This window comes from Podarcis bocagei (assembly GCF_964188305.1).
Source record: "Podarcis bocagei genome assembly, chromosome: 10".
Classification (NCBI taxonomy): domain Eukaryota; kingdom Metazoa; phylum Chordata; class Lepidosauria; order Squamata; family Lacertidae; genus Podarcis; species Podarcis bocagei.
Genome location: NC_138135.1, coordinates 43,083,683 through 43,360,654, shown reverse-complemented (window position 1 = coordinate 43,360,654; position 276,972 = coordinate 43,083,683). Strand labels below are relative to the sequence as shown.

The 276,972-nt window shown below is 40.8% G+C and overlaps 1 protein-coding gene across 1 annotated transcript; it reads left to right on the top strand.

The window, feature by feature from the left end:
- The first annotated feature begins 56,128 nt into the window (after positions 1-56,128).
- On the top strand, positions 56,129-245,711 carry TMTC2 (transmembrane O-mannosyltransferase targeting cadherins 2). Its single transcript, XM_081211238.1, has 12 exons — positions 56,129-56,455; positions 137,883-138,453; positions 164,282-165,110; positions 181,886-182,000; positions 194,747-194,832; positions 195,487-195,671; positions 196,981-197,059; positions 209,251-209,372; positions 216,946-217,027; positions 223,808-223,922; positions 226,410-226,473; positions 244,674-245,711. Exons 1-12 carry the CDS (start codon positions 56,373-56,375, stop codon positions 244,851-244,853), a joined length of 2,511 nt encoding a protein of 836 aa, XP_081067364.1. The 5' UTR covers positions 56,129-56,372; the 3' UTR covers positions 244,854-245,711.
- The last annotated feature ends 31,261 nt before the right edge of the window (positions 245,712-276,972 follow it).

Sequence of the window (276,972 nt, the reverse complement as noted above, 5' to 3'; positions counted from 1 at the left end):
GAGCAGGGCCGGGGCGGGAGAGTGCTAGAGTTCTGTCTAGTCAAGTTGAGTGGGATCAATTTCAACCTGTTACCTCCGAGGATGTGGACAGGCTGCTTGGACGAGTGAAACCAACCACCTGTCTCCTGGATCCTTGCCCATCCTGGCTTATAAAAGCTAGCCGGGAAGGACTGGGCGATGGGCTTCGTGGGGTGGTGAATGCTTCCCTCCGTGAGGGAGCCTTCCCAGACCCGCTGAAAGAGGCGGTTATTAAACCGCTTCTTAAAAAACCATCTTTAGATGCGGCCACGATGGCCAACTATCGCCCAGTCTCAAATCTTCCATTCCTGGGCAAGGTGATTGAGCGAGTGGTTGCTGAACAACTCCAGGCACGCCTGGAAGAAGCGGACCATTTGGATCCCTTCCAGTCGGGATTCAGGCCTCATCATGGGACTGAAACTGCCTTGGTCGCACTGGTTGATGATCTCCGGCGGGCTAGGGACAAAGGTGAGAGCTGTTTCCTAGTTCTGCTGGATCTCTCAGCGGCGTTTGATACCATCGACCATAGCATCCTTCTGGACCGTCTTGAGGGGCTGGGAGCTGGGGGCACTGTTATACAGTGGTTCCGCTCCTTCCTCCTGGGCCGTGTTCAGAAAGTGGTGGTGGGGGATGAGTGTTCAGACCCTTGGGCCCTCACTTGTGGGGTGCCTCAGGGTTCTGTCCTCTCCCCCATGCTTTTTAACATCTATATGAAGCCGCTGGGAGAGATCATCAGGAGGTTTGGGCTGGGTGTTCATCAGTATGCGGATGACACCCAGCTCTACCTCTCTTTTAAATCAGAACCAGTGAAGGCGGTGAAGGTCCTGTGTGAGTGTCTGGAGGCGGTTGGAGGATGGATGGCGGCTAACAGATTGAGGTTGAATCCTGACAAGACAGAAGTACTGTTTTTGGGGGACAGGAGGCGGGCAGGTGTGGAGGATTCCCTGGTCCTGAATGGGGTAACTGTGCCCCTGAAGGACCAGGTGCGCAGCCTGGGAGTCATTTTGGACTCACAGCTGTCCATGGAGGCACAGGTCAAATCTGTGTCCAGGGCAGCTGTTTACCAACTCCATCTGGTACGTAGGCTGAGACCCTATCTGCCTGCGGACTGTCTCGCCAGAGTGGTGCATGCTCTGGTTATCTCCCGCTTGGACTACTGCAATGCGCTCTACGTGGGGCTACCTTTGAAGGTGACGCGGAAACTACAACTAATCCAGAATGCGGCAGCTAGACTGGTGACTGGGAGCGGCCGCCGAGACCATATAACACCGGTCTTGAAAGACCTGCATTGGCTCCCAGTACGTTTCCGAGCACAATTCAAAGTGTCGGTGCTGACCTTTAAAGCCCTAAACGGCCTCGGTCCAGTATACCTGAAGGAGCGTCTCCACCCCCATCAGTCTGCCCGGACGCTGAGGTCCAGCGCCGAGGGCCTTCTGGCGGTTCCCTCACTGCGAGAAGCAAAGCTACAGGGAACCAGGCAGAGGGCCTTCTCGGTAGTGGCGCCCGCCCTGTGGAACGCCCTTCCAGCAGATGTCAAAGCGATAAACAACTACCTGACATTCAGGAGACATCTTAAGGCAGCCCTGTTCAGGGAAGTTTTTAACGTGTGACATTTTACTGTATTTCTGGTTTTTATGGAAGCCGCCCAGAGTGGCTGGGGAGGCCCAGCCAGATGGGCGGGGTATAAATAATAAATTATTATTATTATATTATATAGAGTGGCTGGGGAAGCCCAGCCAGATGGGCGGGGTATAAATGATGATGATGATGATGATGATGATGATGATGATGATGGCTGGTCAGATGGAAACGTTTGCATGATAACTTACACCAGCTGTAACTTCTACACAAATCAGCAATGCAGGAGCCCTGGTCACACCTCCCAGCAATACAGTGATGATACCAAAATTGCAAGGTAAGGATTTCTGAGATCATGTGTATCATTCTGAATACTATAAAGTGTTTTATGCATGTGGAGTATCTTTAGATAGCCATTTAATTGGATGGCAAAACCAGGTTAGCTTATTATATTCATTCATTTTTATTTAAATGATTTCTATATCATTTTACATTTCCAAAGGTACATGTAAGCAGTTTGTAGGCTCTCTTAATTGATCAAAGTGAACATTTCAGAATATCACAATTAAACTTAAGCAGACAGCTTAAAGAGAGAAACAGCTACAAGTACAGTAATGATCCACATTTAAAGCAGGGCAATTAAGAGTAAAACCAAAATACTCTGAAACATGAAAAAAGGAAAACATCGCAAATAAAATTGAAATGCAAAAATACAGCAAAACATAACATTCTGGGAGCTGTAGTTTATGGGTGCTGGGCAATAGAGAACTCTGAGAACTGTAGCTCTGTGCGGGGAATAGTGGCTTCCTAGCAACTCTCAGCACACTAACAAATTACAGCTCTCAGAATCCTTGAGGGGAAAGCAGTGACTGTTTAAAATGGTATCGTAGTGCTTTAAATGTGTGGTGTTAATGTGGCCTAAATCAGCACAGGAGGATTAGCGGGCTATGACAAAGTACATTGTACAAAGCCCAGAAATATATCTGTCTGTTTAGGGGAAACTGTGGGGAAAGTTTGTGTCTTCACTGCATCAGTATTCTGGTATGATACTTCACAATGCTTAGTAATGTACTTCAGAAGATCTTATGAGCAATAAATCATAATGATTTCCTCATGATAGCTTCCCAGCTACATCGAAAAGGTTAGCTATTATTCTTCATGTTTGATTTGCATAGCCCTTTCCTGTCTTTAGTAAACAATGCTCTGGAGGTCTCTTGATAATAGATCCATGCGGATGTGTGGTGCAGCTTATGATTCCAGGTTACAGTTGGATAGGTTGATCCGCCGTTGTATAAAGAAAGGAACCTATATGCTAGTGACTTAGCACCATTGTGAATGCTTTGTATCATCTCTGCTTTGCGCTGATTATACCAAACAAAACAGTACTCCAAATGTGAGCTTCGGTGGTTAGCCACAAAGTCCCAGAGTTTAAAAGAAATGACTTAGGCAGAGCATTGTCTGGTGTTTTGTGTTTTGTTTTTTTTAAAGAACAAACCCACACAAAACTGTGTCCTGATGCTCAGAATTATCCAGTACTGAATATAGTTCCTCATCTCTCTATATCCCCAAGTGACCTTGCCAGCTTGTTTCACATGTGGGGGCTGCATGGCTACGAGAGCCCTAGGACATCTCTTCCAAGCTCAGCCCATCGTCATTCTCCAGACTTCTGCTGCCTCTCCATCATTCCGTTTCAACTCCCCAGACCAATCTAATTTGGCAGATACTGAGCATCATTTATTTTAATTGGTGAGAAGCATTAGGAAAGCATTCCAAAACCGAATGTCTTTTTCATAATAATAATAATAATATTAATAATAATAATAATAATAATAATTTTATTTTAGAGCTGCGTGTCTTGATGCACATGGTTCTCATGACTGATCAGAGTCTGCAGTCATTTCCATACAGTGGCTTTGTCTGCTTACGCAACGGAATACACCAATCAATCAACTCTCTCCACAAACTTCTTTCCCATTGCAGCAGAGCTCTTGAATCTGATCAAATTGAGCTAGGGGTGGCTCATTGTTAAAAGCCACACCATTACAAGTATCCCACAAGCCCAGGAGACATTTGAATCATGTGCTTATTTGGTTTTGTTTTCCCAAAAGCATATATTGAAGCTGCCAACATATACCCCAAATCAGGTGTACAGTGTACATATACCTGCATACTACTGCTTTCAGAACTAAGGCTGCAGTCCCATACACACTTAACCAGGGAGTAGGTCCGATCGAAGTTAATGGGACTTACTCCTAAGAAAACATGCACTGGGTGATGTTAAGAGCACAAGAAGAGCCTGCTGGATCAGGCCAATGGCACATCTGGTCCAGCATCCTGTTCTCACAGTGGCCAACCAGGTGCCTGTAGAACACAAGCAAGTAGGACCTGAACACCACAGCACTCTTCCCCCGTGGCTTCTAGCAACTGGTATTCAGAAGCAGGTGGTGCTGTGGTCTAAACCACTGAGTCTCTTGGGCTTGCCAATCAGAAGGTCAGTGGTTCAAATCCACACGACGGAGTGAGCTCCCATTGCTCTGTCCCAGCTTCTACCAACCAAGTCATTCGAAAACACACCAGTGCAAGTAGATAAATAGGTACTGCTGTGGCCACCAGAAGCGGTTTAGTCATGCTGGCCACATGACCTGGAAAGCTGTCTGTGGACAAATGCCGGCTCCCTTGGCCAGAAGCGAGATGAATGCCACACCCCATAGTCACCTTTGACTGGACTTAACTGTCCAGGGGTCCTTTCTCTTATTCAGAAGTGTTGCTGCCTCAAACCATGGAGGCAGGGCAGAGCCATCACGGCTCATAGTCCCTGATAGTATTTTCCTCATGAATGTGTCCATTCCTCTTTTAAAGCCGTCAGAGTTGGTGCTGTAAGGCATAGGCTTATATGTTATGAAGAGAGTGTGACGTAAATGCAGAAAATAGTTGCCAATGATGCATAAATATTCCCACATACATGAAGAATAGCCAAAACCATAATGGATTTGATGTACTGAAGGATGTTTTGGAAACACAACAACAGCACTCGGTTTAACAAGCACAGAAAACAATAGTATGGCTGATATAATTAATTAATGAAAACCAGGTGACAGTGACTGGGAGGGAAATGCCAGCACTGACCACACCAACAGATTGTTGGAGGGAGAATAGAAATGATAATCACTACCAGTTATTTAATGAATCTGCTTGTTAGAAATCTTACATATGCATAGTGTTTTGTACGCTGTTCTTCTCTAATGGAAAAAACCTCATTCCCTCTCCAGAGGTACTAGAGGTTTACATTACTTGTTCGCTACAACTCTTCCTTATATAGAGTTTTCTTCTGACATTCTATACACTGTGCGTTTAATTGCTGGTTATTTTTAGCAGCATAGATATTATATTCTATTTCTACTAGAGCAAAAGTGTTTTCAGATGAGAGGAATACTGCACTGAGGTATACACTGATCAAAGTTGCGGGCTTTTCTTCTGAGATTGTTTCATTGGTAGTCAGAACACGGAATTGTCAAACACAGCCATAGTAGACTCCCATAGCTCCCCACAATAGTGGCCCTGGTGGTCACTAAAAACCATCTGTTTGGACTCTGGACTCTTGTTCAACTGCACAAACACAGCCAGGGTGAAGAAAGGACATCTGGCCTAAGAAGAGACCTACTGGATCACATCGAAGTCCTATCCTGTTTTCTACAGTGGCCAACCAGCTGTCTTGGGGGAAGCCCACATGCAGGGTGTGAGAGGAAAGCCCTTTCACAATGGTTCCTCAAAACTGGCATGGTGCCTCTGATCCTATAACCATCACAATTAGTAGCTATTGCCCTCTGTAATGCAAACGTATTTGGGCTCCTTGGGTTCATAACTTTGCACATTAGAATAAAATTGGCAACATCCAATTAACCTGTTTGACATACTGGCTCGTATCTCCAGCTCACACCTCAAACTTGCATAAACAGTTAAATCTGCATTGCCCTTAAGGCAACTGGTTCGCATCACAAAAGTCTCCAATGCCTTTGAGCCAACTGGTACAATAACCCTAATGATGAAGGGGGAGTTTGCTTTCACCCCTACAATCTGATTTCCTCACATCCAGACACCAAGTCACAGTCTGTAAGATTACCTAAGACTTAATTGTCTGTCTGTTGGAGCTGGGCTGGAGGATGGAGACTTTAAAATCTTACTGGAAGAGGATTGGATGTTAAAATCCCATTGGAAAAGGGTTCTGTGAATTATGAACTTTTTAACTGGACTTATTTTTGCCTTTGTGGTTTATTTCAACTAGATTTCTGTGATCCATGACATCCTTTTGACTTGCCTCCAGTTTAAATAACTTCCCTAATGCTGTGGCCTTTAAATAATCTGCCATTTGCTCTTGGTGCAGCTTATTGGTTCACAATGGTTCTGTGATTGGTTCATAAATCCTATGTCCCGTGTAGAGTTTTGTCACTGCAAAGTGATTACAACACTATTAGGCTCCAGAAAGCTTCAATTATTCTGTGTAATGCCTTGTGTGTAGCGGGTCCTATATCTGATTGCATGAGTAATACTGAACTAAACATTTTGCAAAGTAAGCTCAGGATTGTTCTGCCAGTTTATATCCTCTATATTGGAATGTAATCACCTGTGAGCACTACGGTATGGGAGAAGTCATTGTCTTGCTGCTACTGCTGTCCCACTTAAAAAATTTAAAAGCTTCTCAGCATGTGGAGGTGTTCCATTATCACAGGACAGGGAACCTTTAGCTGTGGCCCAGGTTGAATTAAAAGCTAAATCACTGCTCTACCCACTGTGAGGAGCAGAGTGAAATCTACTTTCCCCGCTGCTGTGCAAAAATTACTAGCAACTAGTCAGAAGGAGAGAGGCTAGTAAAAGACAGCTATATACTGCTAGGCTAATGAAACTAAATATAGATATTGTTGCAATAGTAGTAATAATAATTTTGCACTCCCTCAGCTCAGCACCCTGTGGGGGGGGGGGAACCACCCACACCACCCGAAATCCAGTGCTGATAAGGATCCAGTAGGTTCTGCATGATACCGAACCTGCAGTAGGGCACTGGACTAGATCAGTGGTTTTGACTATGCCCCACCTAAGTATCTCTAAAATCCTGGTGCCTCCTCCTTGACATACAATTCTTATTATTCAAAAAGTGAGCTCCTATTCATGTGGAGAAAGCCTAAAAGGCAATTCACCGTTAATAACTCATTCTCAAATTGCCCCCCTTAAAAATCAAATTGCCCCCCTGTTGGGCATGTGCCCCATGTTGGGAACCATGGGACTAGATGATCATCAAGTTCTCTTCCAACTCTGTCATTCACTGTGGATGGCATTGGTTGTCATCTGGGTAATACAAAATTGCAGCTTCTGTTACACCAAAGTTTTGGTTATATAGACTCCATGTGTCTCTTCCAGTGAACAGACATACATGGGACTCTGCCACCAACAGCCATCCAGATCCATGGTAGTGATGAAGCTGGAATTAACTATAAGATAGAATCCCATACCATATGAATATATGGCCTAAATAATCCATATATTAAGGGTGCGGCTCTTAATGGCTCTAATTTCCCAGCATTTTGTAGCTTGAGTGAATGTGGAAGACCCTTAACAGAAGATGTTAAACCAAAATGTTTTGGGGGTTTTTTTGTTAATTGAATAAATAAAATATCTATGCTTCCCAAAGTTGTCTTGAGATACTGCTACATAGTAAATTATGCATTAGCACTCAGAATTACTGCAGTTCTGGTGGTTTAAATGGCACAGTGTTCTGTGCTCAGATAAATCTTTTCATATTTCTTAATTATTGTATTTGTGTCAGAAATCAGGCTAGGCTTAACGAGAAATTAGTGGCTAATAAAAGCTCCCCTTGGAAACAGAGTAAGTTTGGGGTTTTCTGTTTGCTGATGAGCTGTTATGTTGTACACACCAGTACCTGATTTGTGAGCACAAAATACATGGTTCATTAGTCCTTTTCACAAGCTAAGTACCCACTGCTCCTAATGCAAATGCAAATCACTTTTTAATGGTCAAGCTGACGAGATAGGGAGTGCTTTTGTTAGAGCTATGACTTGTAGTTAATTAAGCCAATTAGCATTTGATGTAGGCACCTTTTCCAGGCTCTCAAGAGATGGTGAGACACTAGGCAGAAATGTGACAGCAAGAAACAGAAAGTAGGTCAGAAATGGATTCAAATCTATTCCGCACCCCGCCCCTAAAGTTCTTGCTAGAATATTATAATGGGCTTCTTTTTCCAGGAAAAGGACACCGGAATCTTTGGCCCCAGCTGCGCTTTACCTTTCAAGCAATATCATACCACTTTAAAAAAAATCATGGCTTTTCCCAAAGATTCCTGGGATTTGTAGTTTGCTATGAGTGCTGAGCATTGTTAGGAATCCCTAATTCTCCTCACAGAATTACAGTCAATCCCTCTTCCCAAGGAACTCTGAGAATTGTAGTTCTGTGAGGGGACTAGTGTCACCTAATGGCTCCATCTCCACCATCACAACAACACTGGCAGGTATATTAGGTTGAGTGACAGATTGTGACTGGCCCAAGGCCACTCTGTGCACTTCATAGCGGACTAGGGAGCTGAATCTAGGTTTCACTTCCTGCTCCTAGTACAGTCATTACACCAAACTGGCTCTCACATTGTAGAATTATACATACCTTTTCAACAATACTTTAGATTGCTTTCCAAAAAGGATTTTTGGCTACGAATTAGGAAGTTAGGAAATCAGCTTGGCCCTTCTAAACTGCTGCTTACACATGGTTTGGAGGGAGTTTAGAACTGCGTTCTCACAGAAGAGCAAAACAATGAGCAAAATGGAAATGCAAGAAATCTAGTCATAAGATGTAGCCTTTGAGGTAAAATTCATGACACATACCCCCATGTAAAACCCCAAGTATAATGTCTATGATGTGCCAAACCATAACTTGTTCCAGTTTTCCCCACATTCAACTGAATTTAATTATTTCAGTATCAGACCTACATAATGAAACATGATGTATCTGTTAGAATACTTAGGTTTTCTTTAGTGCACAGGATATATGGTAGGGAGTTTTTCACAATGTTTTATACAGGTGAAACAATAAATCCCCCTTTCAGTCAGTCTTAATGCATTTGAACTTTAGCACTCGTTTGCTATATATATATATTATTCTGACTTGGGTTTTTTAAAAAAATAAAATAAATCATGATGTGGAAAATGATCCTATCTGACCCAAATAAAGCAGGATTAAATTAGTATTTCCAAGACTGTCTCTCTTTGTAATGAATCATTTTCTTTCTTTCTTTCTTTTAAAATGGGAAAATATAATGAGGCAAAAGTAAAGGGAAGAGGACATTTTTTCCATAGTTATTCATTTCATATAATTGTATTCATAGTGGAAGTTAATGATCTGCGGATGAGGAGAAATGCAATCCTGGAACTAACAGCATTTCCAAAGGTCTTTTTTCCTCCCATCTCCATAATTTTCTTACACTTCTTTATTGAAAATAATAATGCTTAAAGTGACGTTGAACGTCACAGTACCAGGGTTCTACTCATACAATGGGAAACCCTCTTCTCTGCTCTCCATGCCATCCCCAAACCTGCTCTGGATCACACATCATCATCATCATCATCATCATCATATGGATGGTTTCCCCAGCCACTCTGGGCAGCTTACAGAATATATAAAACATAATAAAACATCAAACATTAAAAACTTCCCAATACGGGGCTGCCTTCAGATGTCTTCTAAAAGTTGTATAGTTCTTTATCTCATTGACGTTGTTGTTATTGTTGTTGTTGTTTTCTACACATCTTTCATCCTAAGGTCTCAGGGTTGGTTGCACACAATAAAAAGTCAATGTTAAAAATAGTTTAAAGCAACTTACAATCCTAGAAGTAAAGTGGGTACGAACAGTAGTACATCTCAGGAGTTAAATGCCAAGGTAAAGTGGTGCATCTTCGGCGGTTCACTCCAGTTTAGTGATTTCCCTGCATCAAAGCTGGCACATAAAATTCAGGCAATTGTGTGGTTACTTGGCCCTTACCTTTGAAGCAGCAATCCATCTCAGTCTGTCTCCCCATAACCTTATTCCCATCTCTTGATAATGACCTTCTCAGTGAGGGCACACTGGTTGTGGATTAGTCTCCTCCCCAGGAAGGCTCACCTGATACTATCTTTATGGCTTTCTCAAAACCTGATGAAGACCTTTTCATTCATCCAGACATTAAAAAGCTAGCATTTTAAACACATGTATGAGCCCCTATTTGGATGTTCCACTTTATGTGTAGGTATCTGGGGCAGGGACCACTGGGGTGCAGCATGGACTTGTTCATATGTTTAGCTGTATGTTTGGAAGAGATCTTTCCAGAAGCTGCAGTTTACCTATGAGGGCTGCTCATTGGCCACTGAACCAACTGGACTGTGCTTTTGACATCATTGTGAGGAGCGTCACAAGTCATTTCCATGTCTACTCACACCATTCAAAATAACCCACCTATATTAAAAAGCTCTCCCTTCCTCCTCCTCCCTTTTCTCTTTTTGGAAAACGAAGGGTGCATGGGCACCCAAATTATTTTTTCCAGAGGGTTAAGGGCAAAGTGAAATATAGAACTATAGGAGCACGTTGTTCTGCACGCAGAACTGAAGCAAACAGTTCCTGTAAATGTGGCATCTTTGCTCAGGTTCTATAGTTGCTAGAAACTTAATAGAAAAAGAAAACTGTGAATTGTGTGTGTTTTATGGTGAATCTGAGGAACAACTGCCCCGCTTTGTGTCCCTCCCTCCCCACCCGCCAATGACCATGCTCCCTAGTGCTTGATAGCGTGTCTTCTACCATTTACATTTAAAAACTACTGGACTGCTTCAATCTGTGGAACTTGTGCTCTTGCATTTTTCATACAACGTTTGTTCCACATCTGCAAAGAGTTGAGTTTTCATGGTGGCACCAGTTGCTGCCTATTAACCTTAGGCAGGCACCCTTGTTTTGCTGTTTTAGACACCCACTATTTTTATTTATTTATTTCAACAAGCCTATCCTGTGAAAAAGTTAACGTTAATCTGTTTTTAAATCTTTCCCATATTTATTTGTGCATTGATAATTATTTTACATCATTTACATCCTGCTTAGGGATTCTTAAGTTATGTGGTTTTATAAATTCTTAAAAATGCAGATAAACAAACAGTGGCCTTACCCTCCACGTCCCCATAGCCCTCATCCATTGTATGGGAACTTGGTTATGACTTGATTTGGCTTTTGTTGGAAGTGTTAAGTGAAAGGACATTACTCTCATGAGAGAGGACCTTTGTCTGAAAGTTTCTTACTCTAAAAATGAACAGAACATCATTATAGAAGTTCTGTGCTAATTGTGGGTTACTAATAAGCATCCAGAATAGCTTGTTCTTCCAATTCTTATTAGAGAAACAAAATGCTGCACCTCCAAGGTATTGTCTAAAAAAATGACCCTATTTGGTGAAACCTCTCATTTAACAAACATGCATACATGCTGAAGTTGTTATGGCTCAGTCAGTAGAGCATGAGACTCTTTATGTGGATTTGAGCCCAAATTGGGTGAAATATTCCAGTTAGAACTGGATATGGAACAACTGATTGGTTCAAAATTGGGAAAGGAGTACGACAAGGCTGTATATTGTCTCCCTGCTTATTTAACTTATATGCAGAATTCATCATGAAAAAGGCTGGGCTGGATGAATCCCTAGCCGGAATTAAGATTGCCAGAAGAAATATCAACAACCTCAGAAAGAAGAGAGCGCAAAATATGGTCTGAAGCTTAACATCAAAAAACCAAAGATCATGGCCACTGGTCCCATCACCTCCTGGCAAATAGAAGGGGAAGAAATGGAGGCAGTGAGAGATTTTACTTTCTTGGGCTCCATGATCACTGCAGATGGTGACAGCAGCCACAAAAATAAAAGACGCTTGCTTCTTGGGAGAAAAGCAATGACCAACCTAGACAGCATCTTAAAAAGCAGAGACATCACCTTGCCAACAAAGGTCCGTATAGTTAAATGGTTTTCCCAGTAGTGATGTATGGAAGTGAGAGCTGGACCATAAAGAAGACTGATCGCCGAAGAATTGATGCTTTTGAATTATGGTGCTGGAGGAGACTCTTGAGAGTCCCATGGACTGCAAGAAGATCAAACCTATCCATTCTTAAGGAAATCAGCCCTGAGTGCTCACTGGAAGGACAGATCGTGAAGCTGAGGCTCCAATACTTTGGCCACCTCATGAGAAGAGAAGACTCCCTGGAAAAGACCCTGATGTTGGGAAGGATGGAGGGCACAAGGAGAAGGGGACGGCAGAGGATGAGATGGTTGGATAGTGTTCTCGAAGCTACCAGCATGAGTCTGACCAAACTGCAGGAGGCAGTGGAAGACAGGAGTGCCTGGCATGCTCTGGTCCATGGGGTCATGAAGAGTCGGACACGACTAAACGACTAAACAACAACAACAATTCCTGCATTGCATGGGGTTGGACCAGATGACCCTCATCATATGATTCTATGATATAAACCGATACACACACACACACACACACACACACACTACCAGTTTATGAATTGGAGGTGCATGAATAAATTAGCAGAAGTCTCTTAAATCCCCAAATAATTAACACTATTAAATTTGACAAATATCCCTGTATAAGTGTAATCCTTAACTATAATTATATCTGCATTTATTTCATCTATATCTGCATAGCCACACACATACGAATACTGCATTAAATAGGACTCATGACCATCTCTTTAAAAACAACATTATGAATTAATTGGAATCTGACAGAGTTTCATTTCATAAAGTGTGTTTTACAAACATGCAAAGGTTAAATGTTGGACCAGCTATTTGCTGCTGCTGTTGTTACTGTTAAAGTATTCTGGGCCATGCTATAAAATCATGTTCCAATATAATTTTTTAAAAAATATGATTGAAAGTTTGTATGTTGCTGCATTTTTTCCTGTTTACCTTGGTATTAATTATAAATGGTGTACTGATTTTCATTTCTGCGGCAGTTGTTAAATGAGCAAAGCAGCTAACAGTACAGTGATACCTCAGGTTACATATGCTTCAGGTTACATACGCTTCAGGTTACAGACTCCACTAACCCAGAAATAGTACCTCGGGTTAAGAACTTTGCTTCAGGATGAGAACAGAAATCGTGCTCCTGTGGCGTGGCAGCAGCGGGAGGCCCCATTAGCTAAAGTGGTGCTTCAGGTTAAGAACAGTTTCAGGTTAAGAACAGATCTCTGGAATGAATTAAGTATTTAACCCGAGGTACCACTGTACATGTTTTATAAAGCTTTACAACAAACCTGCAAAATAGACTACTGTCAGGAATCGGCAAACTCATCTTACTGAATGAATTCACAAACTTTATTGCAAATGCTTCTTTTGGGGTGAGGAGAATGGTCTTTTTAAAAAAGTGGTCTCTCCTGGCTCATTTGGAAAAGTCAGCTTTGCAAATGCTGCCTACTCATTTTCACATTGCTCCCCTAGGAATGATAGTTCTTTCCCATCACCCAAATCCCATGGCAACTGTCTTGACCGAGAAAGAAAAAATCAGCTGCCCCCTTTCCATAAATAAACACACTTGCAATAAGAGACTCCTTTAGATCTGGATAGTGGACTGCACCCACATAAAAGATTTGCAAGGAACAATCAAGAGCACTGATTGAGCCACTTAGAAACGATACTTACCAAACAAATGGTTGGGTGGTCTGGTCAGAAGAGGTTACTGTAGCAATCCATGAGAGTTGCATGAACAGAAAGCAATCAGCAACAATGAGGTCTGTTCCCACAACTACAAAAGCAGCAACAAAAGCTACCTTGTTCTCCCCATATTGAATCAGAAGGGCTCAAGGGGGATCTTCCACATGTTCAGCTAAACACACTTGGAACTGATATTTTAAGATAGCCATCTTTAAATATATGAAAGGTTTTTATGTGGAAGATGGAAGAAGCTTGCTCCGGAGGGTAGCAATGGATTCAAATTGCAAGGATATTCTGACTAAAGATCAGGATAAACTTTCTGATGGTATGAGGCTGCTTGACACTGGAATGGACTACCTTAAAAGGGAATGGACTCTCCTTCATTGGAGATTTAAAAATGGTGGTTGGTTGGCCATCTGTTAGCTGTCATTCCTGCATCCAGTAGACTGCCAGTAGAGGGGGTTGGACCGGATGAATTCTCTCAATGATCAATTATCCCGATTGCACATGATTCTCTGTTGCAGTGAGTTCTGTGAGCCAGTTCAACTGAATGTGCAAAGAATCTCCTTTCAGATCTTCCCAAGCATCATGAAGTTGGAGTTGAGCTGGCACTGATGGGAATTGAACCAAAATGAGCACACATGACCTCCGTGCTTGATCTCCCAACCCTTTGGGTTATTTCAATCCTGTTTTCAAGGCAATCAATAGGAGTTTTATTGAATAAGACGTTAAGGCCATTCTGTTTATGCACCCATGAAGCCACTGGCTTTGGGCCTCTGGTCTGTTGAATGCCATCTGTGTCTGAACAGGTACTTGTCTAACATTCCAAGCCAGAGAAGACCTTCTCCAGGATATAGTGCTCAATTTGCTATATGGCCAATCCTTTGAACTGAGCAAATTCATGTAATGAATTTGGCAACATCACCATTGTTGTGTTATGTGGCTTTGATATTCCCTGCAGTGACGGATTACACACGTATACATATAAATAGTGTCTTATAATGGTAGTATTTCGGTGATTTTGCGCTCTCTCTCTCTCTCTCTCTCTGTGTGTGTGTGTGTGTGTGTTTAAGAGGATTATTGTACTTGCAGCATCTGGTTAAAACAGATTGCTCCTTGCTGATATTAGCTCCTGTGTTTGCTTGCACTGTTATGATTAAATGCATAAAATGCACTACTTTTTTCAAATGTAAAAAACAATCGGCAAACTCATCTTACTGAATGAATTCACAAACTTTATTGCAAATGCTTCTTTTGGGGTGAGGAGAATGGTCTTTTTAAAAAAGTGGTCTCTCCTGGCTCATTTGGAAAAGTCAGCTTTGCAAATGCTGCCTACTCATTTTCACATTGCTCCCCTAGGAATGATAGTTCTTTCCCATCACCCAAATCCCATGGCAACTGTCTTGACCGAGAAAGAAGAAATCAGCTGCCCCCTTTCCATAAATAAACACACTTGCAATAAGAGACTCCTTTAGATCTGGATAGTGGACTGCACCCACATAAAAGATTTGCAAGGAACAATCAAGAGCACTGATTGAGCCACTTAGAAACGATACTTACCAAACAAATGGTTGGGTGGTCTGGTCAGAAGAGGTTACTGTAGCAATCCATGAGAGTTGCATGAACAGAAAGCAATAAGCAACAATGAGGTCTGTTCCCACAACTACAAAAGCAGCAACAAAAGCTACCTTGTTCTCACCATATTGAATCAGAAGGGCTCAAGGGGGATCTTCCACGTGTTCAGCTAAACACACTTGGAACTGATATTTTAAGATAGCCATCTTTAAATATATGAAAGGTTTTTATGTGGAAGATGGAAGAAGCTTGCTCCGGAGGGTAGCAATGGATTCAAATTGCAAGAAAGGATATTCTGACTAAAGATCAGGATAAATTTCTGATGGTATGAGGCTGCTTGACACTGGAATGGACTACCTTAAAAGGGAATGGACTCTCCTTCATTGGAGATTTAAAAATGGTGGTTGGTTGGCCATCTGTTAGCTGTCATTCCTGCATCCAGTAGACTGCCAGTAGAGGGGGTTGGACCGGATGAATTCTCTCAATGATCAATTATCCCGATTGCACATGATTCTCTGTTGCAGTGAGTTCTGTGAGCCAGTTCAACTGAATGTGCAAAGAATCTCCTTTCAGATCTTCCCAAGCATCATGAAGTTGGAGTTGAGCTGGCACTGATGGGAATTGAACCAAAATGAGCACACATGACCTCCGTGCTTGATCTCCCAACCCTTTGGGTTATTTCAATCCTGTTTTCAAGGCAATCAATAGGAGTTTTATTGAATAAGACGTTAAGGCCATTCTGTTTATGCACCCATGAAGCCACTGGCTTTGGGCCTCTGGTCTGTTGAATGCCATCTGTGTCTGAACAGGTACTTGTCTAACATTCCAAGCCAGAGAAGACCTTCTCCAGGATATAGTGCTCAATTTGCTATATGGCCAATCCTTTGAACTGAGCAAATTCATGTAATGAATTTGGCAACATCACCATTGTTGTGTTATGTGGCTTTGATATTCCCTGCAGTGACGGATTACACACGTATACATATAAATAGTGTCTTATAATGGTAGTATTTCGGTGATTTTGCGCGCTCTCTCTCTCTCTCTCTCTGTGTGTGTGTGTGTGTGTGTTTAAGAGGATTATTGTACTTGCAGCATCTGGTTAAAACAGATTGCTCCTTGCTGATATTAGCTCCTGTGTTTGCTTGCACTGTTATGATTAAATGCATAAAATGCACTACTTTTTTCAAATGTAAAGTTGACTACCAGTAGAGGTCACCATTTACCATGCTCAATAAACTTAAGACTATGAGCTTTGGGAAAACAGAGTCTGGGTGGAGGTGGGAAATACGCTCTACTGTACATGAAGAGCTCTGCAGTTATTTCAGTAGAAGAACAGAAATAAAAAAGTAAGCTTGCTTACATCAGAATGGTTGATTCTGGGAAGTCCTTCTGGGAATTCCTTCCTTTGCAAGCTTCCAGCCCTTCATATTTGCAGACTTGGACATGATATGTGGGCTCAGTCTAATGAGCAAAGAATAGTTCTTCATAGAATCATAAGGTGTCCTATTTTGGTCAACAATAATTCATGTTACACCAGAAAATAGATTTATGGCGAGTTCCTGTGGCCAGATGCATTGCTGCTATTAACACAGGTGCCTCTTCCTGGCCTGGTATCCTTTGGTGACTGTCTGGGTCACCTGTTCGTAAATCTTTTATCCCCACTGCATCCCCTTGCCGATACTCTTTAATGTCTTACAGTCATAAGGACTAGAAACATGATTTTTTAAAAAAGAGACAAGTGAAAAAATAATGATGCTGAAATGGCCCAGTAATTGATTCAAACCATTGTTATGTTGAACTATATGCAGCCTTCTCTTCTATAACTAAACTTGCACAAATTCTACCTTTCTCCCCATGCCTATGAAATGAGATTTACCTTTTAAAAACTGTCATCCATAGCAATCCTGGTCAGCATATGGCTGGGCATTGTTTATCAGGCAGGATATTAGAACAACTAAGGGAGGTTATATTTTGATGGCTTACTTACTGTCTTATGGTGATCACCAGACTGTAAGGAATCTCTGCCATATGGATCAATACGGATATGACAAGAATAATTACAGGCTTTTGCAGTGCATAACTCATTTGTATAAAACCCTTGTTTGCATTTGAAAGAAATAGCATTCTTTTCAGCTGTAAAAAAAATAAAATACATTACTTTTAGAACTAAATAAATGGAATGCAGATTTTCTGTGCAGGACAGCTATTTGATTTTTTTTTCTTGCCCCCAAAATTCAAATTGTTATCCTGCCCAGAAAATTAGAAGGAAAATAGGGCCTAAAACATTATCTTAATGGCAATTTAACCATAATAACAGCAACATTCATTAATCCCAATCCTGTACTATTAAGGCTTGGATCAGATACTTTAACAGATTGAGTAATAAGTGGTAGTTAATATTTTATAATGATTAGTTGGGAAATGTGATTGCGCTTTAATGATGATTTGATTAAATGATGCTTTTAATGACTTTTAATGAACATTTACATAGATATTGTGTGAAGGTAAAATCCATTTTCCTTGTGACCTTTCATCTGTCATGAGTTTTGAAAGAAATGACTCCCGTCTCATAAGGCAAGAAAATACACCAACAACTAACTTTTAACTATAATCAAAGTTTGGGGTTTATCTTTTGGGATAAAAATTAGATTTAAGTATGATTCTTTTATTCCTTTGCAGTGTGATCATTTGAATACATACTCAGAAGTGAATCCTATTGGGTTATAGCCAAAGGCACTCATATTCAGACTAGACCCATTAAATAAATTGATTTCAATGGGTCTGCTCTGAGTATGACAAACATTGACTACCATCCACTAAATTTAGTCAGGTTCACTCTGCAATACGTTTGCATGGGATTTCAAAGTTGTGGAATCCACCCCTCATAAAGATGTGTCTTGTACTATACTGTTTGGCAAATGCTGAAGACACACACCTTTACCTTGGCCTTTGACGCCAGAAGTGTGTGTTTTCAGGACTCAACCTATTCCTGGGATTGAAATTTGCTTTTACTGTATTTAATTCTGAATTTTAAATTGTTGTAATCCACCATGGGATGCACTGGTAAAGGGTGGGCAATCTTAATAACCACCATCCTTAGCCTTATGTATTGCAGCTGCCATGGCCTCAACCACTCTGGGAACAATAAGGGTCTCTATGCACGTGTTGCAGAGACATCACCTTGCCAACAAAGGTCCATATAGTTAAAGCTATGGTTTTCCCAGTAGTGATGTATGGAAGTGAGAGCTGGACCATAAAGAAGGCTGATCGCCGAAGAATTGATGCTTTTGAATTATGGTGCTGGAGGAGACTCTTGAGAGTCCCATGGACTGCAAGAAGATCAAACCTATCCATTCTGAAGGAAATCAGCCCTGAGTGCTCACTGGAAGGACAGATCCTGAAGCTGAGGCTCCAATACTTTGGCCACCTCATGAGAAGAGAAGACTCCCTGGAAAAGACCCTGATGTTGGGAAAGATGGAGGGCACAAGGAGAAGGGGACAACAGAGGACGAGATGGTTGGATAGTGTTCTCGAAGCTACCAGCATGAGTTTGACTAAACTGCGGGAGGCAGTGGAAGACAGAAGTGCCTGGCGTGCTCTGGTCCATGGGGTCACGAAGAGTCGGACACGACTAAATGACTAAACAACAACAACATGCACGTGTTGTTTTTTTAAGCTAGACAAGATATTCAGACAGAAACTAGACTTTGATCTAGACTTCATTTTAAAGAAATGTGGCTCCAGTCTGGTAAGCACAGGTATTGTTGGACTACGACTCCGATCATCCTTGACCACTGGCCATGCTGACTAGACCTGATGGAAGTTAAAGTCCAGGAACATATTCAAGACTGCCCTGGTACATTACTTCTAGAATCAGAGGCACCACTCTCCAATTGCAAGGTGCTGGGAAACAACAACAGAATGCTATTATGCCCAAGTCTTGCTTGTGGGCTTCCCATCTGGTTAGGAAACTAGGTGCTGTTAGATAGACCTTGGGTCTGATCCAACGGGTCATTTATGTTGGAGAGTGTGGTGTTTGCCTCCTAGGTGCGTCAGAAGGAAAGGGTTAAAATGAGTGTGATGTAATTGGCCAGTGGAAACTGAGGGGAGGAGTTAGAGTGAGAGTTGGTGTTGTGTGGAAGTTAGTTGCGAGTTGGGAGTTGGAGAAGGAAGAGGGAGGAATAGTCTGTGGGTTGGTCGAGTTGTGTTGTGAGAGAGTGAGAGGAATTGTTAGGTGGAGTCAGATAGTTAGTTGGGATAATCAGTTTGAAGTTGTTAGGAACATTGGGTCAGTAAAGAAACTAAGATTAAGAAATTGCCAAGAAAAATTAACTGAAACCATAAGCTTGTTCATGCCTATAAAATAAACTTGATTATTTGTTAATGTTAACAACTGACTGGACTCCGTGTGTACCCATGAGAAACGGGTTGGTGGCAGCAAAGAAGGCAATCACAGCGGTGGCACAGGGTCAATAGACCGTCAAATGTCCGGGGACCCTGTGTGATCGCCACAGAGAGTCTTTGACAGGAATGAATGAATAAATAAATAAATAAATTTTTACTTATACCCCGCCCTTCCCGGTTTAAAAACCGGGCTCAGGGCGGCTAACAGCAAATATAAAACATTGATTAAAATGTGACTTTAAAACAGCATAGAATACAACATAAGATGCTGCATCAATATCAATAAAATTCAAAAATTCAAAAATTCAGGGGTGATTTATTTTTTGCGGGTGGTAGGGGGTGGGCAGTCAGTAGACATTGAATGATCACCAGGGTTAACTGGCCAAGTTGGTCCTACTAGGGCCAGCAAGGAGGTGTGAGAATAAGAATTTAAATGTGGGGTCCCAGAAAGGGTTTCTTCATAGAAGAGGAAAGGGAAAAGGGAATAGAGGATCAGGCTAATTCAGATTGAAGGCCAGGTGGAATAGCTCTGTCTTACAGGCCCTGCGGAAGGAGATCAAGGCCCTAGTCTCGTGGGACAGAGCATTCCACCAGTTTGGAGCCGTCACTGAAAAAGCCCTGGCCCTGGTGGAGGATGGTCTGGCCCTGGTGGAGTAATGGTGCTGCTTTTTTATTTGCTGCCCATCCCAGCCATTTTGTGCTGCAGCCTCAACACTTTAATCAAAATATGTGTGCACTTCATTATTATTTTTTATAAACCCAAATCAGTACAGTACTGACTAAAGTCATGGAAAACTTTTCTCAGGAAGGCTTGCCTAGTCCCTAGTCTGGTTCCTTTCTTGGCACCCAGGAAACTCTTTTATATTTCTCCAGTTGAATCTGATTTTGGACTGGATGCTTGCATGTCTTTTATAACTGTCACTGGTATTCTGAACTTAGCTGTTGCCATTGAAGGAAAGCTTACCGCATCCAGGTTTGGAAATGAAATCTCTCCTCTTGGGACACTCTTCAGCCACCCATCTGATTTCTGATGTATAGAAAGATTGGCCTCTAAAATGCAAATTTCCATAAATCCCACTTCATTTTTCACTGCAGCTGAAACAACTGCATTGCATTATAGGTTCATAATATTTTGTTGGAAACTGCTAGAAAAGCTTTGGTGGCCCATCTTTTGATGCCCTTTTCAGAAAAATCTATCATTGGCTCCATTCTGGGGTTGGGGTGGCCATGTGTCTTACTTTATTGAAGTACTACATCAACAGTTAGCACCTGAACAGCAGACAAAGGTCACCTGATCACAGTCTCTCCCATTATCAGGAGATATACGGTATTTCTATTTAATTTATAGTAGAAATAATTTTCATCCGTACATTATGCTAATATGTAGCCTTTTGTGATACATTTATTTTTTGTAATTGCAATACTTTTTGTATTTCCCCACTCTTTAAATTCAGTGGCAAATATGCATTGGCAAGAATGCACAATGGTTTTTCAAAATGGCACCCTTCCCTTTCTTATTCCACACATTCATCTATTGTTACCACACTTGAAATTCCCTTCGTTGTAGAGAGACCAGACCCTGCTCTCCGCAGTGACCAGGCAATCATTTTAGATTTCCTATTTCTTTAATATGGCAACTGCTCTAGAAGATTGAAGTTCCATGGAGCCACTAAACAATAGCTCAAAGACAGTTTTCATAATATGGGAAGACTTTCTTGCTGGTAGTTTTTCAACCTTTTCTCAAAAACCTCCAAGAGAGATTCTACAACTTTCTTACACAGCAAGATCCTAATTTTCTGGAATTTGTGCATATTATGTTTATGTGGAATGTGGAGTTTACTGCACAAATTTACCATAATAATAATTTTACAATCCCATACACATGTTTGCAGTTATATCCATGGCATGTATATATATGCCATGGGGTGGCCAAAGTGCCTTTAGGGAGATATACAGGCAAATTGTCTCAGTCCTGTTTCTCTTCTCACCTACTCTGCCACGTTGATGAAGTTTTTATGTTGGGAGTCATGCAATTGTACTGTCCATTCTTCCTAGGTTTTGTGTAGCTCAGTGTTCTTTATCTAAAGTTGCTTGGAATGTTGGTTGCACCCACCTGCTTAGGAAGGAGCTGAAGACCAGTTTTGCCTGGTCTTGCAGATCATTTGAGAGAAGGGCCTCAGCGGGAACAATCAGGAGTTGGCTGGAGCATGTAAGATATTTTAGTGTGAGAGCTACTTTGGGGATATGTGTGTGTGGGGGGGGGGAGAGAACTGGACTGATGTCACTGTGAATCTAGTTTTGCCTGCTAGCTTTTGTGTCACAATAATAATTTCTCAACCACTGCATCAGCAAACAAAGATGTTATCATGAAGACTTGTTAAATCTCAAGTGCTTTGTCTTTGAAAGGAATCTGATATTTTGAAGTCTCAGCTGCTTTGTCTTTGAAAGGAAGTCTGCTTCTGGCTTCTCACTATTCAGGAAAAGGACAATGCGAATGACTGTATTTGGCAATAGTGACTGTGGCCAGGATCATGCCATGATCTCGATATGTAGCAGTGCCTTCTGGACATCATCCTGGCTGCTTCATTCTTGACACAATGATCTAATGCATCTGGTCTTTTGTGAGAATGGCCTTGATGATAAATTTTCACAGGAATCTGTATCAGTTATTTGTACCAAATTCACCATGCAAGTTCTGTTTGTAGATGTGCACATGTTTTATGTAAGAAACAGAACCATGTATATACACATTCTATAAAAACTGCAGACAAAAAAAAATCAAAGGGTTTTCTTTCTCAAATAACCTAGAGAAAAATGAGATTACAACGAAATCCCCCTACAATAAACTGCAAAACTTTACACCTTACAGCTGCCAGTTGTAATCCACAAGGAGCCAGACTTCTTAATCATTTACAACAGGGAAGTAGGTTAGGACCTTTGGTTGCAAATATTAGTCTCTCTTGAGGCTTTGTGTTTTGTTTTTTGTTTTGTTTTGTTTTGTTAACTAGGGATTGGGAACCTATGAACCTACAGATGTTCTTGGACTCAAGCTCCCATCCACCCCAGCCAGCCTGGCTAATCATCAGGCATTATGGGATTTGTAGTTCAGCCAAATCTGGAGGGCCACAGTTTCCCCACCCTCCCTTTAAAAACTCACATTTAGGGAGGAAAAGTTTCATTATGTTGAGGAATGTAATCCGGTTCTCATGTATCAAAGACCTCTGTACGTAATTACATTAAGTTTGTTGTTATAATTTGAATATAATGTCTAAAATGTAAACCACACTAAGCCTGACTAGATTTATATTCTTTGAAGTTTACATAAGTTTAAAAAAGGGGGGCTTGTGTTAATGGTGGCAGCCAATGTTAGTGATGATTTTATGATTTCAGTTTAAACAGAAGTAATTCAATTAAACTTTCAGTGACCACATTGAACCTGTTATAGCTAAACATTTGTAGATGCAGTATGAAAACATCCATACTACATTGGTACCTCTGGTTACAAACTTAATTCGTGCTGGAGGTCTGTTCTTAAGCCATAACCATTCTTAACCCAAGGTGCGTTTTCGCTAATGGGGCCTCCTGCTGCTGCTGCACCACCGCGCGATTTCCGCTCGCATCCCAGGGCAAAGTTCGTAACCAGAATACCTACTTTCGGGTTAGCAGAGCTCGTAACCCGAAGTGTTCGTAAGGAGGACGGTACATAACACGAGGTTCCACTGTACTGTGTTCTCTCTATTAGGGGCTAAACACCTTTCTGAACATTTCATTAGAAATAAGGAGAGGGGAATGATTTCTTATGGATCCTTCCCAATTCTGAAATGTCCTCTAGGTTTTTTTTGGTGCTTGGCATTGTTAAATCCTGAGCATTTTCCAGACATTTTGTAAGATTACAAATTATATTTAAATTAGGGTTGAGCAAAAATGGCTTCCTCAAATTTCCCACGCTGTTTGTGTGTGCCAAAATGGGGGGGGGGGGATGACGATGACTGAATTATCAAGGCAAGGAAGTGAAAGTCTTCTAACAGTTTTTCCTCAGAAAACTCCACCCAGTGAGTGTGCAGGTTCCAGTCAATCCATCTGGCTTCTACTACAGAGGAAATCAGGGAACAAACTAGTCAAAACAATTTTGATGATCCTGTGCTGAGGCCATAATACTACACATACCACCACCCCCAAACTGACATCTTAAGGGCAAAAGAAAGAAAGAAAGAAAAGAAGGTGTGTGGTGGTGGTGGGGAGGGAATATGAGAGAGGCCAAGGGTGTGGGGTCGGGAGGTTAGATGACCTAATCATGCTTTCTATGATGAGCTGCAATTTCCTTTAGTGGGCTGTATACCTTTCTATGGGGCTGAGAACACCCAGCAGGATCATTGAATTGTAGAGTTGGAAGGAACCATGAGGGCCAATTCCCTGCAATGAAAGAATATTTCACCCAACGTGGGGCTCGAACCCACAACACTGAGATTATGAGTCTCATGTTTTACCAATTGAGCCACTCTGAACGTATAGTTTAGAGTGGATTTGCTGTATCCCACGTGTGCCTGATTTTGCCTTGTTCACGTGACATGGTCCTCACTCCTCTCCCCCGTTTAATTTGAATTTTCCTAGTGCACGGATAATCCACTAAACTAAAGCAAAAAAAGAAGAAATCCAACCAAAAAACCCACATGTTACCAGCTGTGAACATGCTGAAGCACATTATGTGGGCATTTTCTCTCTCTCTCTCTCTCTCTCTCTCTCTCTCTCTCTCTCTCTCACACACACACACACACACACACACACCACCCCATTTGTGGTGATGTTTTTTGGGGTGCCATCTGTCACCACATACCCTACTTCCGTTTGTAAGGTGCTTCTTGGTGGACTGCTGGTGGAGCTGGGCTTGACATTTATTTATTTATTCATCCATCCATCCATCCATCCATCCATCCATCCATCCATCCATCCCCACCCATCCATCCATCCATTCTCACTGTTTTGTGCAAGCCTGATATATCAGAAAACTCAAATAATAAAATTATTTTGGCCATGCACAAGCAAATAATACCTGCTCACATACTCAAAAATAGAACCATAGTGTGCATACAGTAAATCTTTTCAAAGCACTGCTCAACAGGCAACACTTCAGCTGAAAGTGCTCATGTGTGGATGAGCATGCACAAAATTGCGCATGGAAAAATCAAATTGGAGCATCCCATTAACACTCTGGTGTGCACACAGTCTAGAACTGTGAGAGCTGAAAGCTTTCTTGTTTTTTTTAAGATGCGAAGCTGAAACTTTGAGGACAGAACCTTTCTATTTTTTTTTCCAAGGTGAGAAGCTGAAGCAAATTCTATCACAGAGTGTAAGTTGCTACATACGATGGTTACGTATAACAAAAATAGGCGGGTTACACAGCTTTATGTAATCTTCTTTACAGGGCTGAGCCATGTGTGCTGTCTAACTTGAAGGAATAGGATGAAAATGCAGCTGAAGCAAAATACCTATTAAATCTCTGTTAAAAGAAATACTGCCTAAATAAGGAAGACAGATGAAGGGTAGGAGTGAAATGAGAATAACGTACAAATGGTGCAGTGGGTGGCTAACATCAGTTTTGTCCTATATTATAAGAACAGTACAGTCCTTTGGAATAAATCTGGACAGGAAGAGTTGTGCGTGTGTGTTTTGTTTTCTTCCTTTCAACTACAGTGTTCTCATAAATGTGCGACATTTGGCAACAACAAGTTGCAAAATCATTCTGATTCGGAATCTCAGAATTGTGTTAAATAATATATCTTTTGGTTTGATTAGATGATGACTTTGGCCCACTCTGAACAATATCAGTGCTATGTGTTCTTTTCTTTTCTCAGAAGATAGGCACTATGGGTGATATTTGACTAAGTTTTATTCAGAATAGACCCATTGAAATTAATGAACATAAGTTAGGCCTATTTATTTCTGTAGATCTCCTCTGAGTAAAATGTAGATAAATATCAGCCAATGATTTTAAAGTCTCGCCCATGAATACACACACACACACACACACACACACACACACACATCTTGAGGTAACGTGGCCAGCATATGCTAGGAAATGTTCTTTACATAGTTACGGAAATTACTGCTTTATTTATTGATATGGCAATGTTATTTTTCCTATGTGATGTTCATTGTTGTTCTATTTTTATGTGCTGTAAACCACTTTGGAGACAAATTCCTGTGGAAAAGCAACATGCAAGTTAAACAACGATGGTGATGATGGCTAGCAGCCATTAACAGCCTTATGCTCCATGAATTTGTCTAATCCTTTCATTAGTTGTTGGCTGTCACTAGATTTTATGTTAGCAAATTGTATAATTTAACTATGTGCTGTATGGAGAAGTAGGGTTGCCATGTGACCTCTTTTTCCAGGACACATTCTCTTTTCCAGGAGTAAAATTTCTGCCCAGGTGGGTTTTTTAAACTTGCAAAAATGTCTCTGGCTATCATTTCTGCATGAAATATAGACATAAGTAGTGGCTGAAGACCAGCTTTCCTCTTCTCTTCTCCTGTCACCCTCAGCAATATATCACAGCTTCTATAGCCTACATATAGTAGGGGTATTTAAAATGAGAGTAGTCGTAGCATGCTATTTTTTACTCTTCAAAATATGGCAACCCTTCCTTTTCTCTACCCCATGTCACCATTCACCTACATTGGATGGCCCTGGGATCCTGTGAGAAGAGAAGAAAAAATATGCACAGTGTCTCCACACTTTTCATAATTTCAGAAACCTTTGCTATGCTCCCCTTTACTAGCTCTTTTAACCAAACCTTGATAATCTGTGCTAACTGTCCCCTTCAGTTACACATTTCCCTGCCCCCTTTGTAGCCGATATGTGGAAATTAGTGATACATTTGAAAGGATACTGCCTTTAATTTCTAAATTGAGAAGCGCTAGGATTCAAGCAATGACATGTGGGAAGGAAGTCTCTTCCTATCAATGTTGGATCAGCAGGAGCATGATCAGAACCTCCTTTGCCTACAGATGCAGGGTGAAAGCGTCATTAGATAACGACTGGTCTAGGAAATGGATATTCCAGCGTTTGACAATAACAAATTATGGGGTCCAACATTAGCTACTCGTTGCAGAAAGCAAGAAAAATAATGCTTAATTTTCCATTGGCCTAGTTGTGGTGGTGACCAGGTTGCATAAAATCACCTGATGGGCACTTTACGTCCTCCTGGATGGAAACCTATCTGCAAGATCATTTGGGTATGCTTTATATTACTGTACAGCCAATGCAATAGAAGATGCCATTCTTTAGTAAGAGGTATTTAAGCGGGTTGAATGTGGCTGGGTTCCTATTTTGTCCTGTGCCCCTACTGAACTGCCATCTTTCCTTCTAAGGATCAATGGAGAGATCCTATAGGTGGGAAGCGTTGCCTATGTCCTATTTGGAGGTTTGGTGTTGAATAAGCTCTGGGTAAGTTGTACTTCCTCATTCCAGGGTGAGGTCAGTGCATCAGTCAGGTTTTATAGTTGCAGAGTCCCATGGCCTCTCAAAGGAAAGTGATAGCTTGTTGTTCTCTTCCTTACAATGTCAGGTCCTTTGGGACCTGGTGACACCACAAGTTCCAGGGCTGGGCCAAGGCAAATCCTACCTCAGATTAAACCTGGGTAGAATGGAATTCTAAATAGGAATTTTAATATTCAAGTAATTTTGAGTAATCTCTTCTCTTTTGTGCATGTTGACAAAGGAAATGTGTTCCAAAAGGCAGAGCACACAGGAAATCTATGTGCTCAATGACCGTATCTTTATCTTGATCAGCTTCATCTGTTCTCCATCTCTTTAGAAATACAGGCAAACATTCCAATCCTTTGAGCCAGCAAAAGCAAATTGCTGTGTGTGTGTGTGTGTGTGTGTGTGTGTGTGTGTGTGTGAAATAGTGCTGCTAGACAAATAATCTGTCTTCCAAAAGTGATTGCTGCTACCTTAAGGCAGCAGGTTGGCAGGGCGATTTGACCCAGAGGTTAGTGATTCTTTTCCATTCTCTACTCTATTGACAAGTCTTTATTTTATTTTATTTTTAAAAAAGATCTGTCTTTGGTTTCATCTCATCTTAATCCTTTCTATTAGTGCCTGAATACATCAGTATAAAGTGCTCTGGAAGAACTTGGCTAATTAGTACAGTCAATGACCCTTGTGAAAAGATACAATCATGCAGCGGTCCTTTGATTTTGCGGTGACTATTATTTTAGGTGATCAAAATACACAGTATGGAAGCAGCCTCCCACAGATCGTGTTTTTATATTTTTGAGTATGGGTGAATTGAGAAGTCTGAAATAACATTCTTCAGGGTAACTATCTTAGTTGTTGTTTGCTTTGATATCGGCAAGGAATTTCAGAGGCATTAGCTGTGCAAGCAGTCATAGAACTGAAGGCTGAGAAAGAGAGAAATCACCAAACATCACCTAGCTCTCACTCCTTACCATACGGCTGGCACTGCACAGCTCCGTCGATGCCGTACAGGAGCTGGTGTGTTGCCAAAACCTACAAAGCAAATGCACTGGCTGGCTTAATAAGGTGGCATTCAATAGGACCCCGCCCCCAAATGTTACCGGATACAATTCCACACCATGGAACATCCTTTCTAACACTGTAAAGATGGTTGATGCATTCAGGACCGGGAATGAAGACAAGAATCATTATGCAGATTATTGTATCTTTCAAGTGGTCGTGGCACAATGTTATCTGGCAATGTGGGTTGTTTTGTATGCAGGTTAAAGGGAATTTAGGATGAGATCCATACATTATTCTTTGCATATGGCGTTCAGCTTAAACCCCTGTGATTCCATGAGAAGCAATGGATTTGTCCTTCATGTAGAATCACTTTCCAAGAGGAAAGCAAGAGTCTTTGCAATAACTGGTCACATCCACATCTACTTTAAAGCATATTTATACCACCTTAACAGTCATGGCTCCCCCCCCCCCAAAGAAATAATCCTGGGAATTGTAGTACAGAGCTACAAATCCCAGCACCTTTAACAAACTACAGTCTCCAGGGTTATTTGGGGGAAGTCATGTGTTTTCAATATATGGTGTGGGTTTATGCCCTTTGGTGTTCACAGTGAGTCATTTACTAACACTTGGAATTGCATGGAAAAACCCACCTCCAGTTGTGCAGCCAAACTGAATGGCTAATTTACTAGACAAGACATTGTGGGTAATAATTAGGTAAGGTGACTCATGCGGAGAAATACTAACTTTAGCAGAAACTTCCCACACAATTTCCAAGATTTGCTCCGGAAATCTGAGGGCTAGATACATTTAAAGCTCTATTCTCTCCCCCTGCGCCCACTTTTTATTGTATTAAATGAGATTGTTTTGATAGAGAAGATGAGAGCAGCACTTATGCTGCAAAATGATATTACATTATTTGTTTTGTGACTGCTATCGCGCCAGTTTCAAAGCCTTCTACAACATCTTTTGTGACAGTGAGGCTGCATCACTAAGCATATATACCATTGAACTTGGAGGCACTTATTTCTGAGTAGACATGCATAGGATTGCACTGTGAAGTGATAAAGCATGGAGGTAACACTACTTTTGTCTCTGGAGCCTGAATAAAGACCATACAGAAATAAATAAAGGAGGTATAATCACAGAGGGTTAAGCACTGAATTTGGATCCCATCTTGCCCTATGTCAGCTTCTCTTGGGTATTTCTAGAATAAACAAATTTAACCTTTTAAAGCACCCACATAATGCCTTGCAAAGAGTGAATGCAAGACAGGCTCAACATACCAAAAAAACCCCCCAAACCCTTACATTAAAGAGTCATATATGAATTAATATAATGCCTCCATCCTATCATTTTGTTAAGAGAAACAGATGATGCATAAAGGTGGTTAGATCATTTTGCTGTTGACTTACTCCCCTTTTTTATTATGTCACTCAGATGTGTGTGTTGCTCAACAGTGCTATCGCATACTGCTGATCCATTTGTGCTCATAGATTTGAAGGGAAATTATTAGAATGGAGATTCTTGAAACCATTGAACCATTCTTGTGCAGGTAGGGCTATACAAGCAGGGCTGAAATGCACAACTCCCCTTCATACGAATGGCACATCAGTGCATGTGATCAGCATCTCTTTACAGCCTAAACATGACTTTGAGTTTACAAAAAAAAGGTTCAAAATGGATCTATGATTCAGAATAAAATAGACAAGTAGCAGCATATCAGTTCTCGGAGCTACAAACATGAGCCTGACCAAACTGCGGGAGGCAGTGGAAGACAGGAGTGCCTGGCGTGCTCTGGTCCATGGGGTCACGAAGAGTCGGACACGACTAAACGACTAAACAACAACAACAACAACAACAAGCATATCAATCAGTATGTGTCCCCCACATTTTGTAGTTTATTAGTGTGCTAAAAACTGGGCATATCCCAGAAACATCCACAGAATATTCTCAGTTGCACTTTCAATTTCCAGTTTAACTAAAGCCTGATGTGAAATCGTCTTTGTATGTTTTTTAATGGACAGGCACGTGCCAATGATGCTTAAGGTAAAGAATAAAATGGAATGCCTAGACCAGTGTTTCCCAAACGTTTTTGGGCAACGGCACACCTGTTTACCGGAAAAAAATCTCGCGGCACACCACCATTAAAGCCCCGCCCCGTGACGTCAGCGCGCAGCGTCACGCCGGGAGGGACGCACAAAAGCGAAAGTTTTTTCCCTCCCCCTTGCCGGGGTGGGAGGAGGCAGCAGAGTGAGGGACTGAGGGGCGGCGGCAGCTGAGGCGGCGGCGGCTGCGATAGCGGGCGGAGGAGGGGGCGGCGGCGGGGCTTGAGATCATTGTTGTTGTTATGGCTGCTGCTGCTGCTGCTGCTAGGGGATCCGGGGACGTGAGCAGGCCTGGCCCGACCCGGGTTGAAGGAGGACAAGCCGGCAGCGCGCCAAGTGAGTTCGGTTGCGCGCGACGGCCCCCGCTCCCCCCACCCCCGCCGGATCCTCGCCGCCGCCGCCTCTCGCCCGCCTCCCTCCCACGGCACACCAGCCGATGTCTCACGGCACAGTAGTGTGCCGCGGAACACCGGTTGGGAAACACTGGCCTAGACCACAATTCTCTGCAAGTCCTCTTGAACTCAATGGGGCTTGTTTCTAAATAGATACCTATAGGATTTCTCTGTTACAGGGAGCAGAACACTTGCTTTCTATAAAATGATGAAGCAGAAACACTGAGGACTTGAAGTGTGTGGTTTTTTAATTAAGTATTTTTTATTGATTTTCACATATAATGACAAATCTGAAATAAAAGGAAACTATAGGTTGGTACAAAAGTTCCTTGAAAAGGAACAAACGGTTCAAAGAAAAGAAGAAAATTAGTCTGAAATTGTCCTTTTGTCCTTCTGACCCTCTAAGCTCAGTTCCTGTGAGGATATTATAGAAATGACTTGTCCTTCAGTTCAAATGAGTGCTTGGAACAAAATCTTGTTTAAAAGGAGGCGAGGGAGGGGGGAAAATGGGAGACAAGAGAAGGGAAATAGCACTGGAGATTCATAGCCCAGCTCTCTCGTTCCCTCCCTCCCTCCCTCCTTCTCCCCCTCCATATATATTCTATATTGTCCTACACATCACTTAGAGACGATTATATATAAATGGTTAAATAAGTCAATAAATATCTTTGATTTATCAGAAGTAAGTCCCATTCAGTGGGGTTTATTCCCATTTTGTTGTTGTTTAGTCACGTCCGACTCTTCGTGGCAGTGGGTGTAAATCAGGATAGCTTAGCCACAGCTGTCCATGCACTGGTAACCTCAAGGCTGGATAGCTGCAATGCACTCTGTGTGGGGCTGCCCTTGAGGCTGTAGCTGGTGCCGAATGCAACAGTTAATTACTTGTTAGGGGAAGAGATGCTTGGGAGATTTGTACTGGCTGCCAATCTGCTACCAAGGTCAAGGTGTTGGTACTAACATATAAGACATTATAAAGTTATATATATATGGCACTATAAAGCCTTAATGTGTAATAGGATATGGCAGTTGTTTTCAACCAGGGGTGCTGCGGGCCACTGCCCTACTTCCCTTCCCTCCATCCTTTTCTGCCTTCTAGCATCTCTGCCTCCCAAAGGCTTGCACAGCTCTTTGTTGCAGCAGCCCTGGCTTCAAGCTCCCCAGGTGAACGGTGCCTCAGGAGCTGGCCAGGGGGTGCTGGTTGCCAGGAGCTGAAGTGGCCTCAGAGTAAGCAAGCAAGCGGGCAAGGGAGCCCAGCCAGCCAGTCTGCCAGCCCTTGCTGTTGGGAATGGGCAGACATGTCCCAGGCCCCTGTGAGGCAGTATGAGGAGGCACATCTCTTTGGAGTACTGGGGGGCAGCTTAAAGACCAGGGACGCCGGCAGCAGCTGCCCAAAGGACTCCCAAGGAGATGAGGGAACACTGGAGACTAAGGGAACACTGGAGACTAAGGGAACACTCCACAAGGTAGGGTGTTCAAAAAAGGTGAGAGGCTGGCAGCTCTGCAGGCAAGGGGTCCCATAGCTGGGCTCCTGAGCCCCACAGGGGTGCCACAGAAATAATATAATTGGTCAAGGGAGCAGTGGACTCAAAAAAGGTTGAAACCTCTAGGATAAGTGTACTCCTCCTACTTCCCACCCAAAATTCTACCTCATTTTAGCCATTCTTCTGGCATATCTGAGATGTTCCGCTGATCTATCTTGTGTTCAATTGGCAGATGAGGACTTCTTCAAAATCCCCAGCCATCACATGTGTCTAAGATTGTACATGAAATTTGTATAAGTTTGTTTCATTTTTTTAAACGATGCATGCTCCTTATAGGCTATGGAGATGACTAGTTAACTGCTGCATATCAATCATCTACGTCACTTAAATAATAATAAAATTGTACACTTCACTGTGGCCTCGGCAGTTTTCTGATTTCCACTCCAGCCGCTTAGAGATCACGTATCTCTGCTGAAAGACAAAGACATCTGTCAATTAGCTATCTTCACACAGAACAAATTAATAGCAGCCTAGGAGGGTTATAATAATGCTTATTTTAATGCTTGTACATTCTAATTTCTGAACTAGGTATATAATAGCTTTTATCCAGACATTAAGAAACTGACTATGGGAAGGTTTCTGTTGGTACTATTTGTTATAACAACCATATATTTCATAAATAGTATGTTATGATGCCTAGGTAAAGGGTATCAGTGAGGCTCGCAGCGAGGCTCCTTGTCATATTTACAGCAAGAATCAGGGTATAAAAACATGTTCCTAAGGTCCTAGTGAGCTAGTTTTGTAAACTGGTCCAAATGCCTTTAAATACAGCTCCTTATATCATTTCTTTGCAGTTCTTAGGGCTGTGAAGATGTAGTGCCAGGAACAGTGGCAGACCTTAAGGGTCTCAAATTTCAGCCATGCCCTGTGTGATGCCAAAAATGGGCATGCCCCTAAATCATAGTTGCAGCTCAGTGCGACTGAAGCAGTCACTGTCCCCTAAATCCACCTCTGTCAGGAACCACTGGCACCAACTATAGGGGGGCCTGCCTGCCTGAGCACCCACAATTTTTTTCTTGTGGGTGCTTGGCACCAACATCGTTGGGCCTCTGATGTGACTTCTTGTGGTTAGTGCACACTCTTGGTGTATGTGCAGAATACTGTGTCAGTGGAGCAGATTTAAGAATCCAATTTATTCTATTTGCTGTGAATGGAATTACATCATTGTATGGAAACACCCATGCACAAAGAACCTAAGAAAGCATTCCAGATGCGAACTGCAAAATAAATAATATATAGTGGTATTTTGTAATTAATAAAGCTTTGGTTCACAATCTGTTCCAAAGCTAATTGAACCCAACTCTTACACCTGACAACATTTAAGTGATGTGATACCTAAATAAGATGTTCACACCAGGTGCAACTTGACAAACACCTCCCGTCATGATGACAGATTAAAAGCTCTTGCAGATTTCAACAGGAGGGCCAATTGATTAAGGCCAGCACCTCCAGCTGTTATAGTTCAAATGATGTGTCTGAGCTGCATTGCCTCAAATACAAAATAAAATAGTTTCAGTGGGGTTGTTTCTTTGTCTAAGAGTTCTCCAGGATAGGAAGAACCTTGCCAGATCAGAATAATCCATTCCAAAGAGGATGGTCAGGTGGTACAGATCTTGTTTGACTCTAACCACACCAGAATACCATGGAGTGACCAGATGAACAAGAGGGTAAGGCTCCTCAAAGGTTAATAGTTGTGTAGAAGAGAGAATTTCAGCAGGCTGCAGATGTGTCTTCTTCTACACAAGTATTAAAGGCTGTCTATCCTATTCTCTGAAGCATCAAGCCAGATCCTTCTATACACCTGACATAAGACAACTTTATTCATTGTTGACAGCCTCTGGTATTCAGCTGGAGCATGGAGACACCTGGCTATTATTGCTAGCAGCCATTAATAGACCTGTTATTGTCCAACTACATCCTATGGCAGGTAGTTCACACAATGTGTTGTGTGAAATAATATTTCCTTTCCTTTGCTCTGACTATAATTCTAATGACTTATTACTAATATTATGAGAAGAGAGAATCCTCTCTCTTTTCATTCTCTCATTTTATAGACTTGTGCTGTAGTCATTTCTTTGCCCAAATGCTTTAGCCGTTCCTCGTAGGCAAAGTTTTCCAACCCTTTGATTATCCCCTTCTCCACCCACCAGTGCTATGACCCTTTGAGATGGGATAACTAAAACTGTGCACATTACTCCAAATCCAGCTGCACCACAAATTTATATGGACACTATTGCATTTGCAGTTTTGTTTTTGTGCTTTCCTCTAATTATTCCCAGCTTTGAATGAGGATGTGTTGGCTTTTTTCACTTTCATTTCCAATGAGCTATCCCACTCCTCCATCTTTTTCTTCGTTAGGCATGGACCACCAGTCCAGACTCCATCTTTAAATTTAGGCGTTTTCTTGTCTTGTTAGTGTGCTGCCTTGGGGAACATCTTTGGCCCAAAGATGGCATATAAATAAATCATAATATATCCTTTTCACTTTATTTATATTGAATCTCATTTGCCATTATGTTGCCCATTCATAACTTTTTTGGGGGGAGTCTGGAGTCCATCACAGTTTCCTTTGTATTTCACCATCCTGAATCATTTGGTATTATGCTTAACCTTTCCTCTCTTAGTCTCCATCTTCATACAGTAAAACTCTCCCAAGGAGTCAAGCACTCATGTTACCTTCTTAGCACTCTCTGTAATTTGAGCTCTCTGTTTAAAGAAGAGCTTTTGTAAGCATTTTCTAAATATACCTGTGACTACTCTATAGTTACTGTTCTAGCCAATTTTATTCATTTGGGATGGGCACTTGAACAGCAGTATAGGAATACTTTAGATAATCAATCAAGCCTCATTCCAAGAAAAAGGAACACGACACTTTGAAATTCTGGGTCTGTTCATTTAGACCAGATGCCACACCTAGATCAGTAATCTGACCCTTTTAGTCTTAGTTTACAGTGGTGCCCCGCAAGACGAATGCCTCGCAAGACGAAAAACCTGCTAGACGAAAGGGTTTTCCGTTTTTCGATGCGCTTCGCAAGACGAATTTCCCTATGGGCTTGCTTCGCAAAACGAAAAAGTCTTGCGAGTCTTGTGATTTTTTTCACTCCCCCCCTTTTTCTAAGCCGCTAATAGCCTTTTAGCCGCTAAGCCGCTAAGCCTTTAATAGCCGCTAAACCACTAAACCGCTAATAGCGCTAAGCCGCTAAGCCGCTAATAGGGTTGCTTCGCAAGACGAAAAAACCGCTAGACGAAGAGACTCGCGGAACGGATTAATTTCGTCTTGCGAGGCACCACTGTAATTTGTGGCCTACATTTCAAACTTCGTCTGAAGACTAAATGAAAACTCAGTTTAAGTCTACAAATTGTTTTAAAACTTAGCTATTCTAAAGCTTCAGTACTTCGGAACATCCAGTCTTCCAAATGCTTTTACCCAGCTTAACTGGGGTTAGGAATTTAAAGAGCTAAATCCAGACCTGAAAACTGACTCTACACTCAATATCGTTTTGCACTGTGAATTTTGATTACCCAAGCTTAAAGCCTATAAGGGTTTTAGCAATACCTGCTTTGAAAGAACAAAAATCCTACTGCTGTAGACCAAATGTACAGCTAATCTGCGGGATGCAAAGGTACACTTTGGCTGAAATTATCCAAGAATTTAATTGAGTTCAATGGGTTTTACTTCCAAGGAAACCTATGTACATAGCATTGCACTATGATTTTTTAAAACATAGCTTGAACTTTAGCCTTCCTTCCTAGGGGTGTTATCCTTGGTTTAAATTTCAAAGTGAGATGGCTTTAAGTGAGTAAATGAATAGCACTTAGCTTTCCTATAAGGAATCAAAATACTCTTCGAAGGAGTCAGTGTCTCACATTACCTTCCCAATGAGGTTGTAGTTCTCCTCCCTTTTACTGGAACTGTTCAGTTTTAGGGAGAATGCCATGTTTCTAGGGGTGTAGAGGGACACCAGTTAGGGAAACTAGGGATGCCTGCTCACCCTCCTCATCTAGGCCATCTTATTTTTCCTCAGGCGCACCTTATATCTAGCCAATTCCATTTTTGAATGACAATATCAACAATGCATTAGGCTTGCGTACTGAGTATCAAAAGTACAAATCTGTAAAAAGAAAAAAGGAGTGAGTCTCTGACCTCTGTTGATTACATTTCTATAGTTATTTTGAATTTTCAGGCCTGTGTTGATTACATTGTCACAGCTATTATGAAGTATAACTAAGCAACTGCAGAAAATACCCTTGAAACACACTGTTATTTTGCATTTTGATGTTGAATATACCTAAGAACAGACTTTTAAATCCTGCTGCTCCTCCCAGTGAAATCTCTGCGTCCTTGAAATCAGAAATTCCATCCCTAGAAATATTCAAAAGTCTCTACTTGCATTCTGCTTCCTATCTAGTCCCATGCTGAGGCATGCTCTGGATTGCAACCTGCTGCAGACCGTTTTTCTCCTTCTCCAGAAGGCCTCTGGGCAGAGACCATCTGCAAGCTACCAGATGGCCCATGTAGGGCGCCTGACCCATCCTGGTAGTGGCATTGCCAAGTGTGGTGGCAGAGCCAAGAAAGAGTATAGGAGTGTTTTCACAGGATGGAACAAAGGGGATGAGGTTACATCGGGAGAAAATGAAAAACAATAGCTTGTGAGTTTTCATGGTTCAGAACAGAACATCTGCTCTCTTGGCCTTTGAATCCACCCTGCTGCTGAGGATGCTGTTTTGCCTCCCTCTGAAATGCTTTATTGACAGAGCTTGAGGAACAATAAGGGAAAATCTCCCCCTCTTATTTCCTTGTCAGGTTTTATAGCTTCTCTCTCCCCCACCCCAAACTCTAAAGCATTTCTCTACCTCCCCCCTCTTTTCCCCATATGGGATAGCCCATAAGAAAATCCTCTTGATTTGGTAAAATGAATTTGTTTCCGAGCTGTATTCTCCAGCTAAAATTAAGCCAGGTCCACAGAGCCTGAACGTTATTTGGTTTCACCAAGCCATGAATGAAAACAAGACCTGTGTGTGCCTGTTTCCACAGAAGTAGGTCCCATTAAGGATGGTGTGTATCTTGAATCATTCCATCAGTTTCTTGCATCTATTGTTTCTACTTCTTTCTTCCTAGATCCCACCCACTACTCCCGGACTTGCTCAGATGCCATGGGTCTGTCTTTTTCCTAATGTAAAAGAGAAGTGCCCAATTTATATCAGGAGACACCGGTGCTTTTTTCTGGTGGTATGCACCAGCAACTTTTTATTATTTTTCAAAATGCATAAGCAAATGATTATGTGCAAGATTTCTGCTTGAAGGATATTGTTATGAGTTTGGGAGGTGAGGAATAGGCTGTATGCCGAGTCCCTTCTAATCCAGCAAGTGTTAAAACATAAGAAAGGGTTCAAATTCCTGGAATAGCCAGGCTAGCTTCCTGGTGAGGTGACAGCCTAGTTAATATGCCATTAAGGGAACAAAATAAGTGGATTTGTGCACTCAGAGATTGAGGTGGCATGCAACAATATCTACAAACACCATCCAGAGCTCCATGTTATATACTGTGGATTCAAAAAATGAAATTTTGGAATAGGGTGACTTTCTCTTTTTTGTCCAAACATTCCTCTGTTAGGTCAAGATGCTGGTCTTCTGCTCCTCTGGTTTTGAATCGGAATGAAGAGCGATAGAAAAGCTGGCTTCTCCTTGCCATAACATTCCCTTCAAGACTTCTGAAAATATGCATAATATATGTCCTCCTTGTGACGTGTGACAGATTGACATTCCAGGCCTCTGATTGTCTCTGTGTACACAACAGGCATAGTAGCACTAAAACTGTCTTCGCATTGCCCTGAGAATGTGCACCTCGACAATGACTTAGAGGGGTTACTTCTAGCACTGAGTGAGAGCATGGAGGTCATTTAGTCTACGAGAGATTTGTATGGTCCCTTGACTAGCACCATGGAGCATGAGTGATTGAGAGTGCCATCGATCAATATTTTATACTGGAATGTGATGAAGTGTAAAAGTGTGATTAATGGGGCAATCACATTCTTTTGCTTCTCATGGGGATGTGGAGCTGCTGTTTGGCTATATTAACCTTTATGCAGTGAAAAGTTATGTTAACTTTCTGTACTGCTTTTGCTGTGATTTACGTCACGGGCAAAACTGCTAGATTATCATCTTGCGTTAACCTTGTGACTATCTTCCTTCCCCCACTCAAGATCTTGAGGCATATTTGTTCCGCATCTTTGAGGTTCTAGGGAGAGGCCCAGCTTTGAGAGAAGATCAGTGGCTTTCTACTCTTCTTGCAGTGGTGAAGTCATTAACATCAGGCTGGGGGCAAAAGACTGTGACTACAACCTTAAGCCCACCTGAGAGTATAAATCCTATCAAATACAATGAGTAAATATATATCTATAGAAGCTCTGCAAACCTCATTTTTCCAAGATCAAATATATACAAACAATAAAAACAAAACCCCAGCCATTTAGCCTGCAATCCTATACCCTCTTAGCTGGGAGTATACCATTGGGAAGGATGCGGGTGGCACTGTGGTCTAAACCACTGAGCCTCTTGGACTTGCTGATCGGAAGGTCGGCGGTTCAAATCCCCATGATGGGGTGAGCGCCTGTTGCTCTGTCCCAGCTCATGCCAACCTAGCAGTTTGAAAGCATGCGAGCGCAAGTAGATAAATAGGTACCGCTGTGGCAGGAAGGTAAACAATGTTTCCATGCGCTCTGGCTTCTGTCACGGTGTCCCATTGTGCCAGAAGCAGTTTAGTCATGCTGGCCACATGCCTTTGACTGAACTTAACCATCCAGGGGTCCTTTACCTTTATCTTATTACCATTGAGACTGACATACCTAAATATGTAGAGGCTACACTATGGGCTTCTGCACAGAAGATACCTCTTTTACTTAACTAGATCTATACCATCTCATCTTGTCCTTCTAGAAGCTATAGTATAGGGGAGTTTTAAAAGCATTAAGGTAAAGGTCCGGGGTCCTTCACCTTTTTACCTTTTACCTTTAAAGCATCAGGACTGACCTGTAAGGTTTTCTGGATCATAGGTAGCATAGACACAAATATATGAATGAATGAATGTTCTAGTTCCATTATCATTTGTATCAATGTGAATCATTATTATCAATCACATAAATAAGAGGGGCAAGCACTGTGATCTTTGGGGAGAATGGTTCCTGTGTTGATATCTGGTCAGATAATTAGTAAGGCTGGACACATTATCTTTCTTATATGACAGAGTTCTACAGTTTAGGTTTCTGTGTGCACTGATTTATGGAAAGGAAGGGGTACAGTCTAATCCTTTTCAAGATAGATCAAAATGAGACTCATTATTTTGGGATATGTTTGCAGTAATTATCAGGTGCAAAAAGCCTCGTTTGTAGTCCATCATTGTGTGTGTGTAGCGCCAGCATTTCAAATGCTAAATAATTATTAAGTGTTTTACTTAGAATACCAAGTATACTTTAACTTCAACCATGACTGATTAACAAATATAATGGAAAATTGATTTTTTCCTGTTTACAGCAAGAAATCAATGGTGATTAAGAACAAGATAAAAGTGCAAAACTGAATAAATTGGAGGGCCGTGTCCACTTTTAGACAGCCCTAGAAAGAGCAGCATACAAGATACAGTCTACAGTCTGTGCGTAGCTTTCTAAAGCCTCCTAAATCTTTGCATTAGGATAATTTAATCCCATACATAAACTCTAGGACACATTTAAAATACAGACTCTAGAGAAATGATAGACTCTGGAGAAATGTAGAAATAGTAATAATTCTGTACCTGGCAAAGGGTACCATCTCCTCATTCAACAATTTTCATGGTTCAAATGATTTCACTCCAAAATTCATACTTTGTATTCTTTTTATTTATGCATACAGATACTGATAAACCTCCTGCTGATGTAAAATCGAGGCAGTTTTGCAAAATTTACGCAGGTAAAATGAAACATGAGATACCACAAAAACAAGAGCCTTGACAGGATCACTTTCTCTGTCCACCAGGAAATCTTTCACAGTCTCCAGAAATCCATCAGAGTTCATCCGTCTCTGTGGGTAGACCATTCACACTGGTACCCCATTCTGGCAAGTGGAAATAGTCTTCATTCCGTAGAGACAAGACTGGTGCTATTGTGTCAACACACCATCAACATTGCTACCACTACTGTTACTGCTTAACATTGGCATAAACAATGTGCTAGATAGAAAATTAACATGACCCCCAATGTCTTTCAACCTACATTAGAGGATGTATAACTGCATAGCAAAGCATGGAATCTTGATATTTCTTCCCTTAACAAAGGGCTCCAACTTCTCAGGTGACCCTGCTTAAATCAACCATAATGATTGCATGAGAAGCAGAATTCTGAAGCATTTCAACCATGTATTGGTTCAGTTCAGATTGTGTGTAGAGCAAACTAAAGCTACAGTTAACTGTAATGTAATCCATAAGGTAACAAACTGGCAATAACAGTTACTTAACATTGTTGGCATGGTTCTTCCCAATTTCCTCTGTGATTTCCAACTTCTAATTTTCCTTACTAGATGGGCTGTCAGATATGCCTTCTATATTTCTGTGTCTCAATATGGCTATTGATCGGAAAATCGCCGGGTCAAAAGCCACTCCAGATAATTCTTTAAGCTTCTATGACAACTTGCCATTAAACAAAAAACTTCAATGAAAGCAATTGCTGTGAAATGAATGTGAGCCAGACAGGCATGTCTCTTTGATTAGTGGCACCGTTTGTTTTTTGTCTGAGAAGCATTTATTTTTGCATCTACTTTGTTCCAAATGTTTGCATTAAAACTGCACTTCATTAAAAAAATATGAGAATGTTTCCCTAGGTTCTGAGATAATATGCCAGCAAACTGCTTTTTTTAAAAAAAAAGGACATTCCATTCTTGAAATAATAATTACAAAGCAATGTTGCCTACGAAAACTGGGCAAATATTGGAGGACCATGTGGGCAAAACAATATTTGCAGGTGGGATGGGCCATTTCTGTGCACTGCGTTGCTCTATTTGAACCAAAGCAGTGATTGCAGTTTCTGATAGCTCTGACTCCGGCATCATCATCATCTTTGTTGCCATATATCAAATATTTTGTGTGCCAGAGTCCTGTCTGAATGAGTGTTTGAGAAGCTGTTGTCATTCATAGGAAACTGGGTGTTCATGCACAATCGAGCACATTCATGCCACAAGTGTTCACCTGGGTAGCTCATACAAAATGGCTTTTGTACTCTGGGCTGGCACTGCTCAGAGGCACACAAAGAATACCACAACACTGAGGGAGGGGCGGGAGTGGGTGGGGAGGAGACTGAATAAACAGACCTAGCTGTCAGCTTTGTTTAAATAAAAAAAAGCCACAACTGTAACACCAGGCCTTGAGCTGATTAACATTCTGTGGCCTTTTAAATGTGTTGGGGGGGGGGTGCCTTCTTGGTTTGCTTTTGTTTTATCATGCATTATGCATTCTCATTTTGTAGTTTTATGTTGTGACCCATCCCAGGGCCACATTTAGGTTTGATGAGGCCCTAAGCTACTGAAGGTAATGGGGCCCATTATATGTCCAGCTGTCCTTTGTCAACAACAAATTGCCACTGTTTTTTGTGTTGAATATATGCTATTTATGGACCTAATAGGTATCTAAAGCCACTTGCACATGTTGCCACGCAACCACCCCATGCAGAATGTAGGCACCCTATATATAGAAATGAGCAAACCAGTGATATTTTAGGGAGCAGGGCCCATTATTAACATAATAGGAGCCTACACAACACAAAACAGTGTTGCTGTATGTAGGTTTTATTTTATTTGTTTTTTATCTTATATTTTGGAAATGTACATCCAGGTGTTTTTTCCTTTAATTTTTTGGGTGGTCCCAAGAGAGTGGGGCCCTAAGCTATAGCTTGTTTAGCTTATACAGTGGTACCTCGGGTTAAGAACTTAATTCGTTCTGGAGGTCTGTTCTTAACCTGAAACTGTTCTTAACCTGAAGCACCACTTTAGCTAATGGGGCTTCCCGCTGCGCCACTGCTGCACGATTTCTGTTCTCATCCTGAAGCAAAGTTCTTAACCCGAGGTAAGAACTTTTTTCTGGGTTTTCTGTAACCTGAAGCGTATGTAACCTGAGATACCACTGTACATAAATCCGGCACTGACCCACCCTGTGATCTTCAGATGAAGGGTGGTATACAAGTCTAATAAATAATGGGCCTATGCACTGCCAAGAGAAGAGAGCAGGAAAAACACCAGGTTCAGAAACAGTGGGGGAAATCCCATAATTGCAAGATATTGTTGTTTTTGTTTAGTCGTTTAGTCGTGTCCGACTCTTCGTAACCCCATGGACCAGAGCACGCCAGGCACTCCTGTCTTCCACTGCCTCCCACAATTTGGTCAAACTCATGCTGGTAGCTTCGAGAACACTATCCAACCATCTCATCCTCTGTCGTCCCCTTTTTCTTGTGCCCTCCATCTTTCCCAACATCAGGTTCTTTTCCAGGGAGTCTTCTCTTCTCATGAGGTGGCCAAAGTGTTGGAGTCCCAGCTTCAGGATCTGTCCTTCCAGTGAGTACTCAGAGCTGATTTCCTTAAGAATGGATAGGTTTGATCTTGCAGTCCATGGGACTCTCAAGAGTCTCCTCCAGCACCATAATTCAAAAGCATCAATTCTTCGCCGATCAGCCTTCTTTATGGTCCAGCAAGATATAGGGGAATACAACTGTTAATTAGGAGGACCAGAGTATAGAAAATCAGCAGACCACAAATAGATAGTGTTTTACAGTTTTACAATAGATCATTTACAGTCGTACCTTGGTTCTCGAACAGAATGCGTTCCGACTCCCGGAACTGTTCAAAAACCAAGCCGTGGCTTCTGATTGGCTGAAGGAGTGTCCTGCAGCCAAGTGGAAACCGTGCCGGACATTTGGCTTCCGAAAATCGTTTGAAAACCAGAACACTCACTTCTGGTTTTTGATAGTTCGGGAGCCGAAACATACGAGTTCCAAGGCGTTCGGCAACCAAGGTACGACTGTACTGAGAAAGCGAAAATGGGCCCATGTCTTTCTTCTTCCTGGATCTATGTTGCATCCACTCTGGGGTGCTATGTGGCCCTAAGCTCTACCCCTTCTACCTCAGCTCTTCTGTTTACAGCAAGGAAAGAGAACCTGTAGCCCTGCAAATGTTGCTGGACTCCAGCTTCCATCAACTCCAGCCAGCACAGCTATTAATCAGGGATGATGCTCCCATCAAGCTGGATTTGCAGTTCATCTAATTTGCCCAGTCTCATGGCTACTTTGGTCCCTAGAGCCAACCACTGAAATTCCAGAACTGACTACTGCACATCATATTTGCTTTTGGACATGAGTTCCCAGTCCTATAATAGCTCCGTTTTTCAACAATGAACCATGCTGTGAAAAGACGCAGTCGGTTTACAACTCAACCTTGTGTATAAATGATACGATGCTGCACACAACCAAAACCATTGTTTCATGCCCGTTAACTAAAGGAATATGACAATTCCATAGAGAGTGGAAGATATTGGAGACCTCCCATTTACAAACACTTCATTTGGTTTTTAGGTGGGTGGGTGGAGAGTCCAGGGAGCTATTTGAAAACTGCCCTTAGATTATATTTTTAAGAGATAAGTACAGCTATGAAAATCAGCTCATGTCCTGGTTTCCCCATATTCCATCTCCTGGGCTAACGTTCAAGAGATAGAAGAAAGTAGCAAAATGTGCAGATCCGGATACAAATTCACTATGGAACAAAGCCATCTTTTAACATCTGCCTCACCCGGGTAATTTTGCCAGTCCAGTTCCAGTGAAAATATATGACTGATGGACAAAACATGATAACTCACTACTTTCAGTGGGAATTGAGATGACAAGAAACAGATTTCGGTTGTTGCCGAAGCCTTTTCATTTACTGGACAATGTATCTGCCAAGAAATGATGAAAGACAGGATATGATACACACACTGTGAACGCAACCTCCTTCCCTCCCCACCTGCAGAAAATCCAGGCCACAGGCTACAATTTCCTTGTACCTCTGTAGACATTTGACATGCGGAGCTTCATTTCAAATTATCTTATTTGATTCCAATCCCAGGCAAATATATTCTGCTTTGTAGAAGGGCTGAACTAGACATTACTAGTTTTTCAAAAAGTAAAAATAAAAGGCAGGTCTTTTTTCGGGGTGGGGGAGGGATTTTGATTTTAATGTAGATCATTTGTAATAAATATTCTTAAATAAACTGGTGGAATGCTCTGTCACAAGAGACTAGGGCCCTGCGGGACCTGACATCTTTCCGCAGGGCCTGCAAGACAGAGTTGTTCCGCCAGGCTTTTGGTCAGGGCGCAGCCTGACTCCCTCCTCTGGCAACCTGCTCAGAATTTTGCTTAATTGGTTGCCATCAATTTGATTTAATTAATTTTTATAATGAAATATTTTTAGATTGTGTGATTATTTGACTGATTATTTGATTGTTGTTAGCCGCCCTGAGCCCGGCTTCGGCTGGGGAGGGCGGGATATAAATAAAATTTATTATTATTATTATTAAATATAGAATGGTGAGGCTGGAAGGAGTGCTTAACCCTTTCACTGACAGCAAGTTTTGTTTGTTTATTTGTCAAACTGACTACTTTCTCCCCTGAAGGGGAAAAGTTACCAAGCTACCCCTGAAGGGTTGTTTGTTTGTTTGTTTTTAAAGCTAGGGACACGGGTGGTGCTGTGGGTTAAACCACAGAGCCTAGGACTTGCTGATCGAAAGGTCGGTGGTTCGAATCCCCGCGGCGGGGTGAGCTCCCGACTTTCGGTCCCAGCTCCTGCCCACCTAGCAGTTTGAAAGCACCCCTAAGTGCAAGTAGATAAATAGGGACCGCTTTCTAGCGGGAAGGTAAACGGCGTTTCCGTGTGTGGCGCTGGTGTTGGCTCGCCAGATGCAGCTTCGTCACGCTGGCCACGTGACCTGGAAGTGTCTTTGGACAGCACCAGCTCCCGGCCTCTTGAGCGAGATGAGCGCGCAACCCTAAAGTAGGTCACGACTGGCCCTGATGGGCAGGGGTACCTTTAGCTTTACCTTTAAAACTTGGGAAAGAATTAGGCATCTCCTTCACTTGCTCAAACCTTGCAAGGCTGCTTTTCATTAATGCATAGCACTAATATGTATATCATCTAGTTTGGCCTTAAGAGTGTTTTTAAAAATTAAATTGCGATTTATTGCAATAGTATCAGGCTTGTAAGCATAAATTGCATGCACATGTGCATAATACAATGTCAGTAACTGTGTGACTGAACATTCATGCATGTATCTTTAGTTGACTAATGTTTGGTGCCAGTAATCTGTATGGATGTTTAATGCAATAGATGTGCCACCTCACATGTTCAACCACAAATCCAGAGACACTCGGTGGACCCCACTGAATAAAGCTCAGGAACTATTGGTGGTTCACAGTCTGGAAACTCCTGCTTTATAGTTAATGACATGTATTGCCATAAATACATTGCTTGTCTCTAGATGGCACTGTTGGGGAACCTGTGGCCTTCCAGATATTCTCGGACTACAGCTCTCATAACCCCTGTCCATTGGTTGTACCTTCTGTGAACTGGTGGAAGTTGGAGTTCAACACCAATCAGAGCCGTCTTCACCACAGGGCTTAGTGGTGCGTCGCGCCAGGGCGCTGGCCTCTCAGGTGTGCCTCAGCGAATGGGGGAGCTGCACAGCTTTGCTGACAGCCTCCCCTTTCCCTGCATGCCCACCAGCTGCGCCCCGCCAACCATATGGCTGGTCGATGTGCAGCTTCCCTCCCAAGCCTCTGCAGGGATTGCTCTCCCCCAGCAGCATAGGAGAGAGTTGCACTCCCCCTGATGGCTGGCAGTGTGCAGCTTTACCCTCCCCCCACTATCCATGGTAATTTGGGGGCACTGGGCAGATATTTTCACCCGGGTGCCGTATCTGCTAAAGACGGCCCTGACATCAGTTGATGGGGGGGGGGGACAGGACGACACAGTTCTCCATCTCAGCTCTATAGATAATTACTCAGGAATACCTGATTAATGCTTATTTCATTCATGACCTGTGAATTATTTCCATTCTTTTTTTTCCTTTATAGAATTTTTTATTGGGAAAGTATTTTTTCAAACATTTTAAAAGCATTTCTTAACAAGTTGGGTTTTTAAAAGGTTTGTATTCTGTTGCTCCTTCTGGTGAATCCCTGTGGTGATCTTGCAATGACATTTTGAGCTTTTTTTAAAAAAAAACCACACCATTGGTAGCCTGCCAGAGTGTCTTAGGATGGTCCCCAAACCTTTGCAGTAGCATTTCCCAAAGCTGATAAATGTAGGAGAGCCTCTGGTGCCAAAAACAAAAGGAGGAGCAGGAGATTCATCAGCATCCCAGTCTTCTTCCGGAGGGGGGCACTGCCAGGCTGTCACCTCTTTGATTCTGTTATTTGGATCACCTCTGTTTGCAGTGACCTCCAAGACCTCTGGAGAAACTTTGTTCTCACAAGTTGCAATGTGCAATTTTAACTCCCGCTTTGGAACTTGGTGATGGGCATTGCAGGGGCACATTGCTAGTTCTCTGGCAACCTTCTGGTTGTTCTTTCTGCATTTCACCAATTGGTACTTTAGCCTGCAGGCTCTGATCTGGTGGTTCTTATTAGAAGGGCATTGGACAAACCGTTCAGGTTGCATACTGTGCTCCTCCACACACACACACACACACACACACACACACACACACAATTAAGAGCATCTCACTTTCTCAATTATTTGCATTCTTGTTATATGTATTTTACCTTGGGCTTCATAGATGTAGGTATCCTGAAATATCCAGCACAACAAGCCTGCAAAAGATTATTAAGAAAACTGTGGACCAGGTGAGCATGGTTGGTGTGAATAGTGAATGTTCAGGTTGCATACTAGAGGAAGTTATGTTAGAAGCTTGACTGTGAGCATTGGGATCACATACATGCTGCATCACATACATATAATTTGAAAATGGATGTGATTTTTCCACTTCTGGCTTGATCTCCAGAGACCCAATATGAAAGTCACTTCGACAAGGAGAAAAAAAGTCTACCCACCATACTATTTTAATTTTGGCTTCACCACACCCTGGATTCCCTGCCTGCCAATCTATTTAGAAAAATACCAGATACATCTACTGCTTCCTCTCTTCTCTGCCTGCAGTTGTGATCAAAGAGAGCAGTTGTGGCCACTCATACCAAGCCATCATTTCAACCTAAGAAATCTAAAACCTCCCAGGAACTCCTATTTCATGTAAAGGTTATTCCTTGATTCCTAGGCACTACTTAAGCATAATGAGCTGGTCCAGTGAAAACTGATATCTAAACTGAGTCTTAAGTCAAGATCCAGATTTCAGTCCACACTTTCTCAATTGGTTACAGTCAGACTGCTACCTTTCATAATATCCTTGTCTATTAAAATATCAAGAGCGAGTGGGTTGAAGTTATTTACATTAAATGTAATAAACATGACATAAAACAAGGTTTGAGCAGTCTCACTGGAAAAGATAAAAAACAGGCAACAAGTACATTTTCACATAGCAAAAGAAATTCATATTGGTTTTACCGCTGAATCTGCACAGTGTCACAAACAATTATGTTGTGCTCATTTTGTAGGGACGTTACTTTGGGATTATTAACAGACACATCAAATAGTTAGGATTTGGATTCCAGAAGTGTACTTGTCTTTGGAAACATTTGCATGTGCCTTAACTTTCTTTATTACGGAAAACAAATAGCCTAATTGTAATAGCACTTACAGATGTTAAGAAGGAATGCAAAGCCAGTGACCTCTATTTTCAAAGATAAACTCCATTATTTTACTGATAATCCCATGTCTGTTGGCTGTGAGATTATGCATAATAGCACTATAGGGCTTTTCCAGACAGATGCTTCCTCCATTGTTGTCATTATACTACTGTACTTAATTAGAAGGGGTATAACTGCATGTAAAAAAAGGTAATGATAAAGGACCTCTGGACGGTTAAGTCCAGTCCAAGGCAACTATGGGGTTGCGGTGCTCATCTCGCTTCAGGCTGAGGGAGCCAGCGTTTGTCCACAGACAGCTTTCCAGGTCATGTGGCCAGCATCACTAAACCACTTCTGGCACAACAGAACACCGTGCTGGAAACCAGAGCACACGGAAATGCTGTTTCCTTCTGCAGCAGTACAGTACCTATTTATCTACTTGCATTGGCGTGCTTTCGAACTGCTGGGTTGGCAGGAGCTGGGACAGAGCAATGGGAGCTCACCCCGGTCGCGGGGATTCGAACCACAACCTTCTGATTGGCAAGCCCAAGAGACTTGGTGGTTTAGAGCATGTAGCAAATATCATATTGCATTTATCTTGCTAGTTTCCACTCTGTAGTTTGGAATTTCAAAGATGGCCATAGTCCTTTGAAGGTGCCCTATATATCAGGTCCATCTAGCTAAGTATTGTCTATTTCAGGTATGGGCAACCAGATGTTGACCCTACAGCTCCCATCATCCCTTAATATTGCCTATGTTGATGGGAGCTGGAATCCAATAGCATCTGGGTGGGTTCCTCAAATTTGACCTTTTCTCGCAATGGCATTCTAGGATTTCATGCAGAGGTATTTACTAGTCCTGCTCAATGAGTACTAATCTTTTTAACTTTAGAGATGCCAGGGATTGTTTCTGGGACCGTATGTGTGTGCAAAGCATGTGCTGTACCACTGAACTATGGTGTTTCCCACATCAAGGCCTGCAGGCATCAGACAGGAGAATAAACAAATCCCTGCACCTTAACGCATCCTTTCTTTTTCTCCTTAGGTGCTTCTGTCCTGCTGCTATACTCTAGCTCAGTGGCTCTCAAACTTTTTTCTCTGGGCCACACTTTCAGAATGAAAATTGGCTCGTGCCACACTGATTTTTGTTGTTGTTAAGAAATACACCAGAAAACAAAAATAAACAACTCCTAGCAGTGCTTGAGAACACAAGTGCTTTATAATAGGATCATGGGGTATCCAAAAAATATAAAACAGTACACTAAATAAGAAAAAAAAATATTTTGATACTATACTATACTACACTGAAATGTTGAAATTGATTGCCCTTGAATCCTGCACATTGCCATCCTCTCTTGCCACACCCCTTGAGAACTGCTGCTCTAGCTCCACTGACTGATCAAAATTAGGAGCTAGTCCTTCCTAGAAACAAAACTTTACATTAATTGCTCTGCAGAGATTCTTTCTGAACTTCTCTTTCATTGTAAGTATTTTCCTTGTGGAAATAACGGCTTATACAACCCATTTTCTGCTTGGGGCCCTGGGAAACAAGGAAGTCAAATGGCACAGCATAGATTTTATTATTGTGAAATGGATTTGCTTTGAATACAATGGTTTCCTATTTCAGAGTAAATCATGCAGGAATGAAGGAACGCTGCGATGGTGATCTCTCTTGAGACAGAACGAATCTTTACATATATGACACCATGGCAGGAGGCCAGCAGCTAAACCTCTGAAGATGTCCACAAATGATTGCTTTTAAGCAACCCCTGCTCCTGTGAATCCCTTTGTGATTTAAAAAGAGACTCTAGGAATGAAACATGGATTTCCCCCTCCCCTCTCACACCTGATATTTCCCTCTAAATAAATGGGTAGCTTGTAGATCTATAACTCATCATTGGGAGTAGCTACCAAAGCATACTTGAGCACATGCTTTGAATGCATAAAGTCCCAGAGGCAAATCTCTAGCATCTCTTGAATTGTTTGATGAAATTTCAGAAGAGTGAACATGTAAAATTATGGCTTTAAAACCCAAATGCAGCTCATAAATACTTGATTTAATTTGAACCATAAATGAATAGTTCACAAGAGAAACACATTTTCAAATATAAGTTTAGTTAACCTGGACCTAGACATGTTTCTTTAGGATAGGTCAGCTGCACTCAGAAGTAAGTTCCATTCTGTTCAGTGGCGCTTACATCTAGAGAAGTGTGCACAGGATTGCAGCCTTAGTTTGGTGCCATTATTTGTTCCCATGATCCACTGATTTCAGACATGTGTTTCACAGAATTGTAGAATTTAAGAGTTGGAAAGGACCATGAGAGTCATCTAGTCCAACCCCCTGCAATGCAGGAATCTTTTGCCCAAAGTGGGGCTCAAACCTATGATCCTGAGATTAGGTTTCGTGGTCTACTGACTGAGCTATCCCACTATGAACCCAAGCAATGAGCTAAGCATTAGGGTGCTGGTTATAATTCGTTTTAAAAGTCTCTTCCTAATTGTTGTTTAGTCGTTTAGTCGTGTCCGACTCTTCGTGACCCCATGGACCAGAGCACGCCAGGAACTCCTGTCTTCCACTGCCTCCTGCAATTTGGTCAGACTCATGTTTGTAGCTTCGAGAACACTGTCCAACCATCTCATCCTCTGTCGTCCCCTTCTTCTTGTGCCCTCCATCTTTCCCAACATCAGGGTCTTTCCTAATACTTGCACTTAAACACATTACAATGGAGAATATATTGAACTCTGTAACATTATACACAGCTCGTTGCAATAATCATGTATGTTGTGCATTGACAACAGCAATGACATTTTTATGCTCTTCTCCAAGTTCCTTCTGTTATTTAGGTGTTAAATACGAAGTATGTTGCCCCTTTCCAAAGCACGTTCTTCTACGTTGCTGCTTCCAAAGTGTATCCAAAGTGTATTAGCACAATTCCCTCTTATTTCTTAGAAGGTTCCTATATTCAGTTTGCTGGGGATTTATTCTTTGGACAACCTTATGAAGTTGGCACACTTTCTAGAAAGGCATAGGGAAGTATATGATAGGTGATATGAAGCTGTTTTGTCAAGTCTTAGACTTGCAGTAAGGTAAGCAAGTCACCAGTTGGGTGGCAGAGAGGAAGAACCTGGTGGCATCACTGCCAGCAAGCTGTCCAGACTGAAAGAAGGCAGCAGATTTGGGATGTTTATATCAGGCAGTAGCACCACATTGGCCACCTGGTGTCACCTGATTTGCCAGGTCAGATCCGCAGGATACTATGGTCTGGCTTGAATGCTGCAGCTTCAACTGTCTATAATTTCTTCCTCTAACCAGCCACGATGGCTGCACAGGGAAGCAATGCCAATCCACAGGGTTCCTAAAGCAAGCTCAGCTGCACCTGACAGAAGACATTATTCCATGGAGGGGTTCACCATCATTATCAGAAGGACACTGCAGTTTTGCCCATGCTAGTGAACCTGACAGTGTCCTACTACAGTCATACCTTGGGTTACAGACGCTTCAGGTTGCGCGTTTTTGGGTTGTGCACCGCACCGAACCCAGAAGTACCAGAACAGGATACTTCCGGGTTTCGGCACTTTGCACATGCTCAGAAGCAGTGAATTGCAACCTAAGCGTGCACAGACACGGTGCTGTGGGTTGCGAACACTGCAGGTTGAGAATGTGCCTCCTGCACGGATCATGTTCGCAACCCGAGTGTCCACTGTATAACAGTGGTGTCCAAACTTTTTTCAAAGACAGACAGATTTGATGATGTGAAGGGCTGTGGGGGCTGACCAAAGGCCAACCAAAGTTGTCGACCTTTTTTTTTTTGTTGAGCTTTTCTTAGGGTTGGAGTTGTTGAGGGTTTTTTTAGGATTTTACTCCAGGAAATAAACTGCCACAGGGGCCTGATATTAAACTGACTGGCAGGCCGGATTAGGCTGCCGAAACGGACTTTGGACAGGCCTGTACTATAAATTGTTTGCACTGTACAGTAGTAATTTTAGACTCTGTCTTATGGGAGGCACCCTCTTTAGATGGCAGTGTGCAAAGCTTCACTTGAAAAAGTGATAAGACAACATTGCTTCATTTGGGAACCCTTTCTGCTGAGTGGGACTCTGGACTCCCCCCCAAGTTCTCCCTTGACAGCACTGCTGCTACTGTGGTACCACAACTGTTATCCTCTAAATGTGGCGTTGTGTATTTTATTAGGTGAATGGATATTTTGCTCCTATGCTGCATCTGTTTGTCCAATGTGAATAGGGACTTTCACAACACCACATGCAGATGCGCCTTTGAAATAGCAAATTAGACACAATTTCAGCACCTCTTGAATAGCTTTTAGGTTATGCGGCTCATCTCATCTCCACAATTACTGTTATTAGTATGTGTTGTTACAACCCTCCCACTCTTCCCTTCCTCTGAGAGACTGTGACAATGTTCATTTCATAGAATGAAAAGTTATTTTGAAAATGACTACTTGGTGATATATGTGAACTCCTAAATTACCTCGCCTTATACTTGGTAATTATCGCACATGTCAAACACTCAGCCTACTGAGGAACTTGCAATCTTGGGAAGATCTGCTAAAGTATTTCACAATTTAGCGCATAGCATGCCATTCATCTATTTTAACCAGCTAAATGAAAAAAGGGGTACCCTTTCTCAAGCCTTTACTCTCTTGAATATATACTGTTCTCTCTGTCATATGGAATTATTTCCTCTGCTGGTCAGAGAAACTCTGGAACAGCAGGTAAAGCAGACCTATTTCACCTGATGTTCTGCAGATTTAAAACCCGACAGAAATTCAGCTGTGTTGAATCCTGCTTTATACTTTCATACATTGCCATTTCTCAGAAACTATCGACTGCAGTGAAATCCTTGCCTTAATGACAAAGTCAATGTTATGATTAGCACAGAGGAGAAACTTGGTGTGGGGTGGTGGTATGACACAAAATGTTCATACAATAGCCACTGGGTAAAGCCAGCCCAAATGTGAAAGGCTCTTCAAATGTTGCTGAACCAGAGCTCCCATTATCTCTGACTGTTGGCCATGCTGGTTGTAGCCGATGGGAGTTGTAGTCCAAAGCATCGGGGGGGGGGGTACCAGGTTGGCAAAGGCAGCTGGATATTTTCTTTGATAAATTTAAATAGCTGAAATAGCTGGAGACCTGTGGACTGCATGTCTCCTCATCTTGATCATTGGTCATGTTTGTGGGGATTGGTTAGAATTGGAGTCCAACAGCATCTTGAGAGCTGCACCAATGTTACAACAAATGTATGCATGTAAAGCAGATCAGTATGGAGGTTTGCCCTCTAAAACATTTGGAGTGTATGGGTACCAGGTTCCTTGTTGTTTAATGGCAAAATCTAATTTATAGCTGGCATAAACTAGATGATGCTTCCTCCAGTTGTTGTTGCTTAGAAGTTATGACTATGTTTTCAAAATAAGGTTTGGACACCTGACTATGGTAAACGATTCATTAGTGTAGCTGTGTCAATCCATTCCATCCAAAACAACAGAATCTTATGGCACCTTCAAAGCTAACACCTAGATTGTGGCATAAATCTACGTGAGCCAGAGCAGATGTTGTCAGATACATGGATATACACACACATACACTGAACTTATAGGTGCAGAAATTTTAAAGGAACAAATTACAAAGTGAGGGCAAGCAGTGCAAAAGAAAGCTCGCTGTGTCACGCCATTGTGTAAGCACAAACACAACCCAAAGTTCAGTCGATTGAACACCAGAATGAAAGAGAGTGGGAGCGACCTTCTAGTGTCGCTAAAAGTCTTGCGTGTCTTCAGACAGACAACGCAGTGGCGTAGCGTGGGGGTGCAGGGGGGGCCGGCCGCACCGGGCGCAACATCTGGGGGTTAGGGTTAGGGGGCGCAAATCCACGGGTTAGGGGGTGCAAATTACTTGCCTTGCCCCGGGTGCTGACAACCCACGCTACGCCACTGAGACAACGTGTTATCCCAACCATCCTAATACAAGATTTGCACAAAGAATGCTTTCATTTCAACCATTTGCAACTTTGCTGCGTGTAATTGCAATTGATTTCTATGTTTTTTTGCTGCTGTAATTTTATCTCTTGTGAAGCACCTCGAAAACTCTACAGAAAAGGGACGAGCATGTGCTCGAGATCAGTCAATAAACACAAATTATATTCATAGTTGATTTGTGGAGGGGGGAAATCTGGTTTTCTTTTTAGCTGTGCAGAGCAGAGAGGAAAAGGCGTAAAACAGGGATGGCCCTCAGAAGTTTCTACCTGGCCCTCAGAACTCTTCCTATCCCATCTCACTTCCCTGGCAATACCTTTCTCCAGACCACATTCCTCTCCAGCCCTGTTTTGTAACCTCTGAGTTTTTGCCTGGATAAAACATATACTTGAACTCTGGTTATTATTCTTCCTTGTTTGGTTGGAGGACAGAGTGAGGTATGTACATTAACATTGGCTCATAGCCCTGATTACCATTGGCAGGTGGCCCCTGGGAGGTTGCCAAGAAGCAAATGTGGCCCTCAGGCTGAAAAAGTTAGATGACGCTGACCTAAATTAATATCCTCCAAGTGGAAGGCTGTATAGATTCAGCACACAGTGGCTTTCTAGAAATCAGTACACTCCATTGAAGGTTGACTAAGGGCTCTCTCAGTGCTTTAATATTTCACACATAATGCATCACGCCCCCAGTTCCGAAATTACGAGGATTGGTGATGACACATTGAAGCCATTGGAACTAACTGAGATCAGCAGGGGGGGAAATGGTGACATTCAAAGACAGGCTTCACAAGAGCACTTTAAGCGCTGCCAGGGAAAAGGCCCAAATGTGCTTAATGCCTGGCTTGTCTGGAGAGGATTGTGTTAAATAATAATGGGAGGAGGGTTTGATGGTTAAAAGGGTTTCTCATCCTGCAGCTGGGCATGTAGCGCACTTGCGAATTGCTGCACCGCTTGCTGTGCCACTTGAAGAAACACTTTCATTGCAGATGACTGGCATAAAACATGAAGGAAAGCTGGGGGCAGAAATTACTTTATTATTTTTATTTTTTATATTTGTATACCTGCTGGAAGGACACTTCCCACATTGTGGCTTCTTCAGGGAGATCAAGCTCTTTAAAATATTAGCAGCACAATAACCTGACACTGGCTAAAAGACTAATATGTTGTTTTCACACCCTCTGGAAACCCCCAATCATGTATGCCAAATATGTACGGTAGTTTTCATTCTAGACACACAAAAACAGACTCAGGGTCTAGGTTAAGATGTTCCTGTTTACCCAGGGGTTGTATTTGCATTTAGTCTGCATTTTTGTTTTACAGTGCTTTATTTAAAAAAAGTTTTTCTTGTTTTATGTCTCCTCCCTCCGCAATTGACAACACGTATCGCATTGGTGTCATAAATTATCCTATTGACATTACAGCATTATTGTCATGCAGCAATGAATGCGATTGTTTTATTGCTTGTTTTAATTACAGATGTTTATATTGTAATGCTTCTCTGATTGCTTTATATATCTGCAATCCACTTAGAATCCTATTTAGCACTAAGCAGCACATAAATTGATAAAGGGTAATGATGATGGCGATAACTAAGGTAAAGGATTTCAGACGCCTTTCTCAGAAAGACCCAACTCCAAGAAATGGACGGTTTGCAAAGTTTAAAAGAAGGCAATGAAAACAATGCGGTTTAGATTCTTTTCAATAAACAATAATGGATCGTTGCGGCCTTTTAAAGGAAAAATAAAAAACCCCCACCATTATTGTTTGGGAGGTATTTCCCCACTTCTGCATCCAAGCCGCCTCCCCCAACAAACCAGCTTGCACTTCAGGACACTTTTAAGAAACACAGCCCGGCCAGAGAGGTGCGACAAAGCAGCCAGTGCAGAACAATGCGATGCCCTGCCAGGTTGCCACCCCCACAGATGCCTCGGCAGCATCCTTCCTCGCGGTGGCGAGACGAGTTTCCACCTGGCTTGCTCCGGAACGGGCGGGGAGAGGTGGGGAGCCTGTGCCAGTCGCGGACGCAGCCAGCCAGCCAGCTTCGCCCCTCCTCTCCACCCTGGGCTCCCCTCTAGCAGCAACCTATTTTGCCTCCCCCCTCTTCCAGCGTGAAACTAAGGAGGGGGTGGGAGGAGGGGGGAGGGAGTGGGCGGGGCGGGAGCGACAGACCCTCAGCTAACGGAGCGCGCGCGCGCGCCCGCGCGGGGAGGGAGGGGGAAAGGGAGGGAAGCGGTCCGGGGGAGGCCGAGGGGCGGGGGCGGGGGCGGTCCGAGCGCGTGGAGGGCGGGGCGGCACGCAAGCGCGATGGGAGCCTCGCCGAGCCCCACGCGGGCGCTCTCAGAGCCTCGGCAGCGGCGCTTCCAGTTGAGCCGCGAAGGGGCCTCAGGGCGGCGAGGCGCGCGGAGGAGCCGGCGAAGAAGAGCGGAGCCGGGCGGGCGGGCAGCGCTCTCTCTCTTTCGCGCAGGGGCGGAGCGGCCAGCTTTGCTCTCCGGCAGTTGCCCAGCCCCGGCCAGTCATGGGGTAAAAAGGGGGAGCGAGCGAGCGAGCGGCGCGGAACAATAAAAGCGGCGAGGCGGCGGCGCTGACTGACTGGGCGAGCGAGAGAAAGCGGGGATGCCAGGCGCTCGCTGAGCGGACCGAGCGGCGCACTCGGCGGCGGCGGCGAAAGTGGAGCGAGGCGGCGGAGCAGCGGGCGCCAGGGAAAGCGCGCGCGGCGGATGCTTTGCGCGGCCGGCGGGAGGCGGCGGCGGAGAAGGGGGAGAAGACGGAGGGCGGCGGCGGCGGAGAGATGATCGCAGAGTTGGTGAGCAGCGCCCTGGGGCTCGCCCTCTATCTCAACACCCTCGGCGCAGATTTCTGCTACGATGACAGGTAGGTGGTGGCGGAGGAGGAAGAAGAAGAGGCGGACTCGGGGCTGCCTGCTCGGGGGGCGCGTCCGGCTCGGTGGCGCTCGCCGGCAGTTCCAAAGGGAGCGCGCTCTCTGCGCCGTGGGGTTTTGTGCGAGGCTGTGAAAACACAACGCACAACTTGGCGTCCTTACTTTCCTTGCCCGGACTGCCGCCTCCTCCTCCTCTAATCCGCGCTCTCACCTGCGGAAGAAGGGTTAATCCGATTATCTCTCCCCGGCTTAACGCTTTACGGATTTCATCGCACCTTTTCTTCCTTTGCGCGCTCTCTCTCTCTCTCTTTCTCTCGCGCGCCTGCCTTTCCCTTGGGTAATTTCGGCTCAGGAAGGGTGGGAAGAGAGTTCAGGGCTTCCCGGATCGACTTCGCTTTGCGCTCGAATCTACCAATCAGAGGCAGGTGCAACAACAACAACAAAAGGCACGCAGTTAGAATGGAGGCGCTTGGGTGCCTTTGAGGAGATTCTCCGGCTACGGATTTGTTCCCGGTACCTGAGCTGAACTTGCCATCCGTTCCACTCCTGGTTAGCAGCGATGTGCCGGTAGATCCCGATCTACCATCTGCCCACCCTAGTGGAGAGACGCAGTTTGCAGAGCTGGCTGTCAAGTTAGGTTGCTGGAAGGGGTCGGGGAACATAGGTCCCCTGTTACAGCTGAGCATTCTTTCTCTCGTTATGCCTTTGCCAAGATGACTCTTTCTGGTCACTTTTTGGAAGTTCGGGGGGAAGGGAAATCTTTGTTCTTTGGGGAATAATTCCATACACACACGTGTGATTTTCTAAAAGGAAAACATTCTCCATCTATCCTTGCCCTGCCAACTAGTTTGATCATTAAATGGTGTTAAGTTTGGGTTAGAAACAAACCATTTCCCCCTTTCATCCACAAAGCCATTGCTTTTTGAAGGGGGATGGATTCAGCTTGTTTCTCTTGATGCTCTTGTTTCCAGAGCATTTGACACTTAAACTCCCTTGCGCTTGTAAGTGTATTAAAGGGACAGGGATGCTCTGAATTTTTAAAGGGTGTCCAAGCTGCAGCCTGAATGGAAACTGGGCTTTCTAACTAGGAACCCCTTCCCTTTAAAACCCACAGATGTGCCCAAGTTTCTTTGTAGTTAATGAGTGTTGAAGGGGAAGGTACTCTGCACATGCTGTTGTTGCATAGAAGTTGCCCTGTCATTGAAAATGCTTGTTCTGGAGCTAAAGTGCATTGATCCCTGCCTGAAACTGAGCCTTGGAATAGGAACCTCTGCTTTAACTTTGCTCACAGGGGCAGTGCTTACTTGAAAATCATCAGTTTGGCTGTGTTTGCATGTTAGCTGTGTTCGCATGTTTGTGTTCGTGTACGCATTTGCCCTCTGAAGATCTGCTGAGCAGCTTTTCTTCCTGAAAGCTCTTCTGTTCTGCTCCCCAGCCTGTATGTTCAACATTCCTTTATGCTAATTAGCAAAGATGAAGCCCCCCAGGACTTGAGTTTGGCTCTTTTTGAGTTTGGACAGCTAATGAGAAGTGAACCATGTGGTTGAAGAAAACTGCATCGAGTTCTAGAAAATGTCACAGTTGTTCTGGGTGCTTCTCCCTCCCCTTAAAATGGACAAGTGCTTAGGCACTGCTGAGAAGCTGTATTAGCAATTAGAGAAAATTCCAATTTGCGCCTTTTCCGGTGACTTACTCTGATTACAATTAAAACAGATGCATAATTAAAATATATTAGGGAGAGCAGCACGCCTGGCTGAATTTATGAGCCATCTTGGGGTGTTTGCATGCTCCATTGACGTTAAACCATCCAAAAAGTGAGCATAGATTTACTTTGACAGCTTTTCATCAGTCCCTCTCTGTTTGGAAACTGAATAGGTCCCTTGGGTTAGGGTGAACTGCCTTTCAGCAGAGTGCCTTTGTATTGAGGGGATGCCCCTTGAATTCTCATATATGGGAGTAATCAAGCACCACAGTGTCGGAAAAGTCCAAACTAAGTGGATCTTACAAATGGTACATTGACAGTTCTGACTTCATATATTCATTCAGTTACATTGTTGTTATACTGTGGCTACAAAGATATTATTCAGTCATGTGTTTGTGTTCAGAGATGATGCATAAACACAGACATAAGAGCTGGAGCAGCATAACTGTTGCCAGAAAACATGCCTCAAACTTTCAGGCAAATAGTAAGGGAAATGATCTATTCTAGCTTTGAAGGATCATTTGCATTGGGACATAAACTGGTTGTACTTAAGTCAATTAAGTTGCTTAATCCTGAATTTTGGTCTGCTTTGCAGGGCACTGCAGCACCTGTCACAGTCTGGGAGTTACTAGTAGGATAAAGACATGATTTGCTCTTTTTCCTTCTACAAAAATTGAATGCAACTTGTGTGTTTCCTTCTTAGCCATTGCAGATTAGCAGTTCAGCAACTTAACCCTAAAGGATTTCCCAGTTTTACAGATCACGATCTTTTCTATTTCCAAGTTTTTAAGAAAACCATTAACTGTGTTCTAGTGTGTTAGTGGTCTTTTAATGGGTGTATGAAGTTTAATGATTATACACTGCTTTGTGCAGTTTTATAGAAAAGCAGCATAAAAGCTTTTGAAATAAGACCTGATATAACTCTGCTAATGCTGGCAGATACTTACAGGTGTTAATATGCAGTATTACAGTAGTTGGAGGATATCAATATGGCCATAAGTAAACCTACATCGTCGGAGTTGGAAAAATCCTGTGCACCTAGTTGTTGGCTTGCCTAAATATGTGATGATGGTACCTAAGAATGTGGATATTTTTTGCAGCCCTGCCTTCTGCATTATCTAGGGGTTGCATTATCAAGGTTGCTTAAGGACACTGATTGGGAATTTAGTGCTCTTTGCCAGTTTAATTCTCCTAAAATTGTATTGGAGTTGCTGAACATCATGGATGTAGAGGTCAAGCTCTTTGTTGATTTTGACATGATTGCTCTTACAGAATGTTAGTGGAAATTTAATTGCAGGCCATCTCTTTTTCTTTCTTTCTGTTAATCCCGACAGTACCGGTTTAGCATTAATCTTGCGTTGGATAAATGACATTTAAACTGCAGGTTTGTTTAATTTGTCTAAAAGCTGAAGACATAAACACCTCTTGGATTTAGAAATTCATTGGCATGTGTGAACTGAAATTATTGATTATGCTGTAGAGTAGGTCAGTTAATTACAGCATTTTCAATTACATTGGGAAGGAAGGAGAGTTGAAAACTGCAAACTAGCAAATGCTTTTCTAGTTCACCACTGCAAATCTTTTTTAAAAAGTGAAACTCCCAGACCTAAAATATTTTAACTACACTCACAGGGTTGTGTGGACCATCAGGAGCTTTCTTAGAATGTAACTTGATGAAATGTGAACTGAGTAGAAGCTGTGGGATACTGCCTTCCAGGTGGGATATGGATCATACGTCCAAGTTAAATTGAATCAAAATTGTGCATATAAACTTTGAAGCTGATGATCACTTATAAGAGCAGTGCCAAATCCTTCAGGTTTTCTGTTCTATCAGATGTGACATTGACTTAGACTGTTTTTCTTCTTGATACAGTGACCAAGATTGCTATATAAAAGGTGTCTGTAATTGCATTCTGTGTTTTAGTAGGTTGGCAAAGATTAAATGGTGTCATAAAACCTTCTTTACAGCAAGATCAATTTCTTAATGATAAAAAGTAATGGAAAACAACGTGCATTACTCGCCTGGAATGAAGTTACTTACCGTCTCAAAACAATCCTTTATTCTGAGGCCAAATCTCATTTTAAGGAAAACGAAGTCAATTCATTATTGAGTTTAAAGAGGAGTTTGAAAAGATCTGGCATACACAATGTATGTGGGAAGAATGGATGAAGGCATGGCAAGAGGGGAAAATAAATACTTGCTTGTATCCATATGACTGGTCCTGTTGCTGAAACATGAAACTAAGGGCTGCCAATTCAAAGATATGATAGAGAGAAAAGCACCTCTCTCAGTTCCTGAAAAATGCACATGGGGTTTAGTAACCATTGCGTAGCAAGTGCCCCCCTCCCCATGCCGCCTTCTGTAGTTCTAAAATTCCACATATTCTGAGTCATCTGCAAAGATTAAAGGAGTGACCAAAGATAATGGGACATGTTAAATACAGAGAGGGGGGAAATGTGGCAGTATTTTCAAAGGCTTGATATATGGGAGAAAGGGAAAGTGAGGTCTGGCAAGAGGTGAGTTTGTTCCCACTTGGAAGCAAAATAGCAAGGGAAAAATTAGTGTACATTCTCTTAGAATTGTGTGTTCATCATGGTTGTTAAAGATGCCTACTGCATCAGTTGAACTACCATACTTTGAAAACTTTTTAAAATTTGAAATAGTTGGCAGGTCATTATTTAAGTTGAGATATATGGGTGATTTGTATAAAGAGGAAAAGTGATTGTTGGTGTGTAAGATTTGGTGTCTTAGGATACTGGCAATCATAAATAATTGCAGCAATAATCTAAAAACACCCATGCAGATCCAATGAAGTACTGCATTCCAGTATACACTCAAATGCTCAACAAGCTGCACACTCCAAGGAAAGCATTATATTACCCTTTAACCTTGCATGATAAACTTTTCTTACAAAACTAATGTCTTTGAAACTTAGTTTCTACAATCATGGACATTGATTTTTCATTCTGCAACTTCACTTACAACATTTCTGAGTGCTTTCACAAGTTCCCAGAGATGGTGTGTCATTTTTTCACTACTTATGTAATGTTTCAAGGGTATCTCATGCATGCACCTCACTTTTAAAGAAATGCTTGTATTTTCTTTTTAACAAGTTAGGAAAAGAAAGAGAGAGAAAAAAGTATGAGGCATTGTTTTTCTATTTTGCTGCCTTTTGAAATGTGTGAAAGCACTTCACTGCAGGCAAATATGTATCAGATGCTATTTGTAAGTTTCTCAAGTGATTTATTGGCTTTATAAATTGGCCAGTTAAGTTAGTATTCAGTTGGGACCAAATTTTAAGCTGTAGTGGAGTTTGAAGAAAGAAAAATATTTATTTAACAGTGTTTGTTTTACTAGGGTATAAATTATTTCATTTTATCCTGTTTCACCAGAAGACACACTGGTGTTTAGGTGAGATGTAGATACATTTACATTTAGTCAACTAAATCATCGGTTAGAAGAGACCAGTTAAACGTCATTTTTGTAGTGCTAATTAAAGCAACTTCAAGATGACTTGCATGAAAAGGTAAATATTGCTGTTATCACAAAGTTTGGCTACATGTCACACCATAACTTTCTTAAAGGCTTATCAAGTAATTCTGAAGCACATTTTTATTAGATCTGTTTAATGATACAGTTTGCATAGAACCTCATAATTTTTAAAAAGTGTAAAGAAACGTGTTAATCTATCACCTGAGCTTAGTTCTACAGATTTAAAAAACAATTCTTACTAAAATTTTAAAATGGTACATTATATGCCATGATTGTCCTAATTAAGATTCTGTAAGCTTAGTACAAGCTTAGTAACAGGTACGCGGGTGGCGCTGTGGTCTAAACCACTGAGCCTAGGGCTTGCCGATTGGAAGGTCGGCAGTTCAAATCCCCACAATGGGGTGAGCTCCCGTTGCTCGGTCCCAGCTCCTGCCAACCTAGCAGTTCGAAAGCATGTCAAAGTGCAAGTAGATAAATAGGTACCGCTCCAATGGGAAGGTAAATGGCGTTTCCGTGTACTTCTCTGGTTTCACCAGAAGCAGCTTAGTCATGCTGGCCATATGACCAGGAAAAACTGTCTGCGGACAAACGTCGGCTCCCTCGGCCGGTAAAGCGAGATGAGCTCTGCAACCCCAGAGTCATTTGCAATTGGACTTAACTGTCAGGGTTCCTTTACCTTTTCCTTTTTAAGCTTCGTACGCTATTGCTCAGTTCGTCTGTTTGTCGTGCCACAAAAGACATTACAGCAGTATCTTGGTACTCAAATGGCTTGGCTCTCGCACAAATCGACTCCCAAATGCCGCAAACCCGGAAGTAAGTGTTCTGGTTTGCGAATGTTTTTCAGAAGCCAAATGTCTGACGCAGCTTTCGCTTGAGTGCAGGAAGCTCCTGCAGCCAATCAGAAGCCGTGCCTTGGTTTTCGAATGGTTTTGGGAGTTGAACGGACTCCTGGAATGGATTATGTTCGAGACCCAAGGTACCACTGTATCTGAAAACTGATCCAATACATGCAGTGAAAGAAAGAGTGTAAAAACCAGAGAAGAATAGATAGCCATCTATCTCTTAATTCTTTTGGTTTTTAAAAACTTAACGGGTGGCATTTACTTTTAGTCCTACCCTGAGTAGATGCATTGGAATTGATGGACATGAGTAACTTAGAGTCATTAATTCCTGTGGGTCTACTCTGAGTAGAATTTGGTTGACTACAACTCACTCTATCATTTCCGTAGATGTATGTAATGGTGTGTATTCTGTGTCTTCATTACAGGATTTCCCTGGGTTGAATTCAATTTTGCGTTATCATGAACATTCCACCTGTGCAAGCATTGCAGCTTGACAGGTGGAATTAGCCCCCATCTCCTCCCCCCATGTGGTGTTCTGACACCCCCCCCTCAAGCTAATTTCAAGGAGCATGAAGTGGGAGGAGGGGGTTAAAACCCCATTGTGCAAGCAGAAGTTCATGTGCAGGCCTTCCCCTTTTGGGGCTTGCTGGTAAATCCTGCCCCATGTTATTACATTTGACCTTTCATCTTAAAGGACAATTGAGTAGCGGGTTCTTTCTAGGAAGTGTGGCACTTTCACCAGCAGGTAAATAAAGGTAAAGGGACCCCTGACCATTAGGGCCAGTCATGGCCGACTCTTGGGTTGTGGCACACATCTCGCTTTAGTGGCCGAGGAAGCCGGCGAACAGCTTCCGGGTCATGTGGCCAGCATGACTAAGCTGCTTCTGGTGAACCAGAGTAGCACACAGAAATGCCGTTTACCTTCCTGTCGGAGCAGTACCTATTTATCTATTTGCACTTTGACGTGCTTTCGAACGGCTAGGTTGGCAGGAGCAGGGACCGAGCAACGGGAGCTCACCCTGTTGTGGGGATTTGAACCGCTGACCTTCTGATCGACAAGTCCTAGGCTCTGTCCTTAACCCACAGTGCCACCTGCGTCCCTAGCAAGTAAGTATTCCTATGCAAAAACTGTTTTGTACTTTGCCTCTGATCAGAGCTCAGACTTCGCCAAAATTTTGAGCATTACCCCAACGGGATGCATGGAGGCATACATCCAATAAAATTGGAGATGAATTGACAATGAGAAGAAAAGTACAAGAAGCAGTGTAAGAGTTTGCCATGAAATGAAGTATTACAAGAAGCTATAGAAGCCAGGTGGGTATATAGAGTGGGACACCTGCCTTAGGCTATATTTGCAGAAGACCTCATGAAAAGGGAGGTGCCAATTCTCTTGTTCCAATTTATGTATTGGAGGATGATAAAGGAACAAAGAAGCATAATGGTTCCACTCATACCCTACAGCTGTAATTGTTGAGTTCTAAGAGCTAATAATCTGAGGTTTGTGCTTGTCTACTTGTATAAACATGCTGGAAAATGCAGTGGTATGATTAAAATCCTATTTAATCCAAGTGGCTGACATGAAAACCGAGTGCTACCCAGGATTCAGTTTGTGCTTTGCTCAGATATCTGCTGATGAGTTGTATGTGAAATGCACATTCAAGTGAAGTTTGTCTTAAGTCAAACTGTAGTTCAGGTGAGCCAAGTGTGCTAGCTGCACCCTTCTCAAAGTGTGAGCTGCTATTGTACCCAGACCATGCTCAGCTGGTCATAATAAGCAATGCTGATTGCAGAGACGGACAAATATGTGCAGCTGGCTTTGCTAACAATATTGTCACGGTAAGCCCCCAAACAGCTCTTTAACTCTTCACAGTTTAAAAAGCAAAGTGTTGCTCAGCAAGAAGGAGAGGGCTCTGAATTGCGGCAATTGTATTCAGTATCGAGGTGCACATGTGCTACAGCTCTATCTTTACCATATACCGGCATGTATTTTAAATAGCTGCGATGTGAGGCATTATTAGAGACCTGTCTCCAGTGGGGCTTAGGTCTTAGTAAATGTGTTAGAATTGCAGACTTGAATATCTTGTAGACTTTATCGCTTGATAAGCTGGTTGAAGCAATGCACCAAAGGATTTGTATTTATACGATTTATGCTCTCGTATTGATAGAGTTGCTAGTGTATTAACCTTTATTTGAGTGCACAAATTTTCCAAGAAGAATGGTTGCTGGAAATAGCCTCTTCACATATGGATTGGAGTTGTGTGCTTCATTACTTCTTCATTTCCTCGTTACCTAGCTTATCTTCTTCTTTTAAATGTTCCAATGTGCTGTCTAAGAGTTACTGGTGGCTGAAGTAGCAGGTCTCTCTGAGCAAGGGTTTGTAACTGAAACAAGTGGCTTTGTTATGGTTAGTCACGAACTTCTGTATTTTTAACTATAAAAATACTATTTACTTGAAAAACCATGAAATACACAACTTTGAATTTAAATTTTAACTGGATGTGCATAATTCTTAGTCACTAACCTTCTGGATCCACAAGCTAGTTTGTAACACTCCTTGACTTTTTATGGTGGTCTTGTTGACCATTAAGGTTTAGCAACCTTTGAACTCTTTGTGTCTCCTTTTTCACATGACTGACCATGTGGATTCTTCGTATCTCTTTTCAAAAGGGCTGAACAGATTGTGTAGGCAGGTTGTCATGTTGACAGAAAGCCATGCAAGGCTCTTGCCTTTCAGCACATTGCTCCAAGTTTGGTTCAACATGGTAACTTTTGTACCCAAGTGATATTTTACAGATAACGTTGCTTTGATGGTGGTCTAAAGAGTGGAAGGGGAATTTAAATAGAATTGTTATTTTATATACTTTGCTAGATATTGTGCTCACATAGTTTTTAATTATTCTTCCTTGGAAGATGGTACTTGTAGTGCTTTTTTTGTTGCTGAGGAACTCTGAAAAAAATAGAGAAAATGGATTTTGAAGATGGGATTCCGAGTTAATGCAGTATAACGTATCTGATTCCCTTTTCAAGACAAGCAGTCTTTTCTTACCATAAATGTGTTACTTTACATCAGGTAAGCTATTCATTTTGGCAGAGTTCCATATGACAATATTTTTTGTCTTGTCTAATGTTCATCATCATAATGACATGTTTTCATGCAGCAGGATGCCTTGCAAATCAGCATTATGGCTTAGAATGTTTGTTTAAGTACCAGCCGTAATGTTAATGAATCACAGGACATGCTACTTACCGTAAACTCTGAAGGTCAATATTTTTGCCTTTCCTTCTGTCAGACAAGAGTGAATCAGATGTTGAATTCTCGTGGTAGAACTCCCCTAAGACTTTTGTAAAGTAATTGCTGAATTACTTGTAACCCTCCTCCTTCCCAAGAGCCACGAAGGCTGCATCAGAAAGTCTCCCAAACCCAGCTGGTCCTTGAAGCAAGGACTGACAGGTAATTGAACCAGGATTTTCCACATGGGAGTACAAAACGTTTCTAACAGACAACTGGGCTGGCCTGCAAGATTCCGTCTCTATTCATGGAGCTGTTGTTAGACAAAGGAGATGTTGAACTTTAACTCTGGTTAGCTAGAATATATTTCAGGCTTATGAGTGGCCAGTGATGCTTAAAACCTAGCATAGATCTTTGTGGTTGTGGTTAGGACGACCTATGCTTATGACTTCTGTTCTAGTTTAAGTATCTAGATAATACTGAATTATCTATGCCTGGGCCATCTTTTTCAATTTGAGTGGCGATAATTACATGCTTATAGAAGCATATGTAAATTGCCATTGCAAAAATTAACATGGTTGCTTTATTAAAGTATCTGGCGCACTTGATGCTAGCATTTTAGAAATGGATTGCCAATTTTAAATAGCAGTTAGTCCCTTGGAGATTAGCACCTCCTGTCTTCTTCTTTTTAAAAAATGTAATATATTGAAATTGGTTTAGCTGATCAAGGCCTGTTTTCTTCTATTCAGGGCTGAATTTTCAAAGCAAGGACTTGAATGGTACTTTTGAGCAGCACATCACTTGCCTTTGTTTTACCAATGACCTTGATTTCCATATTTTGTGCCTGCTAGAGACGTACTTACCGTATTTTTCGCCCTATAGGATGCACTTTCCCCCCTCCAAAAATGAAGGGAAAATGTGCATGCGACCCCTCTCGCTCTCCAGGCTTCAGGAGAGCCCCGTCACCAGCCCCGCAAACTCGGGGGATAGCGGGAGGGGCACGGTGCGCCTTTCCCGCTGTCCCCGACTTGGTTAGAAGGCTGGCGGCAGGAGAAGCCTGCTCCTCCCCATCGCCAGCCCTGCAAACTCGGGGGATAGCGGGAGAGGCACGCCGCTATCCCCCGACTTGGTTAGAAGGCTGGTGGTGGGAGAAGCCTGCTCCTCCCTGTCGCCAGCCCTGCAAACTCGGAGAGCGGGAGAGGCGCGGCGTGCCTTTCCCGCTGTCCCCCGACTTGGTTAGAAGGCTGGCGGCGGGAGAAGCCTGCTTCTCCCCGCCACTAGCCCCACGCTGTTCCTCTCCCGCTGTCCCTTGGCTTGGTTAGAAGCCTACTTCTTGTGGGATGTAAACACAGGAGCAGTCAATGACAACATTCCTAGAGTGTACATGTTAGAAACATGGGGAGGGATGTCTGTCCAGCAAGCAGGTAAACTTCCTGGGGACGGACTTCCTCCGCATGTGACCAGAGGTGGGTGTGGCCTCACCTGTGCAGGTAATGACAAAAGCACAGGGCAGGCAGCCATCTCTCTCTCTCTGCCATCACCTTTCGAAGAAGCAGGATGCCCTCTTGGCTCTCAGCCAAGAGAGGAGAGGGCTATCTTCCTATAAGATAGATTCTAAGTGTATTTTACCTTTTTAAGCCTGTCTGCCGTCTGGGATCATATTGTGAACAGATCGTGAGTAAACTCTTTTATACTTTTATAAAGACTGTGTTGTGTCTTGTATTTTAAGAGGGAACAAAGGGGAAATTACCAGAGTAATTATTATAGAGGTTCTAGCGAACCTGTGCACACGTTACCGTTGCGTACTTAAAGGGGAATGTGTATAAACTCTGCTGATATTTTGGGAACTTGTTAGCACAAGTTGGATAAGGATATAATTAGTCAATATATCCTCTCCTGCACCCCAGAACATTCCCACAAAGGGTTAGTGGCCCCAGTATTGCATATTTCTGCGTATTTTTGAAGGATTGCATTGGATTGTGATTTTGAGTTGAGTAGTATTTTTCTGAGTTAACTTCCTGGTAAGCACATGGTCCATTGTTCCATTGTGCAGTGGGGATTAAGCAACCCCCCCCTTCCCTCGGAGTTCACAGTGACCCAAGGCAGTGAAGAATTGTTTTGCATTTTGAGATTTTTGAGATTTTGATTTTAAAATTTTGAGAAATTTTGAAATTTTGAAGAATTTTCAAATTTTGGATTTTAAGATGGCTAGAGCAGCTTTTGATAGTGATGCAAAGCTAGGAATGCCTGTGCTGAATGAGTACAATTTCATGCACTGGAAGCAGCGCTTGATAGCATGTTTAGATTATAAGCATATTTTGGAAGCTTTAAAGCCTCAGCCTACAGGATCGTCTGAGGAGGATTTAGCCAAGATAAGTGCTTGGAAACGCATGAACAGCGAAGCTAGACACATAATTTTGAGTGGACTTCGTGATGAGCAGCTATCATTAATAAATAGTACAGATGATGCATCTCAAATCTTAAGAGATATTGAGCGCGTGTATGGAGAATCTAGCATAAATAGCTTCAGAAACTTGGTGTGTAAATTAACCAGATTGAGGATGAATTCAAAAGAGGAATTCACAGAGCACATCAACAAATTTACTGAGATTATTCAAAGAATTGATCTGACTCCCAAAGCTTTTGATGAGGATACAAAGATAGCATTTTTGTTACCATCACTTGGACCACGCTTTAGCGCATTTGTAAGTTTGATGGCTCATAGACAAGGTCTGACTTTTAAAGACTTGATTGGTTATTTAAAAGATGAATGCAGAGATAGAGCTGAATCTCCAGTGAGAAATGCTAGAAGCAAGGACAGCAGTTATGCATCTAGGCAATGTACAAAGTCCAAAGAGATGCCTAAGAAAGTGATTTGCTTCAATTGTAACAAAGAAGGACACATTGCAAAGAACTGCAGAGCTCCTAAAGTGAAGAAACCCCACCTCTTTCAGCCAAAAGGGGAAAAGAAGGGGAAATGTGAATGCACATGGCTACTGCAAGAAAGGAACTTAGCTGTCCAGAATCATGAAAATAAACGTAATAAATGGATTTTAGATTCAGGTGCCAGTTCGCATTTTTCGTATAAAAGGGACTATTTTAATGAGATTAACGAAATAAATGATGAAGAAGGACCTGAAATTGAGATTGCAGATGGCAACATTGTTAAAGCAAAAGGTGCAGGTTCCATGAGTCTGAAATGCAATATAAACAATGAATGCATTGAGAACACAATCTCTAGAGTTTTGTACGTTCCAGAGCTGAGCTGCAATTTAATCAGCGTGTCCACTTTGGACAAGAAAGGTTTCCAGGTCACATTTGGAAATGGAGAATGTAAAGTGACTAGAAATGACAAAGTGTTTGCTCAAGCAAAGCTAATAAATGGTGTATATGAGCTTGATCTTTCAGAGAACCAGTCTGCAAAAGTGGCACATTCCAGCCAGAAGGATGAAGCAGATCTGAACCTATGGCACAGAAGGCTAGGACACAGGGACGCCAGCGTCATTCTGGATCTACAGAAAAGAAATCTTGTAAGAGGTTTGCAGGTAAAGCAGAGCAACAAAGCTCCAGCAAAGTGCATAAGCTGTATTACTGAGAAGGCTATAAAACCTTCATTTCCACATTGTGCAGAGCAAAGAAGCAACAAAGTGCTTGACATAGTGCACACTGATATATGTGGGCCCATGAATGTTCCCTCACTGGGAAAGAATAGATATATTTTAATATTTCTGGATGATTTTTCAAGATTTTGTGTTGTATATTTCCTCAAAGAGAAGAGTGAGACAGTGGAGAAGCTCCAGGAATACATTGCCATGGTCAAGAATAAATTCCAAAGAGCTCCAGCTGTATTAATGAGTGACAATGGAGGTGAGTACTGCTCAAATGAAATGCAGGCTCTCCTGGCCAAGGAAGGAATTGCACACGTAACCACAATTCCTTACACACCACAGCAGAATGCCATAGCTGAGAGAAAGTTTAGGTCCATTATGGACATGACAAGGTGCATGCTAAAGGATGCACGTTTGCCACACAAGCTGTGGGCCGAAGGAGTGTACACGTCGGTCTATTTGCAAAATAGACTGCCAACTAAAGGTGCAGAGCGCACACCATTTGAACTTTGGCATGGGAAAGCTCCCAATCTGTCACACATACGTGTGTTTGGAAGTCCGTGTTACTTCCACGTGCCCAAGGAACACAGACACAAGCTTGACTCCAGGGCAAAAGCAGGTATCCTTGTGGGATATGCTTCTGGAGGCAAAGGATACAGAATTATGGACTTACAAACTGGTAAGACAAATGCATACCATGCGGTTTATTTTGATGAATATGGAAAAGTAGACACTAAGAACACTGTTGTGGATTCTTCAGATGAGTCAGAAAGGACTCAAGAGTTTGTATATTTCCCTTTTGAGACCCCACAAAGTAATTATCTGCCTTTGAGTGTTACAGCGTCCCCTACAGGCGACGCACTAGAAGACGCAGAGGACCAGAACCCTGGCGGCACCAGAGATGAAGATGAGGACTCAGATGGGGACATGCCTGCGTTGGAGGAGGAAGAGGAAGCTGATGCGGTCGCAGAACCAGAAGTCAGACGCTCATCCAGAACCAACAAAGGTGTCCCACCAGTACGGTTGTCCTACCTTGCAGGGTCGGCGTTTCCACAGGAACCTTCCACTTGGGAAGAGATACAGGAGATGCCAGCTGCAGAAGCCAGTCTCTGGAGGAAGGCCGCGCAGGAGGAGATGGATGCACTGCATCAGAACAAGACCTGGACACTCACTGAGCTGCCTCCCGGTAAGAAGGCCATTGGCAGTAAATGGGTTTTCAAGGTTAAGAAGGGGTCAGAAGGAGAAGTGCAGCGCTACAAAGCTAGACTTGTGGCACAGGGATTTTCACAGCGTTTTGGTGAAGACTATGATGAAGTTTTTGCACCAACTGTGAGGTACAGCAGCGTAAGAATGCTTTTAAGCATTGCAGCCTCCAAGAAAATGAGGGTGAAACACATAGACATTGCTACCGCTTTTCTACATGGGCAGATTTCAGAGGAAATTTATATGAAACAGCCTAAAGGTTTTGTAAAACCACATGAGGCACATCTAGTGTGCAAACTGCAGAAAGGACTTTATGGACTTAAACAGGCTGCCAGAGCCTGGAACCAGAAGTTGCATAAAATGTTGACGCAACTTGGGTACAAGCAAGGCGACGCTGACAAGTGCTTGTACAGTAAGTCAAATAATGGACAATTCTCATATATCCTAGCATTTGTTGATGACCTGATTATTGCCACAGCAAGTGAGAAAGACTATACACAGATAGTAAAACACCTTAGCAAGGAGGTGGAGGTCAAGGAGCTAGGAGATGTCCAGTACTACCTCGGGATCCAGGTGGAAAGAGAAGAGGACGGCTCATTTCTTCTCAGCCAAAGACAGAAGATCCATGAGCTAATTGAGCACATGCAGATGCAAGACGCACATCCAGTTGCTACACCGATGGCTACTGACTTCCTGAAGAATCAGCAGGATTCGAAGCAGTTGCCAGACAACAATGACTACAGGTCGGCGATTGGTAAACTTTTGTATTTAGTTACCACATGTAGACCTGACTTAGCTAACGCTGTGGGGATTCTTAGCAGAAAAGTGAATTCTCCCACTGAGCATGATTGGGCAGGTGTAAAGAGGGTGGTGCGATATTTGAAGGGAACCATGAATTGTAAATTAAGGTTACCAGCTGTCAGAGACCCTAAGTTGGTTGGGTATACTGATGCGGATTGGGCTGGGGATAATGCTGATTATAAATCAACAAGTGGTCATGTTTTTATGTTTGGGGATGGACCTGTTTCATGGGGCAGTTATAAACAGAGCTGTGTAGCATTATCTTCCACAGAATCAGAATACGTTGCAGCAACAGAAGCCTGCAGAGAGATCGCCTGGCTTGATCAACTCATAAAGGACTTTGGGTTGGTGAGAAAAGAGCCTGTCAGCTTGCTAGAGGACAATCAAAGTTGCCTGAAGCTGACGCAGAGTGAGAAGTTCCTGGCCAGAACAAAACACATTGGGGTTAAATACCACTACATACACCAGATGATCCAGGATGGACTTGTGGAGCTATCCTACTGCAGCACCCAAGAGATGACTGCTGACATCCTGACAAAACCCCTACCAAGAGAGAGTTTCCAGAATCTACGTGTCAAGCTGGGACTCTGGGTGGTTGAATAAAGTTGTTTATGTTTTGTATATGTTGTATTGCCTGAGAAGGGGTATGTGGGATGTAAACACAGGAGCAGTCAATGACAACATTCCTAGAGTGTACATGTTAGAAACATGGGGAGGGATGTCTGTCCAGCAAGCAGGTAAACTTCCTGGGGACGGACTTCCTCCGCATGTGACCAGAGGTGGGTGTGGCCTCACCTGTGCAGGTAATGACAAAAGCACAGGGCAGGCAGCCATCTCTCTCTCTCTGCCATCACCTTTCGAAGAAGCAGGATGCCCTCTTGGCTCTCAGCCAAGAGAGGAGAGGGCTATCTTCCTATAAGATAGATTCTAAGTGTATTTTACCTTTTTAAGCCTGTCTGCCGTCTGGGATCATATTGTGAACAGATCGTGAGTAAACTCTTTTATACTTTTATAAAGACTGTGTTGTGTCTTGTATTTTAAGAGGGAACAAAGGGGAAATTACCAGAGTAATTATTATAGAGGTTCTAGCGAACCTGTGCACACGTTACCGTTGCGTACTTAAAGGGGAATGTGTATAAACTCTGCTGATATTTTGGGAACTTGTTAGCACAAGTTGGATAAGGATATAATTAGTCAATATATCCTCTCCTGCACCCCAGAACATTCCCACACTTCTCCCCGCCACTAGCCCCGCAAACTCGGGGGACAGCGGGAGAGGCGCAGCGCGCCTTTCCCGCTGTCCCCTGACCTGGTTTGAAGGCTGGCGGCGGGAGAAGCCTGCTTCTCCCCGCTGCCAGCCCCACAAGCTCGGGGGACAGCTTCCCGCCCCAGCCCCACGCCTGGGGGGAAAAATAATTTTTCCCCTTTATTTCCCCCCAAAAAAACTAGGTGCGTCCTATGGGCCGGTGCGCCTTATGGGGCAAAAAATACGGTATATATTAAGTATTTTATATGAGTGATGTGGACATCACTCATGTTTTGCTCCTTTCCTACAGTGATAAGGAGCAACAAACCATGATCCCTGGCAGCATTACATTTGACTTGGGAATCATGATTTGCTTCTTTCCCCCGAACATACCATAGTTTCTGGTTCAGAAATAATTCTGAATAATGGATCAAGGTTTGTTGCTAGTGCTAGGGTTGGAGCAAAGTAGGAGGCTGCTCTTTCACAGCAAATAATTACCTATGGTGTTTGATGTGTGAACACTACCTGAATGTTAATATCTTCTGTAACTAAGGAGGCTAATGTTATATTAACTATGACAGTTTACGTCTCTAGTAACAGGAGACCCTATATGTTAGGAGCGGGGAACTTGTGGTTCTCTAGATGTTGTTGGACTTCAGCTTCTACCCGCCGAAATCCTGCATTGCCAGTGGCCACAAATGGTGGGAGCTAGCCAATGGTGAGGAATACCTGGAGGGCTATAGTTTCTCCATCCTTGCTTATACATGTATTCCCATTTTTTAAGGAGAAAATTGAGCTGTTTCTTCTGACAGCTTGTTGGTCAGTGGGCAAATATATTAGCAGGTAGTGATGTTTTTCTCTCTATTTGGTCTCCTCCTGATTTCTGTACATCAAGCTCTTGCTGTTCTTAAGGCATGCATGAGAGAGAAGGTTTGTGTACCTCTTTGCCACTTAAGGGTCCCTCACCCTTTAAAGGACAACAGACATCTTGAGTGGGTGGGGGGAGATTCAGTTTTGTAGCAGCTTCCTGGGATACTAAATATTTCAGTTCAGGGCATGTGAGCACTGAAATCTGATGGCTGACCTCTGAGGAGATTTCCAACCTTTCCAAACATTGCCTAGATCAGGGGTAGCAAACCTTTTTTTCTTGTGAAAGGCTATTCACCTACGGGGAAAATCAGTTGGAGGCCACATGTGACAGGGAGTGGAGCCACTCTGCAGTTTTAATCTGAAATTTTAGGCGCAGTACTGCTCCCAGAGCTCAGAAACTGCTCGTGCTAATGAAATTCCCCATTGCAAAATGCACCTAGAACAGTGGGAGTTTCAAACACTGCCCACCGTGTAAGGGAGTTAATCTAGTGAAGCTGAGTTGTCTTGTGATAGGACTAGTGAATTAAATTCCAGAGGGGTATCCTTATAGCAAAACCCAAATATTTATTTATATAAAAATGTTAAGACATCAAGCAGCTGCAAGACTCATTTTTGTTCTTGATTTCCATGGAAGTTGCGTTCAGAGGGGTGAAGTCAGTGGGATGTGATAACTGTCTGGAACACCAGTAGTTTGGAGACAATGGAAGTGGGAGAAGCTTGAAACTATGGCAAAAAGTTAAAACTGCTCTTGCTGGGTAGACATGATTGGGGGAGCATGAATAAACATGTAACCACTGTAACTGCTGGTGTGTTAAGTAAATGAATGAAAAAATGTGAATGTTGGGTGCTCTGGGCTCTTTCTTGAACCGTGAGGTTGGTAAGACACCATTCTTGATCAAGAATAAAGGCTACCTTCCTTGCTGCTGCTGTTTGGCTTATTGACCAACAACTAGGCAACAAACACTTGGGACAGTCGTCCCTTGACAGTAGTGAAGATGAGTGGAGACAAGAGTTTGTGGAATTTTGGTTGTCTGAAGAAGATTTTAGCACAAAGTTCAGGAACTTGTTTTGTAACCTTGCACTTCCTTTTCTCTTCCTGTGGAAGAGAATTTCACTGTCCAGTGTAATTATGGCATTGGTCAGTTGTTTAGGATTTGTAACTTTGGAATGCTTGACTGTGACATTGTTACTGATGCTTTTTGCTTTCGATGGAAAGAAATGCATTAGGAAAAATAGGACACAGGAGTTGTTTTGTTCAAAGTGCAAGTGCACTTGCCTTTCAGTAGATTCAGGCTAGGCTTTCATGGCCTTTCCCACCATATAATTGCAACTCTCTTACTATCTGCTTTGCCTGAAATGCTTGCCTCATTTTGCATTCTTATCCAAGCTCCTTTGACGTTAACGGGTTTCAGTGGTTTTAAAGATTTCTGAAGATCTGAATGTGGGATTGGGGGGGTGGGACATTGTTCTGTTGTGTTCTTTTTAACAGTGGAAACTTTAGGTTTAAGAAAAATGAGATTGGGTTAAAAAAAAAGTCTGCTAATAAAGCTGGTTGACACACATTTCCCCCCTTCCTGTGTGGATGGATATAATTATTTATACTGTTTTGCATTTTAAAAAATTAAATCCACTGGTTCAGCATGTAGATGAGGACTAAAGTTTTAAATGTTGCTGTCCAAGATTTTCCTGTCTCTGCAATGTTTAGTTGAAGCAGGTGTTTACTTTTCCAACTAATCTGATACTCCTTCATTGAAGTTCTGCATGGTTACATTATGTATGTATACACCCCCCTATTCTTGTAGTGATATTTAAGGGCCCTAGACAGGAGCGTAATTCACAAGCTCTTCTTCAAACCTCTCCTGGAGGACTCCTGTGATTTGAGGACCAGTCTCCCAGCATTGAGGGTGGAGTTTTGCTTTATTGTAATACAATGTTCCTACGTTATTTAATTGTATTCAGAATTGTCACTGTGGCAAGGGCCGAACTGCTTTCCTCGCCTGGTTAACTCTGTGCATCGAATTACATACTGCAATCTGTGTTCTTTTTGTTTATTTTCCTATTATCCTGTCCTTCAACCCTATTTCTTTTCAACCAGCTGATTAATGCTCTATGGATTTTTAAATATGTTGTGGGGGGTCATTGGTTTGTATTCTCCTTTTGTATTTTTCTGTTTTGAACTGCCCTGGGATCTTCGGATTAAGGGCAATACACAAATTTATAATAATTGATAATTGATAGAATTGTAGAGTTGGAAGGGACCTTGAGGGTCATCTACTCCAAGACCCTTCAGTGCTCGTGCCTTGCATCTCAACATACAATTTGAAACTGGATCAGACCCTGCTTAGCTTTGCAAATGTGTTAACGGTTTTAGTTAACTTCAGTTGCTTTTTAAAATAGCTTTGTAACTTGAAGTTATGTAGTACAGTGGTACCTCAGGTTAAGTACTTAATTCGTTCCGGAGGTCTGTTCTTAACCTGAAACTGTTCTTAACCTGAAGCACCACTTTAGCTAATGGGGCCTCCTGCTGCTGCCGCACCGCCGGAGCACAATTTCTGTTCTCATCCTGAAGCAAATTTCTTAACCTGAAGCACTATTTCTGGGTTAGTGGAGACTGTAACCTGAAGCATATGTAACCCGAGGTACTACTGTATTGTCATGCCAACTACAGTTGATGGACATATTGTACTTCTTATTCTGAAACTACCCCCCCCCCAAATGTGGAAAGCTTGATATAGGCACTGCCCAAAACCCAGCCAATCAGTATGGCAGTCTTTTCATTCTCCTTCTTGACTATGATATCTATAATTAATAATAATAATTCTTAGGGCTTTTCTAGTGCGCCCGATTCCTGCTTTCATCTTCCTTTGCAGCCCAGATTGAGTTCAAGTGCAGCTGACAAGGAAGAAATGAAAATATTGAAAGTGTACTCCGCAATCTTTACTTTGAAGTTGGGTTACCTGACCTCTTAGTGGCATCAGGTGATTGACAGTTGAATCACCATACTAACCTGTCAGAATGGCCTGGGGTGAGTGGTGCAGCTCAAGATTCAGCCCACTGGATAAAACCTGTTCCCAACTCCTGATAAAGACCTTACTTTTACAATGACTCTCAATATAGGTATGCTCATGATTTTGTATCACGACATCAAATGTGGCTTCTAAATGATATTTTGAGGCAAAAAAAAGTGCAAAGAAGTAAGGCTTTTAATGAGATTAAGTACATAGAAATGTTGTGTGCTTTTGCAGGGTACTTCCTTAGTAATGGTTTTGTCAAAGGCTTACCCTGTGGTGGAGAGATGTGAGATAATTGAGTTTCTTTTCAACCCCACAGTGAGCTATATAGCCTGATAAATACTAGGATTAGCTCATTGGAAAATATGTTTTGTTAAAGGGAGGGAAAGCATTTGTAGCCATTACTATTATTGTATTACAATTTCAAACCTAGTCTAGCAGTAGCGGAATAGATGTTGCACGTAATATTTAAGTAGTGTTCTTCCTTGCTCAGGGAGCACTTAGAAGCTAAGAAAAGGCAGAACTGAAGTTAAAGATGTTGTGTGTGTCAGAGTGAAAGTGAATCGGAGACAGACAGAGAAATGCAGCTTGGGCCATGTAGAAAATATTTGCTGAAGGAGATCTGAGGAGGTTATTTCGAGGAGTGGAAAAGATCTCTGCTGCTTCAGTAGCATTGCACAGGTACACTCACCTTTTCCAAAATTTTACATGCCATTTGTATTCTCTTTCACATGTTGATGGTGCAGGTTTGCCGACCTTTTGAAAACATTTATTAGCAGGCACCACTTGAAAATGATTGAACTGATAGCCGCTTCGTGAGAATGTCTGCTTTATACATGGCGTTGACTGAAACATACTTGTGTAATAGCAAAAGGGACTTGTGTAGGAGAAATATTTTAATTCCAAAAAATATCCTTTAAAGATAAAATGACTTTCCTCCCTGCTCTCAAGACAAAATCTATACAGAACCAAGTACATGCAAGTCTTGTGCAATATTCTGCCCATCTCCACTGATTCGCTAAGTCGTCCCCCCCCCACCACTTTGAAAGTATGAAATAGGTTTTGATCTTAAATGGGGTTAAATTAATCTTGTTGAGTGATTTTAAATTTTGCTTATTTCAAAGGTAACTTTGTGAGTGTCTCTTACAAATTTATCTTTTAATCATCTCTGTGAAGAGATGCAGCATAAGTACCTTCGTTCACTAAGAAGTATGCCATGTGTGTATAATTGTGTCTGGTGCAGTACTGTGGTACCTCAGGTTACATACGCTTCAGGTTACATACACTTCAGGTTACAGACTCCGCTAACCCAGAAATAGTACCTCGGGTTAAGAACTTTGCTTCAGGATGAGAACAGAAATTGCGCAGCGTCAGCGGTGGCGGGCCCCATTAGCTAAAGTGGTACCTCAGGTTAAGAACAGTTTCAGGTTAAGAACGGACCTCCAGAACAAATTAAGTACTTAACCCAAGGTACCACTGTATATGGTTTTGGACATGGAAAAATCAGTACCTGAACTGGAAATAATGGCTTCCTCAAGGCCTTATAAATTCTGGCTCCATTGAATTTGCAGTGATATTACTTTGGGGTTTGAGTACTTTATTAGCTCAGGCTTAATTTCTGTCTTTGAAGGGTCTTCATAAGGTTATATGGGGTGAGGTGATAAATTTTGACCTTTTATCTTCAAGATAAAATGCTGAAGAGTTTGAATATTTAGGAGCAACGCGGAGCATGAAACTTGAATGTCTCATCATGTCCATTTGTTGCTGTTGCTCTTTCTATTCCTACCTGTCTGAGGGATATCAAACCATGGGCGTAGCCGGGGGTGGGGGCAGGGGGCATCTGTCCCGCCCCACAATCAAGTAAATCAATAAAAATAGCTAAGGTTCTGCCACCCCCAACATAAATCCTGGTTACACCCATGTGAGCGGTGTCATTAAAATGTCCCTGTAATACAAGAGACCTCCAAATGTTGTTCTAATACAACTCCCATAATCCCCAACCATTGGCTTTGCTGGCTGGGACTGATGGGAGTTGGAGTCCTACATTATGGAGGGTACCTGTGCTGTAATAGCTGCATAATGTCATGACTTTATGATGAAATTCTTTTAAGATCTTTCTGACTTCCAGAAGTCTTCACACGTAACCTTGAATCTGTGCCAGTGTAGTAGCATCACCTCACTGCTGGCATAACATGTTTCTGTTGATAAGGACTTCTTGGGCAACATGTTTATATACTCAGGCACATATACCTGACTCAGATTTTGATTTAAGGCACAGTCATACATTATTCATCTTTTTTAAAGTTCACAGAATCATTGAAGATGAAGTGGCTGACTTCAGTCTGTAGAAAAAAAGGGAATATCTCTAGTTTGCTTTCTTGGAACATGGTGTGAACGATGTATGTAGAATATTTTTGTTTGTTTATATGCAGTCCTGTTGTCAAAATTGCTTGGCATGTGCATTGGTAGAAAAAGTTTGAATTCAGGTTGTATGTTTAGCAAAAGTGACTGGAATAGCTATTTTTTGGGGTGGTGTAAACTTCATCCTGTTTGTTTCATAGGGGAGAAAATCCTACAGATAGAATGCTAGTATGTCAGGTAACAGGCCAGGCTGAACTCTTTCCATGCTTGTTTTTCTAATGTTTGCATTAGTTTGTTGCTTTGGTTTGCCAGTCCTTTGGCTGGAAGGGCTGAAATCTAGTTAAGTAAAAACCAATAATATCTCCTCATAGATACATTGTTGCCAGACCAGTATATTTCTGCCACCAAATGCCTGGGTGAACATGAATTCTTAAAAATTATTATACATGGGGGACAGATGCACCTCAAATGGGAAAGCATTCCATAAATGTGGAGCCACTACTGAGAAGGTCCTGCTATGGGTAATTGCCAACCAGACACTGCAGGAAAAACGAAAAGGTAAACCTTAATAGGAAACTGTTTTAGGAAGTATAACAGACCCAACATTCCTTGCCTTGTTGCCATAAAAGGGGATTGCTTCAACAGCAAAATTTGTGTCATTGAGGCCATTTTCTTTTTTGCTGGCATTAAATGTGTATATACTGGGGGCTGTACGCTCACTGATTGTTACATGTAAATAACTGTATGAGCGTACAGGTCAACTACTTGGTTACCTAGGTACACAGATTGTACACTTGTTGAATAATAATGTGCGAACACCTCTCATACCATTATGTTTCACAAATGAAGAGTTGAGCTGCGTACATATAGACATAGGCACAGACATTGGGTCACAAGAACACGCTAAATGACCACTGAAGTCTGAATGTATGCTTTGTCTTTATATTGATTCTTGGGTTTTATACACTAGCTCGGAGCTTTCCAGACTTTTCATGTTGGTGACACACTTTTTAGACATGCATCATTTTGCCAACACAGTAATTCAGTTTTACTAGCAAAAGGGGGGTTAAACTAACCTCTTTCCAGCCCCTGGAGGAGCATGGGGAGCGCCCGTGCGACACACCTACACTTCATTCGACACACTCAGTTTGGAAAGCTCTGCACTAGCTTGTATAGTTTAGTTCCCCATCAGATAAAGTGAAATCCTAGCCACATTTTCTTACACCCATTTAAATCTGCCCCCCCCCCCGTAAAGAGATCATTGTAGCACATAGCATTTCCCAGTCTCCTTCACACTGTACATGCATTTTTTTAAAAGCATATAAAGTGTCTGAAAGTCATCTTACGGTTTCATATATCTTGGCTAGAAAGAACAGTGTAAATTAAAGCTTGCTTAATCCCACGAGATTTAGATAAGCAGGGCTTTCAGTATTTGAAAGGCTATGTGAAATGTAAATTAACATTGCATTTGTAGTGGTTAGCAACCAGCCCTGCTGCAGTTTGACAATATTTGTGTGACAATGCAAATCATTACATGCAAATAATGGCTTGGGGAAAAAAATAAATGCTTAAAAAGCTACAGTTGCAGTTTCTTGTAAATTACGCTTTCTTTAATGCTTGCCCTCCTCCTTACTGATTCCTAAAATGCTAGTTGCTAGGCTTTCTTTTAAAAGGCTGAAAGCTGGTATCCAGCAGCGTCTAAAGGAAAAGTGTTACAAAGGCTCTGATGCAAACAAGTCCCTTCATTTGCAAACTGTAACAATTTAGACGGCAGCCTATGGTTAGGCATGCTTTGTCCTAGTCTAATTTCTTGACAGTGCATAATAAGTGCTGAGTAATTTATAAGTCTTCTTGATGCCAGCACAGGAAGCCCTTAAGCCCGTACAAGAAGACCTCCCTACGTTAATACTGCAGATATCCTGGGACTGCTGCCAGTATTAACACAGACATCAGTAAAGATCCCTAGATATCCTGCTCTTGTGCCAGGCAGGCCTCTAGGGTGTGTGTGATTCTAATATCGCACATTTTCTACTTTCATAAATGGCAGTATTATCCAGGCAGCTACCACAGGACAAAACTTTTTTTCCAGAGTTTCTGCTGCTCTTTAACCAGGGCTCCTTATCTGACCAGGAAGCTTGTGGCCTAAATTTCCCACTCTAGCCTTTTTTAATCACCAGGGACAGGTCTTGACAGCACAGAGGAAAAATATCACCACCTGCTAATAATATTTGCTCACACAAGCTGTTTTAGAAGGAACAGCTAAATGGCTGGCTGAAAACTTGGTATCTCCAAACTGGCACTCCATATAGATAGTTTTTTTTTTAATTACGTCTTTATTTTTTAATAAGGAAAGGCATTAAAAATGGTGTGCCTTGGCCTTCACTTGCACTCTGAGGTGTTAACAGGATGAACTGCTCTTTCTCACCTTTCTTCTGCTTCATAAACCCAGTAAGAGTCACAAAAACCTTCTAACTATTGGGCTGAGCCCTACTGAACTCAACAAGACTTGCTTCTGACTAGGCAGCAACAGCACCGACAACATTGCACTATAACAATTTTCAAGTGATGGAACCACACTTTTGTGGGCTGAAGATTCAATGAATATTGATGAGAGATTAGCAACACCTGTGGAATTTTGTTGTTGTTTAGTCGTTTAGTTGTGTCCGACTCTTTGGGACCCCATGGACCAGAGCACGCCAGGCACTCCTGTCTTCCACTGCCTCCCGCAGTTTGGTCAGACTCATGTTTGTAGCTTCGAGAACACTGTCCAACCATCTCGTCCACCTGTGGAATTAATAGGTGACAATAGGTGTATTTCTCATTTGGGCTACCCAGGAAGCCCAGAATTTTTGTTGCATTGGTTCTTGAATATCAAATAACTTTAGTATAGCTCTTAGAATCATAGAGGTATGAATTATAGAGGTAGTGTAAAAAGTTATACGCTTTGGGGTGTGTGAGTGTTAGGTATTGGGTCCACACCAGCATTTGGCAGCAGTTGCTGTTAGTAGCCCCAGTTACTGTGATGACTCATAAAGCTGCTGCTGACCTTCAGGTAGAGGTAAAGCCTAGGCTTGTTTGGGTCATAGTGAAAACTGCATTAGCTGAACATGTGTTGGGAGATGGGGACAAAGGCAGCAGCGACCTGGGGCGTAGAATGGAATTTACTGTGCTGCACTTGAATAGAGGGAGCTAACCCTTGGCCTGTTTTATTTAAGCAGTTTCATTCTGCGGAAGAACAACAAAGTCTGTCTGTATTTAGGGAATCTCTTGTGGGGTATGCCGCAGACCACAGCCAGGGCTTGTGACAAAGCAAGCCCAGCAAAATCTGGCTTTGGGATCTCATTGCCATTGTCAGTTATAGGAAAGTAAGGCTGCAAATTGTTGCAACCGTATTTAACAAATATAATCAAGTGGTAGAAGAGTGGGTTGGCCTGGAACATTTGATATCTTCAAAAATAATCTGTATAAATAAACATAATGACATAATACATTCATGGGAAGCTTTAGGGAAGTATAAGTTTCTCTATTTCAAGCGTGTTTATTTGCAAAAATTTGAAGCGAAGGGTAGTTTACACTACAGCACTTGAGGGCCTTTTAAAATGTTTCTAACCAGGAACTCCGTATCTGTGTTGGCATTCACTTTGGGAGAGGGAAGGCTGGCCATGAGTTTTATATAGTGTTTGACACATTTCTAAGCAGAGCTGGAAATAAAACAAAGTGAAGCTTTTGCCACGGCATCTCAAGGACATTAGCAAAGTTGTACACAAGTCATATTTCAATCACCACCGAAGCCTGCTTCTAAGAGCATTTTATATCGCTCCCATTGGGTGGTATAGGTGGCATGCTGTTTCTCCAGGCATAGAGGATTGTTGGATAACTGTATTAGGCCTTAGGGGAAGCCTGGAAGTTGCTTTTAAAAGCTATGGATAATAATTATATTGAATGTGCTCTGTAATCCTGAGGATAGTAGCCCTATAAGGAAAGCTGAAATATATAAAGTAGTTTTAACAAGTTGTTAAAGTTCTAGGGTTGCTTGTACACTCTTACCTTGGAGTAAGGAACCATTTGAGCTCAACAGGACTTACGTCTAAGCAGACATGTACTGTATAGGATCACACTGTAATTTAACTGTCATTCTTGTGCTTCCTAAGCAGTGGATAGCAAACTAGGACATTTGATCCTTTAGAAGTCTGTGAAAAGAGATGATGCTTTTCCACTTGACTGTATAGCCATGGGATGCCTTGCATTTGTGAAATATGGAAAGTCACAGGGAGAGCTTTAGTACCCTTTTCACCACTTCTACCACTTTTTCTTCTGATGCTTTACATTTTAAAACAATAAAACATGGTCCTACCTGTTTTACTTCCTTCAAATCACTCCTCGAAACTCTCCTTTTCTATGAAGGTGGCAACACCTCCAACTCTTTGACCTACTGTTACCAAGTCTATGTGATACAACTGAAATAAATGTATATTTTGTCTGTTTCACCTCATTTCCTTTTCCTTCCTCTGCTGTTTGACTGTGTAAAATTTTAGATTGCGATCCTGCCAGAGTATGAATCTGTCGTCTTGTACTTCTCAAACATCGCCAGTGTTAATGGCACTATAATAGGAAGTGTGATGCATCCCTCTGACATTGCAGAACACAGGTCAGATATATGGAAGTCTAAATGTTTCCTAATGTAAAAATGCTGCCAAGAGGGAACATATCATGTCAGTAAGAGAGTTACTTTCTATGATGAAACAAGCTGTGTAACATACGATTAAGTGCAATATTTAAGAACAAGGGATATATATGCACACATCAACTGTTTGAAGATGTCCTGTGTTATTAAATCGCTGAACTTCCCTAGATCTGTGCCTGTCATTGAAGACACTTAGGGAATCCTATGATGTTTCTTACAGAAAGTACACTTAAAGAAATATGCTTAATTGTAACCCCAAAACTCCTCCACAGTTGAAGGTTTAATTGAGGCTTTTTTGTTCTTGTTTAATGACAGCAGCCATCATATCTGCCCTCCAGATGATTTGGAGAACTACGTCCACCAGCCCCAGTCAACACAGCACCAGGCTGGCAAAGGCTGGGTAGTATTAATGAATAGCAAACTTGCTTCTCTGAGTGTTGCTCCTTAATTAGGCAAAAAGGTGCTACAAATGAACAAGATGGGGCAGCACCAGCATTCTTGGTGTGGTGGTGGTGAGAGTTACACAAGGAGAAACATTTTAAGGTAAAAGCACTTAAGCAGAAATTCCCCTCTCCCCAATGGCCCATTGAGGACTGAGCATGCTCTGGGCACACAGAATGCTGGCTGGTGTGTGTGTGTGTGTGTGTGTGTGTGTGTGTGTGAGAGAGAGAGAGAGAGAGAGAGAGAGAGAGAGGAAATTCAGTATCCTGTAATTATGATTGACTGGAAGACTGAACAGGAGGATTCCACACTGCAACATTTTGCTGTAGCTCACCCTTGTGAGATTTGATAATTCAAAATAAGCATTGTCAATCTTGCTCCTGTTTAGGCAGTTCTGTAAATACTGGAAAGGATCCACATAGGGTTGGTTATAGAGCTCTTGCTCCTCCCCTCCTAGCACCTCTTAATGCCCAGCCATTATCTTTAATGGGAGAAATATTTGGGTCTCACTAGAATAGGGTATGAAGTGGTCCTGCTCCCCTCTAGGTCCGTAGCACGCACCTTTCATGCATTATTTGTGAGAGTAGCCTGTGGGACAACACATATCTTTATGAGAAGCTTATAAAAACCTCCTGTTCTGAGTACTGCTTAGGCACTGGGTGACTAGCTGAGAGCTTGGTGGGAAGGAACTTTAGACACCCAATGTGGGATCATTTGGCTTATCAAGCTCTGTGAATTGCCCATTCACACCAGGGTGCACTGTAAATTTGGTTAATAATAAGCTGTTCGTAGTTGATACTGACAACATCCATGAGTTACCTGCTACACCTAGAGGAGTGAAGATGGTCTTTCACTTTGTGCTAGGTTTTCGACAGGCAGATGCATTGAAAGAGACATACTTTGCTGAGAATCCTGGTGGCTAAGTACTGGAAAGGGAATCAGTTACCCACTAGGGAAGAGTGGCTATGTTAAGCTCTCAGAATTAGCCAAATTGACAGACATAATAAGACAAAAACCAAAAAGTGAAATAAAAAAAGAATGGGAGTGCTAAATGAATACCTCAAAAGTCAAGGTTCGAGGGCAGAAATCTGGCTGAGTCTGGAATAACCTTGTGAAGTGAAAAGATATGAAAGAAGGATTTATATCTAGATGTTAGGATAGAGATGATAAAGAAAACAGGAAGACAAAATGAGAGATAAAGCAGGTGATGTGGGATTGGTGGAAGTTGTTTTGTTTTTGTTGTTGTTTTTTAGTTTTCGAATGTTGATTTTTGTGTGTTGTGTGTTGTTATGTTTCGATATCTTTCGTATTGTTATTTCAAAACAACATGAAATAGCAACCCCCCCCCCCTGCCAACCAGCACTACCATCTTGCCACCTCTCTTCGAAGTACAAGTTCCAGCCTGGCCAGGGAAGTTGGAGAGAAGCAGGGTTGTTCTCACATGCCCAGCACAGAGAAACTCTGTGTTATCCGCACTGAATGGAGAACTTGGAGGAAAGGACTTTTGTACCAGGAAGGAGTGGTCCCCATCACAAGCAGATTTCTGTTCCACCACAGTTGCACCCAAGAAATTTGCATGTGAATAGTTTTCATGAAACAAAGCTGTTGGTGGCCTACTAGATGAGAATATTGTAAAAGTGGAACATTTGCCAAATCATATTTTCCATGGGTTTTTCCTAGCTATACCTTCAAAATAAGGTTTGCGTACATTGCATACTTTGTAAATCTTTGCCGGCAAGGCAGCTGATAATTTGCTTGACCTACTTTGATTTGTTTGCTCCAGTGCTCCGAAAGTCAATAATACTTGTGTATCTGATTATTCTAGCAAACTAGATTAGCTCTAGGATTCCATGCAACTTGGGAAACATGGGAGAAGGGGGAAGGGAGAACTAGCATGAACCTCGTCTGAAATTTTAATCCATTTTTGCACAATAAAGTCAGTAGCTTGCAACTTGTCCATATTTCCCATGTTAAAATTAACATAATGTTACAGATTTTTGAAGAATTAGCAGGTTAGAATTAATGAAGGTTTGATTAAACTGCCCAAAACATGGAAATTCCTGGGATTAGCCTATGATAACCAACCAGACCAGTCTCTTTGGGCTTTGGAGAGCGTCTCCTTGTGAGCCATTAGGACCCTCCAAGGTGCTCCCAATTTCCGGGTTCCTAGTGTGTGTGATTCTGCACAAGTGGAGAGTTGCCTGTACTTTTAACAAAAGGCTTCACCTGTGGTATATGCTGACAAAATAATTGTAGAGTTTGGTATTGAACATGAGAGCTTCAATATATTGCAATATATTTCCCACTTTAAACAATGTAATAGTGTTCATTGATTTGGGTAAGGCAAAAGTCAAAGACAAAAAGATGATTAAACATTAATAGCATTGACAATACAATTCTCAAGTCATTTTTGGGGAGATTTGATCAAATAGTTGACTTGGTTGAAATAGTTGAAAATTCTATGTTCTCTGAGAGGTGGTCTCTCCCCCCCCCCCGCCCAAACATAGTCTTATATTGTCTAGTCTAGCATACAGAGAGTGCCAAAGAAATGAGAGTCATGGGAAGGAATTTTCTAACAAGCCTTTTTCATCTGGTTTGTGTGAGAAACTTTGGTATAGACAGTGGGACATTAAGCTCTAGCAGTGAAGTGTTATGCTGGAAGATTGCTTGAAGCCTCTGAAATGTCCTCTTGAAAAACAAATTAAGCACTGTAATGAAATAAGCAATTATAATACTTGTAAGAGTGAGAGAAAATACTTGGGTGGGAAGCTTGTGAATAAGATTTGTTAGTAGCAAATTGAGTCATCCCTTTGTGAATAATTTTGAGTTGAATCTGATTACCCTAGAGCAGGAAAACATGTTAGAATACCACCACATTTGTTTTCTTGAAATAATTGGTGCTCATCATCTCACATTGCTTGTGCTGCCCTTCCTAAATAAAGTGTCAACTTTTTGCAATGTTCCATTGAATTTTTTTGTTTCTTGTTTTGGATAAAATCCCAGAGGAAATTCTTCATAGTCTGAAGAATTGTACCAGCATGATGTTTTCTGAAGGACAGGAATCTTTGCAACTTAAGCTGTATTTGCTGTACAGTTAAACTGTAGCTGAGTGCCTGTAACTTGTCTGCCTGTAAAAGATTAGTGTCGCTACAGAGTGGATGCAGATGGATGTGGTTACAACCTGATGCTCCACTTGTTTAAGTGAGTAAGAACAGCTTCATTTTGCTTTGGTTTGCTCGGTGTTTCCTGCTCCTAGTGCTTTGAAACAAAACTCATTCAGATGGATAGCTTTTACAATCGTGAGTTTGTTAGCGTGTGTCCCTAATTTTCTTCCAGTAGGGAAAATGCAGCACACCAGCAATAACAATCTCAAAGTGGTCTTTCTCTTTGAAGCATGATGTGCTTTGTAAAATAAGTTGTATTGCAACTTGACGCTCATCCTTTTCATGCATTTTCTCATGAGCCATCTTCCTCTCATGCCTCTCTCCTCTCATCTTTCTGTCACAGTTTGCTTGGGGATGTGAAGGAGGAAGGCTGTTTAAAAATGCAAAGAGCTATTTCAAAGGTGGTGCTGTTGGACTAGATAATATGCTCTGCACTCTGGTGCTTTTTCAGTTCATGCCTGATTTGCTTGCAGGTCTGTCGTCTGACGTTTCTTTGGAAAAACGTCCATAGGTCAAGGTGATTATTGCCATCGATTTGATTGGGATTTCCAATTTGACCTCTCAAGCAGAATATTGATGAAAGTACCTTGGCTTGTATGCAGCAAAGAGCTCAAATTTTAATAATCAAATTGGATTACTGTGGTGCTGCACAGTTGCCAAGGCATGGTGGTTGTCGGGAAGTCTAAAACAGAAGCACTGAAGTAAATGGTTAGATGGTTAAGAGCAATGCAGATCTCTCCTGAATGTAACTCAAAGGTAGGAGTGGGTGAAAGAATCTGTTTTTAATCTTTGCTACTTAAGATATCCCTAAATCTGTCCAGCCCTGTATTAATATGCAAACTTCTTTGGAAAAAGAAATCCATACAGAAATCAGCTGAAGAAACCTGCTGAAGTTTCTGAACCATTTTCAGAGGCAGCCTCATGTTGTTACCTTGCCTATAGGTTACCAAAGCATAAACAACAGAAATTAGACTATCCCTGTTCAGATAGGGTTGCAGCCGGGTATTGATGGAAAGCACTTCGTGCCACCAAGGCCACCTGAGCCTCAAGCAACAGCAGTGGATCCACTCACAGTACACATCCAAGTCGTGTACCCAGTACCTGGGGAAAAAACTAACCTGCAAAATTAGTTCTGTTAAGATGCCCTACAAACAAGAAAAATATACCTGGCTTGGAAAAAACAAAGAAGTGCTTACTTTACTTGTGTGTTGAGTGATGCACTCATTGGCAAAAACAGTAACCATACTTTTGAGGTTGCACTGAGCATTTGTGGGATGGGGCTCAACAGGGCAACTCTGTACATGTCTACTCATAAGAAAGACCCATTCAGTTCCATGGGAGTTGCCCCTAGGTAATTTGGTATAGGGTTGCAGCCTGTGTTGGTTAAAATAGTAGACTGCCAGCAAAGGAGCACATGGATGAGGAGGTGAATCTTGTGGGGCTGTGTTCTTTCATTTTCACTGGGCTAGATGTGGTGTGTGGTAGCACAATTAGATTCATTTCTTAGTTTCTCTCCTTCCCTATTCTGTTTTCTGAAGTAAGCTTGAAACATTGAAAAGAAATCAAATCTTAATTCTTAGGAAAAATTGTGTAATGGGGGTGGGACCTAATCTGTGGATTTTGAACAAGAAAAAAAGCTTAGTGGGAGAGTGAAGAGCCTGAGAAATATTACTGGAATATGGATTCAAGTTATTTAACCTATTTTGTAAAAAGGTTTTTAATTTGGATAGGCTTCTAGTGGGTACTGAACTTTCTTCTGTTTCAAATTGAGAAAAAGGATGTGACTATTGAATACTCAGTCCCAACCAGGAACACAGTACTACTTGCAGATGTCTTCCTTGTGCTGTGCATGGTTTCTTTCTTCCCTTACTGCAGTACTGTACTAATGCTTCCAGATAACCTCATTGTTATCTTTATAAAACCAGGCTCTCATGCTAGTGCTTCTGCTAAGTAATTTAATCATTTTTCTCCCTGTAAACATGATCCGTTTTATATCGAGTTTGCTGAATTTGCACGCAAATTCAGCAGAGTCTGTGTGAGCCTAATGGTTTTTTTGGAACTGTGTATAGATTTCTCACATGGCTGAAGAGGAGTTGGAAGGTGCTTAATACTGGAGATTTGAGGAGGATAAGGCACACAGACTTTTTGCCTTCCTCCTGTTGTGTAGATAGCTTACTGAAGAAATGCCCTTGGGCAGAACACCAAAACAGGTGGGATGGAATCTGTTTTTTATTCAGATTTTTCCTGTCTTAATGCCTCTTTTGGCTGATTTTTAAAAAATAAATAGTTTTTTTTTAGATGAATAGTTCTTGGGAGCTGGAAAAATCTGTATTACTTGATTTCTGACCCTTGCTTTCCTTGGGAAAAACTGGTTGGAAGCTAAGCATCTACTCAGGTGTTTGCCAGAAAGCAAATGTAGCATTTGTTTTCTTATTCTTCTGCACTACTGTGGTGTACCAGACTATTTGAGAGTGCCATGGTAGAAGCTCCGTAGATCAGTCATCCTGTCACAACTTATTCCAGCTATTTCCCCCAGTGACTTGAAACAAATCTACCCATACGTTCTCCTAGTCAGATTACCCTAACCTGGTGGCTTCATATGTTTTGAACTACAGATCCATCTATACGTCCTTCTAGACTTACAGCAGCCCACTGCAACGTGGTGCCCTATAGATGTTTTGAACTACAACCCCTGATGTGTGTTCTGTTCAGGCCAATTGGGCAGGGAATGTTTACCTCTCTATCAAGATACAAGACAGGCATAGGCAAACTCGGCCCTCCAGATGTTTTGGGACTGCACTTCCCATCATCCCTGACCACTGGTCCTGTTAGCTAGGGATCATCGGAGTTGTGGGCCAAAAACATCTGGAAGACCAAGTTTGCCTATGCCTGATACAAGGTTTTTCACAAGATTGCTGGATGGAGTGGGTAGGAGAACCACAGAGCATGTCTGATTTCGGCATGTGGTGCTGAATACTTCACCAACTCACAGCTTCTGGAAAATTTTGCCATTCTTGAGATATCCTGAAATTTGTTTGGAATTGTAATTGACCACACTTGGCTTTGAAGAACAGGAATGGCACTTGGTGATGCTGTAGCCAGAAAAATTGACCAGGAACGCTTATATGGAACATGTGACCCATATGTCACAGCAGCTTCAGCAGATGTGGGTCTGTTTCATACATAAGTCAGAGTGCTTATTATGATCAAAAAGCCCTACATGATGGGGCCAGGTTGCCTGAAAGACATCACTTTCCTGTATGAAGTTGTGTGGACTTTAAGAAGTTAATAGCAAGGGTTTTGTTTGTTTGTTTTAATACCCTTATGCCTTTTTACATATACAGTCAATGACTGTTTTGTGTGTGGGTTGCATTCCTGAGCCCCATGCACATCGGCAGAGTGCATGTAAGGCTCCCCTGCCCTGCTCCCCTTTCTGGCCCCTTTTGCGTTGCTGTGATGTGCATGTGCACAGTTGCATGTGCATTGAACGGACCTAAAATGGTCACTGCCTGTATTTTATTCTTTTGAATTTGTATTACTGGTGGCTGCCTAAGGCATCATTTAGCACGCAGACAGGATACAAATTTAGCAGCCAACCGATTGAAAAGAAAAAGTTGCTGTCATTCTTCAACTAGAAATAGGTTACATAATAAAATGTAGAATAGGTCATCTAAACTAAAGGATTAAATTTTTGGCAAGGAATTTGGTAATATCTTCCTGCCTTTCATAAACAGTAAGGATTCTTTTTCTCCATTTTCTCGAGGTTGTCTTTGTTACGCAATGAAAACGAAAAGTCTTCTGCTGCTGTGAAACCATAAAATTGCGACAGTGGCCTAGGTCAGCAACTGTTTGTTTCAGTTGCCATGTATACTCTGCTAAGCTTGATACATTGAAACTTTCATTAAGCTACCTCACAGATGAGCAGACAGAACAAATATTTGGAGTATGTGACACTGACCTTACTGTTTGTTAACAGTTTTGCTTGCGTGTAAAATAGAGGTAATCCGATGTATCAAGTTTTATGAATGCATAGATAAGTAAAAAGCCAATATTTGTTTGAGCACCATGTACAAAATTCATGCCCCTAATTCATGCCTAATCCAGGGCGAGGCTTTCTGGCATTGCGAAGCTTTTTTTTTTTTTTAAAGGTATAGATCATTCGATCTCCTTTGGAGAAAGAGCAGGAAAGTGCTGGCAAAGGTATCAAATACTTACGTAGTTGACCATACACAACTGATCAGTATTGAGAGGTCAGGCCAGTAAGGCTGGTTGCTGCTGTTGCCCTGTGCGAAAAACCTGTTTCTCTTTGTCTCTTAGTATCCCAGGTGGGGAGAGTGGCTTTCCTCTTCAAGTCCCACCACCTACCTTCAGGATTCTTGCTTACTAAAAATCACTGCTATTGCTTCCCAGCACTAAGCTCTGCTTTCACATAGGAAGGGAGGTGGAAGTTAGATGGAATGGAGCATGTGCAACTTTGGTACACATTGGAAGCCAGTGAGAACTGCGGCAGCCATTCAAGGGCCAAGGAGTTGGGGAGCTTTGACACATAGCAAGTTGTACAATTTGCTGTTGGTCCCTTCACTACAATCACCAAGCAACATCATGGGAAAGTTCATGCGTCAAACATTAAGCCACTTTAGGTTTCTCTAAAGGATCCTATAATTTGCAGAAGATGCTCATAATTAGCAATATATGATTCAAATGGAGAGGCATTCCCACATGCACATGCAAAAACAGGTGAGGCAGAACAACGCTGTTCATATAAAGTGCACTGTAAGCTATTGAACTGCTGTGTTTATGTCCTGTGTTTGCAATGTGTTGAGTGTAGGCTGCACAGAGCTAAGGCAGTTTCTATCTCTAAATCACAGCATCTGGCCTGAATTGTAGGTCAGGATGGGCCATGTGTAGTTGCAGTAATGACTGCTCAGAATGCCGTGATTCTGCAAAGTTCAGCTCTACTTCTAGTTTAACAGGCATTCGTCCCTCACTACTTCCTATGCTTATTTTTCTCTAGCCACATTTTAAAATGCCATCAATGTTCTAAGCAATGTCCTTATGACCTGCATCTCCAAAGTTTAAATTGATTCCTTAAACAGTATAGTTTAAGGAATCAATTTAAACTTTGGAGATGCAGGTCATATTGGCTGCATTGTATACAGAAATACTGTGTTCAAACTTACTTGTGTGTATAGAAAACTAAGGCAACGTGGAGTAGCTGGAAATGAACCCAAAGTGTACCTCTGAAAACAAGAGAGAGAGGTCAGGGTGCAGGCGTCAGGCAATAATGGAGCATTCTGTTGCCTTGCTCAGTGTTCCCACCAGCTTTCACTCCTCTATCTCAGTCCCCAGTATCCCACTGTGGCCTGTCTCATCTTTTCTGTCATTGTTGAAAATTACTGCAGGATTTGAGATGGGTCTGTACTTGAAACATAGAATGTTCTGCATGTACCAATTTCAATTCCTCTGTTTCAGTCTTAAAAAAAAAAAATCACATTGTATTTTCTTGTTTTTCTTCTCCCTTTGAAATCTTGGACAGAAGTCAAGCCAGCCTCTGAGGATAGTATTTTATGCTTTGTTTTTAATATTTTACCTGGTTACCTTGGAAGCTTTGCTCAAGGCAAGATATAAATGTTTTAAATAACAATCTGTGTCCTCAACATGTGTACCAACTTTAATTCCAATACCCTACCGTGTTATTACATTCACAACAAACAGAATGCCAAATGAGCAAATTAAACTACAGGCCTCACTTGAGATGACTGGAAGGAGTCAGAGTTGTTCTATTGACTTTATAGGATGCTTATATATGCTTTCAATTCTCACATCCAATTATATGCATCGTGAGGTTGCAAGAAGCATCCCTTCCGATCAGTCATTAGGAGAGTATTGGTCACAGCTGTTTTGGACCCGCAATGGGCGACCTTGAAAATCAATATTTTAAAAGGCTGCATTACTTTACCAAAATCTAGGTATGGAATCTTTTTACGATTTTCATTTCTGTAATAAGTAAATTCTCATGAAAATTTTGCTCTGAATCTGCTTTTGTTAATTTTGTTAATTTCCTAATCTGTTTTTGGGAGTTCGTGTCAGCCTGTACAAAAAAATTGGCATACAGTATCTGGAACTAAAATCCTTGATTTATACCTTGAGAATCAAGACAGAGAAGAGTGAAGCCCAAGGCCTTGTTTGGATACAGTGATAAACAATTTATCGCTATGCCCCTTCCCTCTTACCCTCCAACAGACCTATAAAGAGAAGATTGCTAGCTTTTGCTCCCATTCTAAGTCACCACAGTTTTTTGTGTTGCACCTAAACCCTAAATTGTGGTTAATCTTAATCATGGTGAGTTGAAACAAGCCACCTCAATAAACTATGGTTTGAGCTTGACTTATTTCAACTTACTTAGTTAACTGCTGTTTGTCTGGCATTTGAACATAATGCTTAAGTAGACTAGCAGTTAGTTTAAAGTGGAGCTGAAAGTTCATGGACTCCTGGCTGCACAGCCAAAGGGATGGAGGAAGGAGCTGTTGGGCCCTGTCTCAGCTGGTAGAAAATGTGGTGGCAGCAAATTCTCTCCCCCCCCCTCCAGTTTCTTTCCAGGGTGGTTGGTTTTACTGGTGTCTGGGCTTGCAAGGCAGGAATTGGGGGCTGGAAACAGCAGGCAGATATTTGATGACACCCCATTGCTTCATATGCTCCTTGATAATGTTGATAAAATTGTGTGCTTCAATAACCTGTGCTCAGACCAAGAGCCTGCTACTGCTTTCTGTAACTTTCTGTTCTCCTTTTACTTTTTATAGCTACTCTCACACTTTCCTCAGCTGATTGTAAGCATTTACAATGAGCCAGATCAGCATTTGAGATGCAACTAATACATTGTACTCCTAGGAGAGCTACTTAAGCGCATATATATATATATATATATTTCTCTCTCTCATATGCCCTCATGGTGTTCTACCATCTCTAGCATGGTGGCATTACGAAAACTCCTCACCTCTCACAGTCATAAATTTCCAGAGCTCCAGATTTCCCCCTTCATTTCAGCAGGTGTTTGGTTCATTTAAACAACGCAGGCTGCAGGTTGTCTTCTGCCTTGGAAGACACTGCCAGGTCTTTGAAACTGACAGCTCTTGGATGTTCAGTATGTGCACGATTGTGAACACAGGCATTGCCACGAACCTGGAAGTGACTAAAAAAAGGGCAAAAACAGCATCTAGCAATCCCATGAGCCTTTGCACCAACCTTTGAGGCTGGAGCTGCCTGTGGGGTCTTGTCCTGTTTCGGAGATTCTCCCACTGGAAGCTTTTTTTGGGGGGGGAGCAGGGACACATCTGGACAGAGCCAGTTAGTCTCAAGTATAAGTGAAGACCAGTGGTTTACTTAAGATGTATATACAGTGGTACCTTGGTTTACATATGTCTTGGTTTGCATACATTTTGGATTACAGTGGTACCTCGGGTTACATAAGCTTCAGGTTACACACTCTGCTATCCTAGAAATAGTGCTTCAGGTTAAGAACTTTGCCTCAGGATAAGAACAGAAATCGGGCTCTGGTGGCGCGGCGGCAGCAGGAGGCCCCATTAGCTAAAATGGTGCTTCAAGTTAAGAACAGTTTCAGGTTAAGTACTTAACCCGAGGTACCACTGTACAAACATGTTGAACCTGGAAGTGTGTGTCCCAGTTTGCAACCTTTTTTTGGATTACGAACAGATTTTTTGGGGAGGCCCCATTGGCGAAAGCACGCCTTGGGTTACACCCTGTTTTGGTTTACAAATGGGCCTCCGGAATGGATTATGGTTGTAAACCAAGGTACCCACTTTCTATAGAAACAGCTGCAATAATGTCTCAGGAATTTATTGCCACAAATAGTAAAACTGACCGTGGGGCTTTCTTGTATTTAAAGGCAGGAAATCTCCACCTCTGCACTGTGATTAGTGCTGCCTAATGTGCTGAGAAATGATATGTATAGAGCAAGAGCTCTACCAACTACTAGAAGATTTGCTGGCTGGTGCATCTTCAATCCAAATTTTACATCTGTGGATACAGTGGAGTTGATGTTCCAGTGTTGGTAGTATTTTTACATTTTTTTCCCCATATATAGAAGGCCATAGCCATCCAATGTAGGAACATTTTTGCCTTCTAACAAATTATTATTGTGCCTAAGAAGAGATATATTCACTAGATGAAAGATGAATTACAGAAACTGTAAACGGCTCCTTGCCCCAGAGACTGTCTATCTAAATGCTTTATAGTAATGACTTTGTAATGATGAATTCTCAACTCTGTATATTGCTTCAAGGCTTTTTATATCTGTTTTGTTTTGTAATATTTCAAAGAAGCATGGGATTCTCTGCTTCTGATGTTGTGGAATTCGATGCGATTCTTTTGTATGCTTTTTTTTTAAAAAAAATACTTAGTTTCTCTTTTTAAAAGTTTATAAATAGTTTTGAATTGATTACATCAGTTAGGTGTCTTCTGTTCTCCACCTTAACGGCTTGTGGCAAGGGGACAAGGTTGCTAACTACATTCTTGATTGAATCAGTAGGAAAGCTGGGAAATATATTTTCTTATGAAGGCCTCCAGGAGGCTGTCTGTCTAGAAGCTCTGTCTAAGGCAGGCATAGGCAAACTTGGTCCTCTACATGTTTTGGGACTACAACTCCCATCACCCCTGACCACTGGTCCTGTCAGCTAGGGATGATGGGAGTTGTAGTCCCAAAACATCTGAAGGGGTGAGTTTGGGGGTGCCTGGTCTTTTGCTAAAATGATCTTAAACAACATTTTTCCTTTGAACTCTCTGCCCCTAATTTACATGTGCTCTTTAGAAGAGGGTGGCAGGCTTCCTTTTACTGGGAGTGGCAGCCCTGAAGTGGCAGTCAGGCTAACTACTAGGCCTTGAATGTGCAAAAAAAGCTACTTTTTACTAGTGCCTCTTTCTTCCTTCATCGGAGCTCTGACACAGTAGGATCCTCTCTTAATTTAAGGTGCTGATTTTGACTTTTAAAAACTTCAGATGGTTTGGGTCTGTGCTACTTGTAGATTTGCCAGGCTCTAAGATCAGCTTTAGAGGTGCGATGCAATAGGTCAGTGCATCTGGATTTTAACCAGAAAGTTGGTGGTTCGAGCCTACCCAGGGATGTCTGTGGGCAGGATTCCCGCTTTGCAGGGGGTTGGTCTAGATCAGGGGTCAGCAACCTTTTTCAGCCGTGGGCTGGTCCACTGTTCCTCAGGCCATATGGGGGGGGGGCGGACTATATTTTGAAAAATAAATAAAAAATGAACAAATTCCTATGCCCCACAAATAACCTAGAGGTGCATTTTAAATAAAAGGACACATTCTACTTATGTAAAAACATGCTGATTCCCGAACCGTCCGCGGGCCAGATTGAGAAGGCAATTGGGCCACATTCGGCCCCCGGGCCTTAAGTTGCCTACCCCTGGACTAGATGGCCCTGGGGTCCCTTCCAACTTTACAATTTTGTGATTCTATTTTACCCACCATTAAGGAAGAACCATCAGGTTGGTAGGTACCAGGGTCTTTTTGATGGTGGCCCCACATGTTTGGACTCCTTGACCCAGGTGGTACATACAGCAGTTCTTAAAAACATTTAAAATTATTCGTTAACTTTTTACTGGTGAAATTATTTGGCTTATTTGCTAATACTTCGGTTAATTTGCTAGTTCTGTGTTTAATTTCTGTTCGCTATCTTATTTATGTGCTTTAAATGATAATGGTATTACTTGTTTTTATAATGGTATATTCTCTTGTTGTAACCCACCCTGGGACATTATGGTGGAAGGTGGGTAAGAGAGTCACCCTAAAATGCACTATATTGTTTTCTGAAATACTTATTTATTGTCACACATAACTTAGTCTTAGACTTAAAAAAAGAATGTTTTCTTGACCAGAAAGCTAAGATAATCATATCCTTCCTTAGATTTGATGTTGAGGAAATGGAATAGTCAGTAGATTTAGCTTTTCTGATTAATACAATGTGCCACATTTCTACTCTTCTAAGCTTTTAAAAGTGCTAAGTGGCCTTGATTGGAAGGATAAATGAATGAATGTTGTATGTCTCTGGCTTTGTAAAACTGAAAATGAAAATAACCAACTATCTGCTACCATATCAGGAGATCCTTTGACATAATCTGTAAAGGAACAGGTTATTCTTTCACGCAGAAGGATAAGCCTGGAATGGCTTATGATGAAGAGAAACTTGGAATCGATGCTTAGTAGTACACTGACAGGATAAGAGCAAAAACTCAAGTGGAGTTTCATTTCTATTCCTGGCAGAAAAAAGTGCTAAATGATGATATGAATCTAATCTAAATCTGGGTTACTGAGAAACCGCAGTCTAGACACTTTGACAGTGCTATATACTGGGCAAAGCATATGTTTAGAACAACGTGTTTTAGTATACTTTGACAGTTTCAAGGAGGAAAATATTGATCTACAATATTTTTGACACCCACAGCTTATTTTTATGGTGTTGAAGCTACGTTTTTTTTTTTATTATCTGACTCATGGAAAGGCAGATGTAGGATTAGTGCAAGAGTATAGTAGCCTCTCATTGTTTTCATTCTTGTTAGCTCTAAGTATTTGTGCCTAATGCTCTGCTCCTGGTACAAATAATAACTTTATTGCCAGTGCTGTGAGCAAACCGTTGCCTTCAATAATTTGCTATTTTCAAAATGGTATACTTTGTTTGACCAAGAGCCCATTATGATAAGTAGTCAACTTGGCATCTCCTTTGTGGGAATACTAGGTAGTAATTTAAAAGCGTATGGCTTTTACTCATAACTACCTATCTGAGTACCCAGTATCATGCATCCAGATATAATTATCTGTGCCTAAAGGCTGCTAACAGATCTACCTGTAGTATGTTGTTAAGTGTATTACCAACTTGCTTCTCGTAAAACCTCCTGTGCTTTTTAACATTTTGTGTGACAAACAGAAATTAATCCCCTTTTCTCCCCCTTTCCAAACCAAACTCAGCTCTTCTCGCAGACTTTGCAACATAAGTTTCCACTTTGTTCCAATACAACACAACTAAGAAACACTATTTCCCTACACTATTGAGTAATATGTAGCTTCAGAAGCAACAAGTATAAATTGCTTTTGTTTACTCAACAGCTTCAAAATGGCTTGTCTAACAAAGAATTAATTGCAGCTATATGTTTCTCATGAATGCGAGTTTGAATATGTAAACTCTTGTCTATTGAAGGGTGAACGTTTAATCACTTGCTACAAAACACAGCAATATTTTGGGAAATAACTGAAACCCCTGAACTGTATATTGCCGGCCAGCAGAATTCCTGACTTTGATATATTTTTCTGAGGTATTAACTGAATGAGAGAGTTGGTTTGTTGTGTAGTAATTACAGAAAAGAGATAAAATTATGAATGTTCCACATCTTCTGCATTGCAGTTGTCTGGCAGTTGGCCTGTATCAGCAATTCTTCTTGTACCTTTTGAAGCCTTCTAAAGGGATTCTTTTTCTACACTGCCATATTTCATTCTCTCCTCCCTTCCCTAAGTGATTAAGTGTCAGAGAGTAGTCTTTGATATGCCTCTTAAAATGAAAAATAATAGGTGAGCGGGGAAAATGGGCATGTTCCCCTGCCTTTGGACTCGAAGATGAGGAGAGCCTGCAAAAGCTGATCTGATGAGGCTTCTGCAAGGCTGATGAGGGAGGTTGTGCCAAAGTGGGGCTGGAGTGGAGGTGCAACCCTATGATGCAATTTCCTCCCAGCATGGAATTGCCTCTATTACCAGCATTCCCAGAGGCAAACTTTATAGGGTTCACACTCAAAGAGTTATGGTGAACTGTGTGCTCGAAGTTTCCCAGAGGAAAAGTGGAGATTGACTGCTCAGTTTCTTTCTGCGACATTTTAAATCTTGGCGCTCAGGTTTTATTTCAGTTTTGCCGCTGCTCATCTTGAAAACACTTCACATGTTGGGAAGAAAAAGGGCAGGGTGCATGTCTTCTGAGGGCTTTTCTGCAAGATGGCTCTTACAAAGTGTAGCCCAGAGCAGCTAATACGGTAATTGGCGGCGATGGGGAACTTAAAAAGATGCTTTGACATTATTTGTTTTTTATTATTTAGCAAAATTTTAGATACTACCTGATTACGAAAACAAACTCTAAGCGGGTTTATAAAATAGAACGTTAAAAATTGTTCATGGAACAGGGTTTTAAAATATTGAAAATATGATTAAAGTCAATAGTAGTTTTTTTAACTAAAATATCAAAACACTTCAGCACCTATGTGCCAGGATAGGTTTGTGAAATAAAAATGTTTTAATCAGGCAGCAAAAAGAGTGCTGTGAAGGCGACTTCCTAATGTCAATTGGTTGGGAAATGCTTTGGCATTTAAAAAATGGTTTTCTTACAAGTGCAGAATGAGTACTGTGTGACACCTGAACAGTACCAGTTCCACAGATTGAAGTGCTTGTGGCAATCCCACAACTGGTCCCAAGCCAATATACTAATAGTAACAATTTGAACTTGGCTCAGTAGCAAATAGGCAACCAGTGGACATCTCTGAGCCAAAGTGTTATATGCTGACAGAGCCTCATTCCTGTTTCTGGTTCAAGCTCAAAGGAAGCCCCACACAAAGCGCATTGCAGTGATCCAACCTTGTGTCTGAACTACTGTAGCCACGCTCTCCTACTCCCATAAAAGTTATAGCTCTCTCACCACTTGCAGCTGGTAAAATGGTACTTCTACCACATCCTCCAGTGACAGAGCTGTGTCCAGAAGCAACCCCAGACTCCATACCTACTTCGCCCAGGACAGGAAATGGACCAATTTCTCAGACAAACTTACCCACAGTGTCTCCATCTTGCCAGGATTCAAGCTCAACTTATTTCCCCTTATCAATTCCTGTTGCATCCAGGCTATGTCCTGCCTGGCCCGGTCTGGCCTGATCTAGATGTTATGAAAAAATAGAGTGGAGTGTCTAGAGATATGAAATCCTAGAAACTGGAAACAAAAGCTTGTAAAACTGGTTGGTTTGTAAAGAAATATAATTGCATTATATGTGGTTCCTTTGCTTTAAATAGTTTATTTCATTACATACTACGTTTTGAGGGGAAGAACAGGCCAAATTTGTGGGGGAGGAGAAGGGATTTTAGAAACTGAGTTTTATTTATAGTCTCTGCTTTTATTCATAGTGATGTTTTTATATTTTTAGTTTTTATTGTAAGCTGTTTTGCCCAGAATAGTGGAATGTAAATATTTTTAAATGAAATAAATTAAGCCACCCCCTTTGCATTGGCATCAGTTCCTTAGGACTGTTGCTCTTTCTAGACATTCTCCAGTTTTTGTCCCGTAGCTTCTTCCTGTGAAAATTGTTTCTGGATTTGCTGAATAGATGGTGCTATTGGAACTTCCCAGCATTTTGTTTCAAGATGTTTTAACACATTTGTACCCGCTGTAAATCAAAAACACATTCAATACACCTTCCTTCCTGCAAAGAATTCTGGGCACTGTAGTTCACCTCTCGCAGAGTTACAATTCCGAGCAACCTTTAACTGCAGTACCCAGAATTCTTTTAGGGAAAGAGTGTGCTTCAAATGTGCTTTAAAGGTATAGTGGATACACACAGCCTTACTGTGTGCCGAGTTCCATTTGAACTCAGAACGACTTCTGAATGAAAGGGTTTAAGACTGCACATTATGGATCAACTGCAGATCTACTTTAAACTACTCTGTGGTTATGTGCTGATACTATTTTAAGCTGTTTGTAATTCTAGTAAGCTTTTGGTAAAGTTGTTCCTCTGTTTTAAGTTTGCTCTTTGCAGCTTCGCCTTGCTCCTAGAGCACTTTTGTTTAAACCTTATGAGCACTAATAGCTGGTAAAAGAACCGATACAAAAACTAAATGAAGTCTTTAACGTTTGACCACTGGAGAAATTTCATAACTGTAAACAGTTTCCCATTATCTACAATAGTTTGTATGGAGATCACATTATCTAATGCTCTTTTCCACTGACTGTAATAGAAACTCTGTGTTAGACTTTAAACAATTAGCATTTCACAGCTGTTCTTTCAGTATCAGGAGGCCAGAGACAAATCTTCTCTTGTTTCCTTTTGTATAAAAGTACATTTTTGGGGGTTTATTTTTGGCAAGAGTTACGATAAGATGTATGGTCTGAATAGGTTCGTTGGAGGAATTGCATGTAACTTTTTTTTTTTTTTACCCAGCTTCAGTGATAAGAATTAGCGATTAATAGACTAAAAGCTAGAAAAGAAGTTTCCTATATTTCAATGACACCTTGGAAAAATAGCAATAATAGTGTTATGGGCTGCTCATGAGGGTGATGTGATTCAGTAACAATAAAACTAGAAGTTAATCTTCTATAATGTTTTGGCATAGTTGGCCTTTTGTTTGCTTTGGTGCAAAGAGACTTGGCTTAGCTTCTCTCTCTCAGGGCTTTTCTGGGGTTTTCAGATGCAGCTACAAACTGGATGTTTGGCACACACTACGCAAAACCTCAAATAGTCTTGGTGGGGACATATTATTTTGTCTTGTCACTAGTGAAGAATTGAAGCTTAACCACTTCTAAATGTAGCAGAAAGCCTAGCACTGCTTCCTGCTTCTGTGGTGTGAACAGAAATGAGGGGGTGATCATGTGCATAATTTTAAAGGTGGCCTTTGGTTTGGCTTGGCTCTGAAGAGGAATCATAATTGATGCGAAATGCCCATGTGTCTGTCCCAAACTTCCAAAGAGAGGTTTCTGCTTTGTTTTGATTGAATGCTTAGGGTAAGGGAAACCGGGAAGTGCCACTAGATAGTGGCTGGGCCCTGCTGGTTTTTTTGCATGCTCCATGTTACTGTGAGCACTGTGAGGTCATAACGAAAGCCATGCTGAAAGTATCCGAGTGGCAGCTGCTGCATCCTGTGCCCATAACTCATGAAAGATGCTCTCCACCTGGAGTAACAGAGACCAGCTCTTCACACCATCCTCAGTTGCCATTGTTGGAAACTGTGGTGGGGGCTCTTCATGCAGTGCAGCAGACCAGTGAGTCCCACATGCTAAGTGTGCCATGTGAACCACCTGTGATGCAGAAAAAGCCTTTCAAGCGGTGTCAGACATGCGTATTGTGTTTAACTTGCAAAGTGAGCTTGCATGTACTAATTATAGGGGTGTCATCCAATGAAGGAGTTCTGTTAGTGCAAGAATTTCCACTTATGCAACAAAACAGAACTTCCCTCCCTTTCCTCTCTTTGGTATCACAATATGGACTTCAAATCAGCTTTGGACAGTACAGTGGACGCTTGGGTTGCGAACATGATCAGTGCGGGATGCAAGTTCGCAACCCGCAGCATTCACAATCCGCATCTGCGCATCTGCACATGCACGGGTTGCAATTCGGTGCTTCTGTGCATGTGCAAAGCATGAGTTTAGTGTTTCTGCGCATGTGCGACCCCCGAAACTTGGAAGTAACCCATTCTATACTTCTGGGTTTTGGCGGGTCTATAACCCCCCCAAAAAAGTAACATGAAGCGTCTGTAACCCAAGGTATGACTGTATATCAATTTCACCTAGTCCTAATGCCAAGTATGCAAAGAACAGATTTATCCACACTCACACTTTGAAGAAAAGCCATGCTCCGTAGCTATGCTTACAGCCTACATAACAGCTCCACTGCAGATGTTTTGTACTCTGATTTCTATGCCTTAGAATCCAGGGAGGCCACTAGCACTCCAGCAGAATTCCAGAATACCTTGTTTGAAAAGAGTGGTGGGAAAATAGTAGCGCAGTCTGTTGGCTGTTTTCCTGGAGCAGCTCAGGGATGCTTTTGACGTTGCTATTAATCCATGGTCCTCCAGTAATCAATCATTTGGGAAGGGCTGTAGCTCAGTGGTGGAGCATCTGCTTTGTATGCAGAAGCTCGCAGGCTCAAATCCCAGCGCCTCCAGGTAGAGCTGGGAAATATTCCCTGCCTGAAACGCTAGAGAGCTACTGTCAGTCTGAATAGACAGTACTGAGCTAGATGGAGCAGTTGTCTGACTCGGGATAAGGGCAGAGCCATGGCATACATTTAAAGCACACCTGATGTGCATTTAAAGCACAGGACTCCCCCCAAATAATTATGGGTGCTGTAGTTTGGTAAGGGCACTGGGAATTGTAGCTCTGTGAGGCAGCTTCTCATGTTGCTCCATGACTGTAGGACAGGCTTCCTCAACCTCAGCCCTCCCAATGTTTTTGGCCTACAACTCCCATTATCCCTAGCTAGCAGGACCAGTGGTCAGGGATGATGGGGACTGTAGTCTCAAAACATCTGGAGGGCCGAGGAAGACTGCTGTAGGATAACATAGTGAAGATTCAAGTCTGCGACTCTGCTTGTTCAGAAAAAAAACCTATTTAAAGTGAGGGTGTCTTACTTTGCAATGAGGATGCAATAGTTAGAAGATATGTATACATATCTAGTTTTAGCAATTGATTGGACAGATCCTGAAGCTGAGGCTACAATACTTTGGCCACCTCATGATAAGAGAAGACTCTCTAGAAAAGACCCTGATGTTGGGAAAGATTGAGGGCACAAGGAGAAGGGGACGACAGAGGACAAGATGGTTGGACAGTGATCTCGAAGCTACCAGCATGAGTTTGACCAAACTGCGGGAGGCAGTGGAAGACAGGAGTGCCTGGCGTGCTCTGGTCCATGGGGTCACGAAGAGTCGGACACGACTAAATGACTAAACAACAATGACACCAGTTTCCCACTTTTAAATTTATGTAGGCATATGGAGCCTTTTGGTGTTCATTCTGCTGCTCATACATTCAACAGTGTCACATAGTGGTTAGAGTGCTGGATCTGGGAAACCAGGGTTCACATCCCCACTCAGCCATAAAGTCCACTGGGCAACCTGGGTTCAGTCACAGTCTCTCATTATCTCTCAGCCTCAACTACATCACAGGTTTCTTGTGAGGATAAAGTGGGAAAGGAGGAGAAGTGGATACATTGCATTGAGCTCCTTGGAGAAAAGTTGGGATAGAAATGTGATAATAAAATATATAATACATGATATATGTCTCTCATAATGTTATCTTCAGGTTTGCTGTGCATATCTTAGATTCTGAAAGGAGCAGAACAGAATAGGTAGGTAAACGTTGCTTAAAAGTGCTGTCATATGACAACAATTCTTGTCATGCACAATTGATTATTTTCCATTCATCTGATCTATGAAGTCAGATAAGAGTGTCATCTGTGCAATAGGTAGTACTTTCAAAATTGAGGAATAACTGGTTGTATATTCATGATACCACTTCATTTTTAATGCTAAAAAACCTTAGGCATTTAGTTTGACTGTGGGAACATTAAGATGTAAAATAGACTTAGAATATTTCTGTCTATCTTTGATTTATTAAGAAGTGTTCGTAGCGTGGCAAAATGTGGTCTTAGTTTGCTGTATGGCAAAAGCGATTCTAGAAGGTTGAATCTCTAGTTCTAATGCTGTTCCCTTTCTTTGTTGGATTATTTTAATCCTCTTCATTTAGGAAGCAGGGAGAAGAGCTTTATTTTAATACAGTGCACCATCTCTAATGAGGTTGGCAAGGAGAGAATTTGCATGCTATAATGAGGTGTTTGTGTACTGCATTTTTAAAAAGAGTTCAGTAATAGAAAAGGGTATGATGAAGGCCAATCAGTACACAGTTGAGAGATTTTTTTTTAAAAAAACCTTCTTTGACAAAATAAAGTCCGCAGGAATGAGTTTCACTTTTAACAGCAGCCCTCTAAAATGTGAAATAGGATTGTCCTTGTTACCTTCCTCCTGTTGAGAGTTTGTATGGGAAAGATTGCAGAGGTGTGAGACCTGTTGCTATGTACTGTCTTCCAACATTCGTAAGGAAAAGGATGTGTCATGCACAGAATGTTCTTATTCTTAGTTATTCTGAGTGACTTCTAGTGCTTTCATTAACAGCTGGGAAAATTACTAGCCCCAGTCTTTCTTCACATGTCCATTTATTAACAGTAACAAAATGCTGGCATTGATGAGCTTGCTGAATTTGCTTGTTCAGAGCTGTGTGCTTTTTGTGGCATGAAATGGGCAGGAAAAGGCAGCTGGCATCAAGTGGTACCAATTCTGATGCTGGAATCTGCTGGGCTTTCTAGTCCTTGAATAAGCAGGAGAGAGAGAGAGAGAGAGAGAGAGAGAGAGAGAGAGAGAGAGAGAGAGAAAGAAAGAAAGAAAGAAAGAAAGAAAGAAAGAGAAAGATTCTCTTTCAGCCTTCAAGAGGTTATAAGAAAGAAGGAGATTTTGTTATCCTACGCCTCTCACCAGTAAGCAATTATAAGATGGCAGCTATCGTACAATCAGAGTTCTCATGGCACTCTCACTTGGAAGAATTATAGGGTAACTATAGTGCCAAAATTAGGGTACATGCTAAATTTCCCCTACCCCCTGAAAACTCTTGGCACATTGTGGCCAAGCACCCTGAAGGAAAATGGCTGTTGAAATCGAGTGTGATCTGAGAAGGGGGGGGGGCGGGGAGGCATCTTTGCCTCTTTGCATTTTAGGAAGGGAAATTATTTCTGAAACAGTTTTTTCCCCTTTTTGTCCTAGTGTAACAACTTGGCAAAATTTCCTCTTGTAGCCACTAGATGTACATTGTTACCCTGGTCAGAATGGTTACATCAAGATGCACAGATTGATCTAACTGTAAGCCACCTTCTTCCTAACTGGTGCCGTCCAAATGTTTTGGACTACAATTCCCATCAGGCCCAGCCAGCATGACCATGCTGTTGTTGTTTAGTCATGTCTGACTCTTCGTGACCCCATGGACTAGAGCACGCCAGGCACTTCTGTCTTCCACTGTCTCCCGCAGTTTGGTCAAACTCATGTTGGCAGCTTTGAGAGCACTGTCCAACCATCTCGTCTTCTGTCGTCCCCTTCTCCTTGTGCCCTCCATCTTTCCCAACTTCAGGGTCTTCCAGGGAGTCTTCTCTTCTCATGAGGTGGCCAAAGTATTGGAGCCTCAGCTTCAGGATCTGTCCACTCAGGGCTTATTTCCTTAAGAATGGATAGGTTTGATCTTCTTGCAGTCCATGGGACTCTCAAGAGTCTCCTCCAGCACCATAATTCAAAAGCATCAATTCTTTGGTGATTAGCCTTCTTTATGGTCCTACTCTCATTTCCTTACATCACTACTGGGAAAACCATAGCTTTAACTATACGGACCTTATGACCATGCTAGCTGGGGCTAATGGGATTTACCGCCCCAAATATCTTGAGAGCATCAGGTCAGCAAAGACTGCTCTAAGCAAACCTCAGGGATGGTGACAGCTCAACATTGGCTTCTGTTTCTGCATCACAGATTGAGATTCCACTGACAGTCAGCCTTGCATTTGCATTCTGTTCCTGATAGTAGCTGGAACTGTAGAATCTATTTAACCAAATTTAATGATTTTCATAAATCTCATGTGCCACTGTTTTATCCTATGGGTTCTTTCAGATGCTGTATTTTTTTCCTCCAAATTAAAGCTCATGTGGGTCAATGTTACACATTCTGACACTACTCCCCTCTTGGTAAAAAGAAAAGAATATAACGAAGTTGATCCAAACAGCCCTTAGCTGTATGCATCTCTCTCTACAGAGCCACTTCCTGTAGACTTTGAAAGAATGTGATGGTGGCTTTAGGATGACTAACAATCTCTTTAATGTTGTTCCTGTTTCAACAAGCAAACTCTTCCATCCATTTCCTTCCCCTTCGCTATGGTCCATTTCAACTCTTGTGAGGATCTATTTGGAGGGATACTTTCATGTTGTTTTCATGCTTCAAGTGATGATGAAACAGAACTGATAAAATCTAATTATGAAGTGTCTGGTTTTAAAAGCTATAGAGTGGGAGGAAAATATGTTTCTAGGAACCAGGTAAAACAACTGTTTCACAAACTAGCTTTAGGAATATAGGAAGTTTCCTTATACTGAGTCAGATCATAGATCCATCTTGCTCAGTTTTGCTGGTAGTGGCTCCTCCAGGGTTTCAGAAAGGGGTTTAAACTTCTTTGGAGCTTAAATCTGGAGCCCTTCTGCCCGCAAGACATAGACTGTGGCTCAGTGGTAGAGCATTTCTCCACCTTTCCTGGTTTTCTCTTGGGTTGGGATTGATGGGTAATTATTGACTCACTATGTGAGTGTAGTCTGTTTCCTGCATATGTTCAGTCCTATAAATCTTGTTAGGATGCTCTAAAATGCTTATATGTCAAGAGATGGGTTGAAATATATTTTGAGCTCATTTTTAATATAACTTGATATATGATGTCAAATTGATACACTGTGTTAGTATTCCTTTCAGAAATATTATTAAAATTATTTCTATTGCAGATTTCTCAAATACAGTATGCATGGGGCAGGGGGATAAAAGAGTGTTAGTTTCTACCTGGGAAACCTCAACTGCAGTTTCATCCATGGGAATCCCAAAGTTGATTTGACATTTTCAGAGAGTTTTGACCAAAGCTTCAAAGTTCTCTTTCTCCATATGTATGTGAATCTAATTTTTTTTAAAGTGGCTCCGGGTAATTTATTATTCGACTGTTAATAAAATGCACCATTAAAAGTCCAACTGTGACTTTAACTTCTGTTCGCCTAGGAAGCAATAAACCTTTCAGGCTCATGAAGCTTTGCACAAAGTAATATACTGCCAGCAAAACAGGCATGGTAAAATAATTTTTAAAAAATTCTTTGATTTTTTAAAAACTACTGCAGTCAGTATTAGTCTATTGCACAATGTGCATACTTACACAATGAGACTAACTGCAGCAATAAACAACAATTAAACTGACTCCCCCATTCCGCAAGCCAGCTTCTTGAGAGATGTAAATGGAGGGTTGGTGGTTTTGGAAGGTATTGTTGAAGAGAAAGAAAGTAAAGCAGAAGAGAGCTAGAAAATAATGTTTTGTTTGATTCCCAAAGTCTATGTTGATTTTTAAGTCTGTACTTACAATGCATTTCAAAACACACACGATAGATCCCTGCTGTTCTATTTGAGTGTTGGCAGTTGGATATTTATCATTCACTTGACTCTGACTTGCTAGTCTCTTGTATGTTGGTAGATTTTGCAGAACCATTTTGTGGTTTTGTGGTGTGGAACACTTTATTTTATAGAGTCTGAACAGAGGCCAACAAATTTGTTTAAACTTCAACCAGAGGCTGATCCAAACCAACTGCCCTGGAGAATGAATCCGGGTGCTTAGAATTGCTAAATGTATGCCACTACCGTAACACAACTCTGTATCAGGTATCAATTTTAACTTGCTGCGTGACCCACTGTGTAGAGGTTAGGTTCTTTTTGACCTGGAAAAAAATCAGATAAGAAATATTTCACTTGGTGCAATTGGTGTGTGTGTGGTGGAGTCGAATACTTATAGAATTTCAGGTTAATTGCTCACATAGGGTAAAGATAAATGACCTCTGGATGGTTAAATCCAGTCAAAGGAGACTATGGGGTGAGGTGCTCATCTCTCTTCAGGCCGAGGGAGCCGGCCTTTGTCCACAGGCAGTTTGTCTGATGAACAGTAAGAGCTGTTTGACAGTGGAATTTGCTGTCAAGGAGTGTGGTGGAGTCTCCTTCTTTGGAGGTCTTTAAGCAGAGGCTTGACAACCATATGTCAGGAGTGCTCTGATGGTGTTTCCTGCTTGGCAGGGGGTTGGACTCGATGGCCCTTGTGGTCTCTTCCAACTCTATGATTCTATGATCCCAGCCCCACAGGTTGTCCACAAAATTAGTGCTGTAACTGCGCTAATTTTGTAGTTCAGCGGCATTCTTGCTTTTCTGTGACTAAATTTGAAAGTGGGAGTATTATAGTTGTGGTATCAAATGAGGACTTTGTTAACTGTTAGTAAGCTGGCTTGTGTAGACTTCAGTATGGCTTCTACATAGTTTAACAAAATCCATAAAAGTAAGGTTTCCTGTCCCCATTTCCCCAATGAAGCCTCCCACCCCAAAGGCTCTCTGGAATGTTTGAGGACCCTCCTATACAATCTTGGGTGGAACATGAGGCACTGATAATTTTTTCCTTTTGTGAATTTCCTTACTTTAACTCCAAGCCATTTTAGATAATTCTCTCTCTTCCCCAGCAGTCCCTCTGAATGATTTAGGTGGGGCTCTGCATCATTCTGAAAGGCTTTTTGGGACTCTCAGTTGCAGGTGAAAGAGTGAGCAGGCAACTCTTCTTCCATTAATTTCCTTAAGTTAGCTTATCAGAGGACCCAAGCCATTGACCTCTTATAAATCAGTTAATGTTTATAATAGCTGGTTGATAGCTAATAAACCTAAACCCTGAACGATACAAAAGACACTTCTTAGCAAGCTGAAGCTGATCTCAATGCATTTAAGACTTTGCTAAATTGTTACATTTTTCTGTTGTCACTATGGCAGCATGTTTACAGTGGTACAAAGGACAGGCCTTATATCATAGGCACCTTGCTGCTTTATGTTGCCTCTGAGCACAAAGGGTGCACTCTCCAACTCAGCAATTTGTTTTAACCGTATGGATGGTGAACATGAGAGTTTGATCCCCCTCTCCAAAGACAATGGTATGTTGACTTGGGTGCTACATGAAACCCTTTTAAGGAAATGTATCCCTACCTTGCAACAGCTGAAAGCACAAAACTGCCTTAGAATCATAGAATCATAGAGTTGGAAGAGACCACAAGGGCCATTGAGTCCAACCCCCTGCCAAGCAGGAAACACCTTTTATGATGCAAAATTAATTATTTAATGTAGCTGTGATTTTATCGAAGCTGAGTGTGTTTTATTAAATTTTATTGTTACCTACCCTGAAACAGCCTGAATTAGGAAAAAAAAGTTGGAAAACATTATTTAAGGAACACATAAGATACTAATAGGAAGCCACTGTATTTTGTACCGCTGTTGTTTTCTTTAGCAATGTCCCGGTTGAGCAGGACTTCAGCGCATAAAGGGGGCTTGATTTATGTTCTTTGGTGTGTGTGTGTGTGTGTGTGAGAGAGAGAGAGAGAGAGAGAGAGATATTTTAAATTATCCATTGCAAACATGAAGCATTCTCCAACAGTAAGAAGAATGGAGCAGCTCTTGTTTGCTCATTGTTCCAGAAAACATTGTAGTCCCTTTGTGTACATTAGAGTTTATGGATCAAGGTGAACTATCTGCAGTTAAGAAGTGTGCAATATTTATCTAGCATTTCTTAAAGCGATTTAACAAAAGAAATAGTAGCAGGTATTTGGTTTTACCATTTTTGTGCCTCAGTGAATAACTAGGGCCACCTAATCCTTGCAGTTTTGAATGAATTAGTGCAGACAAATGTCATCAGACAAGCACAGGTTTTCCCCCCACTGCGAAGGTGTCATCTCAGATTCATTGTTCCTTGTTGTTGTAAAAGGGAATTTTATAGTACCTTTTGAATTGCATGACTGGAGGCTTGTCTGAGTGCTCAGAGTGCTTTGAGGTGAGATGCGCGGAGACCAATGACAGAGCTTTGTCTGTGGAATTCCTTTCCCTAAGATATTTGTGGCAGCAGCCTAACAATCTTCCGGGCACCTTCATTAAGCATTTTGGTGAATGATTTTTAAAACCCTTATCTGTTTTGTTAGTGCTCATCTCAACTTTTATAGTAAAAAACATTTTTGTATTTCCTGTTGATAGTTTTTATTTTGTGTATTTTTATAAGCCACTTTGAGGTTTTCTTTTTAAAAAACAACAACAGAAGAGAAATGTTTCAATTGTGTTTTTAATATTCTGTTGGGAGCTGCCCAGAGTGACTGGGTGGCATACAAATAAAATAATAATTATAATTCAGTTGTTTCTAAAGGTTCTATCTCCTTGGCTCGGGGGTTACATAAATCCATACCTTCCAATATTTATTGAATGAAAATAGGGACATCCTGTCATATCCTCCAATATTTCTTTAATAAAAATAGGGATGTCCTAAGGAAAAGTGGGACATTCCAGGATCAAATCAGAAACCAGGACAGTTTCTGTAAATCTGGGACTGTCCCTGGAAAATAGGGACACTTGGAGGATCTGACCGAGTGTTTGCAGAATTGAAGTTGATCTGGATAAGCCTTTCTGACTCTGTTATTAGTGATGTTAAATTCTCGAGAATAATCTTTTGGCGAATATTCACGATTAATGAAAATATTAGAGAATTTTCATTTAAACTTGTTTTTTAGTAAAGGAACCACAGTGAAAATATATAAGCACAAGCCTACTTGTCACTTGCAAGTATCAAATTAAAAAGTAAATCATGTTTTATAGTTAAAGTTAAACCATTCTAAAGTGATGGCACCAGTAATTGTCATCTTAAGCTTTGGTATAAGGAAACTCAGTAGTTATATCATATTTTATTCTTCCATTAGAACATGTACATGTTATAGGACAAGTCATAAAATACAATTGGCATGTTAAGGTTTGATTCAAGTAAATTCAGTAATAGACTATCTTGTGCTTCTAATAGCTCTAACATTTAATAACTGTTTTGGTGACTAAAACACAGCTTGATAAACAAACCTCTATGCATAAAAGAAGCAATTAACTTTAAATATATTATCATTATATGATAATATATTTCTATATGTCAATCTCTGGAAAATGGCACCTTGTACCATTGAATGGCACTGCAAAAACCAGTTACTGGCAATAAATAAAAATATAGAAACATCAACGGTTTAAATCAAGGCCACCTCACATGCTGTTATACATAATTGTATTAGGCCTAGGTACTTTCAGTGCAATTCATTAAAGCTACTTTCTGTAAAAAAAAATCACACTGGCCAAGGGTATAGAATTGCTAAGAATAAGGGCACACCAAAATAGAAAAAAGGCTATCACATATAGTTGAAAAACATATGAATTCAAATGTTTATCAAATTCAATGAATAGCACTTTTAAAACTAAAAATAAATAAATAAAGTTTTCTGTAGCTCACATTTCAGAACTGCCAATGGTGAATGACACAATGCTCAGTAATGTAGCTGGATCAAAAAAACCCCCATTATTCATTACTTACACTGGCAATATCACAGCTTGACTTATTATTTACTAGATTTTTTAAATGTGGGTTGTAAAATTGGTTCTTACATTAGAATTTACAGTTTGTGGACAATATTTTCCAGAGAATTTTCTAGAGAATTTTCACTTCACATCACTACCTGTGATTATTGATTCCAGGAATGGACTGATATTGCTAACTGCCCATTAAATGGTTTTAAGAAGTCATCCAGGTCCCCTTCTTGAGTGTCAAGAGTGGTTAGAGTGATACTGGAAAGGGTTGGAAGCTCTTTGGAGTTCTAGAAGCAACTTAGAGATGCTAGACGATCTGATGTGGGAGCAGAAAATGTTGGGTAGGCATCAGTTGGAGTGAGCCTCCATCTTTGCTGAACCTGCATATTTCTAAATAAACACAACAATTCAAAAATGTCACAAGCTTCCTGTAACATTCCACAAATCCTAGTTAGTGCTACACCCCTGGAAATTCTCATGGTTCAGATAACTTAGGTACACGCAACACTATTTTGTAGCTGTTTTGTTCACCATGAAAACTTGCTTTTGCTTTTCAAATGATTTTTTCCCCTTGTATAGATACTTTCTATGCACTTTCTGATGTGCATAATTCAGGAATCAATATAATCAATATTCAAAGTAAGACAGCGTTTGCATGCTTTTCGTTGAAAGAAAGGAAGCCCAACCTAACTAGGTATGCTAATTGTGTCCTTTAAAAAATTTTTTGTTGGGCAGCCTGTGAGTGGAGCTTGCCCTTTTTTCCTTGCTGTCTTCATAGCAGAATAATTACCAATTAGTAATAGCACTGCATTGAAGTGATTTGTTTTTCTTCCTCTTAGAAATGAGAATGGGGGAGAAGGAGGGAGAAAAAGGTTAAGGGACCTTAGTGTGGTTTCATGGGATGAGCCACTTCTTTTAGAGAGAGGCTCTGTATTGTCCCATAGCGTTTTGATAACTTGACCCTATCCTGGATCTACTGACCCTTGTTTCTTTGTTCACACATGGAATGCTAATTAGGGCACTGTTTACCAGTGTATGCCTTTTTGAAATCAGGTCCCAACCAAAATGCTACACTGGTGGTCTTGAAAAGTAAGGTTTTCTTAGTGCCCTTTCCTTTTAGTTTTGATGGGCTTCCTTCATCTCCATTACAATTTCCGAGATATTAACATATAATATTGGACTGAGTGGATGTAGAATAGAATAATAATGTTGTGTGCTTAGATGGCTGGGCAAGGGAGGCATCTAGGTAGTTAACTAAAACTAGTTCGCGACTACAGAAATACCTGTTTTCAACTGCTATGCAGGCTTCTTACAACACATGTGTCAAATTGTCATGTATTTTATTTCTTCCTATATCTTTCCCAATTCCCATTTTTCCCTGTAACCTTTCAAATGATGTGTAGAACAAAGTTCTGCTGTAATACTAAAACACTGCTTTGTTATATTTTAAAAGATGGAGAAGAGAGTTTCCGTGGGAGTTGCGTTTTCCTTCTTTTAAATCTCAAAAAAGTAGGGAAGGATATGATGAAAATGGACTTTGGTTTGCAAGCAGCTATACATGAACAGGTTTCAAATTACTTACACCCATGTCAATGTTGTATGCCAATTATTTGTTGGACAGAAAGTGCTTTAGCTGAGGAAGTAAATCATGCATGAATTTGGATGTCATGGCATTCACACTGAGGCCCAGGTGCTTTTACTGATGAAATTTGAGTGCACATGAAACTACACACCAGGAATAGTCAAAAATCCTCATATTTTCCTTTTTAATTGGGAGCTGTGGGCTTTATTATGTGGATTCTATCTCAGTGCTAAAAAGCTGATGAGCTGAGAGAATTATCCTTAGTTGCAAAATGCCTTCAATTATACAACAATCTACATCTGCTAAAAGAAAATCTTTGTCTTTCCTTTTCTGAGTGTTTTAAGTGTTCAACATGTTTTTAAAAGTGCGCAAAGTGTGTGAAAATGTTTTAGCGATTCTGAGCACAGAACAGTGCACCAACCAATTCACAGAAAGAGAAGACTTATCCATGTTTGATTGTTTTTCAGTTGCTGGTCAAGAGTGGATGCCCAGCACTGTGATTTTTAAAATCACATTTGAACACACCTATTTTAATGACTTTTTACTAAGTTTTGTACTATTTTCCATAACAGAAGTCTAACCAAAGAATGCATTAAGAAATGCAAAATCATGTTTTCTGTTTACTTTTTATATTTATTAATTAACCCCTTGAAGGGGACATATTGAAGTAATATTACACCTTCTGTGTATAATATAATTTTGAAAATAGATTTGTCTTAAAGAAACAAGCTCATCTTAGTTGATTTCAAAAACAATGTTTTGTTCCTTACTGAAAACTGATTTTGTATTAGCCCAGAGGCTTCCTCAGTGTTGTTCAAAACCCTTATAATTAGGATGATATTTAAAGAAAACTAAGAAACTGTGCATCTAGATTTGCTAAGTTCCTTTTTGAAAAAATGCAGTTATTGTTAGTTCTGTACAGCAGAATTTATCTCCGAATTTGTCCAAAGTGGCTTGGTATTTGAATTCATCTGAATCTTTGTCTTTTGATCTCTGTTAAAAGGTAAAGGTAAAGGGACCCCCGACCATTAGCTCTAGTCGTGACCGACTCTGGGGTTGCGGCGCTCATTTCGCTTTATTGGCTGAGGAAGCTGGCAGACAGCTTCCGGGTCATGTGGCCAGCATGACTAAGCCACTTCTGGCGAACCAGAGCAGCACACAGAAATGCCATTTACCTTCCCACCAGAGCGGTACCTATTTATCTACTTGCACTTTGACATGCTTTCAAACCGCTAGGTTGGCAGGAGCAGGGACCGAACAATGGGAGCTCACCCCGTAGCGGGGATTTGAACCGCCGACATTCTGATCGGCAAGTCCTAGGCTTTGTGGTTTAATCCACATGTTACAACCATGTAAAAGGTGTTTGATATTGATGGTATAAAAAAAGCAGTAAAAACAGAATTTTTAATTTTTTTAAAAAAGAAAGTAATGAGAGTAAAATGTATTTTCTCTCTCTTAATATATTGGGAGTTAGTTGTGGACTCGCAGTCCCCCCTCCCCCTCCCTGTGGATTATCCTCTTTTTTCTTCTTCTCCACTGAAGTTGCTGTCATCAGTGTGCTGTAAACTAATTTGCAAGTAGAACTTGAAATGGTTTCTTAAACTCTGGATGATGTAAACCTGCTTCATGGCTAACTCTAAAAGGTGAAAGCAGAGGAGTAATTTAGGAAAGGGAAGAGAGAATACAAACATTTATTTTTGGAATGCTTTGATGTATGTGCTGGCAAGTTTCAGCAAGTGCTGTTAATTTTCATGGAAGCCCGATGGTCCCTTTGTCTGTAGCTGTTCCTTGGTCTTAGGTGTATAATGCAACAGTGCATCTCTTTTTTCAGATCTACAAGAGGCCAATTTAGTGACCCGGTTATTATTTATTCATAGTGTCTCTGGTAACACGTAATGATCATAACACATATCATAACATATTAACTACTTTGCCAATATTGCCCTCAAACCAGGAAGTGCAATTATTTTGATGCATCCTATAATACATTTAAAAAGTAAACCTCCTTATAGAGTAACCAAGACAAAGGGTTCATAATAAAAGAGCTGTGCCTTTGTGGTATGGTACCTGCATGCATAAGGCCTCAAGTTCAGTCCTCAGTGACTTACAGCAGGGCTGGGAAATGCTTCCATTTCTTCCTAAAGAAACCGTATTGCCAGTCAACATAGACAAAACTGCACAATATGTTCTATTTTGGTACTGGGCAACTTCATAGGTCTTCATGAAGCGCAGATAAGGTAGCCCTATGTTTCTGACATTAAATCTGTTTTTTGGGGGCTGAGATAAGGGGAAGTCACTGTTGTATTTCTCTCAGAAGGATTTCCAAAATAACAACTTTGGTTGCTTCCTGTCTGTCTCTCCCACCCATCCTTTGTCAGCTCCTGATTTTTGAAATTCCCACATCTGTTTAAATATATGAAATGACATCATTTGACTGACTTGAAGGAAGTTTACAACTGACAGTCCTAATTATTTTCCAAATAATGCTTTCCGACAGGAAAGTAAGCAACTTCAACTGAAGGGACATGACAGATTTCCTTTGTTTTTTCCACACACAGGTTGTGTGTGTGTGTGTGTATGTATGTGTAGAGGGGACTTCTAAAGACCTTAACCTAGAATCCGCCTGAAGTGGAAGTAACATTTACTTCAAGGCTACTACTGTAGCATTTCAAAGACTTTATAAATAGTAACTGGGGGTTGCTATTTTAAGTGACATCCTCAGAATGAGTTGGTAGTTTAATATAATAGGTGCTTACCTAGCACCTAAATGCAGAGGTCTATGAATAATGGTGTTCCCATAAGATCAAAGAATTTATGTGCCTGAGACACATTTTAACCCTCAGAAAATAGTCACCTGTAACTTCTCAAAGCCAGCAATGTCATATTCAGCCACATATAATAGTTGAGATAAATAGTTTAAAAATAATTGATGATAGATGTGAATGACAATTCTGGAAATGCACCATGCTTTTAAAGCCATATATAGCCCTCTATAAAAGTACCAGAAATTATGGGACTCTTGGAGAGCTGAGGATGCTCTTTGTCTAAAGCAGGGATGGGGACCTATAGCCTCCAGATGTTATTGGCCTAAGGCAGCATGGGCAGTGATCAGGGATGATGGGAGCTGTAGTCCAGCAACATCTGGAAGGCCACCAGCTCCTCATTCCTGGTCTAAAGCATTAATAAAGCAACACTCATCACACAGCTCTTCGAAGAGTAGGGGTCTCGTTTCTCTCTACTTAACTGAAATAACGATGGCTGCTGTTTGGAAATGGGGAAGAAATTCCCAGCTACAAATAGAAGACATCTATTATTAAGAAAATGGCATTGCTACAAGAGAAACCAAACCCCGAGAAAGAGAAGTTGGGAACAACTACACTTTTATTGCACTACCAAACGGCTGTCAAAGCATACCCTTATATATTTAGGAAACCCCTGAGGTTAAAACTATGAATACTCAGATGTGGAAATAACTTTCATAATGAATGATTGGGATTTACTTGCAAGCAAGTGTTCTTAGAATTGTGGGATGATTTTCTCCTTTTGGAAACTTTCTAGAGCTATTGCACATCCAATGTGCAAACTTCTTTTTAAAAATCCTAGGTACTTTTAACTGATAGAACACTGGAGGTTCAAAAAATAGGATGGGTTGTGGGGACCTTATAATCGTATGTTCTCAATGGCAGTGGGAAAAGCTAAAATAAAAGGGCCACTTTAAGCAGGAATACATCTGCATTTTTAGGAATCAGAAACTGTAATTTACTAAATTACAGTGCTGAAAGCCAGTCCTCGCTATTACGGTATTGAATGTTGTATACAGAATGACCATTTATAATAGGGGGAAAAATTACTTAATACTAGAGTCCCACTGAAGATGTAATTATTCTTTTTAGTTTATCTTACTGCAGTTAGTGGATACCTTACAGTCCGTTAATGACACATCAATCAAATCAAGCAATTTTATGAAATTAGTGTCAGGATATATTTCAGAGTCAGCCTGTAATCCCTTCACAAGCCTTGCACTTCTCTATTTCTCTTTCTCTGTTATTGCACTACAATGACTTAAGGCTTCTAGCATTCTGTACAACTATCCCCCCTCCCCACTCCTGTGGCCCTGTGTCTGGCTTTTATGGAGAGAAAAATGGTGAAGCTGCGTATATCCCTGAATTTGTACGCAGAGGCACAGAGTTAATCACGCTTGCCGTTCTTTCCCCTCAGAAGATACCCTTAAAATATTCTGTGTAAAGCAAACTACATATGCAGTTTCTACTGTGTGTACTTGCAAATATGTCGAAAGAAGTGGACAGCTCACAAATATTTTACTGTTCAGTGCACACAGTTAAGTGTAGAGAGAAAGGGGACAACTCTGTTCCTCTTTATAAAAAGTGTCTTGCTGGGTGTTTTTGGAGGGTTTTTGTTGGAAACTGCAATGGGAACATTGGTCTGTTATCCCATATTGGGTGGGAGGGGGGAATGGATTGGAAGCAAGGAGTGGGGGAGTTGCAAAAGGAAAGCACCCACCCCCTCCTCGCCACTGTGTATTTATCCCCCTGCAACTTGCACCCCACCACGATGCTGTTTTGCAAAAAAGAGACAAATGGGGTTTCAAGAAAACAGGTTGATGTGGGATGCACAACTTTGCTTTTGTAGTAGATGATCAGGCAAGCAGCTGCTTAGGAGCCTGCTCAGCCATTCAAACTCCAGGGTTTATAATTTTTATTAGAAGATAAAACTTAAACAGAAAAAAGCACAGGACATAGTTTCTTGATCCATCGCCATACCTATTTCTGTAAATTGGTTTTCTTAGACACATAGGCCTTACAGCTTCTCTCTTAATTTACTTGTGTAGGTTAATAAAAAATATCAAACTGGAAAACTGAAATAACTTCATTTCCATCTGACAATTTAAATTTACATCAAGGGGCATAGTTTCAAGTGAAATTCCTCTTACTTTTGGAAGGATGGTTTTTTGGAGGGGAATTGAAAAAATAGAAAACAAAGGGGAAATAGGTTTAGGAAAAAGGAACAATTAGGCAGTAAACCAAAAAAAGGCTAATGATAATTAATGGTAACTGTATCCTGCACAAGCCACTGCCAGTGATTTACATAAATTCTCATTAAGGTGGATAATATATTTTCTGCAAGTCCCATTAAACAAGCTTTAGTTATCTGAGCTTGAAAAACACTACCATGAAACTTCAGTTGTCAGGTCATTATTATACAGTACCTGAAATAGGTTTTTGAAGGATTATGTGAACACATGCAGGAGACAACTACATCCTTCAAGCAAAGATGCTGTGTAAACAAATACGTCCAGGTGTTGGAGGTGGATCTTCCTTGTTGGATTCAGCTCATGGTTGAAATACATCCCAGTAGCTGGGTAAAGAGAGGGTTATGCTACCCTCAATGGTGTACTACTGTGCCATCATACAGCTAAGCCGTGATTTATAGGTAGACTAAGCCAAATGGCCGTGGGCATAGCTGAAGGAAACTTAAGTAATGGGAACCTGTTATGGACCTTGATTTGGTTGCAATAAAAATGATACATCAGTTCATTAGCATGATCCTTGCAGTTGGGGGCAAATAGAGATGAATGCTGTCTTGTGCAGATTTGCTTGTGGAGTGCCGTATGTTTAACAAGGCATTCAATCTTTGAGGCAAAAGAATGAATTCAAAGATGGCACAATAATGTAAAAAATGGAGCTAACTTAACCGAACAGGAGAAATTGGCTCCAAACTATACACTTACAGATGGGTGCAAAGGATGACCTCTTCCATTGTATATCCAAGATCTGTAAAAAAATCTCAAGGCATCTAGGTAACCTCTGTTTGATGTACCTGTGTATAAATGCCCCTCTGAGACACAAGGACTAATTTCTAAGAGTTATAGTACCTTGTAACAAGGTACCTTGTTATGCCATAGTTCAGCACAAAGAACTAACTTTGTTTCAAGTTTCTCAAGGAAGACATGCAGAAAATTGGGGTAATATGTGGAAAATTTCTGTGTTCAACTTTTCAAAGGAAACACCGACAAAATGTTAAGATTTTTGTGTTTGTCTAAAGAATGTGCCCATGCATATGCTTTTCTAATACAGTACTTAAAAAACAACACAACCCTATAAATTTAAATAATGTGCATTCTAGCTTTTCATTGTTCCCTCTTTAATGGCCCTCAGTTATTCATACAACACAGCAAGACAAGCTATGGCTTACCATGACTGTGCAGGCTCCTGAAGCAGAGCATGCAACAACTTCGCTTCCTCCTGGTTTTCTTTGTTCCCTTACCGTGCTCAGCTAAGCCAAGATTTGGCTTCCCACGTTGCCCAAACCTAGGCTTCACATCCTAACCATGAACTGTAGCCAAGAACAAACCTTAGCTCAGTGTGGTATAGGAGTCAAAATGAGTAGGGAGGAGCAAAGTGACTGCCATCTCATTTCTGGAAGCCCACATGTTTATGCTGTCGCAGCAAGCCATAGTTTGGCTCACTGGGTCAACCAGGCCATAGTTTCCCTTTACTTATGGTATGTCTGTCTCTCGCATTTGATGCCCACATTTGCCTATCACAGTAAACCATGATTTGACATGATGTGTGCAGGCTGTAATGAGCCTCAGGCCTACTCCCCACAGCCTCTTGCTTGCAGCCAAGCATGACTTGGAAGCTTTTACTTTGTTTTCCTTAAACATGTTTTCATGTTTTGTTTGAATGCAGGGTTATGATTTAACACTAAGCATAGTTTTGAAACAAAGGCATTTTCGTAACCCATGGTTTGAGGTAGGTTTGTTTTGAAACTGACCGTAGTTAGTGTTTAAACGTGGTCCATGAATGCTTTTAAAGGTGAAATAATTCCCTTAGCATGACCTTCTTTTGAATTCTTTGGATAGGGCGTTCTATGTATCACACGAATGCTGCATTGTGCAATAAAAAGACATTTCCCTTTTGAGAGCTAGTCCACCTAGAAGTAATTCATATAGCTTTGGCCTTGCAGATACTTATTTAGTCCTCTGTTTTCTATGTTGTGCTAAACTTAGTGTTCAGAAGAGCTCCAAAGATTCCGTAATCCTTGGCTTCTCTGTTTTTGGTTGCCTATTTCAGTGCTACAAGGAAGCCATAATTCCCAATAATTACAGGCTTAGCGGAGCTGCCTCTTTTTAGGAACAGCCACTTCCACCCCTAGACCCCAGTAAAGATATCATCTTTAATGATGCCTGTCTAAGAAATCATGCCCAGTCTTTTGCTATGATATGAAATACCCCTGTTTTTATGAATAGCTATTCTCAACTGTTCTATTTAAGCATTCCACACTGTACTGTGTTTTACAAAAGGTAGTAGGCAGTTGCACCTCAAAGTATGGTACTTTGGTGACGTGGTAGTGACGGGGGGGGGGGGGGAGGGAATCTTCTACCTGGCTTTGTCTTTCACATCATAGTTGTGCAATGTATGGAAATGCCACTCAGGTGTTTCATCAGTTTGCATGGATCATTCCTATGCTAATACCATTCATTGCATCCGTGGCCACAAGTTTGGAAACTACCTTACATGATTAGGACAAACTGTGCAAATGGGACTTGCATACATTCATTTTTGATGTGACACCCTGACAAACTTTTTTCTGTTGAAAAAAAAAGAAAGAAAAGTTGCCACATGACTGGTGCTGGTATGAATCATACATCTATACTGTATTTCAGTTGTAAACTGGAGATGCTAGGTAATATGGAGAGGTGTGGTGAGAAACACAGTATCTTTGTACTAATGCTTGCAGAGTCCCATATTATAGCTGGCATAGAACTGCATGACATTAATTATATTAACCATTGGTAGACATGGCTTCACTGGTTGAACAGATGCAATTACTGTTGGTGTTGGCATGTAAGAGTACAATCAAGGCTCCATCTTAAATTTCTAGTCATTACTGGTGACCATATTTACATACCTCTTAATCTGTTCATTCTGTGCTTTATCATTCATCTACTTGCATTCAACATTCCAGTTACCTAAGATACACACACCTTCACTGGTGAGTGCTATGGATCTTGGCTCTTATTTTCTTCAAGCTGTGTTAATGCGTTGCTCCTCTTGCATACATTTTTCACTCTTGGTTATGCCTGTTAAGGTATTCAGTAGGATTCCAGGAAAAGGTCTAGTGCAAAAGGATTATCCTAAAATATTGTAAGGGACATATCTGGAGAGGGGAAAAAACCCTTCAAGGTTTGAACTTTCTTTGTCTTAGGTGATGCGAACTGATTTAACAACTGAATGGTGAATTTTTGCATGGCTGCTGGTGTTGTTGCAACAGTATTCAGAGCAGATATCTGGCAATCTGTGTTCTCATGCCCCCCACCCCATTAGTAAGCATAACTGTAGGCAAATAAGAAATAGTTTATATTCAGTAGTTAGTTTACCTTTCAGCACATTATTTTTAAATAAGATGAAGAAAACCTACACAGATATAACAGTTTCATTACAGCATGAAGCTTTTTGTTCTCAAATAAACTAAATGTTAATGAGGGACGGTGGATATATTCTAATATTTGTGTGACCTGGCAAATGGCTTACAAATCAAGAAATAACTACTTGATTGGGGGAAAAGGTGTATGAAAGTTCTGGGTGGGTTGTGCTGAAATATATGATATTTAGTTTCTGAGCTGCCTGTGTGCGTGTGTAGATAAGTGTGTGTTTCTGTTAAATTCCTATGGGTTGCAATGCCGAGAGACCATAGCTTAGGATACACAGAACTCCTCAAAAGCATCTTTTCTGAATTTGGAAGTTTTGTGTTCACTTGTATCAATGTTGACTGTGGGGGAGAGGCAAGTTGACAGTTATCCCTTTAAAACAAAAACTGGTTGCCTGCTGCTCAGCTTAATTATGCACATTAAAATAAATATTGACCTTTTGTGGGAAGCCCGCGTAACTCTTTAAAGCTCTTTTTATTATCCTATTACTTACACGGGTGGCTCTGGCTTCAGTAGCTTCATGGAATCAACACAGAAATGTATATCAGGCAGAAGCTTCCAAGTTTCCTTTCTCTTCCCACCCCCACAATGTAACAGTAATTTGGTAAGATTTTGTTTCTCACTTCTTGTCATGTCGCTGTGCTACTCTACGACGAAAATTTATGGTCGAGTGTTGAGAGAGCTAATCATTGTCTTAATCCAGCACAGCCTTTTGTGATATTTGGGTGCTTTTACAGCTGGAGATGGAAACAGTTGCTGCTGCTGTATGAGAAGTGGATGGCCTTTTAATATTGCGCTAGGGAGCTGAGGAAAGTGGTTTACCAGTGACTTTGGTTTTTTAGTAGGATTGTAAAAGAGCTTCGTGTTTCACCCACATGATCCTTAGGAAAGCTAAACCTCCTGGAAAATAGCTGTTAATTTTTGCTCGGCATCCAAGTTAGTACCAAAGAGAAGGTGATAACTGCTAACTGAAGCTTGGCCCTTAAGTTGTTAGGGGCACCAGGTAGGAAGAATATTGAGAATAGAGTTATATTTTCGCGAACGCCACCAGCCAAATTCAGTTGAAGGTATTGAAATTGCAGTGCACTTATTGTTGCAGATGTAGTAGGAAGGAATGGGAACTTTATTGCAAATCCTCTCATGTGAACAGATTTTCCATATTGCTCACATTTTTATTGTATTCATGGGGAGTATTACCCAAAATTGCACTGCCCCAAGCTCATTGTGTTCATTTTACCTCTTCTAAAGCAATTTCTCATTTGACTACCCAAATCATGGAAACTATAGTATTCAATCAGTTGAATTGTTTTTCATTTTATGGGTCAGTCTCCCATGTTTTTAAATTGCAGCAACTGAGGGATACCTGTCTGTTTCCAGTGTTTTGGTTCCTCCCTCTTTGCTTTATATAGGGCATAAGAGACTTAAGTCATGCAAATGTGATGCAGTATTGACACTCACTAGAATGTTCTGGTGTTTATGTCAGTCATCTGTTGGCAGATCAGCAGCTAGCATGTTCAAAGGTGAATACATCCTAAAATTGTCAAGATGCAGTGAATCTGCCACCAGCTTGCTGGCATACACGTCAGTGCGTTTTCATGAGTCCAGAATAGTCAAGGCTTGCAGAAGTTCAGACTCAAGAAAAGACACAAGGGAGAGCAGATGTAGCTGGTCCTTTCATGGCTTTCATAACTTGGGGTTCTAAAGTTCAGGAAGGAGAGGGAAGATGGGTGCAATTAGCTTCACATCGCAAAGATCACTGTTTTGAGCAAAGAAATGAACCAAAACATATGTTGCCTACCATGATCCTCAAACATGTGTCTCTGCCAGCAGTCAAATAATTTAAACCCTGTTGGGTTGCGTTGGGATCAGAATGTGGTTAGAAGAGAGGAAAATATGGGGAAATGTGGGATGAAGATGATCTGCTATGTGAGTTCAATGATGTGAAGAGCATTTGTGGAGTGAGAGGATGTAAACTTGTGAGTACTAGGCTTGTACTCTCTCTCTTAGGTGTCTATCCAGGCAATTCTATTTTTCTTTTGTTCATTATGTGGCATGAAGGGTGGTGTTCTCTGAATTGCTGGGAATCACAAGTGAGGAGGGGGCTATTGTACTCAGGTCCTGTTCCAATAGGCATCTGGTTGGCACCAGTGAAAAAAGGATGATCTTTGATCTGTTCCAGCAGGACTCTACATAGGTTTTTATGTTCTTCTGGAGCAGCAGTGGGGAACAACAGGCTCACAGGCTAATCTTCCTCAAACCACACCCACCTTCCTATCAGCTGATATTACTTGCAATGTTGGCCGATGGATAGGAGGGCAGGATTTAATCCTGCATTGGCAGGAGCAGGATTGCACAGCCAAGGCAGCAGCATTCAATGGCCTTTCATCAGTGCACAGGTAGGTGGGGAAGAGGAAAAAAGGAGCCTGTACAATGCAGGTTTCTTTTCCACCAGCTGACTATCCGGGGCTTGGAAAACCCACATTTGGGATCCTGCGAGGTGGAAAGGGCCACACACCAGTCAAATTTGGCCAATGAGGCCAATCGCGATAAGGCTTGTGGATTCAAAAAGATTCCCCTCCCATGGAGTTATCTGAAATGGGAAAAGAAGGCCCATGGAATTGCCATTTCTTCTTTCATTTTTCTTGATTCCTTCATAGTTCCTAAGGTTGAGTGTTAAATAGCAAACAATACACATGTTTCAAACTTTGGCCAGGATACTGGTTCTCTTAAGAGAACTACTGAACCAGCTTACTTCAGAAATTTAGTAACCCAATAAAGTTTTGAGAATTTAAGTCATCCTGTGAAAACTTCGTTGCCTATTCCTTATGATTATATTTGCTCAGATCTTCCAAGCTTCTCTGCATGATAATACTTACAGATAAAACAGATTTTTCTGTGTCATCAGAATACATTTTTCACTTTCCGATTTATAGTCTTTCCCAATGGAAGGCTATGGTGATGAGGTTGGAACCAAGCTGAAATTCATAAAGCCCATAATTATGCAGAACATTTCCCCAGTTCCCTTAAAACCATTGTTCATCCTTGGAGGACCACAGGATATTTTACATATGACAGCAGTATTCACGAGAAACATTTTCTAATTGATTTTGACACAGGTCTCTACAGCAAGCCCCACTTGGTCTGCAGAAGAGAAAAGAATTTGCCTGGCATGTATGTGGCCAGTGTCTGTTTCAACCCTATCATCATCATCTGAATTTATATACCACCCTATACCTGGAGGTCTCAGGGTGGTTCACAGAATAAAAACAAGACAACCACAAAATACACAATAAAAATAAATGAAGGTAAAGGTAAAGGGACCCCTGACCATTAGGTCCAGTCATGGCCGACTCTGGGGTTGCAGCGCTCATCTCGCTTTATTGGCCGAGGGAGCCGGCATACAGCTTCCAGGTCATGTGGCCAGCCTGACTAAGCCGCTTCTGGCAAACCAGAGCAGCGCATGGAAACGCTGTTTACCTTCCCGCTGGAGCGGTACCTATTTAGCTACTTGCACTTTGACGTGCTTTCGAACTGCTAGGTTGGCAGGAGCAGGGAATGAGCAATGGGAGCTCACCCTGTCACAGGGATTCGAACCCCCGACCTTCTGATCGGCAAGTCCTAGGCTCTGTGGTTTAACCCACAGCGTCCCTTAAAACAAATAAACCAACCCAATTACCCCCTGGGGAAACTCAGGCCTATGACCTCTTTTATCTGCCCCTCGTTATTCTCCATAAACCCCACTTCCTCTTCCCAGGCCCTGCCTCACACTGGCAATAATCTGTGCCCTCTTTGACTGCTTTTGCCTGGCTGGAAAGTTCCCTTGAACTGTGGTGGTGCCTCTTGCTTGCTGGAATGGAGAGATGTGTGTGGGCAGAAACCTTTCTTTTATGTGGCTGTAACATAGCCTACTGTGTGTAGGTAAAGATTCAGAGCTGCTTCTCTACACACCTTTGCTGCTATCCATACCCACTACTAGCACTCACCAAAACTTGTACATTTGCCCAAGAGGCAATTAAACGGTGTGATGACTTAGCCTGTCATCAGGATAAGTAGGACACTTATAAAAAACAATTTTTTTTATTCCAATCCCACAATATATTTTATCACATTTCATTCCATTGTATGACTAAGTTGGTATGCTTGTTTCTCTGTGTTCCTTCTCAGTGGTAAACAAGAAGTATTAAATCGGGACGAGAAATGCTTCTCATAAGTGTATTTAAGTTGCTTTCTGCACAGGTGCACAGTGCTTTGCAGCCATAATTAATCAGGATACAACATTTAATATTGTGTTTAATAAGAATGGCCGACATATGGTTAATAAAATAATGGTGCTTTAAAACATCCTAACAGAAGTTGCAACAACTTATTCTGTATTGCTAGTTACGTAATGCTCAACCTCAGATGGCTTGGGTCTTTCTAACCTTGCTATGTTGCCACTGTATGCTACTGTTTCTGCAGCTTTATCAGTATTGGGGGATAAAAGGTTTGTTGTTATTATTTTTGCTTTGAGGAGCTGATGCAGCTTTACAGTTCTGAATGCTTGAGTGCTTAACCTCCCCCTTTCTGCCCCACCTCTAATACATTTATCATTCTCTTAGTTTTTGGTATGACAGGATATAGACAGCCTTTCAAATGGTGGTGTGAGAACTGAGACTAGCTGATAATAGGTTTTCGATTTTGCATTTTTATAGTGGGACCTTGATTCCCAGTGATAGCTTTCATCTGTTAACTCATTTATAGCCACTAACAAGACTGGCAATATTATAAAGAATAGATGATTTTTGCTGGCATGTAGACACGCTCCATTTTTTTAAAAAAAGGTTTGTTTTATTTGTTCTTCCATTCTATTTATATTTGTATAATTTGTATAAACTAATTCAGTCATATTGTTGAGAACCCAAAATGCTTTAAAAGATACTTGGTACTTAGTAACCTGAGGGAAAATGACACAGATAGCAATCTAACCTTGGTGCTATAGATTCTTTTAATTTTTATTTTTGGCCTTAAGCAAAGGATGAATGGGAGCAATATTATTTTGCTCCTCTCTGTATTTCTGAAAGACACCTTATAACGTAGGTTCTAAAACAGGGATCAGCAAACTTTTTCAGCAGGGGGCTGGTCCACTGTACCTCAGACCTTGTGGGGGGGACTATATTTTGAGGGGGGGAACGAACAAAGTCCTTTGCCCCACAAATAACCCAGAGATGCATTTTAAATAAAAGAACACATTCTACATATGTAAAAACATGCTGATTCCCGGACCGTCCGCAGGCCAGATTTAGAAGGCGATTGGGCCGGATCTGGCCTCAGTTTGCCTAGCCATGTTCTAAGTGATGTGGATCCTTAGAACAATCCCTTAAATGGAAGTTGTATGCTATTTAGGCTAGCTTTTGAAGACCAAACAGATGTTAATATTTCCTCATTTACTATGCATAACATGGTATATTTCATGGAGAAACCATAACATTGATTATCCATAACTAGTTTGTCAAATTCTAGAGCTGTGTGCAAGCAGTGCGGTCAGTGGGTGAATTTCATTAGCTGTCCTCTGATGTAGGAACATGATTATTATTATTCTCCTTTTGCAGATCCCAAATTGTACATAATATAAATAGTTCTGTAGATGATTTATGTGCCAGTCTTCTGCTGCATGTTAATATTAATGCTCTCTCTGAACTCAAGAAACTAAAAGAAAGGAGAACTGCTCCTTGGCTCATGTTCTTATGCACATGTCATCCCAAATACTTTCACAATCTCATCCAGACATTCAGCACTAGTATTTAAATCCTGGCATTCCAGGCTTTTTATTCTAAGACTAGATTAGGCATTGATCATAAATCAAAAGGTGCTGAAAAGAGATTCTCCATAGTGAAATTTCTACTTAAAACATCCAACTTGTGAATCGGGGCCAATGCATAGTATGTGAACATCCAATGATGTTCCACTTATCAGGGGTGTCATCACGCCCTCAGGATTGTGGGTGCCTGCCGCTGCAGCGTAGACGTGCAACATCACACACATGCCTATGGTTACCTGGAGTAGCACCTTCCATATGAAACTGCATCTCTATAGAAATAGCATGCAGCAACTATTTTATGGTTTTGAGCAGGCTAAAAACATTTCTTTTTACTGAAGCATTCCTGGAAGGCTGATATTGATTCATTCTACTGTTGACTTGGGTTCTCTAGAAACTACATTTCTCTGAATTTTTTATGGTATTTTATTCTGTTTTATTCTATGAGATTTGTTCTTTGAAAATCATTGGAGTACAGTTCCCTTTGGCTCCAGCTGGCACAGCCAATGGTCAGGGATGATGGGAGTTTTAGGCCAACAACATCTGGAGGGCATTGTGTTAGCTATCTCTGACTTAGATCGGCAGGTCTCCTTAGAAACATGTTTGAATAAAATTGTTTGCAGTATCAGCAGGAGTTGCTTCCATACAAAGGTCTTTCACCTTATAACAAAGCAACTGATGCCCTCACCCTATGTATATTTTCTACTTGGGTTCCAGGTGTCTTCAAATCTGGGCCCCTCCATTGGTAATAATATCCAGGTCAGGAAATTGGAACTGCTTCTGCCACATACCGTAAATTTCGCTCCAAAACACGCACTTTTTTGCTCCGAGAAAGTAAGGGAAAATGCCTGTGCGTGTTAAGGAGCGAATGCACGGATCAGAGCCATGGCTGCCGTCAGTCAGGCAAAGCGGGAGCCACTTACACGCTCTACGAGGCTCTCACTTTGCTTTCTTTAAAGCGACCTGGAGCCAGGAAGGAGGGAGGGAAGGAGAGCCATAGCAGCAAAGCCGGCAGCAGCCGCTTACACGGGAGGGAGAGACGCTTGCAAAGGTCTGCGCTCTCTCTAAACAGAGCAATGAGGCTGCAGAGAGACGGCAGGAAAGATAAAATTTAAGCAACCAGCAGCAAAATAAAACCAACCTCTAGCTCTGAGCCACGCAGTGAAAACCAGGAAGTAAAAAAAAAAGGCTGGGGAGGGCATGAGGGAGAGGGGAAAACTTCGCAAATCCCCCGCGTCTCAGCTGATCGGCTGGGATGGAGCAGCTTGTTTTCAGGCAGGATAGATTTGAGCAATGTCTGGGTCCTAGTGCCCCTACCGCTTTTTTGTGCTGCATTCTATTGCTGCTGGTGGCTGCTTATCATTCAGGCTGCAAGGAGGAGCACTTTTACACAGCTAATGGCAAATCCCCTGCAATCCCAAGTCCTCCTCACTTGCTCAAATCTATTCCGCCTCAAAACAAGGAGCGGAAGGAAAAGGCTGCAAACTGTTAAATGGAAAAAAAACCCAGGCACAGGGCAAATACCTTAAGTATACCTTTAAAGCAACAGTGCTCTTTCCCTCCCTCCTCCCCGCGGAAAAGCTCCTTCTCCCTTGAGTTCTTTTCCTTCCCTCCCCACTTAAAACGTGGTTACAAAGCACGGATCCACATGGATCCTCAGGATTTTTGCATTGGGCTACCCCAAACTCACTGTCAGATCACATGTCTGTGGCCACAGCATGAACCATAAAAATCATACATCCACTGTTTCATTTAGAATATTTTTTCCTCGTTTTCCTCCTCTAAAAACTACATGCGTGTTATGGTCAGATGCGTGTTATAGAGCGAAAAATACGGTAGTTCTTCCTAGAATAATCTTGATGTCAGAATCTGAGAGATCGCAAATATTATTTCACATTGATTTAAAGAAAGTAAAGCCTAAAGTAGAATTGTGGCTTAGTTTCAAATGTTAGCATGGCAAGAGCACTGAGAGTAAATACTTTGTTAGAGCCCTGAAATGGTATGTTCCCTACTGATACAATTCCAGTTCTCTCCACTTACTACTTTGAAATCAGTGTAAGAGACGGACCAAATAATAATAATAATAATAATAATAATAATAATAATAATAATAATAATAATAATAGAGAACTGAAAGATTCTCAATGGCTTAAGAGCTGGCCCACTTGTCCCTTTAGATACGTCTGCTAACATTAGGGGGAATTCTTTGAAGGTGGTCCACCACTAGTTTTAACCCCACCCATATTGTAAGAGCTGGTTCCCCCTTATGCTGATGGAGTTGTAAAGTACGAGGAACATATTGGCATATGTAGTGGGGATATAGCTATGTACACAAACAGGTTGTAGAGGTGATTGGCAGTATTGTTGGCAAACAGGTCACCATGGATGCCAAGTTGTATCTCCTATCCATTTTTGATGGTGCCATTCCTGACCCTGCTTCTCAACAATTGATTCTATATCTCAAGGGTGGAATGGCACATCTGTTTATTCTGTGGATCTGTGGTTTTAAAAAAGTCATGTTCATTGCCATTTCCGAAAAACTGACTCATAAAATATGTGCACCAGGAGTGATGTGAGACCCCTCCGAATTAGTTTCTTTGTGGTTTATATGACCAAACAATCTCATGGTTGGCACATTCCCATTAGAAATGAATTTATTTGGCAACATTCAAGAATATTTTGTACATTTGGTACAAATACACATCTTGTATTCCACTATGGAATATATTTTATGCCATTCATTCCTTTTTATTATCTTGTAATTTTATTCTTCCTGTTTTTATTATTACTTTGAGCTTGATGGTTTGCTTGTTTGGACTTTTAAAAAAATTATAAAATGCTAGCACAAACTCTTACAATATTATAATGCTGAAGGTTCAAGATTGCTGAGCTTACGGGCAGCATTATTATGTTTCTAGGGACTTTCATTGACTTCTAAACATCATATTCTAATAACATTTCCCTGCCAGGTTAATCTATTTAGTTTTTTTTCCTTTCACATAGTTTACTGTAAAAAGTAAGATAATTGCAGTGGAGTCTCCTGTTGCAGTTATACACAATGGTGGATGCTTAAACATGATATAACGCACTTAGAAAGGTGCGGTGGAGATTCTTTTTCAGTGTCGTATATCTGAGCTGTATCCCATTTTATGTACCCTGTAGTGATTAGGTGTTAATTGAACTAGCATAAATGTTACACCATTACAGCAAGGTAAGTAAACCATTATTTGTTTTTGAGAGAGCAATAAATTAAGTTTGATGACTCTTTTGTCATGCATCTATGCTGGGCAGCAGCATTAAACTCAAGTATGATCAGACCCAACTGTACTAATGACACAGTTTCTTGCTCATGATTATGTATGCAGCATCTGAAAAAACCCTGAAACTACTTGTGGAACTTTTGATACCAGCAATGCCACTTTTATCTTAATGTGCCTGAGTGTTTCATGATTAGTACGTATAGCATATGGGAACTGTTACAACAGTATTGAAGCCAGACACATGGTTGAACACACACACACACACACACAGAGAGAGAGAGAGAGAGAGAGAGAGAGAGAGAGAGAGAGAGTGTTTGGGTCACTCTAGTGATATCATTTGGATCAGTTTAGGGTTATAGGTTTCACAGATTACTTTCTATAGGTTTCACAGTAATCTGTGAAAATAAGATGTAGAATTGTATGTTTGTTTTGTGTTGGTGTAAATTAATAAAAATTATGTTTTTTTTAAAAAAAAAGTTTAGGGTTATAGGTTAAGTCATTGAGTATCATCATCTCTCTCCTTTCAAGCAACTTTGTCCTGCATCATTGAACCATACACTTTCTCTCATCAATTTTGGTAGACAGTTTTATAGAGAGCGGATTGCACTTACCCCTCTGGTTAATAGGAGGCACAGGCTGCTCTTATGCACAAATTGAATTAACTCTAACATCTGAGTCATAAAGGAATATCTGTCTCAAGGCAAGCAAGGGATGAAGGCCGGAGAGGGAATGCAGCATTTTTTTCCTCTTCACACTTTCAGTAGATAATTCATCCACGGAATCACAGAACCAGAAGTGGATCATCTATTCTAGTCCCAACATACCTGTATCTCCAGTGGCAGATGTCTGCTTGACCTTACTCTGAATCTTGCCCTGGTGTCACCCGACGCCTTTCTTCCTAAGGTCGCTGTACTGCTGCAATGTTGTTCTTGCATTTTTTTTGGAAGCTTCCCCCCCCCACCCCATTGGGTATTGTAGAAAGTGAGGGGAGGAAATTCTCAGGATAGCCACAGCTTCAGATAATATGTCCTATGGGCTAGCCTGGTTTTCTGTTTTTCCCATAGAAGCAGGCCAAAGACTAGAAAATTATTCCTAATCTCTAGAAAGTGTTATTTTTTAAAAAATGTGAGCCAGCTGCATGCACTATGCACAAATATCGTCACTTCAGTATTCCATAAATAGATTTCTTCTTTTGGTGGGGAAATAAGGAAGTCCTTTGCCTTGACTTTCAATCTTTTCCCAATATTTCTTTTAGCCATTTTGACAATACAAGATATATTTAAAAATACAAGCCATTAGTGATATTATGAGTAAGCCACAGATTCCCCCTGGGATGCACAGAATGGGCAGGCATTAAAACCTAAAGGGGTAGACTCACTTATTGAGCCTGAAAATATTATCTGTGGCTGACAGAAAAGTGCCAGTTCTGCTGGAACTTTGACAAATGGCTCTCCTTGTGACACTTTTGCCTTTCAGATTTTTTTTTTTTAAATCCCCATTTGTAATGCTGGAATAATGACTAGAATCTGAAGATAAAATCTTCATGAGAAAACTAGCTGATAGTAGTGATCTAATGTTTGCTGGTTCCTTTAACCTAGATTCTTCCTGCAGAAGTTAACCACCTGAATATTGTGCAGATAGTGTCTGTAGCACTTGCTAAGGTGTTAAGGAAACTGCTTCAAACATTGCTTTTGATTTGGCCAACGAACATTTAATAGGTGAAATAAACCTTCCCGCCATTTGTTCTTAGTTTCTTCTGGAATTTTTCTTTTTATTTGGGGAGGAAGAAAAAAAAAACATTGATCACACCTGCACAGCTGAAAGTAGCAAGATTCAGGCGTTGCAAGCACCCTCATAACTGAGATAGCAGCGTTTACCGTTCGATGCTGTAGTTGTTCAGTCTCCAAGGCTTTTCTGGTAACGGCTCCAAGGAATAGCTTTCCTGGCATGCATCGTTCTAAAGGACATATGAGGAAACTATAGCCCTCCATATGTTCTTGGACTGAAACTCACATTATCCCTGACCATTGGCCCATGCTGCCTGGAGGTGATGGTAGTTGGCGCCCAACAACAACAACTGGAGAATGTCAAGTTAGTCTCACCTGCTGTAAAGCCTAAATAAGTCAGTACCTTTTTATTTTTAGTTGGAATTGATTTAGTATCAGTCAATTGATTTAGCATCATGACCATTTCTCTTCTAACACTTAACAGGTGTGTGTAGCGGGTGTTTTATTTTCTAGACACCTAATAGTAAGCAATTACTGCATTTTTATCAGTTTTCTTCATTCATTTATTGTCTTTTTAAAAGTAGTTCCAGGTATTTCTCTCTTCTCTATTCCCCTCCCACTTATTTAAAAAATGGAGTAATAGAGTAGTATTGTTCCCAACAAAATGACTTTGTTCCCAATGAAATGACTGCTAGTTACCACAAAACAGAAACCACATATAGATGCTAGTCTTGTTCTAGGGCAAACAAGTGGTCTAGGAGCATGGATATTAAGTCTCTAAAAAGTATCCTTTTTGTAGACAAACATCCACTTTGTTCAAAAGTTTTGATACATGGTTTAGAATAAATGTTTTCCTTCTTAAATGTAGTTTCAATAAAGTTTAGTGTAGGAAACTAAGCTGTTTGAATAGTAAAACAATTGAATCTGTTTACCAATGCACAGTAATACTATGTGCAAGTCCATCAATTACATATTGGTTGAATGTGGTTCCTTCTATATGCAAAGCATGCTTTCTGCTACTGATCTGTGACCCGTCTCATAGTTTTAAGTTGAAATGGAATTTTTAAAGTTCTCTTTTCATGTAGTTCCCACCAGTCATCACCGTACAACTGAAGAGCTTCAACAGACTTAATACAAAACCTATTTTCTTCTGCAAGGTATCTCAGGCTTATGAAACTAATTCCTGTGCAACCTTCATCCCTGCTCCCAAGAATTCACTGGAGTGGGAACTCTTAACACCTGTACAGAACTCTGTTGATTTCTGATAACAAAAGCTGGATATGAGCATTTCCAATTTAAGTCTGTTCTAAAGAACACATGCACATATAGGTCAAATATTGACCAGACCAAGAATAGAAATTACATTGTAAAGCATCAGGATAACTGCAGTCTACTGAAAATGCAAATGATGTACATCAACAGTTGCCAGGAGCTTACTTATTCCACATTTATTTTTGGGTCTACTCATGCATTAGTTTCTTTGGCTTAGGCTGTTTCATTCAAATACTTAAAAACAACAGCAACATACTCATACATGGACTATATACAAGTGAAGATATGCCTATTAATGTGCATAGGAGTATGGGGTTCACAATCAATTCTTTGTAAACATAAAAATCAGGAATTAAGACAGGAGAGAGTTTGTATATCTCTACTGCCTGCTACGAAAGAAAATCATATTTGAGCAGGTCTTGGCACAGGAGATGATATGAGCACTGTTACACTATAAACATCAAAAGGTCTTTGGAAACAAATAGTATAGCATGTTAAAGTAGCTTAAACATAAACAGATATAGAGGCATGCACCTAAAGACAAAGCAGCCATCACTCATACATAAAGCTCAGTATGTTTAAATAAGTGTTTCATTAGAGTCACAAGTAAATTAAGTAAAATGGGAATTTTATAAGACCCCTTATATCCTTTAAAGTTCAATTATGACAGAAGCGTTTTTGTCATGAAGTGTCAGTGGCCTATGAAGACAGATTTCTCTACCTGTTTCATAGCAATCCAGGGGAGGGGAAGTAAAACAAGACAGAGGAATCTCTCTGGAGAAGCTTCTCTTATTTGATGTTTTTTCTTAGACTGAGGAAGATCAATCAAACCAGGAAAGCCACTGAGGCACCTATATGAACTCTAGCCAACCAGCTGCAATACCTATCTCTGGCCATTATTTGTGTGGTGCAGCAGTGCAGTAAACAAAGGGATCCCTTTGTATACAGGCGACAACCATTTCATGTAGGGGTTCCATTTCTGTTACCTGCACGTGCTCGCAGAGCATGCATTAGCATGCTTCGTCCTGCTATGAGGGGATTCTGCCCTCATCCTGGTCCAAAAGGACTTGTGTGTTGGTAAACTGTGGGGAAGAGACCAGCTGCCAAGTCACAATTCTTAGTTGTAACAAAGCAGCATTCTCTTCCCTTAGTGAGACCTTGAGGAAATCTGCCCACTACAGGGTCTCTTTTCCCAGGATACCTGCAAATGGGCCCTAATATGTGGGTTATCAAATAGGTAAAAGAGAAGATGGGAGTGGGACTTGTCAGGGGATTTTTTTGTAAAGTCAAAGACGACCATGGGGTTGCGGTGCTCATCTCGCTTTCAGGCCAAGGGAGCCGGCGTTTGTCAACAGACAGCTTTCTGGGTCATGTGGCCAGCATGAGTAAACCGCTTCTGGCACAATGGGACACTGTGGCGGAAACCAGAGTGCATGGAAATGCCATTTACCTTCCTGTCGCAGCAGTACCTATTTATCTACTTATACTGATGTGCTTTCAAACTGCTAGGTTGGCAGGAGCTGGGATAGAACAACGAGAGCTCACCCCGTTGCGGGGATTTGAACCACCGACCTTCTATTGGCTTTAAAAAAAAAAAGAGCCTGTTGGGAATGTTTGCCTGATTTTGCAAAACTTCAGAAACGAATCCTTTTAATTCTCCTGGTTATATTTTCTAGTCCTGTGAAGTTCATTAGCATGATGGACTATGTTGCCTCAGTGTAGATTTTCTGGAAAGTGAAGTCTTCCATCATTAAAGGCCACTCTTGTTTGGCTGTGGTAGTGGATTGGAGGCAGTCCTTGATTGTTTTCAGCATTCTATCCATTGTCTCTCAATCTGGAAACTTGTGCTTCAGGATGTGAGATCACAAACAGAAGATTCTGATGTTAAATTAAAATATAAATGTACCAGAGATGAAGATTTTGTTTGTCTCCTCCCCCCCCCCCCACCATTTCCATTTCTAATAATAGTTAAGTGGAACCAGAAAGGGAGGCAAAGTTGATAAGCAACCTCAGCAAAAATCAAAATAAATTTTTTACTGACCTCAATCTATATGAAAACCAAAAGGATCTGCATGCAACAAATGTTCCTTAAAATGTTACAGCAATGTACTTTAGACAATGGAACTGCCGAGCTTTGTATTAGTATGTATTTGCAGAACAGTGGTGTATTTGCAATGTCAGCAAATTCAATAACGGCAGCGATTTTTTCTATTTGGAGCAAACCTGCTGAAAGCAATCCATTTATATATAATGTTCTTTTTTTAAAAAAAAGGCAAAAAGGATGGGTAGTAATGTGTGTGAGGATCTCTGATGTTTTCTTTCTTTCAGTTTCTGTTGCATCACTGCAGGAATGAACTCTGGTCATAAAACATATAGCTGCGTCTGAAATTTTGAATAAATCTGTTTTTCCATTAATTCTGTTTGCAAAAAGTGGGAGAACATACTTTTTGTATCTTCTTTGCCAACCTAAGCCCAATATCAGCCATCCCATTCGTAAGATAAAGTTGTCCAGTGTAACACTTGGCTGTATTGTATGTGTGTTTGTGCTTAATTGTTACATATCCTTTTAGTGATTTACCTATAGACCTGCTAATAGAGAGATATTTGCAACTAACAATTGGGAAGGAAACCCAAGTTTAACAACTTTGCATCCAAGCCAGTGTGGTGTAGTGGTTAAGAGCGGTAGTCATGTAATCTGGGGAACCGGGTTCGTGTCTCCGCTCCTCCACATGCAGCTGCTGGGTGACCTTGGGCCAGTCACACTTCTCTGAAGTCTCTCAGCCCCACTCCTCTTCTTCTTCTTCTACATGTATGTGTATAAACTCACACCAGGAACAGATTCCTTTTATGCAAAAATAAACACACACACAGAGAGATTCCACTTCTGTTTCATTTCAGCTGGTATGATACAGTAGCTGAGGAAACTGAGTTTATACCTATGCCATTACCTGTATGGAAGCTGCTATGGAAAATATGGGGTTAGAAGGGACAAAATAAAACAGTCACTTTGAATTTATGGAACTGGCTACCAGCAAAACTTGACTTCAGGTCCCTGTGAAATCCATCATCTTTTAGCCACCTATAGTTGGTCAAACATGGGCTGCAGAATTATCTTTATTAGACAGATTTGTTGTGTCTGTCAAGGAATTTCTCTGTGGATTAAAAATTTGCATACATCTGGTAACTTTGTGTAGTTATTGCTAGTTCATGTCAGCAAATTTAATTCCATCATGTAAATTAAAATAGGTGTGCAAAAGGCCAGTTGGGGTTTTAGTTTGGAACTGGTAAGGAATTGCTAGTTTAAGCCACACTTTTTTTGTCAGCTACTCATATTTCTTTTACGTTTTAATTATAACCCATCAACTCATAAGTGATTGCTTCTGGGTTAGACTCAGATGAATGTCATTGAAGGGTGTTTTAATTTAATGGATCCAGCATAACATCTGTTTCTAAGGTTTTAAAAGCCAATTTATATGGAAATTTATTGTAGCAAAAAGTCAATAGAAGAGATACTTCTAACACTGCTTGTACTGCAAAGTATGAAATTTTAAGAAGTGGAATAGCTCTGATATTACATATTTTTTGTGTTAATTTAGAAAAAGAAGAAGAGAGAATATGCATATAATTTAGTAATCTCGACTGTAGTGGTCATGTAGTCTGATTCTTTCTGTGTTTGCTCTTATTTTTCAGCCGAGCTATCAAGACAAACCAGGACCTTCTTCCTGAAACGCCATGGACTCAGATATTCTACAATGACTTCTGGGGCACTCTCCTTACTCACAGCGGGAGTCACAAGTCGTATCGACCTCTCTGTACACTCTCTTTTCGAATTAACCATGCTATCGGAGGAATGGATCCTTGGAGCTACCACCTTGTAAATGTCCTCTTACATGCTGCAGTCACAGGTCTTTTCACAAATTTTTCCCGAATATTGTTTGGCGATGGATATTGGACCTTACTGGCTGGCTTGCTGTTTGCTTCGCATCCCATCCATACTGAAGCGGTTGCAGGAATTGTAGGAAGGGCTGATATTGGAGCTTGCCTTTTCTTTCTGCTTTCCCTGGTCTGTTATACTAAACACTGCTGCACAAGGAACTACTCAGAAGGAACCTGGGGCTGGATCTTGGGTGCGGGGCTATGCGCCACCTGCAGCATGTTGTGGAAGGAGCAAGGAGTGACTGTTCTAGCAGTTTCAGCCGTTTACGACGTCTTTGTATTTCATAGGCTAAAAATGCACCAAATCATTCCTGCTGTCTATAAGGTAAGAACTGTGGCTCAGACGTATCAGTTTCTGCACCATATTGATGAAGTGCGCTTATCTAAAAAAATAAAGAATCACTTAAATCCTGCCATATTTAAAACACACACACAGATGCCTTATGGTAGAAATAGAATTCAAATCATTCAACAGTGGTTCTTCTTAAAGCTGGCATTTGGCTTTTCCACCTTGCTGTGCTGTCCACTAAATGCTTCTTGGGCAAGTATTATTGTTGACTTGCTCTAACAGCTTCTTTTCCAATGATGGGGGGCGGGAGGCAGGAAAATGCACATTTTTGTCCTGTAATAATTGACTTTATTCACCACTGATTCTGTATAGCACTGGTTCCCAGTTAGCTCTGTACTGCAGAGACCCTCTGTTTTCCAAAGCCAAACCTTGAACCTCCTACTTTTGAAAATGTTGATATCTCTATGGTAGTTTTTGTCATGTGAAAGGTGCCACGGTCCCCTTGGGTGGGTTACACAGACCCCCTTGGGTATACATATATGCCCTCTCTACCATAGTGTCTTTGCATGTTCCTGTTTGATTTTAACCAGGTGACTGGCCTAGATTGCATTTACTTGTTCATGGCAACTTCACTGTGAGCAAGAACCATGGTTCTGCACAGTAATTTAATCAACCCTAATGTGTGTTGTGGGGTGACATATTTAATCTTGAATTGTGGCTACAGTGGAGCTCTCATAGAGCTTCTTTGCTGTGGATATGCTTGAAGCCACTCACTATGATGAAAAATGTTAAGCTGGCCAGAAAAATAGGCAGCTGGCCTTATGCCTAAAGGTGATATGAACTGATCCTCAAACCAATGTGGGGTTATCTCAAGAGGTAACAGTCTTAAAAGAGATACGAAATGTTTCAAAAATGTTTTTCTTTATTTTATTTTATTTTTTAAATATAAATTGAAAAGAACTGTGTTTGCACCTCAATATTGTGCAAGATTGGCTTGAAGGGTGTGTTGACTGGACTGAGGAAAATACTCTATATTGAAGCTTTCCCACAACTTCTACAATTGTGTTAAGTAGACTGCTTGTGGTTAGATTGATTTGCCAGGTACATGTAACTTGTGTATCCCGTCATTCTGCATGTCAGCAGCAAGATCTGTACAAATTATACTAAAACATTAATGTGGAGCCAAAATTCAGCCAGGAAATGAGATTTGAAGAGGGTTGTAATTATAGAAACTATGCAAATTCAGAGGCCTAATTCTTTTGCAGTTGCAATTCCCAGCCTGAGAACAGGGCCATTAATCAACTTTGCAGATTGCACTATTCTGTCCAATTAGTACTACAAAGCTAATTTAAGCCTTTGTGCTGTGCCTTTGAAAAAGGTGGGGGAAAGATGAAGCAAATGGGGCAGAGGCCACGACAATATTTTGATTTAAAATGCATTGAAACTAGTTCTTTATTGGATATGTTATTAATTCAGCAGTGCTAAATGCTTAGCATTATATGTTCAAGTCACTGTTATAGAAATTATCTGATCTGAATGCACACCACGTAGTGTTAGGAAATGCTACCAAACAACATGCCATTATTATGAGTAGGTCAGGAACCATGCTTTCCAAAATGTGAATTGAAAAAAAGTTTCTCTCCTTATTATTATTTTAAATGGGAAATGTGTAATTCATACGGAATACGTTTCCAGTTATCTGTAACATTAAATGTGTCACAAATGTGATAATGCAGTCTGTTAATGTAATCTGGTGTTATACCCACAGTGTCATAGCATATTTAATGAAATTATATGGCAGCTAATTTTAGTTGTGGAAACCTAATGCTCTAAGAGTGACACAGCTAACACTTCACCTTAAGTTTGAACTGGAAAAAAGATTCACACGTTCACTTTGAACTAAAGATTACTTCAAGTCTGCAGTTTCCTTATTTTTTCTGCTACTCCAGAAGTTACATTTCTCAAAGCAAGTGTGTGTTTAAAAATACAGAGTCAACCTTGCCTAATGAAACTCTGCAAGCTGGTATCAGAAAAATAATCTAGAAATATCATTGCAATTTTCGAATACCTAGTTGAGTTGTAAGACTTGTTGCAGCAGCAAATTGGCTAGAGTGAAACAACTTGCTCAACTCAGATATTTAGGATAGTATGTCATAATATGATAAATGAAATGTTTAACCTTATTCATTCACTTTTCTTTCCACACATCACACCATACAGCTTTTCTGACTGTTTTTTAAACTCAAACATTAACGACACAATAATCACTAAAGATCAAGCACCATTGTATAAAATCCCCATAGCATTTTGGTAAATTAGCTTTTTAAGAATGACATTGGGGATTTTTCAGTCTTCATTTGTGACTCTACCCATCGGTGCTCCTGAGCTCAAGGGGTTCCTTTGCAGCACTTAGGACAACACTCTGTAATCATAATTGGAAAACGACTGTGTCCTAGCAAAAATTAGTTCCTAACAACCTGCTATGTAGTAAATGATTGTTAGATTTAGAATGCAGCCTGACCTCTTGCCAATTTTGCTATCTACGCATAAGTGATTGGAGACAAATGTGAGCACACAAGTGCACTAAACTGTTAAACATGGCCTTTGTTTGTCTTGTGGATTCTTACACTTTGAAGGGCTAAATAAAAGATCGGGACCACAACTGATTACTCCCTTGTGGAGTCCCTTCATTCAGGGTTATTCAGCTGAGAATTAATTTATCCAGCATTTATATCTCATTATAAACGTGTGAAAGTCTGAACAAATATTTGCATTTGTTTGTGCCCTGCAGCTTCCTTTCTTCTAGCGAACAACAGGTGCTCTCTAAAAAACAAAGCCATGGTTGGTACTTAGGTCAAATGTCTGGAGCAGATTCTTTCATGATTATTCATCTTTTACTACTACTGCTACTAATAAATTTTATTATTTATACCCCGTCCATCTGACTAGATTTCCCCAGCCACTCAGTTGGTGCTTTGCCCTAGATAGCATGAGTGGCAGTTCTCTACTCAGTAAACCAAAAGTTTGATAGGAAAAGAAAGCAAGGATAGAAAAAGGGAGTGATAAAGAATTGGTATCTATAGTCTCAGTACAAATCTAGCACTGCAATTTCTTAATCATGCTAAAGTAGTCAGAAGGGTTGTAGGCTGCTGTAGGCTACTGTTGTCCCCTCCCTCTCAGTTAAATATCTTAGCATTGTGTCTGCACTATGGAACATGATTAACACAAAAGGGCTCTAATTTAACCAAGTGAATCAGGTCTGCAGGAACCTGGTTCACATTAGCTATGGTTAATGTTGGCAATGCTGCAATACTACACTGTGGCTAAATACGACATGGTTAAGAAAGAGGGAAGTTAAGAAATTGCTTTCCAACTTTGGGACATAGATTAGACATGGGCTTCTCATTCACCATCATTGCCATTTGGCCTGGAAGCTTCTTGTGAAAAATGGAGCAATGGAGAATTTTCAGGATTCCTTTTAAGCCATATGGGAAGTCTCAGCTCTTTATTGTTACAGTTCTGGGCATTAAAGACATAAGAGGAAAGTTTTAGCAAGACTTTCTGGGGGAAATTATTCTGTTGTAAGGCGAGAGGAAGTTCAGCAGAAACCAGGGATAGTTTTGGCTTGACAAATCCAGTTCAGCATGTCAAGTCAAATGTTACTCAAGTTGGCTTCTGAATACAATGTAGTTAAGAAGAGCCTGCTGGATCAGGCCAATGGCCCATCTAGTCCAACATCCTCTTCTCACAGTGTTCACCCAAATGCCCTTGAATTACCGTATTTTTCGCTCTATAAGATGCACCAGACCATCAAACGCACCTAGTTTTTGGAGGAGGAAAACAAGAAAAAAATCTTCTGAATCCCAGAAGCCAGAACAGCAAGAGGAATCACTACGCAGCGAAAGCAGCGATCCCTCTCACTGTTCTGGCTTCTGGGATAGCTGCACAGCCTGCATTTGCTCCATAAGACGCATACACATTTCCCCTTACTTTTTAGGAGGGAAAAAGTGAGTCTTATAGAGCAAAAAATACAGTAAGCAGGATATGAGTACTCTCCCCTCCTTTGGTTTCCAGCAACTAGTATTCAGAAGCATTACTGCCACCAACTGTGGAGCCAGAGCGTACACCATCATAGCTTTCAATGTTTCAGGTTGTTATGCATGATATACTATTGTAGGATAGCTATAGTGATACAAATGGCAATTACTGTAGATCGTTGCTTTGTAGAAGGCAGGTATTACACAACTGGAAGGAATAACTCTGTACAGAGCTGTGATGATTATTCCCCTCTTATTATCTATATTATTTATCTAAAATATTTCAATACCACCTCCTAAGGTGGTGAAAAATAAAGCCATCAAATACAAAGCCACAATTCAAAGCACCATATCAAAATGGCAATAACTGACCATTCTACTGATATCTAAGAGCAGGGAAAGCTGGAGCAAATAGAAATATTTTATTTTAACACCTGGTGAAAACTCACCAACTTAAGTGTCTGATGTATTTCAGTGGGAAGCTCATTGTATAGCTTGGGTGCCACTGTGCTGAAATGCCACCTTGCAAGGTTCCACGAGACAAAGCTCTGAAGGTTGTGTGGCATAATAACTTAGTGAAGAAAGAGGTCCATAGTGGAAAAGGGGTGGGGACCTTCAATCCCAAGCACTCTAGACCTTTTTATCTGGCCAACACCACTCTCTCAAATCCACACCTGTACTTTCCTCTAGTGCTTTTGCTAGCTGGAACGTACTCCTGAAACATAATGCCTGTTGCATTATGTGTATAGATTATGTATAGAAACTGCTTGCTTTTTGAATGGCCAGAATGTTATCTACTTTACAAGACCCATTGTTCCACCCACTGTTTGTCTCTTGCCCTTTCCACCACCTGGGAAGAAAGTTTCCCCATCACTGGGTTTCAGTTTCAAAATCAGTCACAGAACTGACGCAGAAGACCCCTCTTTTTGGTAGTCGATATGGTATGAAATGCCATCCTGAACCATGGATTTCATGCTCTGTCCACACAGAGTTGATTCTGATGATTACTAGAAAGTGAGCATGTTCTGTTGTGGTTGCCCCAATTGTGAAACATCTGCACCCAACATCTCACCGACATCTGTTTTATATAGTTTAAATGAGCAGTGAAGTTTATTTTAGCACTGCTTTTGCAATTTAATTGTTATGCTGTTCATTTTATCCTTTGATTTTAGCTAGTTCATATTTTGTATTTTTGCTGTGTTTCAGAGTTTCTTTGTTTTGAAGAAAGCCTTTCATTTTCTTTCTGTAGTTAGGTTTTTCTTTTGCGTTTAGATTGCATTTTTTCCTGTTCTGTGTATTTTATTGATATTTTATGTAAGCTGTTTCTTACTCACCCTCTCTTCTATAGACATAGTTTTAGATAGGGTTTTAGAGCTGACAAAAACCCTGTCTCATTATTAAGTTAATAAGAATTATAGAATACATTGTTTATCATATACAATAGTAATTAAATCTAAAAATGAGTTAAAGTAGTTCCACTGGTAAGGTAATCAGCTTATTCTGTGAAGGGAATATTAATATTTTCTATTACACATTTGCCCTTTATGACAAGGCATAAGCATAATGTTGTCAGAAACTCAAACCTTAAGAAGCAAAGTAGCAAAATCATTTGAATGTCCTCTAGAATTTCCCTAGGGTGCAATTATTCTTTGAGGCATGAGGTGAGAATATAAGTTTTCATGGGGATTTGTACAGATGGTGTTAAAGGTTGCTTGTCATGTTGACTTTACATGCCAATTGCCAACTTCAAGAACAGTATGGCTTATTCTCAGACACATCTATTCTTCAGGGTATTGGTGGACTTGTCACATGCATTCAGATGAATTTCTCCCCTTCTCAATATATGTTGCCTTTTAGATGACTGGCACAAAATATTGCATGAAAGGACAACCTTAAGAAAACCCAAATTTTCAAAGAGCCTGCATTTGACACAAATTAGTCCAAAGTATATTTGGGAGATTCTTTCTAGAAAGAGGTATTTGGCAACTAGTTTATATATTTCACAGAAAAAAAAAAAATCATTGCTAGACTCTGGATTGTTTTAAGTGGTGTTAGTGTGTGTTAGAGTAGATGGCGGATGATCTTTTTTTAACAGTCTGACCCAATCTGACACTTCTAAGCTTGATTGCGGATTAGCATGCAACTTTTGCAGATTTTGTGGTGCGGTTTCAGTGTGCGCACATAAAAAGACTCAATGGCTTTGTAAGGAATTTTGTGTCAGCAGTTTGCAGTTGCATAGTGGCCTGGAAGGTTCCTGTGACCTTGCTTTCTAAAGTTAATCTCTATGACTCTAAAGAGCACCAGATGGTTTCTCTATGCTCTGCTGGGTTCTAAGCCCTGCGATGAAGAGAAAGGACAGGAATGCTGTGGAGTTCTTGCACTAATACCTATTTGTGTTTCTGATTTAGCCTGTTTACCACTTCTCTTGAATGGCTGTATGGTTTCCACTCATGCCTGTTTCTGGTCTGCCTTCAAATGAACAGGTTATACAGAACAGTCAGGTTGCTGCAATGCTGCAGGCATGCACCCACTTAAATATAATTAAGCCAATTGTCTTCCTCAATGTCCTGAGATGTGGTGATCTAAAAAAAAGAAAAAAAAAGGCCAGTGCAATATCTATTTTATGTTAATTCCTTAATTGTACTAGAGGTCAAAAATCAGCAGACCTGTCATGGCATGTATAGCAGGTGTTCCATTATGTTGGCTATGATGGACGTAACCATTGTAGTGCTCTTAGAGCATTGCTGGACACCTGCACTCACTACCCCCAGCAATGGTCAGGAATGATGGGAGTTGTCTTCCAGCAACATATGGTGGCCTCTCCCTAGGTTATGGTGATTCCTGTGAGTTTATGCTCATTTTCATCCCTTAGCCAGTAATGGGAGCACTGAATCCATGCCAGGCAAGTATGATTGCTGGCTGTGAAGTTTATTGTAGCGATCTATTCAGTTTCTGAGTCTTAGCAATATGTTTTTACCTGTTACATCCTATGTGTGTTTGAATTAGGATCTGTGCTACGTGTGCCACAGTTATAGTAACACAAAGATATTATTTTTTTTACTGTTGCACAAGTAGGAAAGTTTATATTCAGATTAATATCCAGCAGCAATTCAGATTTCATTGATGCTGTTAGCTCTTTCCTTGCTGGCATTTTCAGAACTTGACCTGTGGAAGTTGGAACATCTGATAAAACACCACACATCTCTTCCCAGCGGGCTTGCAAATGTTGAAAACCTATCCAGGGAATGATGGACAGCTTGATGAAAGTACTTCAGCTGGAGCACGATGCCTAAATGAGGCAGAATTCCCATTAGACACATACCTTTAGGAGCTAATACAATTACTGCAGTTTGTGGCGCAAGTTGTCTAATCTCATGAGTTTGGCTATTAGCAAAGAGGGGTGGATGCACAATGTCCTTAAGAGTGGCAGCATTGTCAGCGTAATTTAGCACACACCGATGAGCTGCAGTAATTGCAAAAGACCATGTCAGGTCAGAGTCATTGCTCTAGATCATTAAAGTGAGTTGGTTTTACACTAGCCATCCGTTAACTGATTACAGCATATAATTATTACAAAAAGCTGAAACATAGGCAGATGTAGTGGTTCTGACATCACTACGGAATTTAACTGGCGAATTGATGCAAGGTTAAATTATCTTCCATCCCTATCATGCTGCGGCACACCTAACAAGATGAACTATGTTAAGGGTTGTAGGTTGCATGAAAATAGATTCAGCTGTTAGTCATTGTCTTGCTTTTATTGATTAGCTCAAGATGTCAACCTGACAATATATTCCATGTGATTTATTATACGCTGGTAACATTAGTGCATAATCTTTCAGCATATATTGTCTGGAGTAAATGATGCATGCTTTATTCAGATTGTGGGTTTGTGTCTTAAGTTGATCCTAGAAGATGAATAGAAAAATCTATGAATCTATAATATCAGTCAGTTGTGGCTTACAGGGTGTGACTAGTATTTTTTAAAAAAAAATGCCGGAGAAGTAACTTTAGGAATTACAATATCCTTTTAAGATCAATGTTTCAAGAGACACCATATTTGAAAGGTGTTTTTTGCTTTCTTGGAACGGTATGATAATTTGAACAAACTGATAAAAGAGGACCTTTTTAAGCCAGTTCAATATGGTTATAATAAATTTATTGCAATACATATATCATTCAGATAAGCAAATTGCCAAATGCTAAAATGAAGTCTGTCTGTGGATGAATTTAAACACAGGGTAAGATAATGTTGGGATAACAATGGAAATCACTGGATTAGTCAACTAATGCTTCTCATGTCATTATATATGATGAAAATCTACCATGTTATTAGGTAGGAAATAAAAGTATGAACAAATGTACTTCCTCTCTGTTAATGTACTCATTTGCAACCCCTTTTGCATATCTTCTTAATCCTATCCATATGTCCACATACGCCCATTCTACCTGAAGCTGAGAGTGAGCAGGGATTGACTGCTAGTGTAAGTTATCAGGAGAAAAACATCGCTGATTCCCAGAAAATGAAAACGAACCATTCTTCACATACACTTGGCTTTTCAGTTGGAATATTTCCTTAAATAAGAGTTTTCCCAAAATTAGTCTTTTTCAATGTGAAAATTAGAAATGCTTTCCTGAGAATTTTCAAGGGCAGGACAACAATTATTGCCTGGAATCCTGGGAATCTTGGAAATCTCCCAGCTTCATTCACAAGAGATAAGGATATTCTTGGTGCGCATATACAGGAATGTCATTGTTGCACACTTCACTAGATAGTGGAAGTAATTACCATGAGTGCTGTGTGAGAGGCAGCTGGTCAGTGCTATAACTTCAGTCAGGTGTCAGTCGGAAGCCCACACCACCTGTTAATTACCCTTTCTCCTTGTGGGTCTCCTTTGTCTGTCCTCTAAATAGAGAAACACAGATGTTTGGGTACATTTTAATTAAGTGCAGACCTAGTATTAAGTGCTATGGTTTAAGATGCCCACTTTTATTTTGAGAAGAATGTGCTGCCGCCTGTGCAAGCAGAAAATCTAAATATACCACAATTTACATTTATTATACTTGGATATTCGAGACTCTAACACTATTGCTAATTAGCATTTAGATGGTTCCTAGGTAATAATTTTGTGTGCCTCTCTCTTATTTCAAGTAACTTCTGACTTTCCCTTTTTTTGTAACTTTATGCCATCTATCTATCTATCTATCTATCTATCTATCTATCATCTCACCCCTAGAATCCTGGATTATCTCCTTTAATGCTGACAGGAAACTTGCTGATCGCAATGCATTTATAGATTTTTAAAGAAATAATTTGAACCAAGCCAGCTGGTAGGATGGGCAATTGGAACAGCATAACAGAAAATGCATTCTGAAAGGGAGTATATAGTGGCTTTGCTTTGATTGGCGAGAGGAAGATTATACAAATTGGATGACCTTTTGTATGGGGTGGGCCAGAGGGAATGTGACCCTTCTTGCTTTACTTGGTTCTCTCCATGGCTTTTGATACCATCAACCATGGTATCATGCTGGACTGTCTCTGCAGGTTTGGAACAAGAGGCAGGAGGTCTATTCCTGCCTATGAGACTTGTACCTGAGAGTATCATTAGGTGACTACATTTTGACCCCCTGGAAGTTATGCTGTGAAGGTGCCACAAGGCTCCATCTTCTTTCCCCCACTGTTGTTTAACATCTGTATGAAGTGATAGGGAATGGATTTGGGGCAGAGTGTCATCAGTATGCAGATGATACCCAGCTCTGTTCCTCTGTTACAGTTGAGCTGAGTATGGCTGTGCATGTTCTGAATTGGTGCTTCAATGAGTGGTGGACTGGATAAGAGCCAATAAGTTGAAATTAGAAACTGAAGCCCAATATGATGGAGGGGCTGTGGATGGATGGTTTCTGTTTCCAGGAGTTAGGATAGCAGCCTGATCTGATCAGGTCTGCATACCTTCTGAAGAACAAAGAACACAGCCTTCATCACCAAAGGTTCAAAGCTTTCTTTCCCCATCTTTGACTGGTGTTGCAGGTAAGGCCATTTCTGGACAGGCATAGGCTGTTCCATACATAGATAAACTGAATATTTGATTATTGTAAGGTGCCCTGTGTGGAGCTACCAGGTAGAGCACATCACAGTAACATTAGTTCTTTCAGTGCACAATGCAGTCGTTAGGGGCACTAACAGGAGGGACCTAGCATGTGCATATGATATCTCTTCTGAAAGAACAGGCTGTCAATTTGCTATCGAGCTCAATCTTAAGGTACTTATATCTGTTTATGAAATTTTCAAAATTTGGAACCTGTATATACTTTCCCCCAATATACTCTTACCTGTATGTTGAGGTTTTCAGATGAAGCCTGTCTGGTCTGCTGAAGTCAACTTTGTAGCAGCTGAAGGGAGGGCCTTTTCCATTGTGACTCCCCCTCTGTGGCTCCTTATCTGTGGGAACACCTTCCCACAATAAAAAAGGAGGGGAAAAAAGAAATCCCAGCTTTGGGAAGCCATGTAAGATTATACCATGGGGACACAGTGGTCTTCAGTCACACTGAATTATGGTTTTGAGAATTTTCCCTCTTGAAATTCTTGGTAGTAGCTATTTTTGTTTGTATTGTTGCTGTTTAATGTTGACATGCAGTGCAATTTTACAGTAGAAGTACTTGCGCACTGTTCACATTTTTTGTTTACATGGATAAGTTCTAAATTTGGAGAGTTTCACTCATTATTGAGTTCTCTTTGTCCCTCATGTAGGTTTTGAAGCTATATAATATTGTCTTCAGTATGTTGCAGGATTTATTAAACCAGGTTGTTGAATCAAAATAAACAATTTCCTGTTATATTATGGCCTTGGGAAGGGAAGAGAATGTTTCTAAGTTATAGCAATAGAAGAAGCAGTGGTTCATACATAGCAAATTCACTATAAATGAAGCAAAGCAAAAACCACAGAGAATATCATTAGGATATCCTGGGGCACAGACAGAACTTTCTCTGTCAAGGTGTGTTTCTCTACTGCCCTGCTTTCCACCCAGCGCCATAAATCATGACTTGAAACTGTGTGCTTCTAGATGCCAATATTTTACAACACCCAGAGTGTTCTTTCTGCTTCATCTGGGATGCTGGATAATGCTTCAAAATACATATTAGGGCAATACAAATGGTAAAGGTAAGGTACAGGACCCCTGGATGGTTAAGTCCAGTCAAAGGCGACTATGGGGCTGTGGCTCTCATCTCGCTTTCAGGCCGAAGGAGCCGGCATTTGTCCGCAGGCAGCTTTCCGAGTTTACCTTTTATTAGGGCAATATCTTTATCAGGCCTACCAAAATGTCAGAAGATAGAAATTCCAGGTTCCACAGAACTCTTCATCAGGCTCAGTGATGCAGAACTCATGGAAGCAGAGCTGAGTAAGAACTGTTTTTTTGTGTGTTTTTTGAAAGGGCCTTCTTTGAGAGTTTACTAGCTTCTCCAACACTCTGTCGTAAGATTATTGGCAAATACAGACATGACTTGAGCAATATAGCCCTTCCTCTCTCTTCCTTACCGCATTTTTCTTTAACCATGTAGCCTGGGGAAAAGGTCAAGGGAGCTTGAAAGTTTGCACATAGTTTTATGTCATTTTAGTTGGTCTAATAATGGTATAGGTAATTTGGATTTTTTTTACTGTGAGCCACTGTGGCTACTTTTTACTTTTCAGGAGTAATGTTTGGTTCTATATCTGTAAACAATCTCTTGGGGGAAATGCAATATATGTTTGGATATGCTAGCTGCCATGAAAATATCAGACTTACCCAGTCAGTTCTTTTCTAAGGATATGCCTTAACTTCATATGACTCTTGAGCTCTTCCCATAGGTGGAAAGTTTAACAAATGAGCAGAGCAGTACAATGTAGTTATTTCTTAGGGTAGGGCTTACAATTAGCAGTGTTGGTAGTACGCTGTTGTGGCTGCTGCCACTGTAAATGACAGCAGTAGGAATTGTATTGGCAGCTTGGCTACCATTTTGTAGCCTCCACAATGGCCTGGATTCGTTCCAAGGCATTTGGGGCGGGGGGGAATGATTTTTTACCACAAACAGGGAGTGGATATATGGAAAAAAAATTCTACGAGACTTTTTTTTTTAAGGTGGGGTGAGAAAAAGAAAAATCTTGGAATATTTCTCAGAAAAGTGTCTCTTGGGAAATTTCTGCTCAGGTGCACCCCAGCTATGTCCCATGGGTCAGATAGCATGAGAAAATTGTCTTGGAAGGGAGCCAAAGCACATGTTTTGAGAGGTAGAGATGTTTTCGAGTCAATATGATCTCATGCAGGCATTTTAAAAATGGGTGCATTCTGTAGTTTCAAAATGAAAACATAAGGAGTGCCCTCTTCTAGGTCAGATGCCATGACCTTCCTAGCAGCTTGGCTGCTAACTGATTTTTAGCACCACAAGTATTGGAAAAGATCTTCTCTTCTCCCCTTTGCTTCTCAGCTTGCTCTTACAACCTTTTGCTTCCTATGCAAGCTTTCCAGCTCAGTCCCATGTTTGTGTATACGTACAAGACTTCTTTGTCATAAAAGTCAATGCACCAAACTACTCAGGGTGCTGCTTTCCATTTAGTTGGCCAATTTACACTCTTGCTGTACCTTAGTCCCCCCTTGGGAACACGAGACAGCACAACATAGCGCTGTCTGTCCCTTGGAGTTCACTTTCTTGAACCAAACACATCTCAGGTCATTAGTGTCATTGGCCAGGCCATTCTGAGTGGTGGCGATGTGGGATTTTGATTGTCTGCTTAAACTGGGGTTAGTATCTTTTCCTTCCTATGTTTTTTTTCTCAATTCCCCATGCTTTATTGGATCGTGAATGTTTTTTTAGTAAGTGCTTTAGATATCTGCAAAAGAACAACCAGTCCAAAGTAAATATGTACTATAAAATTATTGTTTTTCTATGGAAATATAAATGCCAGTGTTTAGAATGTTGTCTCTGCATTTTATTTTTCTGGGAACCCCTCCTGGGTGAAAGAATGAAGGATACTGGCATTTTTAATGAACTGTAGAGCTACTTATCTGCCCTCAGGCTGACTGCTGGCAACCTAGCAGCCATCTTTTCAGCCTTTCCTTTCCTCTAGAGCCGACATATTTCGATCTATTCCTGAACTATCCTAAATTAGGACATTACATTGGTATGAGGTAGTGAGTTTACAGTGCAGGCACCCAGAGAACTGGAAGACTCAAAACTAACTTGTGCATAATGAAAATGGCATTTTGATCAGAGTTTTTTTTTAAAAAAAAATATATGGGTGGTGGTGGTGTGAGTTTTAAATTAAGGAATGGGATGTGTGTCAAATTCTCAAAGCCAAGATGGCACTGATCTTCACAACCAAGATTAAAAGCTTTTGGCCCGTCCCTCTGCACAAACTTAGTTTGAAGCTGCACATCTAAATACAGGTGGTAGAATGAACTGTGCCACTTCAGATCGCAGATGAGGGAGAACGTCATTTTTGAAAACTTCACATTTTACTTTTGAAACGCATACTCAGGTAGAAACCTAGCACATCAGTGATAAGGCTGGGGCAGAACTTTTCTCCCCACTGCACGAATTAGCTTTGCTTTTAAGATGGGGAAGGCGTCTAAACGTCCCCAGCACTGCTACCATCACCATATGTCCTGAAACTGGTACACTTCAGGACTTTAACCAGCTCATTCTGCTGAAACCAGTCCTGATTCAGGGTTATTACAAAGCATAACTTCCTGTTGTTAACTTCATGGGTTGACATTTGTGTTCAAAACTTTTGCCTCTGATATTAATACATCTAAAGGCATAAGATTAATTGCATGAAAGTATATTTCAACATTTCTGTAAGGCACTACCCTTTTCTCTTTTTTGGAAATTCTGCTGCAACAGCTTTTCAACAGTAAGTATCATGGTTTCACTAAAATAAAAATGAGGGTGTTTTTGCTACTGGAAATGACATAGCTGCAACATGCATTTCTCACTTTTGAATGTTTATTTCTCTCTGCTGCCTTTAGGAATTTAGAGAGTGCAAAAGCTTGGGACAAATTTTGTGTAAACATTCATGTATCTGCACTGGGGGGCTAGCTATGCAGGGCATTTTCACAGCATCTCTTATACTGCCTCTCATACTGAGACCTCCGGGTATAGGGTGGTATATAAATTCATTTAATCCATCAATCATGCAAAATTCATTTGAGGCCTCTGTTTCCATAACAGGATCCTTGTATGTCTTCATGCATGTGCAAGTCATATGGTTGTGATGCATATGAGCCCCTCCCCTGGCGGGTTGCTCAGCCTTTGGAGAGTAATCGCACTGAGCCTTTATTGCTAGCAATAAACACCTTTGGTTTTTTTCACTGCCGCGTGGAAATTTCCTTCAGCCTCAAACGTTGATTTTTGCAACAGTTGCACTTTGCTAATGGGTACTACAGTGGTACCTTGGGTTACATATGCTTCAGGTTACATACGCTTCAGGTTACAGACTCCGCTAACCCAGAAATAGTACCTCGGGTTAAGAACTTTGCTTCAGGATGAGAACAGAAATTGCACGGCGGCAGCACAACAGCAGCAGGAGGCCCCAGTAGCTAAAGTGGTGCTTCAGGTTAAGAACAGTTTCAGGTTAAGAACGGACCTCCGGAACGAGTTAAGTATGTAACCAGAGGTACCACTGTACAGTACTGATGAGAATGTGGAAGCTGTAATTCAGCAAGATCTGGAGGGCCAAAGGTTGATCTAGCTTGATCTAACTGGCAGCAAGTTTTCAGAATCTGGGACAGAAACTTTTCTCGTCACCTGCTACCTGATCCTTTCAAGTGGAGAGGCATGGAATTGAATCTGGTGCCAGATACATGCAAGCTAAAAGGTAAAGGGACCCCTGACCATTAGGTCCAGTCGTGACCGACTCTGGGGTTGAGGCCCTCATCTCACTTTATTGGGCGAGGGAGCCGGTGTACAGCTTCCGGATCATGTGGCCAGCATGACTAAGCCGCTTCTGGCGAACCAGAGCTGCGCACGGAAACGCCGTTTACCTTCCCGCCAGAGCGGTACCTATTTATCTACTTGCACTTTGATGTGCTTTCGAACTGCTAAGTGGGCAGGAGCGGGGACCAAGCAACAGGAGCTCACCCTGTCACGGGGATTTGAACCACCGACCTTCTGATTGGCAAGACCTAGGCTCTGTGGTTTAACCCACAGTGCCACCTGCGTCCCACATGCAAACTACTGCCCCATAATTAGTATTATGCAATTGTTAAATATATTTGGTCTTCATCAAAGCGGCAGAGGCACTAGCATTGCTTGTCTTTGTGGAGAGGCATTTACCGGTACATAGCAGACAACTGAAAAAGTGACAAAGGTATTTATACAACATTTCAATTCACACATTTTTTATTTGTTTTTTAAATCTGGGAGTATATTAGCATTACTGTAATGATGTGTTGTCGTGGTGGGTTGAAATTCATGGTGTAAGGTTTGCCACAATAAAGACTGAAGCTGCAGGCAGTGGCAACTGAAGCCAGAGATTGCCATTCATCTTACTTTGGCAAGATCTAGGAAAGGTGAAGCCAGGTAGGCAGACAGTTGGGTGTTCCAGATCTGCAGGACTTAAAACAGCTCCTGGAGCAGAGCTGAATCACACATTCGCAAATATCCTGAAAAGTGCCTTGGGCACTGGTTATTCTCAGTTAAGAATAGATTCCTTGACATTTATCCTCATAAGGACCAATATGAATTGATCCTGAAATGGAGGATTCTGAACAGAAGTGCCCTGGAGATCTCTTGCTGAACCATTGTATTTAACATAATGTTTACCCCACTGTTCATCTAAAAAAATTCCTCTCCAGTAGCTTACAGCAATCAATAAAATACGCAATCTAAAAGACATCGCACAATAGGAGAAGGATTTGGGAGGAAGCAAGGAGCAAACCAACCTCCCCTTCCAGCAGGGAGGGGAGAAGGAAGCTCCATGCTGTTGCTCCTACTCTGACCAAATGATGGGACTAGGTTGGTCTCCCCACCCACTCATCATGATCTTCTTGGGAGGCAGCCTCTCAAGCACATGACAGAGGCTTTGCAGTCCCATGTCATTTACAATCCTGACAAGTAAGCAATTCAAGGTGTGAGTGACAACATATTTTATAAGCAGGCTTCTGTAAGCCTGAAGGTTAGAACTGGGGATCAGCAATGCTGGCTTCCATTTTTTTCTGCCCATTGAAAATATTGACTGATCTAGACCAGGGGCCAGCAAAGTTTTTCAGCAGGGGGCTGGTCCACTGTCCCTCAGACCTTGTGGGGGGCCGGACTATATTTTTTGGGGGGAAATGAATGAATTCCTATGCCCCACAAATAACCCAGAGATGCGTTTTAAATAAAAGCACACATTCTACTCATGTAAAAACACCAGGCAGACCCCACAAACAACCTAGAGATGCATTTTAAATAAAAGGACACATTCTAGTCATGTAAAAACACAGATTTGCAGATCGTCTGTGGGCCGGATTTAGAAGGCGATTGGGCTGGATCCTGCCCCCGGGCCTTAGTTTGCCTACCCATGATCTAGACTCTGCCCCATTGCTGTCAGTTGCCAGCCTCCATTTTGCCTTGGAGCACTGCAGGTCCCTTAACACTTTGAAGGTGTGAGCTTGAGGTATTCTGTTCAGTAAACTTTGCCCTGTTTCTTCTGATATATGTAAATCTGGCACCAGCCTGCTTTTCTAAGACACAAAAGGGCCTTTACTTCAGCTGAAACTCAGCAAGGTGGGCATACATGTAACATAATATATCCTCTTCATATTTAGGGTGCTTTGAGTCTCTTCAAGAAGGTCTTTCACTCATTAAGGAGTTTCTATTATGATAACTTTGAGAGGAGGCTGCCGTCTTCAGCCTTCCCACTGAGTTGAAGTCTCATTATAAATTGTCTCTTTATGTTTCCAAAATGCTGGGTTCCCAAGCTTAGCTCATTAATGAGACAGGAATGTATTTCATAATGGCTGGCTTGTTGCACCAGAACCACACAGAGTAAAAAAGAATGTTGCAGTTTAATTCATTGGTGCTGGAAACACATTTGCACTTCAGCAAGCCTGCTAAAGAGAACTCAAGAAGATTGATTCCAACTCTCCCCCCTCCAAAAATGAAATCCAGTTACTTTTGTTTTTCCTGTGTCTCATCTGTATATCTACGTTTTTAAAAAAGTTTCCTTTTGACAAAATACATAGGAATTATTACTTAAAAAAACAACAACAATCCAGTGAAACTGAACTTTGTTTGAAGAATATGCTGTTTTTCAAACAGAAGGAAAAAAGAATGCTTTCAGCCACAAAGACCAAATTGCTTCACAGCTAAAACTGGTTCAGCCATAGTCTGCTCCCTGGCGGGAATGGCTAAATCTCTTTCTTTAAAGCTAAACAAGATCACTCCAAAAGCTGGCATTCAAATAGCTTTTTGCGTAATGGCATAATAGGTTAGGGGTTCCTACAGTCTCCAGTGCAGAATCAACAATTGAACTCTTTAGGTGCTTAACATTCTAGAAGTTTACTTTAGAATTAGCTTGCCTTTAGAAGGCAAAAGACTGCTAAGTATTTGATTTCCTGACATTAGTTTAACAAAGAAGTCACCATGTCAGCTACAATACCATGAAATGGAATAAGCATTTCCTGTTCTATTCTCTCCACAAGGATCTCTGTCCCCCCCTTCCTTTCACTTGATTGAGGCTACCACTTATCAATTGTTAAGTTTCTGATAGCTTTGTATGCTGAGGATCTAACGGCTATATTAAGAATGTTAAAATGTTTTGACCTGTATAAGAGATTCAGAAGTATATCAAAAGAATTTCATGTCATTTTATAATTTCTTAAGTCTTATAACAACATGCATTTAACAAATCTTCAGCTTTGGGAGGACTCTTCCTACCCCATGTCCAGCCCATCAAATTATTGTATTACATTTGCGGTAATTTACTGTTGCTTGAAGGTTTTGCACCTTTTAATACTGAGCTTGCTGATAAATGGATTGTAAGATACTCATTATCCATAGCAAGAAAATGGTACTTGCTGCACATAATTTTAATTTGTTCCTTTCATTCTTCTTCTAATAGTGCTCCATTCCAATTTCCACTTAGTAGAATACATAGAAAGTTAATGAAAAAGCCAAACTCCAAAGAAGGAGAGTCAGAGAGAGAGAGGGGGGGGGAGGGAGGGAGGGAGGGTGAGACCAACACATGTAGTTTACATGATTTATAAGGCTAACCCTTGCTTTTTCTTACACTTGGGGTGGGCACATCATTGCTCCCACATGGGAGAAGTAACATTTCATCCGGGATACCCACTCTCTGGAACTTAGCATACAAGTTTTGTGCCTCAAAAAGGAAGGTGAAATCTCAGTAGCTGAGGTTCCCTGGGAATTTGGCATCAACATGGAAACTTAGATTTCTTTGAAGCTTGTTTTGTGTATGTGTGCATTTTGAGCTAGGGAGGTAAGACTGGCTATTCTAAAAAGCTGCAGTCTGCTATTGGCTTATCCTTTAGCTGCAACCACCATGCATTGTTTAGCTCAGGGTTCTGTCAGTGGTTGAGGAAAAGCCTTTTCCACAGAGAATTCTCACATTTCTCGATGTATAATATAAATTGCCTTATCCTTACCCTAGATTGTCTCAGGGGAGTAGAAGTGTTCACCAACTATGTGAAATTTACGATTCCGTGAAGCTGCAGTCATGGGGGCTTCAGGCTGCTGATAATATTAATGTAAAAAAAAATAAGCCAGTAAAAGTTAATCCTAGAAGCAGCAATTTTAAAAAGAGCGCATTGAGGATAACACTGTTTTACGAGACTGAGACGAATGATAAGCCTCAAAGAAAGAAGCTATGGCAAGGCATCATACGCTAAGATGAGGATTGATCAGCGTCTGTAGCAATGCGCTTTCACAAACTGTGCCATGCCAAGAATTCAGAAACTACAAAGGTGGAAGAGATGTTTAATAAATGAAATGAACTCACACATCTGTAAATGCATGGAACTCTTCGAGTAGCAAACTGCAGTCCACTAATACATTGCTTACTCATCTTTGTCGCTGGGAAGCCAAGCACAGACAAAACAGGGGATCCAATGCAGCCCTGAGAAAGACACCAAAAAACAAAAGGCCAATCATACAAATTGGCATTGTTCCCAATGGTTTTTGAAAACATTTATTTTTCATGGGAAAAGTTTACTAGACAAAACTTGAATACTGCAGGTAACCAAAGCAGACCGTAGTTCCAAGCACCTCTCTCTCTCTCTCTCTCTCTCTCTCTCTCTCTCTCTCTTTTCCTATAGGAAATCAAGCATCCCACAGTTGGATGGGCATTAAATATAAAGAGAGTTAAAAGCATGTTCAGGGTACCTTTCTATAGTAAAAGTGCAGTCCTTTGTGCATGTACTTGAAAGTAAATCAGTGTGTTCAGTGGTGCTTACTCCTAGGTAAATTTACATCTGTTTGCAGCCAAAGTCCAAACTCAGCCAGAGTTTATTAAAAAATATATTATTGGCTTGTAATAAAACCCTGGTCTGTCCCTAGTTAATATGAATAATGCAAATAGTTGCAAGAAGTACACTCTAGATGAGATAAAAAGCAATGTGGGCTGAAAACCATGTGCAAGTGAACTACCAGGATTAACATGCTTCCTAACCTACATCCCATTGCTGACTAAGCACCATGGAGCCTAAGATTTGGTCTGTATGGTTCCTAGAGACTGGAAGCAGCCAATCTCCATACCAGGCAGAAGAAAAGGGAGAGCACTATAACATATTATGTTACCATCAAAATCTATCATGTGGAAACTATTTGCAACTTCCTCTATGCGATGAAAGTAATGTGTAGGCCAGCCGTATGAAACAGTTTATCATGTCATTCTTTCCTCTTCCTCATCTCCTCGATTCAAACATAAAAGGGGATAAATCCATAGGCAGCAGCACATAAAAAGAGGAAATATAGATAATGCTGACTCAGTTGATGACTGGCAGGTACTTCAGCTGATTGGATTCCAGTTACATCTGGATAGCTTTTTCTGTCAATCCCAGAGCCAGCTTGCTATTTATACTACAAATAGAATTCAGTATTGGATGGTTTTCCACTGCTGGATTGTTAAAGCTGCTTAGACCTTCCAGAGGCTTAATTTGGGATTAAATGACATTTTGCTCATAAAATCCATTTAGTTAATTCGCTTGCAAAGTGTGTCCCCTCCTGCAGTTTTAATGTACTACTTATTTTTTCTTCTTCTGTTTGAAATAAAACATGCTTCTTGGCTTTGGGTTTGCTTTAGCAAGGCACTATTAGGTATTAATAATACTGCAAACAAATGAAACACTTGGCATAATCATTTGAGCACATTTTGTAACTGCTGTAACTCTTAGCAACATTTGAACATTTCAGCCTCATTTGTACGTTTTCTGTACTACAGAAAATGGCAGACAAGAATCTACTGCTGCCGTAGTCCACCCAAAAGTCTGCAATATGACCCCAGCATATAACATCTGCTGTTACAAGGCCTGGTACATGCAGAAGGCATGTTTGAACACTTGAAGTTTTCTCCTTGGCTTTGCCTGAAAGAAGCAGTAACCGGCATGGCCTGTTCCCAAGAGCCGGTCAAGTTTTTTTCTATCCCCCCCCCCTTCTGTGCCCAACTTTGAAATTTGGTTTTATCCAAAGGTTCAGCATTCCATTGGATGTTTAACATAGCGTTTCCCCAATCTTGTGCCCTCCAGAAGTTATTGGATTCAAATTCCCTTAAACCCCAGCCACCATGGCAAATGGTCAGGAATTATGAAAGCTTGCAGCTTTTCTCAACCTTGGCTCCCCAGATGTTTTTGTCCTACAGTTCCCATCATCCCTGACCACTGGTCCTGTGAGCTAGGGATCAAGGGAGTTGTAGGCCAAAAACATCTGGGGACCCAAGGTTGAGAACAACTGGAACACATCTGAAAGGCACCAGGTGGTTTAGCACATTTAAAAACCTACTGAACAAAGCAACATATCCATCAAACAAAATATAGCTGTGCTGATATCCTAGTGCCTTCAAAAAGCAGCCCATGTAACAACATCTCTCACCGTTCCTAAAAACTAGCTGCATTTTGGCTTGGAGACTCATTATTTCTACTTTTATGGAAGTGCAGCTTGCAATGTGTCTCTGTTTGCCTACGCTGTTTGTCCAGGGCACATAGATATATAATGCTTTTGTGTGAACTTGTTGTGAGGGCGTGGTATCTTCCAGAGACCTTGTTTTTCTTGATTGATTATTTTTTTAAAAAAATCTAAGCAGTGTACAAAATAGAAGCAACAACAGACAACTTAAACAAAACATTACAAAAATACACAGTAACATATAAAAATGTTACATTAATACAAAGTTACTATTGTACATATGTAAATCAATATCAGTTCATTCTCTTTTGGACTACCCCCCCACTCTCAGCCTCCAAACAAACTCAGCTCATCCACAAAAAAGAAGAGTTCAGCAGACATCACCCTAGTCTCTCACTAGAACCATAGCATTTTAGATTTGGAAGGGACCATGATGGTCATCTAGTCTAACCCCCTGCAATGCTGAAATCTTTTTGCCCAATGAGGGGCTCAAACCCATGACCCTGAGATTAAGTGTCTTATGCTTTACTGACTGAGCTATCTAGACTTGCTTTTTATGGGCAGGCACAAGGTGGATGGCGCTTCCTCAGAATGCCCACAGCTGTGTCCTATTCAGCTGTACTCTCCACACATCGTTCCAGGTACAGCAAGTTGTTGAGTTTCCCAGGGGGTCCAAATTATGGGAAACACCCTTGTGCACTCACAGTCCCCCCTCCTCTTTCTCCAGCTGCTCTATTTATGCTAGAAATGTATAGGCGTGTTACTAAAACTGTGATCTGATGGCTTTTTAAATATTTTAAGTTTAATTTTGTATAATTTTATTGGCACCTGCAGATTGCTTCTCAGCCCTAAGCATTGTTAGGGTGCAGTTATAAATCTAAAAACAAAAACAAATATCTAGGGTATCTTCAACACCCTTTTGATTTATACTTTTTTTGTGTACATATGAAGACCCCTTAGAATTTATATGATAAAAATGTTGACACGTTGCTGAAGAATACATTTTCGAATACCTCTTTAGTATGGATAACAAATGGAGAATGATCCTTGATGTCCATGGCTCTCTCCACCACCAGATGTCAAGTGGATATTGTATGCAGTCACCTTTAGATGCATGAAGCTGAGGTTGCTGAGAGCTTTAGAAACTATAAAAACCACTGTGGGTACTCTGAACCACTTTAATAAAGTCCAAGTGACCCAGCTCTTCAGGAAGTGGCTTACCTTCTATAGTCTGTGCAAACAAAAAATTCTGAACATTTGTGTAATGCAGCCCAATTTATATTGGTTGAAGGCATTTATGTTCTTTTGAGATGTGTGGAAGGTTATATTTATTTATAAATGCCGGCATATACACCTCTTTGTAATGTGAGAATAGTCTTGTGTGTTGTTGAACCTTTTCTTGCTGCGTGCCATGCTTTCAGATCTTCAGAGTGTGCTTCTTTGATGTTTGTTCCTAAAAGGATAAGGAAAGGGCAGAGGGAAATAATGCTTGCCTTCTGGAAACACCATATGTCACTGGATAAATGAGGACTTCACATTGACAAGGGCTACAGTGTGGGATAATCTGCTGTGGAATTTAATTCAGCAGTATTTATGGTAGAGGTGTGCAGTCGGAATCTGAGCAAAAGTATTGCATCATGCAATATATGGATTGGTTGGGTTTGGTGAATGTGCAAGACGGTTCACTGATTGAAATGCCACACATGATCGCTGTGCTTTTAATCAGATCTTTGGAAGAAAAACCCCCTGTGCACATTCGTTTTCTTTCCCAGAGGAAAATTATAGCTGATGAAGGGTTAGAGGATTTATGAGGGTGCCAAAGCATATGGCAGATGGGCTGGATTAGGGCTCGGGAGTACAGTAATCCAAATCCTTGTTGCCAAGTATTATAAAGAACTCTGCCTCCTGCTGGGCTCTTCTAAATTTATAGCCTAAAAAGCAAGGGCTGCAGATACCGAAAATAAAAGTACTGTTTATAGAGCTGTTCCCTAAATTAATGTCTGGATAAACAACTCTTTTGGCTTTTCCACTCCAATCATTATCCTACCCTCACTGAAATTTATTACAGAGCACCATGTTATGAGCTACTAAGAGTGGTGATGTGTTTGTAGGTTGTGTTTGGAAATGGTTTGAGATACGCACTGCCCACAATATTAGGTTTGACACTTCATAAAGCAGCTTGTTTTGATGTGAAGGCTGTCTTGATTGAGATCAGTGTCTTCCTGAGTCTGCATCATTCTTTCTCCCATCTCCACCCTGAAATCACCATTGGAATTTGTTTTTTTAAAGCTATGACTTCCATTCTTTTTGACAGAAGTGGATGAAATTTGCTTCCTCGGTCCATGTGGCTGGAAACAGTCCCACAAATCTACAATCCTATATTGTGAAGCATCAGGGAAAAGCATATAATAAAGGGATTCAACCTAAGCATTAGTCAAGGGTGCCAACTTAAATTTAAAAAAATTGAGGGGGGGGGGGGGGAAGTAAGCCCTGCCCCATATAATCAACCACATGACTTGGCACACATAAACATCATTTAGAAGACATCAGGGGAGTTTTTAATGTGTGACATTTTAATGTATTCTTAATCTTATTCTGAAGCAGCTCAGAGTGGCTGGGAAAACCCAGCCAGATGGGCGGGGTACAAATAATAAATTGTTGTTGTTGTTGTTGTTGTTATTTATTTGAATGGCAGTGCCCATTAATTTTGGCAGGGTTCTAGAGCCCTTATGCCTCCTTCCCAAAGCTGGGCAAGTGCTTGCAGAAGTTTGGGAAGTAGGTGAGAGGGTTCTAGGACCCTGCCAGAGCCCTCCTGACTCCTTCCCAAAGCCAAGTAAGGCACCCTCCACCTTGTGGGGTCTGGTTCCAGGGGTTCCAGGCTTTCCAGTTTTTGTGTATACACCTGGATCCTCAGAACCAAGCCCTGTATAGCTGAAGGAGCATCTCCACCCCCATCACCCAGCCCAGACACTGAGACCCAGCTATGGGGGCCTTCTGGCAGTTTCCCCACTGCAAGAAGTGAAGTTACAGGGAACCTGCCCTGTGGAATGCCCTCCCATCAAATGTAAAACAGATAAATAACTATATGACTTTTAGAAGACATCTGAATGCAGCACAGTATTGGGAATTTTTTAAATGGTTTATGTTTTATTACATTTTGTTGGGAGCCTCCCAGAGTGGCTAGGGCAGCCCAGTCAGATGGGTGGCATATAAATAATAAAATGATTATTATTATTACTTGTATCGGTTCCAATAGCTCCTTAGTATGTTCAGAATTCTCCGCCCCTGCTCCCCAAACTCGCAACTTTCTGCACTTTCCTGACTTTTAGAAGAGCTTTTGTCAAGCAACATATGCCCTGTTGTTAGGGAAGGCAACTTTGTCACATGCTTCCTGCCACCTTCACGCTTGCTACAGTTCTACAGTATGCTGGAAAATGTGATATTCCAAGTTTCAGTATTGCATAAAATGGTCAATCACAGATGCACGTGTAACCTTTGCTAGTGCTGGCACCAGGGTTACCAACGCATCTTTTGAGTTGTGGTTCCTTGTTAATTTGGCTAATTGTACTCTGTATTGATTCCACAAGATATACTGTAGCAGCATATTCTAAAATATGCTGATGGTCAAAGTTTTATCTTTCACAGTCTTCATTTAAGAATCTTGGGAGAGAAGCAGAAATTCTTAAGCATGGTGTATTTATGCATACTTTGTGGCTCATAACATTATCTTGTGTTATGGTTGGCATGCTGGAGATTATTAGGAAGGCTTCCAATCTAAAACTATGGAAAGCTCAGTGAACACCTAAGCAATATGTAAGCACTGAGGATGATGGGGGGGGGGATGCTAAAGCAATTTCTGCAATTTCAGAAGCCAGAAAAACCACACACAGAAACCAAATAATTGACCAAGATATACAGCATGAATATGATGAGCAGTTCAAGCAAATGTCAAGCTATTACTGCCTACCATAAGTAAACTAAAGGCATGCTTTAAAGTGCACTTGTTGTAGCTAGTTTGCTCATGTCTTTGACCTTTGGACCCCGCATAGCAGCTCAGTATAGCTGAAATTGCTATTTTGAATGGAGCTCCAGATCGTCCCTGGAGGGAAAAAGAAACGGAAGAGAGAGAGAGAGAGAGAGAGAGAGAGAGAGAGCGCACTATGGGGAGGATTCTGGAGAGAAACAATTTTACGTGTCCTTTGAAAAAAAGTGTATTTGATGTCCAGGCTAAAGCAGAGACTGGAGTTAATGAATGGGAAAGGAGCGACAGATTTTCAGTATGCTGATTGCAACTGCATTATTACAAGTGTGAGTTTAGATTGCTCCTTGTGCAATTGAAATTCTGGAGCTTCTTTGTGTAAGGCAAAAAGCAGATTAAGCAAAGTGTGATGAAATCACATGACCATTTCATGCACATGCCAGATGCTCACATGCAGAATCAAATCATGCAAGTGGCCTAATTGCACACGCACACACAAAAAAGGTGGAAAATTTGCAAGATAAGACAGTATTTCTATTTTTATAACGGTGTAGCTTCTGGTTTACAACAAACCTTAGTGATGGACAAGCAATACTATAAAAGCATTTAGACATAATAGATTGTACTGGAAAAGCTTGTTGGACTGTATAGTTTCTTTAGGTAAGGTTTTTAAAAGCTCACTGAAGCAACCTCAGAATCCCCAAAACCAAAATATGAATGTAATTTTATTTATTGTTCTTTTTTCCCTTTCAGCGGAAGAATTTACCCCTTCTTTTGAGCATTGGTTTATTGATCTTCTGGGGAGCTTTGCTACTAGGTCTTCGCTTTTATTGGATGGGGAACAAACCTCCCAGCTTTTCCAACTCTGACAACCCAGCAGCTGACTCGGAGAGTTTTCTAACACGAACCTTGACCTTTTTTTACCTGCCAACCAAAAATCTTTGGCTATTGCTGTGCCCGGACACTCTTAGCTTTGATTGGTCCATGGATGCTGTGCCTCTTCTCAAAACAGTCAGTGACTGGAGGAACCTACACACAGTGGCCTTTTATGCTGGACTTCTCCTCCTTGCTTACACCGGTTTGAAAAGCTCCAGCAAAGAGAGAGAATGCAATGGGAAAAACGTAACAAATGGCAAGCAGAACACCAATGGCCATAACTGCCTATCAGAAATGGAGTATAAAAGCTTGGAGTTGAAGCCCAGCTTTGTATCTAAAGAAGAAAACGGCATTAACAAACACTTGCCGCAGAGACCGCAACTCCCCTCAACTGAGAATATTGTAGTTCTGTCTCTGTCCTTATTAATTGTGCCCTTTATTCCAGCCACAAACTTTTTTTTCTATGTAGGCTTTGTGATAGCAGAGCGTGTCTTGTATATACCTAGTATGGGCTTCTGCCTGCTGATCACTGTGGGCACCAGGGCCCTCTACATCAAAGCGCAAAAACGCTTTCTGAAGAACTTGATTTTTTTTGCCACAGCTGCATTAATATTTTTCTATGGACTCAAGACTTTTGTCAGGAATGGGGACTGGCAGAATGAAGAGATGCTGTATAAGTCAGGGATAAAAGTAAATCCAGCTAAAGGTAATGTTCTCTATTTTGTTTTGTTATGTTAAAAAAAATCCACTGTCTATAATTCTATTTTCTCTTTCTGGATTGAACACTTAGGATATGGATCCTACATGTGCATTTATGAACAGTTTAAATACACAAGTCGCAGGGGTCAGCAAACTTTTGTGGGGAGCCAGACTATATTTTGGAAAAAAACCCCGAATGAATTCCTGTGCCCCACAAATAACCCAGAGATGCATTTTAAATAAAATGACACATTCTACTCATGTAAAAACACGCTGATTCCTGGACCTTCCACTGACTGGATTTAGAAGGCGATTGGGCCAGATCCGGCCCCCAGGCCTTAGTTTGCCTATCCATGCACTAGTGTATAGTAGTATACCATACAAATAGTACAGTCATATAGAATATAGATTTGTTTTGATTCCATATTAAGAAGAATCATTTTAGCATGCAGTAAAAACAACCACAAAAATGTTTTACAAACATTTCACATATCTAACAAACTATGCTATAATGAATTGCTACTTAATAAGCAATACAGACAGGCCCCCAGTTTACGCACTTAAAATATGCGCACGGTCGTGTATATGTGCATTGCACCGAACCTGGAAGTGACCCGGAAACATCAAAAAGAAATCACTGAAACATCACTAAAAGGGTGGGGTGGGGCAGGATAGGGTGGGGCAGAACGGGGGCGGAACAGGGTGTTTGCAGGCATTTTCAATGGGTTTTGATTATATGCGATTTCACTGAGGCACATGGTTCCTTGGAACATAACCCCCATGTAACCCTCTGCCTGTATGAACATGTTTTAACTTTGTCTTTGATTCAGATATTTGAATATATTTCCACAAGTGAAGAAAAGTTTGGTAATTACTGGGGTGTCTAAAACATGCGAATCAGATCAACTTTCCCCCCTTTTCTTGTTTTCCTTTGATTATGGCCAAACTTGAAACTTGAAAAAGACAGCCAACATAGATATTTAATATTAGTGGTACTGTCCTTTTGACAATTATAATGAAACATCAGTATTGTTACATAAACAGGGTGATTTATTCTCAGCTTCCCTGATGAAACATCTCTCTGTTGCATTTTCCAGGTATTTGAAATGTTAGGAAAATCTAACCTGTTAATAGCTGCATATCTGAATGAACAGCCTGTCTTTGTTTCACATGGTGTGTGGCCGCAGCAGTGCACCTGGGAAATTTAGGTTAGATTTAAACAAATTCAAAATGGCTTATATGTAAGAAACAGTATTATTTTCAAGCATACTCCAGGACTTGGATCTGCTGATTGCTATTTGTAGCAAAGCAAGCTACATTTAGCAATAAAGTTTTATAAATTGTAGCTTAAAAATGCAGACTAAGGGTGGGGAAATGGGTGCTGAGGTGCATAATGTTATTATCCTGTTGTAAATAACAGTCCAGTATTTCAGAAACAAATGGATGGGAAGCAAAGGTTGCCTTATTTGATGGGAAGAGGCTTTCTGTTGGAACCTTTGGGTTCAACCGATAATGTTTAGAAAGTTTATCCCCTTTAGAAGAACTTCAGACCTCTGTATTAGTTTTCTGGCAACATTACTCATCACATTTGATAGCATCATGAAATTATCTGGCACTCCTGAAACTACAGTTACATAGCAAAATATGAGACAGATCAGATTCAGTGATGTTCATAGAGGCTACCAAAACTTGGAAAAGTTCTCTTCTCTTCAGCTCTTTCGCATTCTTAGACACACTTCTTCATATCTACTTCCTGTGGTTCCATTATTATAGCAGTGGAAACAGCAAATATCTTATATGATGTACTGTACATGGAAGAATATAGTTCCTGCTGTTGTATATAGACACAGCAACACAACAGTATGTTTTTCATGTCCATAAGGGATTTCAGACTATTGTGAACGTAGCACTCAATTCTGAACAGTTTTGGCTGTTATGCAGATATGTACATTTTTCTCACGAAGTGAATTGCCTGAGCTGTTCCTGCATCTTCTGTGAATGCATTTTGTTTCTGGAGAAATTGTTAAGTTTCTACTTCAGATATTCCTTCAGAAGCAAAAAAGAAAGGAGAACAAACGTAGTTTTTGCATCATTTTGTGCATCAAGCTGTTTGCTTGCTCATGCATAATGTACATATATGTGCTGGACAGAACCCTTGATGAATGAATCAGTTTTGAGAAGATGGGAGAGTAAACAGGTTGGCATTTCTGTTTCTTTATGTTTTGATAGTAATATCAGATTTATATTTTCTGGGCCCTAGGGGGTAGGTAGATATCACTTGTTTTTCCTTAAGAAAAAAACAAAAGATTTAACAAAAATATCTTCCCATACTAGCTGCCCAGCCTAGCAATTGATACTGCTTGAAGAAAAGATGGGATATATATGTAATAATAGATAAATGCAATGCTTGTTCTCCACTCAATCAAACAGAGAAATCAAGCCAGTAAATAATTTGTTGACAAGTAATGCACAACTAGCAATGACTCTTAAGTGAAATGGCACTAACAATTTATCTATGCTGTCTTCCAGATGTTTTTCTGTATTACCACTCCTATTTCCCAGGATTCTTTGGGGGATTCCACCACTGTTTAAAGTGGTATGATGCTGCTTTAAATGTATAGTGCAGATGAGACCTGCAATACTAAGTGCAGAGAGTAACCCAAATTCTTAAGATTCTCACTAAGTGAACTCCAACATCAGATAACCAACATAAACTTCTCCTAGTTAACACGATATGATTTTTTATGTAATTCAGAGAATCCAGTATTAATTAACCTTATTCTCAGTAGCACTTCTTTAATACTGGAATTTCAGGATTCTAAATAATAATTAATAATAATTTTATTATTATGTATACCCCGCCCATACCCCTGGGCAGCTTACAGCATATATAAAACGTAGTAAAATATCAAACATTAAAAGAAACTTCCCAATACTGGGCTGCCTTCAGATGTCTTCTAAAAGTTACCGTAGGTAGTTCTTTATCTCCTTGACATAGGAATATATTTGGGCCTGCATTTATATATTTATTTATCTGAAGGGGTGGGGTTTAAATGGGACATGAGGGAGAGATCCGAACTTTGTAGGAATGCCGAGATCTGAAATGAAGGAAATATACCACTTTAGCCAACAACTAGGTTATCTTTGTGGTCATGAGGACAAGTCTTTTTCTCTGCTGCCCTCCCCCCCCCCCCCGCTTATTGATAGTTACCGGAAAGGTGAGACTAAAAGAGCTACTCTTTGTAAGGTACAAATAACACACATGCCTCTAGCCTGCTTTCCTAAGTGAGACAGAGAGCTTGCGATAAAGATGGATAAGATAGGAATGCTTCCCCTCTCGCCATTCTCTCTTTTGCTTTCCCAATGGCCCACCCCTGTAGCCCTCGGTCCGTTCAGGCTGAAGTGCAGCAGACGAGGCACCCCTGAATGTGCAAGGTTACCTGCATGATTAGATCAGCCAACTTGCTGCAGAAACTCAGCCCCAGAAAATGAGAAGTGGGGAGGGCCGGCCCTCGGGAGCACTAGCTGGGGCTAATGACCGTGTTCCCATTCCCATATGTAGGGATGCCTGAGCAAAGCTTAGAGCAGCCTTTCTCAACCTGTGGGTCCTCAGATGTTGTTGAACTACAACTCCCATCACCCCTAGCTAGCAAGGCAGGAGCTCAGGGATGATGGGAGTTGTAGTCCAACAACATCTGGGGACCCACAGGATGAGAACCGCTGGCTTAGAGAATTATTCATTTATTCAACTTCATCTCATTTTATGAATTGCTTGTCATGAAACCCCCCAAACCAATTTAACAATGAAAGGCTATGAGTGGCAGCTATCCATGATAGCGATGCTGTGCCTTTCCAGTTGGGGGCAGCAATGTTTTTGATACCAGTTGCTGGAAACCACAAGAGGGGAGAGTTCCTTTGGGCTCAGGTCCTGCTTGCAGGTTTTCCACAGGCATCTGGTTGTCTACTGAGAGAGCAGGATGGTGGACTAGATCTGACCCAGCAGGCTCTCCTTGTGTTCTTATGAAAACCAATAGAAAAACAATTTTGCCTCCCATAGGGACTGGGATAAAAAAAGGCTTGTTGAAAAAGGAAGGCACTGAAGAAAACAGGAGAGATGGCAACAGGAGGAAGTACTGAAGTTCAGGTGCTGCCATACCAAAAGTTGTTTGCTCCCATCTTATAAAATGGACCTCCTAATAAAATGGAAACTGCAGAATTGATTTGATTTGGCAGTGATTGATTTGGCAGATATGGGGTGAGATTATTCATAGAATCATAGAACTGTAGGATTGGAAGGGACCATGAGGAACATCTACTCCAAGTCCAAGCAGTGCAGGAATATTTTGCTGAACATGGGGCTCGAACCATGGACCTTAGGCTAAGAGTCTCATGCTTTGCTGACTGAGCTATCAACAGACGTTATTTTTGGAACTTAATTTTCTAGGAGTTCTCATTAAAAAGGTTAAATAAACTGAAGACTTTTTTTGAAAGTGAGCTCTGAGAACAATTGGAGAAGTTCTGCAGAATACTGTTAGGTTCAGGATTACTTGAGAAACAGAAATAAAATAGGAATATAGCCCTTCCGATCGACAGGGCAGGTAGAGCGCCATTTCATATTTATGTAGTTCGTGAGCAAAGTGAAAATGAGCTACTCCAAAATGCATAACACACAGTTTTGCTCACTTTCGGGGAAGGAAAGGATACCCAAGAGTACCAGCTGAAAGGAATATTGTGCTGCTGCCTAAAATTCTCATATGCAAAGGCCAGTCTGTTTGACCCCAAGTTGGCAGGGAATCTGCCAGTCATTAACTGAGCGGAAGCTGCAGAGTAAAGATTGGGAAGATCACCTCTGCATGTTTGCCCATTTGCTTTTCTGATATACTCAGGGTTTGGGGGGTTAGTTAATGTTATATTTAAATAACTCCAAATTAGTTGAGTCACACCGTTTAACAGTGGCTTTCTTTGTTTTTGTTTTTAGTAGGATCAGGAGAAGAGTGGCTGTGGTTAATTAAGGTGAACTCTTCCTTAAGTAAAATTATTAGTAATAGTATTGTTTATACTCCACCCATCTGGCTGCAACTTTCTTTTGAATGTTTGAACAATGGTTTGCAGTTCATCTTAAGAGCTTAAGTTCAGACAATTGGCGTAAATTAATATAGGATTGTGGACAGTATTGGCTGTACATACCTCTAAATTTCATTGTTTGTCTTATTTCAGACGGATAATAATAATAATAATAATAATAATAATAATAATAATAATAATTTATTATTTATACCCCGCCCATCTGGCTGGGCCTCCCCAGCCACTCTGGGCGGCTTCCATAAAAACCAGAAATACAGTAAAATGTCACACGTTAAAAACTTCCCTGAACAGGGCTGCCTTAAGATGTCTCCTGAATGTCAGGTAGTTGTTTATCGCTTTGACATCTGCTGGAAGGGCGTTCCACAGGGCGGGCGCCACTACCGAGAAGGCCCTCTGCCTGGTTCCCTGTAGCTTTGCTTCTCGCAGTGAGGGAACCGCCAGAAGGCCCTCGGCGCTGGACCTCAGCGTCCGGGCAGACTGATGGGGGTGGAGACGCTCCTTCAGGTATACTGGACCGAGGCCGTTTAGGGCTTTAAAGGTCAGCACCAACACTTTGAATTGTGCTCGGAAACGTACTGGGAGCCAATGCAGGTCTTTCAAGACCGGTGTTATATGGTCTCGGCGGCCGCTCCCAGTCACCAGTCTAGCTGCCGCATTCTGGATTAGTTGTAGTTTCCGCGTCACCTTCAAAGGTAGCCCCACGTAGAGCGCATTGCAGTAGTCCAAGCGGGAGATAACCAGAGCATGCACCACTCTGGCGAGACAGTCCGCAGGCAGATAGGGTCTCAGCCTACGTACCAGATGGAGTTGGTAAACAGCTGCCCTGGACACAGATTTGACCTGTGCCTCCATGGACAGCTGTGAGTCCAAAATGACTCCCAGGCTGCGCACCTGGTCCTTCAGGGGCACAGTTACCCCATTCAGGACCAGGGAATCCTCCACACCTGCCCGCCTCCTGTCCCCCAAAAACAGTACTTCTGTCTTGTCAGGATTCAACCTCAATCTGTTAGCCGCCATCCATCCTCCAACCGCCTCCAGACACTCACACAGGACCTTCACCGCCTTCACTGGTTCTGATTTAAAAGAGAGGTAGAGCTGGGTGTCATCCGCATACTGATGAACACCCAGCCCAAACCTCCTGATGATCTCTCCCAGCGGCTTCATATAGATGTTAAAAAGCATGGGGGAGAGGACAGAACCCTGAGGCACCCCACAAGTGAGGGCCCAAGGGTCTGAACACTCATCCCCCACCACCACTTTCTGAACACGGCCCAGGAGGAAGGAGCGGAACCACTGTATAACAGTGCCCCCAGCTCCCAGCCCCTCAAGACGGTCCAGAAGGATGCTATGGTCGATGGTATCAAACGCCGCTGAGAGATCCAGCAGAACTAGGAAACAGCTCTCACCTTTGTCCCTAGCCCGCCGGAGATCATCAACCAGTGCGACCAAGGCAGTTTCAGTCCCATGATGAGGCCTGAATCCCGACTGGAAGGGATCCAAATGGTCCGCTTCTTCCAGGCGTGCCTGGAGTTGTTCAGCAACCACTCGCTCAATCACCTTGCCCAGGAATGGAAGATTTGAGACTGGGCGATAGTTGGCCATCGTGGCCGCATCTAAAGATGGTTTTTTAAGAAGCGGTTTAATAACCGCCTCTTTCAGCGGGTCTGGGAAGGCTCCCTCACGGAGGGAAGCATTCACCACCCCACGAAGCCCATCGCCCAGTCCTTCCCGGCTAGCTTTTATAAGCCAGGATGGGCAAGGATCCAGGAGACAGGTGGTTGGTTTCACTCGTCCAAGCAGCCTGTCCACATCCTCGGAGGTAACAGGTTGAAATTGATCCCACTCAACTTGACTAGACAGAACTCTAGCACTCTCCCGCCCCGGCCCTGCTCCCACGGTGGAGTCTACTTCTTCCCGAATCTGGGCGATTTTATCTGCAAAAAACTTTGCAAAATCATTGCAGGAGAACATGTGGCCCGTACTGGGCCCCGATGTTGCAGGTGGTTCCGCTAAATTGTGAACCACCTGAAAAAGTCTCCTGCTGCTGTTTTCTGCAGATGCAATAGAGGCGGTGAAGAAATTCTTCTTCGCCGTCGCTATCGCCACTTGGTAGGCTCGACGTTGAGCTCTAACCTGTGTCCGGTCAGATTCGGAATGAGTTATCCGCCACCGGCGCTCTAGCCGTCTCAACGATTGTTTCATTGCCCTCAGATCCGTGGAAAACCACGGGGCTGTCCGGGCTCCATGCAATCGGAGAGGGTGCTTCGGAGCCAAACAGTCAATAGCCCTGGTTAACTCCACATTCCAGCGGGCCACCAGGGAATCGGCTGAAAGGCCATCAACATGGGATAAAGCATCCCCTACCACTCTCTGGAAACCATTTGGATCCATTAAGTGGCGGGGGCGGACCATCCGAATTGGTCCCACCTCCCTGCAGAGGGGATGGGTCGCAGAGAAGTCCAGTTGCACCAGGAAGTGATCTGACCATGGCACTTCTTTCATTTCGCTTTTACTTAGTGTCAGATCACCAACATCCATAGAGGTAAACACCAGGTCCAAGGCATGTCCACGGCTATGGGTTGGGCCAGACTTATTCAGGGACAGCCCCATGGAGGCCATGCTTTCCACGAAGTCCCGAGCGGCCCCTTGTAAGGCCGTGTCGGCATGGATGTTAAAATCCCCTAGGACGACCAGGCTGGGTGTCTCCAGGAGAACATCCGCCACGACCTGAAGCAGCTCGGGCAGGGAATCCTTGGTGCAGCGGGGAGGTCGGTACACCAAAAGGAATCCTGTACTGCCCCTATTGCCCAACTTCCAGAACATGCACTCAGAAAACTGGGTCTTCCCAATAGGACGCCTGGTGCAAACTAATGACTTCCTAAAAATCACTGCAACCCCCCCTCCCCGCCCACGTGACCTGGGTTGCTGTGCGTAAGAGAAACCTGGTGGACAAGCAGCGGCAAGGACAGGCCCATCTGCTTCATCCAACCAAGTCTCTGTTACACATGCCAGGTCAAATCCTCCATCCATGATCAAGTCATGGATGGCAGTGGTCTTACGAATCATTGACCTGGCATTGCACAGCAGCACCTTCAGGTCACGTGGGTATCCCTTGCTGATTCTAGTATCCATCCGGACAGGACCAGACCCGGAGGCAGGGATAGTCCTCAGACAACGACTAAACCTGCCTCCTCTGTAATGACATGGTCTGGTCTTAGCGTAACTCCTCCTCCTACCCGTGATCACTGAGATCGGTTGTCCCAGTGCATCCCCCCCTGTGGAACATGCCCCAGCCATTTTGTGGGCTGGGGCCCACTCCCCGGCAGCCCTGAACCCTCCCCCTAAAAACAAAATAACACCTTAAACAAACAAACAAAACCAATAAAACAATACAAACAAAAAAAATGTAAAAATTACAAAAACATCAAAATAAAAAAAAAATAATTCCCCAAGCCCAACCAAACATCCATCCCACCCCCACCCCCCACATACAAAAAATCCAAAGAAAATTTTTAAAAACATTTTAAAAACACTCTGTGCCTCTCCGGCAGTAACAACTGTCCTAGTGAGGCCTGTCAGGCCCCGCCCCGGGCCAGGTGGTAAGTGGCAGGGAGGAGCAGGGCCCTCAGGCACTCACTCAGGGGACTCCTCCTGGGCAGCAGGCAGCAAGCAGCAAGCAGCACGCAGTCCTTGTGAGGCTTCAGGCCCCGCCCCAGGCCAGATGGTAAGTGGCAAAAGCAGGGCCCACAAGCACTCACTCAGGGAGTCTTCCTGGGCAGCAGGCCGCAAGCAGCACGCAGTCCTTGTGAGGCCCCAGGCCCCGCCCCAAGCCAGATGGTAAGTGGCAAAAGCAGGGCCCACAAGCACTCACTCAGGGAGTCTTCCTGGGCAGCAGGCCGCAAGCAGCACGCAGTCCTTATGAGGCTTCAGGCCCCGCCCCAGGCCAGATGGTAAGTGGCAAGAGCAGGGCCCTCAGGCACTCACTCAGGGAGTCTTCCTGGGCAGCAGGCCGCAAGCAGCACGCAGTCCTTGTGAGGCCCCAGGCCCCGCCCCAGGCCAGATGGTAAGTGGCAAGAGCAGGGCCCTCAGGCACTCACTCAGGGAGTCTTCCTGGGCAGCAGGCCGCAAGCAGCACGCAGTCCTTATGAGGCTTCAGGCCCCGCCCCAGGCCAGATGGTAAGTGGCAAGAGCAGGGCCCTCAGGCACTCACTCAGGGAGTCTTCCTGGGCAGCAGGCCGCAAGCAGCACGCAGTCCTTATGAGGCTTCAGGCCCCGCCCCAGGCCAGATGGTAAGTGGCAAGAGCAGGGCCCTCAGGCACTCACTCAGGGAGTCTTCCTGGGCAGCAGGCAGCAAGCAGCACGCAGTCCTTGTGAGGCCCCAGGCCCCGCCCCGGGCCAGATATCTTACATCCTATAGGAAAGCAAATTCTAAACACTTGGCCAGGCTCCACTTGCTTCTCCTGGGAAAACCATTTTTATTTGCATACATACATCAGCTGTCATTTGCACAGCAAGACCCGTGCACAGCTTATGCTGTGATGTTATAATGATATATTCTAATTGCTTTTTTCCTGGTGTAGTAAGTTGTAGGATCAGGCCATTGGTTCCAATTAAATAAACACATTCTAGTCTCTTTGCCCAGGGTGCTCTCAAATGCCTCTCAGATTTTGAAATACATTTTGTCAACACCTTCATGTCCTTTTGTGCATATCATATATGAACCAATGAATCTAGGAAGAAATCATAGGGATCATAGCAATACATTTTGGTGTCAACCATATAAGTTGCATTTGATTGAAGAAAGCTGTTACAACCACATTGTCAAAAGTTCTTGTAAAATCTATTTTCGTATTACTAAAATGAATTTCAGACTTGTGGAACAATTGACTAGTGTATACCAACTCCCATTGGTAGTGATTCCTAAATTCTTGAAATAAATTGAACAGTGACATTGAACAAACTATATTCATGACATTGCTAATGCAAAAAAGTATACCTTATGGACGTTATAAGAAATATTGGTTGTCAGACTTGAGCTAGCATGAGCAATTGCAGATATTTGCTTGTATGTAAAATGAATGCATAAAACAGATTAATTTTGGAACTTGAGCTTGTAGAAAACATTTATTTATTAAGAAATGAGTTATAAGAGCATTTATTTTGGCGAGTTAAAACCTTGGCTTGCAGTAACAGAATTAATCTAAGAGATGCTGACAGATTTCTCATATTACATAAAATTCCAGACGCAGATAAAATTAAAGTGTATTCCAGAAAAGTGTATACAGTTTTATACCTTTTGCTTTGCAGGGCACAAGATATTCCAAGGGCTTTGTTTCCTGAGCACCCAGAAATAATGATGCTTTCAACTAGGTTTTTAAAAAATGTTTTCTACACTCGATGGTAGTAGAACTCAGAATGCTGAACAGTACATTCCAGAAGGCCAGAGCAACACAAATGCCTAATATGTACTTGAATATGCTGTGGGATTAACAGTTCACTGTGATATGCAAATTTGAAATGATGATTCGGCTCTGCACTGATTCCCTCACCCCACCCCAGGAGATTTTGCAACTTGAAGGCAGTGAATTCAGGCTCACACAATGACATCCTGCCTTTTGAGGCACCTCCCCATGGTGATTTATTGAAAATTACTTTGCGAAGTGCAGGTACTTCTTCAGTGCGTCACAGAAGTGTTGATGATTATTAATATCAGTCAAGTGCTCAAGGGAAGATAAGAGGTTTTCAAGTACTTTTGACAGAGAACAGAAGCAACTGATGTGATTCACCTTGAAAACTAGTATCTACAATATTAGACTGTTTTTTGTTTTGAGGAGCTTCAGACGTGAGAAAAGAGATGCTTTAGCTGCTGGTTTCAGGGGAATTGACACAAGCCCTAATGAAAGTAGCGGATGTTGCAGCGCAACTGAACCTAGTTGATGTGTGTTGTACATCTTTATTTATGTTTTGCCACTGTACTTTATAGCATGCTATGAAAAGGTGGTGAGGAAAAGGTGGTGAGGATTAGGAAAGGTGGTGCAGGATGATGTATAACACCAAACCTAATCTGTCATGGTCTAGGAATTTGATGCCCATAAAAGTTTAATAACAAACAAAAAAGAGGAGATTTAGTGGTCATATTGCATTTATTTCTAATCTTCTAAAACTTATAGGTGAATGGTGCTCATCAAAACTGTTCAGCTGAGAGCCCCTTTATATTGAACAGTATCTTCCCCAGTGACAGAATAAGCTGTTCCACTGGCTATTGCATTTAGTGCTTCTGGTTGCTGATTTTGGCTGGTACCCTCAGTAGATATCTGTACAGTGGTACCTCAAGTTACATACGCTTCAGGTTACATACGCTTCAGGTTACAGACTCCGCTAACCCAGAAATATTACCTCAGGTTAAGTACTTTGCTTCAGGATGAGAACAGAAATTGTGCTCCGGCGGCGCGGCAGCAGCAGGAGGCCCCATTAGCTAAAGTGGTGCTTCAGGTTAAGAACAGTTTCAGGTTAAGTATGGACCTCCGGAACGAATTAAGTACTTAACCTGAGGTACCACTGTATAATAGGTAGTCACAGGGTTCCATCTTGTTCCCAGTGCTGCATATATGAAGTCACTGGGAAATGTCATTAGAAGATTCAGGGTAAAATAACATCAGTGTTAGGAAACGCAGATGGCACTGTGGTCTAAACCACTGAGCCTCTTGGGCTTGCCGATCAGAAAGTTGGTGGTTCGAATCCCTGCGATGAGGTGAGCTCCCATTGCTCGGTCCCAGCTCCTGCCAACCTAGCAGTTTGAAAGCACCCCAAAAAGTGCAAGCAGATAAATAAGTACCACTCCGACGGGAAGGTAAATGGCGTTTCCGTGTGTTGCTCTGGTTTCGCCAGAAACGGCTTAGTCATGCTGGCCACATGACCTGGAAAAATTATCTGCAGACAAACGCTGGCTCCCTCAGCCTGTAAAGTGAGATGAGCGCTGCAACCCCAGAGTTGTCTGCGACTGGACTTAACTGTCAGGGGTCCTTTACTTCTTCTTTTTTAACATCAGTGTTATCAGATATGTAGAATGTTGGTGTGTGTTTTAATCTGTTTTTGAACTTAGCACTGATTTTGCCTAGTTTTTGAATGTTTCAAGTAGTTCCTTTTAACTGTTTATAATTTTTTGCTGATAATCTTTTGAAATCAATCAGTTATATAAATTTTAATAAATAAATAAACCATTTTGGTTTTTAAACATGGGTTGGCTAGAGTTGGTTGTAACCAAGAAACAATGGCAGTGGAAGTGCCCTCCTAACCATTGTAATGCGGCAATCAGGCCATAGGCGACTGCCATGATTATCTTCAGAATTTGGACAAAAGCCTGGTCCAGACTTGCACAAACCATTTTGTGCTGGAGGTGGTGGTGGGAGACATAAAAGGAGCGTATGCTTTGCTTTCAAATCAAAATTGGAAACTATGGTTTGAGTTGAGTTTCCAAGTTTGGATTGGAAACAAATGGTTGTTTCTGCAAAACCATTGTTTGCCCAGTTTGGACAGTTTGGGAAACTGTGGTTTGCTCACACTAGAAAAAAGATAGAGGAGAGAACAGAGTTTGCATGGGAAGGAAAGAATGCATAAGCTTGAAGCTCACAATTTCACCGTGACCTCTGAACTAGGTCTACTGACATTTGTTCTGAAATCAATTTTGTCAGTTTTCCTTTAATATACCACAGTGTTTCATGGTTATGTATGAAGTCAATTTTGAAGTAACTATGCTGCAGCTAAGTGTTCACTCTGAACAAAAATGAATTGAAAAGGAGCCAAGGCAGTAAAGACAGCTTCTGCAAACAATGGAAACAAAGAATTTTAAAGAGAAAGGCTAGAACTGTTCCAGCCTTTAGATGGTCAGTGAATATGAAACAAGAGCCAAAACTGTTCTCTAATGCTAGAGGCATGTTTTCATAAATGGAAGTATTTTAAAGAGGAAATTTGCTTTGTCACAGAGGTATTTGTATTATTTTAAACTTGCTAATTTATGGCAACCATAGCGTTAGTGCTGAGTGATATAGGAAGAAAATAAGGAATAAAACCCAGCAATATTCTAACCCTAAAGCACACATTAATAACAATATATCACCAAGACCTAAACGTTTTAGAGCTTGTCTTGCTTAGTATGCATTTCCTTCCATTAAATGAAGAAAACTTAGAATATGATACAGTGGTGCCTCGCAAGACGAAATTAATTCGTTCCGCGAGTTTTTTCGTCTAGCGAATTTTTCATCTTGCGAAGCACAGTGTCGGGAAAGTTTTGGAAAAGCTTCAAAAATCACCAAAGTCTTCAAAAACCTCAAAAAAGGCTACCACACCACGTTCTATGAGTTGCTCCTCGAAGTCAAGTCGCAACTGTATTAACGGTGTTAAGAAAAAGGAAACAAACTTGCAAGACGTTTTCGTCTTGCGAAGCAAGCCCATAGGGAAATTCGTCTTGCGAAGCAGCTCAAAAACCGCAAAGCCCTTTCGTCTAGCGAGTTTTTTGTCTTGCGAGGCATTCGTCTTGCGGGGCACCATTGTACTGTGGTTTAATTAGCTGAGCACCTTTGGAAGTGGTTTCATCAGTGTCTTCTGTAGGCAGTCATCCAGATTGGGCATTTGTTGTGTTTGTCCCTGTTTAGAGTAAATGCATCTGTAACACAAGGACAAGTACCTGCCCAGTCGTAATTCAACTCCACCCAGTATTCCATTTCTCAACCCCAAGTGTGTTTGTGAAATAGGAGCATATAGAGTATTACAGAGGAAATCCAACAATGCTCATTACATATATTTTTTTAATGTTTGTTTTCCATTGTGTATTAGGTACACACATAGCTCCCATTCCTGTAATCCAGCGAGTGGGGAGCCTATTGCTCTTCAGATGCTGTTGGATTCCAGTTTCCAGACCCATTCCCATTGCTGTCTAGAGGTGATGAAAGATGGGAGCAACATCTGGAAGGCCACAGGTTCCCTATCCTTCTTCTCATCCTCATTGTACATTTTGACTTAGATTTGGAACCCATTGACTGTAATTTAGTTTTGGCCACTTGTTGAGTGCATATTGTGAAAGCTACTATTTCACATGTCTGGGCCTGCCAGATTTGATGTTTCTCACTTACAATCAAATATTACAATCCACTATTTAGCAAAAGCAATGAATAAGGTCTCACAACGTTGCCAAATTACTCATTCCAAAGAGACATAAAAAGTGTTCATTTTTCAATACATCACATATTCTCTTGCCCAAACATAATGTGCTAATTTGGACGTTATTGCCATGTCCCATTTTCTGAAAAGCCATTCAGATAAAATGAGGGAGGGGATTCATTTCCTCCAATAGATTGAAACTGACATTTAAGTGGCTATCTCTACGTTTTCTCCACATCTAAATATTTCAAAAGTACATTTATTGAGTGTTTTGAGTACTCTGAGATGTGTACGTTGACAGAAATCTATTGTTGTTCATACACCTTTTTGCTTGGGATCCAAACAGCTACCTTAGGCAAGCCCAAGGCGTTGCTTATGGCCAGTGGGATTTCCCTCTTTCAACAGCCGATTCCCAGGCTGTATTGCAAACAGTGGTTGAAAATGTAAGTTTCAAAAACAGCCTGACACGAGGGCCTGCCATTCACGAAACAGAAGACCAAATCCCCCTTCAGGTATTTGAAGCCAATCGTGCTGTTCTTTCAATCTTAAACACTTTAGATAATGCTGCAGTTGTGTTTGTTTAACTTTATTGTGTATATGGTATCATAGGAAGCACTCTTTCCCATGTAGTTTTGGTTGTGAAGTCTTTCTTTTTTCATTTAAATGCACTAATTAAAGGAAATATGAAATACTTCTGTGGTCTAAAGAAGCTTGTCCCATACTAGCATCTTAGCAATTTTACTTTGCAAAGCAAAGCGAAGTAAAGGACCCCTTATGGGGTCCTTGCTGTGGGATCACATTCATCCAGTGCTTTACCAACTGCACTGGCTCCCGGTGGAGTACAGGGTCAGGTTTAAGGTGCTGGTTTTGACCTTTAAAGCCCTATGTGGCTTAGGACCCTCGCGCCTATGGGACCGCCTCTTCTAGTATGCCCCACGGAGGACCTTAAGGTCCATAAATAACAACACTTTGGAGGTCCCCTTTTGGCTAAGATCAAGTGTAGTGTAGTGTAGTCCCGAGCCTCAAGGAGCTTAGATTGGTCTCAACTAGGTCCAGGGCCTTTTCAGCACTGGCCCCGACTTGGTGGAACGCTCTGTCACAAGAGACCAGGGCCCTGCGGGATTTGACATCTTTCCACAGGACCTGCAAGATGGAGCTGGTCTGCTTGGCCTTCGGCTTGGACTCGCTCTGACCCCTTATATGGGATTTGCTATATAAATTTTCCCATGTAGGACCAGCATGGATAGCTGGCTTGGGTGAATACCTGGTGTTTCCTCCCTTTATGGTCTTGATTTATGGGCTACTACTAAAATGAGACTGCATTTTAAACTGTATTTTAAGTCGTATTTTAATTTACTGTCCCCCCCCCATTACATTTTATTGTAATTTATATTTGGTTGTAGCCACCCTGAGCCTGGCCCTGGCCAGGGAGGGCGGGGTATAAATTATTTATTTATTTATTTATTTATTTATTTATTTATTTATTTATTTATTATTATGTTTGTGATACATGTGAGTGTATCTATTGTCCATTATTTAATACTGCCTCTGCCAGCCAGTTACTAGCCTAGTGCTCTTAAGACATTGATGCACCTGCCTGATTTGGAAGATATAAATGTTGGAGCTGAACTACAGTATATGAAGCTACACAGAATGTTGAGAGTCAGTCTAAAAATATATAGGAAAATGATGCAGAGAATATTGCATTCTGCAAAGGAGAATCCCTTGGTTTTGACCAAGCCATGGATATCCCTATAATTCCCCTCCCTCCATCTTCTATTTCTTTATTTCCTAGCGACTTGGGCAGAATCAATAATGTTCTTGTTTTCTGTTGCCCAGATCCGATAGCTTGAACTTTCCCGTTTAACACCATAACACAAATGTTGTAGGGACATCTACTCACTTGTTCACAAATCTATGTTTCATTTGTCTATTCTTGCATACCAGTGTACTTCAGTGTACATGGTAATGCTCCCTGATCCATCTACTTGTCTATTGATTTCAAGCATACCTATGATACGGTAATTGCTTTTATGTCCCATTGAAATCCTGATTGTTTATGTCCTGCCTCTGAAGGTGAGTTTTTCTGAATAGAAGTCATTTATAAATAAAACAGTATAAAAGTGCCCATGCTACAAAGCTGATGCTCTTGAAGTGTGCTATCTCAAGGGGAATTTCCTCTTTTGTTATCTGAGGCCTGTGCAGGCTGCATGATTCAATTGCTGTGCCTCACTTGTTTGTTTCCTCTCAACTTTCAGCATTCCAGTGTTGCTCCTGATCCTACCAACAGATGACTTTTTTCCAATATATATGCACTCTGGGGATTAAACTGTAGAGCATGCATATTGTTGTTGCTAATAGAAGAAACAATGCAGTATAATAAAAAGAGAGGATGTTTTCTTCTGCTGCTCCAGGATGGAGAAAAGAAAAGAGAGAGTTGTGTGGGTTTTTCTCCCTGAGGTCCTTCTTGATCTTCAGGTACTACATTCTATATAATTGGATTCTCTCTCTCTCTGAACACTGCTTTTTTTCTCTTGGCAGCATGGGGTAACCTTGGAAATGTTCTGAAGAGTCAGAGCAAGATTTCTGAAGCTGAAAGCGCCTATAGGAATGCCTTGTACTACCGCAGCAACATGGCTGATATGCTTTATAATTTGTAAGTATGCATAGCTTTCCTTATGCTATTTTCATCTGCGAAACCTGGTTGTGAATGAGGCCATTTATTTGGCTCCTGGAAATGGAGATGATATTTAGCTGTTGTTTTTTCTGCCTCTGCCCCCTTGCCCTTTCATTCATCATACTTCAAACTCAGATAAACAGGGTTCCTTCTGTTCTCCACATTTATCAGATCATCATGTATTTCAACTCTGTTCTGCGGTGAGTAGCAGAAGTTGATTTCCCTAAAGATCTGGTGTTCTGCTGCTGTGTCTCTGAATAGGCCCTTGCCTGTGTCCCAGCCCCTCCCCAACAAAGAGACCATTCACTAGTATTTCTCAGCATGCCCAAAAATCCTGAAGCAGTACAACTTTGCCTGTCAGCTTGAGTTAGGGAATCAACAATTATAGCCATTTCTCTTTGACACCCATCCTCGATGTTCTGGGGATCTCCTGTTTAGACCACTGTGTTGCAATCTGCATGGAGCTATCTTTAGAAAATGACTTGGAAGTTCAAGGTTAATGCAGTATTCTTGTAGTGAGCCTTCTAACAGTGGTGGAATTCAGAGAGAATACAATACCATATTTAGTTCATCTGAAATACTTGCCTATATAGTACTCCCGAGCCCAATTTTACCCCACTAGTGCTTAACTTTAAAGCCCAAAATGGCCTGGATCAGAGTCATGTTTCCCACAAATATATTTGTACTAAAAGTGGTTCACAGAACCTTTGGGAATGCATTCCTCCATCATTTATCCCTGCTGTGTGATATCTGTTGGGAATCTCCTGTTCTGCGTTCTATATGCTGCACAGTGAAGTTGTTGAGGTTAAGGAGAGTTTTCTGCCTTGTCACACCGATATGATGAAATTCATTCCTGAAAGAACTTGTCACCCTCCTTAATCAGTTTGTGTTATGTGAAGACTTTTTGAAGGCATCTTTGAGTACCTCTGGATAGGAAGGCTCTTGGTAAATACAAAGGGTGGTATTCAACTTGCTTTTCATTCAAAAAGACCCATTGAAATTAATGATCCTAACTTAGTCATGATCATTCATTTCAATAGGACTATTCTGAGTAAAAGTTTGTAAACAATGTGTGTGGTGTGTGCAGTGCTATATATGTTGGTGCTAGGATTATTTAGAATCACTGCAGCCTTAACTAGCTAGATACAGTCAGCCCCCTAGTCTGCCTTGCCTGTCCGAAAAGTTACCACTTGCTTAGTCAGGCCACTTAAGTTGTGTACCATATGGCACCTTCCTGTCTTCTTTGTTGTGGTACATATGAATTAATGTGAAATGAAATTAGAATACAGCTTCACAATATACCTTTCTCCGTAGCAACCATTGCTTTACAAAAAAAAATGTTTGGTGGTAATGTGTAATTGATAAATTAATCTTCATAACAACACCTGTTTAGGAATTGGAAGCTCATTTTCTAATATGCTGTTGAGATCAAGAAATGTGTAATGAAGAGTAAGTTTTGAAAATAAAAAGCATAAGATCAAACATGAACATTTCTAAAAGCAGGCTTATTGAAGCTATTGTTCGTTCTCTCTTTTCTGAAGCCAGGCATATGCAGAATTGCAAGAAGAACTGTAATAATGCATAAATATTTGACTTATTCAGTGTAGAAATACAGCGCATGCACGTACACACACATACACACACATGTTGTGGTCTTCATATCTTCCAGCGAAGATAACACTACTTCCATCTACTGCCCACAACAGTCATCATGATTTCACTCCTATGTAATGTCTGTTAGTTTCCATCTATGTATGTTCACTGAGAAGCCTGTACATATGCTAGCCTCCAGATGCATGAACCCATTTGAATATACTGATTTGGTCATGAATGCTACATTTTGAAGGTATTGTTTATATGGTGCTTTATATGGATATAGGATGTGACAAGATCATTAGCATTCTGACCATTATCAAATTGTTATAAATTGCACTGAATTGTTGTTGTTGTTCCTGCTGCTGTTTGCTAATTGACAGAAGATAAATCTTTTAAATAAAATACTTTTTGGGAATTTGGTTATACTGAACCCAGGCATGCTGTATCAGTTGTTATCTGTCAACTGATACATTCATATTTCAGTGTGTTTTTAATTGTTTCCCCTTCCCAAATTCATTCCTAGTACATATTTCTCAGAGTATTAGCTAATTTGCCTTATACTGAATGAACCCTTGTTTTCAACCAACACTTCCAGAGATTTATAGATGGTGAGTTACTACCTACCTTTAAGTCCTTTGGCTGATGTAAGAGGATGGCTAAACCCCGAATTCTTTGCCAAATGCCAATTATGTAGGAATCAATGATTTTCAGCTTAATTTGTCATTTAACTTTTATAAATCTCCTCTACAGAGATTTAGGACAGTGCCCCTCATTTGTTATCTTGGCAAGTGCCATTAAGATATGCCTATCTCTTCAGTATCTCTTTTTGAAAAGACAGAAGAGAAGTGGCTCTCTACAATATCTGAATCCTGCATATTTGCGACTGGATCCAGGAATTAAGAGGTGAAACACAAGTGATGGGTTGAACTATGAACACATTTTATTTAAACTACATATGCATGGGGAAATGAGAATAGTGGGGAAAGCGATCTTAACTTCAGCTTTTGGTGAGCCAAATCTTGCCCATTCTAAGGGACAGGACAAGGCATTTCCTTTCCCAGGCCCCAAAACTCTGAGCAGGTGCACAGATAAGCCTCAAGAATGCTCTGTATCCAGACCAAGGGCCTCATAGCACAGACAGTGCTGCAGTGTGCTCACCTGTTACCTTAGCTAACCATAACCTTTCCCACACTTCCCTGCCAGCTTCACCATGAAATCATATTGACCATATCAACCTATTGAACAGCACCTACTCCTAAACACCAATCTTCTCTGAATCCAGTAGGCAAAGAAAGAAAGAAAAAACTCTGCTGTTCCAAATGTGCAGGCAAGCAAGAAATTCCTACACAGCCCTGAAACAACTGGTAAAGATAAAGGGTAAAGGGACCCCTGACCATTAGGTCTAGTCGTGGCCGACTCTGGGGTTGCGGCACTCATCTCGCTTTATTGGCCGAGGGAGCCAGCTTACAGGTCATGTGGCCAGCATGACTAAGCCACTTCTGGCGAACCAGAGCAGTGTACAGAAACGCTGTTTACCTTCCCGCCGGAGCGGTACCTATTTATCTACTTGCACTTTGACGTACTTTCGAACTGCTAGGTTGGCAGGAGCAGGGACCGAGCAATGGGAGCTCACCCCGTCATGGGGATTCGAACCTTCTGATCAGCAAGTCCTAGGCTCTGTGGTTTAACCCACAGCGCCACCCGCGTCCCATGAAACAACTGGTAGACCTATATTAAAACAGAAGGGGGTCAGGGAGATGTGAACAATGGCCCAGAGAGTCCCTTAGGGGTATAACCAAGGCTACTAAACTCCTCCCCCCCCCAACATGGGTACTGGCATATGTGCGTATGCCAAGCAACCTTGTCTCCCATCTTCCAGGGCTGGCCGCAACAATGCTCCTAGATGTAGCATTCCACAACAGGTGGGAGCAAACTTCTCTTAGCCCTGATGTGCCTGTGGCCAGTTATTAATATCACAGCAAGACCTTTTACTTTTAATATTTTTAAAAATGTATTTGCATCTTCAGCTGTTGAAGATGCTCTTTGGAATTCCTGAGCCAAGTTTTATGTGCTCTTCAATTTACCTTGTGTAAATTACGCTTCCATTGTTTTTAAAGGATTCGTTTTTAATAACACCAGCTCTCGGTCTCACTCTGTCTTCATTTGTGTCCTGGGGCAACTGGCTGTTTCCAAAGGTGCAACAGAAACCTGTGGTTTATGAAAACAATAGTAGAATTGCCATGGGCAATAGTTAGCTGGCAAGCTGCCACAGGAAAAAGGAAACCTGTCTTGCTAATATATGTAACTTCAGTGCTTATGTTTATCAGGAACTACACAAACTAAATCTTCAGGGAAAATTGTGGACACACTTCATGAAATTAAGATTCTAAATTCTGTTGTGTCTGACTTGCCTTCCATCTTAGTGAGCAATGTGCAGCCAAAGGTATCCTTGAATTTTCTACTACAGCAGCTTGCACACAATGAATGGGCAAGGCAATTTTGAAACGAAATACAATTTTCAAGTGTAGCCCTGTGAGTGGGTACAGGAAAAAGTTTCAGTAAACTTCCTGCTGTGTGTGCAGTGCTTCCCTGCATAGTCATGTAACTTGTGCAAATTGGCCACCCTAATGCTATCCTGAAGGTGATAGGCTTCTCAGTTTGGAATGCTCTGGCAAGTAGCCGTGCCTCAATTTTCTAAATTTGTATACGCACCATTTATTTCCCTACAAACTGTGTATTCTGAACTGGAAACTCGAAAGTGCATGGTTATAGCATGCTGCAAACCAATCATATTTTTTTTACAGATATCTAGCCATGAGGATCTGTCACAAAATTGACCCTTTGATTTGAAAACAGTCTGAGCCAGCCTGTTAGCTTTGGATTATAATTATTGGCTTATCTACCTCCAGAGGCTTTTGCAAATTTGGAATATATAGTACTTAGGTTTAATACTACTTTTATAGAAAGAAAAGTGGATGAAAGAGGAAAAATAATGATACCCATATTGTGTTGCGCAGGATACAAAGTAAGCCGCAGCAAATTCATCACCAGTGCAAACAAAACACAACCAATCTTTAACCATAGTTAAGGGGTTGGGGGCAGGCATAGGAACATATATTATCTCCCCCACCCCTGTTCCTTCAAAGCATGATTCCCACCCCCTTCTGACCCTCCTGCCAGCCTTAACTACCACTGACCATGCTCATATAGTGTTGTTGCCAATTTTCTGAACTGAATGGATTTTGAAGTGACCCTCCCCCAGGTTGAAAACAATGGTCTTTTTACGAGGCGAACCAAAAATGCCTTTTAATTTTGGCTTGGTCTGTAAATACACTCAGCCTTCTTCCAGACTACCTCTGCCCTCATATTCTATCAGCAGCAGCAGCAGCAGCCAGAAGGAGGAAGCTGTTTCTTGGGTCTCTCTTAGGTCATAAAACCATAACAACAGGGTGTAGGGCTATAGATCGCCAGGGGTTCTGGGCCCTTAGAAAGGGATGGAGGAGAGGCCAACAGTGAGAGAGCTTTCCTTGCAGAGGGTTTACCTCCTTACCCATCTTGCTTGGTAAGTTTGCTGAAAGCATCCATGTTCTGATATTTTCCCGAACATGCAGTGTTTAAATGTGATGATGAGGGTGTGGCACTCATGCAAGCCCCACCCAAACACCCCTGTTTGAATTCCCTTTGAGCTTCTGCTGTTGAGTGGGCAACATACGTAGGGGTGGTGGTTATTGTTCTCTTGAATGGGAGTGGAACACCTTGGATGATGGGTGACGTTGCTTGATTAGTGTCCCCGATTGCTAAGAGGGTTCTACTCGGGTTTAAGTGAATACAAGTAAAAATGTGTTGCACGTCTTCCCTGTTCAAAGCAGAAGGCTGGAGCCTGAACTCACCAGCCTGATGGACATGGGATTGCTAGGAGCAGGGCTTTGTCCATGGTCCATGCCCCATCCCCACATTTCAACATAGGTATGGTTCAGGCAAATGCTTGAACTTGGCTAGAGTAATGAAGGCAAGTGTAGGGAAGGTTGGAGAGAATAAATGGCTGTCAAGAAAGCACTCAGAGTGGTCCTTTTGAGCTTTCAGAGAATTTTATGAAAGAGTTCAAAAAGTCCCAACCAAGATGGCTTTAAGAAAGGAGATGTCAGCAGTAAATCATTTTATCACTTGTCATAGCATTAACTGGTTCTTTAAAATCATATTTAATATAGGTAGATACAAAATCTTCCCTATTTATGGATAAGTATATTCTTGCAGTGCAGAGTAATAATGCATGCTTGTGGCATTCATATGCAAAAACAAGTACACAAGGATAGGGTTTTGTCTGTGATTAGTGCACATTGTTTCACAGCCAAAATGTCAACCAGCCTGCTCTACCCTTGGTTCTTGGCTGTTGCTTATCACTATTCTAAATTAAAGAGCCAAATGGTTTGCTGTTATGCTTGCTATTGCAAGCAAAAATCATGAATATTCAATGCACCCCTAATTAAAAGTGATATTTTATCAATGTGACACACAGACAAAATTATTTCCATGAGGAAGTATCTCTACATGAATAGAGATTTAGGATCAACTGGTTTTTCTCAGCTGATGGTAAGGCTTCCTTCAGTGAAATGAGGAAGGAAGCAATTTTCAGCAGTTTTACTCTGAGTCTCTGCTCCCCTAAATTTTTTATGTGGGGATCCCCAGTCATCTGGAACAAATTTGGCAGGGATTCAGGGGGAGGGGTGAGTGCCAAAAATTGCTTATATTTCCATTCCACTGAATGAAGCCTTGCTATCAGTTCAGCTACATCAGCCTAACACATTTGCATCATTTTAAAATGAAAAGTTTAGCATATTATCATATCATGCAGATACAGCATATAGTATATGCCTAAACTTGACCTATTAGCTAAGCTTGGGCAGCATCCTAAATCCAGAAGGAAGATTTTGGAAGCTTCTACTTTTGGTTTACTACACTTTGTCATGTCATCTGAATCAACAAACTGTGGATAACATAAACTAGCGTTAACTTTAGTTAATTTCAAACAGGACAACTTCAAAGCTTGGTTTCCAACACTGACTGGCTTAAAACAACCACAGTTAATCACAATCAATGAATTCAGACATTATGGTGAGTTATGGTTCATCAAAGGCAGAAGCTTCTGAGCAACTCCTCCCAGCTTTGCAGAAGGAGAGGAGATGATAAGATGTGAGAAAAGAAGGACATTAGGCATGCCTTATTATAGCATAATGTCTGAATTATGCCAATGTGAGACTTTTCAAGGCTGGTTATAGTGTGTAAAGTTCAAAAGCAGAGGATGGTAGGGAGTAGAAACTGCCTGGGAAACATCAGAATAAATTATTTTAACCATCTAATAATTATATCTTTTGTCTTTTTACAAGTTTAAAAAAGTTAACTGTAGGAAATCTGTATGTTGCAAAAAGTCTGTGCCTAGCACTAATTCTACCTTACTTAGACTCATCATGTCTTGACAGTTGACTTGAAATTAATCCTTATTATCGTTGATGTGCCATGCCTTTAAAGTATATTTAAGGATAGAATGTACAAACTAGAGAGATGCAAAATAATTTTCTCTGAAACATTATTTTTTAGTATGTTGAATTGTTAGCAATGTAGATATGTTTTCAGTCTCCTGCTTCCTTATTTAACTTTGACATAAGAGCCCAAAGCAAAATGTTGTTGTTTTTTCAATCTAAGACAATTTGTGTGGGTGGGAATTGTTTCTCAAGGGTGAACTTTTGCAGCGGGTTCTACAAGCATTTTATATTGATTATTAGGTAACTGACTGAACATTTCAGCTGTTTTGTGGGGGAAATCTTTTTTAAAAATCTATTAGAAAGCTACACTAGTTCCAAAATATCAGTTATCAATAAATAAATGAGTTTGGAGAAACACATGTTTTTGGTTCAAGATACTTCGCAAAAATATCTAGCAGAGTTTCTTCACTTTTAAACTGGAGGTTTCATTTTACTGTGCTTGGTGTTTTAATTTGTTGGAAGCCAACCAGAGTGGCTGGGACAAACCAGACAGATGGGCGGCATATAAAATTGTTGTTGCTGCTGCTGTTGTTGTTAGACATTATTTCCTGCCCCATAAACGCTGCTACAGTCATACCTTGGAAGTCAAACAGAATCCGTACCGGAAGTCTGTTCAACTTCCAAAGCATGGCTTCTGATTGGCTGCAGGAGCATCCTGCAGCCAATCAGAAGCCGCTGAAGCCCCGTTGTATGTTCGGCTTCCAAAAGAACGTTCATAAACCGGAACACTCACTTCTGGTTTTTGATCGTCAGGGAGCTGAAACTTACGAGTTCCAGGGCATTTGAGAACCGAGGTACGACTGTACTTGTTTGCTTTCACAAAGTTGCCAGTTTCTGGAATTACAGTTTAAGAAGGACATTGATACAGTAGAGTGGATCCAGAGGCTCAGCCAGGACTGTGAGGGGTCTGGAAACCAAGTTCTGTGACAAATGGTTGAAAGAACTGGCTATAGTAGATTAAGGAGAGATTTGATGCCTGTCTTCCAGTATCTCAAAGACATTTTCTGTACCATCGTCAAACAGTTTTTACCCTTACGAAGTTACCTAACATTAGGAGAACCTTCTTAAGGGTGAAAACTGTTGGACGATGGAACAGAAAATGTCAAAAAGTGATGACTCTTCTTTGCTGGCAGCTAGATAGCCATCTGACAGAGTAAAATGCTGCAAATGTATCCTGTATTGTATTTCCTAATTTAACAATGTGGTTCTAAGATTACTTCCAAAGTTGCTTCCAATTGTAAAATTTTATGATTCTTCTCTCTTCCTTTGTGTGTGTATAATATATGTGTCTTCGTTAAATATTTTCCTTTTAAATGTGGAAATAAAACTGCAGAAACCCACTCAACAATTTCTTTTGGACACTACAGCAAAAGGGATAGGGTATCAAACACCCATCCAGAGGCAATTTCACTTTTGGAAAAAGATTTTTATTTCCTTATTTTTGCCTGATGAAGAATCTCTAGGTCATGTACAAGACTATGTTCCACCAAAGTTTATAAACAGTATTAAGTAAGGCTAATTATTTACCAGAATTCAATATTCACTCTTGCATCTGCTCTTCATTTTGCATCTATATGAATTTTAAATAGCTAGTAAAACAGCTGTAAAACAGTCTGTATTCTGAAACAGAAGGGAAAAATAAATCTGTATTGCCTCAGTGGATGCCAATATTAAAGCTGCTAATAAAAGCAGAAAATTAGTTCTGAGGTCCTCTAATGAAGAGAGCAGAATATCCAAGTGGCATAAACATAATACAAAAGTGATGCTATATACGGAGCACTACAAAAACAATAGTTAATTGTTTCAGTATGTGCAAGCATCTAATCTAAAGTTCATAACAATAGAGACTTTCCAAAACAAGGGGATTATGGAGTGAATATATCAAAGAGTAACTGTATAGGCAAAGCAGAGAGCAACTAGAAAATTAATTCAACCTTTGTGCTTGCTTTAGTATCCCAAAGTTGTGACGTGTTGTTGTGACTGAAGCGTTGTTCTACATCTACCTTTCAGTATGCCCATCACTGCTTTGTCTCAAACTTTGTGATTGTTATGGATGAAGAGAAGGCCACTACAATGGCATGGTTCAGACATAATAACAGACAACCGTTTGTTGTTCTTGCATGAATCTTGTGGCTTCCCCTCTCCTTTTCATACTGCAAGATGAGATTGAAAGCTTCTGTTTCTTGTTAAGAGTCAACCTCAGTTTGCAATCTGCAAATGATGGTATATTCAGGTCTCTCTTAAAAAATAAAGAAAAACCAGGATCTCCCTGCAGCATTGCATCTTGCTCCTTGCAAGTGTGGTGCAACAGCCTTTGCACGACGATGTTATGTCACTGTTTCTGTAACGAGAAAAGTTACAGATAGACATCCCTTCACCCCTACCCATACTATTTCAGCGTGGCACAATAGGGAAGAAAAGTGGTGTGCAGTTTTACTTTGAGAGACCAAAGGAGGAATGCCAATTCTCTGGGATAGCGCCCAATATTTGGGCATCAGCACGGACAGAAAAGAACAGGCCAAAGAAGTAATAGTGGGTTTGGGAGCGTTTCTAGAGCATAGCTTGGTCTATAAATGCTTTGTCGTCCTTCTGTGGACTTCATGTATTTTAGAAGATGGGGGGAAATTTCATGATTTAGGCATAATTTTTGTGGAACATGCATGCAGGTGTTTGTGAATGTAATATATAACACATATATATCGACCACAGGCCAGTATCTTTCCAGGTCTTTGATAACTATCCTGTCTTTATTCAGATAGTTGCAAAAACCTGATTTTCTTCTTCATTTTCTCTCTGAGAAAGTATTGCATTTTCTCAGGGAGTTTTCCCAGTTGTATATCTTGCATCTTCTTCAAATATAATCACTACAATTTTGCATCCTATGCAATCATATAATTTTGCTATAGTTATCCAATTTTCTATCTTTATCCAGAAAAAGTTTTTGAGCTTTATTCTTGTCTCTGTCTTTCATTGTGGCTTAGCACAGTATCATTCTAGTGACTTATCGCCAGGAGAGAGAGGAAAAAGTACAACAGCTGTGGGCAGCAGGCCTGAACTTGGGATCTATTATTATTTGAGTTACTATATTTAACTGTTTAGCCACTGGCTACAAGTCATCCATCCTCAGTGGTGTACACAAACTTAGATCTTTGTTCAGCAGTGCTCTCTCAATCCTATAAAATAATAAAAAGAAAAACTGCCAACTCGTGAGTGAACTGTTGTAATATTAAGCCAACCACTCTGTGGCTTGTTTCTCTGTTCAATGAAATGAATAGGCTCCATGTAACTTACTCCACGTAAGAGAAGATTGCAGGCAGCATGTATCATTCACTAAAATAAAATTATATCAATTACCCCTATGTCACTTTATTTCTGAGTGGGGATTTGAACTCTGGTCTCTGAGATCCTAGTGCAACACATGAACACCGCACTAGCTTGTATCATGCTGTTACTGTATGCTCTTCCATGTCTAACCTGTTGTAAATGGAAAACTGTTCAGATGTTGCCTTCCATTGCAAAGATTCCAGTAGACCATCCCTGAGAGGATGGCAAGGGAAAGTGCAGAATCTGACTCCTTCCAAGCATCTACGCAACACAATCAATTTGTTAATGTATGGTCCCCAAAAATCTATGTAAATAGAAGTTGGCATTAATGTAAGACCTTCTGCCATGCTTATAGAGAGGCCATGCCATGGAGAGATGAAGCCTTTGGTATTCCATGATTCAGTTATTCAATAGTGTCCTCACGCAATCTTTTTTTCTTATATGTGACTGATATAAGCATGTAACACTCTACAAGTTTTGTTGGAATGTATCAAAGTAATTTTAGTATAACATTATTTAAAAAGGGGGGCTTTACTAAAAAGAAAACTTTTCCCCCTTATCTACTCAACTCAGAAAACTGTGGAGAATAATTTTCCTGTCCTATGCCATATGTTCAAAAAATGAAATAAAATTATTTCCTGCCTGCCTTCCACCCTCTCCCCCTTGCCCCCCACCCCCGCCAAGAGTTGTGGGCTAGGGATAAAATTATCTACAGCACACAGATTCAGAAAAAAAACAATACCTATATGAAGTATGTGTGATTCTGATTGGCTGATTGTTGATATATTGAGGGGCAGCTGAACATATACCCCCCCCAAAAAAATGGGGAAAGTCATGCCAAGTGACATTTTGGTCTGCCATATTGGTACAAAATGATGACTGGCATCCAAATATTGACAGTGACCACTGCTCCCAGCTTGGGAACCCTCGTGCTAGGTTTGGTGATGATATCTCAAGAGGCAGCCGAACCTATGGAGAACAGATGGAGAGACAGTCAGGCTACTTTCTGAACTAATAGTAGATAGCCATTCTAGGTAGCAATCTGCTTTACCCTGTCTGTGAAACAACTCTAGCCATTTTCTATTATCTTTCCCTCTACCTGAGGAATTTATCAGGTTAAATCTACTAAACAAATCACTAGCAAGGCCCTATCTTGCAGTTATACTTACAAATCCAACCTTTTCCAACCTCTCTCCTTCTTGATTGAATGTTTCCCATGCTTCCCAGCCATGATTGGTTGAGAGTATCCAGGAGATTGACACTATGTTCTGTCCATCACTGGTACCACCATCACAGTATTCAACTTTGTTTTCAGCAGCCAAACATTTCCTTTGCAAAGAAACATTTCTCAAAACATTTCAGCAGGAACGCTACCAGACTGTGCAGCTGTCTTTTTGTTCTTTTGTAGTATTCTCCTCTAGATTTAATATGCCATTGATGGAAATTCCAAACACTGAAATTTATTTTAAGTGGGAGCTGAACCAAAAATTTGTGGGGTTCAGTTTCTGTAGCAAGAAGATTGCTCTTTGTGGACTGCATGCATTTTCTCTGAAAGATACGTGCTGTTTAAGAAGACATCCCTCTCAAACTTTTCTGTGTTATTTGGATGTACCACACAGCCACTTCCTGAAAGCATTCAACAGATGTTTTGTTGTATTTAATACAAAGCCCTGGGTTTGATACCATTTTTTCTTGAAAGAACAAATAATTCAGTTTTCAAAAGCTTCAATCATTTCCAACCAAAAACACACTACTAGGATGTGTGCAGACATTGCTATTGACTATTCATAACAGTATTCAACCATGCGGAGGACCAGTCCCATGCAAACATAGGCTATCATTTGCATCACAACAAATGGCGTTACCATTTTTAAAAAAATCTTGAGGTTTTGCATCAAGGCTTTGGAGGTTACAAAAATGCATATTTATAAAATCCCATTTTCTTAGCATTCAGATTCTTTAATCAAGAGAGCTAAACAGAACAAATTATCCTAAATAACATAAACAGCTATAAAAGTGCTTGCCTTAAACAGCCTTTTTCTGCATATATAAATATAAATGTTTTAGTGAACTGCTTCAGCTTTTGTACTTAGAAATTCACCTCTTTTTAGTTTCTTCCTTGCTTGTGGTTAAACGTTTTTCTTTTACAGTACATTGCCAGTATATAGACCAATAAATTTGACTCTTGTTACTTTATTTTTTATAATTAAATTCTCACTCTCTATACAATTATCTTTCCCCCCTCCATTTTTCTTTTAAATACAGAGGGTTGTTGCTACAGGAGAACAGCAGGCTTTCAGAAGCACTACATTACTATAAATTGGCCATTGGAAGCAGACCTACTTTAGCCTGTAAGTAAAGCTGCATGTTCATTTGTTTTTAAAAGATGGCTTTTCTCTCGTGCTGTGGTGTAAATACCACTTTTGGAAAAGAGCGCTGAAAAATACATTTTATCTGTAAAGAATTAATTGTGTGCAAGGGAGAGATTCTGCTTGCAGAATAGGTATTTTTCATAATACCTCCTAAGCCCCCCTACGTGCAAAGGTTGCTCATTACCAGCCTTCCTTATTTATTTGGAGAATAGCTACCATTCCTGTTGAATTTTATGACAGAAGCTTTGTTTGTTCTTCAGACTCGCATACCTACCTTGTTGGGGCTCAAATGTTTTTCTTGTTGCAGTAGTAGAATGTGGCATTTTATCGTACATAATCTCTAGGGGAGTGGGTTGTGGCAAGAGTCATTAAATCTATAACGTGACCATTGCCAGTCATGATGGTACAAGTTCAGCAACATCTGGAGGGCTGCAGGTTCATCACCCATCCTTTATAACATACTGTTTTGACAATAAAGAATTGGACCATGTTGGAGATTGTAAAGATCGGTCTAGTTTTACAAAAAAAGTACTAGCAACTGTAGTCCTCATGGCTTTGATGGTTTTAAGCAAGCCTGGCTATAGTGGGATCTCATATGAACGTGTGATATCTTTTTGTTTTTCTCTCACACAGCTGCCTATTTAAATACTGGTATCATCTTAATGAACCAAGGCAAGGCTGACGAAGCCAGGAAGACATTCCTGAAGTGTTCAGAAATTCCTGATGAAAATTTAAAAGATCCACATGCTCACAAGAGCTCGGTTACTAGCTGCCTTTATAATTTGGGGAAACTCTACCATGAACAAGGACAGTATGAGGTGAGAGCTTTTTCTTCCACAACCATGTTAGATACCTTCACAAGCTTCATTATAATAGTTGCTTAAAACCAATTGGTTGAGGCCAGAGCTGTGCTTAGCAGTGTTCCACCTTTGCATTTCCTGAAGGTTTGGAGCCTTTCGCGAGGCAGCACAGGGAAGGCAGAATTTTTATTTGTGACAACATGGCTTTGAACCCAGCATGATACTTCTAGAGATCTGCAAAGGGTATGGGAGGGTGTCATTCTGTGAGAAGGAACATAAATTTCAAGCAATTTCAATAAATAAACTGTGAACAACCATTGGAACATAGGAAGCTGCTTTATACCCTTATACTCATGGGTCCATCCAACCAGGGCTAGAAAATGCACACACACCTGCTCCATCTCTCCACCTCCACCACTGCCTGGTGTTACTGGAGGTGGCCCAGGGAAGCCCTGGCATGCTAAATGCAGCGGGGGAGAATAAAGGAGGCCAGAGAGGAGCAGGCAGGAGGAGTGGTGGTGAAGGAGGTGGCAGAGGGTGACAAGTGCAGGAGGCAGCAAATGGCACCTCCCAGTTGTCCCCAGCCTGCTACTTGAGGTGACTGCCTCATTGAGCCTTATGAGCAGGCAGGTCCTGCATCTGCTTCAATACTCTTTGCACTGACTGACAGCAGTTCTCCAGGGTTTTAGACAGGAGTCTTTTCAAGCCCCATGTGGAGATGCCAGGAACTGGGGGCTTTCTGCATGCAAAGGAGTTTCTCTATCTCTAAGCTCCCTAGTGAGCTTTGACCCTTGTCCTGTGGTTTTTGTATGTTTATGCTTGGGCTAAGGTAGCCCAGCTGAATAAGCCTCAATGCAAAGCTGCTTGTATTTTATGCATTCTGCATAAATCAGTTGTCCTTCATATTCTTCCAGCCTTTTGTATGAAACAATACAGATTGTAATAGTGATTTGTGTTTATAGTAGATTGAGAGCTATCATTGTGAGCATTTGAATCACATGATAATAAAAATACTTGTCTGTAGTTAAATCCTAATTTGTATATTGTGTAATTCTACTGAATTTTAAATGTAAGCTAATGAGCCTTTGGAAGTTATTAAATATTCCATTTCCCCTTCTTCAAATTAGATGGGAAATGATGAAAATTATTCTGCATTGCGTTGAAGAGACTCATCTTTTTTGTTGACTTTTTTATAAGTGGGAAATGCGACCCTCTTCATGATTAATGAAGACAATTGCATCTTTCTTGTATTAAATTTGCATGTAGAAATTGCTTCTGAATTCTCTAATAAGAACATTTTTTTTTCTTTCTCTCTTCGTCCCCCCAGGATGCCCTTACAGTTTACAAAGAAGCAATACAGAAAATGCCAAGGCAGTTTGCACCACAAAGTTTATATAACATGATGGGTGAGTACAAAGCAAACATTTGAAAAGAAAATTCAGCATTTTCACCATCAAGGTGATTAGATTATTTGTAACTCCCCATTCGATTCCTGCAGTTTCATTCAAGATTATTTATATTGGCCATTATATATGAGACACTGAGACCTTATTGTTCTGCCCACGGTACAAATTTCTGTTTTTCTGTTAAATTAATTTTTTTAAAGTTTAGGGAATGTATTATTCCCTCTTCATACTTTCAAAGTTCATAGACGAGGATTATGGAAACAGACCTCATCCCCGATGACCTATAAATGTACATTCACATGGGCAACTAGACCCATACATGTGTACAAATGTATGTGTGTAATGTCTTCCACAGAAGGTTTTTTTTTGGGGGGGGGGAGGTACCAGGCTCCTTGAATAGACAGAGAGAAGCCTAGATGTCTGCACTGTTTTGGTTTTTTTTAGATTATGTATAAACCACTTTCCTATATTTGTGTATCCAAAGTGCTGTACAGTCAATAAAACCAATTTAAAGCAACAAAAGATCAATACGTAAAACTCAGACTAAAAAAGCAGTAGCAGATGAATCAGGCAAGACAAATTTCAAACTCTGAATGCCTGTTGAAATAAAATAATCTTAAGATCATATCTAGAAGTGATTAAAAAAAGAGGGCCTGCTGGATCTTCCCAAGAGGGAATCTCCAGAATTGTCCCAATACCACTACCACCACTGAAAAGGTCACACCTTACTTTCATTTGTGAGTGGGTTTTCTCCACCCCAAGGAGGAAGGAATGTGGCTTTCTTTGGAGGGTGAGGGGGCATTTCTTCCTCCCCATGTGGCCTGCTTTGGGCCAATCGCCTCGGGAGAGCGAGCTTGCATTTAATAGTTTGCTCCTTGCCCAAGACCTTTCTTCCAGTCTACAGCCCATTGAAACAGGGCACCCAAAGCTGATTGAAGGGCTTGGTAAGTTCCTATGGGCTTAAAGCAGTCTTTCGCTTGGTCCTGACCTAGACTAGTAAGGAGTTTGTCAGGATTAGCACACAGATGGGCAACCAGTTGATATAAAACCATCATAATCTTCTGGCTACCATATGGCTCTGTTTATATCTGCAAATGTGTGTGTTTAGTCAGCAAACTGCTTGTGACCATGATCCCATAGTGCCCACAACCTACATTCAGCTGAATGTCTGAAAAGGGTTTATATTATGCAAGTTGGACATTCATTTTATTTTCTTGTGACAAAGAACCTAAAGAACTATATATTTTAATATAGCAAGGTTATTCTTAGTCAGGTGTGATCTTCAGGACTTGAGATTTAATGTTCTAGGTAGCTGCCATTGTACATTGACTAGATTCCCTGAACCGACTTCTTCTAAACAAACTGGGAAAGGGACAAACAAATTATTCGTACTTCCACTTACCATAATTATTGAAAAGGACTGAAGCTAGGCTTGCACATGGCCCCACAAATCTCTTCTTCTTCTTCCTTGCTCACTACACAGTAAGGTAGTTGAACTAACTCCCTGTAGAAAGCTTTGGACAATTCTAAGCTTGAGAAGATAAATGCTCATGGGTGTTGTATTTTATTTGAACTAAGGTTTCATGCAAAAATAAAAGTTCAAATAGTGGGTCTGTTTAACTCTTCGATTACAATGTGTTTGGTGCTTTCAAAGAACAATAACTCCAGTTAGACCTATTATTAACAATTTAGTGCTAACTTGTTAATATTAAGTCACTTGCACCATCTGTTTTCCATGAATTTCAAGGAATATGCCCAGTGGCTTTTGTCTCACTGGTCTGGCCAGCTGGTTCCTACTTTAAAAATGTTGCTACTTTTACTGTAGATTGACATTTTTAGCCTTCAGGTTTAAAGTTTGACAGTTTAGTTCTCTCTTCTACTTATTGGTATCATGGTCGTTCTTGCATTGTCTACCCAGAATGTGCATCGTATATGAAATTGTGAAATAAATTTGGTTTTCAGTATTGGTGTGATTTATTTGGCCAGGTGTGCTTGATTCAAAGTAAGGAAACCATATGTTTGGCCCTTTACCAAAGGAAAACAATTTATCAGTCTTTTCATTTCACTTTCAAAAGGGAGAATTAGTATGATTTAAAATGATTATCAGTCTAATTTTTTAAGATTGCATGAAGTGTTTGTTTGGTGTATGTTTTCCTTTTTTGGCACTTCATTTTAAGAAGAAAGTATAAGGGTAACACAGATTAATTGGCTTGGCATTCGGACATGCCATACAAAGGCTAAAGTCCAACTCAGCTGCATTAAATAGGTAATCTATTTTGTTTTAAGGCTTCAATTAATTCTTGGGGTCAAACGAAATAATGGTCCCTATGGGAACTTGAGTAGTTTAATGTTAAAATTAGGCTTGCTTGGGCCTTTTCTGTCCTGGAAATATGATATTATGCAGTTGATTGTGTTGCATTGCTCTTAAAACCACACAAGCCCACCTGCTAGAATAATTCATATGTTAGTCAGCTTAATGGTATAAATGTAAGTTGGAGCATAGGGGCTTTATTTTAATATTAAAAGGTAATAGGAAAGAGAGCAAGGCTGAATATACTCAGGTTTCAGATCATTAGTTACATACATTTTTTCCTGTATGTAACTTCATTCCTCTAAGTGCACCTGAATGCCTGTCCTTCAGGTGTAATTTTGATAAATCATCTATGTGGTATTTTGACACTTTGTTCATCATTTGTGCCTACCACTACTGGTCACAATTAGCTATCCCTCTTCAAATACACATGGTTTTCCTTACTTATCATAAATATGAGGTGATAAATTAGGAAATTCAGGTGTGGCTTCTGGCTGTTCCCTCATTGCGAGAAGTGAGGTTACAGGGAACCAGACAGAGGTCCTTCTCAGTAGTGGCGCCTGCCCTGTGGAACGCCCTCCCATCAGATGTCAAGGAAATAAGCAGCTATCCTATGTTTAGGGAAGTTTTTAATATTTAATGCTGTATTGTTTTTAACACTCGATTGGGAGCCGCCCAGAGTGTCTGGAGAAATTCAGCCAGATGGGCAGGGTGCAAATAAATTATTATTATTATTATTAGGCTCATGTGCAAGTAGTTGTTGCAGCTGTTTTTGGCATCTGTCTGTCTCAGGTGACAATGGCATGTGCCTCTGGGAGTGAAGTCAAACCACTGGTGCCTGCTGTGGCTGCAGAAACCAGTAACTGCTGCCACCTGTATTGTTTTTGCTGCATTAGCAACACCAAAGTGAGCTCTTTGGGACACAAGCCTGGGCAGTGTGTATGGAGGTCTTGGGCTGCTCAGATGACACGACCACCCACTTGGTCTTGCTGCTGTGGACCAAAGGAAAGCAGAGTAATACACTTGGCAGAAGTTTTGCTGCAGATGTTGCAGGAAGAAGGCATACAAGATGCACAGGAATTCATGAAGATGCCCCTAAATGGCTTAGTAATACATTCTGTCAACTTCTGCCTTGTAAGCATGTGCTGAGTGTGAAGACTTGGAAATCCATAGTAACAGCAGTGGGGTTTCTGACACTTACAGTGTAGTTGTATAAGTTGATCACTGGGTGGTCGACATAAAAAGAAGGGCTGCTTTAGACTTGCAAATGGTGACACAGTGGCCTGGTTTGCACATAACCCAAGCCATGGTTTAATTCAATTATCCAAACCCAACCCAGCATCTTAAATATAGTTTGTTAATCACAAACACACTAAGCTTGTAAGCCATGGTTTGTTGTTTTATAAACCTTGGTTTAGGTAAACTATGGCTTAGCACTACTTGTGAAACTGGTCCGTGGTTCCTTTTGTCAGCCAAGGTTTGCATGTGTTGTTTTCTAGATAGTCAAAGCCAATGCAATATTAAACAATCAGATACCTTTAAAACAAACATAAGCAATGGGTCTAAACAACAGTAATAGTCCGACTCACCCTAGTCAATACTAATTTACCACATTTGCAAATTGATGGATTAACGTCTACAAAATATTTCTTAAACTGTGCAACTTTAGTGCCTTTCAGAGTGAATCGATTTCAGCAGGCCTTTTCTTTGGTTGCGGCGGTGGGGGTGCTTCAGAAAGAAAAACAGGATACCTAAGAAACTTGACTGATCGGTAGATGTTCCTGAAACTCAAAAAATAGGTCTAGTTGCAGGCCAGTTGAATATAATTCGGGGAGTCTATAATAACCAGCCTACCATATTGCATGGATGGCTGCCCTACTTGAAAAGAACACATGAATATGCACCAGGTTGGCATGGGGTTGTGACAGTTCATCATCATTCCCCTACTACAGCTTCCTTTCTCTGAGAAGCCATTCCTGACAGCTGTTGGACCCTTTGGACTGCAATGTGATGGGGCATGGGAGACTGCAGCAGGTCAAGGGAATTTGTAGAATTTGACTAGGCTACCTTATAGAAGCAAAAGACCACTTGTGCAAGACATCTTTGGATCCAAGCCAGTGTCTGTGTATTTGTGTGTGTGTGTGTGTGTGTGTCCGCCCATATTGACACAGCACAGTTAAGGAATAAATCCATGCTGATGAATGATTCCTGCATTGCTCCATCCTTCTTGGAGCCAAGAGAAACAAACCATCAGGCTGGAGTTACCATGACGAGTATATCAGCACTCACAACTTGTTTCTCTGCAAACCATGATAATAATCCAAGGTTTGTCCTTGGCTTACCAGTCATGGTTGATTTGGTAGAAACTATTAATGTTGGTTCACACATCATGATAAGTCAAGGTTTGTGGTTTCTCTTGGCTATAGGGAGTAAAGGGTGAAATGGTAACAATTCAAGAGCATGCACTAGCATGCTGTCCATTCATGGTAAGACATAGTTTATGACTTACCATGTAATTTGAACAGAGCCAGTTCATATAATTTCTATCTAGGAAATCTAGAAAATAAGTCTGGTATTCTAATTGTTGTTTCCCTTTTGTCATGCCATATGCAATGGCTCATCTATCTGATAAGTACTGCATATACCAAAATAGGTATCAGAATAAATGTTAGTTTATGCAAAATCTTAGTAACTATGTGCTCTTCTTTATCTGCTGAATGTGGATACCTTTATAAAAGACAATCTAAGCTGAGTTCAGGGCCCTCATTTTGATCATGATTTGTTCATGCTCTGGAGGTTATAGGATTGCAGAGCTCCTATGGTCTAAACGATTTCTCTCTTCCTTGTTGAAATTGATTAACTTTGGATTTCATTTTGCATCTCCGTTTTAGCTGTTGATTCTGCTAAATTACTTTTTTTTTATTCTAGTGAAGCCAATTAACTAAGCTTGGTGTTGATTGGGTGTCTGGGTCCATAAGGAACAATTCAAGCGAAATAAATAGAAATTGACTCTGTTAACAAACACTTACAAATTAGATCAAGGTGCCTGGGCTCTTAGTACAAAAATGGAAGATGTTCTTGATCTGCCCAGACACATGTTGAAGGAGCATCCTTCATTTATATACATAGATATAGATATATGCAAATTATAAAATATATCTTTTTACATTTGGATTTCTCATACAGTTGGATTTCTTCATGCATAAGTTAGGCTATAAAATATTTAGGTCATTGTTTAGATCAGCTGCGGGAAACCTTTGGCTTTCCAGATGTTGTTGACGTACAACTCCCATAATCCCTGGGAAATAGCCATGCTTGTGGATGCTGATGGGAGTTGTACTTCAGCAACATCTGGGGGGCCAAAGGTTTCCCCACACCTGGTCTAAAAAGTTGCATTCCATGACAGTTCTGACACAGAAACAGTATGAATACAGTATGATTATATGTATACTCAACAACAATAAACTATCCCTTTGCCTCCCTTTTATCTTCACACTTAAATACACTAGAGATCTGGTTAATTCATTGACATTTTGATATAAGATCAGTCACACATGGGCCAGTCTTATATCCACAGTGTTAACATCTGTAAACAGATGGAGGTTTACTGGTATGATAAGATTAGAGGGAACTGCAGAGTTATTTCCCATGCAGGTATTTCTCTTTCACAGTAGCTGACAATGAGACTGAATGATGAAACCCAGACATGAGCTACACAAGTTATGAGATAATGCTAAACTATAGTTTTGTGTAACATAAGAGCCATACTTCCATACTACTGTTTGAAGCTCGCTTTGTTTCCATAAGCCATAGTTAAGAATAACCACAGTTTGTCAGGGTTTGGACACAGTGGCAAAGAGTGGATAGATAGAAACAGAAACAAAAGCATCCAATCTCTTCTTTGTGGTGGTGCCAGAGAAGATGGGGAACTCATGAGCCTGAGTTTTGTATATAGATATAGTTTTATATAGATATAAATGTACACTCAGATAAATATTTGTTTTGAAATTATCACCACCATCACCATTTCAACTTGTTAATCAATTGTTACACAGAGTGTCCTACAACACCTTTAAGAACACAAACAAATGATACCATAGAAACAGAACAAAAGAAATTGCACATAACAGTCATAGGAAGCTATGCGCTTCACTAGTAACAAAAGGTGTCATTGGACCTCCAAATTATTCTGCAAAAGACCACCAGCACTACCAGTCTTGACAATTTTTTATTTCTTTTTGCTCTCTATTTCCGGGCTATTCTTTATTTCCCACCAGAGCTGCTGCTTCCTCAAATTCAGTCAGGAATTGAAATGAAAGTGCACCTAGTTACCTTCACTATCCCCTAATTTCTTTCCAGTATTCAGTGAATCTCATATTTGCTCTGTTAACACAACCTTGCAGATAAAACCCACATAGCACACACATGTGTTAGTTACTGACAGCATGAAACAAACAAGACCCCTAGCTTGTGAAAGTTCACTTGCTCACTAGGAAATAGTTCTTACTTGCCACAGATGGCAAGCTGAGCAGCTTTTTGGAAGCCTCAACAATGTGTTCTTCACCTCTCTTACTTGCACAGAGTGCTTCAGTTAAGTCTGTATTCAAGCTGACATCCCTTGTCTTACACTTATTGTATTTAATAAAACAAGGAGCGTTTTAAGTGGAAGTGAATTAATTTAAGTGTTCTGGGCATTGTAGCACATGTTGCTTTGCACCAATATTTGTGGAATGTTTTCATTTTTATTTTTCTGTGCATTTTTATTTTCGAGTCAGGAGACATTTTTATTAACTGGGGATAAACCAAAAGGAAGACCCTACAGGCATAGTCTTTTAAATCTGGAACAGAATGCATACCTCCTCTATTCAGATTATGTAAATCCAGATTTTGTTACAATTTGCCCCCACTGAGAAATAAAGTAAAATATAATTGCCTCTTTCCCCCTTGTCCCTTAAATACTAAGATGACATTCAATTAGTATGCTAAACAAGGTGCCTCACTGCCTGCATATATTAAACAGTTCCTAATCTTTCACTTCATATAACAATTTTTGTCTGGCATAATTAAGACTTTGGTATTCTCTTGGGCAACTAATGAATCTTTCCCTACCTTTCCCTTTTTGTGCTATGATTTAAGTAATGTACAATAGTATTTCTATCACACAGACTTTAGGGATGCGTTATTAAAAGTCATCAGATTTCTCTTGGGACTATACTAGAAGTCTCACAATTGATCTTTCTCTGTTACACGTATCACTTAAAGAGCAAAGCTGTCATTAATCACAATATTTTTGTTGATGCAAGCCCAGTTCAAAGTTCTACACTGCATATAAGTTTCCTATTTTTGTATTAAATTGTGAGCACTAACACAATGCAGGGCAAAAAATGTCCTCATGAAAATATAGCGTTTGTTGCTACATACTTCATTCACATCCAGCTATAATTTCTTAACTGGGTGGGGAACTGCATGTTAGGTTTCTATTTCCAATCCAAGGGCTATTCCACTCTTTAGGGGTCTTTTTTAAAAATAATATTTTTTTTTAGGTTTTTGATAATTTCATACATATAAAACATAACCTTTTCAAACATTTAAATACAAGGTTCTTTTGAACCTTCGGACCTCCTTCCCTCCCTCCATGGATTCCATATTTAAAATTAAGTTTGCCTCATCTTTTACCTTTAGGTAAAGGGACCCCTGACCATTAGGTCCAGTCGTGACTGACTCTGGGGTTGCGGCGCTCATCTCGCTTTATTGGCCGAGGGAGCCAGCGTACAGCTTCCGGGTCATGTGGCTAGCATGACTAAACTGCTTCTGGCGAACCAGAGCAGCACACGGAAACGCCGTTTACCTTCCCGCCGGAGTGGACCTACTTACTCCCGCCGGAGTGGTACATATTTATCTACTTGCACTTTGACATGCTTTCGAACTGCTAGGTTGGCAGGAGCAGGGACCAAGCAACGGGAGCTCACCCCATCACGGGGATTCGAACCACCGACCTTCTGATCGGCAAGTCCTAGGCTCTGTGGTTTAGCCACCCGTGTCCCACTCTTTTACCTTTATCTATCTATTATTTAGGGGATGCAGGTAGTGCTATGTTCTAAACCACTGAGCCTAGGGCTTGCTGATCAGAAGGTTGGCGGTTCAAATCCCTGCGACGGGGTGAGCTCCCATTGCTCGGTCCCAGCTCCTGCCCAGCAAGCAGTTCGAAAGCATGTCAAAGTGCAAGTAGATAAATAGGTACCTCTCCGGCGGGAAGGTAAATGGTAATTAACCATAATTATCATAAATAATTCCACATTACAAGTGTCCTTACATCCATGCCAAAGATTTTAACTGTTTACAGTGGTCTTTTAAGTAAATTACAATTTTACTCCAGTCTTTAGTAAATATTTGATCTTCCTGGTTTCTGATCTTCCCTGTCAATCTCGCCATCTCCTCATACTCCATCAGTTTCAGCTGCCATTCTTCTTTCTCTTTGGGGGTCTCCCCCCGCAAAGCTACAATAGGAAGCAAGGCTTTTGATTCAGTATACCCACTGCCCCTTCTCTACTATTCAGTCTTTTCGCCATCTACATCTATCTCTTCCTTCCTGGTAGCCTTCTACCTGCTGAGCCTCTCACCATTAGGCAAGCCAGCCCCAGCCGCTGAGCGCAGCTGTAGTCTTGTGACCTCTGCACCTGCAGTCACTCTGCATCTCCTAGCTGCAGCACCAGCTACAAAGCAGAGACAGGGCCACAATTGTTAAAACAATTGTTTTAACTGTGTTGTTGTTTTTAAAAAATCTTTTAACTGTTTTTAATTTATGTGGTGTTTGATGGTGGTGGTGGTAGTGTTTGTTATTCTTGAGGAAGGGAAGATGTGCCTGGGAGGATATGCGTCCATTATATTTATTTGGTAGTTGTGACTTTTTATTCACGCTGATATATTTTAATGACGGACGATTAAGAAATATTTTAAACAAAGCAAACAAATATATTTGCATGGTAACCTCTTAACAAATGCTTTGCAGAGCTTCGTTCGTCATTCTGTAAATCACCTTCTGCTGTGCAGCAGTTTAAATATACCTAAAATCATGTTTCATGTAGCATAGACTTTTGAGACAGTGTTACATGTTTCAAGAGGCTTGAATCTGTTAGTCCACCAGGATGGCTAACCTGTAGCCTTCCAGATGTTGATTGAACTACAGCTCATATCATCTCTGACTACTGGGCCTTGCTGGGTCTGATGGGAGCTGTAATTCAGAAACATCTGGTTTGCCACAGGTTAACTGGTATGTCCTCATGTGTTTGGAAAAGGTACAAATTGTACACATTCTTTGTATTTTCAAACAAATGAGCTCTAAAGGCTCCTAGTCCTAAGGTAAATTGGACCCTTAAAACACATTCAGCAAATGCTTGCATCCCTTTTCCATAAAGGGACAGGCTAAGCAAAGAGGATTTGCTTGTGTCTGTCATTTTTTGTAACAAACAGTAGCATTTTACAGACCTTAATATTTTAAGCTTCCTTTTGCTCCCCTCAAAACTGCATATTCAGGTTGCCAAGAAGCATCTGGAGCTATATAAAAATGGATTTATTTCAACAAAAATGAATAATTTACTTCGCTGAAATCTTTTGGCTGAGCCTTATTTCTGCTTTTAACTATAAATTGTTTGTATTTTACAAATATGATGCTGCAGGAGGAAATTCTGCTGCATACTCAGCTATATTCGCATGTTTAGAATCTACTATGTAGTAGATATTGGAAATTTAAAATCCACTGTTCAGCTATGTGTGTGAATTCGTATAAAGGGGAAACGCATTAAAGTTTATCACGCTCTTGTGTTTGAAACACTTATTTCTCACCATAAAGCTTGAAGTATCTTATTGCCTAAATTTTTAACCAACTGACCACAGCTGTTAGTATCAGCCATAGACAGATGCATTATTGCAAACTGAAAGTTCTATATAAATCATCATTGCATATATTTATGGTGATGCATTTTAATACTGCTTGACATTCAGGGATCAGCAGTGGAATTTCTGGCAGCACGGTCTAAGATAACTTTCAGAGAGCAGCTAATTTTAGTAGACAATCTACAACGATCTAGTTGTTCTGAGAGGATTGTATGAAATCTCGCCCATGGTGTCCTGAATTTCCTTTCCCTCTTAATTGCTGTACTCTCATATAGAAGACAGCACATCAGATATCGTTGAACATATGGTAGTAGAACAAGGACAGGTATATCTGGATGAAGCTTCCTTTCATGCCCCATTTCAGTCAGGGATTTTGATCTGTTTACATGAATGTGATAATATTGTTGTTGTTTAGTCGTTTAGTCGTGTCCAACTCTTCGTGACCCCATGGACCAGAGCATGCCAGGCACTCCTGTCTTCCACTGCCTCCCGCAGTTTGGTCAAACCCATGTTCGTAGCTTCAAGAACACTGTCCAACCATCCCGTCCTCTGTCGTCCCCTTCTCCTTGTGCCCTCCATCTTTCCCAACATCAGGGTCTTTTCCAGGGAGTCTTCTCTTCTCATGAGGTGGCCAAAGTATTGGAGCCTCAATATTAGGAGCCCTTTATTTATGAACTTCTTCTGCAAACTGAGGGGAGATTATTTGATCTTGCTCACTGGCAAAATGCTTACCAGTTATGAAAAATGCTGCCTCTCGAGGTCCCACTGACAATAATGTCAATTTTTAGTTGCCAGCTGTAGACTTTTCCTTTTCATCGGGCTTTCTGATTGACCTGAGTAACTATCCAGTCCTATTAACAGACAGTTGAGTTTTAATGAACCCCTGCTTCCCCCCCCTTCATGATTGGTTTAAGTTTTCATATTGTAATACACGTCAAGGTCATGTGGCAAAGGGGAACACCCAGCAAAGGGTGACACCCAGCTGTAGCTTCCAAGGTCACCTGTCTTTGTTTCAAATTACTGCCTGGTCTGGATAGCACTGTCTTTCCAGTTAAGAAGAAAGACAGTAGCCTCAGGCAGCAGCGGAGTCTTTTCTTCCCATAGGGCTTTTCTCCCTAAGCCCTTGACTATTCTTCGGAGTTCAGAGCTACATGTACCTACCTCTTAACTAGCCTGATGCCTTAATACACTGGAGGCAAGGGTTAGATTCTATCCTGTTTCCAGTGGTGATGCTAGAGAAAGGTTGGAGCTCAAGGATAGTCAAGACCAGTCATGCGGCAGCTAGACTGGTGACTGGGGCGGCCGCCGAGACCACATAACACCGGTCTTGAAAGACCTACATTGGCTCCCAGTACATTTCCGAGCACAATTCAGAGTGTTGGCGTTGACATTTGAAGCTCTAAACGGCCTCGGCCCAGTATACCTGAAGGAGCGTCTCCACCCCCATCATTCTGCCCAGACGCTGAGGTCCAGCGCCAAGGGCCTTCTGGCAGTTCCCTCATTGCGAGAAGCAAAGCTACAGGGAACCAGGCAGAGGGCCTTCTCGGTAGTGGCACCTGCCCTGTGGAATGCCCTCCCATCAGATGTCAAAGAGATAAACAACTACCTGACATTCAGAAGACATCTTAAGGCAGCCCTGTTCAGGGAAGCTTTTAATGTGTGACATCTTAGTGTATTTTTGGTCTTTGTGGAAGCCACCCAGAGTGGCTGGGGAAACCCAGCCAGATGGGTGGGGTACAAATAATAAATTATTATTATTATTATTATTATTATTATTATTATTATTATTATTATTATTATTATTGCATCTGCTTTGCATGTAGAAGACCCCAGGTTAAATCCCTACCATCTCCAGCTAGGACTGAGGAAGATGCTTTATGAACTAAGTTAAATGGTTATATCCCATTAAATTAACTCAGTTTTCTTCTCTCTCTATATATATATATAACTCCATGTCCTCTAATTGGTTTCCAATTCTGCTGTGCAGGGGAAGCCTACATGAGGCTCAGCAGATTACCTGAAGCAGAACACTGGTATGTGGAATCACTGCGGGCCAAAACAGACCACATCCCAGCTCATCTCACATATGGGAAACTCCTGGCTTTAACGGTAAGTTGTTATTATTTATTATATTTCTATACCACCCTTCATCAGGATCACAGGGTGATTTACAATATAAAAAAAACACACAAATACATAACTTTCAGGAAAGAATATGTTCATTTTGACTAAAATTCTAGTGTTTGTTTCTAAAGAACAGACAAAAGCAAATATTGACGTTATCTTAATAGCCAGACTTCTCAAAGTTTGCCTTTAATTCAGCATTTATTTATTTATTTATTTAAAAAACCCTAATAGGCTCCCTCTTCCCAACTCTGCTCTCTTCCCAACTCATTCCTCAATTTCCCAACCATCACTGAATCTGGAGAGAGAGGACACAGTGTGCCCTGTGCCCCAAAGCTAAACATGACCAGTGAGCCCTGAATAGGAAGAACTGTTCCCCCAGACCACAAGACATGAAGATGAGCTCCTCCACAACAGACAAACTTTGTTGTTCATCCTCTGTTCCCTCTCCTCAACCCAGCTCGTAGTGACGCTGGGGTATTATAAACCTATTGCCTTCTGTTCTAAACCATGGGGCTCCTTTCAGCAGGAGGTGGTGTTCCCATCCCTGTGGAAGTCACTGCTGCTGATGGCTAGATGGTCCATTGTCAGGCATGGTGGGACTGCAGCTTATTGCCAGATGAGGCATTTGGCTTTTCCCCATGTACATGAATGAGACAATTCTACCAGAGACACAGACTTCAGTTGAGGCTAAATCCTGTCTGCATCCCTGGTGATATCAGCGTTTGAAATGAATTGGGAAAACTGTGGCTTGGAGCAGGTCATCACTTCAGGTTTTCAGCTATAGATGAGAGAGAGCTTTGACCAAACCCTCAGAGGTAGGCTGGCCATCGGTTGAAACAAGGATACATGTGACATTATTGAGATTTCATAGTTGTGTGTACATGATTAGTAAAACAGGCATATCTTGCTGTCTCAAATGTATAATTTGCTTGAAGTATTATGGGATCTCCTAGGTAATACACAAAAAACAAACTAAGCGACAGGATATATGAAAGTCCAAGGGGAGTGGGGGGGGGAGAGATATGAGGCTGTTGCGACAATTTAAAGCCTATCAATGGTTTTGTCTCTTTTAAAAGGACCGTCATAGGTTTAGATACCTTGAGGATTTAACATTCTTCACCTTGCAGAATGCTTTTCTCACACTCTGCTTACAGGTTATGCCTTCTGCCATGTTGAATGGCAGATAGAAACAAGCTCCTGTCTCCCAGTGGAATTGTATTTGTAACCTGAATCAAGCCAGACAATGTAATCAATTCTGTTCTATAATGTCCCTTTTTTGATGGGCCAAGGGAAAATGGGGCGGGGGGATTTTGGCTAGATTAACATCTTGTTCTGACCGAGAAATCATCTGTTTTCTATTAGAAAAATTACATCCTTTGTGACATGTAGAACAGCACTGTATGTTTTAACTGCAAGGAAACTTCAAGTGAAAGAAGAGTAAAGGATTAGGACAACTAAGGAGTTCTAAGAAGATAATAGATATTTTTAAGATAATGGATGTTTTTAGTTTAACTTAACAGAATTTTATTGTATCAGGTTTTTAAAAAAGTTTATTTTTTTTGAAATTTTACCTGAAAACTCTCAAGGCCAATGGCTAATACAATAAAGCTGATGGTGACTTTAGTTTCCATACTTCCTGCAATTGTTAGAGTTTTAAGGCATATGTTCTTGTGTGAGTTTAGCATATAATATGGTGCCATATAAAATGTTTGTGTTCATAGAAATTAATGAAGTGCACTAAAGTTATGGTGCTCAAAGAAGCATGAATTAGTGCAGAAGACAAATAATGTGACTTCGTCATTCATTTGAAACTCATTATTCATGCCCATGTCAGTATGTGGATAAAGCTATGCCAGTTTTGCATAGCACTGCTCTAGTTTTTCTGCTTAACCTTGTTTATGTTATCACATTTTAAGCACAAATTTTATCTGTGTTCTATTATGTTTCCTATGCTAATTTGATAGATTAATAAAAGCTTAGTAGGAGATAGTATTTTATATACCTTAACTATTTTATGAAAAGCGTTTTATATCTTAGTTTGGGTGGCACAGAATGGGAACATGGAACACTTTTAACAATGTAAATCACACCCGAATCTATATTTGTAACAGAATGGCTAGTGAAATTATGATCTCCCTGCCTACAATCAACTGGAAGAAATTTTTTCACAACCCACATATCAAGTAATATTATAAATTCATATGTTAAAATTATAACTCACCAGGGTGTATTTTACCAGAAAACATAAGAGGAGGAAAATTTAGTGGTTAAGGCATATGAGTAGTGGCTCAGCTAGTTGAATAACTGGAAGGTGGCCAACCCTGAGCTAAAGCCCCTGTTTTCATTTTATTTATTTTTCCAGAAACGCTATTTAGCTTTTTGAAGGTACATAGCACCATGATGGTGCTGTTATAAACTCCCCAATATCTCATTGTCGAAATGAGTTACGCTTTTTGAAGGTACATAGCACCACGATGGTGCTGTTATAAACTCCCCAATATCTCATTGTCAAAATGAGTTGCTTATGGGAAGACACTGTTGAAGCTAACTCCCTTGTTCTAGAGCTGGTTGACTGGTATTGCCAGAGTGCTGAAGTCCTTCCCTGATTGTGATCATTTACAATATATGTATTTTCTGAATATAAACATGTTTATTTTAGAAAAAAAACCTCTAACATTACAGCGTTCCTGTAATATATGTAATTGTGCTTCTGACAAAAATAACAGTGAAAGGGGCAGTCTTGAGTATTTAGAATTGTTAATTATCATTTGAACAAGACCTGAAGGTACAAAAAAAGTGTCAGCAATCTAATGTGAAGGCAATTTTTTGTACAAAAAATGGAGGTTGAGGTTTCAATAATGTTGGCCAGGCTTCTGACTTCAGCTTGAGAGGCATTTTATCTGTACTGGTATGTCTGCTGTGACATTTATCACATAATGTCGGGTTTGAGTTCTCAAATGTACTTATCCCAGATTGCATCTCTCTCTCTACACTGTACCGTAGTCTTGCTTGAATGCAGTTATAATCTAACTAGCATATTCACAGCCTACAGGCAGCAGGCGGTTATGGTTGGTACAGTTGATCTTCTCTGATGTCACAGAGGGCCTTGGCAGGAGAGCTGTCATTGGCTTAGCTGCTGTGATGCCACAGAGTAGAAATCTTGGCCAAAGTAGCTGTGTGCTCAGGTGGACTTGGAGACTTTTGCCCTTGGGACAGGAATCATGCTGCCTTTACCTCTGTATTGCCTGCGTGCCCATGGGCTTTGGGATAACATGTTGTTGCTACATATTGGTTGAGTAGTTTCAGGGTTTATGAACGGAAAGCCAATTTCCACAAATGCTTCCTGCTTATGCTAGGATGCAGTCTAACCTATTTTCCTTTGTATAAGGACAAGCTTGAAGGAGGCCTCCCAGCCTGTTCACAGGTCCTTATATGATCAGTGAAAACAGTTGGTCCTGGAAAGTATTAACCACTCTCAATCTTAACCTAGCTCTTAAAAGCCACCATCATGTTGAATCTACAGTCAAACTTGAATGTTACTAGGTCATGGGTGACTATGGAAAGGTAATAGTAGTTCAGAGTAAAGTTAGCTAAGTGTGCGGTCTTGGTGAACACAGTTTCATATGTACGCCTTTATTTCATGCCTTTCTCCTTGTCTCCATATGTCCTTCTGCGTAACTTTTCAGTCATTTTGCCAGCATGCTTCGCTGAATATTTTTTATCCCAAAACTTAAACATTAGCATGACTGTAGCAAATGAAAGCAGTTCCAAAATGTAGTTACTTTTGTAAACTGGCATCTGTCAACTTTGCTTCCTTTTGAATTTGGCCACATGCCAAAAAATTACGTTTTCGTTTATATTTGCATTGACTTTGCCGTCCAATTACAGCAGATTTGTCTGCTTGCCAAAATTTTGTAACTCTAATTATGAAACAGAAGGCACTTTACATTTTAAAATAAATACTTAATAGCATCCAGTGGTGACACTATGTTTTTCATCTCTTGATGGTGAGAGGGAAGGTTGTAATTGGCACTTTTCAGTCTCATCCCTTTTAACCTTCCTACTGGCTTTATTTAGAGGTTTTACACATATTCACCCACCTTCAAACTAAGGATCACAGCAGCCTTGTAGACAGATGATTTTAGTAGTGGACACCAGGTAGCGCTTCATAGGCATCTAAGAATTTCACCTCCAGATCCGACAGTTCACCTGCTCAGGTGAGATAATTCAATCAGTGAGTTCCCCTCAATAAATGTTTTGGAGCCACTGGACCTATCTGGACATATAATTATTGCAAAGCTTCACAGTAGTTGTAATAGTAATAATAATTTACTATTTATACCCAGTCCATCTGGCTGGGTTTCCCCAGCCACTGAAGTGTGCTGCATCATGGACTTAAGCTGCCACAGTTAAGTTTCTGTCTGTTCATACACACCTTGTTTAACTGAAAGGAGGGAGTCTTAATACACTTTTTTTTGTGGGAAACGTAGAAAATGAATTAGATTGAGAGAGTAAACTAATTGTTACCTGGCAGTGAATATGATTCTCTACAAGTGCATTATTCAGAACTGCTTGACTGCATTAATCTCCCTCCTATTAGCTTCTTAGAATTTTAAATTCTCCAGTAGCTTAAAGTGTGCCAGCTGCCTTGCCTGGTTGCAGAACATTCTACCAGCTGTCAGAAGATACCAGTATTAATGGGGAAACCAAAACGTCCAGTAATAGAGAGAGATGTTGGTGCAGATTTCTTCCTTCCTTGCATGCAAATTTTATAGCTTCTTAATCAAAGAATAATGTCAGTCTATTTGAATAAAATGTCACATTTTATTGAATAATTGGATTTCCTTCCTTTCAATTATTCCCTGGGTTCTATTATTTCAAAAATGTTTTCAATCAGAATCCTCAGTGGTATATATCTAGCATTGCTTACTGGATTAGCCTAAGGCCACTAGGATATTGTTATGCTCTCACCAGCCACCCTGAATGGTGAATAGTTTCAGGAGCAATCATACAGGGTTTAGTTTCCTTTGTATGAAGGTGATTCAAAGACTGAAGCCTATTATTTGCTTTATTTACAAAGGTGTAGGTACTAAATGGCTCCGGCCCAAATATTTTTTAAAAATCACCTACTCCAAAATCAACCAACCATATATAGGGAAGCATACATTCGCACGCTGTGTGTAAACTAGTCCATAGCCTACCCAATTGTTCATTTACTGGAGGCATTTAGATGATAAATAGTATCTTTGTGCTTGTGTCTATTTTGTGTCAAGAGGAAGTTAGTGATTTGTGGGAGAATGACATTTCATAGTACCCTAATATTCAGAAATCATTCCATTTATGAATAACAAAAAATACTAATAGTCATTCAGCACACATTAAGGGGAAGGGGAGAATTTGCAGGCAATAGAATATGGTGTAAATTACTTAAGCCATTTTAACAGTCACACCAGGTTTTTGCCTTAAAATGAGAAAAGATTCCTCTGTCTGTCATTTTCCAAAGTTCTAATCCTTCCTTGGGTTAAATTCCTGCAATGTTGGAGCTATAAACGTCAGAGTGCATGTCTAACTACCGCAGCATATGTGTGCTCTTATTTAGCTTTATGTGCGCTCCTAGTAAATCGTATTAAGAAAAGGAACATTCACGTCATTAAACTAAAAAAAATAAAATTGTTGCCTGACAAGATGAAAGTTTGATAAATGCTGCAAATTAGTAGTAAAATAGCCTGATTCTGTCAAATGATAGATGTTACACTGTTTGACAGGAAAGAAGAGGTTTGGAGGAAACTTGAAAAATACATGGTTAATGATGTTCTTGTTTTTAAGAGTTGGAGAAGAGAGTATGCAAGGTCTCTGGTAATTATTTAACAAAATTTAGATATAGTCAGGGTGATTAAATTAGTCATTTCCAGTTACTCCACCTAGGGCTAAGCAAAGAAATCTGAAAACATTTTCTGCTAATGATTTTCTTTTTATTTTTATTTCAGCTATTCAGAAAACACCCATTTCTTATACTTGGTGCCATCTTGAATTCTAGTCCCCTCGCATTGCAGCCCACCAGTGCGTTCAAACTGAATTTAGTAGTAATTTCAGGAAGCTAACCATAGTATTATTGTGACATATTATGAAGAACTGAATGAATGGGGAAACTATCTGGCTTTCCTTTTGGTTTCATGGAGATAATTCTGTAGGCTGAAGCTTAACAGAAAAAGGCAGGGGATCCAGAGAATTGTTTCTTTTTTCTTAGGAATAGAAATCTGAGTATGCAATGAGACATTATAATTAGCCAGCTAAGACTAATAGTATTTGCCTGTTTCAGGGCAATGACACAAGAGATGTAAATGTTAATTCAGTCAGCATTAGCAATGTGCTCCAGTTTCAGCCTGTTATTTGGGAGACCTGCAGATGAATGCTTTGTTACTTTAAATGTTTTGCCAAAGGAGGATAATAACTTTAATGCCCTGTTGTGATTTTTAATATGTTGCATTTCTCCTATAATCCATATTTGCCTTACAGTTGTGCCAGGAGGCACCAATTCTTCTTTCTTACTCATTATTGTATTCCTCCCTCAGGGCATTGTTTAAAATACAGATGAATCCAGGTAGATTTCTGACGCTGGGGGTAATGGTTGGGTGTTTTTAATGCAGATTTGGTCAGCAGTCCTTTGGAGGTCTGGGACTCCACTTGAAATGAGATGACTGTTGCTACAAGGAACTCCTGGTCTATGTGGGGCAGACCATTGCGTATTTTCTCTTTTAGCTATACTTTGAAAGACCCTTTTATTCCTTTGTTCATGATTACACCTCTCCTGTTCAACTCACAAGGTTAACAATAAAACATGTGGCACCAGTGTAAGATTGAAGTTAACTTCAAGCTCTCATCTCATGGGTGTCCTATGGGAAAGCACCTAACTTTCTGCAGAAAACTTTCTACATGATTGCATATTACCAGGGATGGAACAGGATGGTCTTACCTCTGGGACACGAAGGAGTCCTTGTTGAGGAAAATTCGCCTGACCTTCTCATGCCTACCCAGATGCAGACAGCAGTAAGCTGAGCTGAACTTGCCAGAAGGCATGGAAACTCCCACAGGCAACCCCTAGAAACAGGAATGTTGGAGTATAGGGATGGAGACAGTTTATCTCCTTAATCCCAGGGTTTGCAGTCCTTAGGAAGAGACACCAAAAGGGTGTGTGATGGAAGAACAGTTTGCTATGCATCTCTTCAAAAGATGGAAGGCAGTGAAGTGAACCATCTCACTTTGGACCTGCCCTGGACACAAACTTTGCATTAGCAAAGAACCAACACCATGGCATGGAAGTTTGGAGAATATATATATGTATTTATGAATCTTAACAGAAGAGAAATGGCGTGAACTTCATATTCATGGAGGTCTAAGCTATCATTAAATGAAATCAAGACCATTCTATTCCCCCCCCCCCAGTTGTAGATCCTTATCTTGCTTATTCATAGGGTAGTTTTAAAGCATGGCAAAGTTGCAATGACACAGTGTCCAGATGATCCATTTGTGTATGTTTTCTTCTCTTCTCCTTAAGGGCCGCAAGAGTGAAGCAGAAAAGTATTTCTTAAAGGCAATTCAGCTGGATCCCACCAAGGGAAACTGTTATATGCATTATGGTAAGTTTTCAATAGATAATGTTTCCTCACATTGCTGTCGCACTCAAGGATTTAAAAACTGCTGCTGGCAGGACAGTAAAGGAAAAATAATAATCATGCCAGTTAAAACGATTTATCCTTCTGATGTGTAAATCACAGTCAAAATAGAAAGTCCCTTTCCTTTGTGAATTACATGATACAAAGATGAATCTCACTTCAAAATTCCTGGTCGGCTCAGTTGGCATGGGAGGAAGATTAATAGTTATTAAGTGTTGAAAGATTAATAGACATCTTTGTTATCACTGAAATAATGGCATCAGGCCCTTCTTGATATTGGGTGGGCAAATCAGTATTATCCAATAGTGAGTACAGGACAACCAGGATTCTACTTCAAGAATTTGAAAATTTTAAATCTAACCTCCTTCTGCCTTACAAGATTATACTGGCCCCAATACACAGATCACAGAGGCCCCTTCCCACCATCAAGAAATTGCTTTGTGCTTTCAGCTTTGACAGTATTGACCACCTGTGTGGAGGAGAGAGGGCAGATCTGGATTGAGTTGTGGTATTCCATGTGCATTAAGTGCAACTACATTTAAAGGCTTTATGAACAGATGCGAAATCATAGACACAGAGCTGGGTTGTGAAGGAGAGGGAGCTGGGCTCCTTTACACATGCACCCACGTTCCAGCAGCTTCTTATGCATGTGGCGGATGTACAGAAATGTTCAGTTTGCAGAGAAAAATCACACTGTTGGTTCGCAACTCTCCTTTTTAAAAAACTGTTTTAGTTAAGACCAAGGATATATAATGAGTATGCAGTACATTGCTAATTTGGAGTTAGAATGTCTCTTTTAGACTGTCAAAGATACATTGCGGTTAGCTTTTTATACTGTTTCTAATTTGATGAGGATAAATTCACTGATCATGAAACCTGGAATTGTAAAACTGCAAGGAAACTGAGTAAGTTGAATTGATAATGAGCAACAACAGCCGCTGCAGGATGTGTTTTTGTTTAGTTATTTTAATTTACCTTCTCATTCCAACTGGCACAATTAAATGAACAGCAGGCATGGTACGCAAATGGAAACAGTACAAAGCAAAAGTTGGTTATTTTATCTTATCTCATTTTGGTCTAAGATTTATAACTTGTGAGGCTTGATTCAGCTTTTAGCTGCATGTTACTAATAGCCCATCCATGAAGTACAAGAGAACTAGTGAATCTTAACAATACATACCCACAAATTTCCATTTCTGGATCACCACATCTATAGGAAATGTGCTTTTTGGTCAGCATAAGGAAGCTCTTTTTGTGTGTGTGTGGCAGTCCCCTGCCTATGAAATGGTCTCCCATGGAAGATTGCCTGGCACTGACTTTGTCATCTTTTCAGTTTCAGGCAAATATGCTCCCTACCAAAAGGCATTTAATTAGCAATAATTATCTGGCATTTGGTGGCTGTTTGATGTGGTTGGATAGTTTATGTTCTTGGGTGATTTGGTGAAAGGGGGTGAGGGCCTTTAGCACGTACAGTGAGGGGGGGAAGTATTTGATCCCCTGCTAAATTTGCCCATTTGCCCTCTGACGAAGAAATGACCAGTCCATCATTTTAATGGTAGGTTTATTGTAGCTGTGAGAGACAAAATAACAACAGGAAACCCCCTGGAAATCAGCCTGGAAATCTTACTGACTTGGAGAGGATCTGCAAAGAGGAGTGGGACAAAATACCTCCTGAGATGTGTGCAAACCTGGTGGCCACCTACAAGAAACGTCTGGCCTGTGTAATTGCCAGCAAGGGTTTTGCCGCCAGTACTAAGTCATCTTTTGCAAAGGGATCAAATAATTATTTCACTCATTATAATGCACATCAATCTCTGACTTATGTCTTCTGGGTTTCTGGGGTTTTTCCTGTTGTTATTCTGCCTCTCACAGCTACAATAAACCTACCATTAAAATTATGGACTGGTCATTTCTTCATCAGGGGCAAAAAGGCAAATTTAGCAGGGGATCAAATACCCCCCCCCCCACTGTATGTATTGGTTTAATGACTTTTCTGTCACATTTTTTTATCTTTGCATTTTTATTGGCTTCCAGATGTACTAAATGGCATATAAATTTAGTTAAACTAAAACTCAGGAGAGAATACTTGTATGGTGTCATCACTCAGTACAGCCCTGTGGTCCTCCAGAAACTGTAGTCTCAACACTTCCCATCTACCCAGCCAGCATGACCTGTGGTGAGGGATGATGGGAGTTGCAGTCCAATATTTGCCATGCTAACTGGGATGGATGGGAAGTGTTGGACTACAATATTTGGTGGAATTGCAGGGATGTTCTAGAATTCCTGTCATCTCAGACCATGAGTTATGCCGGCTGGAATGAATGGGAGGTGTTGGGCTACAACATCCAATGGGCCACCAGTCCTATACTGCTGCTATAAAACGTAGTAGTGTAACAGTTGTGTGAAGTCAGGACTACCTTTTCAGTAGGATGCTACTGCTTTAAAATAGATATCCATTACTACATATCTATCTACCTGAGATACAGAACACAGAAAGTCAAGTATGAGAGGAATCTTGCATGATTCACCTACAGATAAATTTCTGTATTTAAGTCAGTCCCCAGAAATTCTATAAAGTAAGAAGATAGGAAGCTACTTCTCTACTAAATCAGACCACTAGTCAACAACTCTGTATCATCTGCGCAGCAGTAGCCAACATGGTGCACTCCAAAAATTGGGGACTGCAATTTGCATGATTCCTAACCATTTGTCATGTTGGGCTGGGTGAAGGGGGTTGTAGTCCACAACATCTGTAAGGTACCTTCTTGGCTATACCTGGTCCCACACTGAATGGCAGCAGCTTCCAGCAGTTTCAGGCCAGTGTCTTTTCCAGCCCTACCTGGAGATGCCATTGAGCTATGACCCTTCCTTTAAAAATATGTGACCAAGGATACAGCCATTTGGCAACCCAAGAATGAGTGGACTGAAGCAGCACAAAAATTGACACTATTTGAGACTTCCTGGTGGAAGATAGAGTTTTGAAAGTTTCGGAGAGAACAATGTTATGAAAGTTCATTGAAAATTGAATAAATAAGTGGATTTGAAGATAATGAAGAGAGTGACCAAGCCCCCCCCCCCCCAATATGCCACACTTCACTTGACTATATGCTGTTTCTTTAAGCGAGCGGTGTTTTGAAAGGTTTCCAATCAAATGTATAGATTTAACCAACACTTAAGCATCCTTTTGTCTTCCTTTTTTGCTGCTCTTATTTTAAACCACCTATCAAGCAGCATGAATAGTTTGACTCCAAAGCAATTACCATTAGCAAAAGCATATCTCAAGTCGACACTCAAAACATTTGCTCTCCACTCTTCATGCATCTGCTTGAGCAAGTATACTTCATAACCCACATATATATATTTCCCTGCAAAACCACAAGAAAATATATCCACATTACCAATGTAAATCTCAAAGTAGAACCTCTTGGCACACATAGGGAATATAAAACTGATGGAAACATCTCTAGTGCTGCTCACCAAGGAGTCAAAAGGAATAAATGGTCACTTGTGACTTGGAATCTAGTCATACTCTATGCATTATGTATTTTATTTCTGAAGTATTGAGAGTTTCTTCTGATGATATTCATCTGCTTGCCCTCTATACATTTTTATGTTTCCTTTGTAACACCATATAGGTTTCATGTAAATTGAAATAGAGTGAAATCCACTGATGTTCATGTGCAAGGATGTCCAGTGGTACCTCGGTTTTCAAATGTCTCCGTTGACAGACATTTCGGTTTTCAATTGCCGTGAACCCGGAAGTAAATGCTTCAGTTTTCCAACACACCTCGGAAGTCAAACTTGCCAGGCAGCTACCGCCGAGTGCAAGATCCTGAGGCCTAGCTGTCGGCTATTGAGTTTTCAGTTTTCGAACATTTCAGAACTTGAACGGTCTTCCGGAACGGATTACGTATGAAAACCGAGATACCACTATATAGGAATATGAATTTTGTCTTATATTCCAAATTGTGATTAATACAGCTAAGGATAGAGAAGGGTTGAATAAATAAAACATCAAAATGACAGAAAATAAGATGCTTAGGGTCTTTTGTTCTGTACCATGGAAATAAATCCATAACTATTCACTAGTTTGTTGTTGGATGAAATTTTCAAAGGGTTGCTCAGTAATTAAACACACATTTTTAATTGTAATTTGGAGTCACATGTTTAGATTTCTATATGGGGGTGCAGGGAAAGTCTCTGTAATCCCACTAAACCATCATGTCATAGACATCCATTGGCAGTTGATTTCATACAATTTGCTAGAACAGGCAATACAAGTATCAACATATATATTTCTGCAGTGTCTAGACATGACTCCTTCCCCATTTATTTAGGAATCTTCCTTATTAAAAAAATGTAAGTCTTTGAGGAATAACTCCTTAATTTCTCCAATGTTTTCCAATTTCCTACTCAAATGTTAAAGGGTTGTGTAGCAAACACATGGTGGTGGTATTTTAGGTGGTATTTTAGGTATTTTGGTGCATGCTCCAAGTCCAGGAGAGAATAGCAACACTTAAACATCAAGTAACCCCCTTCAAGGCTTCAGGAAATAATTAAGTACTATTAACTGAAAAGGATTTTCCAAAGAAAAATTGCCCTGTGCAGTGACCCATGTATACAGAGCATTTTCTGGATCAGAGATATTCATCCTGATCCTCAAGTGGTTTGGGGTTGTCACCTTTTCTTGGTTATTCAAGTTAGGTTGCTGTAGTTGTGCAGTCACTTGATTTGGCCTCTTTACACTGTGTGTGCCACTCTAGAATCCTTGGAGTCTCCTTGCCAAATATGTATGAGTCCCTTGATACGCTAAAATAATGTGCAGAGGATTCTTTCAGGGTTGACAGTTGACACCTCCTGCATGAGGGTAGCCAGCATAGGGCCCCTTAGTTTTGTTGGACAACTCCTGCCATCCCTGACCAGACCTCCCCTTCTATAAGTTTATTTCTTTTTGGAAACATAATAGTTAAAATAATGGTTTTATTTAGAATACCTGGCAACTGTATATGGTTCATGAAAGAATGGTTTGCCTGTGAGGTACTTAAATGCACGGAAGGATGAAGGTGAAAAATGAGGAGGGTTTCCAAAACCCCACTGACACAGATAGAAAAAAGGCTTGATTTATATTATAATAGCTACGAAACAACAGAGATGTTCTGCTAAATAGCACCCCTTTTATTAATAACCACTGAGATTTGAAGTTAATTTCTGTTGAATAATACATTTTCCTAATAATTGTAAATCACTTAATGATTCTGTGTTATAATAAAATTGATTATTCACATTAAATTACTGTAATTATGCACTCACTTGATGTAACGAACAATTGATCATGTAGTGTGCTGTTCTCTGTAGCTGAACCTGCAGAGTTTTTGTTGGTTAATGTTTCTAATTTTTGTTCTTGGTTCTGTCTGGTTAACATAGCATGCAGTTAATAAATTACATGTATCAGTCTATTATTGTAAGTAGGACTGGATCACAAAGATCCTGGAGTGCTAAAAGTATTTTTGTCATCAGATTTTTTTATGCTTTAAAGTACAACACTTCAAATGAATACTAATAATTGGGGAGAATCATCGGCTAGCCTCTAAAAGTACACTGTTACCATTTTTAAAAGTTAAAACTGTTTTTATTTTTCTGTAGTAATCTTTGAATGTTATGTGCATGGGATTGTTGTAGCCTCTATCATTCATAAAAGCTGGTGTAGTCCGTAGCTGATCTAGGCAATCCACAGAAATGATACATTGAGAAATACATAGGCTTTCGTTAGATTAAATAATACTCAAGAGTGGACCTGTTGAAATCAGTTGATAACTAACTTGTCCATTGATTTAAGTGGATCTCCTCTGAGTATTACTTAGTTGAACAAAACTAAATGTGGAACAGGATTGGCGCACAGTGTGGGCCTGGGGAGGGAATGGTCTAGGGAGATCCCAGAGGGCTGCATTTGGCCCCTGATCCTGAGAATTCCCACCTCTATTGTAGAGATACAATTTACCACATGCACTTTATTCATGTCCTCCCTGGTATATTGCATCACTCCAAGACTAAACTGATTTAGGTCCCCAACCACACAAGCTGATTGTAAATGCTGAGGGCAAGTTTCCATCTTTGCAGAAAGAGTGCAAAATCAACTATTTAAGATGTACTCTCAATCTAATCGATTTAGGGAATTATCAGCCGATATCCATATCTATCTATCTATGATTGATAAGAGATGTTTACCTCACAACATTTGCCATTTCTAGAGGAAGTGGATTTCTAGATCAGTTTCAGGCAAAGTTTAGTCTAATAATGGGTCTGAGACTGTTGATGGCAAGTCATCTTACCAAGTCATCACCTAGTATGGACATAGATGCTGATTCTCCTTTTAATGCTTCTGGGTCACTTAATAGGTTTTTCATGGTACCATGCTGCAGTATTTTTGGTGTGATGAAATGGTAAGAGGTTTGGATTTAGACCAAGGAATACCTTGGTTCACTTCCCATTCCACCATAGCATTCTGTCTCTGATTTTGGGGAGGACGAAGTATGTCCCCTTCAGTTCCTTGGAGAAAAGGTTGGAATGCAAATGTAAACAAATATTTGCCAAATTATTCTGTAATAGTTCATCTGAAGTTAATATGACAAGGTAACTCAGGGTAGTAATGTAATATGTAAAAGAATAGTCCTTTCTAACTTTGTTTCCCATACTTAAGTGTGTGCCTTCCCTTTTGAGCTCATATCAGTGCTACATGTATTTCAGGCCAGTTTCTCTTAGAAGATTCTCGCCTGATAGAAGCTGCAGAGATGGCAAAGAAAGCAGCTGAATTGGATAACACAGAGTTTGATGTTGTCTTCAATGCAGCTCACATGCTCAGGTTTGTTTGTATTTGTCTCTTACTTTTTGTCATCCTTTCATTTTTAGGTTTTGAAATCTGTACTTTCATTATATAAAATTCTGTGCTTGATAACACATTTTGAACAAATGACAACATGAAATGCATGCATTCAAGACAATTAATTTCCGTGTGAAGATGATTTCCCTTCTTTAGTCTCTAAATTAGATATTGTCTTACTGTATTAGTGTTTTATAGCATCAAGACCTGGTGGGGTCAGAGCCAAATGCTAAAATCCAAGCACAGATCAAGACTGAAGGGACCAGAAATTAGCAAAATGGCTGAGGACAGGACAGTGGTTATGTTCTGGAGCAGGTAGAGAATGATTTATGGCAGTATCTGGACTACTTGAGTGACAAGTTCCTTAGACAGGTGAACCAGGCATAGAGCTCCTCAGATCCATATTGCTTCCTCAGATCCCCTGCATCAGCAGAACTGTCTTTGGCCATTATATGACTGAGGCACAGCAGAAAAAAGGATAATAACTCTGCCTGCCTTAGGTTTGACCCAGTGACTCAGAAAGTGATGTTCTTTGCCATTGCTGCCAAAGTCCTTATTCTGAGGTCTCCAGAGCCTTCACACATACTTAAAAGAAGCTACCTTTCACCCTATAGAAGATCTGTCTGGTCTATTCCACACAGATAGCTCTCAAATAAAGTGAAGAGCAGATCACAGGTCTCTTGGGTTTCGTTTCTTTTATTCACCGCTAATTTATCTTGCTTTTTAATCTTACTGCTGCATCCATGATTACATTTCATTAACATGATAACATAGCTGGAATGTCCCAGTGCCAGCCAAAGTCATACCCTCTGCTTAAGGGCAAGTGCATTTATCCTTTATCAAGCAAGGAGATTCTGCCAAACTGGGAAGAAGTACTGGGGCCATGAATCTGCCTTCATTCCTCCCTTTGTCTCTTCTGCTTGCGTACTGGCTTTATTGCTCAAATCTTAGATTACATTAAACCACAGTTTATCATTCTTTCTGAAACGAGGAAGTGTGATGAAATGTCAGTTTGACACTGGTTTCAGATCCTGGTTAATAACCTGTGGTTTCAGATCCTGGTTTGTAAATTGATATTAAACCACAGTTCTTCATCTTGGACCTAAGGAGGAACAGAGTTTTAATGTAGCAAGAGCAGACACATCCTGGGTTAAGGGAAATGAGGACCACACTGATCCAATACTTCATAAACTATGGTTTACTGAGCCAGAAACATTGTCTGTACAATCTACTGTACAATCTGTACAATCTGTACAATCTACCTGATTGGTAGGAATTACCCATGGGACTAATTCAGGAAGCTAGTTGGCGTACTTCAACAGGACTCCCACGGCTTGTGGACAACCCTTCCCGGTCCCCATGCCGGGTAGTCGATAGGAGCCAATGCCTAAGGCCAATACCTTCCAATTCTGTAATCAATTAAGTTGTGGCCTTTTATGCCCATTAACCTTAAATACTGTGTCCAGTGTCTTCATTTCACATGGGGGAGGGGACTTGCCACGCAAACTATGCCTGAGGAAAATGGTATCTTCCAAACCTGCTTCCCTGAGGGCAGGTCTTTTTTATTATTAACTTTTGAGTAATCAATTTGTTGTCCTGTTTTCTCTTAGTTGCCAGTTACCAAGTTTTGGAAATCAATTCTCTTGTTAAACTATGCACCAGTTCTGTAATTTATTTCGGAGAAAGAAGTTACTTTTCAAATAGGTGAATTTACCTTTAAACAGTTTCCAGTCATTGAGACCACTCAAGCCAACTAGTGGGCAGTAGTAAATAGCCAAATCTCCTTACAGAGCAAACCTAACCCCTGATACATGCTGCTGGAAAGGGGTTGGGATAAGACAGAGGTGTGTCTTATCTGAGTTATCCACAAGCTGAAACCACAAGCTGGTTTGCGAAGCTAGCAAGTGTAGGATCCTGAAACGGGGCATTATGAGGGCTGGGTGGAGCAGAACCATTTGTGGAACTGCTGTAGCCAAAGCTGATAGAACCTTCTCAGAATGGCCCAGTGCAGCTAATCCCCCCCCCCAGTTCTACTCACGTGCCTTCCAGCAAGCCTTGCAATGCCACGATTAATCTGTTGCTCCACCCTGCTACTCGCCAACCAGAATTTGGTTTGCTCTGCTTGTAAATCTATTTAGTAAATAGATACATCACAAAGCAATTTCAGCTTGTTTGAAAACTATGTAAAGTTGTATCTACCTATCTATCATCTATCTATCTATCTATCTATCTATCTATCTATCATCTATCTATCATCTATTTATCATCTATCTCTCTAAGCTGTAGAGATGTAAACCATGAAACTGCATTAATTGTTTGCAGCAGTTATTAATCCCTATTTTTTTAAATAATATCATTATTGTTGATTAATTGTAAAAATAAATTATTTTTTATTTCCCCTCTGAAGAATTGTAGGTTCCCAATGTGGTTTCAACTGAACTTTAATTGTCTCCCCTTCTGTTCCATTAGACAAGCCAGCCTCAATGAAGCAGCTGAGAAGTATTATAAAATGGCAGCTGAGCTGAGACCTCATGTAAGTACTTCCGTAGAGAGGGATGCACAGTTCAAGCCTGCTATGCTTATAGTAGTGCAAGAAAATGTGCTATCCTGAGGAGAATTTAATTTTGTGACTGTTTGATCTCTAAGCGTATATTGCAAAGGATAATTTAAGAGATAATTTATTCATTATTAATATTCTGATGAAACCTTTGACATTTGTCAAATCAATTGCTGCAGACAGGAATCTTGATGCAGTGTTTAGAAATGCTCAATTTCCCGCTTACTATTTGTATGTTTTAAATTCAGCTTCTTGGCCTAGATTTGAATCTTTAAAAGCATAGGTAGTTGCTGAAAACAAATGAAAAACAACATGCATGAACGCCAATGTATTCATTAGTTTTTGGAGGGAAAATGAAAGGAAATGGACTGAAATTTGTTAATTTTATTAAATTGTTTTACACCAGAGGCATTATTTTGCACTGAAAAAATAAACTGCAGTGCTATCTACAGTTCATAGAGAGGTCACAGGGAAGGGTGAAAGGGAAAGCAGTGAAACTGACATAATGGAAAGCACTATTTATTTTAGATAGAAAAAATATTGTTTGCCTCTTTTTTAAGGTTACAGATAACACGAGGATCCTTTTTCATACATAATTGAAATGTGGCAATTATGATGTGCTGGTGAGGGAGTGGGTACTAGTATGTTTGGAAATAGGCAATAGGATGAAAAATATAGAAGTCACAGGCAGAAAAAAATCAGCTATCTCCAGCTGAAATTAATGGGTAGATTATAGGATCATTTTTTATATAATTGCCTATATGAGAGGCCCCCTTTGCCTCATCTATTTGAAATTTGATATGTCTTATATAGGGGATGTTATTATTGACATAGTTGCATAGGGTTGCCTGGGCTTTCTATTCTGCTGCCTGTAACTTTGGTGTTTTCACTGGAAACCAATGGAAAAAACTAACTAGTGAATGAATGCAATTCAGATGAATAGAAACGGAAATGTTTCTGAACATGTGATTCAGGTGAATGAACTATAAGATCTATGAAACTAAAATATATATATATGGAAACAAATTGAAAAACAGTCCACCCCCACTCTGTTTGCTAGGGATGGAACAACCTCTTCCATTTTACCATATTCTCTCAGTCCAATTTTACTTGAGTGGGCATGACTCTGTGGATAGCTACAGGTTGTTCAATTAATCATTATTTTACACTGTGCTAATGTACCTTTTGCCAGGGTTTTAATACCACACATTTAAGGGAAATGCAGGGCAGTTCCAATCTGCGTGAGGAAGCTTGACTATAGAATTCGTGTTGAAGGTGGAATTCATGCTTCATGTGTATGAATTGCTTTTCCTGTTGATTTTTGTAAGTAACATTAAAATGTTTAGAAACACTTCTAAAAAGAAGAGGAAACAATGTCTTTTAAAAAATGTATTTGTTATTGAAGAAGTGCTTCATTCCTTAATTAAGTTTTATGCATCATTGTTTAATATAGTAGTGTGGGATGCTGCTACTGCGGTTTCCTGCCTCTCCATCCATTGCCCCGGACTCCCTGCTGAAAAATTGTTCATTCTGTAGCCATTCAGCATGCTCAGTACTAGCTGAGGTGTTTTGATGTGAGGGGACACCCCCCCTCCCACATATTTTACTTTTTTTTAGTACTTCTGGAAATCTTAGGGTTCCCCCAAGCCAGATCATTTGTCTTCCTTGTATGTTATCCCATTTTTGCCACAGCACTCTTGGCTTGAACATCAGAAATAGACGGAATGATTGATCCTATTCAACTAACTTGTTTTGACTGAAATAGTTGCCATAAAATGCTACAAAGCTTTACAGAACGGGAAGAAAGGATACTTGGTGTTAGATGTCAGAAATAGGCACTCTAATAATAGGATATTACTGGTTTATAATGCCACGCTTCAGATGTTCTGCCCAGAGCTTTTGTCAGTGAAACTGATTCCTTCTGGCTAAATTGAGATGTGGAAGGGAAGAAAGGAAGTGCTTTTTCTTCCCAACTCATTTATTACAGTAATACAATAAATTGTTGGAAGTGTGCATAGGTTAGTAGCAAGTGCTAAAGACTACAGGTGACTTAAGGTCACTTCATATATTATATTTTTAGGTGTACAGTTAAGTCCAAGAGTACACAGCACAATGTACAGTGCGAATGCAATACATTTTTGCAAGCACATGTATAATACAGGTATACTAGGCAGCAACATCTTTCTGTTCAGTTTACACTCAATACTTAACCCAGATCTGTCCCTACATAATGTATTAAATCACCTGCAAATTGGCATCTATTTCAGATTCTTCCTACTTGCTGGTTTCTATGTACCTATAGGAAATAACAACAACAACAACAACAACAACAACAACAACAACAACAACAACAACAATTTATTATTTATACCCCACCCATCTGGCTGGATTTCCCCAGCCACTCTGGGTGGCTTCCAACAAAACACTAAAATACAATAACCTATTAAACATTAAAAGCTTCCCTAAACAGGGCTGCCTTCAGATGTCTTCTAAAAGTGTTGTCGTTATTTTTCTCTTTGACATCTGGTGGGAGGGCGTTCCACAGGGTGGGTGCCACTACCAAGAAGGCCCTCTGCCTGGTTCCCTGTAACTTGGCTTCTTGCAGCGAGGTAACTACCAGAAGGACCTCGGAGCTGGACCTCAGTGTCTGGGCAGAAAGGGTTTCTGAAAAGCCCCCCCCCCCCCAATGAATGGATGAGGACATTTTTGCAGATCAGAATGTATTGATTCCAGTCTTCACCAAGGCTTTACAGAGCAAAACATAGAAATTCTGCTCATCCTCAGAAAATTTGTGGCCATATGAACCTTTAGCAGCATTATCAGAACATGTAGTCTGTTGCAAAGTATTATTTCTCTATGATTGATAGAAATGCCTCTTCAAAGAAAGTTTATCTGGGTTGTTTGGTCACCACAATTTGTAGTGTTCCTCAATGTATTCATCTCAGGGACAAGACCTTACTGGTAATTCTTGTTGTATGTTTAGAAACCAGGATTTAGTTACTTTAAAAGCATATATTAGGCTAGTTTGTAAAAATCTAATTTCCTTCATTCTAATGACCTTTTCAAAAACACAAATAGCTTAGTTGGTAGAGGATGACACTCTTAATCTCAGGCTCATGGGTTCAAGCCCTGCGCTGGGTAGAAGATCCCTGCATTGCAGGCAGTTGGACTAGATGACCTTTGTGATCCATTCCAACTCTGTGATTCTCTAACTTGCATCTTCAAAGTGAACCCTGTGTCTTTGTTGGATGGAGCAGTAGTTCTCTAAAGAGGCAACATTCAATGTCTGGGTTTTTTATGTATGAACTAAAAAAATACCTTCAAAAGAAGGTTACTGAAGCTACCCACACATCTGCTCTTAACAAGGCGCTTTGAAGTCTGGCCTCTAGAATATCAAATAAAAGCTTACTAGATCATAGAGTTTTTAGCCCACAACCTTGGTGCATTCCTTATGAAGATGCCACAGCCTACAAGCTATCAACCTCCTGGTCTCATATCAGTCCAGCTTACAAACTTCAACATTTGACAGCTATAAACTTATGCCTTCACACCTTGTCAGATGCAGCTGTTTCCACTCTACCACTTCAAAAAGCTTTGATTGAATATCTTACTGTAGCAACACACACAAGTGTGCACCCACCCACCCAAATGAGAGGCTTGGGATTAGCTTTGGGCAAAATAAATGCAGCCTACACTGTACAGCTTTATTGGGAGATGGAAAGTAATTACAGCTTGAGAGTTCCATGTATGTAAATGGCCAGTATATCTTGAGCACCTTGAAATGTGTTTTTTTTGTTCAAAGGTCTAGCAAGTAAAGCAGTCAAGCTGTCTTGCACAAAGGAAGTCTTACGAAAGAATAAAAGGTCTCTGCCACGCATGGAATTTCCCAGCAACTTTTTGCATAGCTTTCTGGTTTCTATTACCAGCAAACTATGCTATGTTAATAACCCTCTTAATAAGAAACGGATTGTGGTGCCTCCTAATAATGATTATCATGTGCTGTCTTCATAACTGATGGCACTTTCTATTTCATTACACGTCCAACTAATTAAAAGTCCGCAGTGCTTTTCTCCAGCCTGAATCAAGCAGCCCTCGTCATGGGAGGGTACTTTGAGGAGAAATATTGATCATGCCAAATTTACTTCAACCAAATTAAAACAGTGTCCAGTGTGTGCAACTGTTAGCATATCAGAATCTGGACTGGGGAGACCCAGGTTCAGAGCTCCACTCAGCTGTGAAGCTGATTGGCGACCATGAGCCAGCAGCCCTTGCCTCTCAGCCGGATCCACTTCATAGTTAGCGCTGAAATAATTATGTATGTTCCCTTTGTTTTCTTGGTGTGATCAGTCAGTGACTGTTCATCATGATAGCTGTGTGGATCTCCTAGGCAATATGCCAACGACCAATAACTCAGTTGGTAGAGCATGAAACTTAATCAGAACGTTGTGGGTTCAAGCCTGGGTTGGGCAGAATATTCCTGCATGGCAAGGGGTTGGACTAGATGACCCTTGTGACCCCTTCCAACTCTGCAATTCTGTGATTCTATGAGTTCAAGGTGCTGGGGTGCAATAGCAGGAGAAGGCTTTTGCTTTGCAGGACCTCTTCCAGATTTCTTAGTCATTCATGGTTGGCTGCTCTAGGAAGCAGGATTCTAGACTAGATAAACTTTTCATCTCAGATAGCAGAGTTCCTCTTGCCTTGTTTTGCACCTTATTTGAGAATACATTTGAAAGTTATAAGATAATACACATACAAAATTATGAGTAGTCATTAAGCTAAGGGGATGATTGTTCATAACTTTTAAAATGTGATGGCTATGTAGTCATGCTTGAATAGGAAGTGTAGACTGAATTGGGCACATGCCTGTGCTTTTTATTTCTCACCAATTACTCATAATCCTATAACAATTATGCCCACATAATTTTCTCTCCAGAGCTGTGGTCTGTGCCTTTTGAATGTACCCCTCAGTGTCAATCAAAATAAAGTGCAGCGAAATATAGAGGTCACAGCAGTACATCAGCATTTCAGAAATAAAACCATCTATTTGAATTACTGCTAAAAAGAATCCAGTAAGATTTTCACCCCTTGTAGAGTATTTTAAGTCTTATTTCGAAAACAGCCCCATTAATTGATTAGATGATGGAGGGATTTCTTTTAAAGCAAAACTTCCTCTAACTGCTCGTTCATTAGTGTGCTTTTGTGATAATATTCTAAACCCTTTCTTCTAAATTATAGTATATGTATTTTTGTGTTTTTATATTGTAAACCGCTCTGTGACCCTAGAATGAAGGGTGGCATAGAAATTTAATAAATAAAGCAATGTGTTTGGTAAGAGACAAATGCTTAGTGTAGTAATATCTGATGGAGTTTGTTTGTTTATTGAATTTATATCCCACCTTCTTCTTCAAAGAGTTCAGGGTGGTAAACATGATTCACCCCTTCCTCATTTAAGTCCCACAACAACCCCATTGGGTAGATTAAGCTGTGTGGCTGTGACGGGCCTAAAGTCACTCATTGAGTTTATAGATGAGTTTATATTTGAACCCTGGGCCCTTGGGGCCTAGTCTGGCACTCTAACACTGGCTATGCAGGATAGCGGAGACTATTGTTTAGGGTTAATTTAGTCTGTTGTTAAAATGACTTTTTATGGACTAGATACCATTTCGTGAGGTGATTGCTCCAAACAGTGGTACAGAGGTCTTCTAAATACATAAATATTCTATTTACAACAGTCTGATTTCAAAGGGCATCCTGAACCACCCCCTCTAAGGCCTAGTTGTCATGAACAAATCTTGCCTGTCTCATACTGTAGGTGGTATTACTCAATTGTGTAAACACCCACCCACCATTCTGCAATGATCCCATCATTTCAGAGGGTTGGGATAGACGGCCCTGGAGGTACCCTCTAATTCTATAAGAGGGGCAGAAACAATTTACTTCTTCATTTGCTGTTTTTGAGAACTTGGTCCCAAGAAATGTGGCTATCCTAGTCATATATTTAAGTCCACATTCCACTTTTCTTTTCCCCGATACCTTTTCCTTACAGTAGAGTGCTACACATCTGCTCCCCCCCCCTTACTGGTGTAAACGTCTTCAGAACTGAAACAGTTAAGTTTGTTTTGTTTTTGCTGTATGTCACTATTTTTCATAATGGACCCCGCTGCCCTGGCATTAGGCAGCTGGCCAAATTAAAAAATAATTACTACATTAAACAGAGCAAGGGCACATGAAAAACAGGCCACGATTGAAAAATTTAATTGGAAAACCACATGCAGATACTATGAGTCTCTCCATGTGATCTTATTACATGGAAAAGAAATTAGCAGCTAGTTCAAAAGCTACTGACCAGGAGCTCAGCTCCACCTGTGTGTACTGGAATTGCATACAAAATACACATCCTTTAAATAGCATTGAAATGTTCCAGTGTTATGGTTGGAAATTATCCTGTTCAGTAGCTCTTCAGTCCTTCTCACCTTTATGTTTTGAAGGCTTGGTTGCTGGCCAGCACCTCTGGTATATCTGGAGAACACTGTTTAGAGCTGGAGCATAGCTGATATCATAGGACCATAGAATTGTAGAGTTGGAAGGGACCGTGAGGGTCATCTAGTCACAACCCCTCTGCGATGCAGGAATCTTTTTTTCCAGTGTGGGGTTCAAACCCACAACCCTGAGATGATGAGTCCCATGCTCTACCAACTGAGCTATCCCACCTGCCTTTTATATTTAATATTTCACAACTACTTTTTTTAAAAAACAATACATTACATGATGTGAAGGAAATTGACTTTTTTCATAGCTTCTGCTTTTATGGCTTGTTGCATACTGTATGGGAGTGTGTATTTTACTAGTCTGTTTGGTTGAGAATTATTGGGTTAACTCTCTATGCTTGCCTTGCCCTGGGGCTCAAATTTATCTTGCAAATTGACTTATTATTATTATTATTATTATTATTATTATTATTATTATTATTATTAAAAAAACCTAACCTCAAAATCTTCCAATTTTTGTCAGATTCATGGAATTATTGTACATTCTTTATCAGGGCAAGATGAAGCTAATATAAGGTTACCAGATTTTTTCCAATGAATCCAGGGACACTTTTCAACTTCAATTGGTTTTGTATGGGGACTGATTTGTAAACCTGGGGACGTCTGGTAACCTTAAGCTAATAGTACTTTTCTGTTGAAATAACTACAATAGACTTTAACTTAATGGACAGAGAGTACAAAGATCAAGGTTGCCGCTTAACTTAAATCAAAACCTAGGACCATTTCTAGCTTCATTGGCCTAAATTTTAAAAAGACATAAAGTGAACTGATGTATATGCATGTTTTGGTTTGTTTCAATTTCTTCTTATTTCTTCCCCACCTTTTATACTAAGTTCTCCCCAGGCATCTTATGATAAAAATAGTAAAAACAATGGAATAGATAACGTAATAAAAGCAGCATCAGATAAAATTTTATGTGTTGGGGGCCAGCAGTAAAATAAGTAAAAAGGATGGGGTTGGGGGAAGGGGCGGGAGAAGTCTTTGGGGTCTGTTTAAAGGCTGTAACCTCAGGTGTCACATTACTACTAACTGTTTCATTTGATAAATATCACTGCCATGTTCTGTTTTGTAGTTTGCATTTGGAAATGCAAACAGTGGCCCATTCATGGAGTTCTTGAATATTCATGTTGACAATCATTGTGATTCTGGCTAAGGTCCCTGTCCCTTTCCTAATCTTGATGCCTTGCTTCACAAAGCTTTTCCTGAATCACAAAAGATGCACCTGTCATGTACTGTCAGCTCTCAATTAATCATCTCTGCCCAAGTTTTCCTGCCGTGGAGTCGCATTGCTTAAAGTGGTCAGCAGCACTCTGGAGAGCTCTTTTCAATGCCCTGGTTGGAGAACGCAGAGAGCATTTTCTCACACCACATTTTTTTCTCTCCTACAGAGAGTGACAGAAACAGAGAATTGCTCCACACACAAGCGAAAGGTGGGAACTGTCAGGTGGAAATTTGAGTGATGTGAATGGCAGAGCAGCTTTGGGCCAATGCCTCTGACGTTTTCGGCCATTAGCATGTTTACAAATATTTGGGCTGTAGCTCAGTAGCAGAGTATCAGCTCTGCATGCAGAAGGTCACAGGTGTGAGCCTCAACATCTCCAGGTACGACTAGGAGAGGCTCCTTACCTGAAACCCTGGGGAGCCACAGTACTGAACCACATGGGCCAATAGTTTGGCATAGCACAAGGCAGCTTCATCTGTTCCTGTGTGTGTATTTAGCTATTTTCTCCTCATAGCCTCAAGTGAATATGAGAACATATCAATGAAAGTAGAGCTTGGCGAGGAATCTTGCAATGAAGCTATCATGTTCATTGACAGAACCAGTTTTGATGGACTAGACCAGGGGTCAGCAAACTTTTTCAGCAGGGGGGCCAGTCCACTGTCCCTCAGACCTTGTGGGGGGCCGGGCTATTTTTTTTGGGGGGGGGAATGAATGAATTCCTATGCCCCACAAGTAACGCAGAGATGTATTTTAAATAAAAGTACACATTCTACTAATGTAAAACCACCAGGTAGGCCCCACAAATAACCCAGAGATGCATTTTAAATAAAAGGACGCATTCTACTCATGTAAAAATATGCTGATTCCTGGACTGTCCGCAGGCCAGATTTAGAAGGACATTGGGCCGGATCTGGCCCCCAGGCCTTAGTTTGCCTACCCATGGACTAGACTGCTAGTTGTACTCGCAGGATTTGTGGAAATTCTTGATTATTGGCAGGTTGCATTTGATCTTAGAATGTTCCTTTTTTAAAAACCGTTTTCATTGTCACTTTTTTTAATGGGTTTGTCTGTTTTAACTAAGCATACTTTAATGTGCTTATGGAGTTGTTATTGTGGAATTTAATTACATACGGCTTGAATAATTGATTTTAAAGCTGTAAACTGCGTAGAAGCCATTTTGGCGTATAAGTGGTACATAAATTAATAAATAACAAGAACAATAATAATTCATAAACCTAACTCCTTTCTCGGTGGCTTATTTTAATTTGAACCATATTCAAAACATCAGAAGTATGATAACAACTTGAAATTCTTTGTGTAAGTGAGAGTACAGAACTCCATAATACAAATAGAAATGATCTTGCAGTCAGTGTACTTCCCTGGATCAGCGTGTCTCTGATCATACTGGCTTGCAGTCATTCCGTTCTACCTCTGGTATTTGTTTTGCCAAGCTATTACAGCTTATGGCATCAAATGTCAGATATTGCAGAAGTTGCAAGGTTGCCATTGATCTGAATCACATCTTTCATTTGATAGAACTCCCAACTGCTAGTAGGGAAAAAAAGCTACTGTCTGATAAATCCAACAAATTGCTAGATGTGAAAATGATTGAATTGCAGGTTTTAGGAATGAAAGCACAGCTTGAGACCTATAAACAAAAAATCAGTGATTTGAATATGCTTGCATTTAACGCCAAATGGTTTGACAATTGCATGCAATAATTATGGGCTGTATAATCCTGAAAGTATTTGGTTTAGAAAGCCAGAGGAGTTTAATTATAAGCACTTTGTGAGGTCCGTAACACATACGTTAGAGTTTTACTTAAAAAAAAAATTATAGCTGCAGTATTACAAAAATAAAATAGCTGCAGTATTTAAAAAAAAAATTATAGCTTTTATCAGTGTTTGGTAAGTTTTATTATACTAATGAAATAATATTTTTAAATATGCAGCTTGGTTTCCATATGGCTTGAATGAATAATTGTGGAGAGCATACGTATTTAACTGTGTATCAGAGCTCTTGGTGCATAGCTATTGCAAAAACTGTAGGCTTACTTTTACAGTAAATGTTCCCTGGGGATTCCTAGGCTGCCATGTAATACTTAGTAGTTTATAAAGTTTTGTATTCATACTTTGCAAGTATATAATCCATTACATAAGAAATTTGTACAAATGTAAATGGCAAATATCTTTCACCAGTTGAGTATATTTGAACAACAGTCGCCCCCGCAAAAACAATTAAAAAATTTTTAAAAATATAATATTTTTTTAAAAAAATATTAAAAAATCCAAGTTGGAGGATCAGAACCCAAACAGCATGACGTTCATTTCATGGTGCTAAGAAACTGTTCTCTTTGGATATGGTAATTTGAAAAAGTAAAGTAGACTAAACCAGTTCCAAGATGCTTCTCCCTGTTAGGGTTGTATGTCAACTATCCATTATCTGTTGAACGGAGATGGTCCAGAAGTAAAGATCATTACAAACAGTTCCATCATGTACAGAGCATTTCTTTCTGTGGTTTCCTGTTGTTTAAAATTCAGATTCCCACCCAGACGCAGGTAAAGGACCCATGGACAGTTAAGTCTAGTCAAACTTGACTATGGTGCTCATGCATTTCAGGCCAAGGGAGCCAGCGTCTGTTTGCAGACAGCTTTCCCGGTCAGGATTTGTGTGTTGTAGTTCCTTGTTGGGGATCGGCACCTTCTTTCTAAAGTAGCATCTTTGTCCCAGTCTAACTCTGAAGGTAACACTTTGGGGTTTGTCAAAAAATAAATGCCACATCCGGAATGATTCAGCTGTGCACAGTTCTCTTTAGCAATAAAAAGAAGCTGTTGACATTTTGATTGCTTTGGAAAATAGCACACTGCAGCATGACAGTGACATCAGTAATAAAAGTTCAAGTGAAAATTCTTGCCGTCACCACAGGAGGATTAAAAGGCCTGACAGCACATTATAACTTGGTCATCGGCAAGATGAAGCAGGGCCACCATGAGGAGCTTTCATGCTCGGTGATGCTGCCTGCAGATAAATCTTTTTTCATTTTCTCCTTTTATTACTTCATTGCGCTTTATCAAGCCACTGTGCATGTTTTCAATTAGCAAGCTGAAACCTCCAAATGGAGATCAGTTGCTCTTTATATTTAGAAGAGGGAGCTGTCTAATGACACGGCTAAAATATTTGGGAAGCGTGCTTTTCAGAGCATTAAATCTCACTCAGCTGCAAAGGCCTTGCAACTGTTTGTTCTTTAAAAAGAAAAGAAAACCACCTGACTGAGCATGCCTGATGTGAACTAATGACACTTCAATCAGTTTTGGAGAGTCAGGAGATTTGACCTCTATTTTATTTTTTTCACTAAAACCCAGCAAACAAGGGTATTTTGTTTACCAGAGAGAAACTTGTTAGAAATGGGGAAGGAGAGAGAGAGGAAGTTGGATGTCTTGCCAGCATATTTTAATCACATATTCTGCACTGGAATGCAGAAATCCCTTCCTCCCTCCATTCATTCCTGGTCAGGGTGAGAAATCTGACTTTCAATGGCCATCCCACCCACCAAGGCATGCCTACAAGCACATGAACACACACAATTTAACAACAATATGTTATTTTTCATTCTTTCGTATTCAAAAGCTCTGCATTTCACGTTTTCGAAGTGAACTTTCACTATTCAAATATTAAAGTCGTTTCTGTGTCCTGAAGATTTTTCACTTCAGTAAAGTTCAACAGTGAGCCCCCTTAACTAGTTCTTAAATTAAATCTATATTTAAACTCCTGGATTCCAGGGCATAAGGTTCATCCATGAAAAATGGACATCAAGGTTATGCTGGATCATCTCTCCCCAGCCGTTCCAAATGGTGCTGAATACTCATGAGATTCACATCTTGCTGCCAGGGGCCTGTTCAGGAATGGCAATCGTCAGAAACACGGAAAAGCCAAGATTGGGACCAAATGTACCTTATAACTCTGCAGGTCACCCAGGGGCTAGCTATAAAGGTTGGATAGCAGCTCCGTATAGGTCTCCTTTAAAGGTAAAAGTAAAGGGACCCCTGACAATTAAGTCCAGTCACAAACAACTCTGCAGTTGCGGTGCTCATCTCGCTTTACAGGCTGAGGGAGCTGGCGTTTGTCCGCTTCCGCAGATAGTTTTTCTGCCTAAGCCGCTTTGGCCAAAACCAGAGCAGCGCACGAAAACACAGTTTACCTTCCCACCGGAGCAGTACCTTTTTATCTACTTGCACTGCATGCTTTCAAACTGCTAGGTTGGCAGGAGCTGGGACTGAACAACGGGAGCTCACCGCATTGAGGGATTCGAACCACCAACCTGATCAGCAAGCCCAAGAGGCTAAGTGTTTTAGACCACAGCGCCACCCGCATCTCTAGCTCTCCTTTAGGTATCCCTAATTTGGGGTCTCTGAATTTATGTCTGAGGCCCAGTTTGCATCTGAGTTCCCATCCCAGCTCCTGCTGATGAGCAGTCTCTTAGCTTTAAGCAGCCCTCCAGTATCACAACATATCTGCTGCAGATCCTGCTTCCATACTGGCTGAACCTTTGCTCAAGCTCAGGTTCGCTCAAACATCAGGTACCATGAATGGACCTTAGACAAAACGTTAGGCACCCAGTGCATTTTTTGTTGTGCATGGCCTCCCCTGTCAGGAAATAACAAAGGACTGAATGTCCGGACCATTGGTCCGATGGCATCTTCTTGAAATTTTTCTCGTGGTAGTAATTGTCACATGGGCAGCAGACTAGCAATGCATGTTTGTCTTCCTATTCAGAACACGTTCAGCATTTAACAGAGGTGTGCAAGGAGTTTGGCCTTGTATGTGGTGGTGTCTGTAATTGTCTACCTATAAGCAGGGAGCTAATTCAGGCAGCAATTTCAAATAATTGTCAATGGCCCGAGGGTAGTCTGAGTTAGCATACAAATTAAGACCTTCCCTGGCCCTGTTCAAGATGGAGAACAGCAGAGGCAATGCAAAAGAAGATTGCATTTTGGAATGATAGAGTATATGACTTGAACTTAGCAGGGAGACAGAATGAAGAAATGGAGTTCTGTTGGCTGATAGTATAAAGGCAAATGAGGGGTTGTTTAGAAGAGCTGTGTGGGAGTGAATGGAGAATGCAGGATGTGGTCATATATGCTGAAAAGAGAAATACATAAAAGTCAGCCAGGGAAGTGGGGAGACCAAACTGTGAGAAAAGGCAGAACAGGAGAAGCAGCAAGATTGAAGCCCTCCAGATGTTCCTGCACTCCCATCAGCCCCAGCAAGCAAAGCCAAAACACCAGGGTTGATGGGAGTTGGAGCCCAACAACTTAAATTCCCCACCCCTGCTGTAGCGGAGCAGAGCATGGCACTACCAACTATCCCTAGGAGTCTATAATGCTTGTCGCAGCACACAAATCTGATTCCTGAAAGGTGGTCCTTCCACAAAGGATTCTAATTTGGGTTCAGGGTGTACTCTTTATCCTCTATAGGCCACTCCCCATTTATGTGGAGGTTACGTTCTGAGGCACCACACACTTAAGTGAAATTGCGTATCTTGGAAACACCATTGAAAAAGCCTGCAAACACCCTCTAAACCTCTGGAAATCTTTGAAAAAACAAAAACCCACCAACTCCACCACAATTGCTCCCTCCAAACCTAATTGCTCAAACTCCTACTCTCTACAGCAGGCTTCCTCAACCTCGGCCCTCCAAACGTTTTTGGTCTACAACTCCCATCATCCCTAGCTAGCAGGACCAGTGGTCAGGGATGATGGGGATTGTAGCCTCAAAACATTTGGAGGGCCGAGGCTGAGGAAGCCAGCTCTACAGGCCTCAGATGTCAGTGCAAAGGCTCCTAGGATTGCACTTGTGAAGGTCGTGGGATTGCTAGACACTGTTTTTGCACCATTTTTGCCCCTTTTGCCCTCTTTTACAGCCATTTCTCCCCATTTGTGCCACTTCTGGGTTTGTGGCCATGTGCATGCACACAAATGAGAAATTGCCTGTACTTGCAAATGCAATATTTCCCCTTTTAGTTCACTCCTTAACCTATTGCTTGTTAAAATTCTGTTGCGTAAAGGACATTTCACTTCTTAGGCTGAACCAGTTGCACTCCGATATTTGCTTGTGACCCTTATCATGTGCATTTGCCACAGTACCAAGGTGGCTGAGCTCACGCACTCGCTGGCGAACAGTTTTCTTTTTTAACTAACACAGCAAAGTCTGAGGAGTAAGGCAATAAGTTTCCAAAGCCTACAAAATGATTAGATGGGAATTCTCTAATAATGGAATAATTCCTAGAATGCCATAAAGAGACTTCCATTAAAACTCTAATAGGACTTCCAGCTGGCTCCGTTTGATGCAAAGCCTCCGTCTCCAAAAGGAAATGAATAAAGGAGTTGGTTTTCCTTTCATGTGGTGTGGGGGGTCATTTGTTCTGCGGTTGCAGCGAGTTCCACACTATTGCGCTGGTAGCTGCTGACTGGCACCACTCATGTGCCATAAAGCTTCTTCATCTATCTTAAATCAAAGATTATGTGTTTGGAGAAAAGCCCCAGCAATTGTGGCGGAGGCTTCATCGCGTTCAGCTGGCAGAATGCGATAACACTGGCTTGAGCAGACAGGTGCCATCCATTCTTCTGTCATCCGTGAGCCACAGAGAGAGTGTGCCAGTGCCAAATCTCACGCATCACAAAGCAATGTGGAAGAGTTGCTTGGCGAAGAGGTGGTGGTGCTGTGTGGATGCTTTCAACTTTATGTGTCATCTGTGGGAGAGGAATGACTGTTTCCTTCAGAGGTGAAAACGTCTAAGCTGGGTGAAAATGCTAAATAAATAATATTTCAGACAGGCAAGCACAGAGTCTGCAAAGAAATAGTAAGCAATTTGCATAGTTCCCCATTTCTAATGTTAAAAATGACTTCCACCCCCCAGAAAGATATCAACTAAAGCTAGGTGATTAATTTATTACATTCTAGGGTTGCCATATTTCAAACAGTGAAAATTCAGACAGAATTTGTTTGTTTTTTTTAGTTTTCCCCAAAGTTTTTTGGTTTTTTTGCAAGATCACAAAAACATTTCCCGCTTTTGAACTATTTAAAGGGGAAATTGGCAAAATCAGCACTGCCAACATGGGCTATTATACGGCCGGATTTTCCCAGACATTTGGCCGATTTCCGGACACTGCTGGTGAATGCAATATTCTGGATATGTCTGGAAAATTCTGGATGCATGGGAACCCTGTTACATTCTTGGTTGACATGAAATATGCAGAGAGACAAATGAGGAACGTCCGTGATTTAAAAACCAAGTAGAATTCTTATCTTTAAAAGGTATCTCACATTTCTTTTAATCTGGTGCTCCACTACAGGCCTCTTGGAGTTAGGGACTTCTCCTCACTTCTGCCCATCTCTTCACAATATGTTGACATTGAGAATGAGGTGTTTCTCATTTTCCAGCAAGGCATCCTTCAGAGGTTCTGAGTGCCGTGATCCTCTGGAGAATTAGTTGACAGGGGAAATGTATTTTCTCTGTAGGAGATATTTAGAATTGGTCTGTTCAACGTAGGATATGCCTTACAAAAAGGAAGTGAAACGAGCACAAAACGAACTTTCCCACCTCTGTAATGTGTCCTGTTTTTGTAACATCCTACTGTCACAACAGTTGTTGCTCCAGAAAAATGGAGCCAATCCCAAAATTGGTCTCGCATGCAAAAGATTGCTTGAAAATTCAATCTGTTGATTTCATCAGATAAGAATGGACAAGATTCAGCCCTCCTAGATTTTCACATTTAGGCTGAGAAAGAGATTTTCACCCAAACAAAATTAGCTGTCAACTCTGGAGGTGTGTTCCTTTTTTCCTCAGCCCCTGTCCAATAGAATGGTGTGCTTTCACATATTTCCAGACGGTTCGTGGGAGATACTTTATTTGTTAAGTCTTGCTTTATTTTCATCTGTGTGTCATAGATGAAGTGCCCCTTGTTTTCTGTTTGTGATATTATCTCCTTTATTCTGAGTTACTCATGCATTGTGGATATGACTTGCTCTGTGAAGTATCTATGCTGGGGCAGAAAGCTGGGCCAGATGATATTTGTGTCAGCTTCAGAACTTACAATTCAATGAAAGCTGCTGGTTTATTAGCTATATTTATAGAGAAAACAGGTTTCAAATGTCAACTAGGATAGCGTCTAAATATAATATGAAATAATATCTAAAACGAGTTTTCACTTTATTTGATATTTAACCTGCTTTCATGAGCTGAGAATGAAAAAGCATGATATTTTTCGATACATGTAAACAAGATTGCTTTCAGAGCTAGCAGTATGGTAATCAGGGTGTTGTGTACTGCATGGAAATAAAGGTACTTTATGAATTCATTTATTAGTTCTCCTTGTTTACAATGTTTGAGTAGAATGGCATACTGGCTGTACTGAGAAATAGTGCACATATGGCAGGTAATACTACTGTTAAATTCTAATTCCCTCACAGAGAGAGAAAAAACAATTTAGGCTCATGTTGCAAAACCAAAATCTGCAAATGGTAGTCTATGTTTTATATGCCCAGTGTTACCTGGTTTGGTTTGCAAAGGGTAAATTATTTTGCTTTACCTCTTTATTTCCTCTTCCACACCTCATTTTCCAGTAAGAAGAAAACAGGATTAAAGAGGACTGTACCAGTTATATACATATATTGGGTGAAGTCTCCTTCCTGTTCTCCTCATGCAAACCAGCCACTTAACCCCCCCCCCAAAAAAAAAAAATACTGCTCTAAAAGGATTTGGAGAACTTCAGGGTAGAAAGAGAATCCAGGTGTCCCATTGCGGAAATGAATTTTGGCTGTGCAGATGGGTGAACATCATTGGGTGGTACCCATTGATTTGTGAGAATACGTATGCCTGTCTCAATTGGAGCTTCATATTTTGTACACATTGGGGGGAGAGTGGCAAAGAATCTAATAAACATCTGGAAAGGGAAGCGCTATTTCAATATTTTAACCGCCACGAAATACACTATGTTGTTTATAGCTCTATGCCAATTATTATAACTTTGTTATTTCCTTTGGCATTCCTAACTCCTTTGACATTGCCTGGAAAGTACTTGTGGGATTTGAGCTGCAGAAAAGAAATACGTGCATCTTGAACTTTAGTTACAGCTTTGCCATGAATCTCAGTGGCAATCAGTTTTCACACTGGTAGTGGTGGGATATGTCTATGATATGTTCTGGGTAGTAGCGTGTGGTGGTGTAATGATAATTAACCTTATTCATTATATCTTCCAGTGTAGACCAAGTCACATGCAATAGTGCCTTTATTTTAGGCTCTAAAACAATAAAAAGGGAACAGGACATTGGTTGGACTCAGCTCTATGGATCCAAAAATGCATTTAGGTCACAACTCGGCTAGCAATTCACTATTGCTAACCTATTATTTGGTAGCAAGCTTTTAATGAGATTTCAGCTAGGAAAACTCCCTTGCCTGGTGCAGAATTTTGCTGTTATTTCCTACCCATTTTGTGGAGTAGGATGCCAGACGGTTTTGTGGATGCCTCTTTTAAATGTTTGTCTATAATTATTTTTGATTGCCAGATTTCAGTTAAACGCCACTTGTCTTAACACTAATCAGAATAATACGATCATCAGCTTTGCACTTTGAAAAATAACAAAGTAAGCAAGCCCTTAACTATTACAATAATTTATGAAATCTTTGGGTTGATTTAAAATTAATTACCTCTCGCGTCAGCCATCAGACTGGCACTGCCCGACCTGTATTACTACATGTAATACCTGTTGTTTGGTCATCAATTTGGGATGGGAGTGGAACAAAAACTCTTCCATGTCTACACTACACAGTGCCATGTCTGATGCACAAAGCCCAATATAGCTCAGGACCATTTCTTAAATACCTAGTTGATCACTGTGCTCTGCAGATGACTGTCTCCTGCAGATACCATCTTCTCAGGAGGTCTGTTCCACACGATATGGGAAATGGGTCTTTAGAGTTGTGGCATCTACCCTTCGGAATGCCCTGCCCATAAATATTAGTCCAACACCATCTCTGATGTATTTTTGGCACCTACTGAAGTCCCTCCCCCTCCAACAATTCTTTTGACCTGAGATCTTTCCCTTTCTGTATCTGAACTGCAAATGTTTTAAATATGTTTCATTGTTTCATCATTTGTTGTTTGCTGTCCTGAGCTCCTTTGGGAGCATGGGTATAAATTTAATAAATAAATAAAATGGAGTAAGCAGTAAATCCGCCCTTACCCTTCTTCCCTTTACATGCTTATTACGAATTGTTAAATTGCTTCCATGAAAGTAGGCCACAAAAACATGAAGGACTAATTTTGTGACTTTGGTGAAGGTTATCTAGAGAAAGAAAATACAAAATAAACTTTTAATCATGTTTGCTTTCCCCTTTCTTGCTCCAGTATCCAGCTGCCCTAATGAATCTGGGGGCGATTCTTCATCTCAACGGCAAACTTCTGGAGGCAGAATCAAACTATCTCCATGCCCTTCAGTTTAAACCAGATGATGTCATCACACAGTCAAATCTACGCAAACTCTGGAATATTATGGAAAAGCAAGGCTTAAGAACATCTAAAACATGACCTGACATGAGCTGGAAGGGGGGAAACCCAGAACCTTTCTTTGCAAAGGGTGAAAGAAGTCAAATCCAGAACAACTTCCAGGGTGCTACTTTGCTGAGTGCTCTTGTTGGACTGCACTGCAAGTGTTGAAGGTTTTAATTGCTGCTAGGAGAACCTACAGGGCTGCTTCTTGGTGTGACATTTTGATAATGAGAGAAAGGTGGAAACTCTCTCAGGAGTTTCATGAAGGACTTGATAGTTACTCCCACAAGCATAAAAATGAATTAGATTTGAAACTTGAGCACTTGAAAGGGGGGCCCTTTCAATCATATTTGCCAGGCCATCGTAGTCATTTTCACATTGCTCATTTTCATGTGGTTTCTGGTAGAAGAATCATGCTGGCCTATATAACATCCATCCAGTCAACATGGGATTTTAGTAAAGGATATAGACTGGCTTAAGTTATTTTCTGAGGCTGTAATTCATTAAAATGTATACTAAAACCCAATGTGTTTGCAATTTGTCTTAATATTGTGTATCTCCTTAGGGCTGCCTGCTTATCTGTTTCACAGATGAGTGCAACCATTTGAAAGATGAAACACAATTTGCAATCTATCTTGACAAGGGCACATTTTGTTTTAGCCTGTTGTTAAGAACATTATTTGAAGACGTTAACAAATACCTTGTTAGCTGTGTTTTGAGGGGAGTAAGCAAGGGGCAGCATTGCACTCACCCAACAGAAATGTCTCCAAGCAGGAAGAATTAAGGCAGGCTGTAGATGTGACAAACACAACCATGTTTGTTTTCTTGTGTAGCTGCTTTGTTCCTGTCAAAAGTGGGAGTGGTCTAAAAAAAATTGAAATGAAAAGTGTGTATTGAAGAAGAGAGCTGAACATTCCTCAGAGAGCATTCCTCTGCCACCTTTTTTTATTGTGCTTTAAAGATTTAGGCAAGTTATACTGGTTTATCTCACTTCTGGGACTGGAATCAGGTTGCAAAAAAAGTACCCCAAGTGATGGAGAAACAGGTTGCAAGGCAGGAAGTACAGGTGGGGATAAATCTTATACAATTCACACTTTCCAGAACAATCAGATCCAAAACACAGCCATCCTTCAAAATCGGCACTTTTCCAAATTTTGCAATGCAGTTCTCCAACCAAATAATGAGCACAAAAATGGATATAACTGAGGGGAAGTGATGTGCGCAAAAAAATTAAAGTGTCTGAGGTAAAATTGCATACAAATAGGTGAATATTAGGAGAAAGTTGCACTGAAATTCTGGTGAATTTTCATGAGAGCAGTTTAGAAAAATCCACAATCTGATGTGGAGAAATGTGAAGATGGGAAAGATGAAAAATGTAGAAAAGCCAAAATTGTTAGATTTGCCCATGCCTTGCAGGAAGAGGGATCAGTTTCTTCTACTACCATGCAACTTTTGAAAAAGAAGAGAGTCCCACACATGCACACGCGCGTGCACACACCACTCTTTAGATGCAAATTGGACAGGCGCATGAAAAAGAAACATGAGGGAGCTGTCACATTTAGTTTGAGAGCAAGGGACTGTGTAGGACCAGCTGGCAGTGGCACTGCTCTTGAAATTATGCCGACAACAGTTGCATCCATCCACACAGTATAGTCCTTTAGCTTGAATATACCATGCCTTGTGGCTCACACAGGACAGTTGTCAGCATCAAGCTGATACACAGCTACCTTGTGCCTAAGCGCAGTGCAGCCGTGTGCCTGTTATTACTGTCAAAACAGAATGCTAACCTTTTACTTGCATCTCTGCCTACGGAGCAGCTACATGTTACTGGAACAATTTGAAGACGTGTGCAGTTGGTGAATATGTTTGTGAAATGTTAGCAATGAGATTTATCAGCAGTTTGTGGGAAGGGAAATATTTTGCTACAGGCAGCAAGAAACTAAAAGGATTTAATGCTTTTAGCATCTAGCGAATTCACAGGGTGTTAGACTGAAAGGGATTATGTGACTGACAATGGTTGCCAATTATTTTTGCATATGCTTAACGTTTTTACATACAGGGGGCAAAACATTTGTGCAGTTTCCAACTCAATATTGCATCTTTTTTTTTCTTTATCGCAATAAAGTGGCACCATTCATTTTCCTTAACATTTCAGTTCATTTGGCATAGTTATTACAATCTGTATTTTTTAAAAAAATATATTTTAAAACATATTAGACTGATCTGTGCTCTTTCGGCCATTTACCAACTTCTTTTATTGGGTAGGCAGGTTTTTAAATGACATAATAGGATCTATTTCAACATTCATTTCAACACAAGTGGGCATAAATTTAGGCCAGGTTCCAAAAAACAATTTTAGGCATGTCTGAGGGCAATTTTTTTTTTTTTTTTTTTTTTACTTCCATGCCGTAGCACAAGCTGCTACTGAAACTCTTTTTTTGTTTTAGCGGCCATTTTCAATGGAAGGTGGGGCTGCAATTTCTGAAATGTGTTTTTTGTATCCTGGCCTTATATCATGGAATACCCTTGAAATGAATATTATTAAGGGAACTCCCATAATCCATTATGTGAAAGTTTCCTTTGACTATCATTCCATTGCTGCGTACTCCTGGATTAATACATTGTTGACACTCTTTATTTTTAAACTGAAGCAAAAAATAAAGTCATTACCTAGTGTTTCACAACTGTTGTTAGCCTTCTAGTTTGCTTTTCACGCTGTGTTTTTAAATGTTTTGAGGTGTGTATTGGTGCTTAGAAGGAAATGAGAACACATTTATTCTGTGCTGTTTAATCACTTCAGCTATCTTAATGTATACATGTTAAGGAGTCTTGCAATATCGCTCTATCGGCATAACTACTATTTGTCACTATTTGTAATAGCATTTTGCATTAGATGCACTTTGTTTTTCTTTTAGCAAGCTTGGTAATCATAGACCATCAGTTACAAGTGTCTTACAACCCTATCCTCAGCTCTAACTTATTGACCTTCTGCAGAATCAATGACCTTTGGACTTGGCTCAAGGTGAAAGCCTAAACACTGCTGTTTAGGAAGGAGGAAACTAAAATCTTACAAGTTTGAAATTCAACATTTCAGGTTAAGTCATATGATAACATATTACAGTCTTTAGTACTACAGCCATCATTCCACACCATATTTCTGAGCAGCTATAAAAATAAATGCTATATTAACCTCTAAAACTGCTTCTTCTTTTTAAAATTGTAATCCTATGCATATCTACTTAGAAGTAAATTCCACTGATTTCAATGGGCTTACTCCTATGTACTCGTGTGTTGGATTGCAGCCTAACTGGCATCCCCAAATGGCTCAAATTTCAGCTTTCAGATGCAAGTACAACTTCCTGATTGTAACATTTCACTGTTGCTCTAGCTTCTCCATTTCTTGTGTTTCATTCTTTTCCCCCACATTAATTGCACAAAAGCAGTTCACACTTTTATGGTGGCATTGTCTGTCTCATTTCAAACAACGACAGGTGGAAGGTTTTTTTAAAAAAAAAAATAAGAAGATTGTTCCATGTTCCTCCATACATTTTCACTATGGGGCTGGGATTTCTAACTTTCAATTTTGGAATAAGTTTAAATTGTTGTCTCTGCTCAGGGATTTGTGGTGGATATTGCAGACAGTGCTTAAAAAAGAGAGAGCACAAGTTTACTAAATTAAATTTTTATTTTTTTGAGAACTGTTATTTGTATAAATTATCAAGATTTGTAGGCTTTCCTTTTTGTAGACATGATTGTTTATGTGCCAGATAAGAAAATCCTTTTTGTTTTCAGTAATAAATGATTGATAACAAATACTTTGCACATGCTGTCATCTATTGCACTCGATATTATCGCAAAACGAATGATTCTACCCATACTCGGTTTAAAGAAGCCAACATTTGGGATGTAAATCACTTGCCAGAACTTCAGAAAGTACATTTTCATGTACATTTAAAATAGGTACGTGTCAGTCTTTGCTTGTGTGTGTGTGTGTGTGTGTGTACTACAGTTATTCTAAAAAAGATTCATCCCTATGCTCTGTATGCAAGAACTCTGTACCCAATTTAAATTGGGAAGACCAATGTTCTTCTTTCACTGTTAGGCTTTACATAAGAACAAGAGAACAAGAGAAGTCACATCACCTTAACAGCAACCACTGTTTCCATTGGCATGCCAAGCCCAACCAACAGCAGTAGTTACAGAGCAGGGGTGGCTTCCTTGTGACCTTCTAGATATTGTTAGACCACAGGTCCTGTCATACCTGACCATTGGACATGGGCCTTATGGGAACTGGTGGCCAACGACATCGGAAGGCCACCACTGTTATAGAGAATGGGAGGAAGATTGCAATCCCATACACATAGTAGGGCCTACTTCTGAGTAAACATGCTTGCACAGTTAGTAGTTCTTTACTCCAACAGTGGTATGACAGGAACATCATATTCCTGGTAGAGGCATAAGAGTAGCTTAGGAAAACGCAGCAGAAAGAAGCACGTGGGGAAAGAACTTCAGGTTTCAGAACTGCACAACAGTGAGATGAGATAATAATTCTGAATTTTGGTTTGATTTGAGACTTTCTGTCTACAATGCCTCTGACCTTAAAGGGGGAAAAAACCTTTCCTTTTTTCAAAGGCCATACTACTACCCAGTGCTTTTTTCTAAAATAATAATAATAATAATAAAATGTTTAGGGGTACTCTCATTTTCCTACTCATATTGAAATACTGCCCCTCAATGAGTCAAAACTTAGATTCACAAAATGTTTAGGGGTATGCGTACCCCTGCTGCTAGCAGTTAAGACACCCTCATTCCTGTGAAGATTGTCAGAGCAGAAACTTGTCCTACAGTCTGTGATTATTCTTATTGCATAAGGAAACATCCTTCAAAAACAACCCCTGAAGTCTGAAGTTTCGTTTCATTTTTAACACTTGGTACTAATAATTCATTGATTATCCTGATGGATTCATAAGTCTTCAAACATGTACTGTTAGGGCATCAAAGGCCTAATTAAAATGTACCTTGGGTTTATCAGCAGCTACCATTTGTAATGTTGGTATTGTAATGTTTGAACAGGGCCAGGCTTACTTATTCTAGACATTTGTATGCAGTTGTATTTTAATGTGAATATGTGTGCAGTCCTTGATTATATTGGGGAGTACTTCACTTTTTTTGTTATTGGTGTTTGGGACACTAAAGCTCATCTATTTTAAGAACTTGTATTTGTGGGGGTGTTACAATGGGTGAATATCATTTCTTGCAGACATGGAATACTTTATCTGTATTATATTTGTCTAAACACTTGCCCATTTTGTCTATAAACACTTGCCCATTTTAAAGAAGGGCAAATGCTCTTCCACTTTATGTTTATTTTGTGGATATGTGACAGTGACACAACTGTGTCCACAGTGCATTCTACTTCCTGATTCTTTATATCAGGTTGTTATTTTCCAGAAGTCTCAAAGCAGGTTTTTGTCGGTTCTTGTAATAAGCAACCTGTATGTACAAACTGGAACATTCTGAAGGGGGTGCCTGTGTTAAATAACATCAAAGCTGAGCATCCCATGAATCCAACATTCCAGAGTTGTTCTCCCAATACCTCGTCTTCTCTCTTTTTCCTGGGATCAGCAAGGAAGGCAATTGACCACGTCCTACCATTCAGATACGATTGATAAGGATATGCAATGGTCCATAAGCACCCAATGGTAGTTTGTCTTCTAGAACACATTGGAAATTAATCTGACACTGGAACAGTGCAAAGTATAATTTATACCAGGAGTGGACAGCTGTTTCCCCCCCCCCTGTTGTGGCTGCATTCCCTTGGTGGAATCTATGTCAGGGGTAGATACCAGGACTTTGCTACACCTTTTTCTCTCTCCTCATTACCTGCATTGAATTAGGCTGAAGGCCACAAATTGTTCACTTTTGAATTAAGTGGAAGCAGAAAACCTTGTTTTTCAGTGCATTCCATCACTTGGGTAAGCTGTATGAAGCTTGATCTCTTTAATTCATGCCATGTGAACTTTTCAACCCCCTACCTGGTTTTTGGTCTATCAAGCTTATAATTTTAGGGTCATGTTTTGTATTTTATGGAGTCTCACTTTATGCCACTAGTGAATCCAACAGGGCATGGTTCTGTGTAAGTGTAGATACATATAGGATTGCACAACACCATCCCCTCAGACTTTGATAAAGTCTTTGTACTTAGTGGTACATTTTAATACAGTGAGGCTAAAAGATCATATGGTAAACAGCAGTAACGTATTTTGAAATCTGCTAATACCTGGTCAGCTCTGACATATTCAGGAAAGCCACCAGTGATGGAAGAATGCTCACTTTATCTGGATGAAATATTTGGAAGAACAGTGTCTGGTGCTCATAACATTTGATCAAATTAAATTGCTAGTAGAATCTGCCTCATTAATGACTCAGCATCCTACACGCATCACAAATAAAGCCAATTATCTGCAAGCAGATTTTCAGAATGTAGAGCTCATCAGCATTCTTCAAACGATAATCAATCACTCAAAAATTTCATTTGATGACTGGGTGCTACAAGTCAGGCATACCAAGCAGTTTTCCGTGCTGGTGGCATGAATGCATATATAGATTTTTGGATTGGTTTCTCCCCACCCCCTTCCAGGCTACTGTCATAATCTATCAAGCATATCATCATTTTGTCTCCCAGTCAGAATGTTGTGATGGCTGTTTAGAAAGGTACTGTACACAGCATGTCAGAAAACTGCTCACTATGAGTACCTACCCTACTAGGCCATTTTTAAAAATTGATTCTGTGGCTTGCCATGTGTCAGTGATAGAGACATCAAAGAGAGTCCATGGAGAAGTACAAAGGAGCTGGATTTTACAAAGAGAGCCAAAATCATAAAATTTTACTTAGGTATTGTCTTTCTTATTCAGCTTTATTTATTTATTTTTGTAAAAGGGGGGGGGGTCTCCAAAAGTGGCCTCTCAGCAACTACAGTGGTACCTCGAGTTACAAACACCTTAGGTTACAAACTCCGCTAACCTGGAAGAGTTACCTCAAATTGAGAACTTTGCCCCAGGATGAGAAGGGAAATCGTGTGCCGGCGGTGCAGTGGCAGCAAGAGGCCTCATTAGCGAAAGCATGCCTCTAGTTAAGAACAGCTTCAGGTTAAGAACGGACCTCTGGAACGAATTAAGTTCATAACTAGAGGTACCACTGTAAATTCAAAAACAATGATACTGAGAGGCTCATACATAGTTTGTGAATCTGAGAACTTAATTTTAAGAGCACAGTCCCAGTCCACACCCATTGTTGTTGGCTAGGATGCTGCATAGATTTCTTTTCACTGACCTTTGCCAGAGAGAGAGGTATGCCACTAGTGGTTGGGGGTCTGCCATCATGGAGTTTTTGAGCTATTCCTAAGCTTCCACCACATGAGTGGTGGAAAGCCCTGGAATGATTTATTTGGGCTGGAATCCCAGTAGCTTTACATCTGAAGCCCATAAATTCCTCCAAGAGCTCAGTCCTCTGGTCCATCAGCTGTACCAGCCCGGAGTTGGCACACCAATAAGGCCAGCATGGCTGCAGTGGTGAATCTGCCTTTCTGTACCTCCCTTATGAGACTTGCTCTGCCCAAGCCAGAAAGGAGCAGAGAGAAACAGTGGTCAAATGAGGTCAGCTTCACCATGCCAAAACAAAGAAATGAAGGTCAACAGACATTTTGTCTTACTAGGGGCAAGGTAAAGAAGGCTGATCGCTGAAGAATTGATGCTTTTGAACTGTGGTGCTGGAGGAGACTCTTGAGAGTCCCATGGACTGCAAGAAGAAATCAGCCCTGAGTGCTCGCTGGAAGAACAGATCGTGAAGCTGAGGCTCCAATACTTTGGCCACCTCATGAGAAGAGAAGACTCCCTGGAAAAGACCCTGATGTTGGGAAAGATTGAGGGCACAAGAAGAAGGGGACGACAGAGGACAAGATGGTTAGACAGCGTTCTCGAAGCTACAAACATGAGTCTGACCAAACTGCGGGAGGCAGTGGAAGATAGGAGTGCCTGGCGTGCTCTGGTCCATGGGGTCACGAAGAGTCGGACACGACTAAACAACAACAAGGGGTAAGCTGATTTCCTCCAAACTGATAATCTTTCTGTGATAGACACAGCTTGGATTCCTGTTGGTCCTCTAGCCATAGTCTGCAGCCAGGCTGGCTTCCTCTTAGCGTGGCGCTCTTCCTGAAAGGCAGGGATGAAACTTCACAGCTGCTTTTGTACCTCTGGCAGAGGCCAGAGTGTTTTTCTCTTTACTTTGTCCTCTCTCAGAGCAGCTTAATGTTGGAGCATTTTCATTTATTTATTGTTAGGAAGAGGGAACAAATCTCACTGCAAGCAGCTCATTCTCTGGCCAATTTGGGCTTCTAACCTATACACACCCACCTGGGAATAAGCTCCCGTGAACTCAAAGGGTACTTTGAGTAGACTTGAATGGGATGAAAGCAAGTGGTTTGGGTGCTCAGTTTGTCTTCTCAGTAAAGTACATTAAGCAACCACATTAGAGCTATTAAGCACTTAGGTGACTGATGCAGAAGTCCCATTAGTACATAAAGCACATATAAATATGTTTTGACATCAGCTAAGAAGTAGCACTTAGCCTACTGCATATCTTAGTCAGTCAATCTATTAGGAGGAAGTCAGTGTGAAAAGGCAGCAGGGACCACTGGCACTACTCTAGTGCCAAACATTCCCTCAAGAAAATGGGATTGCAGCATCCTCAGAGCACTGGCTCTCAGTCTTTGTAAGCCTTAATATTACATTGACCAACATTCATTAACTACTCATTTCAAACAGGGTTGTATCCAACAAAGTCATTGCTCTCACAGAACAACCTCTTCTTTTGCAATGGAACTTCTCTCTCTCTCTTTAACTCCCTCCATACTTTACATATACTTTGCATATACTTGGGTGGGGGGAGTAATGTGAGAGAAGGAGGGGAAGTTCCACTGGATAAGCAAAAATAAGCTCCCTACCGGCACACAGGAGTCTTCCCCTTTCCGTCTGTGAAAGGTATTGAGTTTTTCATGGGAAGCCAATTGCAGTGCAAATTAAGAAGTTGCACAAATGTCTTGCTTCACTCCTGAAGACCATATCTCATCCCCACAACTATTTGTAGTATTTTCCTTTTATTAAGTACATATCACCGACCCAAGAGCAATATATGTGCTTGCCCAAGAAGTGGAGAGAAGGTCAAACTTTGACACCATATATGCTTTGATTTATCAGAGTAATCTTAAGCCACATTATATATATTTAAAATAAGTGTGTGTGAGAGAGAGCGAGAGAGAGAGAGCGAGCGAGAGAGAGAGAGAGAGCGCATTGCTATCTTAAAAAAAATAAATGCTTTTGCAATCGTACATATGAGGTGTCTGGGTGTGCTGAATATTATCTGTATTCTTGAGCTTAGGAAGGAATAGTAATAATGTGTATAATAATCTAAGGGGGGGGCGAAATGAGTTCTTTTTCAAAACTTCATTATAATGACAAATTTGAAATGCAATGCATTTTCTATTAGTATGGTATGGTAGTGGTTGCCGTGGTATTCTGAAATTTCCTGAAGTATACAATAAAATTAATACAATGCAATCTATTGTTTCTTGCCTTAATGCAAAACTGTTCGTTCCTTTTTCTGGTTTACATCCTCCTAGAGAAGGCACAATTCCAGCAAATACTAAAGCATATTCTCCTTCAACTCCCACAAATGCAGGAATTCAAGTTCCCCTTTGTGCTGTGGTTGTATGTTCTGTATTAAGAGATGGGGAGCATATGGTGCCAGCAAGACTGAGTTATCATTGGTCTGGAATTTACAACAAAACTCATTAATATCTGGAGAAAATGCATGCAACATCTTTGTCTTCCTTTTTTCTTTATTTGATCCATCTTCTAGCCTTTAATTTAAATGCTTGCTCTTTCAACACGAGTGAAAAGATCCAACAAAATATGTTATCTGTATCATTATTCAAAAGGAAGGCGAATGAATGAGATGCATATATTGGAAGCTCTACATTGTTCATATAACTTCCTTGAAAGGCTCCGTCTTACTATTTCCCAGCTATTACTCTGTGCAGGTGACTAACTTACATGTGATTGACTGTGAGCAAACCAACACTTACTGTAGAAATAATTTGCTGTCCTAAAGGTGGCACCATGCACAACTTTCCCCAAGCTAACCAAGTTTGAATCTGGCACAGGAGCTGAGCAGAAACTGTAGTAAAGGGAGGGTATCGGTGCTGAAAAAGACCTGCCCCAGTTAGATGTAAGCTTTATCCCTCATAAAAGAGGGCAAGCAAGCAAAGATTCTATGTGAATATCTTAATGCACATCTTATACTGAAGATCTTACATTTAGAAGGCATTCTCTTAAGATACCATGTTCCCATACCATTTAGGGCTCCATGTATCTATAGCCAAAGACAAAGCATAGAACCAAATCTTTACTGACAGCTGTCATTCCCCAGTGGGGGGGAAAAGCTTGCAAGAAAGTGATTCTAGACCTCAAATTATGTTGGGGCAAAACTCTGCAGTAAATCCATGAAAGCCACTGGTGACTTAGTGGAAATACCAATATGACTAAAATTCAAAACACACTTGTCTCAGTAGGATTACTTTGTAACAAAATGGTTTGAGACATCTGCATAAAACATCCGCCGAATTAATGTAAGCATGCAATTGTTCTCACTAAGAAATGCATAAAATTGCCTTTAATAAGTGCATGATCAACATGAGCTGTGAATAATTTGAAAATAATTAGGGTTATTTTATCAGTGCAGGTTATGGATAGAATACACAATGGTTCTGCCTGGGATCAGCCATACTAAATCAATATTTTTGCTATTTATCATGCCACATTAGACTTTGGTTTCTGACCACCACCACCCAATTTCTCTATAACCAAGCTAGGCTCAACCTTTAGCTGTCTCACTATCATCATCCTGTGTTATATTAGCATAAACAGCAATCAGTCGTTCTGACTGAGAAGGGGTTGATTTAATCCAAATGACCCTGACTAGGACAGAAAGGGCAAGTCATTAACACCACACATATTCTTCTCAAAGCTTTTGCCGTCTCTGTGCCGGTAATATGTGATTGTCAATATTTTCTGACCTTATACAAGTGTGATTTGTTTCAAGTTTGCTGACTTTGGATGACTAAAGGAAAAGGGGGAAAGTGTTGTCCTTTGCCTTAACGCTTGGTTGATTAATCAATGGACTAACATTGGCCACGTTAAATGCTTTTCATCTGGGTCTTTATGCCAGTTTGAAAGCTCAAATATTTTTGATATTATTTTGTGTGTGTGTGTGTGTGTGTGTGTGTGTGTGTGAAAGAAGAGAGAGAGAGAGACTTTTTAAAAAACCACTTTGGTTTGTTTGCTTGCCTGTCCTCATAATTATTTATTCACTTGAGTGTTTAATTTGTTCAGTATTGCTGGCATTTACCTTTTTGCCAGCAGGTTTAATTAACAACAAATACTCAAGGAGTCACTTATATACCAAGAACCCTTTTATTCCGCAAGGAAGTAGTCATGTTTGGCAGTCTTCTAGCTGTGAAGGTTTTTCTAAAGCACTGAAGATGTCAGTTGTATCTAAGATCTGAACTATCCAGGAAAGACATCTTGGTTATTGTGGATAGGTCAATGAAAATGATGTGAAGGCAAATTCTGTACTGGAAACTATTAGGAAGGTGGGGAGTTCTTTATAGAGGTTTAGAATATGATAAATGACATTGGAAAAGTGGAAAAAGAAGGGTTTCTCTCTCACAATACTTGAACTCATAAAAAACCCCTGATTAGCAAGAGATTCATAACAGGCAGGTAACAACTACATGGCTTCTCCCAAAGAATACAGGGAATTGTAGTTTGTTAAGAGTGAGGGGGGGACGTGGTGGCACTGTGGGTTAAACCACAGAGCCTAGGACTTGCTGATCAGAAGGTTGGCGGTTCGAATCCCCGCGACGGGGTGAGCTCCCGTTGCTCGGTCCCTGCTCCTGCCAACCTAGCAGTTCGAAAGCACGTCAAAGTGCAAGTAGATAAATAGGTACCGTTCCGGTAGAAAGGTAAACAGCATTTCCGTGCACTGCTCTGGTTCGCCAGAAGCGGCTTAGTCATGCTGGCCACATGACCTGGAAGCTGTACGCCGGCTCCCTTGGCCAGTAAAGCAAGATGAGCGCCGCAACCCCAGAGTCAGCCACGACTGGACCTAATGGTCAGGGGTCCCTTTACCTTTACCTTTAAGAGTGAGGGTAAACTGAAGTTCCCAGGATTCTTTGGCAGAAGCTGTGACTGTTAGCACACTATAAATGTGCTTTAAGCATATTGTGTGCATGTGAGCACGGTGTAAAATAAATTCATGGATTTCATTGCCATGAGATGTGTTGGTCGTCACTAGCTTAGACAACTTTAAAATGAATTCAATGGATTCATGGAGAACCCATCTGTCCGTTGCTATTAGTCATGATTTCTGTATGCAACTCTGGGCTTTCCTGTTGCCAGAAGGTTCATTAATGTGTCTGATTGCCAGCTGCTAGGAGGAAACTTCCTGTTGATCCTGTTGTTACCAAGTGGCTCCATTCAGATGGAACTCTCTACATGCCGCAGGACTCTGTGTGGGTTTGTGTGAGCAATAAGAGCCTCCTGGCAGTAGATCAAGGCATGCCCTTATGCTTTAAATAAGTGCTGTTCACAGCACAACCCAGCCACACTAACAGTAGCTTGTGATTGCTTAACTGATTCTCTGGAACCCTGTGCCATCTCTGTTGCAAGCAACACCTTTCAGTTGGTCATTAATCACCTCTTGGGAATGAATAGCCAGACAGCCTGCATATCATGCCTCAATTAAACTCAGCATCCTTTTTTGCATTTCTACAGAGGCCAGAGCTCATCCCCCTTTCGGCAATATTTGAGGGATGGAGACACCCCAACAGCTTTGCATTAGCATTGTGGCATGACAATTAATTGGGTACCTTGCTATTCACTTATGTGCCTAACTAAATAATACAGTTTAGAATGAGGATCTCACCTGAAGATAGGCAGAGATTTGTCTCATTCTTCTCAGAAGGTACCATTTCAGCCAAGTTTGTGGACAGTGCTAAAAGTACTGCTGTGATTAACCCAACATACATATTTATTATTAACATTTATGATAAATTAAGGGTGGGGCACCTGTTTTTTGCTTGTAGTATGCTGTGTTACAAATTTTTCATTGTGATTCTTCCTCTTAGAAGCAGAGGACTCTACGAGTTGGGCATGTGCACAGATTTTCAAGAAAGCAGCATGAAGACATCTGCTTTGCCAAAATATATTAGATGATCTATTCTGGTTTGTCACAGTAAGCTTTGATGTGAGTTTTCAGAGAAGTGAACATCAGAAGACTCCCATATTGTTGAGGTAAAAATGCTGAAAAAGAACCAGAGGCAATATATGGATTCTTTAACACAAAAAGGCCCATATTATTTAAACACCAGCTGTAATAATTGGAGACCCAACATATTGTGTTACCCTCATTAGATGGAATCAGAATAAACAACTGATTATAGAAAAGCCAAGTTTAAACATATTCCCCAAACCTTCTATTAAGGAGTAGACTATAGATTAAAGACCTGAATATTTGTTTCATATTTCAATCACTTTGGTTAAAAATAGTCAACCAACTGCTGTGCTGTACTCAAACTCAGTATCAGCATATGCTAGGCCATCTGTTAGCTCAAAGCATTGTGTTGTACACAACACAATACTCATTCTGCAGATTGTGTAGCCATAACATTGGCATAGCTATAAGGCATGATGATCTCCTTTCCAAAGGACATCCTCTGTTATTGTAGTGGGGACTGTAGAGAGACTAAAACACTCAGCAGGCTACAAACTGCTTTATTTTAAAGAGAGAGAGATGTTCGCATAAATGGCTTAACTCAGCCTGGCCAGAATCGACTGCATTTGGCTCCATCTCTTCTAGAAGTCTATTCATCAGCAGCTGTCCTACTTGGATGCTTTAGCTGCGATTCCTGCATTGCAGGGGATTGGACGAGAATTTCCTTGGGGTTGCTTCCAACTCTACAATTCTATGATCATATGTGTGCACCTGGGAAGTAGATGAAGCCCTTCCATCAGGCTAGTGAGGACCAAGTATTATTTGGGCCCTCCTTCACCAGAACTGTCATAGGCTACAGTCTTGGTACCTGAATATGCTTATTTTCCTTTCACTTTCCACCCACCCTGGAATAAATAATAGACGAGAAAACTATTCCAGCAGTAACAATGTACATGATTAGCATTGAAGTAAACATGGGACATGGGAAAACAATATTGCTTTTTAAAAATGCAATTAATGTTTAATAGAACATATTCTTTTTCATGAAGTATCCAAAAAGTCTGTGATCATAGGCTGGGATCGGATCTCATGGTTATCTGGTTCAATACTCTAAACCATATATAGGAACCAGACCTAAAATATCACTGAGTTTCTGGAGATGCTATCACATCCCAGCCTACAAATAACCCATCCACCACTAGGTTTTTGTTTTCCTGACAAATGAAAAATAAAATAGAACAGGGCTTTAAAGGGAATGATGTCTGGTGACAGCAGATGCTCCAGCTACACAAGATTTTGCACAGAGGTCCTTGTTCTACCTTCCAGCCATCCCTACTCCAGTCTTATCTGGATTCAATTACATTGGCCTACATGAATTCCAAGTACTGAATCATGGTCAGATGTTGAGGAGAAAGTTGGTTGGTCAAAATCATTGTAGAATCTTCATTCCAACTGTCCTTTTTTCAACTGTCCTTTTCTACGTACACTGAATAGAAAGAAGAAGGAGGAGGAGGAGGAAGAGAAGAAGAGTTTGGATTTGATATCCTGCTTTATCACTACCCGAAGGAGTCTCAAAGCGGCTAACAATCTCCTTTCCCTTCCTCCCCCACAACAAACACTCTGTGAGGTGAGTGGGGCTGAGAGACTTCAGAGAAGTGTGACTGGCCCAAGGTCACCCAGCAGCTGCATGTGGAGGAGCGGGGACGCGAACCCAGTTCCCGAGATTACGAGTCTACCGCTCTTAACCACTATACCACGCTGGCTGCCCTACACAGGAAGCTGCCCTATAAAGAGTCCATAGGCCCATTTAGCTCAGTAATGCCTCTTCTGACTTGCAGTAGCTCTTCCGGATTTCAGACAGGGAATCTTTCCCAGGCTTACCAGGAGATGCTCGACCATTCAGCTACATCCCTTCCTTCATCCATCAGCAATATTCATAGGAATTAGGGGTGCCATCTCGCCCTCAGGATTGTGGCTGCCCAGCGCCACAACATGGAAGTTGTGGCAGCCAGCAGCTCTTCTTCTTCTCCCTCTCCACAGCCAGCAAGCACCCTTTTCTGCAGGGAGGGGCTCAGACTCTGCCTCTGTCCAGACCCTCACCCCAGAAAAGGGTGTCTCACTCGCTGGCTGAACTGCTTCTCTCTTGAAGACATCACACTTTTCTAATTGATTTTGTGGGTGCCTGGCCCCCACAATTATATTATTGTGGGTGCCCAAGCACCCACGCCCCCCTGGAGTTGGCTCCTATGATAGGAATTAATAGTTTGGAGTAACTGGGAAATTTGCCAAAGAAGCTGTGTCTCCATTTTGGTCTCAACATAAAGGTGCTACAGACTTTAAGGCCTACAGGTGTCTAAACCTCTCAAAGTGGACACTACGGCAAACAAAGATGCCAGCTTAATGTGGGTGGCTTTTATTGACCAGCTTAGACCTTTGGTTCCACTTGCCATCACCTTTGTATCTGAAAGGACAACTGTGAAGCCATACTGGGTAACTGTTAGATCATGGCTGACTTTCTGAAGGGTGAGGCAAGCTTGTTGCAGTGGGCTTGCTGCCTTGGAGTTGAGCACAGTCAATGTACAAAAGACAACAACAAAGCTTTTTGAAAGAATATTTGCTGAAGTCAATCCAGCCTTTGTAATGATTTGCAGTCAACGTGTTGTGTTTTACAGAGCAAGGTCGCATTATCAAATAACAACAGACTTTATAAAAATGAAATTTTATTTCATTTGTTTAAGAGAAACCCCATTTACTGGGGAATAGTTCCGTTCTGAAATGCAAGAGAATTTCTGTTAGTGTTACGCTACCATTTCTGGCTGAGCATTAATTTGTGTTTGTTTGTCGAGTGTTTGCTTATAATTATTGTAGTGTCATTCTCCAAAAGTATTCAAAAGCCCAACACGAAGGTGCTAAAGCCTGATAAGGAGGTGATCTCACTCTTTCTGTTCAGCAAACATATCCACCATTTGCAAAAAGCATTATGCCTAGTAATTTCCAGACTAACCTCTCTCCTGACACACACAAGCTATACTTCACAGTCTACTGAACAGCACAGTTCGAAAATTGATTAAAAACCCTAATTATTGTAACAGGACTATAATAATGATTGATAGAACAAAGAGTGGCAATCATGAGAGAGAAACTGTTCTCAAAATGTTCTGTAGTCCAGGGGGGGAAATTCAAACATAATTTGTGGGGGGAAACCTCTTCGTTTTAAATTACACACTTTAGAATCCAAAATGAGAAGAATAAGGGGAGGATGGTTGGTTGCCATTTTTATTTTATTTTAATGGTAGTTTGATCTGAATGGGATTATTTATCTTTTTTTGTTTAAGTGCATGAGTTCTTTCGTTGCACTTAGACAAAAGAACAATGGTGATTGCTACAATACTCACTTCAGGTTTTGGAAAATAATGTGCTGCACAGTTTGGGAAGGTGACACCTGCCAGAAGAAAGCCAAAATTTTAGAGGCAGGTTGTCGCTTTAATTTAGAGAGAGGCTGCCAATGAGTGAAGAGGTTTAGGCTGTATTAGCTAATTCTGAGTGCAGGTTTGGCGGGTGCAATAGTGGCTCCCTAGGAATCTGATGCTGGATCAGTGGTTTTGCTGCCTGTTTAATAAACATCTGTTTTGCTTCCAGTGGACAAGCTTGTACATCTATACTAACAAATATTATGCACACATCATAAGTCTCCAGCATTCTGTAATCAAAACACAGCTAAATCTTGCCATGCTGCTGCTGGACTTCTCATTGTTTTGGGAACTGGGGAATGTGTAGCAAAATCTACAGCTGAGAACTCTGGGTAGTGGCATGAAATACTCTTAGAATCTTAAAAGTGAGCAGTGGCTTCATATTTTTTTTTCTGCTTCCTTTCTATTTATGAGACTAGATTTCCATATTTATCTTTCTCACTGAAGACAGTAATTAGCAAGTCTCTTTGTACAGGGGTGACTTTGTTGGCGGCCTGCTAACAGTATCACATCCGAGATCTCTTGATAGTAAATGACTTTGACTATAAGGGGAGGGGGGATGACTGGCTTTTCTTTTGGAATTAACCTTATCTCAATAAACTGAGGTTGTTGCATGCAGTATATGGCAGTGGAGAAGCACAGTCTCCACTGATTTTAATAAAAGAAAAAAGCAGTACCATTTCCGATGTGTTTCAAATTCTCTGCTGCTAGGTAAGAAAATACCTGAAGTCAGATTCTCCTTTTCCCTTCCCCTGAACTATAATTTTTATTCTGGAATTCCAAGCTCTATAGCAATATTTTTCCAGAACTAGGCAATATTTTGCTAGTATATCGTATGAGTTCATTCCTACTCACAATAATGTTGCAAATTGCACAGGATAAGAGAAACTGCACTTTACATCTTTTAGGTGTAAACTGGAGATGTTTTTAAAAAGTTTACATCTTAAAATAATTCTCTGTGTGAACAAAATAGGCATTTATGAGCCATGCATTATGCTGCTACACTCCTTGGAGAGCAAGGATTAAAAGTGGCTTCCTGTTGCATATTCAGTGGTGCCCTATTTGGGCGTTCTGCTTGTCCAATCACACAAGGGGTGGTAACATCCTGCCGAACCCTGCCACCTCTTGACACATCACTTCCTCCATCTTTTAAAGCCCTCCATGAATTGGAAGCTGAATGTATGAAGTGGAGAGGAAAATTACTGTGTGATTGAGGACAAGTTTTGGATTGCGTGGGAATTCCTCACAGGTACAGGAGACTCCTGCCTTTGAATTTTGTTGATGGCTGGGAAAAATAAAAGGATGTAATGAAGGGCCCGGGAGACTGGCAACATGCCTCAGACCCTCCCTTGTGTGATTGTCATTTTGTGTGCCCAAGAATAGTGCATGGAAAGGGCGCCTGAGGTAAAAGCCACAGGTTTGTTGCTGGGTGACACTAAGATGGAGGAGCTGTGGTTCTGGCCACATCCCATAGCATCCCTCTCCCAGTTCATTCAAATGAAAACACAGGTGAGCTGGAGAAGGAGCAGCTGGATGTAGCAGATGTGAAACATGAATCAGATGCCCAGAGTGACCATATAAAAGGCAAGACGCAGGAGTGTTGGAGAAGAGGCCCCTGGAAATTCATGACTGGGATGCAAAAGATGCTAGAAGAGGGGAAAGGAAAAGACTAGGAACAAAACTTGACTGGCTGCAATTAGAGCCAGAGAGGAAAGGGTTTTAGTCAGGGAAAACTGAGGAACAGTGTGGGCCCTTCAGGTTTAGGTAGGAAATTTAGGGTTGCCATATTTCAAAAAGTAAAAAAACCAGGACAGTTTTTGGTTTGTTTTTTTAAGGAAAACCCGAAAGTTGTTGAGCAGCCCTAGAGATGTATGGCAGCCCTAGGAAATTAAGAAGGGATCCTGTGTTGAAGAGGGGATTTCCAAGCCCTAGAGGTAAGGGTCCTACCAGCCAGTCTCTGAGACCAGCTGGGCTTCTGAGGATCCTAGGGACCTAAAGAGGGAGACTTTGATGCTGGGTAATGTCTCAAATGTCCTGAAGTCTGTGAGCCTCTTCACTACATTCTGTTTTTCATGTTTAAAGGAGGTTTTACAAGCACAATGTGCAAATTGTGAGGAACAATGCAGCCTCATGAAGCAGGGATTTCATCCTTTGCAAAGACACAAATAGGACATCAACATCAAACATAAAAGAAGAAAAGCTGTAAACTTTCATGTTCTTTCCCCTTTTTACATTTTTATTGAAAGTTTAAAAGTACATACTTATATGTGCACTGAACATGGTGAGACATACAGAAAGAAAGAAAAGGGAATAAGAGAAACAGCACCCATGTAGAAGGGGAAGTAAGTGGGGGGGGGGGGCGGCGACGACCCAAAACTGTATACTTTACAAAGCTGTTATTTTAATTCACCTGATCTTAACCTATTACAGTATTTATAATGGATTCCAAATATCATTGAATTTGTCCGTGGAAAGTCTGCATTTATATGCAAGTTATTATATGTTGCGAGTTTGTATAAGTCTTCAATTCAATCCTAGAAGGGAGCCACATCTTTATTTTTACAATTCATCAGTATCAGTCTTTTTGCTGTGGTAAGGGCACGGAAAGTCCACTCATATTGTCCTTTTGCAAGGTTCCATCTGCTGGGTATATAATTCAAAAGGATATTTTGCTCTGTAAATGTAAGATTATTCCGTGTTTGACTTGGGCTCTACTTAAAGGGGGATGTAAATGGTGAAATTAAGGCTGTTTTATTTGACTAGGGTGGCAAGGAGGCTCACATTTTGAACTGCTCATCCCATCTTTTAATTGAATCCTGATTTGTATAGAATTTTACCAGCATTGTAACTATTGGGGGAGGGGGAAGAGTCATTTGGCTTCATGTTACATTACTATAATAATCATATTTAAGTCCCAGTCACTTCCATCTGCTGATTGACATTGTTAGTCTCCTTGTTAGTATGAACTGCAAGGAGCTGCTTGCCAATCCTTTTACTAGATAACATTTTAACAGGGTTTAAACTTGGGACCATTTGACACAATGCATGTGCCCTACCAGGGTTCAAAATGCCCTTGGTATCATTCTCCATAGTGAGCCAAAGCACAGATCTCTACCCCTTGACAGAGTTTAGGGTTCAGAGTCCACCAGTGATTTCTTTGTATATTATAAAAATAATTGCTCTGTAACATTTCAGGACTATCAGCCTGGAAACTTTCAAGGGAAAGGTTGCATGGGAAGCTCTAATTTGAATTGGTGAGCAGAGCTGGGAATACGCCTTTGCTTCCAACGCAAATAGCCCTTATCACTTTCTACAGGATCTCATTCCAAGCTGTGTCATTGGCAATTGCACTCCATCTTTCATCTGAGAACAGGAGGGTTTTCTTGTATCAGATTGGCATGCAGAAATTCAGCCTCTTAAGTGTATTCCACTGCAGTTTTCTAAAATACTGTCTTGCCATTGATAAGCTTCCACCAGCTATTTCAAATAACTTAATTGTAAACATATGATTGTAATTGCAGGGGAGAGAGAGAGAGAGAGAGAGAGAGAGAGAGAGAGAGAGAGAGAGAGAGAGAGAGAATGCTGATGGCTGCCCTGTTCTGGCCACTGAGAGAAATTTTAATAATGTGAAGAATAGGAGTCTAGGATCATTGGGTAGGATCTAATGTTGTTGCTCCATGTAGGAGGCGCTTTTGTTCTCAGAAGAAGAGTTGTGCTTGTGGAGAGTTGCTTCTTTGGTTGCCATACTCCATCTATTAATGGAGCAACAATGTTGGATCTTGCCCATTGTTTCCCCCAAGAGTCTGTGGGGACCCACTATAAAAAAATCAGAAAGTGATAGAAAAGATGGATATAGTTATATTTTATTATCACATTTTTGTATTGGATTAGATTGTTATAAGGTGTACATTTCTTTGTTTCTTCAGCTTGTAAACCGCCTTGGGTACTGTAAGATAGAAAGATGGTATACAAATTAAAAGTGATGATGATCATCATCATCTGCTTAATACCAAAATAGGCTTCCAACCACCTATGCAAGCATTAAAATATAAACACCCACAATTAAATACACAATGCCATTAAAACATTAAAATATAAAAATCCATTATTAAAATGTGCAATAAAGCAGTCCTATTAAAACACAGTAATTAAAACAGGATACTGAGAGATCAAGGGTATGCCTATGTGAGCAGGTGTGGCTTCAAAAAAACCCCCCATGGGATTGTCAATACCGTTGGGTCCTCTTGTATTTCAGTGAGGAGGGCATCCCATAACACGGGTGCCACCAATGAAAGAAGCCTGCCTCTGTGTCACTAGCAAATGGATATGCCATGACATGAGTAACCAGGTTTCTTTAAAAAAAAAAAAACCTTACTGAGCAATGCAAAGACCACCATATTGGTTGGCCTTCCAGTGGCCTGAAGCCAGGCAGACCAAATATGATCCAGTATCACCAAATGGCAATATGTGCTTTACAGTTTCTAAAAGAGTAGAGGCAAGAAAGAAAGAAAGAAAGAAAGAAAGAAAGAAAGAAAGAAACCCCCAAAGAGAAGTGTTGGCAACAGTTTAACTCCACAGTGACTGTTCCCCACATTAAATGTCAGCTTGGTGGATGAAGATAATATTTTGATTGCTGTCCCAATAAATACTCACAAACAGCCGCTACTGAAAGGCATGTGGAAGAAGCCAGTGCCTTTTCTAACCACTTCACCTCATTCCTGTGGGAGGCACCCTTCAAATTCCAACATTAAAATGCTGAAAAAAATCAAGGAGAATGAGGATAGAAGTCCCCTTTGAACACAGGCTTCCCTGATGTAAGCCAAATGAAAACAAACTGACATTTTTTGGGTGGGGTGGGGAGACAAGGGAATAGGTAATGAGAAAATGTCTTTTGAATAAAATATCTGCTGAAACCCAGTCAAGGGGAGCCAGCAGTGTGTGGTGCAATTCATCGCTAATAGAAGGGATGGGATATATCAAGGGCAGGGAATGTCATGCAAGAATGCTTTAAAGCAACAAAAATGAAATGATCCCTATCCTATCTCTCCTTCCAGATGCTCTAGGAAAGAATAGTTGTCAATTATGCTTGGGACCTAACTGCCTCGTTTTTCCCTAGTATGCCATGTATTGAATATCTTAAGCCAGCCAACCAGTGTCACTGCTGTCCCGGCTGCCTTGACTAACAGCAGGCCACCTTGCATTCAAATAATCTTCATAGGTGGTTATGAATACGATTGCCACTATAGTCACTCCCATTCACATTCCATTGCAGTAAATGGATGTTGTGTAATTGTAACAGGGTCTTGCTGTTTCTTTCTAATTTGACAGGAGAGATCATTCACATCTGTAACGGAAGCAAATTCAAGACACTAATGAAAACATGTATACTAACAGGGAAGGGATGCAGTAAGTATTATTTATTATTCAGGCAAAGGCTTCCTTTTTCAAATATGCTTGTTGCAAAAAAAAAAAAAAGTTCCATTAATGAAGTGAACAGCAGACAATGTCCACTGTGAATGACTATAGAAGGAGACTAGCACTTCAAGTGCTAGGCGTTTCTCTAAAAAATATTGTGTGATTTGACCTTGTTAATGACCTGGTATCCCCTTCTTAGGGACAAGAGAGAAATTCAATTCAGTTTGCATTAAAAGATAAAACCACTTAATCTGCAGTTTCTGAAACAATATGAGAACCAAATCTCGGCCAACCTTCAGAATTCACACTTCTTTGAATTTTGCGATGTAGTATCCCAACTAACCAGTATTTACAAAATGTGTGTGTGTGTGTGTGTGTGTGTGTGTGTGTGAGAGAGAGAGAGAGAGAGAGAGAGAGAGAGAGAAAATGAATATATTCTTCAAAATAATCTAAAAAGTGCATTATATTAGGGGAAACAACGTGCAAAAATGTGTGTGTAAGTCAAACTGCACTAAAATACATACCAATTTTCAGGAAGTTTTATTTTTTTTAAGCACATTGCTGCAGAAGTGTGGAGAACTGAATATAAGATTGGGAAAAGTGAGAAACTGAGAGGGCTGAAATTAGCAGATCCATCCATCTCTGCTCTTCTAGCTCATAATCCTTATACTTGGTCTTTTCACTACCTGAAAACTTTGCAAACAGCTAAAAAGAGCAGAGAAGGCAAAAGCAGTGAGTCACCCGCTCAGGTGGTTGGATCTTCACTATGTTCACTAACAGTTCAATTGTGAAGATGAGTTGAAACCGCTGTGAACATGACAACAGTCTTTTTTTTTAAGAAACATTTTTGTTCAATCTAAGATGAAGCAACAGTAAGGAGTCAAGTTCACTGATACAATAATTACTGTCTCCTGTCGGTACCATAAAGGCAAATAAAGAATGACAAACTGAGATAGTATTAAAGACGCAAAAGTCCACCTCAAAACGTCACCCTGTTTATGCACCTGATGTGCTAGGAGCAGACTGCCCTTGCATTTCTGTCAACATGAGAGATAAATACTACATGTTAATCTCTTGGAAGGGAAGCAAGAACTCTTGGGCTGAAAGCTCCTAGAAGAACATTTTGACAAAGATGACCTATTGAAATGTCAAAAAAGAAGAGAAAATTCCACCCCTGTCTGACAGCCTCCGAATCTGCAAAAGGGACTGCTACCACCTGTTTTCTGTGGAATGGCAGAGGAATATAAGGGCCAAACCACACATGTTAGCTTGTAGCTGTGGCCTTAACTTGAGGTACCACTTTAGCTAATGGGGCCTCCCACTGCTTGCGTGCCACCGCTGCGTGATTCTGTTCTCATCCTGAAGCAAAGTTCTTAACCCAAGGTACTATTTCTGGGTTAGCAGAGTCTGTAACCTGAAGCGTCTGTAACCTGAAGTGTCTGTAACCCGAGGTACCACTGTATTTCTAAAAAAACCACAGATTGCCTTTGTGGGGATGCTGTTTGCTTTGGGATTATAGCATGGAGAACATGGGCTTTTGCTCCCTGCTATGTATCAGGACCACTGGGCTAGCAATTTACGTAAGGGAGAAATCTTCCTTTGAAGCAAAATGGAGGCTTCCCCCCCCCCATACAAATTGATTGTGCAGAGGGCTGACCTGGATCGGGACCATGGTAGGAGCCAAAGGGTTAAAGCAGGCATAGACAAACTCGGCCCTCCAGCTGTTTTCGGACTACAACTCCCGTCACCCCTAGATAACAGGACCAGTGGTCAGGGATGATGGGAGTTGTAATCCCAAAACATCAGGAGGGCCGTTTGCCTATGCCTGGGCTAAAGTCTACTACTCCTTACAGTAGGGTCCTAATCAGAATAAAGTCCTTCATATGCTGGCAATTTGTTTTTTTTTTTTATAAGATTTTTATTGGTTTTACAAATTTTAAAGGACAAACAAACACTTAGGAAAACAAACATACACGTATAATTTCATAACATATTTTCATAAACCTCTTTTCTGGGACTTCCCCATACCCCCCCTTTCTGCATCCCAATGTCCATAATTTAATAGCAACTCCCAATTGTTACTTTCCAACCTCAGTCATCTTAGTCATCTCTATATTCTAACCTTATGTCACTGTATCCCTTTGTTCCTAAGAACCAAAACACTCTAACATTCATTGAGTTTGTAATAGTCCTTAAGGTAACTTTTGAATTTTCTCCATTCTTCTTCCGCTGTCTCTTTTCCTTGGTCACGGATTCTGCCTGTCATCTCGGCCAATGTCATATAGTCCATCACTTTCATCTGCCATTCTTCCAGAGTGGGTAGATCTTGTGTCTTCCAATGCTTTGCGATGAGTATTCTTGCTGCTGTTGTAGCGTACATGAAAAAAACTCTATCCTTCTTTGACACCAATTGGCCGACAATGCCCAAGAGAAAGGCCTCTGGTTTTTTAGGAAAGGTACATTTAAGCACCTTTTTCATTTCATTATAGATCATTTCCCAGAAAGCCTTTATCTTCGGGCATGTCCACCAAAGGTGGTAAAAGGTACCTTCAGTCTCTTTGCATTTCCAACATTTGTTGTCGGGCAGATGATAAATTTTTGCCAGCTTGACTGGGGTCATGTACCACCTGTATACCATTTTCATAATGTTTTCCTTTAAGGCATTACATGCCGTAAATTTGATACCGGTGTTCCATAACCATTCCCAGTCATCTGACATGATGTTATGACCAACATCCTGTGCCCACTTAATCATGGCTGATTTGACTGTTTCCTCCTGTGTATTCCATTTCAGCAACAAGTTATACATTCTAGATAAATTCTTAGTACTAGGTTCTAACAATTCAGTTTCTAGTTTTGATTTTTCCATCTGGAAGCCAATTTTCCTGTCCTGTTTGAAAAATTCCACTATTTGATGGTATTGAAACCAATTTTGTACCTTATGCTTCAGTTTCTCATAACTTTGCAATTTCAACTTATCTTCATCATGTTCCAAAATTTCCCAATACTTCGGCCATCCGACCTCCATATTGAGTTTCTTCACTGCCTTGGCCTCCACTGGTGAGACCCATCTAGGGGTTTTGTTTTCCAACAGATCTTTATATCTTCTCCAAACATTAAACAATGCTTTTCTAACAATGTGATTCTTAAAGACACTATTAACTTTGTCATACCAAAGATATGCATGCCAACCAAAAGCATTGTTAAAACCTTCCAGATCTAAGATATCCGTATTTTCGAGGAGCATCCATTCTTTCAGCCAGCAAAATGCTGCTGCCCATATGCTGGCAATTTGTGTCTTAAAAATCCTCCTGTACTTAAGGCACAGATATGGTGGTTATATATTATCTAAGTTAGCACTTAGAGAACCTAATACAGATGTGAAGTGGAATCAGTTGGTTTTTATTTATGTATATATATTACAGTACCAGGACAGGTAGTCCACCCCCCATGCGATAGACTATGGGAGCAGCTTCCGTTGACCTTAACTAGACTGACGAACATATACACTAGACTGAAGAAAGTACAATCTACAAAAGTTAAAGTATTTTAGGTCCATGTGGGCAGCATTATGGCAGACTTTTCTGGTGTCTTTCAGCTGTATAGTGTAGGTTCTTAGCTCCAGAAGGATGGGTCAGAGGGAGCAACAAATGGACTAGGACATTGGCTGCTGGAGAGAGATGTCAGCTCACAGATGCAGGCCCTCTGATGTTCTGCAGAATATAGGTAAAAGAAAGGCCGGATGAAGACTATGTTGATTGTCAACCCTGGAAAGCTGTACAAAGCTGATCCTTCAAGGCTCACATAGCTGACAAACCAGAACAGGAATGTGTGGGAATTTCTATGCTTCTGGACTCTCTCCCTAGCTCAGGCAGTGTCACCTCTCCTAGTTCTGTTGACAGGGACATTCACTCCTTGGCTCAGCTCATCATAGATGTCCTGCCTTGAGCTACACTACTTTAGTTTTAGCTGTGTCCTTGGACCTTCTATCATGGCTAAGGTTAGGAGCAATGTATCCAAGGATTGGTTGTAGTGGTAATAGTTTGTGGGTGGGTGGGTGGATGGGTGTAAAGGAAGGTCTGTGCATGTCAAGGTAAAATTGTATCTGCATTTTTGGAGCACTCAGTGTGCTGAGATTTCATTACCACATATGCCATTTGTCTGTCCTGTTTCCTGCCACATCTAATTCCCCACATTATACATTTTCTTATATCAAATATCCAATTAAAAACTTGGTGTGACTGCCAGTCAAGAACAACTAAAAAACACACACCCGATTATGTTTGTCTTGCTGAATGTTATCGGTAGAAATTCTGGGCAGACTCCTCTTCTGTTGTTTCCTTCCATCCCTCTGTCCATATAAATGCAACAGAATTGCAACAGGATTTTATATTTGTCAACAAGACAATTCATAACCGCAGAGTTAATAGAATGCCTGCGACAGGGAAGATGGAAGGCATCCTCCATGATGCTGAAGGGACATCAAGCACATTTTCCATTTAGGAAATGTGAAGTCAAATTAAATTACATAGAGAATACCTAATTAAACTGCTCAAGTTTTTTAATTAATAACCTTCTGTGTCCCTTGAACAGAATTTGTCAGGAAAAGGTATTTGAGAAGACAAGTGACAGTATTTGCATGTAAACAATCTTTTGTCAATTAGTTTGTTTGACTGTCAGTCTGACAGTTTGACATAAAAAATGGCAGTATTTTAAAAGCAGCAGGTGAATATTTCAACTTCCCTGGACATTCTGTTATTAATCTTGAAGTAGTTATTCTAGAACAGGCATGAGGAACCTTTATCCTTCCAGAGATACAAATTTAATAAATAATAATGATGTTGCAGTTCCCACAACCCCTGGCTGTTGGCCATGCTTGCCGAGGCTGATGGAAGTTGTAGTTCAGCAATGCCTAAGAGCCAAACACTCTCCATACCTGTTCTAGAACAACAGAGTTTGAACAGAAAACTGTACTATTCATCTAAAGCAGGGGTGTCCAACAGGTTGGTCGCATCTGACTGGTCGATCCCTGGCATGTTCTGGTAGATCCTTTTCCCTTGCCCCATCCTCCATTTTCACATGATTGCTGAAACAGAAGATGGAGTTTTCACTTTGATGCAGATTGATTCCATAGTGATCTGTTGGTGAGTGATTTTCCCCCTTTCCCCCTTTTCTTAATTCCGAAATCTCCCTTTCCATAATGTGACATTCTTCCCTAAAAAAAGCTGAACATCTTTGACCTGAAACACCCCCCCAAAAAAAGGGGTAGATCACTGCCAGTTTTTTTATTCTGTGAGTAGATCACAGTCTGTTGGGAGTTGGACATCCCTGATCTAAAGGTTCAGTGGTACCGCCCATTGTTTGAATGTTTGTTTTTAATCTCATGTGATACCTAGCTGACCAATACCAGGATGTCTGTGTTATCACAGGCAAACTATTTTGTGAAGCGACCACAGTTAGTTACAAATTACAATTTTGGGTCTATGGACCACAATAAAGCTCTCTCTGTGTGAATTATAATGATATCAATAATTTCTGTATTTCTTTTCCTTCTGAAATTACTGCTTACCTTCCCAACTACTCTCTCTGTGTGTGTGTGTGTACACACACACACACACACACACACACACACACACACATGTCTATAAATTATAGAATCATAGAATCATAGAATCATAGAGTTGGAAGAGACCACAAGGGCCATCGAGTCCAGGGGGATAACATTTCATGCTTTTGATGAAGTGGATTGTAGTGTGTTAAAATGTGTTAAACTATAAGGTGCTATGAGACTCCTCCTTGTTTTTGCTGGAACAAACTTATTCAGTTCATCTCATCAACATACATAGCTAATGGCCAAATTGCATTAAGAAATCTTAAACAATCGGCTTCTACCCCAAGGGAAGGTTCAATTTAAACATTTGATTTGCAACTAAACAGTCATATTTTTGCCATATTTATGAATGTTTCTTTTTTAAGCAGTGTAAATGAGAGCACCAACCAAAGAGATTGCAGATGACCTAAATACACAGAGTTACCAGTTGTAGAAGTAGGTGAAAAAGTGTCAACAGGCAGATTTAATTAGGGCATTATAAGGAGGTAATCAGGAGGAAAGATTAACTGTTGCATCTCAAGATTATCTAAAACTCATTTACGAAGAATCACAAAGGGTATTAAGCAAAGACAGTGATTTAATGAAAGCTAATCTAGAATTATCCAGCTTAATTGTTTGTAAAAACCTTCTGTCAAAGTTAAAAAATGTCAGTTGCTCTGTGGTTTACAGCTGTTGGAATAAAGCAGCTATTTGTACAAAAGTAAAAATACAGCATTACTGATGCATATTAAAATACATTCTTTTTTTACAAATTCAGAATCCATCTACAGTTGAGCCAACATTTGCAATATTGCAGCAGCATTATCTTAAATAAATAAAAGAACAAATAAGCAGGAACGGAAATTCTGCATAATCTTTGTCATAATCCAGACCTTGGAAGGCCCAAATGTGATGGTGTTAGTATTAATCTTCAGTAATCTTGTGGCAGCACAATTAATCTTCTTTCTTCATTGCTTATTATAATAAGACTCAGGTTTAGCACTGATCCTCCTGTTTTCTTTGGTGTTCCCTCCCCTTAAATGTCATCTGGTGTTTTAAAGTCGGAACCTTGCCTGTAGAACAATATCTTAACTTGCCTTTTTAACCTTGGTGAGACAGCCTGGTCCTTAAAGAGTTTCCCAACCCTTCTCTGCCCCCTGCCTCTCCTGGCTGGGTGGGAGTCACAAGAAAAACCAATTAAGCTGAACATCAAAATGTCCCACCATTATCAGCAGAATTAAATCAAAAATAACACAGCCCAGTGGAAGACTGACTGCATCTTTTGAATATAGAGCAGTTGCTTGGCTGAAAGGCCCAGTGTAATGAAATCAATGAGGTACTAATATGATCATTCCATCAGTGCAAGCATTTATACTTGCCAGATGGAACAACCTACCTTCTCTCCCCCCTGCATCTTGTTCTGGGGTTTTTCCCAACCCCCCAGAACCAATTTGGGGAGTTCAGTTGGGCATGTGGGAGAGAAGAGAGGGAAGCCCCATTGAGCTAGTGGGAGTCCTTCTGCTAGCATGCTAGGTTAGTTGAATCTAACCCTATGAATCCCTTTGGACCTAACCAATGCTTTGAATGAACTGGTTTAGTTTAACAAAGTTCAATAAATTAGATTTTAAAATTCTGAATTGTACTATGAAACTAGTCCCATACTCAATGAATCAAATGTTAATTAAGTTTATTTGAGGACAAAAGTTTGAATGATTTCTAGTTTATTTTCAAGTTCATTGCCTTAAAGTGGCTTGTAGCATTGTGGATGTTGATTTTATAGATAATAGATAGATAGATAGATAGATAGATAGATAGATAGATAGATAGATGTTACATATAAAATTTGGATGAACATGAATTGAAAGGTGAACTGAACATGAACCAAACTTGTTTGTTTTGTAAAGGGATGGACATGAATTAGTTCCTTTTGGGGTGTGCTGAATTAGTTTCTTATTATTATGTTGACATATAATAATTCTGTTTGGGGTGTTTGAGCTATTGTTCTTGGCTTCTGTCTGAAGACACAATGGAGTGTGCCTTTGGGGGTGAAATCAAATTGCTTGAGAATTACAATGCCTGCTGTGGTTGCAGAGACCTGTAAGTTTTAGCTGCTGCCTCCCATGTTGTTTTTGGTGCACAAGCCTGGGTAGTGTGTATAGAGATGCTGCCCAGACAACAAGACTCCCCTCTTGGCCTCACTGATGTGGTTCAAAGAAAAGCAGAGCAATATGTTTGGCATCAGCTTGGCTGTAGGAATTGCTGGAAGGAGGCGTACAAGGCGCCATCTAACCGTCTTAGGGACTCCACTTGGAGCTATGCTGACTGTTTAAATGGGACTTGGTCATGTGTGGATGGAGAATACTTATTTATCTCATTTATGAGGCCATGTGGGGAGGACCCTCCATGTTGCAGATTATTTTGGATGCAATGGACACATAACTGCAGCAGCCACATGGGGCACCTAGCTGGGAAAATACTTCCCATGTGGCCTAACCATGTTTGAAACAGGGAATATGCTGCAGTTATGGGGAATATGCACTTGATTTCAGTGGAACTTATTTTCAGCCTGTTCACCAATTCTGAACACCCATAGTGGTGCCACACCTTTAGGACATTACAGTCTTTCACTTTCCAATACTGAACAGTCAACCTCTGCGCTGCCCAGTGTGTTTTGCAATGTGAGTCAACTGGTCTATTTTTCAGTTACAGATGGGTAGCCGTGTTGGTCTGCCATAGTCCAAATAAAAAAATTCCTTCCTGTAGCACCTTAAAGACCAACTAAGTTAGTTCTTGGTATAAGCTTTCGTGTGCATGCACACTGAAGTATCTGAAGAAGTGTGCATGCACACGAAAGCTTATACCAAGAACTAACTTAGTTGGTCTTTAAGGTGCTACAGGAAGGAATTTTTTTATTTGGACTATGGCAGACCAACACGGCTACCCATCTGTAACTGGAACCATGGAAGGCACCACATTGAGCCGCATGAAATGGAAGTCCATCAACCTCACAGTGTATCTGAAGAAGTGTGCATGCACACGAAAGCTTATACCAAGAACTAACTTAGTTGGTCTTTAAGGTGCTACAGGAAGGAATTTTTTTATTTGGTCTATTTTTGTGAGAGTATTATTGGCCAATGGATCTGTCAATTGCTACTGACTGACTGGTTTCCTTTTTTTGGTCTGAAAAGATGATAATGCTGTTGCTACTTAAATCAATAGCCCTACAGTGGGAATTAATGATTTATTTCCACTTTGACACATTTATTTGCACAGCGTGGAAAATAATATTTATTTGTAGCTGGAAAGTCCCACTGGGGGGTTCTACATGTATACTTTAGTGTGATGTTTTTATTGCCATTTCTTTTACCTGAAGCCAGTGAGAAGAAAGATGGCTTAATATACTGAAATGAGAGAGATATAAAGAGAAAGGATCAAAGGGAATTTAAAAGGACACAATTTGGGGTTACCCTCAAAGCACATGGAAGCAGTGGGGAGCTGAGAAAGAAATGAGCCTGTCCTTGAGGAAAAACCAAAGAGCAAAATTAAAACTCAACCAGTATAAGTCTTAGAGTTTCCAAAGAAAATACAAAAGAAACGATAAGAAACCCTTAAGCTTACCATAGCACTTGAGAATTATTTTTCCCCAGGTTAAAGAAACTAAAGAAAAATGTTGAAGAATAGAAATGTCTAGGCTTGGGACAGGAAGTGGTAATAATGGCAGTTACTCTATTATATATATATAGAAGGAAATATTGTTTACATAAGAGCATATGAAGAGCTCTGCTGGATCAGGTGAAAGGCCCATCTAGTTCAAAATGCCTACAGGAAGCCTACAAACAGGACCTGAATGCAACAGTATTCTCAGCAACTGGTATACAAAAGCATACTGCCTCTGGGAATGTAGGTAGAACATTGTCATCCTGGTTAGTAGCCATCAATAGCCTTAGTCTCTAAGAATTTGCCTAATCTCCTTTTAAAAGTTCAAAAATCAGTGTGCCATGCAATCCTATGTAGTTCATTTCATAATCATGTTTTATTGAAAGTTTTCAACATAATATACAATAAAAGATAGACTAGTCTAAGAGAGAAAGATAGGGAAGAAGCCAAAAAAGAAGAGAAGAGAAAGAAAGGGGATGGGGAGAGGATAATAATATCAAGCTCTTTTTCACAGTTATACTTTAACCACAAACAGAAGAATGAATCCTCCCAGCTCTCATCTGGGAGCTTCCCCCTCTTCCCTTGGCCTCTCACCCTGAGGGTTCATCTCTAACCTGCCTCTCACGCAGGGTCCTTCATCTCCTGCCCATCACCATCCTGCATCCTGCATGTATCTTCATTTATCCAAAATATAAA

Coding starts and splice junctions, on each gene's coding strand:
- TMTC2 (XM_081211238.1), top strand. CDS start 56,373: ATGATCGCAGAGTTGGTGAGCAGCGCCCTGGGGCTCGCCCTCTATCTC. Junction 56,456..137,882: donor GATTTCTGCTACGATGACAG/GTAGGTGGTGGC, acceptor CTTATTTTTCAG/CCGAGCTATCAAGACAAACC. Junction 194,833..195,486: donor AAGCAGACCTACTTTAGCCT/GTAAGTAAAGCT, acceptor TCTCTCACACAG/CTGCCTATTTAAATACTGGT.